General features: G+C 51.2%; 4 protein-coding genes, 1 long non-coding RNA gene, 14 other non-coding genes and 3 pseudogenes across 25 annotated transcripts; 18 read left to right on the forward strand and 4 right to left on the reverse strand.

Annotated features, from left to right (window-relative positions):
- Nucleotides 1-8,203: 8,203 nt before the first annotated feature.
- On the reverse strand, nucleotides 8,204-75,324 carry BRCA1 (BRCA1 DNA repair associated). 2 transcript variants are annotated; one of them, XM_075561874.1, is made up of 23 exons: nucleotides 74,989-75,324; nucleotides 73,501-73,596; nucleotides 66,883-66,936; nucleotides 63,210-63,287; nucleotides 62,517-62,605; nucleotides 61,974-62,113; nucleotides 59,878-59,974; nucleotides 58,868-58,913; nucleotides 57,434-57,516; nucleotides 53,581-56,889; nucleotides 51,041-51,129; nucleotides 45,866-46,028; nucleotides 35,944-36,070; nucleotides 31,406-31,584; nucleotides 29,727-30,004; nucleotides 27,371-27,458; nucleotides 21,258-21,335; nucleotides 20,838-20,878; nucleotides 18,076-18,159; nucleotides 15,442-15,496; nucleotides 13,633-13,706; nucleotides 10,228-10,288; nucleotides 8,204-9,604 (listed from the first exon to the last, which is right to left on the reverse strand). In XM_075561874.1, exons 2-23 carry the CDS (start codon nucleotides 73,566-73,568, stop codon nucleotides 9,480-9,482), a joined length of 5,406 nt encoding a protein of 1,801 aa, XP_075417989.1. In that variant the 5' UTR covers nucleotides 73,569-73,596; nucleotides 74,989-75,324; the 3' UTR covers nucleotides 8,204-9,479. The 2 variants fall into 2 exon arrangements, with proteins under 2 accessions (XP_075417989.1, XP_075417988.1); XM_075561873.1 differs by having other exon boundaries at nucleotides 59,878-59,977; nucleotides 74,989-75,323.
- A 117-nt stretch (nucleotides 75,325-75,441) lies between these two features.
- Nucleotides 75,442-100,583, forward strand: NBR1 (NBR1 autophagy cargo receptor). 3 transcript variants are annotated; one of them, XM_075561880.1, is made up of 21 exons: nucleotides 75,442-75,782; nucleotides 79,402-79,512; nucleotides 82,348-82,410; nucleotides 83,437-83,455; nucleotides 84,184-84,206; nucleotides 85,814-86,008; nucleotides 86,247-86,324; nucleotides 87,384-87,598; nucleotides 88,258-88,425; nucleotides 88,614-88,823; nucleotides 91,585-91,744; nucleotides 91,847-92,134; nucleotides 92,813-92,959; nucleotides 93,323-93,398; nucleotides 93,740-93,850; nucleotides 94,077-94,241; nucleotides 95,145-95,523; nucleotides 96,259-96,353; nucleotides 96,915-96,972; nucleotides 97,960-98,065; nucleotides 100,119-100,583. In XM_075561880.1, exons 2-21 carry the CDS (start codon nucleotides 79,411-79,413, stop codon nucleotides 100,290-100,292), a joined length of 2,832 nt encoding a protein of 943 aa, XP_075417995.1. In that variant the 5' UTR covers nucleotides 75,442-75,782; nucleotides 79,402-79,410; the 3' UTR covers nucleotides 100,293-100,583. The 3 variants fall into 3 exon arrangements, with proteins under 3 accessions (XP_075417995.1, XP_075417994.1, XP_075417996.1); XM_075561879.1 differs by lacking the exon at nucleotides 75,442-75,782 and adding an exon at nucleotides 75,961-76,117; XM_075561881.1 differs by lacking the exon at nucleotides 75,442-75,782 and adding an exon at nucleotides 76,635-76,653.
- Nucleotides 100,584-101,565: 982 nt separating this feature from the next.
- Nucleotides 101,566-107,920, forward strand: TMEM106A (transmembrane protein 106A). 3 transcript variants are annotated; one of them, XM_075561904.1, is made up of 9 exons: nucleotides 101,566-101,618; nucleotides 102,015-102,277; nucleotides 102,427-102,647; nucleotides 103,055-103,118; nucleotides 104,994-105,147; nucleotides 105,509-105,649; nucleotides 105,753-105,796; nucleotides 106,266-106,319; nucleotides 106,557-107,920. In XM_075561904.1, exons 3-9 carry the CDS (start codon nucleotides 102,440-102,442, stop codon nucleotides 106,675-106,677), a joined length of 786 nt encoding a protein of 261 aa, XP_075418019.1. In that variant the 5' UTR covers nucleotides 101,566-101,618; nucleotides 102,015-102,277; nucleotides 102,427-102,439; the 3' UTR covers nucleotides 106,678-107,920. The 3 variants fall into 3 exon arrangements, with proteins under 3 accessions (XP_075418019.1, XP_075418018.1, XP_075418021.1); XM_075561903.1 differs by having other exon boundaries at nucleotides 101,604-101,821; XM_075561906.1 differs by lacking the exon at nucleotides 106,266-106,319 and having other exon boundaries at nucleotides 101,604-101,821.
- A 5,861-nt stretch (nucleotides 107,921-113,781) lies between these two features.
- Nucleotides 113,782-124,815, reverse strand: LOC142459915 (uncharacterized). The gene is made up of 7 exons (XR_012786490.1): nucleotides 124,615-124,815; nucleotides 123,525-123,603; nucleotides 118,836-119,778; nucleotides 117,398-117,466; nucleotides 116,872-117,000; nucleotides 114,547-114,835; nucleotides 113,782-114,075 (listed from the first exon to the last, which is right to left on the reverse strand). It is a non-coding gene; the product is annotated as an uncharacterized LOC142459915 (long non-coding RNA).
- Nucleotides 124,816-125,529: 714 nt separating this feature from the next.
- Nucleotides 125,530-125,720, forward strand: LOC142460306 (U2 spliceosomal RNA). Its single transcript, XR_012786538.1, has one exon. It is a non-coding gene; the product is annotated as a U2 spliceosomal RNA (small nuclear RNA).
- A 5,050-nt stretch (nucleotides 125,721-130,770) lies between these two features.
- On the forward strand, nucleotides 130,771-130,961 carry LOC142460300 (U2 spliceosomal RNA). Its single transcript, XR_012786533.1, has one exon. It is a non-coding gene; the product is annotated as a U2 spliceosomal RNA (small nuclear RNA).
- A 5,050-nt stretch (nucleotides 130,962-136,011) lies between these two features.
- Nucleotides 136,012-136,202, forward strand: LOC142460301 (U2 spliceosomal RNA). Its single transcript, XR_012786534.1, has one exon. It is a non-coding gene; the product is annotated as a U2 spliceosomal RNA (small nuclear RNA).
- A 5,050-nt stretch (nucleotides 136,203-141,252) lies between these two features.
- On the forward strand, nucleotides 141,253-141,443 carry LOC142460302 (U2 spliceosomal RNA). The gene has a single exon (XR_012786535.1). It is a non-coding gene; the product is annotated as a U2 spliceosomal RNA (small nuclear RNA).
- Nucleotides 141,444-146,493: 5,050 nt separating this feature from the next.
- Nucleotides 146,494-146,684, forward strand: LOC142460303 (U2 spliceosomal RNA). Its single transcript, XR_012786536.1, has one exon. It is a non-coding gene; the product is annotated as a U2 spliceosomal RNA (small nuclear RNA).
- Nucleotides 146,685-151,734: 5,050 nt separating this feature from the next.
- Nucleotides 151,735-151,925, forward strand: LOC142460305 (U2 spliceosomal RNA). The gene has a single exon (XR_012786537.1). It is a non-coding gene; the product is annotated as a U2 spliceosomal RNA (small nuclear RNA).
- Nucleotides 151,926-156,975: 5,050 nt separating this feature from the next.
- On the forward strand, nucleotides 156,976-157,166 carry LOC142460307 (U2 spliceosomal RNA). Its single transcript, XR_012786539.1, has one exon. It is a non-coding gene; the product is annotated as a U2 spliceosomal RNA (small nuclear RNA).
- A 4,015-nt stretch (nucleotides 157,167-161,181) lies between these two features.
- On the forward strand, nucleotides 161,182-161,372 carry LOC142460318 (U2 spliceosomal RNA). The gene has a single exon (XR_012786550.1). It is a non-coding gene; the product is annotated as a U2 spliceosomal RNA (small nuclear RNA).
- Nucleotides 161,373-166,231: 4,859 nt separating this feature from the next.
- On the forward strand, nucleotides 166,232-173,454 carry LOC142459894 (DCC-interacting protein 13-beta pseudogene; annotated as a pseudogene).
- On the forward strand, nucleotides 166,432-166,622 carry LOC142460308 (U2 spliceosomal RNA). Its single transcript, XR_012786540.1, has one exon. It is a non-coding gene; the product is annotated as a U2 spliceosomal RNA (small nuclear RNA).
- Nucleotides 173,455-176,776: 3,322 nt separating the features above from the next.
- Nucleotides 176,777-176,967, forward strand: LOC142460313 (U2 spliceosomal RNA). Its single transcript, XR_012786545.1, has one exon. It is a non-coding gene; the product is annotated as a U2 spliceosomal RNA (small nuclear RNA).
- A 4,473-nt stretch (nucleotides 176,968-181,440) lies between these two features.
- On the forward strand, nucleotides 181,441-184,198 carry LOC142459895 (DCC-interacting protein 13-beta pseudogene; annotated as a pseudogene).
- A 2,941-nt stretch (nucleotides 184,199-187,139) lies between these two features.
- LOC142460310 (U2 spliceosomal RNA) lies at nucleotides 187,140-187,330 on the forward strand. Its single transcript, XR_012786542.1, has one exon. It is a non-coding gene; the product is annotated as a U2 spliceosomal RNA (small nuclear RNA).
- A 1,608-nt stretch (nucleotides 187,331-188,938) lies between these two features.
- On the forward strand, nucleotides 188,939-189,362 carry LOC142458755 (small nuclear ribonucleoprotein E-like; annotated as a pseudogene).
- Nucleotides 189,363-190,412: 1,050 nt separating this feature from the next.
- On the forward strand, nucleotides 190,413-190,603 carry LOC142460309 (U2 spliceosomal RNA). The gene has a single exon (XR_012786541.1). It is a non-coding gene; the product is annotated as a U2 spliceosomal RNA (small nuclear RNA).
- A 1,984-nt stretch (nucleotides 190,604-192,587) lies between these two features.
- On the reverse strand, nucleotides 192,588-192,778 carry LOC142460311 (U2 spliceosomal RNA). The gene has a single exon (XR_012786543.1). It is a non-coding gene; the product is annotated as a U2 spliceosomal RNA (small nuclear RNA).
- A 3,079-nt stretch (nucleotides 192,779-195,857) lies between these two features.
- On the reverse strand, nucleotides 195,858-196,048 carry LOC142460312 (U2 spliceosomal RNA). The gene has a single exon (XR_012786544.1). It is a non-coding gene; the product is annotated as a U2 spliceosomal RNA (small nuclear RNA).
- A 7,841-nt stretch (nucleotides 196,049-203,889) lies between these two features.
- On the forward strand, nucleotides 203,890-210,461 carry ARL4D (ARF like GTPase 4D). 2 transcript variants are annotated; one of them, XM_075561913.1, is made up of 3 exons: nucleotides 203,890-204,278; nucleotides 206,481-206,545; nucleotides 209,220-210,461. In XM_075561913.1, exon 3 carries the CDS (start codon nucleotides 209,301-209,303, stop codon nucleotides 209,901-209,903), a length of 603 nt encoding a protein of 200 aa, XP_075418028.1. In that variant the 5' UTR covers nucleotides 203,890-204,278; nucleotides 206,481-206,545; nucleotides 209,220-209,300; the 3' UTR covers nucleotides 209,904-210,461. The 2 variants fall into 2 exon arrangements, with proteins under 2 accessions (XP_075418028.1, XP_075418030.1); XM_075561915.1 differs by lacking the exons at nucleotides 203,890-204,278; nucleotides 206,481-206,545 and adding an exon at nucleotides 208,660-208,766.
- The last annotated feature ends 67,207 nt before the right edge of the window (nucleotides 210,462-277,668 follow it).

The raw sequence follows: 277,668 nt of genomic DNA on the forward strand, positions 1-277,668 counted from the left end.
AAGCACACCAGCCTGTGTGATCATACGGTGTTGATGGGATCAGGTATCAAACAACAAAAAATCATATCATTGGGAATGAGGGAGTGTAGAGTGGAGACTCAACGCCCATTTGTAGGCAACTGGAAATCCCATTACAGAAGGGTCACGAGGAGGAGATGAGCCAGTCAGGGTGCAGTATAGCAATGATGAAACAACTTTCCTCTAGTTCTTTGATGCTTCCACCCCCCAACTATCATGATCCCAATTCTACCTTACAAATCCAGCTAGACCAGAGGATGTACACTGGTACACATGGGAGCTGGAAACACAGGGAATCCAGGACAGATAAACCCCTCAGGACCAATAATGAAGGTAGCAATACCGGGCAGTTAAGGGTAAGGTGCTGGAGGAAGGGGGAACCAATCACAATGATCTACATATAACCCCCTCCCTGGGGAATGGACAACAGAAAAGTGGGTGAAGGGAGACATCAGACAGTGTAAAACATGAAAAAATAATAATTTATAAATTATCAAGGGTTAGTGAGAGGGAGGGTGGGATAGGGAGGGGAAAATGAGGAGCTGATACCAACAGCGCATAAAGTTGAAAGAATATGTTTTGAGAAAGATGATGGCAACAAATGTACAAATGTGTTTGACACAATGGATGGATGTATGGATTGTGATAAGAGTTTTAAAAACTCCCAATAAAATGATTTTTTTAAAAAAAGACTGTTCCTCATAAACTCTGCCATTTTGCATCTGTTTAACCATAGTGGAAAGGCCCCTTGTGAATTGACTGTAATACACTGCACCTGCCAGATGTCAGAGAAATGCTTCCTTTAGGGGAACGTGGTTAGGTCAACATCAAGGTCGGAGGAATTAGTTAGAAAAGGCAGCTTTAAATTTGAACATGGATTCTAGATTCATGTCAAGATGTAAAAATCCAGTTAAGACTCCTCTTTCAGTCTGCTCTATTTACCCACACCAAAATGCTTCTGATTTTAGACTCTCATACGAGTCCTGTTGACTCTAGGTTATATGCTACCTCCTGAGTGCTCGAACATAGACATTTTAAAAAGTCATTTTATTAGGGGCTCATACAACTCTTATCACAATCCATACTTACATCAATTGTGTAAAGCACATCTGCACATTCGTTGCCCTCATCATTCTCAAACATTTGCTCTCCATTTAAGCCCCTGGTGTCAGGTCCTCATATTTCCATAGACTAATTCTAGTACAGTGACTCAGTGACCCTGTCCTCTACTCTTGAGGCTATGTCGGTCAATATTTTGCCCATAGAATCCTTCAATATTGCAACTTGAGGTTTGAATTTTTCTTCAGATGGAGAAATGCTGAGGATGTTCTCCCCTTTCGTTTTGCTAACTGCATGTCTGCATGTTTTTATTAAAATACTGTAGGGAATTTGTCTTCTCAAGCTGCCCTTTGAAATCTGCTCAGCTCTTTCACGTCACCGTTTCTTCCGTTTGCTTTAGCTACTCGATGGGCGAGTCAGTTTTAGAATCTCTTATGACAGCTATTCTGGCCTTTTCTTTCTATCCTGCCTTTTAAATTACTTTGCTCTCTGCACGTACGCTGACCTTGATGTCATTCCACACGTCATCCCGTCTTCAGTCAGTAGTGTTCACTGCATCAACTCTGTTCCGGAGATGCTTTCTAAGTTCAGGCGGGAAATACTCATGCTCTCTTGGACTTGTTTTAATTTTCTTTAGCTTCAATGTGAACCAGCCACGGACAATCTATTCCATCGGCAGCCTCTGACCTGGTTCTGAGCGATGCTTAGTTTTCCATCATCTCTTTCCACAAGTGGATCCTGATAGAGTCCTGGGTGTACATGGACGGTCACCATTCATGTTGTTGGGGAAAAAGTATTTCAAACGAATAGGTCCCCAGTCTCGTAAAACTTTATCATGTGATCTCTGGTGACATTTCTGTCACAAAGGCCATGTTTTCCAACTACTGCTACTTCTGTGTTTCCAACTTCTTGACTTCTAATCACTGGTAATTATTAATGCATCTTGACTAATAATGCTTGCTTCATTTCACACAGCAAAGTTGGTAAAAACTTCAATTCTTCATCTGCACTCGTGGCTTTGCATACATCTGAAAGAGAGTCATAGTTATGAATCATGTAGGTGCACGGACGCCTAGCATCCTATCACTGACAGTGCTGTAGTTCCAGCGAGATCTTGTTCTATTCGTGACACACGCAATGCCATTTATCCGCAATTGGTCGCTCCTGGCCTAGGGAACTGCCAAATGATTACCTGATTGAAAATGGTCAAAATCTGTGCATTCCAGCGCACGGACCCCTAGGAAAGCTCCATCTTCAGCATTCCACTTCACTGCCGACAATTTCTAATTGTCCAAGATTCATACTTGTACATTCCAGTCCCGGTACTGACAACGCTTGAAGCCGTTGCTCCTCATTTGGAGTTGCACCGCATCAGCAGACTTACTCTGTCCACTTCATTCAGTCAACTGGACCTTGATGAGGCGGCTCTTCTCCCCCTAAAGTGCTCTCCCACCTAAAGGACTCATCTTTGGGCCCGGTATCAGATAATGTTCCACTTCTTATTCTAAGGTTTTCACCTAACAATTTTTTGGGGTTTTCTTTTTCTTTGTGTGTGTGTATGTATGTGTGTGCATATGTATGTGTGTGTGCATGTGTGCATATTTTTGGCACCTAAGCCACTCACCAATTTCTAAAAGAAATAGATCACCAGGTTTTTTCCCCATTCTGGAAGCTCCACAGTAATGTGTGCAATAAAAAAGAAAGAGAGAGATCTGGGCAGTATGGGTGACCCTGCTGGTATTTGAACTACTAGGAACATAGTTGTTTCCAGCATCATAGCAACCCACAAGCCTTAGCGTGGCAAGCTGTCAGGTGCGGGGTGGGTTTGAGCCCAAGTGGATGGCAGAGCACATCCTGCTCCGTAGAAGCAAGTGGAGCAGAGTCTGTGAGGCCTCTGTGTTTGGAAGCCAAGGCATTTGGCCTGCGCTGAGAAGTCCAGACAAAATCGATGATACCAGATCAGAAAAACATATTCTTAAGGGCTACTTCATCTCCCCTCCTCTTTCTGGGCCTTTTCCCCAAGTCTGGAAGCCGAAAGTTTACCTGGGCCTTTTGGAGACTCTTGGTTTCCTTGTCATCAAAGGCTGCCAAAGGGGGGAATGGGGAGCTGATAGCAATGGTGAATGTGTAACCCCACTCGATGGACTCAAACAACAGAATTGTATGTGAATGGACAGACTGGATTGTGTTGTGAGCTATGACAAATATACACATGCATGTGTATATGTATATATACATACATGTGTGTATATACATATATGTGTGTGTATGTATAAATGTATATATATATATATTTAAGGGTGCCTGGGAGGAAGGGAGGGGAGGAAGGGATACAGGGGAGCTGATATCAAGGAGTTCAAGGAGAAAGAAAATATTTTGAAACTGATTGTGGTAGCAATTGTACAACGCTGCCTGCCTGATGTGATTAACTATGGAATGTTATGATAGCTGTAAGAGCTCCCAATAAAACGATTGGAGAAAAAAAAGGGGGGGGAGGGGAGACTCCGGATAGGGCAAGATATGACAAAATAATGAGGTATAAATTACCAAGGGCACATGAGGGAGGGGGGAGAGGGGAGGGAGGGGAAAAAAAAAAGAGGACCTGATGCAAAGGGCTTAAGTGGAGAGCAAATGCTTTGAGAATGATTGGGGCAGGGAATGTATGGATGGGCTTTATACAATTGATGTATGTATATGTATGGATTGTGATAAGAGTTGTATGAGCCCCTAATAAATTGTTTAAAAAAAAAAAAAACCCTACCCAAGTCCCAAGCCTAGCAGCTTAATAAGCTCCTCCCGCCAGGAGGCTCCCCTTAAAAGTCAAGCCTGACTCCACCGTGCCGTCCCTTAAAGAACTTCTGCAGGGTCTTCTGGCCTCCACCACTGAACGGTCAGCAATGTCAAGGATAGAAGTGAAATCTTCTCTCCCTGTCTTATGTACCCAGAGGAGGTCCTGGGGAAGTAGTGGGTCACACTGGGCTGCTGACAGTTCGAAACCACCAGCTGCTCTGTGGGAGAAAGATGAGACTTTCTATTCCTGTAAAGAGTTAGTCTCAGAAACCCACGTGGGCAGTTCTAGCCTGCCCTGTGGAGTCCCCGAGTCAGCATTTGAGTTGGTTTTTGGTCTTACACACCCAGAGGAGCCCTGGAATTGCTTAAGCATTAGGTTGCTAACTGAAAGGTCAGCCATTTGAACCCACCAGCCTTTCTGCAGGAGAGCGCTGGGGTTTTCTGAAGCAATACTGTGACAGGGCTGCTCAATGACAGTGGATTTTTTGTTTTGTGGACACCCCCTTGCCCCCCTTATAGGTGAGTAGTGAACCCTCCTCCATCACTCACCTGATTGTTATTGACTGCCTCCAGGACTGGGAAGGGCCTGGACTTGACCCTCACACAGGTCTATGTGGGTTTCCTGTTGCTTCTGTTCTGCCACATCTGTCTGCTGTGTGACCTCGGGGAAGCTGCTTGACAACTGAAGGCTTCCTTTTCGTTTGTCCACGTGGGGCATATTGCGGGCAGAGGAGTGTGGCACGTGACCCTCAGTATTGGTTCTTATTGTTGCCCCCGATAGCTGGCCAGATCAGATGGTCCATCAAACCCAGGCCTGGGCTTTCATCCCTGTCCCCTCCCAACGGCCTGCTGCTTTGTCCGTCCTCGGGTCATTCCTGCCACCAGTCATCAGCCTGCCTGCCTTCTCCTTTCAGGCTGGCTTGCCCCTCGGTCCTCTGAGAGGTCGGAGGCTGGCTCACTGGGAATAGGCTGTCGGTTGGCCATCAGTCAATAAAGATAAATTACAAAATCATTTATTTGTTCTTGTTACCTTGAGGGCTCTTTGAAATTGCCTTTCTTTTGAAAGCCACATTTGCATATCTCTATGCTGGAGTCAAAGGCTGCAGCTGTGGTTTCACTGCAATTTAAATATTAATAAAACATCCTAAACCTCTAGCTGGTTGTTTTTTATTTTTAAAGCAGCCCGGCACTACTGCTCCTAGGTTGCTAATATGATTTAATCTTTGTCCTCGGCTTTGTATTTGCTTAAAGGGCCTTTTTGGAGTTCACAGAAACCAGCTGCTGCAAGCTTGTAGCTAAGAGCCACTTACCAGCCCAGAAGCCGGAGTTTCCCTGAACAGACCCAAGATTCCCCTTGAAGACAAAAGAATCGATGGTAGGTGACAATTTATACCAATTTGTCTCTTGTAGCAAGCTGGTGCTTCTCAAGCTTGAGCACAGGGCAGGGCCTCACCCCTGATTTATTTAGTAGGCCTGGGGTGAGACCCCGACTGCGAATGCGCTCCCAGGCCATGCTGTTGCCCGTGGCAGGGCTCCTGATTCAGCTGGGGATTGAGCTGCTTTAACATCGGGGTCGCTGAGACTCCAGAGTTCTCGCTCCCAGCTGCCACGATGTGGGAGAAGCAAGCCTCTCCAGCTCTCGATTCCTTCTAGACCCTGACAACCCACTCCCTCGCTTTTTCTGCGCTGGCACTCTTGCTCCCGGGGACCGGCTCCTCCTGCACCTCCCCACTCCTGGCTCTCCACAGGAGCTGGCTCTCGCCCGCCTGCCTTCATTTTCGATTTATTCAGATTCATTTCTTTAATTTTCTCCTTGATCGTGGGCAGATTTACAGGCTGGGGGGCCCTGAGCCTTGCCGAAGGGGGCCTCTGGCTCAGCCATTTCACAGCCTGGGAGCGTGAGCTTCAGCAGTCCCACTCCAGGACTCGGGCCCTCTGCAGTCCCGCTCTCCCAGCACTGCCTGCCCTATCTGCTCCTCGCAGCCTTCACAGGATACATTCTGGGCCGCCTGGCTCCTTCCGCTCTGGCCACCCTAACACCGATTCTTTTCTTTCCCTGGCAGGCTTTTGAGCCCGATACGTTGATGATCCTGGTTGCGTTTCGTCAGGCGAGCACGATAGCCTGGCTCCTGTGGGTCCCTCCTTGGGCCTGCAGGATGACAATCCTCCCTCTTCCTTCTTTGCAGAAGTCCATTTTGTGACAGGAGATAGAGTCAGTGGGAGGAACCGGCTCCCACGTCCAGGTCCAGAGGGGACTCGAGCACGTGGGCGGGGGACAGGCTCACATCAGAGGTCAGGGGAAGGCAGATGGACTCCAACATCAGATAAGACCGTGGGACCAGGCCAGGCTGGTGAGGACGGCGAGGGTCAGAAGTTGCCTCGGGAGAAAGGTGCAGAGCTCCAAATAGATGGGTGTGCAGTTTGACGGAAGACCTTGAAGGGCAGTGACATAACTTTTGAAAGATGTTTTAGTCACCTCAGCTTTCACCCCAGATTGCTGGAAAGGCAAGTTATGCGCGGTGGATGTTACTACTGAGCTATCAGTGGTGGGGACGGCAAGTCGAGGCCTGGTTTGAACCCAGGGCTCAGTAGCATTTTGGCCACTTCCTTTCTTCCTGTGCTGAGACCACCAGGGAGCTGGGATGGCCTTTAGAGAGGACATGTTGTAGGTGAGAAATATCAGGGGCAATAGAGATCTCAGATACCAAATACAGTTAATAGAGTTCATTCAATCTCAAAAAGACAAGATGCAACATTTGGAGGATGGAGACATGGTCCCATGGTGTCCAAGGGTTTAGAGAAAATCAGTAGTTTGCACAGAACACGGGAGGACAAAGGAACCTGTCCCAGCTTTATTGGCCACAGATCAATAGTTAACTACAGAAGCGAATGGGACCAGGATGGGGACATGCACATTACGCTAGACAGAAGAGCTCCAACATTGGTCCCTGACCTTCGAACCCAGGCAGTCAGGCATGACCCAGGACTCTGAGACCCCAGCACCCCAAGCCCGACCAAGCACACACCCAGGGAAGCCCCTACAAAGACCGCCTGCCTCTCCTTTGCCTGGCCCAGGGAATGGTAGTAATCCACTTTCAAGCACCCTCTGCCTGAGGGCCAAGCTGATTCACTTGGTAAGTAAACGCTTCCTCTATGTGGAGGCTCAAACAGCCTTCAGTTCAGAGAGCTCAGAATGTGAGTTCTGCTACAAAGGGCACACGGGAAGCTTGGACAGGTGGAGGACAGCATTCTATACTAGGAGGCGGGATGGAAGCAGAAATGCGGAGCCCGGACTCACTCTGTGTGCCTGGCTCTGGGCAGAGCTGCCACTTAAGAGGCTGGGACCCTTTGACGCCCCTGCTCTATCGTCTCCCACCTTGACCCACAAAAGCCAAGTGAAGGGACTGGGTCCCTTCACAACCAAGCCCTCCGCCTCGGTTCCCAAGAGGCTTGAATTGGTGCCTGGATTCTGGGGTCAGTTACAGTGCTGCTGGGAGGGTGGCTGAGGACGGAAAGTCCTGATCACCGTGTGGACAACCATGCAAACTTTGAGCAAAACCTTATGAATCAGGAATTTGATCCCCAGTTCCCGTTAGTCGACCAAGGGGGTCAGTACCCACTTCATGGGGCTGTGATGCAGATGACATGCAGTGCGATGTGACAGATGGTGGCAGTCAGCTCCATCTCCTCTCCTCTCCAATGCTCCTCCCCCCACCTAGAGCGGTACTGAATTGCGGGGCAACTAAATTTTCTTTCTGCTTCAAAGAGGATTCTAATCTCAGGACGGTGTGAGCACCAGGAAAGGGCACAGAACACTCCCTGTGGGTTGAGCGTGTTAAGGAGGAGGGGGAGGCGGGATGCTCCAGTTCTTCTCTCTGGAAAACTGTCCTCGGGTTATTCAAACAAACACTAATCCTGGTCCCGTTGGGAAGAGTCTCTGCAGCTGTGCTCATAGTTAGGATTACGGCCCTCGAGACCCAGATTCCCTGGGATTACTCAGTGGGCCCAATCGCAGCATGGGAACCCTGTGGGGTGAAGACATTTCTCCGGTGGGAATCAGATGCAGCAGGGAGTCAACACTGGAGAGACTAGTCGACGCACCTTGCTGGCTGTGAAAGTGGAGGTAGGGCAGCCTCTAGCAGCGGACTCATCCCTGACTGCCAGCTAGTGAGGCCACGGGGAGTCGGAGTCCGACACCTGCAAGAAAATGACTGGGGCCCGTGACCTGAGGGAACATGGAAGCAAGTTCATCTGCAGAACTTCTAGAAAGAAGTGTGGAACAAGGAGCCCGCTGACCCCCGACCTCCAGGACTGAGAGATAACAGACGAGTGTGTGTCAAGGCACTGAATGCGTGGCCATTTATTATGCAAACAATAGAAACTTAATGCCATAGGGTGGCAGGCGGCCGCAATAACCCTGGGCGGTTGGTGCTGTTATTCCCAGTCTACAGACGAGGAGACCGAAGCGCAGGGCAAAGGCTCCCGAGATCCGCAGGAGGAAGCCGCCGACACAGCGCTGCTCCGTGGCCGTGCTGGCGGCCAAGTTTATTTGGAGGCGAACCCAACATTTACAAAAACATCTCTTACAGTCAAGCCTGCGCTGCCCTCACACTGGGGGCCAGGGAAGACCTCATCCTCCCAACAGCTACAAACAGTTCCGGATAATGAGTTTATGAAAAACGCTTTCTCTTCCTTCAGCCAGCAAAATTATTTATGAAGCTCTGTGGTTCAGCAATAGGGAGTCAAGAGGGAAAAATTACCTCGAGGAAAGCAACCGCTCGTTTCCTGGTGGGACCCGTCAGTTCCAGGCATGAAATATTCATCGCAGAAAGCTTGTATTTTAGAAAGGAATGCGTGCATATCAGAGCTGTAACAACAGGTTATGTCATCACCAGCGGGGAGTCAGAAGACACGGGTTCTCCAAAGGGCTCCTGCTTGGGGGCACACAATGGCTACGGGGTTCTTTTAGACACCAGCAGCCACAGGCCCGATTTTTGGAGAGGGTGGAAGTCAGTAAGACCCCCTGGTACGATCATCCCCCGGCAGCTTCCCACCGACAGCCACTCGCGCGGCCTCTGCATCGCGTGCCCAGCGCTCTTCCCGCCGCTTCACGGGGCTCCTTTCCGAGGGCTCTTCTGACCGAAGTCCCGCCACAGACCCCCAGGGCCTTCCCTCCGCTGGAGCGCTGACTGTTGGCCTCAACACAGAGTGGGGCTTTAGAAAAACACACTAGAACACCAGCGACATGCTCCAGGCCCCAAGTCAACCCCGATTCCCAGCTGCCCAGCAGCAGGCGTAGGGCTGAGAAATAATGAATTCCCAGCGTGCGCGACTGGCGGGGTTTAAATGGTTTAAAGGTTTTTTTTCAGGTGAAAGATTACCACAATTTTGTGCTCAAGGCAAGTCTCAGAGGGAGACTTGAAGCAGAAAATCCTTTAGGGACCCTAACACAGTCAGAAGTTCTCTGAGGTACATAAAATAGCCAGCAACTGCCACTGTGGTAGCAGTAACAGACAGAGGAGCTCCCAGGGCCTGGAAAGGCCCTTCCTTCCTTCGGCTCGGTCTTGGGGTCCTGTGGGGACCGCCCTATATATACAGAGGGTAGCCTGGAATCAGTAGTGATCTTGGGGGACCTGGAGGATCAAGTAGGTGTCCAGCTCCTGGCGTTGGTAGAGGGCTATGCTGTCCAACACCCACTCTCGGGTCACTACAGATGCGTCACACAGCTGCCAAATTGCTGGGGACAGAGAACACAAGGAGGGATTAGTGGCAATTCCCATTCCCCCAGGTCTGACCCATCAAGCGGCTGCAGGGCCTCAACTGTCTGAGTTCTCAGGTCCTCAGCTCAGGGCAGAATCGTTGCTGACTGAGAAGCCTCCCAGCCTCCGACCCCTCTATTAACCTGAGCTTCAATCTGAGACGGAAAACCACCAGAGAGCACAGAGGCATCGCGAGTTCATGGTGCGGGAAAATGTTTGCAGTCTCGTCAGTGAAAAAGCACAGCGGTATGAGGAGCACAATCCCATGCGTGTAAAAATCCATGCATGTGTACTGCACGTATCTATGATGCACATGGCCTAGAGACTGGATGGTGACACATGGGGGGGTGTCCCTGGGACGGTTTCACGGGGATGCTTACGCCCCCTCATGACCGGTCACGCCCCCCCCTCCCTTGCCCCCATGGAAGAAGTTCATGCATTATTTTTATGAGGCCAAACAAAACGCTTCGGAAGGACATTTTAGGCCTTCCTTCCTTCCACAAACACTTATTGAACACTCAGAGTGAGCCAGAACTGTGGTACACTGTGGTGCAAGACATCAGCCAACAGGAGCCAGCACGAGACCCACGCAGGACCTTACCATGAAAGTCACTGTCCTCGGGCCAGGCGTCCGGCTGCACAACCACAACTGGGTGAGCGCCCTGCAGTCCCAGGGAAGAAACAGAATGGGAGGTGTCAGGGCAGCAGTTTTAAATTGGTCACTTGGGGGACGGGAGGGGGGGGACGATGGACATAGCAGTGCGACAGTTTCGAAAGTGACACTGGCTACATCCTTTCCATCATGCAACACCCCCCCCCCCTTTCTGAGTGGCTTCTCCTGAACACAAATGCACTGCCCATTCCAGGAGCTGCTGTCTGCTCCAGCCCACACACTAGGTAATTCTTAACAGAGCACAAGGCTCAGGCAGATATTTTTTAATGCTTAAAATAAACGGTGGCTTGGTTTTAAGATGACATCAGGGGATATTTTTGGTTTAAGGTTTATAGCTTATCTCAGGTTCATCTCCCATCCCGGGCTCTAGACACAGTCGGGTCCGTGAGTATTTGAAACGATCTCCGGCATTTCCCCTCTCGATGCGGCATCCTCCATGGAATCTCCATGGAAATGCTCAGCAACGGAAGCCGGTGCCCTCCAGGTCTGGTGCCATGGCAAAGGAGGCACTGACGCACATCTCACACCCCCTCCTCTTTCTGAGTCGCTGAGACCAGGTGGTGGGCTGCCAGCTGTAAGGAGCTGCTCTGCTGGACACACAAGATGCCGTCTGCTCCTGTAGTGGACCTACACCCGCGGAGAACCAAGGGCCAGTTGTCTTACCACCCCCGAGTGAACGGCAGTGGGCTTGATTTGGGGGTCCCGACTGTCCTTCCTCTGTTGCTCCAGGTGACGAGAGGCCAACTCTTGTGTCTGAATCGCCACCTTGTCATTGTTAGGTGACATCAAGCTGGTCCCAACTCACTGTGACCCATGGCCAACAGAATGGAGTGCTGCCGGGTCCCGTAGCACCCTGAGTCACGGGGAGCTCACCCCCCGGTGCAGCCACTGGGCCAACCCAGCAACTCACCTCATCAAGCACCTTCCCGGTTTCCCCAGGTGACCCCAGATGGCAGACAGCAAGAGGGAGGGCAGAGCACTAGACATGTTACTAGGTTACCTGGGACGCCCATGAAATCATGACCCTATACCCCCAAACCGAGTTTCACGAGGTGCTTGGTTGTACTCAAGTTGCCTGGAGATCTTTTAAGATCATTGTTGTAACTGTATCTATCACACACGTGACAGGCACACCATCAGCTGTGCAGCCCTTCCCTGGATCGATGCCGGTCCTTCACCACGGCCAACTCCCTCCCAGTAACTGCTAGTACATTTTGTTCTCTATACATTTGCCTTTCAATCTAAGCGAGGCCACACACTATTTGTCCTTGTGTGGCTGGCTTATTGTGCTCCACCCAATGTCCACACTGCAGCGCGCATGTATCGATCCTTCTGTCTCCGACTGAGTGTGAGGAGTTAGCTCCACATTGTTCACCGCTCATCTGCCGACGGCCTTCGCGTATTTCCCACTGCACTGAGACACCCGTCTCCTTCGGAGAGTCTGCTCTCAAGTCTTTGTTGGGCTACAGGGCAGTCCCGCTGTTTGCCCTGCTCTTCAAGAGACTCCTTTATCAAGTCTAGGAATGAAGACAAATCACATGGGTGGCGGAGAGGATCGGCACGGGCCCATCGTGGTGTGGAAAAGGCTCACAGCAACATGGTTAGGGACAGAGATGAAGGGGGGAAGATGAAGGGGGGAAGACTCATCACAAACCCCCATTAGAGATGGATCAGTTCGTAGCAGTGGTAGGCAAGGGGTCGGGCCTGGGATCCGTAGCTTACGGCAGATCAGAGAAGCTCACACGATTGGTTCTGGAGCCTGCTGACCACTTGGGTTGACGTGAGGCATGACCATGGAAGCCTGGGACCCCGCTTTCTATGGAGAGGGCACCCTCCCGTGGGGCGCCCAAGCAGTCGCAGTAATCCACCTTCAAACACGCTCTGCCGGAGGCCGACATTTTTCACATTGCCGGTCAACGGTCACAACTTAGGGGAGGCTGGAGAGCACCCAGATCTTCTGCGAGCACCTCACCAAGAGTACGGAGCAGGGCCACATCTAAGAAGCCAGTTCTGTTTTAGTTGATTGAAGACCAGCCTCACGTTTTCCACAAGGGCTGTACCATTTTGTACTTCCATCGTAATGGATCAAAACCAGTGCCACCGAGTCCATTCTGACCCACAGGGACCCAAGGTTTCTGAGGCTGTATTCGTTACAGGGACAGCCTCATCTTTCTCCCATGGAGTGGCTGGTGGGTTTGAACTGCCAACCCTGCAGTTAGCAGCCCAACACTTACCCAACAATGCCACCAGGGCTCCCCCAGAATCATAGGGGTTCAAATTTCCCAATATCCTTGCCAACAAGTTACTTAATGGGTTATAAAAAACCCTAGCCATCCTAGTGGGAGGGAAATGACATCTCATTATGATTTTGTTTGGTATCTCTGACAGTTAATGACACGGCATCTTGTTATGTGTTTGGTGGTCATCTGCATGCCTCTAGATGCCTACTCAAGTCCTTTGACTGCGTTATGATTGGCTTGTTTGCCTTTTTGTTGTCCATGTTTAAAAACCAGTTGACTAGAAATATGTGGATTTATTTCTAGACCCTTAATTCTTTTGCACTGAGCTACACGTCTGTTAAGACACCAGCTCCGGGTCCTGTGATTGCTGTAGCCGTACAGGGTCTTTCAACACCAGGACGATGAGTCTTCCCACTTTGTTCTTCTCCTTCCACATGGCTTTAGCTGTTTGAGGCCTCTTCCCATTCCACAGAAAGCTGAGGGTTCTGTAAAGGCGGCTTAGAATGTTGATCAGGAATGTGTTGAACGCACAGGTCCCCCTGGGTAGTGCTGGCATCTTCACAGTCCACGCACATGGGGCACCTTCCCTGTTGGTGTCCGTCGGCCGGGCGTGACAAGTGTCCCCGGCTAGTTGGAGGCCTTGGGATCGTCCTCTTAGCTGCAACTGTACACAGAACGCGTTTTCCAATTTCCCTCTGAGCGCTCTCACTGCTGGGATCTAGAAACCCAGTGGTTCCCGTCTTTTGAACTTGTGCCTGGCAACTCTGCTTACACTCTTCTGAGCTTGAGTTCTCTGTGGACTCTGGGACTTTGACATGTCTGGATGGTTGTTGAAGTAGGCTACTCGGAGGGCAGCCACACAAAGGAGGGAAAGATGAGGCAGAAAGAGCCCTCCCTCAGTAAAAGAAGTCTAGCCATCACTTACCGCCGTGAGTCTTCTGGCCCGGGTCTAAGGTCAGAGCTCAGAGTAAAGGAGGCCTCTGAGGCTACCTTGGTGGTGGTGTCCACGGGGACCGACAGGGGCCTGCTCTGTTCAAGCCCAGGGTAGAACCTTGAGCTCCACCCACCCCCTCCCCGACAGGGCCCCACTCACCGCACCACGGGTGAATGACGAGAGCTCCTTCACGACGGAGGCCCCGCACAGCTGCACCATCCACTCCAGGTGATCTGAAGAGGGCATGGGATGCAGTTACCACAGTACCACGTAGTTACCCGCTACCCCATCCTACCACGAGTAAAGGCTACAGCCAGACTTTGCCGTGGCAGAATCTCCACCTCTTCTGACCAAAGACAGAAGAGCATTAAACTAGAATCCACACGCGTGTGGATTCAAAGTCAATTTCCCACAGAAAGGTCATCTACTCTAGTTATCTGTCCCCTGTAAGGCCGGCTGGTGGTCGGATTTGATAACGTCTCAAATAAAATACTTTGAAAGGAAAAAACAAATCCAAGCTCTAGAACGTTCATTCATTTGCTAAATTGCACCCTCCAGCCCATCCCCTGCAACTGTGTTGGTGATTGATAATCAGGGCCCCTGAGAGAGCCACTCTGGTGGTGATGACTGTCAATGTCAGCAGACAAGGAGATAACTCATTGGGTCAAAAAAAGAAATAAATAAACATCATCCTGGAGACTCAGCACATCGATGGGCAAAGGCTACATGCTAAGCTTGAACCAAGTCGCCGGGGGCTGGGTGGGGAAATTAAGTCAGAAGAGTGGGATGGCATCAGAACCGGGCACCTGTGGGCACCCCTGCATGTTGGCCTTTTCCACTGGCCGAGGTGCTTCCGCTTGTCCCAGTGAGTGGTGACGTCAGCTGACTCCCACCAGAAAGGATCCTTACTTCAAAGAGCCTGGTTTTCATTGGACCAAAGCACTAGGACACAGACAAGCCCTTGAGGGGCACTTGGAAATTTCATAAAAGTCTAATCAATAACCAATAAAGAAGAGAGAAGCAAAGTTACTCTGCCCGACTCTCAGCTGCCCCCCAGCAGACGGTGGAGGCCTTTGGCGGCAGGGGGTGGAAATGAGGGCACAGGTGGGGAGCCTTTGTTTAGAAAAGAACGAAGCTCCCCGAAGGACACACCAGGGCCTCGGAGCGGCACAGCTCCAGAGCGGAGCCCCAGAGCAGCCCGAGACAGCGTTTAGTTCACTGTCAAATTTAATTTGAAAATGCCCAGCCAGCCTTGCCCTGTTCTGGGTCTGTGTGTGTGGGGGTGAGCCCCACAGGGCTTCCGTAGCAGCTCTGCTTTCTTCTGTTAGAAATAAAGATGGTTCAGGAAGGGCAGAACGCCGTCTTGACATCTAAAGACCACGGATCTTCCCCCTGATGGATCTTTCCTCCCTGTCTTCAGACTCAGTATCATCTGGTGCATGGAAGTACCAGGGCTGTCAGAAGAACAGACCGATCCGTGCTGGAGGAAGTGCAGCCAGGGTGCTCCTGAGGCACGGATGGAGCGACCTGGACTCCCGTACTTTGGACATACTCTCTGGACAGACCAGTCCCTGGAGGAGGACCCATGCTTGGTGAAGGGGCGGGGCTGACATGAGACCTGGAGAGGGGGGATGGACTCAGTGGCCACGACAATGGCTCAGATGGTGCAGGACCGGTCATGTTTCCTTCTGTCATCCGTGGGGGCCCTAGAAGCCAGACTCCATCTGACATCCAAACCAAGAACAGCCCGTGTCCTCGAGCCTAACTCTCTGTTGCTGGCCCAAGTCAGCTTGCACGGATCCTCTTTGCCACAGGGTAACAGTCAAGCTGTTTTGCCTTGAGGGTGGCAGAGGCACAGCACGACCTCCCTAGAGCAGCTCACCAACGTGAGCGTCTCACCAGGGGCCTCCTAAGGCCACAAGCAAGGCGATCTCCTCTGTAATCCTCCTCTGGTGCTGGGTCTCTTACCTGTAGGCATGTTGATAAAGGGTCCATAGCAACAGACTTCTAGGCCCTCGAAGATCTGGAAGAGAGGGCAGAGAGACAAAGGGAAGGGCAGAGAAGGAACTGTCGGGTACAAAAGTGAATGGGCTTTTCAACACTATACAGGAAGAGCTTTTCTCATCCACCTGACAGCTTTTGCTGCGACTTGCAAGACAACCAGAGCACACACGGCCTGGACACGTGTCTGAATCGTGCACGTAGCTGATCGACACTCATGGGAGGGCTGAGCGCCATCTCGTCACTAACCAGGCCCTAGCTCCTTCCTGGTGACCCAGGCAGGCGATTTCTCCTCTTGCTGGAGAGGAGACGGGGAGTGAGTTTCTTGTTTCTTCTTGTTAAATCGAAGGCCAGGGCAGCACTGGCTGCGGGTGATGTCGGCCCAGACCGCTGGAGCCTCGACATGAGCATGGCCGCCACCAGCAGAAGTGGCGAGGCCTACTTGATGTGAACATACGCCCTTTCTCCTGGCCGACACCTGCTCCTTCCTTCATGCTGCTCCAGGAGCGGACTTGCTCCACCAGAAGCCCTGACGGCGCTGGCCAGAATTTTCTGTGATGATGGGATACAGGGAGAGGCCTTCAGAAAGCTCGTGGGGAAACAGAAACGGAGTCAAAAGATAATGGACCCCCCCCTCTGTGGGACCCCCCCCACGTGCTCCAACAGAGCAGTCATTCGCCACGTGCGTGCAGTGTGGTGAGGGATGCACATCCTTGTTCTTTCATCTGAATTGGGGTCAGTTGGGTGGATTTATGTAATTTACCTTTCGCCAGGAGCCCTGGTGGAGCAGTGGTTACAGGTTGGGCCGCTAACCTCAAAGGCAGTAGTTCAAAACCACCAGTCACTCCAAGGGAGCGAGATGTGGCTGTCAACTCCCCGAAGAGTTAGTCCTGGAGACCCCAGGGCAGCTCGAGCCTGCATGGACTCGAGGGCACGGAGCCCGTCTGTTCTTTCGGTCAGCCTACCCTTTCCGGGACCATCTTCTAGACTCTCTTTCCTTCCTCCTCCTTCCACTCAAGACAACTGCCCGGCCTACCAGACACCAGCACAGGGAGAGCTCAGAAAGTCCACAGCACGTGGCTAGCAGGTTAGGAATGGAGCCCTCGCTACGACAGCCAGAGGCAGCAGGAGAGCAGCAGGGTGCGTCTGTTTTGAGAGACGCATTTTGCCTGTGTCTCACTCTGTGCCAACTAACCGTGCTTTCTAACTGCCGGCGGGGCAGCTGCTCGTGATGCTTGGGCTTCTGCAGCGGCAGCTCGTCAGAGCCCGGTGCTGCCGTGGCAAGTACAAGAGTAGGAATCTGATCAAGCAGGCTGACACCCACTGAGGAGGAAGTCTAGTTTTGAGATAAGGAATGTGTCTTTTACACATTTCTTGTCCATAGGAAAGCCTGGCGGTGACCAGAGTACTTTCAGAATGTTGTTACTTTGAGCAGGCGCTCCGCCATCAGTGCCATCCAGACGCAGGACAGACTCCACAGCACTGAGCCTTCCCAGGAGGAAGGGAGCGCTGCTCCCTCTGCCCCACGCGCGGCCGGCGGGTCAAAGACAGGCGGCTTGCTCACGCGCGGCTCCCTGGGGGAGGCAGAGGGAGAAGTAGGTCTGGCAGCTTTGCTTGGCACCTGGAGCAGTTATGTGAGAGGCTCAGAGGGTGAGGGGCCGACCTCGGGACCTAATTTGTGACCATTGCTCAAAGCAGCTTTCCATCTCAACTGGTTTCTCTCAGACGTGTGTTCAGGGAGCGGAAGGTGTGCCATCTGGGGACGTTCTGATGTGCCCAGTGGTGGACTGAAAAGGAGGTGCACAGACTGGGGCCATCCGGCCCCGGGTGACCTGAGAAGCAGTCTGCTTGGGCTTCACAGGCAGGTGTGTTTCTGCCCGACTTCTGTCTGAGAAGACACTGTCTTGCTTTGTCACCTGCTACAGGTGATCGGGGAAAGCCACAAGTGTTCCAGGGCCTCGAGCCCGTCACTGGCAAAGCTGCAAGAAGAATGTGCTACTGTTTTCTCTGTGGAGCTTCAGTAACTTTCCAAAGGGCTGTGGGATTGTTAAGGAAAAGCTTGATGGCGCTGACGACCCGGGCTTAACCTCTAGTCCCGTCCCTCCAAAACAATGTGACCTGCAGTGACTTAAGTAGCCTCTCTGAGCCTCAACTTCCCTTTCCGTAAAATTGCCATGATACCAGCACCCACCTCGCAGGACTGTGTAAAACTGTTAATTAGCTAGAAAATGGTTGAGGGCTGAGGGCAGCCCTCAGCTCTTGGCAATCACCTCTCTGGCATGCTTCCGCAGGCAGCACCACGAATCTACACACTGCTCGCTTGAGAGAAAGCCCGGTGGTGAACGGGAGAGAGCAAGGCTCTGGATTAAAACTGGATTCAGATTTCAGTCCTGTCACTTTCTGGCTGAGACTGGAAGTCCAGACTGAACTCCCCATCAGGCAGCCTCTGCATAACCGGCGGCTCTCTTACAGGAAAGCACCTTTCCAGTGCTCTAGCGAGGAAGGAGCCTTGCCAGATGAAGACGATCACCTCCTAAGGGGGCTGGAACACTGGGGTGGGGTGGCTGGATTTTTTGCCTTTAAAAACACGGGGCCTTTTACCTTTCTGTCGTGGAATTCTCTTGCTCGCTTTGGACCTTGGTGGTTTCTTCCATTAACAACATCTCCTCTGACTTCAAAATCAGACTGAAAGAAACCAAACCCCCAAACCGTAAGTCAGAGAAAAAGAAGGCCAGTCAGCAGAAGTGGAGCAGACATGTCCTATTTCAGGGGTTCAATTTCACTAGGCAGAGTTCTGACCAAAAACAAAAGACATCATTCTTAATGGGAGACTTGAATTGCCCAGCATCTTGGCTCCTGAAATCAATTCACTGAAGCAAATCTTTGTGGGCAGAAATTAACAATCGGCTTTTCACCTCGCAGGGACTTAAAGCACTTTAATCTTTTTCCTTTTTTAACTTTAATTTGCAACATCTTTCTCCTCTCAAAACATTCACTTAGCATTTAGACGAAACTGCTAATACAGTCTTAAATCGGTTGTGTATTAAATCTAAAGAAAGAAGCACCTCTCAGATTTCAGGTGAGAAGAGTTATACAGTAAAGAGACCACATGGCAGAAATAGGTAATTGACACACTGAAAGAAGGTACTTATAGGTTTTTCATGATCACTAATCACAGTCAGAGGTGAGGTAGTAAACAAAAATGAAGGGACTGGGGAGGTTTGAGTTTGGGGGAAGCCTGGAGAGGATGCTTAGGAACACTTCAGACGGGAACTCAATGGGAGGGGAGACCCCCCCCCTGCGGCCAAGGGCATCAAGAAGCCAGGTGTGAGCGGAGCTATGGCGGGTGAAAGCTTTGCCATCGACTTGAACAGGACTTCCAAATTCATCGTCTTGAGACCCTTGGGTTTTATCCTGTGTGTCCAATAGCTCACTTGACCTCTCCACCTGATGTCTAGCCTAAACCTCAAGTCTGAAACAGATCGCTTTTGGTTTTTTTGGGGGGGAGGTTGAAACAGACAACTTTATTCCATTCCTGTCTCCCCCTTTCCCAACATGCTTTGTTCCTCTCCCAGGTCTCCACTATTTAGTCTTAAATGACTCACACACACTGACGCTCACGCCCCTGAATGTTGCCCTTAATTCCATCTTTAACTTCATCCTATCTCCAAATACAACCCAAACCAACCTCTTCTACCACCTGCATGTCCCCAGTTGCTCAAAGACCCAAATCCAAGTCCCTTACAGTGGCTTACCAGCCTGTCAGACCTGGCCCTTGCCTATGACTTTCTACCCCTCGCCCAACGCCCACTGGCTACACAGACTTCACTGATTACTACTCTCCAGTTATACCAGGGAGCCAGAGCGGTGGGAATGCATTGGGCTGCTAACCACAAGGCCAGCGGTTCAAAACCACCAGCCATTCCACAGGAGGAAAGAGGAGGCAGGAAACTGTGAAGACTGACGGTCTCAGAAGCCCATGGGGCAGTTCTGCCCCGTCCTACAGGGAGGCCACCACGAAGCAGAAGCGACTTGATGGCAGTGAGTTTGGTTTGTGATTTACGCTGGCCCCCATTTCTCTCTTTTTAAAATAAACCAAGTTCATGTTTACCTCAAGAACTTAAGGCTCGGTGTTTCCTATAGTCTTCCCCATGGATTCTATCTCATCTTTCAGGTTTTAGCTCATTTCTTTCAGAAAGGTCTTCGCCGGCGAAAAAACAGCCAATTGCTCTGCCCTCTGGTGGCCTGTGGGTTAGGGCTGAGCTGCAGTTTGAAAGCCCTGCCAGGAGAAACACGGGGCGTCTGCCCCGGAAAGACTTCAGCCCCGGAAACCCAAAAGAGGCAGTTCTACTCTGACCTACAGAGGCTGACAGGGGTCAGAATGGACTTGATGGCAGAGTGTCGAGTTTACCCGCAGCCAGCTGCTAGCTAATGGTTTGGGTGCCGGTGAACATTTTACTGTGGTTTGGGTGAATATTGGTATCTTAATGTCAACTCTATTTACTGTATGTTTCCCTTCACGACACGTGAGTCTCCAGCAGAGCAGACACCTGGTCAGTCTTTTTACTCCTACAGCCGTAGTAAACACAACGGAAACCCAAACCCACTGAGACCGAGTTGATCTCAACTCAGTGACCTTACAGAACAGAGCAGAACCGCTCCCGGGCTTCCGAGACTGTAACGGGCGCTTACAGGAGTGGACAGCCTCCTCTTTCTCCTGTGGAGCAACTCGTGGGCTCAAACCCACAACCTGGTGGGCAGTACTTCAATACGCAACCACTACACCACAAGACACCTCCTGCACAGAGCAGGTTCCCAAGAAACAGCCACCGAAAAGTAAAACAGAGATGCCATTTCATTATAAACATGCTAAATAGTACACAATAGTTGAGAACTGCTTCGCTAATTTAATTTTGCCTGATGTGTTGTCACCAGCAGCTCCTAGATGGCTCTGCTCTAAAATGATTCCTCCTCCTACACTCTGTCTTATTTACCTCTCGCTGTTCTCAGCATCATCAAGTGCCACATCTCTCAGAAGAGATCTGATTTCTAAACAGAGACATTTGCATATTAATACAAAGGATTTTTCAACACCAGTGAGCGAATAACCAGTTTTCCAAAGATATTTGTGTGTAAGGTTCAGGTGGGTCAGCTTCTTGGTCTTAATGAATCGCTTTCCCCTCTGCTTTATAAATTCCCTGCGTAAAGGATGGCTTCTTTTGAAACCTAGGATCAAAGAGTGAGCACAAAATATTCTGGTGGGACTGTAGAACTCGATCCTCACTGTAGACAGGGGTCCACCGAGGGAAGGGAGCACCCCGCTTTCCCGACTGTCTGACCAGTTAGTGACACCAGGGACCCACCTCATGCAGCAGCTTTCTTTGCTTCATCGACTGGGCCGCCCCTAGGAGAGAGCACAGGAAAGGTGGGTCGCACGAGTGCGTCGCCTCCTCATTTAGGGCTGATGCGCAATGCAAACATTTTGAAACTGCTGCTGCACATGAATTTCTGCCCATTATTATATAAACCCTACTCCTATGCTGGCATTGCTAGGAGCAGATTAGGTCCTATTAGTTTTGAAAAGAAATCCGTTTTCTCCAACAACTCGAGCTTATCTGAACAAAGATATGCATTAAAGATAAAGGCAGCTTAGTGTTACCATTAAAGACCTTTTGGTAATTCAGACTCAGCAGCAGCAAAAACCTTAGGTGTTAAAATGTTAGGTGTAAAAATACAATTCTGAAGTGTCAGAGGGAGGAGGGAAGAAATTGCATTGTACTTACAGAAATAGCTGACTACCCATTTTCCGCCTGCAATTCCCAGAAAATATTTCAGTGTCCGTTCGCACACAAACTCAGCGTCTGTGAAGTGAAAAAATACACAAGATCAGTAAGTGTGCTATCAATGTGGATGGATGATTCCAACACTCTTGGTTCAGAGCACCGCAGGCTGATGAAAACAGGCCTAGTTCTAGACAGCAGGTGGAAGCTTAGGAAAGGCTGACATGAAGTGAGGATCAGAGATGCCCAGGCTGAAGAGCTCTGTCCTCTTGCGTTCTAAGCATGACCTATGTTAGTCAGGTTGATAGGAGAAGCAACGACAGAGAGCTTTCTTTTTTTATTTTGTATCCAAAATGGATTAGATGGCTTCCCACTCATCTCGATTCAGGGTCTTTGAGTGCTGCTTCCGTCTGAAGGCGCATCCTTCTGCGAGCCTTGCTTGTCCTCCTGACAGAGGACAGTAGAGCAGCCAACACACAAAACAACTGTGTGTGCGTGGCTGAAGACCGGGGCATTTGACACCATGAAGTAGGAGTTGGGGCTCGGCACCAGGCGCTTCTTCCTGTGTTTTCTCTTCTCCTCTTCAGGAGAGGGATGAAGGAGATCCTTTGCGAGAGGCATGATGGCCGGGCGATCGTCAGGGCCGGAAATGACAGAGATCTTTCTTAATGGGGGGTAAGATGTGAATACAAGGTCACTATGAGTCAGAATTGAGTGGCTGGCAGTGAGTCTAACATGTGAAAGTAAAGAAATAAAATAAAATACTGCTGATTGAACTACTGAATTGTATGATATGTGAATCATCTGCCAATAAAACTATAATACTATTCCAATAATAGTATTGGAAAACACTATTGAAAACCTAAAAGTTAATGTGACAATTTTTTAATAAATCATTTTATAGGGGCTCATACAACTCTTATTACAATCCATACATACATCAATTGAGCAAAGCACCCTTATACATTCGTTGCCCTCGTCATTCTCAAAATTCGCCTTCCACTTGGGTTCCTGGAATCAGCTCGTTTTCCTTTTTCCCCCCACCCTCCCTCTCCCTTCCTGTTCCCCCATAATGTGACACATTTTCACCAGAGTTTCTACCTGGGGAATCTTTACTCCCTAATATTCCTTTGAGAGGGGCAGGAAAATAGGGTACTTTTCACTCCACAGAAGCATTTCCAAGAAGCAGCAGCTAAGGATTCACTTCTGTTTGTTTCCTAGGGTTTCAAAGGTTCCTCTGAAGAACTGAGCAAACTGCGGAGAGAACAAGTAGCTTTGCACAGAGAAATGTATTCAACTAAATCTACACGCAGCAGGCCGTCTGCCCCACAGACGTCTGTCTGCACCTTCTAGTTCTTAGAGCTTTTTGCTTAATGGTGGCAAAAGCCGACTTAACAATATGCTTTAAACTAAAAAATTTCAGCTCATTTTTATTTCAAACAAGCAAATGTTACTCTGGTCTTTGAGTTTAAGGACTGGGTGGCTTCAGGTTCAATTTGCATTTTAAAGGTTTCTTTTGCCCTTTCATCTGCTTTGATCCAAACCCATAGCTCCAGAGATATTAAACTTTAATGACATTCATCTCTAAAGTAGTACTCAGTTTGTGGTACCTGGTTCTGCATCTGCTTCCAGCGGGCACGCTTTTCATACAGTAGAAACCCACATCTGAAAGGCTCTAGAGCATGTGTTGCTACCAGGAAGTCTGCACCCGCTGCTCAAGCACCTGCGGCCAAATGCACATGCTGCAGTGGACCCCGGCATTTCCAGAAAGGCTTTCAGAACTGAGCCTCAATCTGCGTACTCCTTCCCTGCCACCCCCATGCACTGGTCTTGGCTCAGCTTCCGGAGCCCCATAAGTGAGTCTAACTCCCCTTCCAGGTAACAACTGTTCAGCTATTTGAAGACGGTTACCTTGTTCCCTAAAGTCCTCTCAGTTCTCTGCATTTCAAATAATATCATTTTGACTTCCAATCTCTATTCCTCAACTTCTACCTCTGGATGAATACTTCCCAGTTGGTCAAAACCAAACGCACAGCCATTTTGACTGGCAGCAACCCGCTCTGTCCGGGACCTTGGTGAAAAGAAAGCACGGGACTCTGACCAGGCCCTTCTTGCAGGCAGTTAAGAGCTCACTTTCTTCCCCTCCCTCCCACACCCTCAAGAACAGAGCTGGGCAAGGTCTTGTCCTCACCTGCTGCAGAATTTGGCTTATAGTGATGTGGCCCAATTTTAATGAACACTCTTGGTTCTTGTCAGGTGCCATCAGGTTGGTTCCAACCCAGAGATGCCGTGTACAACACAACCAAACCCTGCCCGCCTCGCACACCCCCACAGCTCACTGTGGCATCACTGCACTGAAGGGCTTCTGTTTGCTGGCCCTCTACTTTATCCGACACCATGTCCCTCCTGATAACACGTGCACTGTACCATCCTTGCTTCGAAGGCGCATTCTGGCTACAAAACACACCGGTTTATCCTTCAGGCAGTCCATGGTAGAGTTAACACTCTTTGCCAACACCAAGATGCGAGGCATCAGTTCCTCTGGTCTTCCTTAGTCATCGCCCATATGAATATGCAGCAGATGATTGAAGGCACGCTAGCGTGGCTCAGCCACACCTCAGCCATCAACACCTTTGCTTTTGAAGACTTTTAAAGGAGTCTTCTGCAGCAGACTTCCCCCGTGCAGCGCACATCCTTTGAGTCCTTGGCTGTTTCTTCTACCAGTGTTGATTGTGGAGCAAAGTAAACTGATATCCTGGACAAATTCAATCTCTTCTGTGTTTATCGTGATGCTGCTTAATGGTCCCATTGTAGGAATTCCTGTTTTCCTGGCTCGCATGTTTTACCATCAAGGACCCAGAGGCCTCCTTTAAGCAAGTGAGGTTACGCCAACCTGCATATTTTTATTTTTAAGAAATCATTTTATTGGGGGCTTGTACAGCTCTTATCACAATCCATCCATCCATTGTGTCAAGCACATTTGCACATCTGTTGCCATCATCATTCTCAAAACATTTTCTTTCTACTTGAGCCCCTAGTATCAGCTCATTTTCTTCCCCTCCCTTCCCCACCCTCACGAACCCTTGATAATTTATAAATTATTATTTTTTATGTCCTACACTGTCCAATGTCTCCCTTCACCCACCCTTCTGCCGTCCGTCCCCCAGGGAGGGGGCCATAAGTAGATCATTGTTTCTCCTGCATATTTTGGATGGTGAATGAATCTTCCTCTCATCCCAATGCTAGTTCTCCTTCCTAGGATGCAGCCCACAGATAGTTGTTCAGCATAAAGAGGAAGGATGCAACCCTGACACTCTTCTAACTTTTGACCCATGCAGAAACCGTTTGCTGTTCCCACACTGCCTCTTGGTCTCTGTACAGGTTCTGAATGAGCAAAATGAGGGGTTCTGGGGTTCTCATCCTCCCCAATGCTATCAATCACTGGCTATGATCCGCACAGTTGAATATGTTTAGGCAGTAAAACGTCTTTCTGGTACTTTGAGGATGGCAAAGAGGCCACATCTTCTGACCTCCTCTGACGACACAGGGAGGAGGAGAATCCAGACAGCCACAAAGCAGCGCTCAGACATGCCCACACCCTCCATCTTTCTCTCTTCTTACCATTAGATAAACTTTACTGCATCACAGACGAGGCTGCAGGAATCACCTAGCCTGTAGGTGGACACCTCTTACATCTTACTCATCAGCCTGCGGAACGGTGCCTTTTTCAGAGACAGCTGACATCCCAAAATTCTCGGATATCCGTGTTTTCAACTGTCCTGGCTTGTTGAATTTCATACAAGCTCGATGTATTAACCCATCTTTCTGGGCTTGAGAAATGGAACAGGCAACACCTGTGCTCATGGGAACCCTCCAGATATACTCTTCACCCAAGAAGCTGTGGATTTCAACGCGACATGCGCGCTCCTGAATAAACTCCTGAGGGGGACGCGGGCACACACAGACTTCATCTCCTATTGGAAGCCCAGCGTCACCCCCTCGGTCATGTTCTGTCCGTGACCACAGATGGAGCAGACTGCAGCCCGGTCCTTCCTTTCCCACCATTTGTCAACACACAGCCTCTTCCTCCTCCCAAGCAGACGGAGTCCTCTGTTGCTGTGATTGAATGCACTCCACAGGGTTCCCCTGGGGCCCCTTCAGGGAAATGGCCTGGTTGCTTAGAATGGTTTTTATTCTCGCAGATGTGGCAAAGAGGTGCCCTCCATCTCTTTACCCTATTATGACACCAACTATTCGTCCCACCACACTCTACTTTTCTTCCTGGTTCTCCCATTCGTCCAGTGGTCACAAACTCACGGGCAACACTCACAATTATGGGGGTTGATTGGAGAAGCTAAGAGGCTGCCACAAACCAGATGTGAAAACACTAAGGATATACTCATTGGTCCACAACAATAGCACTCATCTGTCAGCAGCCAACAATCTTTCTCTCTCCCTCGGATCCACAGCCTGTTGGCCACATGGTCACTTGGCCTCCGCCTCCATGGGTCAGAAGCTCACCCATTGCTCTGCCTCAGCCTCACAGTCTCAGCACCGCTCCTCTGCTCTGTTCTTTGGTTTCCTCACTCCGGTCATTGTTGCCTCTTGAAGCAGAGATCTTGAATGTGAGCCGTTGCTGGATCTCCTTCCAGCTTGATCCACACACCCTTCTGACTCTGAATGGAATTTTGGGCCGTTTCCTGTCAATGCAGCCATTTTCCACCTGTGCTTTATTAGTGATCTGTTCAATCATTTACACATTCTGTTTTATCACCTTTCTTTGGAACGGGTACAAAGCATGGTAGTATAAGAAAACAGAAGTTAGGAAACCCAAAGGGGAGACGTTCAGCATTTATCAAGCTGAAAGGGTTGAAGAAAAAATTCAAGCCTCGAGTTGCAATATGAAAGAATTCTAAGAAGAAAATACTGAACGAGGCAGGAAGCATCGAAAGATGAAGAAAGGAAGACAGGATCACCGTATCACAGAGAGATGGTTGATAAGCAACAGTTTCAGGAGATAGCACATGATCAAGAAGTGAGGCATAAGCGGAACAAGGCTAAGCTTCAATGAGGAAATTGGAGAAAAGCCCCCATGAACTGACGGAATGTCAGTGAGGATGTTTCAAGGAATGATGAATACTGGACGCTCACCTATGCCAGGAAAGCTGAGACAGCTACCTGGTCACCCACCCAGAAAGATCCAGGTGGGTGCCCATCTCAAGAACAGAGGCCTTCCCGCCTTTAAAGGAGCCCTGCTGGCTTACTCAGACTTACCTGATCGTCAGCTGAAAAAGCCCAGAGTTCCCTTTACCACGCAACTCACACTGGAGACATCTTAGGCTATCTCAGAATCAACACCAGGCCTGCTCGCTGAAAAATTCTCAACCACCCTCAAACTAGGGGCTACACGGGCTACGTTTTGAGTGGAGGCCGTGTGCTTCCCCATCCCCCGCTTTGCTCCCCTGCTCTTGTTCCTCCGGGACCAAGGCTCTGTCTCACCACCCATCCCTTCGTCCAGGGGAGGGCAGCGCAGATAATGTGGAAGTAATGGCTTATCACCTTCCAAATAGTAACCCCAAACAAAAAGGGGTCAGGAAGTAGCAAAATTAGGATTCTTCCATAAACCAATCACTGACTGACTATTGGGAAACTGGCCTCCATGCTATGCTCAATGTACGGACTGACGGTGGCCCCTCAAACATACTGCGAATGCAGACCTCTGTGCCTGTGGGTATAATCCCATTTGGGAATCGGTTGTCTTTAAGTGCAGGGTGTGTCTTGAGTCAATCTCTTATTAGATAGAACAGGAACCGATTAAGCAAGCAGAAATGGGGGCAGAGGTCTGTGGGCCTCTTGAAGGCCACCTAGGACCAACAGCTCAGAGCTCAGGGCCGCCTCCAGATCTGAAAGAGGAAGCCGTCTTCTAGAGGTCGCACCCTGCATGCTTACTTCTCGCTTCCTAAAGGGTAGGAACGTCCATTTGTTTGCGAGAGCCACCCAGCTGTGGCTCTAAAATGATTTTTTTGTAGCAGCACTAGATTACCAAGACACTCATCAGATATTCTCACATCCTCATGCAGCCTTGGGCTACGTATTGTGTTACAGCTTTGTCATACCTGTTTTCATGATGACATGAGTAGTCTCTTCAGTAATCTCATTAGTTAAAGTGCAGTTGTATTTTCTGGCAAACTTGTGTACAAGCATCTGAAATCAAAGGAATACTGCATTAAAATAACATTATTTTAAGTACACAGTTTAGCGGATTCGTTATTCTAGCTTTTAACCTCCCGCCCCCATCATTCTAGCTTTAAGTGTCTATTTTTCTCAGGAAAGGTACATTTATTTTATTCTAACACTGCTGAAGACTCAAATTAATAATTCAATAAAAATCATATGCAAATCAGAAGAAACACCGAGAGCTCACACTAACAGACATGGAAGCAAAATAATATGAGTTTTGTCTTTAGGAGCAGACATCATTTGATTCCCAAAGGTAGCTTCTTTGCAGGGTGACAGTCCATTCTATTAACATTGAGATTTATCAGCCCGCACGTTCTAAGCTGAGGAGCAACGAGCTCATGTGGTATGCGGCTTCAACACAAGATCTAACCCTCTAAAAATTACAAAGCACTCCAGTCAAGAAGCTTCCAAAGGTCAATGCAAAAACTCTCCATCTCATCTTAAGATGAAGGACTGGAAGAGACTCATATTCTTCTCAAAAAAAAAAAAAATCTAGAGCTGTCTAGCCACAACCCATCAACCAAATGAAAATCAATAGGGCAGTAGGAGTAATTAGCCAGGCCCACTATGGGTGCAGTTGTTGGGTGAATCACTCTGTTTACCGAGGGCCATCGTTTACCAGCCGCCCACCCACAATCCTGCAACAGAGGTCAGGCCAGCTCTCGCTCATGCTCCTGCACTCCGCACGGCCACAGGGCTCGGAAAGAGGCAGGCTAGAGAAGCAATGACACCCTCCCCCTCTTACCACTGCCCTCTGCCGGGATCATTAGCAATTCCGAACTGATTAATTGCTGAAATCCCGGCCCTGAAACAGTGCTGGTTAGAAGAGGAGCCGCTGAAAAGATCATCTTGATGTGGGCTTTAGAATTAATCACGTGTGATGCAGTCAGCAGCTTGCATCACACGTTTACCACACTGCACCACGTCTGAGGGAGCTCAAAGTTCCCTCTTTGCTGTTTTAAAGACGAGCTGCAGCTCAGAATTGCCCAGGGCAAGCTAGATTAGACAATTTTAGCCCTCTCTGAAAAGTTGAGCTCTCAAAACAAAGAGAGAGGAGTGCTCACTCTCAGTGAATGAACAGCCACGCTAGACACACCGTGTAGGCAAGTACTCAAGAGCAATATAGGTCGGGATTTTCAGAGCACAGAGCCAGCCTGGCCTGTGGTTGGGAGACGGGGATTTAAGTAGCGATCATCTTGCACTTAGTCACTGTTAACAGCCAGCAAAGCCATCACCTTTGCCCTTTTAGCAGTGCGGTGCATCTGGCCACGTGCAGAGGGGTGTGCTGAGTCACTAACTATGGAGAAGTTAGGCTGAGAAATGGCCCTATCCTAGGAAGGACCCATTACGGAGGACAGCTAACGAGCGAGCCCTGCTGCTCAGTGTACTCCGGCGTGTTAGCTTGCCGGGCATTAGAGACACGCGCTGAGTAACTTCATTCTGAAGTGATCCCAGTGCTGACTAATCACAGAGGGAATGCTCCAGGATTGCTAACCGAGGTTCCAGTGGTCCTGATATTTCAATGCATCGTTTTCCACATTGTGAAGCAATTCCCATTTCTGGCATGAGGGGCTCGGCTCCAGGAGAGGGTGCAGGGAAGCCAATGATCAGGCAAGCCCTTCAATACCTGTGCCGCAAGCCGGGGACGGAGACAAATGAATGCTGGAAAACCCCAGTGCGCTGGAGCCATCCTGCATTTGTTCATCTGATGGGCGTCACGGTGGAAAGGGGGAAAGATGGTATACCTGCTTGCTTTCTTAGATCTACAGAAAATGTAACTTCAAAAGCTCCACAGCACACTCAGAATGATCTATTTTCTGTTAATATCTAATCATTATCTTCTTAAATAATTATGAGAGGGCATCAGAAAGTTCATGGAAAATTTCCTTTACTTTGAAATTCCATTTTTTCCCTACAAATGTTCTGAGGACCCCTTCTAGATAGGAAAGAATCCGTGTTGTAAGCTATACACAGGTTCAAATTCTCAGGCACTAATACTCAGTATTACCGTTTTTACTCGTGTATAAGCTGAGTTTTCCAGCACAGTTGTAATGCAGTTTTTGTGGTACAATTAGGTACTTTGGCTGATATTCGGGTCGGCTTCTACTCGAGTGTATACGGTAAATCACATGGAACGGTGCCTGCGTCCTAGACCTAGAATAGCCATCACTACTACCTACTTACAGTCTTCCATGGCTCAGCTAACAGGAACAGACAGACGGACACACTCACAAGTTCTTTCTGAGTCAAGCCCGAGGCCACCAAGGACACGCGTTTGTCGACCCTCTCTGGGGTTCCTGGCTTCTCCGTGCTCGTACTTTCTCCCGGCACATTGCTCCTCGCAGCACGAGCAGCCGTTGGAGAGTTGGTTGACTCTGCCACTTGAAACCGGGGTAACTTGGGTGCAGAGGACGAGGGTGGCCTGCTGCCCCCGGGAGCGGGGTCTGGAGCTCGAGCTTCAGGGGCATCAGAGAAAAGGCTGACTCCGGAGTCTAGGCCAGGGCTTCCCTCTGAGAGGCAGGGGAAGAGGGTGAATCAATGACAATGAATCTGGATTACCACTGTCCAACTCTGCCGAGAATTTAAAAGACAGGTCAAGTTAGTTTCAGAGGAAAATGGCTACCTGAATACACTTTCTACGGAAGTGTATTTCTATGGGAAAATAGCTTAACTTTTCTAAAGGGCAGCTTGGCACTATGTAGCAAAAGCTGTAACATGAATATACACTTTCGGTCAGTAATTTTAGTCTTAGAGATGGATCCGCAACAAAAAATGTCTGTTCCAATAGAATACTGTACTCAAGAGAATTTGAATGTAATTGCTGAATTGTAATAAAAAGGAAAAGTGCCCACAATATATTAAAGATAACTATGAAATAGGATTTATCTTGAGTCTCTATTTTAAAATATACTTTTAAGTAACATGAGTAAAAAAAAATCAATATTTTACCATTAAGTGAGAAAATATAGATAGCTAAATGGTCCCCCCTTTTATTACCTAAATTCTTCAAATTTTTGTCAATGAATATACAGTACTTTTGTGAAAATGAAAAACAATTAAAAAAAAAAAAACAACCCAAAGAAACCACACACCCAACCCACAAAACCAAAAGACAAAGGTGAAAAATGAGATACTGAACTTTTGTTTCTTCACCCACGATACCATCATTTCTTCACTTATCACAGGATCTTACGTCATTACCAACTAAAAGTACGAGAGCAGCCAGCTCTCAGAAAGCAGCATTCTGCCAGGGAGCAAGCACAGCCAAGTAGGATGATGGCCCAGGACACGGCCAAGGAGCACATTTCAGTGCCAGATAGCACCTCTGATGATCATGTGTTTTTGAGGATTAATTTAAAACTTTCTTTACTGATTACAATTTTGATTTACAAGCCATAAAACACACGATTCATTAAAAGTGATTTATAAGGTATAAAATATACAGTAATTTATTGTTCATTAATTCATAAAAGAACTTGCTTTGGGGATTTGACTCATTTTTCAATAATGGACAGGTCTAAAACTCAGCTCTCGGCCTCCATCACGCTTGTCTTAGGCACAGGGCTGCTAACTGAAAAGCCACAGTTTGAAGCCCGCGGCTGCTCCGTGGGAGAAGAGGAGCAGTCGGCGTTTGCAGAGCTTGAGTCTCAGAAAGCACCGTATGCAGCACTTCTGTTCGGTCCTGTGGGGTCGCGAGGAGTCAGGTCAACTTGCAGCAGTGGGCTCGGTGGGCGTTACTTGTGTTACAGTTGAAAATAATAGCACGTAAGTTATTTCTAAGAAACGGGCTTAAGTCTTGCAGCTGCATCCAGGATAGACCTGAACATCGAAGGCTGATTAAGCAGGATATCTTTACTTATGATTCACAGTAAAATGGTTTGGACGAACCATTGGAGTGGACGAACCATTACCTGGATCTTGCTTCGGCAAAGAAGACTGGTCCATTAAACCACGCGCCTCACACTTCCCCGGTGGTTGCATCTGCACATCCACAGCTTCACTGAGCTCCCCCTCGGCCAAGCAGCTTCCACTCTGAAGGGCCCTTGAGTAGACATCCCACCTACTGTCTAACACCTGCAGTTTAGAAGACCTAGAAAGACGGATGAAAAGAGAAACCCCGATAGCTGCTTGTGACAGGACTAACTGGGCAGCCAAAGATAAGGGAAACAGCTCACTGTCCAACAGAGATCAGGAATGACTAGCAAAACAGGGCCAGTCACCAAGTCTGGATTCTAGCTGCCCGCCAGCACGTCATGGCTAACACAGAACGGCTCCCCTGGGGCAGCAGTTCTCAACCTGTGAGCCGAGACCCCTTTGGGGGTTGAACGATCCTATTTCCGATGGTCTCAGGAACCTAGACACTGCTCCTCTATCCGTCTCCAGGCAGGGCTGCCCACATGCAGATAGGTCCACCTACAGGGTCACTACAACAGGAGGGGCTGTATTACAGGGTTGGGGCATTAGGAAGGTTGAGAACCACTGCCTTAGGGGTTGGTCTGAGGCAGTGTATCTTCTGCTTGTTTAAAAGCACGTCAGCGAATCTCACCAAATTATCCACGGTCATTCACTCAAATCCTATACACTACTTTGCTTGAGTCCACGTGGATGTGCTAAACTGAGATCTCACATAAAAACAGAAAGCAGGTTGATTCCAACCTCTTTACACTCATTCTTTGTTCCCGATTTTAGCAGTTTATAGAAGCATCCCGTCCCGTCTTTAAAATGTACGTAATCATTAAAAAAAACAAAGCCAATTATCAAACAGTCAGAAGAGCAGATGCAGCCAGTAATTCCTTTACTCGTTCAAGTGTTTAGGATTTTTCACACTAAAATACCAATCAGCAGATTTAAAGGACCTCCAAGAGGCATTTGTTAACTTAACAGCAATTGGGTACTGACTATGGCTCAAGCACTGACTGAGAAAGACCTAAACTGCCAGCTAGTCTGGTGGACCGCTCAATCCATGTACAGGCTCTCTGACTGACATCGCCTTGGGGGCTGGGCAGCGGGAACTTCAGTCTGAATCGTCAGCATGGTCACGAGGCCATTACCTTTAAACATGGGCTTAGAGCCTCTAGAGGCTAAGCCTTTGGGGGAACAGTTTTATTGATATAAAATTCACACACCACATCGTTCAATGGTTTGAATATATTTCAAAGAGGTGTGCATTCATCTCATCAATTTTAGAGTATTTGCTTCATTCTTGTACTCGATGTTCTTAGCCCCTCATTTCCCCTTAACCTCTCCTGCCATAACCTAAGAAACTATTATCAATCTAGTTATTGTCTCTATAGATTTACCTACAGAGGCCACATCTTTTCATTCTGTGACAGTCACAATGGTAGTACCAAAACCATGAGTTCAACCCACTCACTGCCTTTGAGTCGATTTCAATTCATAGCAAGTCTATAGGACAGAGTAGAACTGCCCCATAGGGTTTCTGAGCTGTCGGTACATTCGGGAGCAGACTATCCAATCCTTTTCCTGTAGACAGGCTAGTGGATTCAAACCACTGACTTATCAGTTAGCAACCTAGTGCTTAACCCCGTTCACCACCACGGAGGGCCTCCTCAATGCAAGCAAGCAGCCTGAAAAATATCCCTTAGTACAATCCAAGACGCTGGGAAAAGATAATATATGATTAGACTGCCAGCCTTTCATCATTTCCACAGAGATAAATTGAAGAATACATGCAGTTACTAGCGTCTCGGTAAGTGCAAATTCTGTTTGTCCCTTAGAATGCTGAGCTGTGTGACCCAAAAAGCTTTGCATGTCTCTGTCCCAAACTTGTCCTTTTACCTTCACAGCCTTGTAAAGATCCAATCAGGAAGCAGGTCAGTACTTTTGGAAATATATGGGGAATAGAAAGGTTATTCCTTAGTGAGGTAGTTAATTGTGCCAACCTGGCTGATAAATGTGGTAGGTTAACTGAAGGGCGGAGGCATAAATGGCTCGGTGAGCCTCACCTTTCTAGTTCTCGGGTCTCTTGCTTTGTGATGATCGGACCAGGGTGCAGTTGCCTTAGCCAGTTCCCTGCTTTAGCTGGCAAGGCTCACTTCCTGCAAGACATTCCCTAGAAAAAGCCACATGGATCTACCCCAATGCAGCCCTGGATGCTGGAGCAGCCGTGTGGAAACCCCTGTCAGCGCTGAGATGCTTACACGTTCACTGATTCGGCTTTCCTCCTGCAGTCGGCATCACAGTGTGTGTTTTGTGAGATGGAGGAGGAGTTTGTGGATTGGTATTGGACATATGGGTTAAAGGGTCAATGTTGGACTTGTGGGCTTGGGCAGTACTGGGTTGGGATGTTTTCTTGATATGTACTTAATCTTTATATAAAACTCTCTCTTATACACGAGTGTCTGTGGATTTGTTTCTCTGAAGTACCCAGACCCACACCCGCAGGTTGTTCCCCACATTATAAGCCAAACCTAAGACTCTGCTTGCAGGGAAGTCCATTATCAACATAGATTTCAACAACCATTCCTAGAACAGCCTCACTATGTCCTAGGGTAACAGTGAGGGGAAGGTTGGCTTGGAGACCTCTTCCAACAAGCTCCAGGCTTGTTCAGGCTTTAATTCTATAATATTCTGATCTTCAGAAGGGATAGAGCTAACTGTACATTTTTCTTTCCCTGTACATTTTTCATGTAGCAACTAATGGTTGTTTTTTTTAAAAAACCCAGAGTCCAATAAAACAAAGCAAGTGCACCACAACACTGAGAGGTTATGATGAGGGCAAGGAATGTACAAATACACTCCACACAATTGATGTACGGATGGATGGTGATAAGAGTTGTATGAGCTCCTAATACAATGATTAAAAAAAATGTCTGTGCACACAATGGGACTGACAGTTCTGGGGGAACAAGGGACAGGGGCAGGTGGTGGGAAAGGTAGTGGTGTTAACAAACCCAGGGACAAGGGAACAACAAGTGATCCAAATCGGTGGTGAGGAGGGTGTAGGAGGCCTGTTAGGGCATGAGACAGGGTAATGTAACCAAGAGGAATTACTGAAACCCAAATGAAGACTGAGCATGATAGTGGGACAAGAGGAAAGTCAAAGGAAATAGAGGAAAGAGCTAGGAGGCAAAGAGCATTTATAGAGGTCTAAATGAAGGCATGTGCATATGTAAATATATTTATATATGAGGATGGGGAAATAGATCTATGTGCATATATTTATAAGTTTAGCATTAAGGTAGCAGAAGGATATTGGGCTTCCACTCAAGTACTCCCTCAATGCAAGAATACTTTCTTCTATTAAATTGGCATTCCATGATGCTCACCCTCCCGACACAACCACTGAAGATAAAGTGGGTGAATAAGCAAATGTGGTGAAGAAAGCTGATGGCGCCCGGCCATCAAAAGATAATAGTGTATGGGGTCTTAAAGGCTTGAAGGTAAACAAGCGACCATCTAGCTCAGAAGCAACAAAACCCACATGGAAGAAGCACACCAGCCTGTGTGATCACAAGGTGTCGAAGGGATCAGGTATCATCAGAACAAAAAGTCATAGCACTGTGAATGAGGAGGGGGGGAGTGTGGAGTGGAGACCCAAAGCCCATTTGTAGGCTACTTACTGGACATCCCGGGGAGGAAACGAGCCAGTCAGGGTGCGATGTAGCAAAGATGAAAAATACAACTTTCCTCTAGTTCCTAAATGCTTCTTCCCCCACTATCATGATCCCAATTCTCCCTTACAAATCTGGCTAGACCAGAGGATGTACACTGGTACAGATAGGAACTGGAAACACAGGGAATCCAGGGCGGATGATCCCTTCAGGACGAGTGGTATGAGTGGCGATACAGGGAGGGTAGAGGGAGGGTGGGCTGGAAAGGGGGAACTGATTACAAGGATATACATGTGACCTCCTACCTGGGGGACGGACAACAGAAAAGTGAGTGAAGGGAGACGTCAGACAGTGTAAGATATGACAAAATAATAATTTATAAATTATCAAGGGCTCATGTGGAGGGGGGAGCGAGGAGGGAGGGGAAAAATGAGGAGCTGATGCCAGGGGCTTAGGTGGAGAGCAAATGTTTTGAGAATGATGAGGGCAATGAATGTACAGATGTGCTTTACACGATTGATGTATGTGTGGATTGTGATCAGAGTTGCATGAGCCCTTAATAAAATGATATTAATAATAACAATAATAATAAGGGACTAAAACTCAGGCTCTAACCACCAGTAAGAACTTTGACAGACAGGCCACTTCATCTCTCTGATCCCAGAGACAATTCAGAGACCTTAATCAATGTCATTCATAATTTGTTATGATCCACTCAGTTGCAGGCTTTGGTGTGATCAATGAAAGATCGGTAACCATAGTAATGGGTGTGCACACAAACGAGGGGAAAGGCGGTGAGGCAATGTGAACAGTGAGAGTTCACCCCAGTCAAGGTGCCCCGTGCTGTGTAGACACTCCAGCGTGACCTGTCTTACCTTTCCTTTCCAGGGTCTTTGTCTTTACTGAGCATATCTGGGGAGGCTTGTAGCTTGGCAGCAGAAAGGCTTTCTGTATTCTCACTCAGAGGATGTTCGTTGCTTTTCTCTGAAGTGGGTGTGGATCCTGTACGTGGAAGGAGGAAACAAAGAGACCTGCTTTACTGCTGTGTCTGAAGGGTGACAGCGATCTTTTAAAAAGCCACAAACTGATTGGTCTCAACACGCACATCAGGCAGAGTTTTATACACATGAGTGATGTAACAGGCAGGTGCTGGAGCCAAATCGAACTAAATGATTAAAACTAATACTGATAATACAGGAACACTTTAAGCCCAAGTAAATAAAGATACCCAGCTGAGCCAAGGCTGAACAAGTTGCGTATTTATATCTTTTTGGCCCTGAATGATAAGGAAATAAGAATAGGGAACAAACTTTTGTCTCTGCAGCAAATTAAACGATGCCCAAACCGCCCAGGAAAACGGACAGAAAAGCACTTGGAGAGCACAAAGCAAATGCCACTTTCTAGTCTCCTGCCTCCCTCAAGGACGTCAGCTGCACGTGCGCACACGCAGGGGGAGTCAGGCGAGAAAGACCAAGACGGTGACATTCTGCTCCACGTCTTCAATCACCGCACACGCACGCACACGCACACGCACACACACGCACGCACACACAAGGCACTGACTGATAAGGAACAGGGAACTAATGCAATAGCCCCAAAGTAAAAATGACGCAGAACAGCCCTCAGGCAATGCTACGGCGTGCCAAGTACGTCCTCTATTCAAACCTCCAAAGATAGCTTGCACCAGCACTTCTAGGAAGTGGCTTCAAGGCAGAAATGTTCAAAAAGCAAAAATTTAAAAATCCCCAATGCGATCGCTCCTGAATGAGCCATTGATAACGGTCTGACTTCCCCATCGCTGCTCCAGCTCACTGCCCGAGTGGCCTCCGATTCACAGCGACCAGAGACTCGGCGAGGAGGCAGCTGTTACAGACAGGACCTAACTTTCTCTGTTTTGGAGCCCGGGCAGTTCCGGGAAGGTCTCTCTCTACAGGAAAGCCTATGTCCCTCTGAGCTTTAGCTCCTCGGTGTCCTTGTGAGTTGGAATCTTCCTGCTCCCAGCTCTGCTCCTTAGCTTGTTTGCTGAATCTCTTTTCAATCTCAAAAGCGATGACTCGTGGCACCCAGACTAAAATGGGAGCGATAAAGAAGAGTACCACGGATGTCCCACCAACGACCCACGGATGACCCAATGACCTACCAACGACCCACCGATGACCCAATGACCCACCAATGCGGGAAGGCTCCATGTTTAAAACGTAAAAGACACACCCTACACTGACCATGTCTCATTAACAGAACAAAGAGATCCCGTTCCCAAATGGGATTCTAATCTCAGGCAGAGAAGTTTATGATTTCCAGAATAACCTTTTTGGGGGACATAGTTTCATCCATAACAATTCTAATTGGTTTTGAGCTCTTACTAGAAAAGGTAAAATCCATAAATTGGGAAAGTTTAAACAAAGGGCTATATTAATTAAATTATCTTTTAAAGGCACTAGGTAGCCTGGGAGGAAATAATCATTGATTCCCTGAGCTAATCCTCAAATGCATTATTTATAATTTCCTTAACACTTTTCTTTTCAGGACATGTGAATTTCAAGGGACACAGGGATTTCCCCTGGAGCTTGCAGTTGCTTAAAGCAAACCAGCTCTCATCGTGAGCCAGCAGGTTTTCCTTTCAGCTGGGTATGCCACCTTTTTATTCATTAATTGACTATGAATTTTTATTGTGAATTAGGTGGTGGTGGTGGGGTTATAGAGCTTTTAAACATAGGTATTGTTTCCCCTCAAAATATAAGGGTAATATATGCTCTCCAAAGTAATCACTCCAAAGTGAAGTGACCACTGAAAGGAGTCTATTGGGGGTGTGGGAGGGGAGGCTGGAGGGAAATACAAGGCAGAACATATTCTGGACCTGACTGAACTGATGATTTCACAACTTGCTTTGATAAAAAAAAGTGAAGGGGTTGGGGAAAACCTCAGACAAAAAGTCATTTATTAAAGTCGTTCATGGACCTGAACATTTAGCATACATCCTCTTTCATTACAGTGGATCTCAAGTTACACAGTAAACTTTTTCTACCTGGGTCAAGAGTCCATACACAACTCAGTAGCACCTACAACACACAGAACAAAACTTTTCTGTTCCTGGTCCTTAATCCTTATTTCAGTCTCTGACTGGCTAGCCCAAGTATGAGAACAGCCTCACGGTGCTCCTTAACACTTGTTCTCATTTTGGGGAGGTGTGTGTGTTACCATTTTATATTCATCCTGGATAGACAATCCACATCCAAGCATGTAATACATTTAACCGTTTTACTGTGCCCCAGAGACTCCCTGTGGAGCGGTGGTTCATGCTTGGCTGATGACTGAAAGTTAGTGGTTTCAACCCACCAGCCACTTCATGGGAGAATGACCGGCAGTCAGGGTCCATAAACATGTACAGCCGTGGAAACCTGAAGGTGCGGTTTCATTCTGCCCATATGGTCACTCTGACTGAAGAGCAGTGGGTTTGGTTCAGGAGACTATGTGCTAAGCACTGTGACATAGACTGGCAAAAATAAAGAAAAGAAAATTGCGAAGGGAAAGAGATATTAAGAAATTATAAACTACATTTTAGTTTAGAACTCATATACTTAGAACCCATTAGAAGATACAGGTTTAAGAAGTATATAACATGGAGACAGTGTGGGAACTGCGCCTGATCTGACCCCACCACAAGAAGCCAAACACTGAGGGTGTGCATGCAACAGAGCAGCAAGGGGAGCAGAGCTAGGAAGTCCCAAGGGAACACCAAAAATAGACTTTGGGGCCAGGGCATGACACCCCATCAGACTCCACTGGAAAACACTCCTATAGGTCAACAAACAGACCTTGAACTACAGGCTTTTCTTTGTTTTTGTTGCTTTGTTTTGCTCTGTCTTGTTTTTGTTCGGATTATTATCTCTGCAGGTCTATCTAGATGAGATAGGCGGGATAAACACTCTGGAGGAGAAAACAACGAACCTAAGGTTTGGGGGGACATGGGAGAGGGAGAGGTGGGGGAAAGGAAGTGGTGTTAACAAACCCAGAGACAAGGGAACAACAAGTGATTCAAAATCAGTGGTGAGGAGGGTGTAGGAGGCCTGGTAGGGCTTGATCAAGGCAATGTAACCGAGAGGAATTACTGAAACTCAAATGAAGGCTGAGCATGATAGTGGGACAGGAGGAAAGTAAAAGGAAATAGAGGAAAGGACTAGGAAGCAAAGGGCATTTATAGAGGTCTAAATAGAGGCATGTATATATGTAAATATTTACATATGATGATGTGGAAATAGATCTATGCACATATATTTATAGGTTTAGTATTAATGCAGCAGATGGACATTGGGCCTCCACTCAAGTACTCCCTCAGTTCAAAAACGCTTTGTTCTATTAAACTGGCATTCCATGATGCTCACCTTCCCCACACAATCGCTGAAGACATAAGCAAATGTGGCCCCGGCTATCAAATGACATAGCATCTGGGGTCTTAAAGGCTTGAAGATAAACAAGCGGCCATCTAGCTCAGAAGCAACAAAGCCCACATGGAAGAAGCACACCAGCCTGTGCGTTCATGAGGTGTCCAAAGAATGAGGTATCAGGCATTGAAGAACAAAAAATCCTATCATTGAGACTGGAGAACGAGGGGTGTGTGTGTGTGCAGAGTAGGAACCCAAAGCCCATCTGTAGGCAACTGGACATCCCCTTACAGATGGATCACGGGGAGAAGACGAGCCAGTCAGGGTGCAGTGTGATGAAACATACAACTTTCCTCTAGTTCTTAAATAAGCCCCCCCACCAACTATCTTGATCTCATTTCTACCTTACAAATCCGGCTAGACCAGAGGATGTACACTGGTACAGATAGGAACTAGAAACACAGGGAATCCAGGGCAGATGATCCCTTCAGGACCAGTGTTGAGAGTGGTGATACGAGGAGGGTGGGGTAGAAAGGGGGAACCGATTACAAGGATCTACATATAACCCCCCTCCCTGGGGGATGGAGAACAGAAAAGTGGGTGAAGGGAGACATAGGACCGTATAAGACATGAAAAAATAATAATTTATAAATTGTGAAGGTTTCACGGGGGAGGGGAAGGAGGGGGAAAATGAGCTGATACCAAGGGCTGAAGCAGAAAGCAAATATTCTGAGAATGATGATGGCAACAAATGTACAAATGTGCTTGACACAATGTATATATGTATGGATTGTGGTAAGAGTTGTATAAGCCCCCAATAAAATGATTAAAAAACAAAAAAAGTACAAACAGCAACAGACACAAACAGCTCCATTTTAAAGTGGACAAAGGTCTTCCATAGGTATTTCACCAGAGAGGACATTCGAATGGCCAAACACATGAGAAGGTGGCAGTGTCATCAGCCATCAGAGCTGCATGTCAAAATCGCAACGAGACACCATTTCACTCCCACTAGGATGGCTCCCAGAACTCTGAAAGCAGCACGTGTTGGTGAGGGTGTGGGGGCACTGGAGCCCTCAGCCGCTGCTGGCAGGAATGCCAAATGGAGCAGCCATTGTGGAAAACAGTGCGGCAGTTCCAAAAAAAAAGGGTAAGGAACTATCTTGTGACCCGAAAGACTTGAAAGCAGATTCAAGAAGAGACGTGCACACCAATGTGCAGGGCAATGCCACGCACACTCGCCACGAGGTAAAAGCCAGCTGGAGGCCCAACAGATGATGGAGACACTAAGGGTACATGCTCCGCCTCCATCCATGCTGCCGAGTGGGCGGAGCTTGGAGACAGGCTGTGTGCAGAGCATACTAAGCCAATCGCAGAAGGAAAATATTGTATGACATCATTCATGCAACAAGGCAAATGTAGACAGAGTAGTGGGGGAAAGGGTGCTGACAGTGATGGGGGAGTTGGCATATTAAGGGTAGGGTCGGTCAGCAATTACATGAATTGTTGGCAATAAGTCGCCCATCTATAAAATGGGCCACTGGCAAAAGTTGTATATGTTTACAATATTGACAAAAGGTATTTTAAAAAATTGAAAGCTACTGGCGTTGCTTATATGCAACCAAGTACCTCACAGAATTTATTCATGAGTTCGAAGGACATACCAGTTACTGTAAACAACTTCATGTGTTTAGTGCGTCCGTTATACCTCCTAGTTAGTTACCTAGAGCCCGGGGTTTTAAAAGCTCATAAATGGCCACCCAGGGCACAGAAATTAGTCTCGATTCACCTGGAGTATAAGTGGAGTGAGTAATCTGAGGAGGATCGGGAAGGTGGGTTCACTTCCTTCAGGAATAACTGCTTCCTTGGGCAGGAGACCCAAAGCATTAGATGGTGCTTAGCTGCCATTACTGAACATATTGATCAGATTCCTGATCAAAGGGGATGGAATGCAAATTCCAGAGATTCTAGACCAGGCATCCTCAACCTACGGCCCACGGGCCACATGCGGCCCGCCGAGGACATTTTACATTTTGACTGGCACCTCACCACTGTGTTCTTTCAGGAGCCATCCATACGGGATAAAACTGGCAAGAACAATTCAAACAGATCAGCTCTGAGCCTTGGGGGGGGGGGGGGGGGTCAGTGCTCTTATGCTAACAAGGGAGGAACAAGTCAGCGGGAGCGGGAGAGGGCCTCCACAGCCCAGCCAATGTGAGCAACGTCGCCACACGGCTTAGCTAACAAGTGTTCCAATATGTTCGTCAGTGTTTATTCTCTACAGCAAGAACATCAATAACATTTAGATGGAAAAACAGGTATACAGGGGGTGCCATAGCATTGCTTCAGATCAAGGAACTCACTTCACAGCAAATACAGTGCGGCAATGGGCCCATTCCCATGGAATCCACTGGTCGTATCATGTTCCTCATCATCCTGAAGCTGCCGGCTTGATAGAACGATGGAATGGGCTCCTAAAGACACAATTACGGTGCCAACTAGGTGGCAACAACTTGCGGGGCTGGGGCCATGTTCTCCAGGAAGCTGTATACGCTCTAAACCAGCGGGCAACATGTGGTGCTGTGTCTCCAATAGCCAGAATCCATGGGTCCAGGAACCAAGGGGTGGAAGCTGGAGTGGCACCACTCACTGTTACTCCTAGTGACCCCCTTGCAGCATTTTTGCTTCCTGTCCCAGCAACCCTGTGTTCCTCAGGCCTGGAGGTCCTGGTCCCGAAGAAAGGAACTCTCCCACCTGGAAACACAGCACGGATTCCACTGAACTGGCAGCTGAGAATGCCCCCTGGGCACTTTGGACTTCTCATGCCTTTGGATCAACAGGTCAGGACGAGTGTCACTGTACTAAGTGGGGTGATTGATCCTGATTACCAAGGAGAAATTGGACTGGTGCTACATAATGGAGGTAAAGAAGAATATGCCTGGAATCCAGGAGATCCCATAGGCTGACTCAAAGTGTTACCATGCCCTGTGATTAAAGTAAATGGTAAGTTACAGCAACCCAATCCTGGCAGGACTTATAATGACCCAGCCCCCTCAGGAATGAAGGTCTGGGTCACCCTGCCAGGCCAAAAACCACAGCCAGCTGAGGTGCGTGCTGAGGGCAAAGGTAATACAGAATGGGTAGCAGTAGAAGGTAGTTCTACCTATCAATTACGACCACGTGATCAATTGCAAAAGCGAGACTTGTAATTGCCAATGTCTTTTCTTTGTATGTGACTATTGCGTAATTTCCTTTGTTCAAGTATGTTATATCAGATATAATTTGACTCAGTGTGTTTTCATTTATATGTATGATAGATGATTGATGATACGTATAAGTGTGATTTCATTAATATCTGGAAATTATATAAGTATGTATGGGTAAAGAATCGTGTACAGGTGCCAGGCTGGCAAAGGGTGGATTGTGATAGTTTATTGTGCCAGCCTGGCCGATAAACACAAGTAGGATTAACTGAAGGGCAGAGGGATACATGGCTCGGTGAGCCTCACCTTGGTTGTCTGTGCCTCAGTTTAAAGGGGTACACTACCTGTGGGGTGCCTAGCCTGTGGACTGTGTCGCTGTAAGGTGAGGTCCCTTCAAGCCCACACGATTGGAATGTTCATCTCTGGAGCTGGGGACCGACAGTTGATGACAGTTGGGGACCTGCCTTGCTGTTTGCTGCCTGGGTATATATAGCCCAGCTCTCTCTACAGAAGGGGACTGGCATCTGGCAGCTCTCAAGCCTAGAAGGACTGCTAGTGTCTCACTGCTTCATAATTTAACTGTTAATTTCTTGTATTAGCTATCTGTATATTATTTAACGGTTTATTTCTCAAATTATATATCTATCTTTATAAATATATTTATATATAATTATTAGCAATCTGGTTTGCCTTTCTAGAGAACCCTGTCCAAAAACAGGGGGTTTCCAAAAGTCTAAGGAAAAATGGAAGTGAAAGACAAATGGAAGTTTTCCAAGCCCCTTCATGTACCCCATCCCACCCTTTCTGATTCAGAATTCCCAGGGGAGATGCCCAGGAATTTCTAATAAGCATTTCTAGGAAACATCTTGGGCATTAAGCTCAGCTGTGTCTGAAAATTACTTCTACGATAACAAGCTATGAGCTTCACAAATGCTAATATTTTCTTTATAAATGACAAGAAATCTGAGAGGAAAAACCAAACCTATGTATCTTCACAGGGAAGCATAGAACTCACAGCGTGTAAGTACTTATGTGGGACTTCAAAATGTTAATGCAAACACTCCATGATCAGGAAGCCACTTCCCACGAACCTTTGAAGCTCCCTCAGTCATTTGCACGAGAAGAGTGTGCATGCTTGGGAATGACCTTTGGGTCAACAGTAGGACCCATCTATGCGGAGGGAGGAACATTTGATATAAAGACATGAGAAAAGGGGATTTTGTTGTTGTAAAAATATTGAACCCTAAAAAATGAGGAGCTGATACCAAGGGCTCAAGCAGAAAGCAAATGTTTTGAGGATGATGGCAACAAATGTACAAATATGCTTGACACAATGGATGGATGGATTGTGATAAGAGTTGTATGAGCCCCCAATAAAATGATTAAATATATATATATGTTGAACCCCTAAAAATAAAAACTGGTTAATTGAAAATAAATCTCGAATTCTGAGGACAGCAATGTACCAATGTTGATTTTGGGTTTGGAACACAGGATGGTAAGAGGGAAATGAAGCAAGTTAAGGGATACACGAGAACTGCTTATCTAACAACACTGCAACTGTTCTGTAAATTGAACCTCATCCCTCGCAGATACAAAAGGTTTACTGAAAAAACGAACACAGCTGAGGCAATGACAGCCTTTCCTAAGAATAACAAACGTAGTTTCAGTTGAGACCCACACCCACTTAGGTGGAAAAGGCTCAAAAACTGGGCTGGTATTAGATTGATGTGAAAACATTTTAGAAATGACTCCGTAAAGAAACATCATCCACGGATCTTCTGAGAACAAAATGGAACACACGTACACACACATAGCAGATTCCCACAGGTATTCAGGGCTGCACAATCACGCTTCATAGGTTGTGCATTAGAATGGAAACTCTAGCTTGCTTTCAGGTGGAAGATGGTGAGAGTCCCGTAAAGAAGGCTCTTGGGCTTCATTGCCTGGGAGATGAACGAGACGAAGATTCAGCTACAGAGAGAGCATTTAAGGAACTACATGAACCACTGCCATAGCAACCGAGTTCTAGCTTCTTACGCATGAACTCCTGTTTCTCCACGAGCATAAAAACACAGCAGCACCTGCAGGGACCGAGGCCACGACTCCGAATAATTAACAGACTCTGGTTCCTAGAAAGAGACCAAGCATGGCCCAGGGAGCCCCAGGAAGGCCGAGGAAGGAAGGCAGCGAGAGGGAAGGACTTTAATTCCCTAAGTTGCTGGGCAGGTGTCGCTGAAACAGCAGCAAGGAGCCCTCTGGGAGAGCTCACCAGCCCCACCTGCTTCTAAAGCACAACGCTCCTGGGGACCCCAGGCCTGTGTCTAGCTTCTCTTTTACTCCTTTGCACCTCTGAAAAAAACCTACCTGGTGTGCTTTTTATTAGACTCTTTCCAATTAAAACTAAAATTTGTATCTCAATTTCCTTCATTTCTGCCCCCCCCAAACTCAACCTCACCGACATGGAGTCAATGGCGACTTAAAGGGAGCCTATAGGACAGGGTAGAACTGCCCTGAGTTTCCAAGACTGTCACTCTTCAGGGCAGTGGAAAGTCCTGCCGTGCCACTACTGATACAGGAGCACAGCATCCCTCAGCCCAGCGCTCACGTCCTACAGGGAGTCCTACGGGATCACCCCCACCTGCCTGGTGACTCCAACTGCCTGACCTAACGGATAACTGAACCATGGTTGGTTACCAAGCATCAGGGCTGACAGGCAGTTGGGCTTTCTGTAGATCAAACTGCAGCTCCTGACGCAGCGAAGTCTCTCTGCCTAAGAATCAGAAAGCACACTGAACCAAGTAGCTGTGATCTGACACCGTGTGATAAGGCATCCAGACAAGTGCTTTTCCATAAATTTTCTGAAGCGACAGGGTATCCATTCCCAGCTTTCCCCACTACACTCAACTGCCTAACAGCACAGACCACTGTGTGAGTCTCAGAGCTCCTCATTCCAGGTGCAGGGCCAGACAGTGACACTGAGTGATTGCCTGCCTGGGGTCCTCTCCGAATGGGAAACTAGTTGTGGGCAGGGACCAGACCAACGTTTTAAAATTACCCATGAAGGGATTCAGTAAATATGTGCTGAGCAAAGATCATAAAATGTTGGAGCCAGGACTTTATTTTTCAGAGGGCAGTAAAAAGCTTAGGGTGGGAAAAAAAAGGAAAAAAAATGCTTGAGGAGGAGAAGAATTTTGCTTAAGATAACAGACCTTGGCCAGTATTACGCACTTCCTTTTCCGGGTTGAGCAGGCCCTTGCCCACGGGGGAAGGGCAGTTGCTGGAAGACTGGCTCCCGTGCTGCTCCAAGACGGCCTCCAGCTCCGCCATTTCCTGCTGCAGCTTGAGCAGGTCACCCTGCATGGCGTCCCTCTGCTGCAGAGACAAGAAGTTGGTCCAGAAGGTTATTTTGTGGGTGAAATTTGCCAGAAAGCAAAAGCATGTCACAGCAATTAATTTTAGGATGTGAATGAAAATCACCCAGTATGGAATTAGGAGTTCTAGCTGAACACCTTTCAATCCAACCATAATTCATGTAATCAATGCCCATGAAATTATTTCAGAATATTAACGAGGGAGGAAAATCCCCAAACTCTTTCAAATAGACTCATGATGGCCTTTTGGAGCTGAGTATTTTCTTAGGGTTTTTTTTTTAATTAAAAGATCATTTTATTAGGGGCTCTTAGAATTCTTATAACAATCCATACAAGCACATTTATACATACGTTGCCATCATTCTTCTCTAGGCATTTACCTTCTATTGAGCCCTTGGTATCAGCTGCACCCCGCCCCCCCATGATTACTCTCTGTTAAAGTTCGGGAGTGGAAGGTACTTAAACACTTGATATTTAGCCAGGATTCTATCACATAAGGAGTCAGATGGCACAAAGGTTGAGCAATCATATGCTCACTAACCAAAAGACTGCATTTTTCATCTACCAGTCACTCCACAGAAGAAAGAGCTGTGACGTGTGTTTCTGTAGAGATTTATAGCCTTAGAAACCCTATGGGGGCAGTTCTAACATGTGAGTCCTGACCAAATGGGAGCGAATGCAGGACAGCATTTCAATTTCTCAATGACTGCAGACATACTAGAGAAGGTTGGATAAACCCCTGCCTTGAGATAATCCTTAAAACAACTAATATCCCTTCATCAAACCAAATAATAGTTTAGCTTAATTAGTTCTGAATACTATGCCCTTTTAAGACGTGCATATATGGTATCAAAATGACAATGGGAACTTGAAAACTCAGACTGCAACCATGGGGACAAGAAAGCAATCAACATCACTGAATTGTACTGGAAGCTGTTGAACAACTTGCGCGCGTGTTGCTGTGTATATTCTCAACACCACCACCAAACAAATCATATCAAAACATGATTGTTAACATTTTACATGGTTCCAAAACTTCCTATTATGAGCCTCATAGGACGTTAGGTTATCCCATATAAAATGTCTGCCTTTCATGCTGATGAAATATTGGGCAAAGGCTCCTTCCTACGGTACATTTGGGGTACGTGATCAATAACCTTGCCTACAGGCTGTGAGAACACTTCCTTTTCTGAATTTTTTCTTTTTTAAATTTGGGGGCTCGTACAGCTCTTATCACAATCCATCCATCCATCTATTGTGTCAAGCACATTTGTTGCCATCATCATTCTCAAAACATTTGCTTTCTACTTGAGCCCTTGGTATGAGCTCATTTTTCCCCCTCCCTCCCTACTACCCCATGAACCTTGATAATTCATAAGTTATTATTTTATCGCCTTTTCTGAATTTCTATGACCATTTAGTCTCTTACAGAAATCGCACAGAGATAACTCATTAATTTTTCTGCTTCGTTCGCTCAACGACTATTTATTGGCTATGGGTCATGGGTCAGGCACGGTTGTCCGAGTACTGGAGGCTCTCTAGTCATTGTAGCCTGGGGCAGGGTGCCTACAGCGGGTTGGAGGGAAGGGCAGTTACTCTTCAGTCAAGAGGGGCTCTTGTTTAACGGGGCTTCTGAAGGTTAGCGATTAAGCTATTTCCTGAAGGAATCTGTTCAGTCTAGGGTTTTTGATAAGAAAATAACTTGGTAAGTCCAGGCTTTAGATGGACATTTTCCCTTGCTTTTTAGAAGGAACAACTATTGGTTGCAGGAAAACTGGGGCAGACGGATCGTCTCACCCTCCCCTGGTCCTTGGAAAAGGCTTTCCCGGCTACTAAAAACGAGTCATCTTCTTTCTCTTGACACCAAATGCACGTTCAGATTTTTATGACTAGAAAACGTTATTTCCAGAGTCACAAAGATGTCTACTGCTTCCCAGAGACTGCTTGGCTGTCAATCTCCGCAGCAACGCCATTGCCACCACGTGGAGCTTGTGAGCAGTTACATCGCTGATCGAGGTCTTGCCTCAGTGAACTGGGAAAGATACCACAGAGGGAGGCCTCTGCTCAGTGCTTTAGAAGCTGTCTCAGTGACTACTGTCACCACCATCTGACTTTCATGTGGCCAGAAAGACAGATAGAGCCGTAGCTATGTCACCTTCTTTAGGGTTCTTTCAAAGGACCTAGGTAAATTTCCCTGAAGGCAATTGACCAACTACATTTGGAGACCCAAACCAAATTGGACACCATGTCCTCTTGATTGTAATTATTGTTTCTTGAATTAGCTCTACTTCTCTATTCTATTCCCACTCCGCTCTGCTAGACTTTTAATCCAGCTACATCACTGCAGACGTTCTCAGAATGCCTACGTAGGCCCCTTCTTCTATAAGGCCTGTAGCGGTACACCAGTGCTTGGATAATTGAACACCATGTAACTGCTAGTCACCTCTACCCTCAGGATAAAGTAACAATCCCCTGGCAGAGTATTGCAGGGCCTCGCCACACCCTGGCCTTCTTTCTCATTTCTAGAGACAGGCCAACCAGGTACTTCCTGGACACCCCCTGCCCTTGTGTCCCTGCATCTCCCCTTTCCATTTGGAGACATGCTCAGGCTCTAAGGCCCAGCCCGATGGTCTCTTTAGAAGTTCCACCAATAATATTCCAACTTTTAAGAGCAAATGAGCTCTCATTATTTTATTTCACTTTTTGGTACGGTGAGTAACAGGCAGGCCACTGGGTGTAAACAGCCAACTTATATATGACTTGTAGTTACTAACCATTTCAAAATCTATAAAAAGTTGTAATTTTATAAGTTGAGAAATTTAAGGTACACACAATGGATTGTAGAACAAATGGGTACTATTTTTAATGTGCATCAGAAGATTATTATTACTGTATTATGCTGTTAACGAGGTCTTAGTGTCTCCTGGAGTGTTTCTTTAATGTTTCGTATGCACAGAAGGGTACACTAAATACTAAGACTGATGTTAGATACAGACCATACCTAAAGCAGATGACATCAGGAATTGGAATCTAAAACTTTAACCTACAGGGGCAAAAGGTGAAAGGCATCTAGACTGACAGAGTCCTCAAATCCACATCCAGAAGGGATCACAAGAGTTGCACCCGTAACATGGTCTCCTGGTCTTTCCGTCACTTTAGGGACCACGGCAAACCTTCCTACAGAAGCAGGGAACACCGGTGACAACTCAGGTACAGAATGGGCAGTCCTCCCAAAGGTTTCCTTCCACCTCCAACGGGCTGAGGTCTAGAGAGTTATTCTGCACCCACAACGGGCTGTAAGAGACAGCCCCTCTCCATCTATGGTTCTCGGTGACAAAAGCACCGGGTACTGCGAACCATTAAATATCACTGGGACTTGGGGAACACAAGGGTTCAGGCTTTCTGAAAAGCAACTTAATAATGAATCTCAAAGGTCAAAAACTGTAGGCCTAGGAATTTATACTAAAGAAGCTATTAAGGATATGGACAGACACTTAGCTACCAAGATGCCGACCACAGTGCTGCACATAACAGAACATGTTGTCACCTATGTTACAACACTCGATATTCAGCACCAGGTCCAATACAGCATGACAGGCTCATACACAGAATGCCAGAAGGTAGCTCAAAATAAAGTCCCTGAAGAAAATTTAATGACCCATGGCCCTGCGGGGGACAACACCGGAGACACAGTGTGGGAATTGTGTCCGACCTGATCCCACCACACCGAGGCAAAACACTAAGGGGGTGCAACAGAACAGCAAGGGCATGGAGCGGCAAGGTCCCCAGGGAATGCTGAAGGTGGACTTTGGGGCCAGGGGGTGATACCCCAACAGACTGGACTGGAAAGCACTCCTAAAGACCAGCAAACAGCCCTTGAACTAACTACAAGCTTTTCTGTCTTGTGTTTTGCTTTTTTGTCATTGGTTTGTTGTATATTGTAGCTTGGTTTTGCACTGTCTTGTTTTTGTGCAAGCTATTGTTTCTGCAGGTCTGTCTAAATAAGATAGGCTGGATGAACAATCTGGAGGAAAAACAACAGGACTGACAGTCAGGGGGGGGATGGGAGAGGGGGAGGGGGGGGGAACGGTAGTGGGTCCAGAGCTCTTCATCTGAATCATGTGGAATTTACGGTCAGAGAAGGTGAGCACATTTGCCTATGATGGCACAGCCAGATTTTCATCGACATTATCTTCAACAGTAGTCACTAAGGACGACCCTGAGCCAGGAGTATAAAGAATAACGATGTGGCGCCTCAGAACGTGTTCATCAATGTGAGACATGTACATTGAAGTATCAGTCGCGGTGACTCTGAATTTGTCAATATTAGAACTTGGGAAAATTTGGTACCATTCTTATAAACTAGAAAACTGGGAGATAGGGCTGGGCTGTGAGCAAACGCTCATCATAGTCTTTCAGAGTCGTGATGCAGAATGCCTTTTCTAGGAGACGGCTCTGCTTTGCATACGGAAACATCTTGTTCACTAATGTTGATAAAGCTGTTCCTGTACTCAATCATGTTGGCTTTGACCAAGACGTTACATTGCATACTTTTTTAAAAGAAAAAAACATGACTTATAAGCACTAAAGAACAATTAGCAAATGAAACAAACAACACAATAAAAAAGAAAAATGTGTGAAACAAGGAAATGCTAGAGAGTCTCTAAGAGGAAGTGATCCAGGTAGGCTCCATTTGCAACTAACTGTGAAGCTGCCACCCCATCTCATACAGTTGTGCTTTCCCATATGACTTTCTATAGGGAAAATGGGTTTTGAAAGTTTATTAGATTCCGTATTTGTTGGCTAACAGGTGGTGTGTGTGTGTGCAGGAACTACAAGGTCGAGGGAGTTCCATTGAAGTGCTATTCATCTAATTTGAAGAGACAGGGAAGGCTCTACACATCACCATCAGGCCCGTAGTTTTAAAGTGCAAGTTAAGCAACATTAAGAATGCAGGATTCGTATTACTGACTGCAACACACATCGCACACATCAACCCAGCACCCTTTGTACCTGTGTGGTCAGTAGGTCACTCTGAGAGGACAGCCCCGATCCCACTCCAGAGAGGTTTGACTCACTCTCGTACCCAGATGCTGCTTCACCTGAAAGGGCAATGGAAAGCAGAGTTTCAGATGTAATCACAAACCATAAACACTGCCACTTGCTGAGCCTCTCTTCCTATTGGCAGGAGGGCGTATCTAGTTCTCGAATTGGGACCACTAGATTTTCTTAGACATCTTAGCAGTGAACACCAGAAGCAAGTCCACCAACAATTGGGGCACTACATTTCATCCAGGGAGGACCCTGGAGTTAGGGGCAAGACTTCTGACTTTTAAGGGAAACCACCTTAGGAGAAACCTGTTTTAAAGATCCACAAGCAGTTACTTTAACTATACTTGAAAACGCATAAAAATTGTGCTCCCTCCATCTGCCCCTCCCCCCAGAAGAATTCATTTCAGAGGACAGCACTGAAGCGGCAGCTCAGGAAGAGGGACAGGTCTGATCAGAGCACACAGGAGCAAGTGAAGGGGGAGGAAGAGAGAGTGGAGCACATCCTGGCCCACCAAGCCTTGAGGACAATATTTCCGCTCAGAGCAGCCAATCCAAAGAGAAGACCACATGGCTGGCCCCTCTATGAGATACGACATCTCTTACTAACCCATAGCCCTACAGGGGACAACAGTGGAGACACAGTGTGGGAATTGCGCCCGATCTGATCCCACCACACCGAGGCAAAACACTAAGGGCATGCAACAGAATAGCAAGGGGAACAGAGCAACGAAGTCCCCAAGGAATACCAAAAATAGACTTTGGGGCCAGGGCTTGGCACCCCAACAGACTCAATTGGAAAACATTCCTAAAGGCCAAAAAACAGTCCTTGAACAACAAGCATTTCTTTCTTGTTGTTTTGCTGTCATTGGCTTGTTGGTGTTGTTATTTTTTATTTTGTTGCTTGGTTTTGCTCTGTCTTGGTTTTGTGCATGTTATTATCTCCGCAAATCTAATAAGATAGGCTGGAAGAACAATCTGGAAGAGAAAACAATGGGATCGACAGTTCCGGGGGGACATGGGAGAGGGGGAAGTGGTGTTAACAAACCCAGGGACAAGGGAACAAGTAATCCAAATCGGTGGTGAGGAGGGTGTAGGAGGTCTGGTAGGACGTGATCAAGGGTAATGAAACCGAGAGGAATTACTGAAACTCTAATGAAGGCTGAGCATGATAGTGGGACAAGAGGAAAGTCAAAGGAAATAGAGGAAAGAGCTAGGATGCAAAGGACATTTATAGAGGTCTAAATAAAGGCATGTACATAGTATTAAGGTAGAAGGACATTGGGTCTCCACTCAAGTACTCCCTCAATGCAAGAACACTTTCTTCTATTAAACTGGCATTCCATGATGCTCACCTTCCCGACACAATTGCTGAAGACACAGCAGGTGCATAAACAAATGTGAAGAAAGCTGATGGTGCCAGGTTATCCAAAGATACAGCGTCTGTGGTCTTAAAAGCTTGAAGGTAAACAAGCAGCCATCTAGTTCAGAAGCAACAAAGCCCACATGGAAGAACACACCAGCCTGTATGATCATGAGGTGTCGATGGGATCACAAAAAAATCATGTGCTCACCTCCCTGATACAATCGCTGAAGACAATGGGTGCATAAGCAAATATGGTGAAGCTGATGGTGCCCGGCTATCAAAAGACAGAGCGTCTGGGTCTTAAAGGCTTGAAGGTATACAAGCAGCCATCTAGCTCAGAAGCAACAACGCCCATATGGAAGAAGCACCCTAGCCTGTGTGACCTCGAGGTGTCAAGGGGATCAGGTATCATCAGAACAAAAAATCCTCTCATTGTGAATGAGGGGGGAGTGCAGAGTGGAGACCCAAAGCCCATCTGTAGGATAATTGGACATCCCTTTACAGAAGGGGCCTGGGGAGACCAGCCAGTCAGGATGCAGGGTAGCAACGATGAAACATACTTCTAGTTCCTAAATGCTTCGTCCCCCAACTATCATGATTCCAATTCTACCTTATAAATCTGGCTAGACCAGAGGATGTACACTGGTAGATAGGGAAACAGAACTGGAAACACAGGGAATCCAGGGTAGATGATCCCTTCAGGACCAGTGGTGAGAGTGTGGGGATACCAGAATGGTGGAGGGAGGGTGGAAAGGGGGAACAGATTGCAAGGATCTATATATAACCCCCTCCCTGGGGGACAGACAACAGAAAAGTGGGTGAAGGGAGACGTCGGACAGGGCAAGATATGATAAAATAATCATTTATAAATTATCAAGGGTTCAGGAGGGAGCGGAGAGCGGGGAGGAAGGGGAAAAAATGAGGAGCTAATGCCAGGGGCTTAGGTGGAGAGCAAATGTTTTGAGAATGATGAGGGCAACGAATGTACAAATGTGCTTTACACAATGGATGTATGTATGGATTGTGATAAGAGTTGTATGAGCCCCTAATAAAGTGATTTTTTTTAAAGTGCTCCCTGAAATGCAGGCCCATTTAGATTGAAGAGAGTGGGGTGAACATAAAAACCTGGTTCCAGTACCTAAGTCTGAATTCAAACTCTGGTCGTCTTGGTGATCAACCTCTTCAAGGCCCATTTCCCTTTCGTCATCATCCGAAACCAATTCGTTGTCACTCAGAACAGCTTCCTGGTCTTCAAACTGATGCCTCACTTGTTTGGAAGAAGAACCAAACAAGGACGGGCCGTGGGTGTTTGCAGTCAAGCCTGCCGATGTGCTGTACGGGGAAAATAAGCTTCCAGAACATCGGGGCTTCTCACGGTGATGTTCGTGGGAAGCCTTCGCCAATGCTGGCTGGTTTTTGTCGTCCTTTGCGGTTGCAGAGCTCTCCCAGGTGTTCTTGGAGAGGTAATCTATGGCGTCAGCACTCCGCCTGGTCGACTGAAACGAAGCGTTGGTTACTTTACCAAACAGTAAGTGCTGAAAGCTGGGAAGCTCTTCTTCCTCACTGGCTTCGCTTTCTTCTAAGGACTCTAATTCTTCCGCACCCCTTGGGTGACCCCAAGTCAAACCTAAATGGGATGTAGGCCCAGGGCTCCTTCTGAAATCTCTTCTCTGGTTATCTTTGCCAAAAACTGCAGACCTTTCCTTAACGTCACTTTGAACAAAGTAGCTGTTATTTTTTATTTCACTGTCATCTAACAGGTCTTCAGGTGTCTCCGAGCAAATCTGAGAACCGTTGCTCTCCATCGGTTGCTCCGGGTTACGTGACATTAGATAGCGGGAGAGATCCGGATTGACAGCTGGAACTAGTCCTCCATTGCCTTTTTGCCTTCTTACTTCAGGATGCTTGCATTTCCTTAGGGGAAGACTTTCCTCCTTACAGCCTTCAGGCTGCACAAGTCCTAGTCTGAGCACAGCATCCAATTTAGGTTCTCTGTTCCTAGCTAGTTCTGCCTGAATGTTTTCGCTGCTAGAACCTACTTCATTTAGACTGCTTGAGCTGGTTCCTTTAAAAGCATTTTCTCTAAGCGTATTTTGGCTAATTGTGCTCACTGTACTTTGAATGATGCTCTCATTCCCCGAGGCTCTTTCAAGGGATTCTGCCTGATCCTCCAATCTTTCTTCTGACAGCTTTTCCTTACATTTACTTTTAAGGGAGGATCTGATGGGAGAGAGTGGTGGGGTATGCTCTGTGGTTTGCAAAACTCCGTGTTCGACTGAGGTACCGGGGTCAGATTCACTGGCTCTGAATTGAGATGCCTGACCACGCCTAGAAACTCCTTGAAAGCTACTGTTGGTGTAATCACTTGGCTGCTTCTCCGTGCCCACGGTGGTATGAACTGCCCGCACAGGCTTAATTGTAGACTCTTTGTTCTCCCGAGTCCCTTCTTCTCCACCCTCAAGAGCATCGTTTGGATTCTGTTTCCTGAAGGCACTAGGATGGGCACAGAGTGTGGCACACTCCTTTTCTGGATTTGAAGAGAGAGCAAATGACTGACGCTTGGAGACTTTGAACGTATTCTGTAGAGACTGAATATCAAGTTCACTCTCTTCCATTTCTGTGCATGTCTCTTGGATGTGGGGAACGCCATGTGTCAATAGATCCGCAAAGCCCTCCGTGCTGTTTCTAGTATCTCTGGAAAGACCGTGGGCACTTTCGCTGGGGTTGTCCGTTGCTGTGCACTGCCGTGCACATGGATCTGGTGCTGTTTGTGCCTGTCCGCGGCTGCCTGCTTCCATTATTGAGACGCCACCCGGGGTGCCGTCAGCAGCAGGTATCAGTGAAAAACTGGTGCTCTCAACAGATCTTGCAGTTTGCAGGCCCCTTGCTCTACCCAACACCTCATCTTTGGGGTCTCTGGCGCTATTAGACACCTGCACTGCTCCCCGTTTCTCTGTTGCTTTTGCCCCTGGAAGGCCAGGACAGACAGCTCCATGAAGACTGCCAGAAACGGAACAGTTAGCAATTAAGTCCGTTGTGCTTGTTGACTTTCGGTCTGGGAATGTGTCAGGGGCGTGTTTTTTGCCCCTTTCTCCGTTTGGCTTGTCATTCTTCTTGGCTCTTTTCCGCTTTAAGTGCCGGCTCCGTCTGATTGGCTTTGGCTCGGATTCTTCTTTCTTTAGCTCCTCACTGCTAGGCCAACTGCTGATTTGCAGCTCCGTGTGCGTAGTCGGGCTTGGTTGTCTGTTGACTAGTTCCAGCGGATGGATGTGCCTGGCAGAGGGCTTCCTCCTCAGCCTGTTCTTCTGCGCTCTTGAACTGAACACAGGCAACTCCAGTTCCATACTGCTTTTCCGGCTGCTCAAAGGTTCAGCTACAGTTCGAAAGGCAGATTCTTTGGCCGATGTTTCTGCCAGGTTAGCACTCTTCTCCTTCGGAACACGATCCCCGCCTTTTGTCCCTCGCCCGGGACCACCATCGGGAATCTTCTGCACTGGCCCCTTCGGCTGCATTGGGTCAGGTCCCTGATGGATCGTTTCAGGAGTCTTTTGAACGACAGCCAAATCTGCTTTCTTGATGAAGTCCTCAGGGTGCAGGACGAAGGATCTCCTCTTGCGCTTTAATTTACTGGTAAGAAGCTGCTCTTGTGCTACCGGAGGCGCTACGGCAGCCGCAGCTCCTAGCACCAGATCTTCAGTTACATGGCTCGAGTTAAGGAGGCTTGACTTCCTCCGATACGTTTTCCCAAATATTTTGTCTTCGATGTTACTTTCTACTGGTTTGGAAAAGACTCTTGCGCTTTTATGCAGTAAGGGAATAGGAGGGTCCCTGGCCATCAGGTCTGTTTTCTCTGGAGAACTATAAGATTCACATGCTTCGTCTGGAACTTCGAAGGCTACAGCTACGTCTGCGCCTGACTCAGGCCGCCCATCGCGAGAGTCACCCAGGCCGTGGCTTTTGGAAAACCACTCGTTAACCTTCGAAATGCTGCTCTTCCGTGTTTTCCAAGGCACATCATGGCTCTTTCTGGGCCTTTTCTGGCGCGGAGGTTTCTGCTTAGACACTCCTTTCCTCCCATGCGCGGAGTCAGCGCTCACAACTACCTCTTCCTCTGTGTTACGAGTCGGCTTGTCATTACCCGTTCCCCTACTTTCAGCCCATCTGCTATGCTGGCTCCTTGCTAAGCCAGGCTGTTTGCTTTCCTTGCAGAATCCAGCCTTTTCTCCATCCAGTCTGTCTTCGGTGAGTAATAAGCTGCAGTCCTCGCGCTGTGCCGAGCTGGCAAGCGTACGTGTGCCACATGGCTCCACAGGTGGGTTTGAAACAGGCTCATCCTGACACTTTTCTGGATGCTTCTCAGTTGCTTGTTTCTTATGGGTTTTCAAGTCTTTGCTCCTGGACGGGCGGTAGTCAATGATCGGTAAGTCTTCAGAAAACTCACAAGCAGCTGAAAATGTACAAAAATAACAAGGTACTTAAAAACTGGACTACTTGGGAAAATAAATACTTAACACAACTTGGGGGTGGCTGGTGACTTTCAGAGACACTAAGCTCATAAACTACCGAATACACTGAAGCTGCAGCCTACGAGCTTTCATTTAATTCCCACTTAGCCAGATTCTCTCCATTTCCATTTAGGATCAGTAAGATTTTAGTTTCAGAATACTCCCTACTCATAGACCGCACCTCAGGAACGCTCAGAATGATTTAAAAGCAGACTGCCTGTGCACCAGGCACTGATGGCTTGAGCTTGACTCCCGTTCCCATACATTTTCCCAGGAAAGGGCTACCATCAGCTACATAGGGTACTACGATAGTTTAGTACCAATGAAATCTATCAGGCTATGCCTTAACTATTGAAGAGCGATATTTGAACTCTGTGAAGTGCTGTGAATTCTAAACCTCCCCAAATGATCTTCAGAATAATCTAATTTCAAGATTGTACCTACCTGTTCTCTCTTCAGTTCCTGTTAGGAGTTGGGAAAACTTACCATTACCCTTTTTTGAAGGATCCAAACCGGCTTCCGGTCTGGCTCCTTGAGGAATGATTTGTATCAAGTCTGGGTCTAGCACACTGCAGAGAAAAGACCAGACATCAAGTTGCAGAATTACCAACGAGGCGAGCTGAAATATTTTTACCCTTCCAAGCAGGGCTGAAGTAAAGTGGTCAATCTGATTCATTTCTTTTTTTGTTTTGTTTTATTGGGGGCTCATACAGCTCTTATCACAATCCATACATACATCCATTGTGTCAAGCACATCTGTACATTCATTGCCCTCATCATTCTCAAGGCATTTGCTCTCCACTTAAGCCCTTGGCATCAGGACCTCATTTTTCCCCTCCCTCCCCGCACCCTGCCCGCATGAGCCCTTGATAATTTATAAATCATTATTTTGTGATTCATTCCTTAAAATCTGTTCCCTCCTTTAATAACTTCTAATGGAAAGGAAACGGTCAAAGACTGGGGCCACACAGTCAAATACCAGAGCAGCAAAGCACAACAGGGCCCATGAAGACCAAAACTTCAATGATTGCCAAGACACTTGAAAAAAATTAGCTTCAAAGTGTATGTTAAAACGTTAAAATAATAAAAAAGTACAGCTTACTGAGAAGGCAGTACCCACGATACATAAAGGGGATGCCTGAGAGCAGCTGGACATGAGCCTCGTGAGAATGGGATTAAACCATGCAGACATCCCAATAAAATTCTAAGACCACCTTGTTGAATATCCCCCCCCTGACACACACACCCCCACCCTGCTTGTTGAATTTCTAGCTTTTTAAACTAAACACACACACACACACACACACACACACACACTATTTAGTAATTGTGACATTAGGGAAAAAGTCATTGGTAAATAAAAACTGATTTCCAGTGACACTATCATAGTTTTGACAAGTTATCAGAGGACCAAGAACAAGGTCAACCACTGATTTCTACAAAAATCAATTTGGCAGATCACCCAGTTGGGGGTGGCTGATAGATTATGTATGATCTGTGTAGAAGGTTTGTACAGAGTCTGAAGGGCAGGTAGAATTAGGGATGTAAAAGTGATGATCTGCTCATTCCCAAGAAAAGGTTTAAAGAGGAAGAAAAGAGCTGAAATTGGAGCCATCCAAACCTTTCATCGGCCACAATGACAATGGTGTCAAGACAAGTGTCTGCAAATGAAGCCTGAGCGCAGCCTCTGCTGGCAGCAAGCCCCGCAGAGCTCTCCGGGTCTCACCAATCGCTTTGGACATTATTGACAAAGCAAACCAAACGGGCGTCATTTCCTCAGCTCTCAACAGACAGGGCTGAACTAGTTGATTTCTAACGTCTCTTACAATGCCGCGATTCTAATCTAGAGAAGCCAGTCCCTGATATACAGCTTAATACAAAACTACTGGCCTCACAGATGGAAAGCTCTCTTTGACTCACCTGTAATAACTTGCTTTATTAGATGAATCTTCAGAAGAATCAGATCCTAAAAGAATTTCCCCAAAGAACCCCCAAATCAAATTAGTAAGAAGTCTTTCGATGGGAGCATTAAACTCCAAATAAAAAAAAAAGTGCTACAAAATAGAAATATACACTAAGCGCCCACGACATGGAAGGCACACAGCAGATTGGTCAAACAACAGAGAAGCAGTTAAAAACAGTGCCTCTGAAGTCAGACTTCCAAGGTTTGCATCTTGGCTTTGCTACTGACTCGCTTAACTACGTGGGCAGAATGTCCTGACCCGTCTGTGCATCGATCTCCTCATCAGCCTAGTGAATGTAAGAACACAGTCAACACACCGCAAAGGCCCGTCGTGTGCCTGCGTGGGTTATAGGACTGAAACACAAGCGTGCTTGCAGTCTATGAAGAGCTCTTCCATGTAGCTACGAAAACCATTTTCATGACACAATACCTGTTGTCCAGGAACGTACCGTCTTCAGTGAGGAGGGAGACAGACAGTAAGTTCCATGAAATCTGGTAAGTGCTGTGGTAAACACAGGTAGGGAGCGTGGCAGCTCAGGAGTCCACTGTTGCCAATTCTAAATATACGAGGATGCTTTAAAAAGTTCGTGGAAAAATCCCACAGCACTTTGGACACGCCTTCATATTGTAAGACGCAGCAAGTAGAGGCCTGTCTGAATTCTGAATTCAGCACTTCCAAAAAGGCTTCCTGCTCTAGCATAATAATCCCTCCAAGTGCCACAATGCCCCCGTCCTAAGTGCATTTACGTGGACTTTAACCAGACTTCCTGCCTTTGGTTCTTTTATCAAGTAAGGTTCTCCAGGTGGGAATTTTAACTTTTACATTATTTATAGGACTTGTAAAATTATTTTATTTTCGTTTCTCAAATCTTGGCACGTGCATAAATTAAGACCAAAACTTTGGCAGGACTGGATTCCAAGAAATCCAGCAACTCTCATTCTAGAATTCAGGCTTGGAGACCCTTACCCAGTTCAATGTAGACAGGCTTTTTCTTCTTCTGCTGCTTTGTTCTCAGAGACGGCACAGGTCCAGGGCTAGAGGGCTGGGCGTCACGATTGTTTTCCTGCTAAGAAGCACAGGAAAGAACTTTTAGCTAATGTTTGTCTAGTTCTGTGTTTTTCTTGAAACTTGAGCCCATGAACAAAACAAATCAGCCATGATCAATTAACCAAATTTTATCTGATACCTGGAAAAGAATCCTGGTAAATAACATACCAAAATGCCTCAACCAGGTGTGATTTGAAGTTTCCCTTTTCTCTGCTCTAAATTTTTTTTAAATGAAGTATGTATTATTTGTATTTAAGCTGTTGGTGGGATTTTTTCTTTTACATTGAAAATTATGGTTTAGGGAGGGGAAGAGGGGAGGGAGGGGAAAAATGAGCTGATACCAAGGGCTCAAGTAGAAAGCAAATGTTTTGAGAATGGTGAGGACAACAAATGCACAAATGTGCTTGACACGCAATGATGGATGGATTGTGATAAGGGTTGTAAGAGCTCCCAATAAGATGGTTTAAAACAAGGAAAAGTGTGGTTTATTACCCTTGTGGAGGAGGTGAGTGTGTTCTGGGCATGGGAGGAATAGTGAAATAAGTAGCTGGTTAACAGAAGAACAGACTGTATCAGAGACTGCTCACCACTCTCACCCCCACTCTAACCCCCAGCAGTTTTATTGGCACTAATTTATACATCACACAATTCAATCGTTCAATCAAGGAGAATTGTACAATCATTGCCTTATCAATTTTAGCGCCCCTCCCCCCCCCCCCCCCCCCCCCCCCCCCCCGCCGTGGTTAAATCACCATTCAAAGGAGCTGTGCACAAACTGACTACATCTGTGGGAAGAGACACTACGTTGAGAGGCTGATGATGTGGCCTCAACAATAGGCAGAGAGATATATAAACTTTAAATATGAAGGGATTTTGAGCTCTCCTAATCTAAGAACAATTTGTTCCTGGGATGTGGCCCTGCTCCACACTCACCCTCACGCAGAGAGCACTGGAGATACGGGTGCAAAGCACACTGTGGGCAAGAAATTAGAGGGGGCCCATGCGCTCAAGTTTTTAAAGTGTAACAAACATATCCTTTGAAGCGTACACTTTATGTCGTAGTGTAGGAAAGTAAAGAGATTGATTAAACACACCTTTCTGATTATATCTGTTCAAAAGTGTAAATAAAGACAATAAAAACTCGACATTCCTAAGAACACTAGTAAAAGAAAGATTTTAGAGCCCAACAGTACTTTGATGAAACTTCCCTTCTTTTTTGTCTCAAAACTATTCCCTGCCATTGGGTGGATGCCGACTCGTAGCGACCCCGAAAAGCACAGGCAGACCTGCCCCTGTGAGTTTCCAGCACTGCAACTCCACAGGAGTACAAAACCCAGTCCTCCTCCCTCGGACCGGCTCGTGGTTTCAAACGGCTGACTTTGCCAATCGCAGCTCAGTGCAGTGCAGATCCACTCCCTCGGCCCTTTTACAAAGCTGGTACTATAAAAACCGTTACGTTTGCGATCCCAACAAGATGGACTGGCACAGGGGCGAGGTCAATGGCTCACACGTGAGTGGCATTCGGAGGACGAGGCAGGGTTCTGTTCCACTGAGCTGATGGCTCCTCACAACCATCTACAAGTACAACAGAGGGATCACTGCTGTTTCGGTGACAACCAGACACTTCTGGCTGACCTAACTTTCAAATTCTGAAAGCCGATTCCCCCTTGTCTAGGCAACTTCCCGGAAGAAATAAGATATTGCCTCATGGTAGAAGAACTGCCACAGACGGCTGGTTGAGACATGGCAGTCATCTCATGGCTGTTTTAGACAAGCAACCGAGCACATGGGCATCCCACAGCAGGAAAAGAGCCAAGGCCTCTCTGGACCACCTCAGGCACACCGCCCTTCCTGGAACTCTGCTACCGCTCCTCCATGTGAGCACGCTCCCACCTTTGCTTTCTCCTCCGACTTCTTCACTGACTCCTCATGGGAGCCAGCGAGCATCTAGCACAGTCGCTAACTCCCAATGCCCAACGAAAAGGTGCTGCCAGCAGCAATGAAAGCGGCTTTACCAAGGCAGGATTTTCAGGATTGTTCTGTCCAGGTTTCTTGGCCCGGTTCCGGTAGCCCATACTTTGGATGATAGATACTTCCTCCTTTACATGCTCAGGAGAGTTATTTTGCTTTTTTGAAAAGTTGTGACTCTTTTCAACTGTTGAATTATAAGAAAAAACACGTTATGTTCGGAGTGAGAAAACGAATGAACTATCATCAAGGAGCCCACAAGAAACTGGTGCGTCAGGACAACACGTCACAACAAACTGTCCCTGTAACGTCTTTGCTGTTATTCTAAGGCAACTTTGAAAATTCTACTCATGAGACATAGATGAACAGGCCGTCAATGTTATTTTTGCTCTTTCCCCCCACTTCAATACTGACACATTTACTTCTCAAGACTACACTCCTGAGTCTAACACCAGTGAGGTTTAGAAACACCACTACTTTCTGTAACATTAAAGCCTTATCATCTACCTAAAGAAAATCATTGTGCAAATTGCTTGGGTTAGAATGGGCAGCCACTTGAACGTCGGCCTCTAGGGCTATGCAACACTTACACTGCAATCCTGTGTCAAGTTCAAAGGCATGAATGGTTTTCAACAGCTCTTCAACAAGTTGACTAAACCTTGTACTTTCTTGCAGGCTTCTGAAATAACATAGTTTGAGAGATACCGTTAAGAGCAAGAGAGTACCACATTTTTAAGGGCCCTGCACAAAATACACACGAACTATTCCTACTATCTGAACCCCACCCAAGCCCCCATTGCTAGCTCCTTTTCTCAGGCTTTTCTGTCACACAATCATCACATTATTTTGAAAATCTAGTTAGATAATGATGGCCAAAGAAAGATCACGACTTGGGAAAATCGAATGCACTCAGTCCTTTAGAGTCCTAAGCACTTCCTACGTAGCAAGCATTGTAAACGCAGGGCTGAGACGCCACTGCCCTAAGAACACCTCACACCCGGCAAAGGAGACAAAGAAAACAGGGCCAGCAGAGGTGCTGACACGAGTCTTACTTTTGCTAAGACTCCAAGTTCCTGCACTATTCAGAAACAAAAAATGACTCGCGAATACCTCTATTTGGCCTAACACTTTCAGAAAAATGGCTTCAGAAATAATTTCCGGTGTCTGCTACCCGCTTTCATGTATCGGTCTACTCACGGGCAGTTTGATAAGGACATTGCGATGCTAAACCATGTCTTCTACCTTTTACTGTTGTGGTTCCCATCGCTGCCCACGGTATATACCTTTTGGTTATATGATTCTTACACAAAGGACACTGAGACGCCCCTTTCTTCTGGTTGAGAAGTTTCAGCATACAAAATCTATAATGTATAAAGAAAAAACGATTCATGTTACTCTCTTGTGGAAGGAATATTCAAAGGACCATGAACAGGTAAACTCACAACTGCCCTTAGGCAGTCATTTCTCAGATGTAACACAACAAATGGCTTTCTCTATGGTTTTTAGATGCTGCATAAGCAGAAAGCAGCAACACATAAGCAACGATCTATGAAAACTGAGCTTACACGCCTATGTTTTACCGTTATGATCAAATCGAACCTATTACGCAGTTAGTGTGGCACACTTAATGACATACTCACAATAATTTTAAGCTGCGTGATCTGACATAAAGAGAAAGTAGCTCATATTAAATGATGATAATTAGTTTAAAAATCCAGTTCCTGGCCAGACCGGAGTACACACATTGGTCCATAGGAGCTCTGGATACATGGAATTCAAGACAAACCCTCAGGAACAGTAGTGGGAGGAGCCATATCATGAGGGGCGGTGGGGCCCATCACAAGGTTGGGTATATAGCCCCCCCCTCCCCTCAAGGGGGATGAATAACAAATGTGGGTGAAGAGAGACAATGGACAGTGTAAGACACGAAATAATAATAATATATTATTGATCAAGGATTCACCAAGGTGGAAGGGGAGGGGAGGGAGGGAGAAAAAAGAGGAGCTGATACTGAGGACTCAAGTAGAAAGAAAATGTTTTGAAATGTTGATGGCAACACATGTACAAGTGTGCTCAATACAACTGAATGATGGATTGTTGTAAGATTTGTGAGAGCGCCCCAATAAATGATTGATAAAAACAAACAAATAAAAAACCTCAGTTCCTTCCTACAAAGCTAAAGTAATTAAGACCACATGAAACTAACGTAAGAATCAACATATTGATCAATGGAACAGAATTCAGAGTCCAGAAATAAAGTCATACATCTGGTTAATTGTCAATTAATCAGTAATTCACTGATTTACCACATGGATGCCAAGGCATTAAATGGAAAAAAAACAAAAACAAAAAAACCAGGAATCTTTTCAACAAATGACACAGAGACAACTGGAAATTCATATGCAAAAAAAATGAAGTTAGACTCTTCATGTAAAAATTACCTCAATTCACAAAAAATATCTCAAAAAGGAGCACAGGCCTAAGCTGTGTGCATGCGAAACACCTTCTACTAACTTACAGTGTAACTGGGTGAGTTTTGTCATTGTTGTTAGTGCCTTCGAGTCAGCTCCAACCCACTGCCACCCTCAGACACTGCCCGCCCGGTGCCGACCTCCCCACCGCGCTAAGGCAGTGGTTCTCAACCTGGGGGTCGCGACCCCCATGGGTGTGTGTGTGAAACAATCCTTTCACAAGGGTCGTCCGATTCATAACAGTAGCAAGATGACAGTGATGAAGTAGCAACGACAATGTTATGGTTTGGGGGGGTCACCACCGCATGAGGAACTGTGAAAGGGTCGCGGCGCGAGGAAGGCTGAGAACCTGTTCTGATGCCTGACGCTGTCACTGTGTCGTCCCGTCTCACGCAGGGCCTTCCTCTCTTTGGCTGCCTTTCCACTCGATCAAACATGATGTCCTTGTCCAGGGACTGGCCTCTCCCGACAACACGTCCAGAGTATGTAGACGAGGCCGTGCCATCCTTGCCTGTAAGGAGCACTCTGGCCTTACTTCTTCCAACACAGAGCAGTCTGTCCTGTTAGCAGCCCATGGTATTTTCCGTCTTCTTCTCCAGCACCACAATTCAACTGAACCGATTCTTTTACGGTCTTCCTCATTCACCATCCAACTTCACATGCACGTAATGCAATGGGGAACACCCTGGCTTGGGCCAGGCGCTTAGTCCTCAGTGTAGCATCCCAGCTCTTCATTACCCGACAGGGGTCTCGTGCAGCAGACTGACCTCATGCAATCAGTCTTTCGATCTCTTGACTGCTGCTCCCATGAACACTGACCATGGATCCAACAAGACAAACATCCTTGACAACTTCACAAGGATCTGGCCAACCTGTCAAGGATGTTGTCCCGTAATATGTGAATTAAATCTCAAAAAAAAAAAAAAAGTTTAAAAAGCAAAATCAACTCAGGGCAGGAACTAAAACTACCCCATGTTTGCATTTTGCCTAGTAGAGCAAAGCTGCTTACAAGAAGTCTAATGAAGAAGGCTAACGCTGGAGGGACACTGAGGCTTTTCGAAAGGTGCCCTGCTGGTGAACTGAGCAAGTACTTGTCTGCTAAATGCAAGAATGACTGTTCGAATCTCCCAGACACTCTGCGGGAGAAAGACGGCACAGTTTGCTTCCAGAAAGATTGACAGCCTTTGGACACCCTCCGGGCAGTTCTACTCGGTCCCGAAAGTTCCCAGGAGTCAGAAGAGACTCCACAGCATTGGGTTTGGCTTGAGATTTTGAAATGACTTGGGACCTGCAACTTTGTGGCTGTCTCAGATCACCAGCAAGAAGTCAATATAGCCAAGGAGCCTTGAAGAGCACAGAGCACAAAGGAAAACACTGCTCCAATTGGCTGGTCTTGGCTCTAAAGATCAACTTCTCACAGGAAAAAGAAACAATAACAATTTAGTGTTCGGTGTCCTTACAGGAATTCCTAAATTCAGGAATCCTTAGCTTATCTTCATGAATATTCTAAAATCACATTCAATTTTAAATACAAGTGCATTCAAAACTATAGTCATGAGGTAGGAGGGAATACATATAATTTGTGTTATTTATATATCCTCTGTATTAGTAAGCTCATTATCACATACAGGGTTTGTTTTTCTTTCCTTTCTTAAAATACTTGTATTGGGGGCTCTTACATCTCATCGCAATACATACATTCCTCCAGTGTCTCAAACACATTTGCACAAATGCTGCAATCGTCATTTTCAAAGCATTTACAGTGTTTGTTTTTGATTGAAATTTATTTATTTTTTTAGAAATTAGGCTGCCCTTCAAGGTAATACAGATCCTAGTTTAACTGTAGAAAAGAAAGCCCCTTGTCCCACTAAATTACCCATCCCACCTTTTTTTAACATCTCCTCTCCATCCTACTTTCTTTTTTTTTTTTTTTTCATCCTACTTTCTATGAAATTTTTTCACTCGGAAACAGACTTCCATTTCAAAAGGCAAATCCTTACATTTGTCAAAGTAACAGGACTCACTGAGAAACGAATATCAACTTTTTTTTTTTAATTTTTTTTTTTGCCGCCCCCAACCCCGCAGCTCATGAATATCAACTTAATAACTTCAAAAGGTTAATAAGTAATGCAAACAAACGAAAGCACAGGAAAAGCAGAAAGGAACAGAGACCCTGGGAAGGCGAAACCTTGATCTGCTTCTTTCACAATAGCTGTCAGTTTGCGTCCACCCAGGGACACAAAAAGCAAACAGCTATTCAAAGTGACTTCCCATGCCCCCAAACAAGGTATGCCAACAGTTTACCAGAGATGAAGGACACTGTCATTGTGGCCACTTCTCTCTGAGGCTGAGGGACATAGATTCAGGTGAGACACTGCTTCTTAACGGAAGAAATTAAGGCTTCGATGAACAGATCGATGCTTCCCTCCCCATGAGGACAAATACAAAAGCTAGCAATGGAGTCAGGCGAAACACTCAAACTTACTTGCAAAATATATGGTCACAATTTGTGGAAACCGGCTCTCGGATTAACTCCAGACTGAAAGAGGAGGGAGGCAAAAACAAGGATAACAAATGAGGCTTAATCATTTACATAAGAATAAATAAATACAGTAAAGAGTTTCATCTTTACGCTGCTACCACTGAGTCAAAGTAAGGCTTTGAGTCCGGCGAATAAGCTTGTACTAAATGCGTACTGCGCTAAGTGACAAGAATGCAGCAGGAGCTACGGTCCTCGTGGTCAGTGAACTTGAACACATCAAAGCAGAACTACACTGACCACGTCAGTACACTCCACTGAGCATTTAAAAACACTCGCTACTACTTCTTACTAATGAGAGTTCACTGACACTACCTGTTTCTTGGTGTAACTCTTGTTCCTTAACTCAGCTCTAAGCTCTGTAAAATCGAAACCCACTATTGCTTGTGGGTTTCCGCAGAGCACTATCAGGTAACATAACATTGCCCATTCTCAACAACTTGCACACGTGCAGTTTAGTTAGATTCAGTGCACTCTTTCAGAAACAAATGATTGCCTTTTTACTATTAATATGGAAACGTTCAAGCACGAACACAAATAGAATAAAATGAACTCCTGTACTATCACCTAGCATTAATTTTCGATTTAAAGCCAATGTTATTTTATCTATACCTACTTTCCCACCCCAGATTATTCCTAAACAGACCCCAGTCATTGTATCATTGCATCGATAAATATTTCAGAATATACCTTTCAAAGACATATATAACCTTGAAACTATATTTCTTTTTTAATTTCTGTAATATCGTCCATTACATAATTAATGTCCTCATTTCTCTCGTTGTCTCGTATTTGAACAGTTACATTTGTGTAAACCAGGTCCCCAAAAAGCCATCACATTACATTTTGCTGATACGTCTCGTCTCTTTTTAATCTATAGTTTTCCTTATTTATTTCAAAAACTAGGTCGTTTGTTTTGTGAAATTTTCCACATTCTGGAGGTTGCCCTTTGTAACTGCAAGGCAGGCGTTCCTGGGTGATGTACTCCTGCTGGGAAGGTGGGAGACTAACTCACCCAAAGGTGCCTTGGAAGACCGCTCTGGTCACGTGCTACCAATTGCTCATAGAGGAGTTCTGCTCTGACTCACTCCCAGCTCCCACAGCTTGGGCTCCCCCGTGTTCTTCCAGCTCTTTTCATCCGTGGACACTAGACCAGGCTGCAGGGGCCTAAGGGAGTAGGGGCTTGTAAGCCACCATGCATGGTGCTCTCATCTTAAATGAGTTTCACAAACTGAGTTTGGGCGAAGACCAGGCAGAACATCAGAGGACAGACAATGTGGTAGCTGACAGGAATCTTGTTCTTTCCATTAAATGCCTAGTTTTTTTTTAAGGATCACAAGAAAACATGGGAGACAATGACTTCATTGTGAAAGGGTTTGGTAACACGACTCTTAAAATCACAGGTTTCTGACACAGCTCAGCGCAATCAAGCAAAACACACACACCACAAAGTCAGCCAGTGTTTGTTCACATCCCTCTCTCTTACACACACACCAGTAGAGTGACCTTGGGTCAAGGACTCTACCTGAACCTGTTTCCCTTCCGGTCACTTGCTCTGCCAGGTACCTCAGACTACTCTGAGAACCAAATTATATGTAACTTGGGGAACTGCTTCACCAGCTGAGGTGCTGCCTATAAATGTTAGCATTGTTATTTGGCCCAAAGGTGATTTCGCAAAGAAAAATGCAGACGTGGAGAACTTTAATGTGTTACTAAGTCCCTATTCCTGAGATAAGCTATCATAGAAATTCTCAGTGAAAGAGAAGTTGGATTTAACTACGACGCCAGATGGCTTTCATTCTCACACTGACTCAGTTCTGAAATAATTATATTTCAGTATGGTAATTATAATCCAAGCTACATAAACATACTGTAAACACAAACTCTGAACAGATGAAAACTCCACTATGGAAAAAGGTAATGAATGACTGTCGAAGGAGAAGCTTGAGGAGGGCACAGGAGTACAAAGGAATCATTAAAATGTTCCTCTTCTGGGATCAGCCGAGAGCAAATGTTTACTAGGAAAGTGATTCACACATCCCAGAGATGGTTCGAACCCGACAGTATTTTAGGCCAACTACACGTTAGCCTTTCGAACATCCTAAGTGCCCAAGTGAGTGAGAAAAGAAGGTGGGCTAGGTTCAGAAAAACCACCCCCCACCAAGCTATACTTTTAGGCAAAGTCCTCTGAGAGTCTAGATTGTTATGTAACCGTGCATAAAAATACGGAAAGAGCTATCAGTTGTCAGAAACAATGGCCACGAAGGAATTTGAGAGGCAGGACTTTTATCCCAAGAGACCCTAAAAGCTAACAACTTATTTTCCAGATACTGTAAGGGATGTTTCCAGTGGCGACCAAGCATCAAGTAGGAAGATATAAGGGCCCTAAGAAAGGCAAACCCCTTTCCTGGGCCTGGAACTCCCAATTGCACTGTTCTGGGCTGTTCCACGGGCGAAAGCTGACGCCACCTGCTCCCGTACGGATTAGCAGGCCCGGAAATCCTACACAGGGATGCTGTGAGTCAGACTCCATGGCAATGGGTTTGTCTTTTCCAGGCACCGTCTTTTGTTTTGTTTTTAACATACCATCCCAGAACTTCCCACTAAAGCCAGCTGAAGGTTTAAAAGGGTCCATGGGTAATCTGGGTACTGCCAACAGTTAAGTACTCAACGGCAAGCCAGAAGGTTGGTGGTTCAAACCCACTTGGAGGCACCTCAGAAAACAGGCCTGAGGAGCTGCTTCCACAAGGTCACAGCCTTGAAAGTGCAGACGTCCTCCTCTGAGCACAGGTCCCCAGGAGGCGGACACAACTCAACGGCAATGAACGACGGGAAGGTTCAAAAATGACTGGGATGAATGGCTTGGGTTTAAAAGCCTAAATCTATTTCTAATAGGAAAGGAGCAAATTCAACAAGCTGGCAAAAGCACAATAGTTGATTGAAAATGAAAATTTGGCATTAACTTTTATCCCTGCGTCTTTAATCTTTATGTATCTGAGTTTTTTAATTGATGGCTTAATTTGCCAGGAGGAGAAAGCACATTACATTTTTATGACTTCATCCACGGACATGTAAAATAAATGGACCCAAATGTCACACTAGGGCTTTTTGATCACTCTCCGTAATTATCATGAGGATTCTGCAGTAAGTTGTGCTTTTCAAAAGCAATGCCCCCCCTTCCCCCCCTGTAAATTGTCATTCCCTGCTTCCCTGGTTCTAATGTTGCATAGATTAGGCTGTTCATCTCATGTAGCTCTTGCGTTTTTGCTCAGTTTGAAATGCCGAGGGGCAAAGGAGAGCAAAGTTACTTATAAATCTTGCCTCTCTGAAAAGAGAAAACATACTTGGATTTTCCTTAGTCTTATTTGACCCCATATACGAAAAACAATTTTCATAAAGCACAGAATATACCTAAATTCATCTTCCTTCTTTGGGAGTAAGTACAGCTTTCAAAGTATTTATTTTCCCTAAATTCTAAGGTTGCTGTTGAGGACAGTAAAAGATATACCAATTAAAAACAAACAAAACCTTTCTAAAGTGCACCTGTACGTGGTCGTGAACTGATCGTGAACGCATCCTTCCAGTTTTCATCCTCCTGAGCTGCCCCTCCCTCCCTCACACCCGCTCAACGCCCCCTCCGGTTACGGTTTAGTCTTCTGAGTTGATGTTTTCAACTTCACCCCATGTAGGTAATTAAAAGAGCATAAGCTAGGCAGACCTGTTTTACTTGTTAACCCAAACGGCTTCCGTTTTAACGTGACTTCAGGGGATATTTCTGGTCTACAGATTATTTTCGGACATGTTTCCAGAAGGGCTAAAGTTCACGAGCATTTAAAATTCTGTTCTGCAGTTCCCCCTTTTTGATCAGGATTTTTCTATGGAAACTGTGATCACACTGTGCGGTGATGGCAGGCAGGCACCATCCAGTTTTCCTGGTCTCACAAGGAAACAGTTCCTGGAGGCCATCACACATTCCATATCCTCTTCTTATTCCTAACTCGCCTTCCACCTAACTACAGGCCCACTGTGCCTTCCGTGGGCACTTACAAGCTTTCAAAACCCCAGACACTGTACAACCAAGTAGGCGGTGGAACAAAAGCATCAGACATGTAATTAGGCCAGTTAGCTGGGATATCCCCTGAAGCCAGGACCCCAAACCACCAATTCAAGGAACCAAATACCTGGAGGCACTGAATGCTACAAACACAACCCCAACAGTTACTTTGTTTCCCCTTTTCTGTCATTGTATCAATTTCTTGGATGTTAACACACCACTACCTATTACAATATTTTAAAAAAAGCTCAACTACACTATGAAAGAACTACTTAGTTCTTCATTTAATTCAGTCAATAAATGTTGCTTGAGTAGAACTACGAGGTCTCAAGTACAGTTCTACCTACAGAAGGCAGAAATAAATCTGAAAAACAAACAAACCCAGCCCTCACGGGGTTCGTATATTCTGTGGGAGTGAACTGCGATGGGTGGGAGAAGAGCAAAAGACAAATGACAGAATATTGAGCCGTAGTAAGTGCTCTGGAGAAGGGGATAAAGCGTGTGCTGGGTGATGAGGGGTGGCGATTTTAAATAGAGTATCTGAAAATGCCTCTCTGAAAGGTGTTTCCGCCAAGATCTGCAAGGCAGGCAATTATTAGAGAAAGGACATTCTGGGCAGAGGGATCAGCAAATATTAAAGGTCAATGGCAGGACAGTGTGTGGCATGTGTGACGGAAGAGCAGGTAACAGGCCAGAAAGACCAAAGAGAAGCGGCGAAGGGGGAAGGGAAGCGGAAAATAATTATTCCAGCTTTCCTTTCTGCTTTTCCTTGAGCTAATGCTCAAGAATGGCTTAACTCGCTTTGTGGGTTAGAGCAGTTGGAGATCATCTAGTGACTACTTGAATTTCTCAACCTCTTTTGTGTCATAGACCTCCAACAGTTATGTTTTTCAATGACTAAATTAAAAATATTTAAATTAAATATCTAATTATATTGAAGTACTGTTCATCCTAGGCTTCCCTTGGTCCTGGCAGGACTGCAAGTTAAGAACCCTGGAATACGTACAAGGAAACTTTCTGGAGTGACAGAGGCGTTTGATGCCTTAATGGGTACTAGAGCTACAAAGTACACACACTTCTGAGAGTGCATTGACTTGCATATTTAAGATCTGTGTATCTCACTATGCAAATTAGACCTTAAAAACAACGAGGACACGAGTCACTCAGGGTTCAGTGTAGCAGCAATGAAACTCAAAACCTTCCTCTAGTTCTTGAACGCTTCCTCCCCCTCAATTATCATGATCCCAATTCTGCCTTTCAGACCTGGTTAGACCAGAGGATGCACAGCCATGCAGTAGGGATCTGGAAATACAGGGAATCTAGGACGGATGATCCCCTCAGGACCAGCAGTGAGTGGCGGGAGGGAAGGGGGTGTAGAAAGGGAGAACCTATCTTGGGGATCTATGTGTAACCTCCTCTCTGGGGGATGGGCAATGGGAAGGTGGGTGAGGGGAAACACCAGGCAGTGTAAGATAAGATAAAATAATAATTTATAAACTATTAAGGGTTCAGGGGGGAGGGGGGAGGGGGGAAGCGGGGAGGGAAAAAAAGGAAACCGAGCTGATTCCAGGAACCCAAGTGGAAGGCGAATTTTGAGAATGATGAGGGCAACGAATGTATAAGGGTGCTTTACTCAATTGATGTATGTATGGATTGTGATAAGAGTTGTAGGAGCCCCAATAAAAAGATTTATTAAATTTAAAAAAAACAACGAAAACATTCTAAATCCTGTATCTTTTAAAGAGAAAAAGGAAAAAAAGGTTCATTGAGAGGCTTAAGGTTTGATAAGCTGTTGGAAGCAAAATGACAATGGACTGGGTAAACCCTCCCCTAATTCACAATAAAAAGTGTGAAGGGGGTGCGGGTGGTAAAAGGGAGTGGTCAAGGAGTTCAAGAAGGAAGAGAACATTTAGAAACGGGCTGTGGTAGCAATTGTATAATGCTGCTTGATGTGACTCAACTATGGAACATGCTATCCTGTATTAGCTCAGAGTAAAATAGTTTTGGAGAAAAAAAAGTTTAGAAAATCGAAAAAGGCTCATGCAAAGTCAGAAGGATCTGCTGACGTCTACAATGACTAGCTGCGCTCTGACTGATATGCCCAGGGTTGGTTGCAGTCAAAGGTTCTCCTAAAGACCTATCCTCTCTTAGACACCAGTCATTCATGATTTTACTTTACAGTTACGAACTATGTCCATTCCAAGTGATCAAGCTAATTTTAAGAAATAGAAGCCCAAATGTCACTAGCCCTAACAAGATACCTGCCCCAACGCAAACAAAGAATATCCATGACTTAGGAAAGATAGGGAGCTGTGTGCATTAACAGGGCAGAAAAGGAGGGAAAGTGTCATTTTCTATATATTTTTTACGCTCGTCGGTTAAAAAAAATAGCACTTTTAACAGCTTGTGAAATGATTTTTCTCCCTATAACAGGTTATGCCTACTCATTTGCACAGGAAATAATCATATACATTAGAAGAATCTTAAATCAGTACTTTTTGTTGACTTACCAGATTGGACACTCTAAGATTTTCTGCATCGCAATAAGGACATTATGCACTTCTTCAATTCGAGCCATAGGTAAAACTTTTTTCTGCTCTACTGAACTGTAACACATCAAGTACATACAACTAAGTAACTTGAAATTTTAACAGCTGAAGCTTTTAAGTGACATTTTTGAATGAGAGACTTAAGTTGCTCTAGAAACATATCAGCTACATAGTTAATGACAAAAGCCTTTATTTTTTTAATTTGTTATTTCTTAAAATTAGACAATTTTCATAATTAGTTTAAATTCTCTATTTTTCTGACTTATAACCTCCAACCTCAGCCTTTTGAACCTTTCTTTTCTCCCAGGAAGGTCACTGTAGGTTTCCCTGAGCCTGACTGGGTAGGTGGTTTGTCCCCAGCTTTCTCCAGTCATCCTGGTTGTTTCCTTTTCAGGTTTTGCAACAAAAGGAACACAACCCGAAGCAAACAACTCTCCTGACTCCTTCCCCCAGCACTGCCAATTCACCTGCACTCATCTCTGAATCCTGAACCTCCAGCACTGGCTTTTCTCTTCCTAAGGCCCATCCCTGTGAATAGCACTTGCTTCTGCTTTTAACCTTGGAAAGGCCTAGAACCTAGTTCTTTTTTGTTGTTGCTAACATTTTATTACGGTTTGGGCAAAGTTTAAGAGCAAATTAGCCTCACTCAATTTCCACAGATCTTATTTAGTGACATTAATTGCCAACCCTTCAACGTTACAACACTCTTCCCACTTCCTCCATTCTGTTTCATTTACTCCTCCTTCCTGCCTTCTGGGCTTTGTTATTAGGCAAATGCCGCCCCATGATCTCATATGGTTTTTTGTTTGAAGTACGTTTCCTTATTGATCATTTTATAGGACTGTCTGTTGTCTGGCTGATGGGTGATCTCCAGGGGTGGGGTCAATTCCAGTTTTGAAGGTGTCCACTAGTTTCTATCAGCCCAATAAATCTGTTTGTTAAGATTTTGCTCGACATTGTTCTCCCACTCCGACCAGAATCCTCTTTTGTGACCATGACAAAGTAGTGGAACCCAGGCACCATCTGGTTCGCTAGCTGCACGGAGGTCGTTTGAAGCCAATTCCTCGGATCTCTTTCCCATAACATCCGGCCTGCTCCTCTTCAAGGACCTTTCCCGGGCTCAGTCTGGTCCCACTACGTCCTCAGGGTCCCCCACCGCCACAGGCCAGGCCGTCTTCCTCCGCAGGCTCCCAGGAGGCACCGTGCAGTCCCTGCCGTGATTCCTCCAGTCCGACACTCCGGGCCCTCTTGCCGCTCCTCCCTCCGGCCACCTGGCCATCCCACCTCCCCAGAACTCCCCAGATGAAGAAACTTTACGTCTCCCTAGGTTCCGCTCCAGCTGCCGCAGAAGCTCCGGTCCGGCTCGCCTTCCCGCCTCCCACCTGTTTCCCGCTGGCTCCCCTAATTCTCTTAGGGCTCCCCGTCTCGTGCCGGGGCCCTCACCCTTACCCAGAGAAAAGCCTCCAGGCCCAGAGGCCCAGTTACCAGGACATCCCCCGGAGTCGCCCCCGGCTCAGAAAGGGTCCCCGAGATCCAGCCCGGCGGCAGCAGTTTCGATCCGATCTGTAACTCCCGCGCTTTCCTGTCGCCACGGAAACGAGCCACAGCTACAGGGATGCGAACCTCTCAAAATGCAGGGGTGAGACACGTCAGCGGAAGGGCGGGACAGAAAAAAGCAGGCCGAGCGCCGCGCGGCTCCGATTGGTCGCTTTATTCCTTTTCCCGCTTACGTCATCAGCAAGCGCCGGAAGAGAAGGAATCTCCAGGCGGCTCCGCCCCCTCGGCTCCACGCTCCCCCCCGAGTTTCTTATTACGTCACAGTCACCTGTGGCCCGAATACGAGCGGGACTTAGCCCGGAACGGCGGCAGGAAAGGGCCTACCCCCGCCCTACCCGTCCCGCCCCCTCAGCGCCATGGAAGGCGCCACTTCAAGTAAATAAAGGGCTCCGTGAAGAAACTACCACTTCCAGCATGCACTGCGAGACGACCGGCCTGCGCCACGGTGTTGTCGGAAACGGTAGTTCTATGGAGAGGTACTTTCGGTACCGGAGGCAGGCACGATCCTCACGGAACCCGAGTTGCTAGATTGGCGATTCCTGCGTGCCCGTGGGCCGCGACACCTATGGATCGGAGTGCGCGCCTTCGCCTCTTGAGCGCGGGGAGTCGGCGACGGAGCCCAGCGATCTTAGAAAGACTACATTTCCCATCCAGCCCCACGAGACTCGCACTGGAAGTCGCCCAAGGTCGGTAACTTGGGAGAAGACCGGGAAGTAGAACGGCGCCCTTGCCCACGTCCGCGCACTCTTAGGTCCGCCCCTCTCCTCCAGGGTTTGTTATTGTTGTGCGGGTTAGGCCGCCCTTGTCCCGCCCCCGCCGGGGCCGCCTCGGCCAATCAGCGGGCTGAAAGCTTTGAGGGACAAGGGCTGGGAACCAATCATCTTGTGGGAAACTCAGAACCAAGCCTCGGCCCGATCGCTCGCCGCCATGTTAGAGGCCCTCCAGTGGGGCCGCCGCGGAGCTGGCAGCGCACGGTCCGCGCACAGGCCTCGGGCAGGCGCCCCCCGCGGGCGGGAAGCTGGTAAGGTTGCGGCGGTGGTTAACTCGGGGTGGGGTCACGTCACCCTCGGGAGGTTTGGGGAAGTCCGGGGGGAGAAAGCTTGCAAAGGGGGAAGGGCGGCCGACCCCTTCCTTCCGAGAGCCGAGGAAGAGCGCTTCCCGTGCGGAGGCGCCGAGTAGGAGGGGGACGCCTCTCCCGGGATGAAGCGTCCCCCACGGAGCGCTCGGCTAGGCTAGGCGCCTAGGGGGGTGGTGCCATTTATCATGGGGGGGTGCCAAGAGACGGTAATGAGATGTGGGGGAAGTTGGCAGGAAAGAAGGTGGGGGGGGGGAATGACACGAATGCGCCTGTTTGTGAGACCCTCGCGCCCGTGTGGTTGGCAGGGCGCCGGTCACGTTTTCTTTGGAAGCCCGGGTAGCTTCCACAGGCCTCGCCTGGAACGAGCCACATTCCCAGCGGCTGGTCCGCTGTAGTAAAGGGATTTTTATTTATTTTTTTAGGATAGGAAAAAAAAAGACAACGAAATAGAGGGGAAGGTGGCTCTGTGCCAAGCAAAGGTGAGTCAGTGGCATGGATTTTCCATAATACGGGTTATGGAATCCGAAGGCCTAGCCGTGCTGGCTTTAGCTGACGGAGGAGAGGGGTCTGTCATTGTGCTGTTCGCAGGCTCACAAGAGTGTTCCCAACAGCAGGTTGTGGAGACCTGCCTCTCCTCCAGCCGAGGCTAGGTTCTCCCGCTTCCTGTTTTCTCTCTGTCAGCCGGCGGCTGGATGAGCTCCAAAGTATCCAAGCTGATTTCCAGTTGTGTAACTCAAGACCAGGGGAGGGGGCTTTTCTCTCAGGGCACTTCTGAAATGTAGCGCAGGGTTCCTTAGAAGTTGAAAAATAGGAATGCATTTCAAAATACCCACTTTGGGTAGACTGAGTCGCTTCCTCTAAGACTCATCTGTTTTTCTGCCAAGTACCAGGAGAGACATTCTCTCCAAATTTCAGGAACTCCCTGGAATTTCGGTCCGTGTGAACAGATTCTACGTGCTCGGGTCGGATAACTTGGAGGTGAACTTGGGGGCCCCTGGTGGGAAGAAAGAATGGAGAGGGAGGAAAATGGTTTAAAGTGTAAAAAATCTCTGATCCTCAAGAGTTCAAGGTCATTTTTAATGGCCAGCTTAGTGGTATTGCTTCATAGGTGAGTGAATTCCGGGATTGAACGGAGAACACAGGATTGTGTTCGGATCTGAAGAGTGGTGGTACTGTGAGACAGGAAGAGCTTTTAACTCAAAAGGTTAAGTGGTGTGCTCAAGGTTACCTTACGCCTTGTAACTTCCTAGACTAGAGCCAGGTCTGGAGCTGAAGTTGCCCTATCCCTTTGCCTCCACTAAGGAAACGTCACTGAGCCTCCACCCTATCTCCTGTCCCTGCAGCAGCATCTGGTTGGTGTGGTTTTTTTAGATACTCATTACAAGTTTGTTATTGAGTATGCTTACGAGCTGACCCTTCACAGCAATTTAACAGGGATTTTAAACAAGCAGTTTTTCGTGGGAGAAAGACAATAACTTTCTGCTTCTGTAAAGAGTGACCCTCTCGGGCACCCACAGAGGCAGTTCTGCCCTCTAGGTCCATGATTCCCACTCGACTTGATGGCAGTGGATTTAGAAGGCCATTTTTCATAAAGGCATCAACCCAAACCAGTTCATCAGTATACACGCTCCTTATTTGAAAATAAGCAACTGGCCAGAGTGGATGCTTGATATTTGTTAAGGAATTCCTGTTAACAGCTAAAGCACAGCTGTTGTGTCAGGGTTTATATGGATGACATGCTGCATAGCTGTTAAAATGCTTATGATGATTCGGTGGGCATAGGGTCTAGATCACTGACCCTGAATCAGTAAATGGTGAATGGCAGGTTATGGGTCCATAGCAGATCATATTACTTGTTCTACTTTTATGTAGGCTTGGAGTTTTTCATAATTAAGAGTTCTACTTTGTTTTTAATTAGAATAACTTTGTTTATAAAACATCCCTGACCACAATCAGTCCAGTACTAGTGCTTAAGGGAGAGGGCGGGGAGGGGAGTGTGAATGAATGAGGGTAACCCTGAATCAATGTTGTTAAAGCCAATTGTTCTTTGTTCTACGTCTTTAAAATGTCCCAGTGGAAAAAGGGGCAGACTACAGAAACACAAGCTCGGGCCAGCATGAAGGTGGTGAATGCTGCTGGCCGTCTAGTCTGTATTTTGGCTAATGCTTTGTTAAAAGTGGTCTGAAGGAGAACCTGGGTTTAATTAGCAAGAGCCTACGGCTTCAAGGAAAAGGCAGAACTTTACTTTCAAGTCACACAAGGTTGCAAGTTCCCTGAGGGGAGAGACCTGTTTTGTCCCTTCAGTATTTCCTCTTCCTATCTGATAGCCTCAAGGTGCCCAGGTGGTATAAGGGTTACAGTGTTGGCCTGCTGACCCACCCTAACTGCAAGGTCAGCAATCGAAACCACCAGCCATTCGCCGGCAGAAAGATGAAGAAGCTTTCTACTGGGCGTAGGGTTAGTCTCTGAAACCCAGAGGCATTTCTACCCTGTGCTGTACAGTAGTTGGAATCGACTCTGGCAGTGAGTTTGGGTTAGAGCAGGTATTTAGCACTGCTGCTGTTGGCTCAGTTACACAATTCTAAAATGCCTGTAAGCTCTAAAAGGATTTTTCACAGATTCTAGATGTTGTCTATGGGTGTCGCCAAAACAAATACCGTATATACTCAAGTATAAGCTGACCCAAATATCAGCCGAGGCATCTAATTTTAGTACAAAGACTATTAAAAGTGTGTTGGAACGGAGGGGGAGGGGAAAAAAAGGAAAATGAGCTGATTCCAGGAACCCAAGTGAAAGGCGAATTTTGAGAATGACGAGGGCAACGAATGTATAAGGGTGCTTTACTCAATTGATGTATGTATGGATTGTGATTTGTATGAGCCCCAATAAAATGATTTATTTTTAAAAATGTGCTGGAAACCCCGGTTTATACACGAGTATATGCGGTACTCTTAAAAGATAATTACTTCTTTTGAGACGAGCCCGAATACCCTTGTACATAGATCTAGCACGAGTGTCTTTATTTCAACAGTGAGATTTGTTTTAAACTCCCTATTAGACTGTCCGTGTTCTAAGAGCAGGGACATTGTCTGTCCTGTCCCCTGCTGTAGCCCTTAGGTGGATCTGTCTGTGGGGTGCTCAGCAATATTTGTGGAGTGACGGAATGTTGCTGCAACTTGTAAGACCCTTCCTAACCGACGTTCTCTCGCCTCCTCTCTCACATCCAGCCCTACAGCATGGAACCACAGGTCACCCTAAATGTGACTTTTAAACATGAGACGCAGAGCTTTCTGGTTTCCGACCCAGAAAACACCACTTGGGCAGATGTGGAAGCTATGGTGAGTGTGCCTTTGTTGTGTCTCCTGGTCTCCTAGGGCCGCAGGTGCCCTTTGCTCCTGGCGGCTCCCGCCTGAGTCATTTGGAAAATGGTTGGGCTCGTGGGCCCAGAAACCCTAGAGGACGTGAGCCCCATAAAGGGATCAACGAAATGAGGTCCTTTTTTGGTGAATTTCAGATGAGAAGGTAAAATGACTTTCCAAGTAAGATAATTTCCGAAACTTGTTCATTTTAGAAGCAGTCTGAGGAGTGAATTGGTGTGGGCCCCACCTAACTAGGCCCCGTGACTGTGCGCATCGCAGATGCAGCCGGGTTTTGCAGGAGCAGATGGATAGGTGGTTTGTATTGCTAGGTCAGAGGTTGAATGCTTCAAAAGTTGAGCAGAAAAACCAAAACAGCCGTCCCCTGGGTGGTTAGACAGCAGTGTGGTGTCAGGCAGCAGTCGGACTGCTCCTCTGTGGGAACGCTTTTCCTGCCTGGTTTGCCCTTTGCACTCTGCTGTTTCTGCTCAGGCTGCAGTGGAGATGTCTCCCTGCCTGGTTGACTCTGTTTACCTAACAGAGAGTTGGGAAAGGTGATGTTAATCCCCCAAAGCAGAATGTTGGGTATCGCCCCCGCCTGCCTTCTGGGTGGTGACACTGCTACGTTCTCGGAAAATCAAGCATTCGTTTCCCAGAGCCCTGCCAGAGAAGGACGCACCCCCACGGGCGCGTGATGGACAGGTGGTGAGACTGCGCCCTGTCCCAGAAAAACAGCCCGGCCTGGTTGAGGTCTAGCAGTCAGTCGCTGGTTTTGCTGCCGTTAATGAACTGACAGCTTGCTTTTTGTCTTTATTGTCAACTTAAAATTTTCCGTCTAAATTGATCTTTACACTGTTCTGACTCACAGTTTCTTAGAAACCCCATCATTGGGGATAGTGGGGAAACCTATATAAAGACAGTTCACCTTTCCTCCCACCTGTTGGGGCTCCCCAGGGTTAACAACAGTCCTGCTCTGTTCACCCGTGTCTTCCATGTCCAGGTGGACAACTTAACCTGGATCAGGTCGACTTTGCTGCTTGGTGTCCTCACCCAGCAGACAGACACAGTGTTAGATCGGGAATTGAAGGAAAGTGTGGGTGTTTAATGAATAGGTTGACGGCCTGCTCCGGTGCTCAGAATGGAATGAGGGGAGATTAGAAGTCACTGAAGAGAAGAGTCTAAAGGGAGAGCCAGAGAGAGGGGCGGAGAGAGAGCGCGACAGAGGAAGCTGAGTTAATAAACTTTGGGGACAGAAAGAAATTCTGTCTAAAAGGAGCCTGTGCTTCCTGCCCCGCCTCCCCCCAATTGGCTGTGGCACCAGCAGGACCTTGAAGGGGTGGGTGGGGGGTGTTTCCTGAGATGTCTTGAGAAGGCGAGGTGTCCTGTTAGGCCTGAGGATGGAGAAGGAAGGGGTGAGAGACGCAGGCTGTGACTGAGAGTCACAACGGTTCTAGAAGTACGTGAGGGTGAGAGCACATTCTGTTTTTCTTTCTTTTTCTTTAAAGGTTATGATACTTTGAGGGGACATAATTCAACCTAAAATATCCCGTTGCCCCTCCAAAAGCTCTCTGGGGAGCTGTAGACACAGTACTCTGTACTATGGTTCTTTGTTCGCCTTAACTTTTTATTATAAATTAGGTGAAACCAACCCGGATCATACCGTTCTAGATTAATTCATATATCAACTCATCCATTATAATCCCCGGAATACGTCTTCACCATATTTCTTCCCTGTGTTTCCGGTCTCCCTGGCTCCTCCTCTCCTAACCTCTGAACCTTGTCCTTGGGGAGAGGTGGCCCTTCTGACCGTCCGTGGTTCATTCTGATACAGACGTTAGCTCTGTACCAAACCGGAAGGGTAAGGCCCGTAATTTTGGGGCTCCATGAGTCTGTTGAGCCTGGTGTCTTTGGATTTTGAGTTCTATTCCCCATTTTCCTCCTGTTCTACCCCAGAACTTCTGGGGTGATTCTTTCAGAGCAGTTGGGAGTGGTAGCTGGGCGCCATCTAGATCTTCTGAGCTCGGGATTGTGGGCACTGGTGGCTGCGGGGTCCCTCAGTCCACTGCACTCAATGTCCTCTGCATGGGGACCCTGGCTGGCTGTTGATGAACTTTCAAGACCCCAGTGGCGCACCAAATTAAGATGTAGAACATTTTCTTTATGAACCATGTTACGCCAGTTGGCCTTGGTTTCTCCCTTGTGGGTATTTTAACAATACTGAAAAATAATTGGGCTGGGTTGTTTTTGCTTTTTTTTTTTCTTTTTTTTGCCACTGCAAGATAAACTCCGAGAGATCCCTCTGGGTATATAGCTCAAAGTGAGATTAATGGGTCACAGGATAATGTGATCTTAAATTTTAATGGCTAGTGTCAGGTTGTAGAAACTCACTGAAATATATGATCGTGCCCTTGTTTCTGACAGTACTAAAATATGACGGCTTTCAACAGTGTTGGCCATTCTGATAGGATGGCACCCAGTTGTTTTAACTTGCATGTGGGTACCAGTGGTGCTGAGCCTCTTCTTCTGTATTTGTTAACTGTGCTGGTCTCCTGGGTTTTCAGTACATTCCTGCCTGCGGTCACCCACGTTAACCTTGCCCTTAACAGCTGTGCATGTGTTCCTCCGATGCTAGGTAATATCCTGAGTCGTTTTTGGATCCTTAGATAGACTGTTATTTGTCTTGATTTGGCATATGGTGGTATCATGTACACTTTTTCAATTTCATGTAGTAAAATATGCCCAGGTGTCCTGCTGTGGCTTCTAGCCTTTTTCATCACAATTTGACTTTTTGGTGTCTCGTGTATTTTTCATTTGTAGGTAAAAGTTTCGTTTGATCTGAACACTATTCAAATAAAATACTTGGATGAGGAAAACGAAGAGGTAAGTATGTCATGGTACCTATTGCCAGCCGTCCAGATAATCAAGACGCCTCCCCCCACCCCCCAGTCACATCCACTGCGGCAAATTCATTCTGACTCAGCAACCCCATGTACCAGCCCCTCTCTTCCGCAGAGCATCAGTGGTGGGTTTGAACACTGGCCTGATGCCAGCAGCCCAGCACCTAGCCCACAGTGCCACCCAGGCTACAAAACTGGGCGATCTTTTTGAACTGTGGTGTGATGTGGGAATTGCATGTCAATAAAACTTTAAAAACTAGGCCTCTTTTTCTCTCTCCAGAGTGATTTATGTGGGGCTCCAAAAGTTCAGAGTAGTGTCTCATTTCTTCAGTGATTTAATGTACATACTCGAGTATAGGCCACCCCGAATATCAGCCGAGGCACCTAGTTTTACCACCACAGCTGCATTAAAGGTGTACTGGGAAAGCTCAGCTCACGCACGAGTGTATGTGGTGACGCTCTGAGCACAGTTGTAGCGTCAGTAATGGAGGTCACAAATAGGAAATCTCCATTAAAGAAATATGAGGAGTAGCTTTAAAAACGAGTGTTCTCAGGAAGTCCTGGTGGTGCAGTGGTTCGGAGTGGGCTGCACCCTCAGCATCAGCAGTTCAAAACCACCAGCCCCTCCTTGGTAGAAAGACCGGCTTCCTGCTCCCCAACAGTGACAGTCTTGCAAACCCACAGGGGCAGTTCGGTCCTGTCTTACACAATAGCTCTGGATCTATCAAACACATAACTTGGAAAGAGTAGAGTAAGGGTTTAACCCCTACCCTCTGGCTCCAGAGCTGAGACTCCTGACCACCGTATCAGGCATCTTACTTTGGCTAAATAAAGGAGGACACAGTAACTAAGCGATACAGTTCTTTTGTTGTTATTTTTGTGACCATGAAAGCTAACCCCCTGGCCTGAGTGCTTATGCTGTATTCTGTGAGGAAGGCTGATCATAGTAACAGAAATACTCAAATGATGAAATGCTTATAATTCACTGTTGCTTTTTTTCCCTTCTCAGGTATCCATTAACAGTCAAGGTGAGTTCCTGAAAGAACCTGTTCGGCTGCATTTAAGAATCTTTTTTTTTTTTTTCTTAACCCTAACCCTAACCCGCATTTAAGAATCTTACCAGTTCACAGGTTTATGAATTTCCATTTACACTCAGGCTTCATGACATTACAAAGGGCTTCAAAGAACTAGTTTAAAAGGGTGGGCAGGTGTTAAAAGATAACAGAATTCTCTCCTTTGCAGCCCGCTCATGTTTGTTCTGTAGTAGAATCTAGTATGCAGGCAGTCAGCATTGCGCACACCCATCCGTGGGCACTAGCTACCTGGGCACATTTAATGTGGCGTGTGTTGCAGTAGGCTGACAACTTTGAATAGACCCTGAGGGGAGTTTTACCCAGAGCTGCTGTTAAATGTGAGATGTGCTACCTGATTTCCATTTGACTTACGAGCTTCTACTGGCACCTGCCCCTCTTCCTGACTTGTATGTATTTTTGTGTCGACTTCTAAACCCAGGTTAACGCTGCCCACGTGCTGAGCTTCAGTACGCGTGGTGCAGGAGCAAGGCTGAGGCGGTCATGGACCTGGGGGTAAAGGCAGAGGGGTGTGCAGTAGCTGCTCTGGGCTGGGGAGAGATGCGTCAGCAGAAAGATAGCAGCCGTCCGTGTGTCAGAGATGTCACGGTAAAGGCTCTGAAAAATCAGGGCTGCCTGTACTTTGTCGGTCAGCTCTCACAATGTCTGTCTTTTTGTCCTTTTAGGAGAATATGAAGAAGCCCTTAAGGTAAAGGTTATTTCCCCTCTTTCTCCAAATCGTTTAAAAAGGCTTCTTGATGAAATGCAAACCTGAATTCCTTTAGCGAAACCTCCTTTAGGGGATTCTGGTGAGCAGGGCTTACCGTCCAGCTAAAGGGAGCTGATGCCCTTACACCGACCTGAGCTGCTGTCCACTTCCTGTGTCTCAGTCCCTGCCTCCTCAGGATCCCTGCGGAACATGGCGGTGAAACGGGATCTCAGGGCTGAGGCGGGCGAGTCGTGCCCCGTCTTCTGTGAACATGAGTGATGAATTAGTGGGAGCACCCATTGAGATCATGTCTTCGTTAGGAGCTGCTAGTCCAAAACAGAGCTCTTTGTCGAACAACCTTGATTCCAGGGAGAGCAGCTGGGGTTGTCCTTCTCAGGGGCTGGCCAGACTGGATCCTATGGGGCCATGTCCTTCAGCGCTGTGGTCACTTTTCCCGTAGCCGTCCACTTTCACCAGCAGTGGAGATTCCCCAGCCCCCCGTCCACAGACTCGTGTCTGCACCCCTGTGTGTCGGCTTCGTGGTGGTGCTGCTGTGCTCTCAGCTCTGGCTGCTCTGACGCACCCCTGTTCCACGGAAGAGTCTTGTACGCCTTCGTAGCTTTGCTGCGAGCTCACCTGATCCTGTCGGGAAGCTTAGACTTCAGTAGCCTAGAGTTAACCGTAAACCTGTCTTGTGTGCGAAAACATCGGCACTTTGGCATTTTCGTCTGCATAGTGGTGCTTGAAGCAAGGCCCAGCTCGCTGCACCCTGTGCCGCCAGGGCTGCAAAGGCGTCGTGCTTCCACGCTGACTCTGCCCTTGAGCAGTTTCCAGACTCTGACAAACACCTTACTAAAAGCTGGTCTAAAGCCATGGTGACAGACCACAGCTGGCCGCCTGCCGCCTGGCTTGCACAGGGCCAAGCACAGTCAGACCCCCAGATCTGTGCGTCCTCCCACTGCCCTGTGTCCCAGCCTGAGTTGGGCAGCTGGCGAAACCATCTGGTCAGATGTTCGCTCTTTGGTCCATGTAAGAAAACTTGTGGGCCATCCGATGCGACCTTTAGATGGAATCTTAAATCTGTTAAGTGAAAAACAAGCGAGAAGAAGCCGTTCTGGTTGGCAGGGCACTCTCGACTCTAGAACCCCGAGTGCTCCTTGAAATGTTCAAATTTAGGAAGGGGGCTCTTCAAGCCCTAACCTTAATGAAGATGGATACAGTTAGGGGACATGGCTCCAAGCTTCTCAAGTTCTGTTACCATGGTGCTGAGTCTCAGAGAGAGCTAAGATTGCAGTCCCTATAGGTGGGGTTTGACGGTAAAACAGAAAAAGTGCAATGTATTTATTTTGCACAGAAAAAGTGCAATGTATTTATTTTGGGTGATGTATCCTACCGAGTTGCACAGAAAAAGTGCAATGTATTTATTTTGGGTGATGTATCCTACTGAGTTTCAACCCTATGAGTCGACATGTGTGTTGGTTCCCAATTAAATTCCTGGCAAAGTAACGTGTGTGTGCTGCTTGATATAACAAACATAAATCCTGACGTCACACTCTTCCATGTGGGAAAGGAACCTTACCATTTTGCTTTGTGGTGTGTGTCCTCAGATGGCAGTGAAGCATGGGAACCTCCTGCAGATGCGGGTCCTGGAAGGCTGCTACCTCAGGGGCGAGGCCCGAATCCCAGTGGCATCAGAAAGGCCGCCAGCTACCCAGACAGGGAAGAAGCCGTTTGCACATTATCCCTCACTGCTGAGGGTCTTGGGGTCCGATATGAAGCCCCCAGAGGCGCCTACCCCACAGGTATGAAGGGAATGGACTTAATTATCGTATTGCTAACCCATTGTTACCTTGTCTGTGGTGTGCAATTTGAGATATTCATTAAACTGTGTTTGACACTATCAATTGTGATAATGAGTTGTATGAGCCCCCAATAAAAAGATTTATAAAAGAAACACAGTTCAAAATAATGCACTCCGGGTAAATTGTTTTCAGTAGAAGGAAAGTTCCCACCAAGATCTTGGACTGTGCTTTCTTACAGCCGTCTCCACTTGACCTATGTGCTGCCGACCAGCTTCCAGAGAAGCCCCCAGACTGGTTCACACGCTACCTGGAGACGGTGAGTGCCCGCTGGCGGGCGCTTTAGAGGCACTGTTGCCGCGGGTAGAATGCGGAAGAACGGGAGCCGAGCAGGGAATGGAGAGTGGCAGCTGATCCCCCCATTGGTCGGAACAAACCTTAACGTCTTGAAGTTTGGGGGAGTTGAAGGTGCTGGCGTTCGGCAAGCTTTTCTTTGCTGTGTTGGCTCTGGAGAGAGGTCCTTGTCCAAAGGTCCTTGTGAACTTATGCTCCTAGTTGATCTTGTGGTTTGGCTTGTCTCTGCCCCTTGTCTGCTTCTAATCCACTTACCCATATACACTCCAGTATAAACCGCCCCGAATGTCAACCGAGGCACCTAATTTTACCACAAGAAATCGGCATTAAAAATGTGCTGGAGGACCTGATGCAAGGGGCTTAGGTGAAGAGCAAATGCCTTGAGAGTGATTGGGACAGGGAGTGTATGGGTGTGCTTTGTACAATTGATGTATGTATATGTATGGATTGTGGTAAGAGTTGTTGGAGTCCCTAATAAAATGTAAAAGAAGAAAAAAAAAAAAGAAAATGATTAGGGCAAAATATGTACAGATGTGCTTTATACAATTGATGTATGTCTATGTATGGATTGTGATAAGTGTTGTATGAGCCCCTAATAAAATGTTTAAAAAAAAAATGTGCTGGAAAACTCAGCTTATGAACGAGTATTTAGGGTATGTCCTTTCTTCCTTTCAAACTTTTTGTTGTGAAGTAGGTGAAGCTTTACATAGCAGATCACTGTCTTTGCTTCAGCAACTTAAGCGCTTGTTAAACCTCCCAGTGACTTGCCTCTAGCAGCTGTTCAACTAGACTGGTTCTAACCAGGAAAGCATGTAACTCTACACTGGGTGCCCGGGAAAGGAGCAGACGAGGTCGGGGGTGTAGGGGAAAGTTTCTCACTGCAAAGGTTTCCTAATAGTGTCTTTGAACCAGTGTAACTGTGAAAGGACTAGGTCTGCTGCTTGGTTTTGTGTAGGGCTCAGTCAAAGCACCCCTTTTCCCAATATCCGAACTGAATGTTGCTCCACCTCTGCCTCCTCTCTAGTTCAGGGAGCAAGTGGTTAAAGAAACAGTTGAGAAGCTGGAGCAGAAATTACATGAGAAGCTTGTCCTCCAAAGCCCAACCTCGGGTTCCTGTCCATCAGAAGACTCACTGCCCATTTCAGATGAAACGCTGTTTTTGCCAGAAAACCAGTTCAATTGGCACATTGCTTGCAGCAGCTGCCAAAGAAAGATCATTGGCGTGCGCTACCAGTGCAGGTAAGCCGTAACCTGGGGGGTCGGGGGGGGTCTACTGGCAGCCCTTAGAGCAATGCCTTTATTGGACAGGTAAGGGAAACTGGTGTGTTTGTCTGTGGGCAATAGATGGAGTCATTCGGGGTTGCAGGTAAACTGCTCTTCAATCACGTGCTTTCTGGATTGAGAGTTAAGTCATTCCGATTGTAGTGTTCGGAGAGGTACTGGGATTAACAGCCAAAACAAACAGTGCTATCAAGTCAATTCTGACACGTAGGAACTCTATGGGACAGAGTAGAACTGACCCTTTTGGGTTTCCTAGGCTATAGCATTTTAGAATTCCAGTAGAAAGCCTCGTCTTTCTCCTGGTGGAGCAGCTGGGGCTTCAAACGGCTGGCTTCACAGGTCTCAGCCCAGCGTTTAAACACGGTGCCACCAAGCCCCCTAAAACTTCACAGGGAAAGGTGTACCCTGATACAGGATTGGATCCAAATGCTCTATCTGCGTTTCCCTTTGAAGGATAGGCCAGGCATTGTTCTCCCCATTTCATTAACCAGGAGCCTGAGACATGGCCTGCTCAGATGCATGCGCACATACCAGCTTGCCGGCAATAGAGTGGATACAGACTTCTAGTGCCCGATCTGCCTAGCTCGGGGTTCTCACTGTGCCGTTCTTCCCCCAAGCCTGTGCCCATCCTACAACATCTGCGCAGACTGCGAGGCAGGGCCATATACCCACGACTCTAACCACGTCCTGCTGAAGTTGCGGAGACCTGTTGCGGGATCTTCTGAGCCGTTGGCTCACTCGAGGGCCGCTGCTCCTCGCCTCCCTGCTGCTCTGGAGCAAGTCAGGTAACGGACGGTGCACCTGGTTCGCAGGAGAGGGCGCGGGTCCCGTGGCTGCAGAGACTCCACAGTCCTGCTCGCCTGCAGTACAGCCATTTACCCGTGGGAGTGGTCACTAGAGAACAAGCTCCAGGAACTAGACTGTAAGCTGGTGCTGATGGGGATATTTAAGACTTTGATTCATTATCTCACAGGCTCCAAAAACAAGTGGACAAGAACTTCCTTAAAGCAGAAAAGCAAAGGTTGCGAGCTGAGAAGAAACAGCGGAAAGCAGAGGTCAAGGAACTTAAAAAGCAGCTTAAACTCCACAGGAAGATTCATCTGTGGAATTCTATCCATGGGCTTCAGAGCCCCAAGTCTCCTTTGGGCCGACCCGAGAGCTTGCTGCAGTCTAATACCCTGATGTAAGCCTGGGGCCCTGATGGGGAGCCAAGAATCGAGGTTCAGCTCTCTGAACGGATGGGCAGTCAGTTTCCGTTTCATTCTTTCACAGCACCAAGCCCTTGAAATTTCCTGACCCTTGATCCTGGCTTTAGTCGAGAGTGGTTTAGTAATTTGTTTTTGTTATAATTGACTTTATTTTTCATGCTAAAATTTTAGTGTTCTCTGATTTCTGTTAGAGTGAGGTCTTTATCAGTTGTGCTTGGGCATTATTGATGGATCCTTGCATGGAGTCTCCCCTCCTTTTTAAAAAATTTTTTTTAAAAGATCATTTTATCGGGGCTCTTACAGCTCTTCTCACAATCCACACATCAGTTGTATCGATCACATGTGTACATGTGTTGCCATCGTTTTTTTCTAAACATTTACTTTCTATTGAGCCCTTAGTATCAGCTCCTTTCCCCCCGGTGACCTCTTGATAAATTCTAAGTTGTTATTTTCATATCTTACATGTCTCCCTTCCCTTACGGTTTCTGTTCATCCCCTGGTGGGGGAGGGGGGTTGGCTGTGGGGGCTTTGTGTCCATCATTGTGATCAGTTCCCCTTTCCTGTTCCCTCTCCCCAGTTTCCCCTGTCCTCCCAGCATTGCTTTTCCCATCCTGTCCTGGATTCCGTGTGTCGTGTCGTGAGCTCCTCCCTCTCACCTGAGCCTGTGCACGTGCTCAGGACTGATGTCATGGTAGTGGGGTGAGGAAGTCTCAAGGAACCAGAGCACTATTGTGCACTTTGTGCTATCCTGCACCCTCGTTGACGCTTCCCTTCCCAGTGACCCCTCTGTGGGGGATGTCCCATTGTCTGTGGATGGGCTGTGGCTCTGTCTCTGTTCCGACCTTCCTCTTTCTCAACAATACTGGTGTTTGTTTACCCGATCCTGTGATCCTGTCGACTCCTCATTGATCACATAAGCTGTTCCGCTTCGTCTCTGTGGGCTTGTTGCTTCTCTGCTAGATGGCTGCTTGTTGAACTTCAAGTTTTAATATCCCAGACGCTAAATCTCCTGATAGCCGGGCACCATCCACTTTCTTTGCCACATTTGCTTATTCACCCATTTTGTCTTCAGAGATTGTGCCGGGAGGGTGAGCATCACAGAGTGACAGGTTGTTAAAGTGCTTTTGTAGTGAGGGAGGGCTTGAGCAGAGACCCAAGTCTGCCCACTACCTCAGTGTATCGCCATATAAATCTGTACATAGGCCAATACCTCTGTTTTTATGGATCAGTACATTTACTTACGTACATGTCTGTGCTTATGCCTCTACCCATGGCTTTGCTTCCTAGATCTTGCCTGTTTACCTTCCTCCTGCCGCACCATCTCACTCACCCTCTGTCAGAGACTTGTTGACAGGCTCTGGTTTTAGAATAGTTTCCGGCTGACGGAAAACCATGTTGAGCGTGCAGAGTTCCCATCGCTCTCCGTGCCCAGGTGCACAGGCAGGCATTGCTGCTCCTGTTAGCACTGTCTTTGCTGCACACACTTGCTGATTATTCAGGTCCCCCCTTAGAGTAGGACCCTCCCCTTGCGTCGGACAGTCTTGTGAACTTTGACAAGCGCTGTCAGGTGTCCTGCGCCATTGGGGTGGTGCAGGATCTCACCCCTGCGTGCCTGTTACCCCCACCACCCCACCGCCAGACTCTGGCACAGAGCCAGTTAGCCCTTCACTGTTTCTCTCGTTTTGCCTTGATTATATTGCTGGAAATGAGCATGGCTTTTTCAGTTGGGTTTTGTTTACTTAGTAGCAGCTTGGCATCCTTTTTTTAATCAGTTTATTGGGGGCTCATACAGTTCTTACCACCATCCATCCCTCCATCCATTGCGTCAGGCGCCTTTGTGCATTCATTGTCCTCTTGAGTCCTGGGTGTCAGCTCCTCGTTTTTCCCCTCCCTCCCCACCCCCACAGCTTGGCACCTTAAGGTGCTTCTATGTGTTTTTGTTGTGACATGTAAGTCATTTTTCTGTGTCACTGAATTCTACTCTTTCGTGTGGATATCAGTCATTTATCCATTCGCTTTATTGTGGGACGTGTGTGTGTGTGTGTGTCACACGCTGGTTGCTTGGTGGTTTGATGTTAGGCGTAAAGCTGCTGCAAGCACTCGTGGGCATTCCCCTAAGCGTTCGTGTCTCAGGTCAAAGCCTAGGAGCACTCTCGCTAGACCAAGTTCCACTTGGCATTTGCTTAGCTGCCTCTTGAGGAAGAATTAAGCTTGATGGGTTCTGAAGGAAGGTCATTGTGACCCCTCTTTGCGGAGGCCGTCTAGGTGTGAAGCACATGAGCAGATGTCTGTAAGGGCTCAAGCCTTGCTCTGTTAAAGGCCCCTGTCACTGCCCTGCCTAAGGACTCCTGATGCAGAGTGAGTTGCCCGTTGGGCTGCTAGCCACAAGGTTGGAAGTTCAAACCCACAAGTTACTCTGAAGGGAAAGCTGAAGCTTTCTGCTCCCTCAAAGATGGACAGCCTGGGAAACCCACAGGGGCAGCTCTGCCCTGTCCTAGAGGGCCACTGTGAGTTGAAGGCAGCTCAGTGGAAGGACGGTTATTTTGCTTGTTCACGACTCTCGCCGTGGCTTTTTAGCTCAGGAGTCGCATCTGTCCTTTTGTAAAAGCCCTGTTTGTTCCATTGCTCAGGTGAGTGTGGTAGGGCCTCCCCGAGTCACAGCCATTTGGGCAACGGTGGTTTGTGGCCACCAGCCATCGCCCTAGTGACTGAGGGCGTGCACTTCTGTCTGTCCAGGCTCCCTCTGCAGCCCTGTGCCCCAGTCGTCCCAACCCTCAGCGCAGCATTTGTGGATGAGAATGTGCCTGATGGGACTCACCTTCAGCCAGGAACCAAGTTCATCAAGCACTGGAGAATGAAAAACACAGGGAATGTCAGGTGGAGTGCAGACACAAAGGTATCCATCCATTCATCCCACTAAACGTGGGGTGCTGCCCTCGGAGGTGACAGGCAGCAGGCTCAGCTGACAAACGTGCTTTCTCTCGACGCTCCTTTTCAGCTCAAGTTCATGTGGGGGAACCTGACTCTGGCTTCTACAGAAAAGAAAGATGTCTTGGTTCCCTGCCTGAAAGCCGGCCACGTAGGAATTGTGTCTGTGGAGTTCATTGCCCCAACCTTGGAAGGAACCTACACCTCCCACTGGCGTCTCTCTCATAAAGGCCAGCAGTTTGGGCCTCGGGTCTGGTGTAGTATCATAGTGGATTCTTTCCCCTCCACCGAGAGTCCTAGTGACGACGACAAGGGCGCGGTCGGCTCAAGCAAAGAGGATCCCACTTGCAGGCAGGAGGTAAGCAGGGCAGCCTTTGGCCAGGATTCCAGCCACACACACACAGACCCTGGGCACAGCCTCTGCGCGCGACTCTCCCTCCCCGTCACGTGTTTGTGCCCAGGTTTGGCCTAGTCCTCAAGGGCTCTGAGTGACCTTCGAGCTTGAGGCAGGCAGTCTGCGAGTGTTTCTCTCTCTGTGGAGTGAGACTTGTCCAATGTCTTTGCTGCTGGGACTGACCCGGCCAGTGGAACTGCTGGGCTGATCACTGTGCTTCTTGGCGGTCTTCTCCCTGAGAAGCCCTGGTGCACGGGCCCTCAGGGTGAACACAGCCTGGAGCTGCCCCCCCACTGGAGGGCTGTGGGAACGGTGGCAGACATTGAGGGGTAATTGAGCGAACAGTGCTAGGTTTTACGAGGTGCTGAGTCCACGGCACCGCCAGCGTCCTCCCTCGTCACAGGAATGCAGAGCTCAGTGGCATACGCCATCTGAAAGGGGAGAGCCCGCCGGGTCCCGTGTGCGTTGTCAGCTGACACGTGGCCCCTTGGCACGGTGTTTGTAGTTTGTCCATTAGTCTAAAATCAATCTGTAACCAAAACTTCCTTTCTTCCATGTTGAGAAATGCAGTTGTGTTTGTTTGTGGGGCGCCCATCAGCCTGTTGAGGGCCTAAAATCTGTCCTTGTGGTTTGTCTCTGTAGGAAGCTTTTCTTCTGGTCAAAGAAGACATTCGGCTTGGTGACGTGACGGAGCCCACAGAAGGGACGGGGACCCGCTTCCCACAGACCAAAAAGGTTGCCAGCGAGAGGGAGCTCTACATCCCGTCTGTGGACCTTCTGACTGCCCAGGTGGGCAACGTGGCGCCGAGGGCGAGGAATGGGAGGGAGCCTTGACGAGAGGGGGTGCCCAGAGCGGTTGAGCTTCTGCCCTCTTTGACCCCACCAGAAGCATGCGTTCAGGCCGCTCCCCGGGGAAGCCGCCACTTCTCCATGAAATGCTTGCTCTTGGCATTGTGACCACGGCTTCTTCACTTTAGTCCCCCTCCTTCCTGCCGCACATTCAATCTCCATTTAACTCTTTTCCCTGGGCTGAGGTGAGGTGTGGATTTGAACAGTTGGGCCCAGGGACTGTAGAACTGAGGGCCTGTCAAGACAGAACGTCGACCCAGTGTGCGCTGCAGGCAGCCTGACACGGCCTGTCTTTCTTTCCAGGACCTGCTGTCCTTTGAGCTGTTGGACATCAACATTGTGCAAGAATTGGAGAGGGTGCCACATAACACCCCTGTCGGTAAGGACACGGCTCGCTTCACCAGGTCTTGTCTCCTCCCACCCTGTGAGAGTCAGAAGCTGCAGCCACGGGCCAGGTCATCCTCGCTCCTCCACTGGCGCTCAGGGGCAATGGTGCACGTTTGTGGGAGGCTGCTCACGATGGAGGGCCTGTGGAGACTCCGCTTTGCCCCTTTGCTCCCTTACCTTCATGATTCTGTGTTTGGGCCCTGACGCTGCAGGCCAGCTGACGATGATCCCTCCTTAATTAATGGAGCCTGTGCCGGTCTGGAAGCGGACCTGGGTTTACTTTAGCCCTGGGTGCTCTCCCTGGTTGATGGTTCGCCTGTCTTCACTCTCCAGATGTGACTCCCTGCATGTCTCCTCTGCCACGTGACAGTCCTTTAATAGAGAAGCCAGGCTTGGGGCAGATACAAGAAGAGAGTGAAGGGGCAGGATTGACGGCACTTCCTGGTAAGTAAGGGGTTAAGCATTCCTAAAGCATTGTCCATATCGCGCCTGCTCCGTGCTTGGCACCTGGACTGACCTGCCTTGGTGTGTGAACGGCTTCCTCGTGAAGATGAGAGTGAGCGTCTGGTCCTCAAAGCCCCCCCTCAGGAGGCACAGATCTCAACTGCTCCTTGGCATGTCTGAGCCGTGTGACAGTGCTCTCCGCCCTCACCGCCCTCGCCTCTTCCAGACTCCACAGGGCCGGCGAGGAACATGGCTGAGAGCGCTGCCTCTGGGGAGGACACCGAGGACGACCTGAGCGGGACCCAGTTTGTCTGCGAGACTGTGATCCGGTCCCTGACCTTGGATGCGGCCCCTGATCACAACCCACCTTGCCGACCCAAGTCCCTGCAGAGTGAGTGTCCCCGTGAGTGCAGGCAGGGTGGCCTGGGCGCACGCACTCATTCCCGCCCAGGCCACACAAGCCGCCCGGCCACCTCCATGCCGCGGAGCCTCCTTTCTGTGCTTCCTCAGCGGACGACAGCCGCAGGCCCTGCCGCCTGGCTTCTCCTGTGGGGCGGGCAGCTTCCTGGGAACTGGCATCACCACCAGGCGTCCTTGTTGGCAGCTGAGCTGTCTGCTCTCACCTGAGCAGGAGCCCAGGAAGTGGTGGAGACAGGCGTGCAGACTGAGTCCCTACAGGGGACGTGCTGCCTGACACACACCTGTAGATCAGACACGTCCCGATGTCAGATCATAGAACCAAGGGCATGTTTCAAGAACTGTCTGAATATCCAGTAGTGCCTTGAAGTAATGTGGAAACTCGAGTCTAGTGAGAGACCCCTTCAACAGATGACGTGGGTACAAGTACGTAACAAAAAGCCCGAAAGGGTTGAGACCAAGTCGTTTTTAATAGGCGTATGGCGCCTTTGGCTTCCTCGTACAGTTTGCTGGTTCTCTGTGTGGATGTGCATCTCTTGTGAAAAAAGGGAGGGGACGACATTTTCGTTTATCTTACAGCAGTGTCAGCTCCTTACTGTCTCAGTCCACGAGCCACCCCCTGGAGAGTGACTAGGATGAGGCGCCCTTGTTTCAAAGGAATGGGGCTTCTCTGGAGCCGGGGTGTTTCTGTGAGCTGTGCGCCCGTCCAGCTCGCATGGGCTTCACAGTTAGGCCCTGGCCATGGCTCCTTCAACAGCCCTTCCGCCGTCTCGTCCCTCGGCTTCCTGGTTCTAGCCCACGAGGCCTGAGCACCTCAGAGTAGCATCAGAAGCTACTTTTAGCGGACACGTTAAAACTGGTTACTCTCCTTCTGCAGTGAGGTGCACCTCATCTGAAGGAGAGGGACCCCTCGGTGAGCAGAGAGGGGAGAGTGTCGATATCGCCGAGGAGGAGGAGGAGGCGCTCAAGGAGGAAGTTCAGAGTCAGTGCTCTGCTTCCTCAGAGGACTACATCATCATCCTGCCGGAGTGCTTTGACACCAGCCGCCCCTTGGGGGACTCCATGTGCAGCTCCGCCCTCTCTCAGCCTGGCCTGGAGCGAGGGGCCGCAAGCGAACCCACCGCCGGGGAGAGACTCTCTGGAGGAGAGAACCAACTGCAGGGGCAGGACATCAGTGAGATCCTCATGACCTCACAGACTCTGCAAACAGTGCCTCTCACTCCAGAGGTGGTGGGGCCCCCACCTTTGCTGCCCAGGTACCATCCACAGCCCCCTCCGCTGGCGCGTTCCTTACTCAACCCACTGCCACTGAGTCCATCCCAGCGCTCAGCGACCCTGGCAGACAGGCGGGGAAGTGTCTCAGCGCAGCTGGTGGTTTCAAACTGCTGATGTCGTGGTTGGCAGCCCAGCTCGGAACCACGGCCCCGCCAGGGCTCCTGCGGTGCTCTTCAGTGGTGGGCTAGAGTGTGCGCAGAAGCAACTTGACCTCAGCCTGGCGAGAGGCAGTTTCCTTGGTGAAAACCTGAGTTCAGATGAGCCAACTACTTCCCAGCCCATGTGGACTCGGGATTTAAAGGAACCCTCGCTGTACTCAGCTTTAATTATCTGAGCACACTCTTTCTGTGTTTTGATTTTTCTAGTGTCTTATTATGAGCAAAGACAATGAAGAAATGCTGTTATATTGGTTCCCCAAATCCCCAGGCATGATGAGGAATCGTGAAGTCATGGGGGGGGGGGTGCTGTGAACGCTCGCAGTTTATCTTAATTCCCTGTGGTTTAAACTTCTCCCGGTGAACTTGGCATTCAGCTGATCAGCACTGCTTAGAGAATAAGTGGCTGGACTGGAGCCGGTCTTTCTAGTTTGACTGTAACCAAAGAGGAAAAGGAATCGGAGGCACCCTCTGAGCTGACCTCCAAGTTCAGGCGTGCGGTGCCTTTGGCACTGTTGTGCCGTTTGCTGTTCTTCACCTGTGGTCTTGTCTTTCTGAAAGGAGCCCCCCTCGGGTACAGCAGCCTGGCTCCCCAGGCGTGGAGGTGCCGCTTACCATCCCCGAAGTTCCTCCAGCCCCTCGTCACGTCAGAGGAGGTAACGACCAACCTGCACGCTCACTCCTGCTCCTTTGTGGTGGGAACCAGATGGTACATACGTGCCCAGCGATGGTGGGAACCAGGGACTGCATACGTGTTCAGCGATGGTGGGAAACAGATAGTACATACGTGTTCAGTGATGGTGGGAACCAGATAGTACATACGTGCCCAGCGATGGTGGGAACCAGGGACTGCATACGTGTTCAGCGATGGTGGGAAACAGATAGTACATACGTGTTCAGTGATGGTGGGAACCAGATAGTACATACGTGCCCAGCGATGGTGGGAACCAGGGACTGCATACGCGCTCAGTGATTGCTTGTGCAGAAGACACTAACCCTCATGCGAGAAAAAAGTAAGATCCAAGACTTGACAAATGAATAAATGAGAGAAGATTATAGACTGTTCTTCTAGTTTCAGTACGCTGTTTCTTATCACTAATCACCATCGCCCTTCAACATTCCCAGCTGCTGTGGGATTGCCTCCTGCCTGCACGTGCTTTGCAGTGAGTCTGGGCGCTGAGGAGGCTGCATCTAACCGCCAGCCCTTTTGCTTTTAGAGTCCAGAGGCTCGTCAGGACATGCGCACAGCAGACAGAGGAGCTGTGACCACTCGAGGTAACGGGGCCTTGGGCAGTTTCTCCTTCAGAAGCAGGTGGACCCACTGCTATTGCTTCTGCTTTAAAAGAGCCCCTGAGAGCAGGGGGGGGGGGCACCACTCGTTCTCAATCTCCTCTCCTCACTGAGGAGGCCACACCTGAGGCTCGGGAGCGTTCCCAGGCAGAATAGACGGGAACGCCTCGAAAGGTCTGTGGTCGGCCTCACCCTTGGTGGCAGAGAAGGCAGGAAGGTCAAACCCAGTGGGCATCTTGGTAGCTTTTTCTTAGGCACACTTTCTAATCAACTTAGAGCAGTGTCAAGATGGGATCTTCCCTGCAAAATCCAGAAAACCCTGTTTGCTCTGACTTAGCTGGGTAGAGGTGACGGCTGTTAGCCCCGTGCACCCTTGACCGTGTTGTTTGAACGGGTGGGGCGCTGGCGTGCTACCCAGAGCGGTGTGTGTTCTGCAGTGCCCGTATCTCTCCCCCACCGCACCCCTGTGCAAGATAATGCTTACATTGAGGTTTTTGTTTTATTTTATTACTGATCACTTTATGGGGGACTCTTGCGAATCTTATGGCAATCCATCACTCACTTGTATGAAGCACGCTTGTACATGTTGCCACCAACATTTCCAAAACACGTTCTTTCTACTTGGGCCCTTGGTATCAGCTCTTTTTCTCTCCCTCCCACCCTCATGAATCCTTGATCGGTGATATGTTATTATTTCATGTCTTACACTGTTGTCTCCCTTCACCCACATTTCTATTATTCATCCCCCTGAGGGGTGGACTATATCGCCCGCCTTTTACGTCCTGTCCCCCCAGAGCTCCTATCCAGTACCCGGGGCGCTGGCCCTGCCTCATTGTTGCTTTGGGATGCATACGGCGACAAGTCCCAGTCTGGTTTACATCTGATGGCTTCTTTAAGGACGTCTCCTTTCCCTCGGCTTCCATTAGAGCCCTGGCGGTCGGTTCAGGGGGGTCATTTGGTTTGCCTCCACAGGCACCACCACGGGACCGGCATTGCTGGAGGACTAGTGAGAGGGGCTTTGTCCGTTGCAGCCTCTGCGTACAAGGTCCTGTTTGCTGGGCCGCCAGTCACCGCACAGGTGAGCGCATTCCTCTGGGGGTCAGAGAGCAGCATGGGACTGGGGGAAGAGCATGGCCTGGTTAGAGTGGGGCTCCACCAGGCTACTTCAGCGAGGACGGGAAGGAGGGCTAATACTGCTGGAGGAGTTGGGGGTGGGCGCGAGCTGCCCCACGCTCTGGAGCTGCCCCATGAATAAGACACCTGGTCCTCCTAAATGGCAGACATTGAGAGCACAGAGACCCAAGGAAGGCTACCTGGCAGATCTGACCTGGACTGAATCCTGAAGATCAAAAGTTAAGCATTGGCCAGGGAAGTCCTGGGAATGACATCGTAGGCAAAGAAGCCAGGAAAAAGTCTTAGGAATGTAAGAGAACAAATCTAATAGGAGGGACAGAACCTTTTTTATTATTATTCATTTTATTGGGGCTCTTAGAGCTCTTAAAACAATCCATACATCAACCGTATCAAGCACATTTGTACATAAATTGCCATCCTTTCTAAAACATTTTCTTTCCACTTGAACCCTGGTATCAGCTCCTCTCTCCCCTCTTTCCCACCCTCTTGAACACTTGAATAATTATAAATTATTTAATTTTCGTATTTTACAGCATCTGCTGTCTCCCTTCACCCATGTTTTTGTTGTTCGCCCCCCTGCGGGGTGGGGGTTGTACATTGTTGATTACGATTGGGTCCCCTCTCCCCCTTCTGACAGAACCATTTCGTCTTGAGAAAATAAGAGAAGGTCAAACCTGTAGGCAGCAGGCATGCTCACTGGATGCAGTGTATTAGGAGTTTGGATTTATTGTCGGGCTAGGGAGAAGACCCAGGGAAAGGTCTTAAGGAAGTTGGCAAGATCAGTTGTGGTCCACTGCTGCAGTGAGGACGGTGGCACGGGTCAGGGAAAGTCCGTCTGAGAAGCTGAAGGTGGGTCAGAAAGAAGGGTAAGAGTTGAGGTACAAGGAGAAATCGCAGACCTTAGTGCCTATAATTCCGTGACTAGGAGGAAGTCGAGGCTAGCCCCCAGGAGGGAGGAGACGCCTGGATGAGGAGAGAGAAATGTAGGTCAGTTTTAGATGGGAGTAAGGTGCCCGCCTACGTGGTGTATGCAAGTAAAAAGAGAGTGCAGTTGGACATAACATCTGGAAGGTGGGGGGAGCTGGTCTAGAGACGAGGATTCAAGTTGCTTGCATACAGGTTTTAGAAGGAGCCGTGTGGTTGGATGAGCTCATCTGGGTCACATAAGAAGCAACCTTTGAGGAATGAGGAAGGAGAGCTCTGTCCTGGAACTTAGGGTCGGGAGTTTGAACAAGACAGTGGTCAACAGTGTCAAATGCTACAGCGAAGGAGCAGGTAATGAGGAATTTCAAAGTGCAAAGATAACAGGGACACCACCCCCGTTTCAGAGAGCTGGGCTACAGCGTGGCAAGTGGGGAGGGACGCTCGCATGTATGGGGCGCGGGGGGTTCTTAGAGGAGTGAGAGGAGCGCTTTTTCTGAAAGGGAAAACTGGTAACAGAAAGTCCAAGGGGAGAGTAACTGATGGGAAGGATCTCTCAGGTGATGTGAGGTAATTGGATACAAAGCAAGAGTGTGTTAGGAGGACTAACCTGGAGAGGAGGATGGGTAATGGGTTCCGAAGTTCCGCGGAAGAAGGGAACTTGAGTGGGACAGGGATAGGTGGAAGTGCTCGAGACTGAGCTGAACACGCTTAGCGACTTTATCACAGGAGTTCTCTCACCAACCCCACCTCCGTTTTCATAAATCAGGAGGGCTTATTGAGTTTCCAGGGCTTCATTTCCTCTGATCAAAGAATGCTTCTTCCCCTTTTTTGGAACAAGAGTGTTTATTGAAGGGGAATGCTTTGGAAAAGAAGCCCAAAGGGCCCTTAGCAAGTCTAAAAGGCCAAGAATGCTTCCCGGTTTAAGGACAGTTCATCAGTCTTCTGATTTCCTTCCCCTTCCAACCCATTATGACTCCTTACCTCCCATTTTGAATGAATCTAGCAAGATGGAGGTACTTTGTGAGGTAAACTTTAATAATTTACAAATAAATTCCCCGCTCTTGTCTGCACAGCCAGTCGGTTCTGAAGACCAGACCGCCGCTCTGATGGCCCACCTCTTTGAAATGGGATTCTGTGACAGGCAGCTGAACCTCCAGCTGCTGAAGAAACACAATTACAACATCTTGCAGGTGGTGACAGATCTGCTCCAGGTCAACCACAACGAGTGGCACAGCCACCGCTACTGAAGAGCGTCCGTGTATTAAATAACTGCCTGCCTGCTGCTGCTCAGCGAGGACTGTGCTCTGCTCTTGGTGTCGGGGAGAAGCCCTCTGTTTGGTTTTTAATCTCATGAATAACCATTGAATTATCAAGACAATACCTGCAAGACAGTATTTTGGGGGGAGCCAATGAGAGACCAGGACGTGGGTTTCCACTGTAGACACTGGGTGAATGGTAGGGAGACGGTGGGAAGTTGGGGTGAACCCCTTTCTCCATTTCAGTGTGTGGAAGAGTATTTAAACCACCTGGACAACCAGTTTTCTTTCCTGCTTGTATTGAACCTAAGTGTGTGTGTTTGGTTGATGTGGGTGCTCTGTGGAGACACCGACAACCTGTTGGTTGTCATTCTTTAAATGAAATGAATGTTGGAAGAAGGCTCAGTTGTTTTCAAGACGTATTATAAATCCTCTAGCCTGACCCCACGCCTCACAGCTCTGTGGGTTGAAGTGACCCCATTACATGACAGGAACCCCGAGAAAGTTCCCCAGCAGGACAGAGTGATACCTCTGCTTACAAAGGGCCAACGGATGTGATTTAGAGCCCCCCCCCCACATTCCCATGAGAGGAGGGAGGCGTGTACTAGATCCTGAACTCCCAGCCCCCGACAGACAGACTGTTGTAGTCGCTGTGCATCTACCTTTAAGGGGAAAGAGGGCAAGTAAAGCACAGTTCATGACGACTTTCATGTCAGAGCAGCTTTTATTCTGGTAGAAGGGTGGAAGCTCAAGGCCGGCAGTGAGTGAGTGTGAGAGGCAGGGATGTTTAAAAGGTGTCAGCCCTGGGCCACCTGCAGGGAAGTTGGGGTTAAGCCCGGAGGAGGAGGGAAAGCTTGCTTCTGAGAGCTCGGACACTAAGATGTACTCGTGCAGATGACTTGAAGAAGCAGAATCCAATCCACCCGGGCTGGAGGGGTAGGCCAATTAACACCGCGCTGTTAATAAGCGGTGATGTCACCATCAGCCCCGGCGCTGGTTGACGGGGTAACTTGGATGCTGTTAGAGGAAACCAGGATCAGCCCGCCGGGTGGCTCACTAGTGGGGGGGGGCATGTAACGGGGTGCCGGGTGCCCCCCCCCCGGGCCAGGCCCATCTTGGCTCGGCCGCCTCACCGTGCTTGTGCACGGCCGCTCGAAGAATGGGGAAATAAAGGCTCTGAACCCCTCCCGGCGTGGTCCTTGCGGAAGCGGCGTGCGCGTGGGGGGGCGGGGTCGCGCTCGGGGGGGGGGCTGGGGGCGGGGCTCCGCCCCCCGGTTGCTCCCGCAGCGGTTTCCGCCCCGGACGCCGCCGGCCAAGGTAAGCGGTGCCCGGGCCCTCCTCCCCGTCCTCGGGCGCCCCGGCGTTTCCGCCTGCTGTCCTCGACGTCCACGCTCCTGAAGGCTGCGCTTGGCCCGCCGGCCGGACCCCAGGAGCGCTTCAGGCGCCCCTCCGTCCGCAGTGGCCGTTCCCGCCCAGCGCCCCTGCGGCGAGCGGAGCAGGAGGGCGCAGACCTGAGCCAGGTGGGCGCCGCCGTTATTTCAGTCCAGGTTTGGGGGTGGCCCGCCCCTCCTGCCCCTCGGGAGCCTTTGCCCAGGGAAAGGCCGCCCCCACCCGTCCCTGACAGCGACCGGCGGCACTGCCTGCGGAATGTCGCGAGTCCTTCCAGGTTGCTTGACCACCTGGGAGCCACCCGTCTTTCTCCTCCTCCCCTAGGGGCCCCTGGCCTTTGAAGCCCGCGGCTGCCCAGGCTCAGGGGCGGAGGCTGCCCTTCCGTAACCGGGCAGGGTTGCTTGGGCACGCTTGCTGACGGAGGGACCGCAGGAAGAGTCCAGGCGGCTGCCCCCCAGCCAGGGGTAACTTCCTTCCCGGGAAGTGAATGGCAGCAACTGTGAAAGTCCCTTCGTGCACAGTCACTTCTGCTTTTCAATCCATGAACACACACAGGAAAGGCTCTGATTTCTGACCGCAGAGCCCCGGTAAGTGCACCTGTGCCCCCTTCTCCCTCCCACGGGCTTGTGTTTGCTGGAGCCCCCTGGGAGGGCGTTTGCCAACCTGGAGAGCGGAAAGCTAGGGTTCGTGTCTGTGCCAAGGAGCTGAGCACCGGACTTTGTTCTTGCCTCATTAGATAAACCCCGAGGATGGGTGCGACCTCCTCCCAACTGGGCTCTTGGAAGGGCGAGAGCCGGTCACTCCTGTCTCCCAACCCAGCCATGAGCCACAAAGCCAGCACCTACTCCAGCACCTGCAGCCACGAGCCCTTCACCCACCGTGCGCCCTGTGAAGAGGCTGCAGGCGGCAGCTCTGTGACTTGTCCCACTTGCCAGGGCAGTGGGGAGATCCCCCGAGGTGAGTAGGCCAAAGATCTGGAAACAGCCTGGGATCCAGGAAGAGCTCTGAGCGTGGCCAGGGCCAGACCCACACGTGCTCCTTGGCTAAGGTTGGGACTGCTCACACCACACCACACCCCGACCCTGGCTGTATCCCCAGCTGGGAATTTCTAGCTGCTCTGCCAGGTGACAGGCTTCAGGAAATTAAAACCGCTCTCTCCAGAGCTGAGCATCTGAATGGACGGCGTCTTCTCAGCAATTCCTCACACCTGTTCATGAAAATCCCGCGTGTGTTAGAGCTGTCGGTGCCCAGGCAGCCTGCTTGTGACAGCCCTCTAGGAGGTGGCTGACTCGCCTGTGTGGGAGGCTAGCAGAGGAAGCATGGTCATGACTAGCTCGCGGCCCCTCCCCTTCTTCCCTGGACAGAGCTGGAGAAGCAGCTGGTAGCCCTCATCCCCTACGGAGACCAGAGGCTGAAGCCCAGGCACACGTAAGCCCGTCTCTGCCCTCTTGTCTGTCTGCCCCATTCTCTTGCCCCCAACGTCTCTTCACTGGCTCTTCCTCGGAGAGGCCGAGTCTCCCGTTGGCAAGGGTTCTCCTGGTGTCAGAAGCCCTGGGCACAGCAGACAGCCCTGGCTGCAGGTGCTTTGGGAAAGTTGTTCTTCCGAAGAGCACCCCATGCCGTGAGGCCTCTGTTCTCTCCCTAGCAGGGATGGGAACCAGCTGCTGCTTACTGAGACCCTTCAGGGGCAGCCGCGGGTTTCACTGGGGACCCCGCAACTTTGATTTTCATCCGGGACCATTTGACACGAATCCCTGCAACCTACTCAATAGGCCCTCCACTTCACCCCCACAGGGTGCCCCACATCCACCAGGCCCTCCCTGACCACTGCACTAGACCCCAACCATAACAACCAGGAACCCTGGAGGCATAGCGGTCACAGTTGGGCTGCTAACTACAAGGTCAGCGGTTCGAAACCGCCATCCACGCTGCAGGAGAAAGACTGAGCTTTTTACTCCCACTCATAGTCTTAGAAGCTCACAGGGACAGTTCTGCCCTGCCCCATAGAGTCGCCATGAGCTGTTAGGGACTCCGTGGCAGTGAGCGGTGGGTGTGGGGTGGTGGTGACCCTAACCACCTAACCTCCTCTCTCCCTGTACTTAGTCGCCAGTGAGTCCCTCGTGACTCGTGCCGGGCCGCCCAGGTGTGCAGGGTAGACCCGGGCCATAGGGTTTTCCAGGCTGGGAGATTCCAGAAGCAAATCAATTAGCCCGCCTTCTCAGGTAGGCACCCTGGTGGTGCTGGTTAGGCACTGGACTAACTGAAAGGTTGATGGTTCAAAGCCACCAACCACTGCGTGGAAGACAAGACGAGGCTAGTCTTGGAACTGGCATCATTGGATCTCTATGAATCAGAATCAGCTCAACAGCAGTAGGTAGGTCTTCCAGGGCACCTCAGGTTGGCTTCAAACTGCCATCCCGTCAGCTGGCAGGGGAGCACTTAACCATTTGTGCCACCCAGGAACTCCCGTCTCCGTGCACATTGCAATTCAGAGTTGGAGGGGCGGGTGGAGTCCTGTTATGAATACTAATGTTAAAGGTCAGAGCTCTCAAAATCCATGTGGCCTTGTTTTTACTAGAATCAAAGCTAACCCTTGCTGAGCCTTGGGACCAGCGTTGCTCTTTATTCATTAAAAGTGAGTGGTCATCGAGCCCCTTCTGGTGTCAGAGTGGACCTGGGCTCCGTCGGGTTTCCCAGGGCCCATTGGTTTGGAAGCTGACCATCAGCCAGCCCTTGCTTCTGAACTACCTCTAAATGGCGTCAAACCTCCAAACTTGGGGTTAGCAGTCAGGCAGGTTAGCCATTTGTACCCCGGAGAGTCTGTTCCTACGTTAGCTCATAGCCAAGTCTGTGACGTAGGGATGGTTTGGTTGCATTTTACAGATGGGGAAACGGAGGCTTTCGGGGCTCGGGTGGGAGGCTCAGAGGTATTTCCTGGAAGATATAAAGCAGTCAGAAGCCCCGGGTGGTGTAGTGGTTACCCGTTGGGCTACTAATCGCAAGACTGGCAGTTCAAGACCGCCAGCCTCTGCGGGAGGAAGATGAGACTCTCCCTCCCGTACAGAGTGACTGTCTCAGGAACCCACAGGGGCGGTTCTCGCGTGCCCTTTAGGGTGGCTGCAGGCCTGGGCTCAACGCAGGGAGCTTGGTTTGGGTTACAGAGCAGTGGGGAGAAGCCAGCCTCCCTGCCTCCTTACTGTGCGCCCCATCTGGGAGAGTAAGGAGTGGGGAGGGCCTTTGGCCGGAGAGGAGTGCCCAGACCCCACCTCCCCAGCTTCCTGAGTGTGCCCACCTCGCCTGCAGGAAGCTCTTCGTGTTCCTGACCGTGCTCACCTGCCTGGTGACCTCCACCTTCGTCGTCTTTTTCCTGTTTCCCCGCTCGGTTGCTGTGCAGCCCGTGGGCCTCAACTCCTCCACAGTGGCCTTTGACAAGGCAGACATCCACCTCAACATGACAGTGAGTGGCTGCCCCTGGGCTCCGACCCCACGTTCCCAGCGGCCCTTCGCTGCGAGCCTGGGCTCCCAGAGGGTGCTGGGGGTCCGCAGAGCAGTGGGCAGCCTTGCACTCTCGTCAAAGACCGGCCGAGGGTTGAGGCTTTCTCTACCGTCAGGGGTCAAAATCGAGACCGGGTCAATCGTGCCGCACAAGGAGATGAGGGGAACCATGTGAGGGGGGCTTCCTTACCATTCCTTGACCCTCAGAGGGGATCCCAGATGCCAGTCCGCCTGGGGAGTGGGGTTGAGTCAGGCTGGGGAGCTAGGTTTCTGCACCGTAAGGCTTTCCCCTCTCTAATGGCCTCCCTTGCCTTCGTCCCTAGAATGTCCTGAACATCTCCAATCGCAACTACTATCCCATTACTGTGACCCAGCTGGCCATCGAGGTGCTGCACCTCTCCCTCGTGGTGGGCCAGGCTTCCAAGCGCCTCCTCCTGCCCGTTGGCCCTTTGGCCAGTGAACAGGTGACTCCCTCTCGCTGGACAGCGGGTCCACTGGTGGGTGGATCCGTGTGGTGGGAGGGGAGCAGCCGGCTTGGCACCGACCCTGTGCCCATTTGGTTGGCAGGTGTTGTACACGGTGACCAGCAGGCTAGGGGATGAAAACACCTTGTGAGTATCCCTTCCTTCATGGCCGCTTCCCTCTCAGCCACCTTCCTGCTGAGCCGACCCTGCCCTCTGGTGTCTGCCTGCCCTCTAGTGGCCCGGCTGCAGGGTGCAAGGGTTCAGCACGTCCAGCCTCAGCCTCTTCCCAACAGAACACAGGCCAGCATTTGGGTCCCTCCTTGCCATCTGGGAGCCTTGCGCTCTTTAGCCTGAGTAGCTGAGGGGGTGGCTACCATGAGCCTGGGCCGGCGGGGGGCGGGGCGAAGTGGTCGACTTTAAAAACCTCAAGAATGCGCTGCCAGCAAGTCCATGTCCACGTCCACGTCCACGAAGAGGGAGAGGAGGAGGGTGGGAGCTGTTTGTTGCAGGCCCCTGACCAAGGGGGCAGGGAGAGGAGGGGAGGAGTCTGGCAGCCAGTCTTCTCTGAGTGGCCATTTCATGTGACACCTGGCCCCACGCCCAATCTTTCTTTCAGCAAAATCTGTACCTGGCTGAAAATCAAAGTTCATCACGTGCTTTTGCATATTCAGTGAGTAGGGCCGGGGCCCTGGTCTCCCCCGACGCTGAGCCGTTCCTGCTAATTCAGCGGCCCCTTGGGCACAGCAAGCCCAGCCCTGCTCTGGGCCCACTTTGTGTACAAGAGTTGGCTGGAAGGTGCCGGGGGCAGGGGAAGCGGTTGCCCCAGGTGCCCTGGGAGAGGAAGGGGAGATGCTGAGGGAGCAGACCTTCCACAGCACAGCGGCCACTGAGCGCCCTCTCTCTCCAGGGGCACCTTGACCTGTTCCTACCTGAGCCACTCAGAGGAGCTGGTCTTCCAGAATTATGAGTATGTGGACTGCCGGGGAAACTCGTCGGGTGCCCCCGTGTTGGCCCCCCTCCCACCGTGACCTCCAGTTTGGTTTCTATCTCCCACAACCCCGTTGTGCCCAAGGACGTCTGGTCTGTAATGATTGTCTTCTCTTCCCTGCACCCCCATCCACCCCCACACACACACACACATTCACGTCATCCGGTTGTCCACGGGAACACTAGCTCGCTTCCCCCCGGGACTAGAATCTGGTTCTGCCATCAAGCACCCGGAGGAACGCCTGCCCTTTCTGGGTTGAGCACTGACTATCCTGGCCCCCACCCCCTGGGCCTGGGGCCTGCTCTCCTGCTGGAATGTGCTGGAAGTTGCGTCTCCATCTGGCTTTTCCTGTCCTCCCCTCAGGTCTGGCAGACACTCAGTGATAGGAGAGCCATTCCATGCTGACTCAGAGCCTTGCAGGGCTGCTTCTGCCCCTCCCTGCTTTGATCATGTGATAGAGTGACAGCGGCTGACTGTCTCCTTTGACCTCTGTCCTTCCTGGTTAATAACTGTCTCCAGGTCACGAGGAGGACAACAGTGTGGGTCCAGGGAAAGCTGTCATCTCCGCAGAATGGGCCTCTTCTGTTCACACTGAGCAGGGCAGTGGTCCCTGGCCACCCTCGTCCGATGCAGGGAAAGCTGAGCCCAAGGCAGGGTCGTTTTCAGAGAGCTTATTCAAGTAGGGCTTCCGGCTGTTGGTGAGCAGACACAGACGAGCCAAACAGTGGTCTCTGCCCCGGAAGCCCCAGCTTTGCCCTCCCGGGATCTTAGGGATATGAAGCTCTTCGTGGCCAATCAAAACGACTTGGCTCCTTGCCACCGGCAGCCTTGCCCTGGGTCCACATTCTGTTTCCAGAGGCCCCTGCTCTCGAGGGACAGAGCTTGACCCTCCACTGCTCCACCAGCATTAAGCACCAGCCACGCCATCCAGCCTGGGCTGTCTCCGATGACAGTGGAAGAAATGACTTCCCAGCGCGGGTGCCTTCCTTCCTGAGAGTAACCTGCAGGTGTTCGCTTGCTAAAGGGAGCTGGTGGTTTTTATGGGTCGGACAAGTAGAGAGAGACATGGGTGATGGTGGAAACAGCGGAATGTGGAGTCGGATGGATGGAGAGGTGGTCGGACCTGGTACCTAGCTGGCGGGGTGGGGGGAGGTTGCAGGGGAAGAAGGAGCCCATGCCATCTCCACACTTCCATGCCTGGTGCCTGGGTGAAGGTGGGGCCAGCACAGCACCATGTAGCCAGAGAGGCCATGCTGGAGCGTCTGTTAGCTCAATAAACAACACCTAACACTAGCCACAAAACGTCTCCTGTGAGTGGGAGGGGCTGGGGAATATGGCCTTGTCTCTCAGCCACCTTATTATGTACAGCCTCCCGCCCCCCGCCCCCCACAGCCCCAGAGAGTGGCGCACACCAGCTTGCGGCCTCTGGCTCTCTAACTCGGACCTCGGAGGTCCTCGCTAACTCGAGTTGAAAGCCCATTCCCGTTCCTTCTGCCCGCACACAGGCCTGGGGGGTACGGAGTGGGCTGCCCACGGGATCGGGATGCCAGCAGCTCCGGTGACAAGAGCCTTTGGGGCCGTCTGGCCTGGGCTGTATGGGGTGAAGCAAGAAAGCGCTTCCCAGAATCTGTGCCTTCCTGAACAATCTGACGCTGCCCACCTGCTCCTCCACCCCAGCCAGGGACTCCCCGGCCCCACCCCCTCTGCTGCAGCCCCAGACTGGCCTGCAGGGCACCTGTGCACTCTGCTCTTTGGAGCCTCTTGACCAGCGGTTCATGACCTTCCTGACGCCGTGACCCTTTCCATCCAGGTCCTCATGTGGTGGTGACCCCCCAGCCATAACATCGTTTTCATTGCTACTTCATCACAGTCACTTTGTTATTGTGGTGAATTGGGCGACCCCAGTGGAAGGGTCGTTTGACCCCCAAAGGGGTCGTGACCCACAGGTTGAGAACCATTGCTCTTGATCTTTTCTGCCAAATTCTGTGCATTTTAGACGAGAAGTCTCCCTCCCTGCCCAGGCTAGCTAGCCTGAGGCACAGCCCTGACTTCCTCACCTTTCCACCCCTGAGTGCCTGCTGTTGGCTGGGCATTGTACTTTGCCCCAAGGTCCTCGCCTGCCACCTCCCTCTGCTGCTACCCAGCCCCCAGCCCCACGGTCTCAGGAAGCGTGGGTCAGCAGAATGGATGTTGGCTCTGACCCCAGCACACCTCCCATTGCTGAACTGAGGCCAACACTTAGGGACTTGGGGGGCGGGGATCCACGTCCAAGTCCTCTCATGGGCCTTGCCTGGACCAGTGCTCAACCTTCCTAATGCCGCGGCCCTTCAATACAGTTCCTCGTGTTGTCGTGACCCCAACCTTAACATTGTGGGGTGTTTCTTCCCTACTTCACTGTAATTTTGCTGCTGTTATGAGTCAGGGGACCCCCAAGGGGGTCGCAAGCCACAGGTTGAGAACCGCTGGCCTATGGAGACCCAGCCCTCCTGCCCCCCTGAGTCCTCGCGTCCCCTACGCACATCCCAGCCTCCCATTGCTGACCGGTCTCCGGCTTCCTTCCGGAAAGAAAATGCGCTTTATTTCTTCCTAGAGCGGCTCCGCAGGAAGTGACGCTGGCACCGCGACGGCGCCGCCTGGCGGCCAGTGTGGGAGGTGGGTCTGTCACCACTGCTGTTTATAATTGGTTGACTGAGAAGAGAAGAGAGAGCCGCAGGCAAAGCAGGTTAGTTTAGCAGTTTCTCGGAGGAACATCAGTAACACGTTAAGAATAGGCAGCCCCGAGCACCTGTTGGAACCCATGGGGAGCAGGCTGCTTCCAGGCCTGCAAAATCCAGGAGCTGAAAAGTGCAAGGAGCAGAAGCCAGCACACGAAAGGGCAACTTCAAGGCAGGCGGGAAGTGTGTGGCTTTAGGGAGCCAGCCCAGGGTTCGGTGGTCTAAAAGGAGCAGCCCATTCCCTGTGTGAGCCTGGGCTCCGGGAAGGCATACACATCTGCAAATGATTGTGTCCCCAACCTGCCCGGGGCCCCACACGGAAGACTGACGGACCCCCAAACTCACGGGCAGAAAAGCAGTGCGAGCTGTTGACAATAATACCCTTAAGGCCAAAGTGTGGTTGTGAAGCCAACAGACCGGCCAGGGCTGGGAGGAGGAAGCCAGGGAAGGATGTTCTTTGGGAAATTAGGACATGTGAAAGTGTCCCTGTAGAACTAGGCATGCAGCACGGCCGCACCAGCCGCGCTAGTGTTCTGGGACAAGCCAGTAAATCCTGTGCAGTAATAAACCACACCCGCCGTGTGAACTCTGGTTTGTGGGTTTCTCGAAACTGCGACTCTATGGAGCAGGAGGGCTCATCGTGGATAGAGCGGCGGCTGGTTTCACACTGCGGACACTGTCATTAGCAGCCAAATGCAAAATCACTACACCACCCGGGCTCCATGTGTACAGTGATGGAGAAAACTAACCAGGGGCACGTTCAGCGTGTATTAGAGACTGGAACCCAGCCACCTACCGGCAACTATCGAAAATGGTGCTGGCAGAACTGGACATCCGCTGGAGGAAAGGATGGAACCAGACCTCTCCCTCCCAGCATCTACAAAAAAGGAACCCAATACCTCTACCTGAAAACTCCCAGAAAACGGGAAATTAGGGGGCAAACATGCCCAAATAGAAGATGAAAGAGAGAATGTGGAAAATCTCAAACACTCATTAAAAGCTTAGTGTCAAAAGTGGAGCAATGTGTAGATTGAGGACAATATCCATCTAATCTCTAAAATTTATAGAAAAACTTCAACCAAAAACATAACAACCCACTGATCAGGACGTGAACACAACTTTCCCCAAAGAAGGCAACAAACAAGATGCTCTGGATGGCCGGCCGTCAGAGATGCCAGTCAAAGCTATACCACGATGCCGCCTCATTCCAACCAAATGGCACTGGCTACAAAGCACAGGCTGGTGGGGAGATGGGTGGGCTGTAAAATAGTCCCGCTCCTGTGGGAAAAGGGGTGTGCTTCCTAGAATCAAACCGGAACCTCTGCCCTACATCGGGCCACCTCCTGTACCCTACACACCTGGCCCTAGCAACCCTGAGAGGGGCATGCAGGGTCATCGCCCCTGATGCACAAGAGTGCAGCCAACCACAATGCCCGGCAGCCGATGAACGGCTCCCACCTCTGCCCATTCTGAATGGGCCACAGTGGACGATCCTGGTCAGAATGGGAGAAAGGTGCTGAAGCCAGAGGACTCCCCGAGAGGACCACTATTGCCCTGAGCAGCGCTTTCAGAACATAGTAAACAAGACAAAGCGCTCCTGCGCACCAGAAGATTCCGCTAGCAACACCGTGGTCAAGGCCACATGCATGAGAAGACCAGGGGACCCCAAGCTCTCCCGGAGCTGACCTCTAGCTCAGCACAGCGGCAGCCTGGAGGGCTGTGTTTTGTTCAGTTGGCTTTTGTTTCAAAACAGTAACTGAAAACGGAGCGATCAGAATGTAACCAAAGATGACTGACATTGTGAAAGTGTGACGACTGTCAGTCAGTGAGCACCTGGGGACCTGCTCGGCCGGGCAAACTTCCACTGAAAAGGTAACGAAATGTTTGAAAAAACAATGCATAAGCTAAGGAACAGACTGCAGGGGCCACAAGAGCCAAGAACTCCACTTGTGCCACACACACACACGCACACACACAGAGGAAAAGTCTAAGACAAATTACACAGTCTGTTGTCAACTTGAGGCTGAAGCGTGAAGGGGTACAGTCTAGCCTGTCAATCAGGTTGCAGCTTGATGACCTCATTTGAGAGCTATAAACACAAGTAGCTCGCTGGAGGGCAGGTCCACTCTCTGCTTCGTCTTCCTGTTGACAAGCCACATGGAGCCACACGGGTAGCCAGAGGCCTGGAGCTGGAGGAGCCACGTGGAGACCCACGCCAGCACCACGATGCTTCCACCGCCACTGGATCCACAAGACCACCACCCACTGGCCTGCGATCTTCCTGCAGTCGGTGTCATTGCATGGCTGCCTGAGTCTAAAGAGGAATTTATGGACTAGTAGCAACATATGGGATAATATCAGACTTAAGGACTTGATCTGGACTGGGCTGGGAGGTTTTCTTACTGTACAATGGCTCTTTGATATAAAGTTCTCTCTCACACACACACGAGTGTCTATGAACTTGTTTCGCTAGTCAACCCAGACTGACACAACAACCTAGTACTGTTAGCTTCAGCCAACGGGAAAGGGCCGGCCCTAGGAAGGAGAGAAGCTTGATTTCCAGTTACCACGTAATAATTTGGAAATGTCTGCCTTTCAACAGTGTGGCATTTCCTCGCCTAAACGTGCCTAGGAAACCTTTATGAAACAGCCAAAATATATCCCAGCTTCCTCCACCGGGGTCCATACACTTGAGGCCAGGGTTGCCCTCTTCCCTCCCAGCCCCCAGAGTGCCGCGTGCTCAGACCAGAGTGCACCACCACCATCACGGCAAAACACACCTTCCGCCATCTCAAGTCCTGTGCCTTCTGGATGTCCTTTGAGTTTGGGGAACAAAAAGGCATCTGAGGGGGCAGGAGCAGGACCAGGGCCGTTGGTAGATGGGGTAAGGCTGCCCGTGAAGTGCTCGCTCTCCTGCAAGCACGAGCAGGTCCATTACCGTGATGGGGAAAGTGTCCGTGGAGCGGTTTCCCAGCGGTTTGGGTTGGTTCTCACCAGTGTCCTTTCGATGCCTTGCAACTTCTCATACTATGCTCCCCGCTGACTGTCCTCTGCCCCTTTGAGAAAGTCTGCCAAGATTGCTCCACGGGCATGTTTTCTTTTCAGTGCCCTAACCTCCTGAGCTGACCTCTCTGCCTTGAATTTAACTGGCCCAGCAGATCCCCTCGGAAGCCGCTGGAAGGGTTTTGGTCAGCCCTTCTGTTTTTCACAGAAACAGGGAGAGTGCCAGGTGACCACACAGGCAGGCGGAAGTGGTGTGTCTGGCAGCGAAGGCACAGCAGATTGCCAACAGCCACCGACAGGTGGGACGGGGCAGTGGAGCAAGCCCTTCAGGTAGAAGCAGCCTTGTGGCCACCTTGAGTTTGAGCGGCTGGCCTCCAGAGAGACAGCGTTTGTTGGCTTAAGCACCCCATCGGTGGCTCTGTGATCCGGCAGCTCTAGGGAAAGAATACAAGAGCCCAACTAGCCCAGGGTGGTTGAAAAGGCTCACACACACAAAGGGGGGGGGTAGCCCAAGCCAAGTGTTCCCTAACTGATAAGGGCAGAATCGGAAATCCCATACATACATGCAATGGCCTATTATATAGTCATTAGAAACTAATGAAATTCTTTGGCAGCCTGCGTGGATGAATCTTCAAAACATGCCACAAGGGGAAGGAATCAGGTTCAAACGGCTAACTATCCTATGATCCCATTTACGCAGGCGAATATAAAACAGGACAACTCACATGGACGGAGAATACGGGTCACGAGGGGCGCAGGGGACAAGGACCGAGGGATTACTGACTGAGCGCATGGTTTGTGTTCGGGGAGATGGGAAGTGTTGGCAGTGGGGATGAGTCCCCCACATGCTGCTGAAACAACCATGAGACTGGTTAACGTTGCAGATGCATGCTCTCGATTTACAATGTAGCGCCGCAAACATTGTAAACAAACAGGATCGTTTGGGGAAAGCCCCTAGGCTTCTGGGGTTCCCGGGAATTGAAATAAAATGTAACCATCAGGTTCTCAGCCACCTGGGTCATTCCAACCACCTCTGCAAAGCCCGCTCGCTTGGCTCTCATCCTCGGGGAGGGTGATCACGGGGGTCTCCGGGTGGCACAGGCAGTTAAGCATTACACACTAGTAGCTGGAAGGTTGGTTGTTCAGATCCACCCAGATTAGACGGAAGCCCTGGAGATTGACTCAGAAAGCCAGCCAGTGAGGACAGTTTGGCTTAGACAGACTTGGGGTCTCCTGAGCGGGGGTCAGCGCCTAAGCCCCACCCAGCCTGAAGAGCAAGCATTCCCTTTATCTCGCTGCTTTGGCATTTCTGCTGCTTCCCAGCTTGAATTCCAGCCCACCCCACCCCCACCCCCTCTCTAGCTGCCTTTGGTGGCAGGTGCCTGTGGGGTTTTCCAGGCTGGTGGGCTCCAACTGACCACCTCTCCCTGAACAGCTGGGCACGTTACCCTCATGCACCAGTCTCGCCCCTTTGTATGCGCAACGCCGAGCCAAAGGCCCTTCCAGACGGTTCTAGAGGTCGAGGAGTGGACGTGGCTTGAGGATCCCAGCTCCTCCACCCCACTTCTTACACACACACACACACACACACACACACACACACACACACACACCCGACACTCAGCCAGTGTGCATTTGCCTTTCACAGCTTGTCTGTCTCACCGAGAATCGTGGGAACTTTTTGCTTAGGACTGGGCTAGCCGTGGGTGAGTCCTTGCCACCTGATAATGAAACAAAGTGCAAGTTACTCACCCAGCAGTTTCTGGGCATGGAACACAGCAAGGCTGGTGGCCTTGCCCAAAGGGGTGGGGCAGGGGGTGGGGGCGGAGGAGTGCAGGTGGGCAGGGGGCACTTGGGGACCACAGCAAGCGACCTTGGTGATTCTCAACTAGGTAGGCACCGTGCGGTCAGACCTGACTGGTCTGGCTGATCTGTTGATCGGCCTTCAACCCTCTGGCCCCCTCTGTCACCCCTGTCCTGGAATGGGTGCCAGCTGCCGTGTATGGAACCCGTCAGGCTGCTTTGCAGCCCTGGGTTGGCACAAACTCACTTCAGAGCAACAGAGATGGAAGAGGATGCTGTGGACAGTCAGAGAGGTGGGTGGTAGATGGGTCACCGTGGGACCGAGACAGGAGCAGGGGCTGCCTCTCATCTCTCTCTCTGCCCAGCCCCATCCCACGCAGCTCACTTACCAGGGCCTGAGAAATCTTTCAACCCCTGTTGGCTCCAGTTGGCTGACCCTGCAGCTGCTTGGCCCCCCTTTGAGCCTCCCTGGGGCCCCTGTGTGCTGGAATCCTGAAAGAAATCGCACTTGGTGGTGCACGGATTATTAGGACCTTGGATGTTTGGCAGGTTTACTTGTAATGGCTTCGACAGTAACTGAGGCTGGAGGTGTGGCTTCACGGATGGTCCTGGCTGGGCGACTGTCTCCTGAGCTGTTGGATCCAGTTCACTTTCTTCCATTTGGACTTTCTTCCACTCCTGGCAAAAAAGCCCCAGGCAAATGGCATCCTCTCCCCACCCACCCCACCCCCTTTACTGCCCCCTATTTACCAGAGAAAAACTGCAAGGGTGCCAGGCAGGCAAAGGGAGGGACAGACGGCAGAGTTGGAGGGTGAAGCAGGAGTCTGGCTCTGGGATCTCTCCCCCTGCCCGGCACGGCATCCATGAACGATCTCTCTGGTGACAGTGTCCCCTGGCACAGCCCGAGCCCAGGAGACACAACCATGCCTCTCGCCAACTACCTCCTCGCTGGGGAGCTGAGCTCCTGGGTCTGGTCAATGGGGTGGTCGTATTGGAGGGGGGCTGCTTTTTAACAAGGGGAAAGCGACCCCGTGGAGACGGGACTTTCATGGCGTCTTGCACCCACTAAATCCCCGACGTGTGATCTAAGGAGAACTTGGTGAGGTCGCTCACACCATTGGTCCTCTGTCTTCAAAACCCAGCAGGCATTTGGTCCTGAAAGCCCATCTTAATTGGGACCCTCAAGTTTCCTTCAAAAAGAGGTTTCTTTCCTTTTACGCCTCATCCACTTTGGAGTTAAGCAAAGCAGATGCGCGTACCCGCCTTGTCGCCTGCATGACTTTCGACAGTCCCTGAGACGTGCAGCAAGGGCCGGCGTCTCAACTTCCACTCGTGTGACGGTGTTGTGTGCCATTGAGGCTACTTTTGACTCAATACCAGCCCGGGTGACAGAGCAGCACTGTCTGTCCCTCGGTGTTGCTGGACTGCACAGGGACATGGAGGACCAGGTCTTTCTCCCGCGGAACAAACCACAAACCACCGATCTTTCGATTGGTCGACAAGGGCTTAACTGGTCTGCCCGCAGAGCTCCTGATCAATATCTCCATGAATTAAATGTACATCAGTTCAACAATTCAGTTCTCCGGTCTCGCCACGGTTCAAGGACTGAATGGCAGACTGACTAGTGGTTACTCTCCTGGCTGGGGGGAGATGCCACACTTTCACAGGCCTGGTCCTCGAGCCCAGGACTAGGCCTTAGCCTGGTGCAGTAGCAGAGCTGAGTGCCCAGCCCTCACCGACACACACACAGAGCCTGACCCAAGGGAGCCCGGGGGACCTGGCTGTGCCCACCGCAGCAAAATCACAGGCCCCAGGTAGGGAGCAGTGTGGGCGTTGGTCTCCCTCCCCACACCCCTCCTGCCCTAGGGGAAAATTCTGGCCAGCCTCATGTGCCTCCTCCTGCAGTCTTTTCTGCTCGGCCAGCATCCACTTCCTCCTGTCCAAGGCCATCTGCCTGCGCCGGGCCTCCCAGTGGTAGGCGCTGCTGCCCATGGCGGCGGTGGTGGTGGTGGTGAAGGGGAGGGTGGTGAAGGAGGGGGCAGGCTCTGCCACAGCCTGCAGTACTCCCTTGGAACACCACCCAGTGTCCTCCCACACCACTGAAGCCTGCCACCAGATCCAGCTCACAATGTAGCCACTGCCAGGGCGACAGGGCACAGAGCGCCCCACCCACCACCCCTTGCCCCCTACTAGGAGAGCAGGGAGGTGTTAGGGACCAAGCCTGCTAGGGACCATCACCAGGTAAGAAACACCTTCCGACGCAATTTTTGAGCCCCAGTTGTGGGAAACTGGGGACCGGGAAGGGAGTGCGTAGTCTAAATTCCTACGCTCACCATTCAGAGTCTAGGAGGCAGACTGCGGGAAAGGGGGGGTGATGGCGGTGGGGGGAGGCCTCCACGCTCTCTGTCGAGTTGGAGAGGCAGCCCAGTCACATTCGGAGCCTGGCGTCAACACGGACATCCGGGGTGCCCAGCTCCTTCACACGGACCTCGGAGTCTCCCCGAATGCCCGAGGGGCACGCTTCTTGGTGCCCTGGGTGTGGATGGCGTGCTCTGAGCACACTCTCACAGCCCGAAGCCCCTCGGCTCCTCACCCTTGTTTGTGGGGGCCGTGGCGCAGGACCAGGCTGGAGAGAAGGGACAGGAGGAAACGGGCAACGTCGATTCACGTCCCTCTCATCATCCTTCCTCTTCCCAGCCTTCCAGCATCCTCACCTGCGGGAAGCCCAGGACCTGGAAGAAGTGTCCGTGGCCTGTCCCCGCACTCGCGACACACGGCTCGGCATGCCTGCGGAGCTTCCTCCATCCACTTCCTCGGTCCCCTAGTCATTTTTTCTTCTGTCCCTAAGTGTTAAGAGTGATTTGCCCGTTGTCTCTTGCTCCCTTTGAGGCATTCCCCTGGAGGGCTTGGGATAGTCAAGACGGACGGACACACTGCCCATTGCAATGTGCCCGTATGACAGGAGGCTTGCAGGCCTATAAAACCCTACTGTTGACTAAAGTCTTGGCTCTTCCCCTTCCCGCCTCCCTCTGGAGATGGAGATCAGTCCCTGCGCTCCGCTGTCTGTCCTCTTGTTCTTCTGGATGCCCCCCCCCCAACCCTCTGCTGGCTCCTTCCTTCACCCAGATGCTCTAGATTTATTTTCCCCTCAGACCCTCCCCCTCACTCCCCCTGCGGAGGGGGGAGTCAATATCTGCTCTCCCAAAGCAACCTCCCTCCCAGGGAGTGCATGCTGCTCACCGGGACACTGAGAGGGTGGTGAAAGGCGGCTTTCCTCCCGCAGAGGCACCGGGGCTGGTTTCCAACTGTCTGACAGTGCGGGTCACACCGCAAGAATAATCGAGATGAAAGAAAGCACAAATTATACCCGTATTAGCTCCCAATAACATGGTTTTGGAAAATAAAAATAATAAAGCTGAACAAAAATAAGACAAAAGTTATAAAAATAAACCTATAAAATAACAAAAAAAAATTCCCACTAGGGCCCCTGGAAGCCTAGGTGAGCTTAGGAGACCGTGCCTCAGGTGTTCATGTGGGGGTGGGCTGGGAAATTCACCTGGGCTCAACGTAGGTGTGCGGTTCCCTGTCCTACAGGGACATGACCAAGTGAGGGATGGCATTTCCCGAGACTCACGAAGGCTTCAGGGGGACAGGGGCTGTGCACTTTAAGTCACTCCATGCAAGGTTATGACCCTGTGTCCTACACACACACGCACACACACACGCACACACACACACACACACACACACACATCCCTCCATGCACAGAAATACATCTGGAAGCAGCGGGGCTGGAGTTTGGCCACCAGCTGGGGCAGGGGGCACGGAGACTTCCAACCTCAGAGGCCCAGTGTCTCGCGTGGTGGTGGGTGGGGACGGGGCCTGGGCAGGAGTGGTGGGTAGTGGAAGGAGAAGTCTTGGAACCAGAGATGGGATCCTGGCTCTGGGAGAACCTGGGCACCCGGGCTGCCCATGTGCTGGTCAGCTTGCTCAGGTGGACTTGGGCTGGGCTGGGCGGTGGCACCCAGGACCTGCGACCTGCGAGGGGTGGACGGGGCAGTGCCTTGAGTGAGGGTTTGGCTCAGGCTGTGCTGTCGCCCCTGCTGCTGCGGAGCGGGAAGCTGCCTCTGCTGACCCACAGACCACCGTGCCCCTGGAAGAGCGGCCCTGGGGTTGGCCGGGGCCCCCACCTGGAGTAACCTACCACAGTTAACCCAATGTAACTGCATTGCATTCATTGGCCTGAGTACAGCCATTTGGTACTGCCCTGAGAAGGCCAGTTTGCACATCCTGTAACTCCGATGGTAACTGCTGTTTTCTGTAACGGCTGAGCCTTGCCGTTTATTTTAGAAACTGCTGATTAATGTGTCTAAACCCTTGCTCCAAGTAAGTTCCCCTTTTCCCCCCAAACATTGAGTGGCCACCTTTGTATCCAAGTTTCCCCTTTCTCCATACAATGTAATGCCCCCCCCCCTAAGTCTTGTTTTCCCTACTATAAAAACCTCCCTCTTTGGCCTTGGGAGAATTAGGTTCTAGCCGCCCCATGACCGCTGGCTAACTAACTGAAGTTGGCTACGGGTTGATCCATTTTGTTCTGACGCTACACAACCAGTTCCCATTGGGCCTTCCTCTGACAGTGTGACTTTCCAGGGTGCAAATAAACGTGCTCACTTCTTACCCCCCTCTTAGGTGGTTCTGGTCTGGGCCAGGTGTCTCCCTCTGGGCTGGCTGGGCCCCGATTCCATTCCAAAGCTTTCCATGGCGCGGGATCCCATTTTCACCCCTGGGTGGGCTTCCGGGTCTCTACCAGTGTGAGGTTTCTTGAGTGGGTAATACTTTGGTTCTTGGCTTCGCCCCAGAAAGAATTTACGCCTTAAAGCCCGTTTGTAACCCAAGTGGGTTTTTATGAAGGTCGGGAGGAGCTGCAAGCTTACGGTCTTAAAAGGGTACACACTGCTTCAGGGAAACGTGCCAAGCCGTCCAGAAGCCGCGAGGTACACACCTGGACACGAGCAACCTCATGGAACTGCACACCCCCACCTGTGGAACTGAGGCCAGAGCGCCCCGCGCAGCATGAGAGGGTGCCGGGACGGGGTAATAAGTGAGAACGGAGAGGGGTCCAGAGCTTGCTTCCTGCCTAATTCTGGCCCACCCCCTGGCTGGGGGCGTCATGGTTGAAGGTACTGCTGGTTAACCCCATTGGTTGTGTTGGCCCCCCACCCCAGTCTAGCTTGGGCCACTCAGGTGTACCTCCCACCTGGCTGGGGGCTTGACTTTGAGCATGCTCAGTTTGGGGGTCGTCATAGGTATCTAATGGGTGCCTGACTTCCTCCCAGCCTCTTTTAAGGGGGCCTTTTCAGGCATGAGCGAGACAATCCCTGGCCCTGAAACAAAATCACCCAGCATGTAAGTCCCTGTGCACGTGTCCCCACAACCACCACACCCCGGAAAGATGCCCCTTCCCTTGCACTGGCCTTTCATCTCTGTTTGGGTCCTCAGATCCAGGCCCGGGAAAGGCCCCTCTTCCCAACCCCACGCCGGCAAGGCCTCCTGCAGACGCTGTCCCTGAGAGGATGCCATGCACTTCTACGACCGCTGACCGCTTGGCGGAGTCCAGAGCCCTTGATAAGGAAAAAGGTGGGCTTTCATTTCTGGGCGGGGAGGGGGCGCGCGAGGTGATATGCTATTTAAGGGAAGGTCCTGTCCCTTGTCCAAGAGTACCTCTCCAGAAAGATCTCAGTGCCCTGACTGGCAGTGCCCAAACGTCCACACCCCTCTGTCCCCTGCCACGCCCACCCCACGCCCTCACCGTGGCCAGGGGTCAGTGGCCTCCTCCTGCCTTGACTTCACTGGAGGCAGGAGGCCCAGGGGGCCACCTCTCCCCAGGGCAGGACCGCCGCGGTTTCCAAAGTTAGACTTTTCGCGTTTTGTAACAGTTTCCTGGTGTGCATTAAATCCTTCTGTTCCTTTTAGTTGGTTTTTAGTAGGAGGGAATAGCCGACAGATGAGAGCCTGACATTGGGTGAGTTGAGCAGAAGCTGTTAAGTAGATCTCCAGAAAATGGAAATGTTAGAGCAATGCTGCCTTGTGAAGTCATTCTAAACCTTAAATTGCAATTTTTAAAAAAATATTGAATTGAGTGGATCATGGAAAGGATGCATAAGACTCACTGTACCCAGACTTAGCCAGTATTGCACCAAATTTGTGGAATGGGAACTGAAATATTTCATCCAATCATGAATCCCTGGAAGAACTCACTAGTTTGTCAGCCCTTGCCAGTGTTACAAATGCCTCTTCTAAGAAACCCTGGACTCTGGGAAACCCTTTCTGTCACAGGGATCCAAATCTCCTCCATGGTACCGACCAATCACAACCACAGGCAAGGTGAGGAAGGGACAGGACTGCCAGGCAGCCCTAAGGGGAGGCAATGTCACAAAGGGGATGATGTGATCCAAAAGGGTGACCCACAGGGAAAGGGCAAGTGCCCCTAATTTAGGGCATTTCATTCTCAATCAGCGAGTGAAAACTCAACTCTGCTGCTTCCATATTTGCATGGCGGCTGGATTAAGTATGCAGCTCTTCTGACATTAGTGTTATTAAAAACTGGAAAGGGATTGAAAGGGGAGGGAAGTCAACACCAGAGCTCAGGACCCAGAGCCTTTCCTGCCCACCCTCCACAATCAAGTACTGAGGAGATCAATAAGCCCCCATCTCTTTATCACCAGGCTGCCTTGCCACCTCCTCGCTCCCCTCCCCCCAAAACCAGCCACCTGGTTTCCCCAGCAGTACAGGGAGCTTCCCCCACAGCCCTAAGGGATCAGGACCTTAGGAAATGAGTGTGTTGGTGGGGAGGGGTGGTGGCAGATTGCAGCAGGGGGGACGGAGGAAGAAGTGTCAGAAACCACAGCCTTGCTGAGAACTGCTGCCTGCTGGACTCTGGTCCTCACTTCTAACATTTGCCGACTTTTCCATTTCTAATATTCAACTCACGCCCATGAAATACGCAGGACCGATAACAAAGGAAACTGAAGTACGGAGAGATTCGGTAATTTCTCCAAAGTTGCCCGGGTGAAATTGGCCAGACGTGGCTTTGAACAAATGCTGCAATGGTGTGAGATGAAAGTACACACAGCATGGATGGCTGTGTGCTTCGGCCTCAGTCTTTGAAGCTTTATCTTTTCTCCAATAATGTCCCCTGGAAATCACACCCAAGAAGGAAATTGTCATTGGGTTATCTGATAAAGGAGCTGAAACTGACAATCCCACCACCGCACCCTTGATCTTTCAAGTTTGCCAGGGGAGGTGTTGATGAACAGATGGGAGGGAGGAGATGGGGCAGGGGAGGGTAAAGGAAGGAGTCTCCTTTACGTGGGTCAAACCAGGCTATGGACCTGCGGCAATCCCTGTTCCCTAAAGTGGGAGTCCCAGCCCACCGACACTGGGAGTCTTCTTCCCTGAATGGACCACGGATCCGCTGACCCGTCTTTAACCTGGCAGCCCTCTCTCCGCAGGGTCTGCACCTAGTACACTGGGGGATGGACTGTTAGGCACCATTTTAGATGCTGGGCTTTCCACTCCGAGTGGACTGGACCTGCCCTCAAAGACTGTCCCTGACAATGGGGAGCAGAGAGGAGACAGCAAATCAAGAAGGTAGCCCCAGGTGTTATAAAGCCAGGAAAGAACAGAAAAGGGGAGCTATGCTGGAGAGTGATTGGGGGATAAGATGAATACAATTATAGACTGGGGGGTGGGGAAACACAGAAAGATGTGAACTTCTCCAAGAGGTGATATTTCCTCTGATGACAAGGAGGTCGGCCAGCATTCCAGGCTGAAGGACAGACTGAACTCCTCGCTGGGCACTACCTGTTTCCTCCTGCTGGCTCCCACCCTGGACCCGAGGCTGCCTGCGGTGTCATTGTTCTTAGACCTGCCTGTCCCATTGGACTAAGTCCAGAAGGTGGTGTCTAGTGCAGTGCCTGGCACACACACAGGGAATCCTGGAGGAATGAGTGAAGCTAAGGAGCGACTGAGCAAACGTCCACCCTTTCCACCCTTAGCCTGGGGCGTTGCCCTGTTGAGAGTCTTTAGACACACGCCCTCCCCGGGGCTGGGTTGATCTGAGGTTGGCCAAGAATACCTATACCAGAGGGACCAGACTTCAACCCAGTGTCGCAAGGTGTGAATGCAACATTCCGGCGTGGAGGAGGGAACCAGTGGGGAGGTCTGGGAGGCTGGCCCCTGTACCAAATATTAAGTGGATGCCTGCCCCTCCCCCCAGAAGAATTTGTTTCAAAGGACGACATTGACTCTGCAGCTCCCGGTGAGGGACATATCTAATCAGAGCACAAGGGAGCAGATGAAGGTGGAGGAGGAGAGAGTGGAGCACTTCCTGGCCCACCAGGCCTTGAGGACAATGACCCCAATTAGAGCAGCCAGTCCACAGAGAGGACCACAGGGCCAGCCCCAGTATGAGATATGACGCCCCTCACTGACCCATGACCCTTCAGGGGACAGCACCTGAGACAGTGTGGGAATTGCGCCCAACCTGATCCCACCACACCGAGGCAAAGCACTGGGGGAGTGCAGTGGAACAACAAGGGAATGGAGCGGCAAGGTCCCCAGGGAATGCTGAAGGTGGACTTTGGGGCCAGGGCGTGGTACCCCAACAGACTGGACTGGAAAACACTCCTAAAGGCCAACAAAGGATCCTTGAACTAACTATAAACTTTTCTTTCTTGTGTTTTGTTTTTTGTCAGTGGTTTGTTGTTGTTTTGTTGTATACTGTTGCTTGGTTTTGCTCTGTCTTGTTTTTGTGCATGTTATTATCTCCGTAGGTCTGTCTAAATAAGATAGGCTGGATGAACTATCTGGAGGAAAAACAACAGGACCATGATAATGGGACAGGAGGAAAATCAAGGGAAATAGAGGAAAGAGCTAGGAGGCAAATGGCATTTACAGAGGTCTAGACAAAGACATGTACATATGCAAATATATATGAGGATGGGTAAAGATATCTATGTGCTTATATTTATAGGTTTAGTATTAAGGTGATGGAAGGACCTTGGGCCTCTACTCAAGTACTCCCTCAATGCATGAATACTTTCTTCTATTGGCATTCTATGATGCTCACCCTCCCGACAACTTCTGAAGACAAAGCGGGTGACTAAGCAAATGTGGCAAAAAAAAGCTGATGGTGCATGGCTATCAAAAGAGATAGTGTCTGGGGTCTTAAAGGCTTGAAGGTGAACAAGCGGCCATCTAGCTCAGAAGCAACAAAGCCCATATGGAAGAAGCACACCAGCCTGTGCGATCACGAGGTGTTGAAGGGATCAGGTATAAGGCATCATCAGAAAAAAAAAAATCTTACCATAGTGAATGAGGGGGAAGTGCAGAGTGGAGACCCAAAGCCCATTTTTCGGCCACTGGAGATCCCCTCACAGAGGGGTCTAGGGGAGGAGATGAGTCAGTCAGGGTGCGATGTAGCACCGATGAAGAATACAGCTTTCCTCTAGTTCCTAAATGCTTCCTCCCCCCCACTCTCATGATCCGAATTCTACCTTGCAAGTCTGGATAGGAGCAGAGGATGTACACTGGTGTAGATAGGAGCTGGAGGCACAGGGAATCCAGGGTGGATGATACCTTCAGGACCAGGGGTGTGAGGGGCGATACTGGGAGGGTAGAGGGAGAGTGGGTTGGAAAGAGGGAACCAATTACAAGGATCTACATGTGACGTCCTCCCTGGTGGATGGACAACAGAAAAGGGGGTGAAGGGAGACGTCGGACAGGGCAAGATATGACAAAATAATAATGTATAAATTATCAAGGGCTCATGAGGGAGGGGGGAGGGAGGGAAAAAATAAAGAGGACCTGATACAAAGGGCTTAAGTAGAGGGCAAATGCTTTGAAAATGATGAGAGCAATGCATGTACAGATGTGCTTTACATAATTGATGTATGTATGGATTGTGCTAAGAGTTGTATGAGTCCCTAATAAAATGTTTTGTTTTGTTTTTTAAAAGAATACCTATACCAATTGTCCTCAAGTTGATCTGACTCACGGTGACCCCGCCTAGGGTCTCAGAGACGGTAAAGCTTACTGAGGAGCAGCTCGTGGGTTTGAACATCTGACTGTGTGGTTGGTAGTCCAACACTCAGCTAACCCACAGCACCTGGAACCAACCTCAAACCCATCCCCAAGGCAGAGACGGGACTCCAGCGGTCTGACGCTGCCCTCTGGCGGCCACCTTTATCCACTCCCAATTCCAGAGGAAAATAGTCACAAGGGCAAGGGATATACATTGTGTGTGGTCCCACCCTTCTACCCCCATCCCGACTCCGCCCCAAACTATGTAAACCTTAACCCGTAAACCTGCAGTTATAATTCTATTTGCAAATTATACCACATTTGTGTAGGGTGTGTCTTAAATCCATCTCTTTTAAGATTAAAAACTCTCTTACCTGTTGTCATTGAATGGACTCCAACTCACAGTGACTCAGGACTGGGTAGAGCTGCCCCCAGAGGGTGCGTGCTGTAATCTTGACAAAGGCAAACGACCAGAAAGAGGCTCCTGGGTCTGAACCTGGGACCTTTTGGTTAACAAGTGCCACCAGCGCTCCTACTTAAGGTATAAAAGAGCCGATTAAACAAGGAGACCAGCAATGCTGAGGGCTCTGTCCGGCGGGGGGGGGGGGGGGGGGGGGAGGAAAGCTCCGTCCAGTTGCCCATAGGCTCCGACGCACTTGAACCCCGAAATTGCACCCAACGGCAACACACCCCACATGGGAGCCACGAAGAGTCCCACGCCTCACCTGGGGGTTTATAACCTACCCCAAACCCTGACTGTCCTAAGAGCAGGGCACTCTCTCCTTGGCCCCCCTGGGCCGCACAACCCACCTCTACGGATGCCCAGGAGCAGCCCAGCAGGCACCCTTCCCTGTCGGGGGTGGCCCAGCTGCTCTCCTCAGGAGACAAAGTGCTCTCCATCCAGAGCCCCCTCCGCCTCCGCTCTGCCATCCCAACGCGCCCCACGCTGCCCTGCCTCCTGGCTGACCAGGGCCCGCCGCGCCGAGGGCGGGGACTGCGCGCAGAGGCGGCCGAGGGTGGAGCTCGCGCGGTGGCCACGCCTGGTGGGCGGGGCGGAGGCGCGACATGTAAATTTCAGGGTCGCCGGGATCGGAGGCGACGGAGCCCAAATGGACCCAGAAATGGTCGGCGGGAAGCGCTCAGGGCGATGTGCGCGGGGTCCGCGTGGCGGGCGCGCGCCGCGTGAGGAGCAGGGCGAGTGCGGCGCGGAGGACGCGCTGTGCGCGCAGCCGCCGTGAGTTGCAAGTGCGCGCGCGGAGCCGGGTGCGGGCGCGGCGGCTTTGCGTGGCATCGCTTCTCGGCCTTTTGGCTAAGATCAAGTGTAGTATCTGTTCTTATCAGTTTAATATCTGATACGTCCTCTATCCGAGGACAATATATTAAATGGATTTTTGGAGCAGGGAGTTGGAATAGGAGCTTGCTCCGTCCACTCCACGCATCGACCTGGTATTGCAGTACTTCCGGGAACGGTGCACCCCCTCGGGGGATTCCTTAAACGGTTTCCAAAATTAGACCATATGAATTAAGTGTGCTTGTTTGTAGCTTTTGCTTACTCTGCGCTTTTCACTTTCCTTTTTCGGTGTAATGTTCATTTGAGTTTCTTACCTTTATTTATGCTCACATAATCAGTAAAGTGTTAGGCTTATTAATTTGTTTTCCGCCGAGACCATGGTTTTGGTGCGTTTGGCACCCACGGGTTGAAAACCGTTGGTCTCCAGGCAGAGGTCTTCAGAGGTCCGTGGCCCAGCTGCATGCGGCCTGCCGAGGACGTTTCCCGGGCCCATTGCGTGTTTTGGCCCCTTCTGCTTCTTTATGTTAATAAAATAAGGCCTGTGCTGCGCTCTCGGACCTGGGTTTGGTCGTCATTTATGCTGAAGGAGCATTGTGGGCACCCTGTCGTTCCGCCGCAGACTCGGGTTCTGATTCACACCTGGAGGAAAAGGTGCTCTCTCTCTCTCTGGGACTGGCCCCTCAGGAGGGCTCGAGAGACCGCTGGTTTTCATTGGTTCTCGAGCTTGTCACACTGGCTCAGTCTGGTCTCTGATTGGCCGCTTCGCGACGCCAAACTCCTTCACCGATTGGGTCACGCTCAGTGGGTGGAGATCGCGCTGGCGGGTGAGGAGGAAATCAAAGAGCAGTTTGACACTATTTGTTTCTTACTTGCCAGACCCTTGCTTTGAAGTGTTTCTCTCAGGAAATTCAAGGTTAACACATTGTTATTTTATTCAAGGTTAACACATTGTTATTTTGTTCAAGGTTAACACATTGTTACTTTATTGCAAGTCCTCTTACCCTAAAACCTTATTGTTAAATACACTGCACAGACCTTTCCTATTACCTGTTCCTCAGCTCTGCTTTTTTAAGAAGTCATTTATTGGGGGCTCTTACAACTCTTACCCAATCCGTACATTTATTGTGTGAAACACATTTTTACTTGTTGCCATCGTCATCCTCAAAACATTTGCCTTCTACTTGAGCCCTTAATATGTGCTGGTCGTTTCCCCCTCCCTCCCCCCCAGTCCCCCCGCCCTCATGAACCCTTCATCATTCATAAATTATTATTTTGTCAACGTTGCCATCATTTTCAAAACATTTTCTTTCTACTTGAGCCCTTGGTATCAGCTCGTTGTGCTGCCCTCCCCTTGCAGCTCTTTGTTCCTCCCTCCCTCTTGATAATTCAGCTCCATTTTTCTGTTGTTCAACTGTGGGGCTGGACCCCACACTCCTCTGCTTTTAAGAAATGCTTCAAATAATCAACACTAACGGGTCAGTGTCAGTGACATCCCTCACAGACTGTTGTTTTCAGAAACAGCTTCAACACAGCCCAACTGGGAGGATCCGGGCCAATTAAGAACAGCAAGGTGGGGGTGGGAGTGCCAGACAAAGGTGGTGAATGCCGGGCAATGGGCTGAGCTTTTCAGGGGCTCACTCAGAGGGTGTATACACAGCTCTTCTGTCCGGGCCATCGCCACTCTCTGCGCATGGCTTTCTCCCCACATCGAAGGCTTTGCCCAGACAGTCCCTAGAACCACCCATTTCCTTCTGGACCCTTCTCCCCCATCCAACGCTTTGGAGATGGCTCTACACAGGCAGTATCGGGTCAACTAGGAGGCCCACTTGGAGCTTCCCACTGATGTTCTGATCCAGCGACCAGGTTGTAAAGACACCTATGGGAAGGTCTTGTCAGGAAGTCCCAATGGACTAAGAGATTTGGCTAATTCTCTTTAAAGGGAAAGAAACAGATGTATATTTGCTCAGTACAGACCATTAAAAAATCCAAAATGGTGTAAAAATTCTCTTTTATTTGGTTCCCTCATTTCATGTGACCTTTGTGCGCTGGGCCTTCAGCCCTTTTATTTTCTGGGCTTGTAAACTGCTCCGTTCAATCTTTCTTCCACATGTGAGTCTTCCCTCGGTTGGACCAAAAGTACTCGAGGGAGAATGTTTCCTTCTTCTTGGTTTGAGGGACGTCGGGATGTCAGAGATCCCTTATCCAGCTCCTCTGATGCCAGGCGCGTCCTCAGAACCAGAGCCACTGAGGCCTCTCTGCCCATTCAGCTCCAGGTCTTCTGCAAGACGAGCTCTGCAGACTCAGGTTCTAGTCCCCAAAATGCCTTTCACCCACTGAACTGCCCACTGGGTCCAGCCCAGCATCCTCTCAGTTAGCAGCCACATGCTTAACCACAGCTGTGCCACCAGGCGCCTAATTAATCATTAAATCGATCTCACTATATTACATGGACTAACTGGTAGATGGGCTCCTAGTGACTGAATTGGATTGTGAGGCTTCTAACACTCCTGGGCCTAACCACACACCCTTCCTAGACAGTAGCAAAGGTCGGTCCATGACGCATGTGCTGACAAGCTCTAACACACACACACACACACACACCCCACCATCACCACCACCACCCCTTATCAACCCTTGGTCTTAGCCAAAAGGCGAGAAGCGAGACACACACCTTATCAGAGAGGACCCCAAGTGACCTAGCTATGGTCCTACTCTAGTGAACCCATGTTCACCAACTCTCACGCAACTCTCATCACTGTCATTTTGCTACTGTTATGAATCTGGCAACCCCTGTGAAAGGGTCGTTTGACCCTCAAAGGGGTCGCAACCCACAGGTTCACAGCTGCTGCCTTAGTGCATCTGCAGCTGTAGGTGCTCAGCCATCAGCCAGCCTCGTGATCCACGCCCCCTCTGGGCCTGGGTCTCCCAGGGTGGGTGCTGCCGCCCATGATGGAGGGGGTTGAGTGCAAGGTTGCCAGCTGCCTGCTTTACCGCCCACAGCTACAGTCCCATGTCCTTTCACCACAATCCCAACGTCACTAACCAGACCCACCTCATAATGTGACCCCCACAAGCAAGGAGAGGTCCTATCCAAGCCCCTGGGGTGAGGGGAGGGAAGAGTTCTGTAAAGAGCCTTCACGGGCCCCTCCCCTCCCAGGCCTGTATAGGCCCCTAGAGGAGGCTGGAAGTAAATCAGGAAGCCTTTAGACTGGGCATGCTCCAATTCAGGCCCCAAGCCAGGTGGGCCGTCAACCTAGGCGGTCCAAACATCACCCACACCCTGGGGGTGGCTAGAATAAGAGCAGGAACCACATTCTGGGTCCTTCTTTTCTCAGTTAGCGCATGTTCATGCTGTGCGGCGCTCCCTCTGGTCTCAGCTCACCACGTATGGGTGTGTAGTTTCAAGAGGCTGCTTGTGTCCAGCTGTGAACTTCCAAGCGGCTTCAGCACAACCTGGTAAGCTTCGCTGAAATAGAGTGTACTCTTGAGACTGTAGAACCTGAAACGTGTTCGTCCTTCATAAAAACCCATCTGGAATACAAACCGGCTTTGGCGTGAATTCTTTCCCGCGCAAAGACATGAACTGAGGCATTACCCACTCCAGAAGGCTCACACTTTCACTGGAAGCAGGTAAGAGACACTCCCCACCTCACTGGAGTCGCGGTGTGCCTTGGCACAGTTCTGCAGCCAAGCCTACTCGTTTTCTCTTGGGTTTCTTTCGCTCACTCTTCCCAGCTTGTGGCAACCTTAGCTCACCCTCTGCTGAGTCCCCTCTGCCCCCAAATGCTGCGGGGTGATCCTGCACTATGTTCTCCCCTTTCTCCCTCTGATGGTCACTGTCGGTGTGGAGTCAAGAGGAAAGAAAATACGAAATCAAAGTCTCACCGGGGTCTCTGGAAGGCCGGATGGCTTGTTAGCCCCGTGTGTGTTTGAATGCACAGGTGGAGGGTGTGGGGGTGCAGGTGGAGGCAGAAGTAGAGGTGGTGGAGGTAGAGGTGTGGTGGAGGTGGAGGCGTTGGCGTGGGTTCATGCTGGGCCACGCAGTCTAGGGTCCACTTCCTGGGGACCCTCCCTAGCCTCTCTGGCCTCAGGACTGGCCTGTAGAACCAGAAGAGTATTGTTCGTTAGGTGCCTGCATAAGACTCAAGCGAGACCTTGGGATGCAAGCATTCAAGAGCAAGGAAAATGGTGAAGCCACCTGTTGGTTGCTATTATTCACATATGGTTAACATTACCCTCCCACGACCACGTGAGGGATGACATTTCGCCAGGTCACAAAGGCTTTGGGGGACAGGGACTGGGTCCTTTAGGTCCCCCCAAGTGAGCTATGACCCTGGCTCCCCCTGACACCCACATCCCTCTATGCAGATGCCAGAAATACATCTGGAAGCAGCAGGGGACCTGAGAGGAGAAGGGGCCAGCAGGGAACTGGCCTTCCAACCCCCAGGGGTGCCTAATTAATCCTTAACTTGATACCAACTGAAGAACTCAATTCTCCATGCGAGCCATACTATGAAGACTCTGGCAGAAGGGATCCTAGTGGCTGCGTTGCATTTTGAAGCTTTGAGCCCCCGTAGGTCCTACCCTCACACGTCCGTCCAAGACCTAGGGCTGGGGAAACGCGGGCTTCCATTTCTTGGGGAGGTGGGGAGCAGATGAGGTGGGTGGATGTGCAGTTGAAGGAAGGGTCTGTCACTTTCCCAAGAGCCTGCCTCTCCCAGAGCACCCCAGTGACCCCAGTCTCCAGCCTGTAGTGCCCCAGCGGCTTTCCTGAAGCAGAAGCTGTGTTCCATGAAGAGCTGGCTCCCTTCCAGGGACCCCTCCTTCCAGGCGTCCCCCACCTCCCCGTGACCAGAGGGCCCTGTCCTGGGCCTCATCTTTCCCTGACACCACTGGAGTGGCGGGACGTCCTGGGGCCCACCGCTCCCCAGAAGGTTAGTACTGGCGGAAGCGGAGCGGTCCGAGGGTGGAGCTCGCGCGGTGGCCACGCCTGGTGGGCGGGGCGGAGGCGCGACATGTAAATTTCAGGGTCGCCGGGATCGGAGGCGACGGAGCCCAAATGGACCCAGAAATGGTCGGCGGGAAGCGCTCAGGGCGATGTGCGCGGGCTCCGCGTGGCGGGCGCGCGCCGCGTGAGGAGCAGGGCGAGTGCGGCGCGGAGGACGCGCTGTGCGCGCAGCCGCCGTGAGTTGCAAGTGCGCGCGCGGAGCCGGGTGCGGGCGCGGCGGCGTTGTGTGGCATCGCTTCTCGGCCTTTTGGCTAAGATCAAGTGTAGTATCTGTTCTTATCAGTTTAATATCTGATACGTCCTCTATCCGAGGACAATATATTAAATGGATTTTTGGAGCAGGGAGTTGGAATAGGAGCTTGCTCCGTCCACTCCACGCATCGACCTGGTATTGCAGTACCTCCGGGAACGGTGCACCCCCTCGGGGAATCCCTTATACGGTTTCCAAAGTTAGACCATATTAATTAAGTGTGCTTGTTTGTAGCTTTCGCTTACTCTGCGCTTTTCACTTTCCTTTTTCGGTGTAATGTTCATTTGAGTTTCTTACCTTTATTTATGCTCACATAATCAGTAAAGTGTTAGGCTTATTAATTTGTTTTCCGCCGAGACCATGGTTTTGGTGCGTTTGGCACCCACGGGTTGAAAACCGTTGGTCTCCAGGCAGAGGTCTTCAGAGGTCCGTGGCCCAGCTGCATGCGGCCTGCCGAGGACGTTTCCCGGGCCCATTGCGTGTTTTGGCCCCTTCTGCTTCTTTATGTTAATAAAATAAGGCCTGTGCTGCGCTCTCGGACCTGGGTTTGGTCGTCATTTATGCTGAAGGAGCATTGTGGGCACCCTGTCGTTCCGCCGCAGACTCGGGTTCTGATTCACACCTGGAGGAAAAGGTGCTCTCTCTCTCTCTGGGACTGGCCCCTCAGGAGGGCTCGAGAGACCGCTGGTTTTCATTGGTTCTCGAGCTTGTCACACTGGCTCAGTCTGGTCTCTGATTGGCCGCTTCGCGACGCCAAACTCCTTCACCGATTGGGTCACGCTCAGTGGGTGGAGATCGCGCTGGCGGGTGAGGAGGAAATCAAAGAGCAGTTTGACACTATTTGTTTCTTACTTGCCAGACCCTTGCTTTGAAGTGTTTCTCTCAGGAAATTCAAGGTTAACACATTGTTATTTTATTCAAGGTTAACACATTGTTATTTTGTTCAAGGTTAACACATTGTTACTTTATTGCAAGTCCTCTTACCCTAAAACCTTATTGTTAAATACACTGCACAGACCTTTCCTATTACCTGTTCCTCAGCTCTGCTTTTTTAAGAAGTCATTTATTGGGGGCTCTTACAACTCTTACCCAATCCGTACATTTATTGTGTGAAACACATTTTTACTTGTTGCCATCGTCATCCTCAAAACATTTGCCTTCTACTTGAGCCCTTAATATGTGCTGGTCGTTTCCCCCTCCCTCCCCCCCAGTCCCCCCGCCCTCATGAACCCTTCATCATTCATAAATTATTATTTTGTCAACGTTGCCATCATTTTCAAAACATTTTCTTTCTACTTGAGCCCTTGGTATCAGCTCGTTGTGCTGCCCTCCCCTTGCAGCTCTTTGTTCCTCCCTCCCTCTTGATAATTCAGCTCCATTTTTCTGTTGTTCAACTGTGGGGCTGGACCCCACACTCCTCTGCTTTTAAGAAATGCTTCAAATAATCAACACTAACGGGTCAGTGTCAGTGACATCCCTCACAGACTGTTGTTTTCAGAAACAGCTTCAACACAGCCCAACTGGGAGGATCCGGGCCAATTAAGAACAGCAAGGTGGGGGTGGGAGTGCCAGACAAAGGTGGTGAATGCCGGGCAATGGGCTGAGCTTTTCAGGGGCTCACTCAGAGGGTGTATACACAGCTCTTCTGTCCGGGCCATCGCCACTCTCTGCGCATGGCTTTCTCCCCACATCGAAGGCTTTGCCCAGACAGTCCCTAGAACCACCCATTTCCTTCTGGACCCTTCTCCCCCATCCAACGCTTTGGAGATGGCTCTACACAGGCAGTATCGGGTCAACTAGGAGGCCCACTTGGAGCTTCCCACTGATGTTCTGATCCAGCGACCAGGTTGTAAAGACACCTATGGGAAGGTCTTGTCAGGAAGTCCCAATGGACTAAGAGATTTGGCTAATTCTCTTTAAAGGGAAAGAAACAGATGTATATTTGCTCAGTACAGACCATTAAAAAATCCAAAATGGTGTAAAAATTCTCTTTTATTTGGTTCCCTCATTTCATGTGACCTTTGTGCGCTGGGCCTTCAGCCCTTTTATTTTCTGGGCTTGTAAACTGCTCCGTTCAATCTTTCTTCCACATGTGAGTCTTCCCTCGGTTGGACCAAAAGTACTCGAGGGAGAATGTTTCCTTCTTCTTGGTTTGAGGGACGTCGGGATGTCAGAGATCCCTTATCCAGCTCCTCTGATGCCAGGCGCGTCCTCAGAACCAGAGCCACTGAGGCCTCTCTGCCCATTCAGCTCCAGGTCTTCTGCAAGACGAGCTCTGCAGACTCAGGTTCTAGTCCCCAAAATGCCTTTCACCCACTGAACTGCCCACTGGGTCCAGCCCAGCATCCTCTCAGTTAGCAGCCACATGCTTAACCACAGCTGTGCCACCAGGCGCCTAATTAATCATTAAATCGATCTCACTATATTACATGGACTAACTGGTAGATGGGCTCCTAGTGACTGAATTGGATTGTGAGGCTTCTAACACTCCTGGGCCTAACCACACACCCTTCCTAGACAGTAGCAAAGGTCGGTCCATGACGCATGTGCTGACAAGCTCTAACACACACACACACACACACACCCCACCATCACCACCACCACCCCTTATCAACCCTTGGTCTTAGCCAAAAGGCGAGAAGCGAGACACACACCTTATCAGAGAGGACCCCAAGTGACCTAGCTATGGTCCTACTCTAGTGAACCCATGTTCACCAACTCTCACGCAACTCTCATCACTGTCATTTTGCTACTGTTATGAATCTGGCAACCCCTGTGAAAGGGTCGTTTGACCCTCAAAGGGGTCGCAACCCACAGGTTCAGAGCTGCTGCCTTAGTGCATCTGCAGCTGTAGGTGCTCAGCCATCAGCCAGCCTCGTGATCCACGCCCCCTCTGGGCCTGGGTCTCCCAGGGTGGGTGCTGCCGCCCATGATGGAGGGGGTTGAGTGCAAGGTTGCCAGCTGCCTGCTTTACCGCCCACAGCTACAGTCCCATGTCCTTTCACCACAATCCCAACGTCACTAACCAGACCCACCTCATAATGTGACCCCCACAAGCAAGGAGAGGTCCTATCCAAGCCCCTGGGGTGAGGGGAGGGAAGAGTTCTGTAAAGAGCCTTCACGGGCCCCTCCCCTCCCAGGCCTGTATAGGCCCCTAGAGGAGGCTGGAAGTAAATCAGGAAGCCTTTAGACTGGGCATGCTCCAATTCAGGCCCCAAGCCAGGTGGGCCGTCAACCTAGGCGGTCCAAACATCACCCACACCCTGGGGGTGGCTAGAATAAGAGCAGGAACCACATTCTGGGTCCTTCTTTTCTCAGTTAGCGCATGTTCATGCTGTGCGGCGCTCCCTCTGGTCTCAGCTCACCACGTATGGGTGTGTAGTTTCAAGAGGCTGCTTGTGTCCAGCTGTGAACTTCCAAGCGGCTTCAGCACAACCTGGTAAGCTTCGCTGAAATAGAGTGTACTCTTGAGACTGTAGAACCTGAAACGTGTTCGTCCTTCATAAAAACCCATCTGGAATACAAACCGGCTTTGGCGTGAATTCTTTCCCGCGCAAAGACATGAACTGAGGCATTACCCACTCCAGAAGGCTCACACTTTCACTGGAAGCAGGTAAGAGACACTCCCCACCTCACTGGAGTCGCGGTGTGCCTTGGCACAGTTCTGCAGCCAAGCCTACTCGTTTTCTCTTGGGTTTCTTTCGCTCACTCTTCCCAGCTTGTGGCAACCTTAGCTCACCCTCTGCTGAGTCCCCTCTGCCCCCAAATGCTGCGGGGTGATCCTGCACTATGTTCTCCCCTTTCTCCCTCTGATGGTCACTGTCGGTGTGGAGTCAAGAGGAAAGAAAATACGAAATCAAAGTCTCACCGGGGTCTCTGGAAGGCCGGATGGCTTGTTAGCCCCGTGTGTGTTTGAATGCACAGGTGGAGGGTGTGGGGGTGCAGGTGGAGGCAGAAGTAGAGGTGGTGGAGGTAGAGGTGTGGTGGAGGTGGAGGCGTTGGCGTGGGTTCATGCTGGGCCACGCAGTCTAGGGTCCACTTCCTGGGGACCCTCCCTAGCCTCTCTGGCCTCAGGACTGGCCTGTAGAACCAGAAGAGTATTGTTCGTTAGGTGCCTGCATAAGACTCAAGCGAGACCTTGGGATGCAAGCATTCAAGAGCAAGGAAAATGGTGAAGCCACCTGTTGGTTGCTATTATTCACATATGGTTAACATTACCCTCCCACGACCACGTGAGGGATGACATTTCGCCAGGTCACAAAGGCTTTGGGGGACAGGGACTGGGTCCTTTAGGTCCCCCCAAGTGAGCTATGACCCTGGCTCCCCCTGACACCCACATCCCTCTATGCAGATGCCAGAAATACATCTGGAAGCAGCAGGGGACCTGAGAGGAGAAGGGGCCAGCAGGGAACTGGCCTTCCAACCCCCAGGGGTGCCTAATTAATCCTTAACTTGATACCAACTGAAGAACTCAATTCTCCATGCGAGCCATACTATGAAGACTCTGGCAGAAGGGATCCTAGTGGCTGCGTTGCATTTTGAAGCTTTGAGCCCCCGTAGGTCCTACCCTCACACGTCCGTCCAAGACCTAGGGCTGGGGAAACGCGGGCTTCCATTTCTTGGGGAGGTGGGGAGCAGATGAGGTGGGTGGATGTGCAGTTGAAGGAAGGGTCTGTCACTTTCCCAAGAGCCTGCCTCTCCCAGAGCACCCCAGTGACCCCAGTCTCCAGCCTGTAGTGCCCCAGCGGCTTTCCTGAAGCAGAAGCTGTGTTCCATGAAGAGCTGGCTCCCTTCCAGGGACCCCTCCTTCCAGGCGTCCCCCACCTCCCCGTGACCAGAGGGCCCTGTCCTGGGCCTCATCTTTCCCTGACACCACTGGAGTGGCGGGACGTCCTGGGGCCCACCGCTCCCCAGAAGGTTAGTACTGGCGGAAGCGGAGCGGTCCGAGGGTGGAGCTCGCGCGGTGGCCACGCCTGGTGGGCGGGGCGGAGGCGCGACATGTAAATTTCAGGGTCGCCGGGATCGGAGGCGACGGAGCCCAAATGGACCCAGAAATGGTCGGCGGGAAGCGCTCAGGGCGATGTGCGCGGGCTCCGCGTGGCGGGCGCGCGCCGCGTGAGGAGCAGGGCGAGTGCGGCGCGGAGGACGCGCTGTGCGCGCAGCCGCCGTGAGTTGCAAGTGCGCGCGCGGAGCCGGGTGCGGGCGCGGCGGCGTTGTGTGGCATCGCTTCTCGGCCTTTTGGCTAAGATCAAGTGTAGTATCTGTTCTTATCAGTTTAATATCTGATACGTCCTCTATCCGAGGACAATATATTAAATGGATTTTTGGAGCAGGGAGTTGGAATAGGAGCTTGCTCCGTCCACTCCACGCATCGACCTGGTATTGCAGTACCTCCGGGAACGGTGCACCCCCTCGGGGAATCCCTTATACGGTTTCCAAAGTTAGACCATATGAATTAAGTGTGCTTGTTTGTAGCTTTCGCTTACTCTGCGCTTTTCACTTTCCTTTTTCGGTGTAATGTTCATTTGAGTTTCTTACCTTTATTTATGCTCACATAATCAGTAAAGTGTTAGGCTTATTAATTTGTTTTCCGCCGAGACCATGGTTTTGGTGCGTTTGGCACCCACGGGTTGAAAACCGTTGGTCTCCAGGCAGAGGTCTTCAGAGGTCCGTGGCCCAGCTGCATGCGGCCTGCCGAGGACGTTTCCCGGGCCCATTGCGTGTTTTGGCCCCTTCTGCTTCTTTATGTTAATAAAATAAGGCCTGTGCTGCGCTCTCGGACCTGGGTTTGGTCGTCATTTATGCTGAAGGAGCATTGTGGGCACCCTGTCGTTCCGCCGCAGACTCGGGTTCTGATTCACACCTGGAGGAAAAGGTGCTCTCTCTCTCTCTGGGACTGGCCCCTCAGGAGGGCTCGAGAGACCGCTGGTTTTCATTGGTTCTCGAGCTTGTCACACTGGCTCAGTCTGGTCTCTGATTGGCCGCTTCGCGACGCCAAACTCCTTCACCGATTGGGTCACGCTCAGTGGGTGGAGATCGCGCTGGCGGGTGAGGAGGAAATCAAAGAGCAGTTTGACACTATTTGTTTCTTACTTGCCAGACCCTTGCTTTGAAGTGTTTCTCTCAGGAAATTCAAGGTTAACACATTGTTATTTTATTCAAGGTTAACACATTGTTATTTTGTTCAAGGTTAACACATTGTTACTTTATTGCAAGTCCTCTTACCCTAAAACCTTATTGTTAAATACACTGCACAGACCTTTCCTATTACCTGTTCCTCAGCTCTGCTTTTTTAAGAAGTCATTTATTGGGGGCTCTTACAACTCTTACCCAATCCGTACATTTATTGTGTGAAACACATTTTTACTTGTTGCCATCGTCATCCTCAAAACATTTGCCTTCTACTTGAGCCCTTAATATGTGCTGGTCGTTTCCCCCTCCCTCCCCCCCAGTCCCCCCGCCCTCATGAACCCTTCATCATTCATAAATTATTATTTTGTCAACGTTGCCATCATTTTCAAAACATTTTCTTTCTACTTGAGCCCTTGGTATCAGCTCGTTGTGCTGCCCTCCCCTTGCAGCTCTTTGTTCCTCCCTCCCTCTTGATAATTCAGCTCCATTTTTCTGTTGTTCAACTGTGGGGCTGGACCCCACACTCCTCTGCTTTTAAGAAATGCTTCAAATAATCAACACTAACGGGTCAGTGTCAGTGACATCCCTCACAGACTGTTGTTTTCAGAAACAGCTTCAACACAGCCCAACTGGGAGGATCCGGGCCAATTAAGAACAGCAAGGTGGGGGTGGGAGTGCCAGACAAAGGTGGTGAATGCCGGGCAATGGGCTGAGCTTTTCAGGGGCTCACTCAGAGGGTGTATACACAGCTCTTCTGTCCGGGCCATCGCCACTCTCTGCGCATGGCTTTCTCCCCACATCGAAGGCTTTGCCCAGACAGTCCCTAGAACCACCCATTTCCTTCTGGACCCTTCTCCCCCATCCAACGCTTTGGAGATGGCTCTACACAGGCAGTATCGGGTCAACTAGGAGGCCCACTTGGAGCTTCCCACTGATGTTCTGATCCAGCGACCAGGTTGTAAAGACACCTATGGGAAGGTCTTGTCAGGAAGTCCCAATGGACTAAGAGATTTGGCTAATTCTCTTTAAAGGGAAAGAAACAGATGTATATTTGCTCAGTACAGACCATTAAAAAATCCAAAATGGTGTAAAAATTCTCTTTTATTTGGTTCCCTCATTTCATGTGACCTTTGTGCGCTGGGCCTTCAGCCCTTTTATTTTCTGGGCTTGTAAACTGCTCCGTTCAATCTTTCTTCCACATGTGAGTCTTCCCTCGGTTGGACCAAAAGTACTCGAGGGAGAATGTTTCCTTCTTCTTGGTTTGAGGGACGTCGGGATGTCAGAGATCCCTTATCCAGCTCCTCTGATGCCAGGCGCGTCCTCAGAACCAGAGCCACTGAGGCCTCTCTGCCCATTCAGCTCCAGGTCTTCTGCAAGACGAGCTCTGCAGACTCAGGTTCTAGTCCCCAAAATGCCTTTCACCCACTGAACTGCCCACTGGGTCCAGCCCAGCATCCTCTCAGTTAGCAGCCACATGCTTAACCACAGCTGTGCCACCAGGCGCCTAATTAATCATTAAATCGATCTCACTATATTACATGGACTAACTGGTAGATGGGCTCCTAGTGACTGAATTGGATTGTGAGGCTTCTAACACTCCTGGGCCTAACCACACACCCTTCCTAGACAGTAGCAAAGGTCGGTCCATGACGCATGTGCTGACAAGCTCTAACACACACACACACACACACACCCCACCATCACCACCACCACCCCTTATCAACCCTTGGTCTTAGCCAAAAGGCGAGAAGCGAGACACACACCTTATCAGAGAGGACCCCAAGTGACCTAGCTATGGTCCTACTCTAGTGAACCCATGTTCACCAACTCTCACGCAACTCTCATCACTGTCATTTTGCTACTGTTATGAATCTGGCAACCCCTGTGAAAGGGTCGTTTGACCCTCAAAGGGGTCGCAACCCACAGGTTCACAGCTGCTGCCTTAGTGCATCTGCAGCTGTAGGTGCTCAGCCATCAGCCAGCCTCGTGATCCACGCCCCCTCTGGGCCTGGGTCTCCCAGGGTGGGTGCTGCCGCCCATGATGGAGGGGGTTGAGTGCAAGGTTGCCAGCTGCCTGCTTTACCGCCCACAGCTACAGTCCCATGTCCTTTCACCACAATCCCAACGTCACTAACCAGACCCACCTCATAATGTGACCCCCACAAGCAAGGAGAGGTCCTATCCAAGCCCCTGGGGTGAGGGGAGGGAAGAGTTCTGTAAAGAGCCTTCACGGGCCCCTCCCCTCCCAGGCCTGTATAGGCCCCTAGAGGAGGCTGGAAGTAAATCAGGAAGCCTTTAGACTGGGCATGCTCCAATTCAGGCCCCAAGCCAGGTGGGCCGTCAACCTAGGCGGTCCAAACATCACCCACACCCTGGGGGTGGCTAGAATAAGAGCAGGAACCACATTCTGGGTCCTTCTTTTCTCAGTTAGCGCATGTTCATGCTGTGCGGCGCTCCCTCTGGTCTCAGCTCACCACGTATGGGTGTGTAGTTTCAAGAGGCTGCTTGTGTCCAGCTGTGAACTTCCAAGCGGCTTCAGCACAACCTGGTAAGCTTCGCTGAAATAGAGTGTACTCTTGAGACTGTAGAACCTGAAACGTGTTCGTCCTTCATAAAAACCCATCTGGAATACAAACCGGCTTTGGCGTGAATTCTTTCCCGCGCAAAGACATGAACTGAGGCATTACCCACTCCAGAAGGCTCACACTTTCACTGGAAGCAGGTAAGAGACACTCCCCACCTCACTGGAGTCGCGGTGTGCCTTGGCACAGTTCTGCAGCCAAGCCTACTCGTTTTCTCTTGGGTTTCTTTCGCTCACTCTTCCCAGCTTGTGGCAACCTTAGCTCACCCTCTGCTGAGTCCCCTCTGCCCCCAAATGCTGCGGGGTGATCCTGCACTATGTTCTCCCCTTTCTCCCTCTGATGGTCACTGTCGGTGTGGAGTCAAGAGGAAAGAAAATACGAAATCAAAGTCTCACCGGGGTCTCTGGAAGGCCGGATGGCTTGTTAGCCCCGTGTGTGTTTGAATGCACAGGTGGAGGGTGTGGGGGTGCAGGTGGAGGCAGAAGTAGAGGTGGTGGAGGTAGAGGTGTGGTGGAGGTGGAGGCGTTGGCGTGGGTTCATGCTGGGCCACGCAGTCTAGGGTCCACTTCCTGGGGACCCTCCCTAGCCTCTCTGGCCTCGGGACTGGCCTGTAGAACCAGAAGAGTATTGTTCGTTAGGTGCCTGCATAAGACTCAAGCGAGACCTTGGGATGCAAGCATTCAAGAGCAAGGAAAATGGTGAAGCCACCTGTTGGTTGCTATTATTCACATATGGTTAACATTACCCTCCCACGACCACGTGAGGGATGACATTTCGCCAGGTCACAAAGGCTTTGGGGGACAGGGACTGGGTCCTTTAGGTCCCCCCAAGTGAGCTATGACCCTGGCTCCCCCTGACACCCACATCCCTCTATGCAGATGCCAGAAATACATCTGGAAGCAGCAGGGGACCTGAGAGGAGAAGGGGCCAGCAGGGAACTGGCCTTCCAACCCCCAGGGGTGCCTAATTAATCCTTAACTTGATACCAACTGAAGAACTCAATTCTCCATGCGAGCCATACTATGAAGACTCTGGCAGAAGGGATCCTAGTGGCTGCGTTGCATTTTGAAGCTTTGAGCCCCCGTAGGTCCTACCCTCACACGTCCGTCCAAGACCTAGGGCTGGGGAAACGCGGGCTTCCATTTCTTGGGGAGGTGGGGAGCAGATGAGGTGGGTGGATGTGCAGTTGAAGGAAGGGTCTGTCACTTTCCCAAGAGCCTGCCTCTCCCAGAGCACCCCAGTGACCCCAGTCTCCAGCCTGTAGTGCCCCAGCGGCTTTCCTGAAGCAGAAGCTGTGTTCCATGAAGAGCTGGCTCCCTTCCAGGGACCCCTCCTTCCAGGCGTCCCCCACCTCCCCGTGACCAGAGGGCCCTGTCCTGGGCCTCATCTTTCCCTGACACCACTGGAGTGGCGGGACGTCCTGGGGCCCACCGCTCCCCAGAAGGTTAGTACTGGCGGAAGCGGAGCGGTCCGAGGGTGGAGCTCGCGCGGTGGCCACGCCTGGTGGGCGGGGCGGAGGCGCGACATGTAAATTTCAGGGTCGCCGGGATCGGAGGCGACGGAGCCCAAATGGACCCAGAAATGGTCGGCGGGAAGCGCTCAGGGCGATGTGCGCGGGCTCCGCGTGGCGGGCGCGCGCCGCGTGAGGAGCAGGGCGAGTGCGGCGCGGAGGACGCGCTGTGCGCGCAGCCGCCGTGAGTTGCAAGTGCGCGCGCGGAGCCGGGTGCGGGCGCGGCGGCGTTGTGTGGCATCGCTTCTCGGCCTTTTGGCTAAGATCAAGTGTAGTATCTGTTCTTATCAGTTTAATATCTGATACGTCCTCTATCCGAGGACAATATATTAAATGGATTTTTGGAGCAGGGAGTTGGAATAGGAGCTTGCTCCGTCCACTCCACGCATCGACCTGGTATTGCAGTACCTCCGGGAACGGTGCACCCCCTCGGGGAATCCCTTATACGGTTTCCAAAGTTAGACCATATGAATTAAGTGTGCTTGTTTGTAGCTTTCGCTTACTCTGCGCTTTTCACTTTCCTTTTTCGGTGTAATGTTCATTTGAGTTTCTTACCTTTATTTATGCTCACATAATCAGTAAAGTGTTAGGCTTATTAATTTGTTTTCCGCCGAGACCATGGTTTTGGTGCGTTTGGCACCCACGGGTTGAAAACCGTTGGTCTCCAGGCAGAGGTCTTCAGAGGTCCGTGGCCCAGCTGCATGCGGCCTGCCGAGGACGTTTCCCGGGCCCATTGCGTGTTTTGGCCCCTTCTGCTTCTTTATGTTAATAAAATAAGGCCTGTGCTGCGCTCTCGGACCTGGGTTTGGTCGTCATTTATGCTGAAGGAGCATTGTGGGCACCCTGTCGTTCCGCCGCAGACTCGGGTTCTGATTCACACCTGGAGGAAAAGGTGCTCTCTCTCTCTCTGGGACTGGCCCCTCAGGAGGGCTCGAGAGACCGCTGGTTTTCATTGGTTCTCGAGCTTGTCACACTGGCTCAGTCTGGTCTCTGATTGGCCGCTTCGCGACGCCAAACTCCTTCACCGATTGGGTCACGCTCAGTGGGTGGAGATCGCGCTGGCGGGTGAGGAGGAAATCAAAGAGCAGTTTGACACTATTTGTTTCTTACTTGCCAGACCCTTGCTTTGAAGTGTTTCTCTCAGGAAATTCAAGGTTAACACATTGTTATTTTATTCAAGGTTAACACATTGTTATTTTGTTCAAGGTTAACACATTGTTACTTTATTGCAAGTCCTCTTACCCTAAAACCTTATTGTTAAATACACTGCACAGACCTTTCCTATTACCTGTTCCTCAGCTCTGCTTTTTTAAGAAGTCATTTATTGGGGGCTCTTACAACTCTTACCCAATCCGTACATTTATTGTGTGAAACACATTTTTACTTGTTGCCATCGTCATCCTCAAAACATTTGCCTTCTACTTGAGCCCTTAATATGTGCTGGTCGTTTCCCCCTCCCTCCCCCCCAGTCCCCCCGCCCTCATGAACCCTTCATCATTCATAAATTATTATTTTGTCAACGTTGCCATCATTTTCAAAACATTTTCTTTCTACTTGAGCCCTTGGTATCAGCTCGTTGTGCTGCCCTCCCCTTGCAGCTCTTTGTTCCTCCCTCCCTCTTGATAATTCAGCTCCATTTTTCTGTTGTTCAACTGTGGGGCTGGACCCCACACTCCTCTGCTTTTAAGAAATGCTTCAAATAATCAACACTAACGGGTCAGTGTCAGTGACATCCCTCACAGACTGTTGTTTTCAGAAACAGCTTCAACACAGCCCAACTGGGAGGATCCGGGCCAATTAAGAACAGCAAGGTGGGGGTGGGAGTGCCAGACAAAGGTGGTGAATGCCGGGCAATGGGCTGAGCTTTTCAGGGGCTCACTCAGAGGGTGTATACACAGCTCTTCTGTCCGGGCCATCGCCACTCTCTGCGCATGGCTTTCTCCCCACATCGAAGGCTTTGCCCAGACAGTCCCTAGAACCACCCATTTCCTTCTGGACCCTTCTCCCCCATCCAACGCTTTGGAGATGGCTCTACACAGGCAGTATCGGGTCAACTAGGAGGCCCACTTGGAGCTTCCCACTGATGTTCTGATCCAGCGACCAGGTTGTAAAGACACCTATGGGAAGGTCTTGTCAGGAAGTCCCAATGGACTAAGAGATTTGGCTAATTCTCTTTAAAGGGAAAGAAACAGATGTATATTTGCTCAGTACAGACCATTAAAAAATCCAAAATGGTGTAAAAATTCTCTTTTATTTGGTTCCCTCATTTCATGTGACCTTTGTGCGCTGGGCCTTCAGCCCTTTTATTTTCTGGGCTTGTAAACTGCTCCGTTCAATCTTTCTTCCACATGTGAGTCTTCCCTCGGTTGGACCAAAAGTACTCGAGGGAGAATGTTTCCTTCTTCTTGGTTTGAGGGACGTCGGGATGTCAGAGATCCCTTATCCAGCTCCTCTGATGCCAGGCGCGTCCTCAGAACCAGAGCCACTGAGGCCTCTCTGCCCATTCAGCTCCAGGTCTTCTGCAAGACGAGCTCTGCAGACTCAGGTTCTAGTCCCCAAAATGCCTTTCACCCACTGAACTGCCCACTGGGTCCAGCCCAGCATCCTCTCAGTTAGCAGCCACATGCTTAACCACAGCTGTGCCACCAGGCGCCTAATTAATCATTAAATCGATCTCACTATATTACATGGACTAACTGGTAGATGGGCTCCTAGTGACTGAATTGGATTGTGAGGCTTCTAACACTCCTGGGCCTAACCACACACCCTTCCTAGACAGTAGCAAAGGTCGGTCCATGACGCATGTGCTGACAAGCTCTAACACACACACACACACACACACCCCACCATCACCACCACCACCCCTTATCAACCCTTGGTCTTAGCCAAAAGGCGAGAAGCGAGACACACACCTTATCAGAGAGGACCCCAAGTGACCTAGCTATGGTCCTACTCTAGTGAACCCATGTTCACCAACTCTCACGCAACTCTCATCACTGTCATTTTGCTACTGTTATGAATCTGGCAACCCCTGTGAAAGGGTCGTTTGACCCTCAAAGGGGTCGCAACCCACAGGTTCAGAGCTGCTGCCTTAGTGCATCTGCAGCTGTAGGTGCTCAGCCATCAGCCAGCCTCGTGATCCACGCCCCCTCTGGGCCTGGGTCTCCCAGGGTGGGTGCTGCCGCCCATGATGGAGGGGGTTGAGTGCAAGGTTGCCAGCTGCCTGCTTTACCGCCCACAGCTACAGTCCCATGTCCTTTCACCACAATCCCAACGTCACTAACCAGACCCACCTCATAATGTGACCCCCACAAGCAAGGAGAGGTCCTATCCAAGCCCCTGGGGTGAGGGGAGGGAAGAGTTCTGTAAAGAGCCTTCACGGGCCCCTCCCCTCCCAGGCCTGTATAGGCCCCTAGAGGAGGCTGGAAGTAAATCAGGAAGCCTTTAGACTGGGCATGCTCCAATTCAGGCCCCAAGCCAGGTGGGCCGTCAACCTAGGCGGTCCAAACATCACCCACACCCTGGGGGTGGCTAGAATAAGAGCAGGAACCACATTCTGGGTCCTTCTTTTCTCAGTTAGCGCATGTTCATGCTGTGCGGCGCTCCCTCTGGTCTCAGCTCACCACGTATGGGTGTGTAGTTTCAAGAGGCTGCTTGTGTCCAGCTGTGAACTTCCAAGCGGCTTCAGCACAACCTGGTAAGCTTCGCTGAAATAGAGTGTACTCTTGAGACTGTAGAACCTGAAACGTGTTCGTCCTTCATAAAAACCCATCTGGAATACAAACCGGCTTTGGCGTGAATTCTTTCCCGCGCAAAGACATGAACTGAGGCATTACCCACTCCAGAAGGCTCACACTTTCACTGGAAGCAGGTAAGAGACACTCCCCACCTCACTGGAGTCGCGGTGTGCCTTGGCACAGTTCTGCAGCCAAGCCTACTCGTTTTCTCTTGGGTTTCTTTCGCTCACTCTTCCCAGCTTGTGGCAACCTTAGCTCACCCTCTGCTGAGTCCCCTCTGCCCCCAAATGCTGCGGGGTGATCCTGCACTATGTTCTCCCCTTTCTCCCTCTGATGGTCACTGTCGGTGTGGAGTCAAGAGGAAAGAAAATACGAAATCAAAGTCTCACCGGGGTCTCTGGAAGGCCGGATGGCTTGTTAGCCCCGTGTGTGTTTGAATGCACAGGTGGAGGGTGTGGGGGTGCAGGTGGAGGCAGAAGTAGAGGTGGTGGAGGTAGAGGTGTGGTGGAGGTGGAGGCGTTGGCGTGGGTTCATGCTGGGCCACGCAGTCTAGGGTCCACTTCCTGGGGACCCTCCCTAGCCTCTCTGGCCTCAGGACTGGCCTGTAGAACCAGAAGAGTATTGTTCGTTAGGTGCCTGCATAAGACTCAAGCGAGACCTTGGGATGCAAGCATTCAAGAGCAAGGAAAATGGTGAAGCCACCTGTTGGTTGCTATTATTCACATATGGTTAACATTACCCTCCCACGACCACGTGAGGGATGACATTTCGCCAGGTCACAAAGGCTTTGGGGGACAGGGACTGGGTCCTTTAGGTCCCCCCAAGTGAGCTATGACCCTGGCTCCCCCTGACACCCACATCCCTCTATGCAGATGCCAGAAATACATCTGGAAGCAGCAGGGGACCTGAGAGGAGAAGGGGCCAGCAGGGAACTGGCCTTCCAACCCCCAGGGGTGCCTAATTAATCCTTAACTTGATACCAACTGAAGAACTCAATTCTCCATGCGAGCCATACTATGAAGACTCTGGCAGAAGGGATCCTAGTGGCTGCGTTGCATTTTGAAGCTTTGAGCCCCCGTAGGTCCTACCCTCACACGTCCGTCCAAGACCTAGGGCTGGGGAAACGCGGGCTTCCATTTCTTGGGGAGGTGGGGAGCAGATGAGGTGGGTGGATGTGCAGTTGAAGGAAGGGTCTGTCACTTTCCCAAGAGCCTGCCTCTCCCAGAGCACCCCAGTGACCCCAGTCTCCAGCCTGTAGTGCCCCAGCGGCTTTCCTGAAGCAGAAGCTGTGTTCCATGAAGAGCTGGCTCCCTTCCAGGGACCCCTCCTTCCAGGCGTCCCCCACCTCCCCGTGACCAGAGGGCCCTGTCCTGGGCCTCATCTTTCCCTGACACCACTGGAGTGGCGGGACGTCCTGGGGCCCACCGCTCCCCAGAAGGTTAGTACTGGCGGAAGCGGAGCGGTCCGAGGGTGGAGCTCGCGCGGTGGCCACGCCTGGTGGGCGGGGCGGAGGCGCGACATGTAAATTTCAGGGTCGCCGGGATCGGAGGCGACGGAGCCCAAATGGACCCAGAAATGGTCGGCGGGAAGCGCTCAGGGCGATGTGCGCGGGCTCCGCGTGGCGGGCGCGCGCCGCGTGAGGAGCAGGGCGAGTGCGGCGCGGAGGACGCGCTGTGCGCGCAGCCGCCGTGAGTTGCAAGTGCGCGCGCGGAGCCGGGTGCGGGCGCGGCGGCGTTGTGTGGCATCGCTTCTCGGCCTTTTGGCTAAGATCAAGTGTAGTATCTGTTCTTATCAGTTTAATATCTGATACGTCCTCTATCCGAGGACAATATATTAAATGGATTTTTGGAGCAGGGAGTTGGAATAGGAGCTTGCTCCGTCCACTCCACGCATCGACCTGGTATTGCAGTACCTCCGGGAACGGTGCACCCCCTCGGGGAATCCCTTATACGGTTTCCAAAGTTAGACCATATGAATTAAGTGTGCTTGTTTGTAGCTTTCGCTTACTCTGCGCTTTTCACTTTCCTTTTTCGGTGTAATGTTCATTTGAGTTTCTTACCTTTATTTATGCTCACATAATCAGTAAAGTGTTAGGCTTATTAATTTGTTTTCCGCCGAGACCATGGTTTTGGTGCGTTTGGCACCCACGGGTTGAAAACCGTTGGTCTCCAGGCAGAGGTCTTCAGAGGTCCGTGGCCCAGCTGCATGCGGCCTGCCGAGGACGTTTCCCGGGCCCATTGCGTGTTTTGGCCCCTTCTGCTTCTTTATGTTAATAAAATAAGGCCTGTGCTGCGCTCTCGGACCTGGGTTTGGTCGTCATTTATGCTGAAGGAGCATTGTGGGCACCCTGTCGTTCCGCCGCAGACTCGGGTTCTGATTCACACCTGGAGGAAAAGGTGCTCTCTCTCTCTCTGGGACTGGCCCCTCAGGAGGGCTCGAGAGACCGCTGGTTTTCATTGGTTCTCGAGCTTGTCACACTGGCTCAGTCTGGTCTCTGATTGGCCGCTTCGCGACGCCAAACTCCTTCACCGATTGGGTCACGCTCAGTGGGTGGAGATCGCGCTGGCGGGTGAGGAGGAAATCAAAGAGCAGTTTGACACTATTTGTTTCTTACTTGCCAGACCCTTGCTTTGAAGTGTTTCTCTCAGGAAATTCAAGGTTAACACATTGTTATTTTATTCAAGGTTAACACATTGTTATTTTGTTCAAGGTTAACACATTGTTACTTTATTGCAAGTCCTCTTACCCTAAAACCTTATTGTTAAATACACTGCACAGACCTTTCCTATTACCTGTTCCTCAGCTCTGCTTTTTTAAGAAGTCATTTATTGGGGGCTCTTACAACTCTTACCCAATCCGTACATTTATTGTGTGAAACACATTTTTACTTGTTGCCATCGTCATCCTCAAAACATTTGCCTTCTACTTGAGCCCTTAATATGTGCTGGTCGTTTCCCCCTCCCTCCCCCCCAGTCCCCCCGCCCTCATGAACCCTTCATCATTCATAAATTATTATTTTGTCAACGTTGCCATCATTTTCAAAACATTTTCTTTCTACTTGAGCCCTTGGTATCAGCTCGTTGTGCTGCCCTCCCCTTGCAGCTCTTTGTTCCTCCCTCCCTCTTGATAATTCAGCTCCATTTTTCTGTTGTTCAACTGTGGGGCTGGACCCCACACTCCTCTGCTTTTAAGAAATGCTTCAAATAATCAACACTAACGGGTCAGTGTCAGTGACATCCCTCACAGACTGTTGTTTTCAGAAACAGCTTCAACACAGCCCAACTGGGAGGATCCGGGCCAATTAAGAACAGCAAGGTGGGGGTGGGAGTGCCAGACAAAGGTGGTGAATGCCGGGCAATGGGCTGAGCTTTTCAGGGGCTCACTCAGAGGGTGTATACACAGCTCTTCTGTCCGGGCCATCGCCACTCTCTGCGCATGGCTTTCTCCCCACATCGAAGGCTTTGCCCAGACAGTCCCTAGAACCACCCATTTCCTTCTGGACCCTTCTCCCCCATCCAACGCTTTGGAGATGGCTCTACACAGGCAGTATCGGGTCAACTAGGAGGCCCACTTGGAGCTTCCCACTGATGTTCTGATCCAGCGACCAGGTTGTAAAGACACCTATGGGAAGGTCTTGTCAGGAAGTCCCAATGGACTAAGAGATTTGGCTAATTCTCTTTAAAGGGAAAGAAACAGATGTATATTTGCTCAGTACAGACCATTAAAAAATCCAAAATGGTGTAAAAATTCTCTTTTATTTGGTTCCCTCATTTCATGTGACCTTTGTGCGCTGGGCCTTCAGCCCTTTTATTTTCTGGGCTTGTAAACTGCTCCGTTCAATCTTTCTTCCACATGTGAGTCTTCCCTCGGTTGGACCAAAAGTACTCGAGGGAGAATGTTTCCTTCTTCTTGGTTTGAGGGACGTCGGGATGTCAGAGATCCCTTATCCAGCTCCTCTGATGCCAGGCGCGTCCTCAGAACCAGAGCCACTGAGGCCTCTCTGCCCATTCAGCTCCAGGTCTTCTGCAAGACGAGCTCTGCAGACTCAGGTTCTAGTCCCCAAAATGCCTTTCACCCACTGAACTGCCCACTGGGTCCAGCCCAGCATCCTCTCAGTTAGCAGCCACATGCTTAACCACAGCTGTGCCACCAGGCGCCTAATTAATCATTAAATCGATCTCACTATATTACATGGACTAACTGGTAGATGGGCTCCTAGTGACTGAATTGGATTGTGAGGCTTCTAACACTCCTGGGCCTAACCACACACCCTTCCTAGACAGTAGCAAAGGTCGGTCCATGACGCATGTGCTGACAAGCTCTAACACACACACACACACACACACCCCACCATCACCACCACCACCCCTTATCAACCCTTGGTCTTAGCCAAAAGGCGAGAAGCGAGACACACACCTTATCAGAGAGGACCCCAAGTGACCTAGCTATGGTCCTACTCTAGTGAACCCATGTTCACCAACTCTCACGCAACTCTCATCACTGTCATTTTGCTACTGTTATGAATCTGGCAACCCCTGTGAAAGGGTCGTTTGACCCTCAAAGGGGTCGCAACCCACAGGTTCAGAGCTGCTGCCTTAGTGCATCTGCAGCTGTAGGTGCTCAGCCATCAGCCAGCCTCGTGATCCACGCCCCCTCTGGGCCTGGGTCTCCCAGGGTGGGTGCTGCCGCCCATGATGGAGGGGGTTGAGTGCAAGGTTGCCAGCTGCCTGCTTTACCGCCCACAGCTACAGTCCCATGTCCTTTCAGCACAATCCCAACGTCACTAACCAGACCCACCTCATAATGTGACCCCCACAAGCAAGGAGAGGTCCTATCCAAGCCCCTGGGGTGAGGGGAGGGAAGAGTTCTGTAAAGAGCCTTCACGGGCCCCTCCCCTCCCAGGCCTGTATAGGCCCCTAGAGGAGGCTGGAAGTAAATCAGGAAGCCTTTAGACTGGGCATGCTCCAATTCAGGCCCCAAGCCAGGTGGGCCGTCAACCTAGGCGGTCCAAACATCACCCACACCCTGGGGGTGGCTAGAATAAGAGCAGGAACCACATTCTGGGTCCTTCTTTTCTCAGTTAGCGCATGTTCATGCTGTGCGGCGCTCCCTCTGGTCTCAGCTCACCACGTATGGGTGTGTAGTTTCAAGAGGCTGCTTGTGTCCAGCTGTGAACTTCCAAGCGGCTTCAGCACAACCTGGTAAGCTTCGCTGAAATAGAGTGTACTCTTGAGACTGTAGAACCTGAAACGTGTTCGTCCTTCATAAAAACCCATCTGGAATACAAACCGGCTTTGGCGTGAATTCTTTCCCGCGCAAAGACATGAACTGAGGCATTACCCACTCCAGAAGGCTCACACTTTCACTGGAAGCAGGTAAGAGACACTCCCCACCTCACTGGAGTCGCGGTGTGCCTTGGCACAGTTCTGCAGCCAAGCCTACTCGTTTTCTCTTGGGTTTCTTTCGCTCACTCTTCCCAGCTTGTGGCAACCTTAGCTCACCCTCTGCTGAGTCCCCTCTGCCCCCAAATGCTGCGGGGTGATCCTGCACTATGTTCTCCCCTTTCTCCCTCTGATGGTCACTGTCGGTGTGGAGTCAAGAGGAAAGAAAATACGAAATCAAAGTCTCACCGGGGTCTCTGGAAGGCCGGATGGCTTGTTAGCCCCGTGTGTGTTTGAATGCACAGGTGGAGGGTGTGGGGGTGCAGGTGGAGGCAGAAGTAGAGGTGGTGGAGGTAGAGGTGTGGTGGAGGTGGAGGCGTTGGCGTGGGTTCATGCTGGGCCACGCAGTCTAGGGTCCACTTCCTGGGGACCCTCCCTAGCCTCTCTGGCCTCGGGACTGGCCTGTAGAACCAGAAGAGTATTGTTCGTTAGGTGCCTGCATAAGACTCAAGCGAGACCTTGGGATGCAAGCATTCAAGAGCAAGGAAAATGGTGAAGCCACCTGTTGGTTGCTATTATTCACATATGGTTAACATTACCCTCCCACGACCACGTGAGGGATGACATTTCGCCAGGTCACAAAGGCTTTGGGGGACAGGGACTGGGTCCTTTAGGTCCCCCCAAGTGAGCTATGACCCTGGCTCCCCCTGACACCCACATCCCTCTATGCAGATGCCAGAAATACATCTGGAAGCAGCAGGGGACCTGAGAGGAGAAGGGGCCAGCAGGGAACTGGCCTTCCAACCCCCAGGGGTGCCTAATTAATCCTTAACTTGATACCAACTGAAGAACTCAATTCTCCATGCGAGCCATACTATGAAGACTCTGGCAGAAGGGATCCTAGTGGCTGCGTTGCATTTTGAAGCTTTGAGCCCCCGTAGGTCCTACCCTCACACGTCCGTCCAAGACCTAGGGCTGGGGAAACGCGGGCTTCCATTTCTTGGGGAGGTGGGGAGCAGATGAGGTGGGTGGATGTGCAGTTGAAGGAAGGGTCTGTCACTTTCCCAAGAGCCTGCCTCTCCCAGAGCACCCCAGTGACCCCAGTCTCCAGCCTGTAGTGCCCCAGCGGCTTTCCTGAAGCAGAAGCTGTGTTCCATGAAGAGCTGGCTCCCTTCCAGGGACCCCTCCTTCCAGGCGTCCCCCACCTCCCCGTGACCAGAGGGCCCTGTCCTGGGCCTCATCTTTCCCTGACACCACTGGAGTGGCGGGACGTCCTGGGGCCCACCGCTCCCCAGAAGGTTAGTACTGGCGGAAGCGGAGCGGTCCGAGGGTGGAGCTCGCGCGGTGGCCACGCCTGGTGGGCGGGGCGGAGGCGCGACATGTAAATTTCAGGGTCGCCGGGATCGGAGGCGACGGAGCCCAAATGGACCCAGAAATGGTCGGCGGGAAGCGCTCAGGGCGATGTGCGCGGGCTCCGCGTGGCGGGCGCGCGCCGCGTGAGGAGCAGGGCGAGTGCGGCGCGGAGGACGCGCTGTGCGCGCAGCCGCCGTGAGTTGCAAGTGCGCGCGCGGAGCCGGGTGCGGGCGCGGCGGCGTTGTGTGGCATCGCTTCTCGGCCTTTTGGCTAAGATCAAGTGTAGTATCTGTTCTTATCAGTTTAATATCTGATACGTCCTCTATCCGAGGACAATATATTAAATGGATTTTTGGAGCAGGGAGTTGGAATAGGAGCTTGCTCCGTCCACTCCACGCATCGACCTGGTATTGCAGTACCTCCGGGAACGGTGCACCCCCTCGGGGAATCCCTTATACGGTTTCCAAAGTTAGACCATATGAATTAAGTGTGCTTGTTTGTAGCTTTCGCTTACTCTGCGCTTTTCACTTTCCTTTTTCGGTGTAATGTTCATTTGAGTTTCTTACCTTTATTTATGCTCACATAATCAGTAAAGTGTTAGGCTTATTAATTTGTTTTCCGCCGAGACCATGGTTTTGGTGCGTTTGGCACCCACGGGTTGAAAACCGTTGGTCTCCAGGCAGAGGTCTTCAGAGGTCCGTGGCCCAGCTGCATGCGGCCTGCCGAGGACGTTTCCCGGGCCCATTGCGTGTTTTGGCCCCTTCTGCTTCTTTATGTTAATAAAATAAGGCCTGTGCTGCGCTCTCGGACCTGGGTTTGGTCGTCATTTATGCTGAAGGAGCATTGTGGGCACCCTGTCGTTCCGCCGCAGACTCGGGTTCTGATTCACACCTGGAGGAAAAGGTGCTCTCTCTCTCTCTGGGACTGGCCCCTCAGGAGGGCTCGAGAGACCGCTGGTTTTCATTGGTTCTCGAGCTTGTCACACTGGCTCAGTCTGGTCTCTGATTGGCCGCTTCGCGACGCCAAACTCCTTCACCGATTGGGTCACGCTCAGTGGGTGGAGATCGCGCTGGCGGGTGAGGAGGAAATCAAAGAGCAGTTTGACACTATTTGTTTCTTACTTGCCAGACCCTTGCTTTGAAGTGTTTCTCTCAGGAAATTCAAGGTTAACACATTGTTATTTTATTCAAGGTTAACACATTGTTATTTTGTTCAAGGTTAACACATTGTTACTTTATTGCAAGTCCTCTTACCCTAAAACCTTATTGTTAAATACACTGCACAGACCTTTCCTATTACCTGTTCCTCAGCTCTGCTTTTTTAAGAAGTCATTTATTGGGGGCTCTTACAACTCTTACCCAATCCGTACATTTATTGTGTGAAACACATTTTTACTTGTTGCCATCGTCATCCTCAAAACATTTGCCTTCTACTTGAGCCCTTAATATGTGCTGGTCGTTTCCCCCTCCCTCCCCCCCAGTCCCCCCGCCCTCATGAACCCTTCATCATTCATAAATTATTATTTTGTCAACGTTGCCATCATTTTCAAAACATTTTCTTTCTACTTGAGCCCTTGGTATCAGCTCGTTGTGCTGCCCTCCCCTTGCAGCTCTTTGTTCCTCCCTCCCTCTTGATAATTCAGCTCCATTTTTCTGTTGTTCAACTGTGGGGCTGGACCCCACACTCCTCTGCTTTTAAGAAATGCTTCAAATAATCAACACTAACGGGTCAGTGACATCCCTCACAGACTGTTGTTTTCAGAAACAGCTTCAACACAGCCCAACTGGGAGGATCCGGGCCAATTAAGAACAGCAAGTTGGGGGTGGGGTGGGAGTGCCAGACAAAGGTGGTGAATGCCGGGCAATGGGCTGAGCTTTTCAGGGGCTCACTCAGAGGGTGTATACACAGCTCTTCTGTCCGGGCCATCGCCACTCTCTGCGCATGGCTTTCTCCCCACATCGAAGGCTTTGCCCAGACAGTCCCTAGAACCACCCATTTCCTTCTGGACCCTTCTCCCCCATCCACCGCTTTGGAGATGGCTCTACACAGGCAGTATCGGGTCAACTAGGAGGCCCACTTGGAGCTTCCCACTGATGTTCTGATCCAGCGACCAGGTTGTAAAGACACCTATGGGAAGGTCTTGTCAGGAAGTCCCAATGGACTAAGAGATTTGGCTAATTCTCTTTAAAGGGAAAGAAACAGATGTATATTTGCTCAGTACAGACCATTAAAAAATCCAAAATGGTGTAAAAATTCTCTTTTATTTGGTTCCCTCATTTCATGTGACCTTTGTGCGCTGGGCCTTCAGCCCTTTTATTTTCTGGGCTTGTAAACTGCTCCGTTCAATCTTTCTTCCACATGTGAGTCTTCCCTCGGTTGGACCAAAAGTACTCGAGGGAGAATGTTTCCTTCTTCTTGGTTTGAGGGACGTCGGGATGTCAGAGATCCCTTATCCAGCTCCTCTGATGCCAGGCGCGTCCTCAGAACCAGAGCCACTGAGGCCTCTCTGCCCATTCAGCTCCAGGTCTTCTGCAAGACGAGCTCTGCAGACTCAGGTTCTAGTCCCCAAAATGCCTTTCACCCACTGAACTGCCCACTGGGTCCAGCCCAGCATCCTCTCAGTTAGCAGCCACATGCTTAACCACAGCTGTGCCACCAGGCGCCTAATTAATCATTAAATCGATCTCACTATATTACATGGACTAACTGGTAGATGGGCTCCTAGTGACTGAATTGGATTGTGAGGCTTCTAACACTCCTGGGCCTAACCACACACCCTTCCTAGACAGTAGCAAAGGTCGGTCCATGACGCATGTGCTGACAAGCTCTAACACACACACACACACACACACCCCACCATCACCACCACCACCCCTTATCAACCCTTGGTCTTAGCCAAAAGGCGAGAAGCGAGACACACACCTTATCAGAGAGGACCCCAAGTGACCTAGCTATGGTCCTACTCTAGTGAACCCATGTTCACCAACTCTCACGCAACTCTCATCACTGTCATTTTGCTACTGTTATGAATCTGGCAACCCCTGTGAAAGGGTCGTTTGACCCTCAAAGGGGTCGCAACCCACAGGTTCACAGCTGCTGCCTTAGTGCATCTGCAGCTGTAGGTGCTCAGCCATCAGCCAGCCTCGTGATCCACGCCCCCTCTGGGCCTGGGTCTCCCAGGGTGGGTGCTGCCGCCCATGATGGAGGGGGTTGAGTGCAAGGTTGCCAGCTGCCTGCTTTACCGCCCACAGCTACAGTCCCATGTCCTTTCACCACAATCCCAACGTCACTAACCAGACCCACCTCATAATGTGACCCCCACAAGCAAGGAGAGGTCCTATCCAAGCCCCTGGGGTGAGGGGAGGGAAGAGTTCTGTAAAGAGCCTTCACGGGCCCCTCCCCTCCCAGGCCTGTATAGACCCCTAGAGGAGGCTGGAAGTAAATCAGGAAGCCTTTAGACTGGGCATGCTCCAATTCAGGCCCCAAGCCAGGTGGGCCGTCAACCTAGGCGGTCCAAACATCACCCACACCCTGGGGGTGGCTAGAATAAGAGCAGGAACCACATTCTGGGTCCTTCTTTTCTCAGTTAGCGCATGTTCATGCTGTGCGGCGCTCCCTCTGGTCTCAGCTCACCACGTATGGGTGTGTAGTTTCAAGAGGCTGCTTGTGTCCAGCTGTGAACTTCCAAGCGGCTTCAGCACAACCTGGTAAGCTTCACTGAAATAGAGTGTACTCTTGAGACTGTAGAACCTGAAACGTGTTCGTCCTTCATAAAAACCCATCTGGAATACAAACCGGCTTTGGCGTGAATTCTTTCCCGCGCAAAGACATGAACTGAGGCATTACCCACTCCAGAAGGCTCACACTTTCACTGGAAGCAGGTAAGAGACACTCCCCACCTCACTGGAGTCGCGGTGTGCCTTGGCACAGTTCTGCAGCCAAGCCTACTCGTTTTCTCTTGGGTTTCTTTCGCTCACTCTTCCCAGCTTGTGGCAACCTTAGCTCACCCTCTGCTGAGTCCCCTCTGCCCCCAAATGCTGCGGGGTGATCCTGCACTATGTTCTCCCCTTTCTCCCTCTGATGGTCACTGTCGGTGTGGAGTCAAGAGGAAAGAAAATACGAAATCAAAGTCTCACCGGGGTCTCTGGAAGGCCGGATGGCTTGTTAGCCCCGTGTGTGTTTGAATGCACAGGTGGAGGGTGTGGGGGTGCAGGTGGAGGCAGAAGTAGAGGTGGTGGAGGTAGAGGTGTGGTGGAGGTGGAGGCGTTGGCGTGGGTTCATGCTGGGTCACGCAGTCTAGGGTCCACTTCCTGGGGACCCTCCCTAGCCTCTCTGGCCTCGGGACTGGCCTGTAGAACCAGAAGAGTATTGTTCGTTAGGTGCCTGCATAAGACTCAAGCGAGACCTTGGGATGCAAGCATTCAAGAGCAAGGAAAATGGTGAAGCCACCTGTTGGTTGTTATTATTCACATATGGTTAACATTACCCTCCCACGACCACGTGAGGGATGACATTTCGCCAGGTCACAAAGGCTTTGGGGGACAGGGACTGGGTCCTTTAGGTCCCCCCAAGTGAGCTATGACCCTGGCTCCCCCTGACACCCACATCCCTCGATGCAGATGCACAGAAATACATCTGGAAGCAGCAGGGGACCTGAGAGGAGAAGGGGCCAGCAGGGAACTGGCCTTCCAACCCCCAGGGGTGCCTAATTAATCCTTAACTTGATACCAACTGAAGAACTCAATTCTCCATGCGAGCCATACTATGAAGACTCTGGCAGAAGGGATCCTAGTGGCTGCGTTGCATTTTGAAGCTTTGAGCCCCCGTAGGTCCTACCCACACACGTCCGTCCAAGACCTAAGGCTGGGGAAACGCGGGCTTCCATTTCTTGGGGAGGTGGGGAGCAGATGAGGTGGGTGGATGTGCAGTTGAAGGAAGGGTCTGTCACTTTCCCAAGAGCCTGCCTCTCCCAGAGCACCCCAGTGACCCCAGTCTCCAGCCTGTAGTGCCCCAGCGGCTTTCCTGAAGCAGAAGCTGTGTTCCACGAAGAGCTGGCTCCCTTCCAGGGACCCCTCCTTCCAGGCGTCCCCCACCTCCCCGTGACCAGAGGGCCCTGTCCTGGGCCTCATCTTTCCCTGACACCACTGGAGTGGCGGGACGTCCTGGGGCCCACCGCTCCCCAGAAGGTTAGTACTGGCGGAAGCGGAGCGGTCCGAGGGTGGAGCTCGCGCGGTGGCCACGCCTGGTGGGCGGGGCGGAGGCGCGACATGTAAATTTCAGGGTCGCCGGGATCGGAGGCGACGGAGCCCAAAGGGACCCAGAAATGGTCGGCGGGAAGCGCTCAGGGCGATGTGCGCGGGCTCCGCGTGGCGGGCGCGCGCCGCGTGAGGAGCAGGGCGAGTGCGGCGCGGAGGACGCGCTGTGCGCGCAGCCGCCGTGAGTTGCAAGTGCGCGCGCGGAGCCGGGTGCGGGCGCGGCGGCGTTGTGTGGCATCGCTTCTCGGCCTTTTGGCTAAGATCAAGTGTAGTATCTGTTCTTATCAGTTTAATATCTGATACGTCCTCTATCCGAGGACAATATATTAAATGGATTTTTGGAGCAGGGAGTTGGAATAGGAGCTTGCTCCGTCCACTCCACGCATCGACCTGGTATTGCAGTACTTCCGGGAACGGTGCACCCCCTCAGGGGATTCCTTAAACGGTTTCCAAAATTAGACCATATGAATTAAGTGTGCTTGTTTGTAGCTTTCGCTTACTCTGCGCTTTTCACTTTCCTTTTTCGGTGTAATGTTCGTTTGAGTTTCTTACCTTTATTTATGCTCACATAATCAGTAAAGTGTTAGGCTTATTAATTTGTTTTCCGCCGAGACCATGGTTTTGGTGCGTTTGGCACCCACGGGTTGAAAACCGTTGGTCTCCAGGCAGAGGTCTTCAGAGGTCCGTGGCCCAGCTGCATGCGGCCTGCCGAGGACATTTCCCGGGCCCATTGCGTGTTTTGGCCCCTTCTGCTTCTTTATGTTAATAAAATAAGGCCTGTGCTGCGCTCTCGGACCTGGGTTTGGTCGTCATTTATGCTGAAGGAGCATTGTGGGCACCCTGTCGTTCCGCCGCAGACTCGGGTTCTGATTCACACCTGGAGGAAAAGGTGCTCTCTCTCTCTCTCTCTGGGACTGGCCCCTCAGGAGGGCTCGAGAGACCGCTGGTTTTCATTGGTTCTCGAGCTTGTCACACTGGCTCAGTCTGGTCTCTGATTGGCCGCTTCGCGACGCCAAACTCCTTCACCGATTGGGTCACGCTCAGTGGGTGGAGATCGCGCTGGCGGGTGAGGAGGAAATCAAAGAGCAGTTTGACACTATTTGTTTCTTACTTGCCAGACCCTTGCTTTGAAGTGTTTCTCTCAGGAAATTCAAGGTTAACACATTGTTATTTTATTCAAGGTTAACACATTGTTATTTTGTTCAAGGTTAACACATTGTTACTTTATTGCAAGTCCTCTTACCCTAAAACCTTATTGTTAAATACACTGCACAGACCTTTCCTATTACCTGTTCCTCAGCTCTGCTTTTTTAAGAAGTCATTTATTGGGGGCTCTTACAACTCTTACCCAATCCGTACATTTATTGTGTGAAACACATTTTTACTTGTTGCCATCGTCATCCTCAAAACATTTGCCTTCTACTTGAGCCCTTAATATGTGCTGGTCGTTTCCCCCTCCCTCCCCCCCAGTCCCCCCGCCCTCATGAACCCTTCATCATTCATAAATTATTATTTTGTCAACGTTGCCATCATTTTCAAAACATTTTCTTTCTACTTGAGCCCTTGGTATCAGCTCGTTGTGCTGCCCTCCCCTTGCAGCTCTTTGTTCCTCCCTCCCTCTTGATAATTCAGCTCCATTTTTCTGTTGTTCAACTGTGGGGCTGGACCCCACACTCCTCTGCTTTTAAGAAATGCTTCAAATAATCAACACTAACGGGTCAGTGACATCCCTCACAGACTGTTGTTTTCAGAAACAGCTTCAACACAGCCCAACTGGGAGGATCCGGGCCAATTAAGAACAGCAAGTTGGGGGTGGGGTGGGAGTGCCAGACAAAGGTGGTGAATGCCGGGCAATGGGCTGAGCTTTTCAGGGGCTCACTCAGAGGGTGTATACACAGCTCTTCTGTCCGGGCCATCGCCACTCTCTGCGCATGGCTTTCTCCCCACATCGAAGGCTTTGCCCAGACAGTCCCTAGAACCACCCATTTCCTTCTGGACCCTTCTCCCCCATCCACCGCTTTGGAGATGGCTCTACACAGGCAGTATCGGGTCAACTAGGAGGCCCACTTGGAGCTTCCCACTGATGTTCTGATCCAGCGACCAGGTTGTAAAGACACCTATGGGAAGGTCTTGTCAGGAAGTCCCAATGGACTAAGAGATTTGGCTAATTCTCTTTAAAGGGAAAGAAACAGATGTATATTTGCTCAGTACAGACCATTAAAAAATCCAAAATGGTGTAAAAATTCTCTTTTATTTGGTTCCCTCATTTCATGTGACCTTTGTGCGCTGGGCCTTCAGCCCTTTTATTTTCTGGGCTTGTAAACTGCTCCGTTCAATCTTTCTTCCACATGTGAGTCTTCCCTCGGTTGGACCAAAAGTACTCGAGGGAGAATGTTTCCTTCTTCTTGGTTTGAGGGACGTCGGGATGTCAGAGATCCCTTATCCAGCTCCTCTGATGCCAGGCGCGTCCTCAGAACCAGAGCCACTGAGGCCTCTCTGCCCATTCAGCTCCAGGTCTTCTGCAAGACGAGCTCTGCAGACTCAGGTTCTAGTCCCCAAAATGCCTTTCACCCACTGAACTGCCCACTGGGTCCAGCCCAGCATCCTCTCAGTTAGCAGCCACATGCTTAACCACAGCTGTGCCACCAGGCGCCTAATTAATCATTAAATCGATCTCACTATATTACATGGACTAACTGGTAGATGGGCTCCTAGTGACTGAATTGGATTGTGAGGCTTCTAACACTCCTGGGCCTAACCACACACCCTTCCTAGACAGTAGCAAAGGTCGGTCCATGACGCATGTGCTGACAAGCTCTAACACACACACACACACACACACCCCACCATCACCACCACCACCCCTTATCAACCCTTGGTCTTAGCCAAAAGGCGAGAAGCGAGACACACACCTTATCAGAGAGGACCCCAAGTGACCTAGCTATGGTCCTACTCTAGTGAACCCATGTTCACCAACTCTCACGCAACTCTCATCACTGTCATTTTGCTACTGTTATGAATCTGGCAACCCCTGTGAAAGGGTCGTTTGACCCTCAAAGGGGTCGCAACCCACAGGTTCACAGCTGCTGCCTTAGTGCATCTGCAGCTGTAGGTGCTCAGCCATCAGCCAGCCTCGTGATCCACGCCCCCTCTGGGCCTGGGTCTCCCAGGGTGGGTGCTGCCGCCCATGATGGAGGGGGTTGAGTGCAAGGTTGCCAGCTGCCTGCTTTACCGCCCACAGCTACAGTCCCATGTCCTTTCACCACAATCCCAACGTCACTAACCAGACCCACCTCATAATGTGACCCCCACAAGCAAGGAGAGGTCCTATCCAAGCCCCTGGGGTGAGGGGAGGGAAGAGTTCTGTAAAGAGCCTTCACGGGCCCCTCCCCTCCCAGGCCTGTATAGACCCCTAGAGGAGGCTGGAAGTAAATCAGGAAGCCTTTAGACTGGGCATGCTCCAATTCAGGCCCCAAGCCAGGTGGGCCGTCAACCTAGGCGGTCCAAACATCACCCACACCCTGGGGGTGGCTAGAATAAGAGCAGGAACCACATTCTGGGTCCTTCTTTTCTCAGTTAGCGCATGTTCATGCTGTGCGGCGCTCCCTCTGGTCTCAGCTCACCACGTATGGGTGTGTAGTTTCAAGAGGCTGCTTGTGTCCAGCTGTGAACTTCCAAGCGGCTTCAGCACAACCTGGTAAGCTTCACTGAAATAGAGTGTACTCTTGAGACTGTAGAACCTGAAACGTGTTCGTCCTTCATAAAAACCCATCTGGAATACAAACCGGCTTTGGCGTGAATTCTTTCCCGCGCAAAGACATGAACTGAGGCATTACCCACTCCAGAAGGCTCACACTTTCACTGGAAGCAGGTAAGAGACACTCCCCACCTCACTGGAGTCGCGGTGTGCCTTGGCACAGTTCTGCAGCCAAGCCTACTCGTTTTCTCTTGGGTTTCTTTCGCTCACTCTTCCCAGCTTGTGGCAACCTTAGCTCACCCTCTGCTGAGTCCCCTCTGCCCCCAAATGCTGCGGGGTGATCCTGCACTATGTTCTCCCCTTTCTCCCTCTGATGGTCACTGTCGGTGTGGAGTCAAGAGGAAAGAAAATACGAAATCAAAGTCTCACCGGGGTCTCTGGAAGGCCGGATGGCTTGTTAGCCCCGTGTGTGTTTGAATGCACAGGTGGAGGGTGTGGGGGTGCAGGTGGAGGCAGAAGTAGAGGTGGTGGAGGTAGAGGTGTGGTGGAGGTGGAGGCGTTGGCGTGGGTTCATGCTGGGCCACGCAGTCTAGGGTCCACTTCCTGGGGACCCTCCCTAGCCTCTCTGGCCTCGGGACTGGCCTGTAGAACCAGAAGAGTATTGTTCGTTAGGTGCCTGCATAAGACTCAAGCGAGACCTTGGGATGCAAGCATTCAAGAGCAAGGAAAATGGTGAAGCCACCTGTTGGTTGCTTAGCCTTTTGGCTAAGATCAAGTGTAGTATCTGTTCTTATCAGTTTAATATCTGATACGTCCTCTATCCGAGGACAATATATTAAATGGATTTTTGGAGCAGGGAGTTGGAATAGGAGCTTGCTCCGTCCACTCCACGCATCGACCTGGTATTGCAGTACTTCCGGGAACGGTGCACCCCCTCGGGGGATTCCTTAAACGGTTTCCAAAATTAGACCATATGAATTAAGTGTGCTTGTTTGTAGCTTTCGCTTACTCTGCCCTTTTGACTTTCCTTTTTCGGTGTAATGTTCATTTGAGTTTCTTACCTTTATTTATGCTCACATAATCAGTAAAGTGTTAGGCTTATTAATTTGTTTTCCGCCGAGACCATGGTTTTGGTGCGTTTGGCACCCACGGGTTGAAAACCGTTGGTCTCCAGGCAGAGGTCTTCAGAGGTCCGTGGCCCAGCTGCATGCGGCCTGCCGAGGACGTTTCCCGGGCCCATTGCGTGTTTTGGCCCCTTCTGCTTCTTTATGTTAATAAAATAAGGCCTGTGCTGCGCTCTCGGACCTGGGTTTGGTCGTCATTTATGCTGAAGGAGCATTGTGGGCACCCTGTCGTTCCGCCGCAGACTCGGGTTCTGATTCACACCTGGAGGAAAAGGTGCTCTCTCTCTCTCTGGGACTGGCCCCTCAGGAGGGCTCGAGAGACCGCTGGTTTTCATTGGTTCTCGAGCTTGTCACACTGGCTCAGTCTGGTCTCTGATTGGCCGCTTCGCGACGCCAAACTCCTTCACCGATTGGGTCACGCTCAGTGGGTGGAGATCGCGCTGGCGGGTGAGGAGGAAATCAAAGAGCAGTTTGACACTATTTGTTTCTTACTTGCCAGACCCTTGCTTTGAAGTGTTTCTCTCAGGAAATTCAAGGTTAACACATTGTTATTTTATTCAAGGTTAACACATTGTTATTTTGTTCAAGGTTAACACATTGTTACTTTATTGCAAGTCCTCTTACCCTAAAACCTTATTGTTAAATACACTGCACAGACCTTTCCTATTACCTGTTCCTCAGCTCTGCTTTTTTAAGAAGTCATTTATTGGGGGCTCTTACAACTCTTACCCAATCCGTACATTTATTGTGTGAAACACATTTTTACTTGTTGCCATCGTCATCCTCAAAACATTTGCCTTCTACTTGAGCCCTTAATATGTGCTGGTCGTTTCCCCCTCCCTCCCCCCCAGTCCCCCCGCCCTCATGAACCCTTCATCATTCATAAATTATTATTTTGTCAACGTTGCCATCATTTTCAAAACATTTTCTTTCTACTTGAGCCCTTGGTATCAGCTCGTTGTGCTGCCCTCCCCTTGCAGCTCTTTGTTCCTCCCTCCCTCTTGATAATTCAGCTCCATTTTTCTGTTGTTCAACTGTGGGGCTGGACCCCACACTCCTCTGCTTTTAAGAAATGCTTCAAATAATCAACACTAACGGGTCAGTGACATCCCTCACAGACTGTTGTTTTCAGAAACAGCTTCAACACAGCCCAACTGGGAGGATCCGGGCCAATTAAGAACAGCAAGTTGGGGGTGGGGTGGGAGTGCCAGACAAAGGTGGTGAATGCCGGGCAATGGGCTGAGCTTTTCAGGGGCTCACTCAGAGGGTGTATACACAGCTCTTCTGTCCGGGCCATCGCCACTCTCTGCGCATGGCTTTCTCCCCACATCGAAGGCTTTGCCCAGACAGTCCCTAGAACCACCCATTTCCTTCTGGACCCTTCTCCCCCATCCACCGCTTTGGAGATGGCTCTACACAGGCAGTATCGGGTCAACTAGGAGGCCCACTTGGAGCTTCCCACTGATGTTCTGATCCAGCGACCAGGTTGTAAAGACACCTATGGGAAGGTCTTGTCAGGAAGTCCCAATGGACTAAGAGATTTGGCTAATTCTCTTTAAAGGGAAAGAAACAGATGTATATTTGCTCAGTACAGACCATTAAAAAATCCAAAATGGTGTAAAAATTCTCTTTTATTTGGTTCCCTCATTTCATGTGACCTTTGTGCGCTGGGCCTTCAGCCCTTTTATTTTCTGGGCTTGTAAACTGCTCCGTTCAATCTTTCTTCCACATGTGAGTCTTCCCTCGGTTGGACCAAAAGTACTCGAGGGAGAATGTTTCCTTCTTCTTGGTTTGAGGGACGTCGGGATGTCAGAGATCCCTTATCCAGCTCCTCTGATGCCAGGCGCGTCCTCAGAACCAGAGCCACTGAGGCCTCTCTGCCCATTCAGCTCCAGGTCTTCTGCAAGACGAGCTCTGCAGACTCAGGTTCTAGTCCCCAAAATGCCTTTCACCCACTGAACTGCCCACTGGGTCCAGCCCAGCATCCTCTCAGTTAGCAGCCACATGCTTAACCACAGCTGTGCCACCAGGCGCCTAATTAATCATTAAATCGATCTCACTATATTACATGGACTAACTGGTAGATGGGCTCCTAGTGACTGAATTGGATTGTGAGGCTTCTAACACTCCTGGGCCTAACCACACACCCTTCCTAGACAGTAGCAAAGGTCGGTCCATGACGCATGTGCTGACAAGCTCTAACACACACACACACACACACACCCCACCATCACCACCACCACCCCTTATCAACCCTTGGTCTTAGCCAAAAGGCGAGAAGCGAGACACACACCTTATCAGAGAGGACCCCAAGTGACCTAGCTATGGTCCTACTCTAGTGAACCCATGTTCACCAACTCTCACGCAACTCTCATCACTGTCATTTTGCTACTGTTATGAATCTGGCAACCCCTGTGAAAGGGTCGTTTGACCCTCAAAGGGGTCGCAACCCACAGGTTCACAGCTGCTGCCTTAGTGCATCTGCAGCTGTAGGTGCTCAGCCATCAGCCAGCCTCGTGATCCACGCCCCCTCTGGGCCTGGGTCTCCCAGGGTGGGTGCTGCCGCCCATGATGGAGGGGGTTGAGTGCAAGGTTGCCAGCTGCCTGCTTTACCGCCCACAGCTACAGTCCCATGTCCTTTCACCACAATCCCAACGTCACTAACCAGACCCACCTCATAATGTGACCCCCACAAGCAAGGAGAGGTCCTATCCAAGCCCCTGGGGTGAGGGGAGGGAAGAGTTCTGTAAAGAGCCTTCACGGGCCCCTCCCCTCCCAGGCCTGTATAGGCCCCTAGAGGAGGCTGGAAGTAAATCAGGAAGCCTTTAGACTGGGCATGCTCCAATTCAGGCCCCAAGCCAGGTGGGCCGTCAACCTAGGCGGTCCAAACATCACCCACACCCTGGGGGTGGCTAGAATAAGAGCAGGAACCACATTCTGGGTCCTTCTTTTCTCAGTTAGCGCATGTTCATGCTGTGCGGCGCTCCCTCTGGTCTCAGCTCACCACGTATGGGTGTGTAGTTTCAAGAGGCTGCTTGTGTCCAGCTGTGAACTTCCAAGCGGCTTCAGCACAACCTGGTAAGCTTCACTGAAATAGAGTGTACTCTTGAGACTGTAGAACCTGAAACGTGTTCGTCCTTCATAAAAACCCATCTGGAATACAAACCGGCTTTGGCGTGAATTCTTTCCCGCGCAAAGACATGAACTGAGGCATTACCCACTCCAGAAGGCTCACACTTTCACTGGAAGCAGGTAAGAGACACTCCCCACCTCACTGGAGTCGCGGTGTGCCTTGGCACAGTTCTGCAGCCAAGCCTACTCGTTTTCTCTTGGGTTTCTTTCGCTCACTCTTCCCAGCTTGTGGCAACCTTAGCTCACCCTCTGCTGAGTCCCCTCTGCCCCCAAATGCTGCGGGGTGATCCTGCACTATGTTCTCCCCTTTCTCCCTCTGATGGTCACTGTCGGTGTGGAGTCAAGAGGAAAGAAAATACGAAATCAAAGTCTCACCGGGGTCTCTGGAAGGCCGGATGGCTTGTTAGAAATTGCCCTAGCCCCGTGTGTGTTTGAATGCACAGGTGGAGGGTGTGGGGGTGCAGGTGGAGGCAGAAGTAGAGGTGGTGGAGGTAGAGGTGTGGTGGAGGTGGAGGCGTTGGCGTGGGTTCATGCTGGGTCACGCAGTCTAGGGTCCACTTCCTGGGGACCCTCCCTAGCCTCTCTGGCCTCGGGACTGGCCTGTAGAACCAGAAGAGTATTGTTCGTTAGGTGCCTGCATAAGACTCAAGCGAGACCTTGGGATGCAAGCATTCAAGAGCAAGGAAAATGGTGAAGCCACCTGTTGGTTGTTATTATTCACATATGGTTAACATTACCCTCCCACGACCACGTGAGGGATGACATTTCGCCAGGTCACAAAGGCTTTGGGGGACAGGGACTGGGTCCTTTAGGTCCCCCCAAGTGAGCTATGACCCTGGCTCCCCCTGACACCCACATCCCTCTATGCAGATGCCAGAAATACATCTGGAAGCAGCAGGGGACCTGAGAGGAGAAGGGGCCAGCAGGGAACTGGCCTTCCAACCCCCAGGGGTGCCTAATTAATCCTTAACTTGATACCAACTGAAGAACTCAATTCTCCATGCGAGCCATACTATGAAGACTGGCAGAAGGGATCCTAGTGGCTGCGTTGCATTTTGAAGCTTTGAGCCCCCGTAGGTCCTACCCACACACGTCCGTCCAAGACCTAAGGCTGGGGAAACGCGGGCTTCCATTTCTTGGGGAGGTGGGGAGCAGATGAGGTGGGTGGATGTGCAGTTGAAGGAAGGGTCTGTCACTTTCCCAAGAGCCTGCCTCTCCCAGAGCACCCCAGTGACCCCAGTCTCCAGCCTGTAGTGCCCCAGTGGCTTTCCTGAAGCAGAAGCTGTGTTCCATGAAGAGCTGGCTCCCTTCCAGGGACCCCTCCTTCCAGGCGTCCCCCACCTCCCCGTGACCAGAGGGCCCTGTCCTGGGCCTCATCTTTCCCTGACACCACTGGAGTGGCGGGACGTCCTGGGGCCCACCGCTCCCCAGAAGGTTAGTACTGGCGGAAGCGGAGCGGTCCGAGGGTGGAGCTCGCGCGGTGGCCACGCCTGGTGGGCGGGGCGGAGGCGCGACATGTAAATTTCAGGGTCGCCGGGATCGGAGGCGACGGAGCCCAAATGGACCCAGAAATGGTCGGCGGGAAGCGCTCAGGGCGATGTGCGCGGGCTCCGCGTGGCGGGCGCGCGCCGCGTGAGGAGCAGGGCGAGTGCGGCGCGGAGGACGCGCTGTGCGCGCAGCCGCCGTGAGTTGCAAGTGCGCGCGCGGAGCCGGGTGCGGGCGCGGCGGCGTTGTGTGGCATCGCTTCTCGGCCTTTTGGCTAAGATCAAGTGTAGTATCTGTTCTTATCAGTTTAATATCTGATACGTCCTCTATCCGAGGACAATATATTAAATGGATTTTTGGAGCAGGGAGTTGGAATAGGAGCTTGCTCCGTCCACTCCACGCATCGACCTGGTATTGCAGTACTTCCGGGAACGGTGCACCCCCTCAGGGGATTCCTTAAGCGGTTTCCAAAATTAGACCATATGAATTAAGTGTGCTTGTTTGTAGCTTTCGCTTACTCTGCGCTTTTCACTTTCCTTTTTCGGTGTAATGTTCGTTTGAGTTTCTTACCTTTATTTATGCTCACATAATCAGTAAAGTGTTAGGCTTATTAATTTGTTTTCCGCCGAGACCATGGTTTTGGTGCGTTTGGCACCCACGGGTTGAAAACCGTTGGTCTCCAGGCAGAGGTCTTCAGAGGTCCGTGGCCCAGCTGCATGCGGCCTGCCGAGGACGTTTCCCGGGCCCATTGCGTGTTTTGGCCCCTTCTGCTTCTTTATGTTAATAAAATAAGGCCTGTGCTGCGCTCTCGGACCTGGGTTTGGTCGTCATTTATGCTGAAGGAGCATTGTGGGCACCCTGTCGTTCCGCCGCAGACTCGGGTTCTGATTCACACCTGGAGGAAAAGGTGCTCTCTCTCTCTCTGGGACTGGCCCCTCAGGAGGGCTCGAGAGACCGCTGGTTTTCATTGGTTCTCGAGCTTGTCACACTGGCTCAGTCTGGTCTCTGATTGGCCGCTTCGCGACGCCAAACTCCTTCACCGATTGGGTCACGCTCAGTGGGTGGAGATCGCGCTGGCGGGTGAGGAGGAAATCAAAGAGCAGTTTGACACTATTTGTTTCTTACTTGCCAGACCCTTGCTTTGAAGTGTTTCTCTCAGGAAATTCAAGGTTAACACATTGTTATTTTATTCAAGGTTAACACATTGTTACTTTGTTCAAGGTTAACACATTGTTACTTTATTGCAAGTCCTCTTACCCTAAAACCTTATTGTTAAATACACTGCACAGACCTTTCCTATTACCTGTTCCTCAGCTCTGCTTTTTTAAGAAGTCATTTATTGGGGGCTCTTACAACTCTTACCCAATCCGTACATTTATTGTGTGAAACACATTTTTACTTGTTGCCATCGTCATCCTCAAAACATTTGCCTTCTACTTGAGCCCTTAATATGTGCTGGTCGTTTCCCCCTCCCTCCCCCCCAGTCCCCCCGCCCTCATGAACCCTTCATCATTCATAAATTATTATTTTGTCAACGTTGCCATCATTTTCAAAACATTTTCTTTCTACTTGAGCCCTTGGTATCAGCTCGTTGTGCTGCCCTCCCCTTGCAGCTCTTTGTTCCTCCCTCCCTCTTGATAATTCAGCTCCATTTTTCTGTTGTTCAACTGTGGGGCTGGACCCCACACTCCTCTGCTTTTAAGAAATGCTTCAAATAATCAACACTAACGGGTCAGTGACATCCCTCACAGACTGTTGTTTTCAGAAACAACTTCAACACAGCCCAACTGGGAGGATCCGGGCCAATTAAGAACAGCAAGTTGGGGGTGGGGTGGGAGTGCCAGACAAAGGTGGTGAATGCCGGGCAATGGGCTGAGCTTTTCAGGGGCTCACTCAGAGGGTGTATACACAGCTCTTCTGTCCGGGCCATCGCCACTCTCTGCGCATGGCTTTCTCCCCACATCGAAGGCTTTGCCCAGACAGTCCCTAGAACCACCCATTTCCTTCTGGACCCTTCTCCCCCATCCAACGCTTTGGAGATGGCTCTACACAGGCAGTATCAGGTCAACTAGGAGGCCCACTTGGAGCTTCCCACTGATGTTCTGATCCAGCGACCAGGTTGTAAAGACACCTATGGGAAGGTCTTGTCAGGAAGTCCCAATGGACTAAGAGATTTGGCTAATTCTCTTTAAAGGGGAAGAAAGAAGCATATTTGCTCAGTACAAACCATTAAAAAATAATTTTTTAAATTCTATTTTATTTGATTCCTTCGTTTCATGTGACTTTTCTACCATGCGCTTAATTCGGCCCTTTGATTTTTCTGGGCTTGCAAATTGCTCGGTTCCGTTTTGCTTTCACTTGTGAGCCCTTCCTTTGGTTGGACCAAAAGCACTCAGGGTGAGAATTTTCCCTTGTGTGCACCAACCCCCACCCCCATAAACACAGACACACACTTTTTTCCTGCCAGTCTCGTGTCTGCTTTAGCTTTGTGCCAGTGTGTTGTCTAGGTTCTCCTCCTGGCTGCTTTTTCTTATGCCAAGCCCTGGCTAAAGGCATTTGGAAGCCAGGCCACTGAGTAACTGCTAACTCTGCTCTTATGAAAGCCTTTTCAGCACCACTACCTTGGGCCTCTGGGCCATGCACCTTCCCGTTATAGATCTGCTATGACAGTATGTGTCCAGCCGAGGACCCCAATTTCCTTGGAGTGTACCCTGAACTAATTAACAGGTCTCTTGTGTGTCCCCTGCACAGGTTGCAGAAAAGGCCGCTCGTGGCAGTGGTCGCTTGTGAGGATTATTAGAAGCCCACTCCAAGCAGTGGTTTCAGCTTCGAGGTCCGGAGAATTACTCACACTAGTAATTCCTTCTCTCAACCCAGTAAGGTCACCCAAGCTGGTGACTCCAAAGCCTTCCTTACTGTCTAGAAAAACAGTCTAGGCCTAGTTTGCAAGCAGAGGTTGGGTCCCCCACCCCTCCCTGGGAGAGGGGCACCTGCAGTAGGCCCCAGTTTCAGGGTGCCTAGTGGTGCATGCTGGGACTACAGTTATCCCAAGGCCTTGGGCTTGTTAGGTAGCGTGAGCAGGGGCCAGGTGTGTCTACTGAGCATGCTCCAAATTCAGGCCCTTGAGCTACGAAGCCAGTACACCTGGGTGGGCCCCAATCTAGGCCAGGTGGGCTTAATTCAGCCAATGGGGTCAACCAGTACCATCAACCACACCTCCCAGCGGAAGGCCCCTAAAAGGCTGGAACTTCGAGACTATGGCCCTTGTTTCCAGCTGCTGCTTTGCAGTTCCCCGAGACCCGGCCTCGGTCTCCCCCCTTCTCTGGCTTGTGTTCAGTTGACTGGAGCACCTGACACTGCTATAATTTATAAAAACCCACTTGGATCAGAAACCAGGCTTCAGTGTGAATTCTTTCTCGTGCTAATCCAAGGAGAGAGGTATTTTTCACCCAAGAAATCTAACAGGCTCCCTTTTAACTTCTCCTTTAATTGTGTTTTCTAGATGGGTAATGGAAGATCTATCCCCAGGGGAGCGCCACTACATTGTGTCCTGTCTAATTGGCATCGATTTGACCTGGAGACGCTGGAGGAGCAGAAGTCAATCTCGTTCTGCAACACCATCCGGCCTCAGTACGTTCTAGGTGATGGGGAAACCTGGCCAAAGAACAGCACACTTTGCCTCCCAACCCTGATTCAGCTAGAATGTTTCTGTGGAAGGATGGGGAGGTGGGCAGAGTTCCCTTAAATTAGAGCCCTTTTCCTCTTGAGAAGCAGCCTCTATTCCCAGGGTACCGAGGACCCCCTAAGGGGACCAGAAGCTGAGGGCTACTCTACATCCAGCCCTGCCTCTCCACCCTCGCCGGACCCTGAACCTGCAGAAGCTGGGGAGTTTGGTCCGGGGCAGTTCACAAGCCTTTCACCCTAATTGAACTCAGGCAGATTAAGAATGACTTAGGCAGTTACGCAGACAGTCCCACAGTCCTTAGGGACCGTTCAGCATCTCACCCTAGTCTAGACTTGACTTGGAAGGATGTAATGGTCGTACTGGGACAGACTTTGAGGAAGAACGGGTGCTGAAAGGAGAGAGGAAGTTTGCAGAAGGTTTACGTGGGATGAATCATACGTATCCAATAGGAGAAACAGCTGTGCCTAGCACTGCCCCTGCTTGGGATTATCATGAACCCGAAGAGGAGTGGGCAGGGAAACGTTTTCTGGTGTGTATCACAGAAGGACTGAAGTCAGGATGGCAAAGGGCCACAGGCGACACCAAAGTGGCAGCTGTTAACCAAGGACCTGGCGAAAGCCCCGCAAGTTTCTTCGAGCAGCCGAGAAACCCCGAGGAAACCCCACTGTAGACACAGACTCCCGTGAGCGGCAAGTGTGGCTCGGGGACAAATTTCTCACCCAGGCCGCACCAGACATTCGGAAAAAACTCCAGAAGGTCGTGCAGAAGCCTGCAGGAGTTACCCTAGAGGAGAGGGCCACTAGTGCTGACTAATGCCGCCTTTTACACCAGGGACCAGGAGTCGAACTCCAGGCTCAGGAGGCGGAGAGAAGGAAGGACATCAGGCATGCCCAGTTACTAGCCGCCATTGCTAACCAACGTCCATCGACTGCCCCCCAGGTTTCCAAGACCCCTGAACAAGGCACCAGGTGTTATGTGTGCCGGCACCTAGGTCAATGGGAAAGGAATTGCCCTAATTGGGATAGGCACCCCCCGACCCCCAGGGCCATGCTACTGCTGCAAGCAAACTGGCCACTGCACGGCACTCTGTCCTATGGGAAACAACCAGGAGGGGAGCTGCCTTCAGGTTAGTGTGCAGCTGCTGAGGATGGAAATGCCCGGCATAGCAAGAGATAGCGATTACTAGTCTGGAGCCTATGGTGAGGATCTATGTGGCTGGTAGATCAGTAAATTTCCTCTTAGATACTGGGGCAGCCTAGTCTGTCCTTATCTCCTTACCCAGGCCCCTGAGTCACACACTTCATGGAACCCTTGAGGTGCGAATGGGGCTTTTATTTCTCTCAGAGCTTCCTAGTAGTCCCTGAATGTCCAGCCACTCTTTTAGGCTGAGATGTATCGTCTACACACCCCCAGCCCCAGGATAGCTTTCCAAATGTGCCTTACCACAGGAGCTGCAAAGTCCCCCACAGGAGTGGTGGGAAAGTGCCATTAACCCTGAAGTCTGGGACATGGGGGTCCCCAGCAGAGCTAAGTACGCAAACCCTGTGAAGAGTTTCCCAAACCCCACAACACGAGCATGACCTCTCGATGGCCGAGGTGGCGGTGGCGCAGCGGAAGCAGCACCTCTCCTCCCTGCAGTACTACTGCGCCCTCAATGCGCTGCAGTAAGTACCGAAAGCGGTGCTCATGATGGAGCCCATGATGGGCTTTGCCCACGGACAGATCCATTTCGTTAAGAAGGGAGCAGAGATGTTTTCCAGAAATATGGACAGCTTATTATCCTCCACTGCAGACATGGTGCACGGCGTCCAGCGCTGAAAAGATGCGGGTGTCCCAGCAAGAGCTGCTCTCTGTCAACGAGGCTGCCTACACCCCGGATTCTGACGTTGCCGCACCACAGATCAACCGGAACCTCATCCAGAAGGCTGGCTACCTGAACCTCAGAAATAAAACAGGGCTGGTCACCACCACCTGGGAGCAGCTGCACTTCTTCACCCAAGGCGGGAACCTCATGTGTCAGCTCAGGGGCGCCGTGGCAGGGGGCTTGATCCAGGACCTGGACAACTGCTCGGTGATGGCAGTGGACTGAGAGGACCAGCGGTACTGCTTCCAGATCACCACCCCTAATGGAAAATCGGGAATAACGCTCCAGGCAGAGAGCAGAAAGGAGAAGGAGGAGTGGATCTGCGCCATAAGCAACATCTCCAGACAGATCTACCTGACGGACAACCCAGAGGCCGTGGCCCTCAGGTTGAATCAGACGGCGCTGGAGGCCGTGACGCCCATCACAAGCTTCGGGGGGAAAACAGAAAAGCAGGTCCCCCAGTCAGAGCGTGAAAAACTCGGAAACAGAAAACGACAACCTCTCGCCCAAAGCCGCAGCTGGTGCTCCTGAAGCAGAACAGCTGATTGCCCCAGGGACCCCAATCCAGTTTGACATTGTGCTTCCCGCCACGGATTCCTGGATCAGAACTGAGGCCGCAGGCGGATCAACCCATTCGGTGAAACTGAGGATGAAGCATTTCCAGAAGCTGAAGGAAGATTCTCTCCTGCAGCAGATGTCCATTGTTCGGTTTCTGGGGTCCATGGCCGTGAGGACGGGCAGCACCACGGAAGTGATCTACGAGGCCACGAGACAAGTCCTGGAAGCCCGGCCATCCACAACATCTTCCCCACGACCGAGTCCCACCTGACGGTCACCAGCCAGACGCTGAGGCTGATTGATCCTCAGACTCAAGTAACAAGGGCCAACTTTGAACTGACCAGTGTCACCCAGTTTGCTGCTCACCAAGAAAACAAGAGGCTGGTTGGCTTCGTCAGCCGCACGCCGGAGTCCACGGGAGAAGAGTCCCTGAGCGCATACATCTTTGAGAGCAACTCGGAAGGCGAAAAGATATGTTACGCTATTAATTTGGGGAAGGAAATTATTGAGGTTCAGAAGGATCCAGAAGCACTGGCTCAACTAATGCTGTCCATCCCACTAACCAATGATGGGAAGTTTATCCTATCAAGTGTCCAAGCAGATGACAGGAACGGAAGTCGTCGTGACAAGTCTGAAGCATAAACCCGCTCGCACCTTTGGGGGAAGAGCCCACGGGAAGGACGGAAGGGGTGCCCCTTCCCTACGGGTTGCCCACTTCTCTGACTCGCAGGCCCACTAACCCGCCAGTCGCCCAGGGAGCCGACTCTCCTGGCCTTGACCCTGAGACAGGAGGGGAAGCGGGAGGCATGCTGGAGGGCACATCTCCGCCCATCTGCAAATGTTGTCTTGGGTGCTCCTGGGTAAGTGCTCTTCTACGTCGTCTTCTCCGGCACTCGGGACGTTTTTAAAGCAAAATACCACGGTAACGCCAAAAACAAAAAACCCGCATTGTTCACTTTATTCGGATGTCATCTTTTCAGTCTCTGGTCTACTTTTTTAAAAAAATGACAAAAGCCTAGATTTGCGATTTGATAAACACGAAATGTTTCCTATTAATATAATCTATTTTTGTATTCGATCTAATGAGCTCTATGCCTGCCGTTCTGAAAGTCGTGTATTTATAAGCTAGCTCGGCTCGTAATTGGACCCAGTAGCCTTGGGGTGGGGGGGGGGCGCCTCGCTCTGAGGCTCAAATGTGGGCAGAGCTCCAGGGGTGGGCTTGGTCACCGGTCCAACATCATGCACTAAACAGGCTGCCGATGAGCCCGCTGCAGGAGCCTTCCCGTGACGCCGTAGACCAGCACTCGGAAGGTGAGGGTCCTGCCAGCTCCGAATGTCCTGCTGTTGGTGGGGCGCAGCCCTCCCAGTTCCCGCCTCCTCTGAGCCAGAGCCACCTTCCCAAAGGGGACCCATCTCAGCCCTCACTGAAGCCCACCTAGTGCCACCTGGGCCCACCTGGTTCTTTGCCGCCAGCCCAGCGGAGTTAGGCCCTGCCACCCCTCCCACCTGTGAACCACGCAAAGACCTATAAAGATTTTGGATTGGTCCGTGTGTTTAATTGTAACCGCGTTCAGCAGAATCTTCTTTGTAATTGATTAACTAGCAGTGCGTGCTAGCAAATAAAAACCATGAGTCTTTAAAAAAAACAACAAAACCCCACAACTGTCTTTTTTTTTTTAATCTTTTTATTGGGGCTCATAAGGCTCTTATCACAATCTGTACATACATCAATTGAGCAAAGCACCCTTATACATTCGTTGCACTCGTCACTCTCATAATTCACCTTTCACTTGGGTTCCTGGAATCAGCTCGGTTTCCCTTTTTTCCCCCCCATCCCCCTCCCTCCCCGATCCCACCCCTGGTCCCTTGATAGTTTATAAATAATTATTATAAACCCCACAACAGTCTTTAGACAAGCAAAGGCTTCCACACAGTTCTTGTGTTGTTAGTTTAAACACCAGGCCTGGTCGTTGTAAGATTTCCTTTCTAAACCTCCAGTGACACTCACCCACACTCCAAGGGCCCTGAAATAGCAGTTTGCCCCTGCCTTACTGAAACTGTCTGTTTTGTTTCTTCCGGAAGTTGTCAGGTTACCAATGACTCTGAGCCAACCCCAGGATCACCAGCTCCTGGATCACCCCAAGCTCATCCACCATGGGCCCCTAAGTGGACAAACCCTTCCAACAGAGTAGGAAGGAAGGGTGTGGACCCAACGCTCCAAGTCATGCCCCTTTTGCCAGCAGGAAGCAGCTAGAGACATCGTTGCCCAGTAACCCAGAGACCTGGCTCCATACTCCTTCAGTGGGGCAATGTTAAGTAGCTGGAGCCAGGGACTGGGGGTTGCCCTCCCACGTCTGCAAAGACTCCCTAGAGGAGGTTGCCAGCACGGAAGACCTAGTGAGGACCCCGTAACTGAGCTTGCTTCAATTCAAGCCTCCTAGCCAGGTGGGAGGTATACCTGGGCAGCCCAAACTAGGCCCAGGCTTATGACCCCAACCTGGTGGGGGTCAACCAATACCATCAACCAGGCCTCCCTAGTCAAGGTTGAAATGCCTTGGCGCCCTTGTACCCCCCACTCCTGCCCTCCCTCTGTGCCGTAGCCTCTCTGGCCTCAGTCCTACAGGTGTGGGTGCACTGTTCCACAGGCTGCTCGGGTCCAGTTGTGAACCCCAGCTGAGCCTGGCACGGGCATCCCTGAAATAGTGTGTACCCTTTTGAAACTGTAAAGCCTGAAACTCCTCCCCTCCTTCATGAAAACCCACTTGGATTACAAACGGGCTTCAGCGTGACTTCTTCCTCCTGGGAAGCCAAGAACCGAGGTATTGTGGGGTGCCAGTCCCCACAACTGAATAGGCTCAAGGAGCGGTTGTGTAATTGAGCGGTAAAATTAAAGAGCCATCAGACAAGATCTATAAAGTGTGCAGTTGCTGACCTCTGGGATGGCCATGATCTCAGCAGCCAGGCCCACGCAGAGAGCATGAGAATTTTCCCAATCTCAGCATATATACACTCTCCGGGAGGTGCAAGCCCCCCTGATTACATCATAGTGGACAAGCGAAGGGTGTACAGGCGATCAGAAGGGGCAGCACTGGGCCCACGTGTGACAAGGTAGGTGACAGCCTAACCTTGGTCTTCTCTGAGTTGACTTGACCCTGTCTCTGGGCTCTCCTGTAGGGAAGCAATGCACTATCCTATCAGCACGGAGTGGGCCCTGCTTAGGGTGGGAGAGAGGAGAGTGTGCTTGCTCTAGATGCCTGAGAACCTCAGGGATAACCTCCAAGTGTGTAGTCATTCACCATGCGTTGCAAGCAGTGTCAGGTTTGGCACATATTTGGGGGACAGCCTGGGGAAACCCTTCTGGATTCTAGGAGGTTTTAGCCACTCAAACCTCACAACCACATGTAAGCCTGCGACCCTGTGTTCTCTGCACACACAGAAAAACCCACATCCCTCCACGCACAGACATGCATCTCAAGTTCGGCCACAGGCTGCGGTCTAGGAAGGGGGCAAGGACACTGCCAACCCCAGACGCCTCCCCCAACCCAGTGTCCAGCATGGGGGTGGCTGGGGACAGGGACAGGGATGGGACCTGGGTGGGAGGTGGTGGGTCGCGGAGGTGGGAGAACCTTGGAACCTGAAGACAGGATCCTGGTTCTGGGAGAACCTGCGCGCCCAGGCAGCCCGGGGTGAAGTCAGCTTGCGCTTTCGGGTCAGATGGACTCGGGCTGGACGCTGGCGGTGGCACTCACGACCTGCGCGGGGGCGGACTGGGCAGTGCTTGAGTGAGGGTGTGGGCTCCTGGCTGCTCTCTGCCACAGTGGATGGAGAGGGAAGCGGGCCTCAGTCCCCAACCAACCAGTCCCGTCCCGTTGGGTCTTCAGTGCTTGACGGCGGGGGCTCCCCTCTTCCGCAGAGTCCGATTTTCCACGGTGCAAATAAACGAGCTCTCTTCCTTCCCCCCTCTCAGGCGGGTCACCCTCGAACTGTAAATATGTCCCTTCCCCTGTATTCCTTTCAAAGGACAGTATCTCACCTTTGTTTGGGTCCCCGCCCACCCCCACCCCCAGATCCAGACCTGGGGAACGCCGCCCCGCCCCCGCGCACCCTTCCGCGCGGCCAGCGGTCAGGGGGCCACACCTTCTCTGACGCCACCGGAGTGGCGGGAAGTGCGGGGGCCCCCCGCGCCGAGGGCGGGGACTGCGCGCAGAGGCGGCCGAGGGTGGAGCCGGCGCGGTGGCCACGCCTGGTGGGCGGGGCGGAGGCGCGACATGTAAATTTCAGGGTCGCCGGGATCGGAGGCGACGGAGCCCAAATGGACCCAGAAATGGTCGGCGGGAAGCGCTCAGGGCGATGTGCGCGGGGTGCGCGTGGCGGGCGCGCGCCGCGTGAGGAGCAGGGCGAGTGCGGCGCGGAGGACGCGCTGGGCGCGCAGCCGCCGTGAGTTGCAAGTGCGCGCGCGGAGCCGGGTGCGGGCGCGGCGGCGTTGTGTGGCATCGCTTCTCGGCCTCTTGGCTAAGATCAAGTGTAGTATCTGTTCTTATCAGTTTAATATCTGATACGTCCTCTATCCGAGGACAATATATTAAATGGATTTTTGGAGCAGGGAGTTGGAATAGGAGTTTGCTCCGTCCACTCCACGCATCGACCTGGTATTGCAGTACTTCCGGGAACGGTGCACCCCCTCGGGGGATTCCTTATATGGTTTCCAAAATTAGACCATATTAATCAAGTGTGCTTATTTCTAGATTTCGCTTAGTCTGCGCTTTTCACTTTCCTTTTTCGGTGTAATGTTCATTGGAGTTTCTTACCTTTATTTATGCTCACATAATCAGTCAAGTGTTAGGTTTATTCATTTGTTTTCCGCCGAGACCATGGTTTTGGTGCATTTGGCACCCACGGGTTGAAAACCGTTGGTCTCCAGGCAGAGGTCTTCAGAGGTCCGTGGCCCAGCTGCATGCGGCCTGCCGAGGACATTTCCCGGGCCCATTGCGTGTTTTGGCCCCTTCTGCTTCTTTATGTTAATAAAATAAGGCCTGTGCTGCGCTCTCGGACCTGGGTTTGGTCGTCATTTATGCTGAAGGAGCATTGTGGGCACCCTGTCGTTCCGCCGCAGACTCGGGTTCTGATTCACACCTGGAGGAAAAGGTGCTCTCTCTCTCTGGGACTGGCCCCGCAGGAGGACTCGAGAGACCGCTGGTTTTCATTGGTTCTCGAGCTTGTCACACTGGCTCAGTCTGGTCTCTGATTGGCCGCTTCGCGACGCCAAACTCCTTCACCGATTGGGTCACGCTCAGTGGGTGGAGATCGCGCTGGCGGGTGAGGAGGAAATCAAAGACCAGTTTGACACTATTTGTTTCTTAGTTGCCAGACCCTTGCTTTGAAGTGTTTCTCTCAGGAAATTCAAGGTTAACACATTGTTATTTTATTCAAGGTTAACACATTGTTACTTTATTGCAAGTCCTCTTACCCTAAAACCTTATTGTTAAATACACTGCACAGACCTTTCCTATTACCTGTTCCTCAGCTCTGCTTTTTTAAGAAGTCATTTATTGGGGGCTCTTACAACTCTTACCCAATCCGTACATTTATTGTGTGAAACACATTTTTACTTGTTGCCATCGTCATCCTCAAAACATTTGCCTTCTACTTGAGCCCTTAATATGTGCTGGTCGTTTCCCCCTCCCTCCCCCCCAGTCCCCCCTCCCTCATGAACCCTTCATCATTCATAAATTATTATTTTGTCAACGTTGCCATCATTTTCAAAACATTTCCTTTCTACTTGAGCCCTTGGTATCAGCTCGTTGTGCTGCCCTCCCCTTGCAGCTCTTTGTTCCTCCCTCCCTCTTGATAATTCACCTCCATTTTTCTGTTGTTCAACTGTGGGGCTGGACCCCACACTCCTCTGCTTTTAAGAAATGCTTCAAATAATCAACACTAACGGGTCAGTGACATCCCTCACAGACTGTTGTTTTCAGAAACAGCTTCAACACAGCCCAACTGGGAGGATCCGGGCCAATTAAGAACAGCAAGTTGGGGGTGGGAGTGCCAGACAAAGGTGGTGAATGCCGGGCAATGGGCTGAGCTTTTCAGGGGCTCACTCAGAGGGTGTATACACAGCTCTTCTGTCCGGGCCATCGCCACTCTCTGCGCATGGCTTTCTCCCCACATCGAAGGCTTTGCCCAGACAGTCCCTAGAACCACCCATTTCCTTCTGGACCCTTCTCCCCCATCCAACGCTTTGGAGATGGCTCTACACAGGCAGTATCAGGTCAACTAGGAGGCCCACTTGGAGCTTCCCACTGATGTTCTGATCCAGCGACCAGGTTGTAAAGACACCTATGGGAAGGTCTTGTCAGGAAGTCCCAATGGACTCAGAGATTTGGCTAATTCTCTTTAAAGGGGAAGAAAGAAGCATATTTGCTCAGTACAGATCATTAAAAAATAATTTTTTAAATTCTCTTTTATTTGATTCCTTCGTTTCATGTGACTTTTCTACCATGTGCTTACTTCGGCCCTTTGATTTTTCTGGGCTTGTAAATAGCTCGGTTCCGTTTTGCTTTCACTTGTGAGCCCTTCCTTTGGTTGGACCAAAAGCACTCAGGGTGAGAATTTTCCCTTGTGTGTACCAACCCCCACCCCCATAAACACACACACTTTTTTCCTGCCAGTCTCGTGTCTGCTTTAGCTTTGTCCCTTTGTGTTGTCTAGGTTCTCCTCCTGGCTGCTTTTTCTTATGCCAAGCCCTGGCTAAAGGCATTTGGAAGCCAGGTCACTGAGTAACTGCTAACTCTGCTCTTATGAAAGCCTTTTCAGCACCACTACCTTGGGCCTCTGGGCCATGCACCTTCCCGTTATAGATCTGCTATGACAGTATGTGTCCTGCCGAGGACCCCAATTTCCTTGGAGTGTACCCTGAACTAATTAACAGGTCTCTTGTGTGTCCCCTGCACAGGTTGCAGAAAAGGCCGCTCGTGGCGGTGGTCGCTTGTGAGGATTATTTGAAGCCCACTCCAAGCAGTGGTTTCAGTTTCCAGGTCCGGTGAATTACTCACACTAGTAATTCCTTCTCTCAACCCAGTAAGGTCACCCAAGCTGGTGACTCCAAAGCCTTCCTTACTGTCTAGAAAAACAGTCTAGGCCTAGTTTGCAAGCAGAGGTTGGGTCCCCCACCCCTCCCTGGGAGAGGGGCACCTGCAGTAGGCCCCAGTTTCAGGGTGCCTAGCGGTGCATGCTGGGACTACAGTTATCCCAAGGCCTTGGGCTTGTTAGGTAGCGTGAGCAGGGGCCAGGTGTGTCTACTGAGCATGCTCCAAATTCAGGCCCTTGAGCTACGAAGCCAGTACACCTGGGTGGGCCCCAATCTAGGCCAGGTGGGCTTAATTCAGCCAATGGGGTCAACCAGTACCATCAACCACACCTCCCAGCGGAAGGCCCCTAAAAGGCTGGAACTTCTAGACTATGGTCCTTGTTTCCAGCTGCTGCTTTGCAGTTCCCCGAGACCCGGCCTCGGTCTCCCCCCTTCTCTGGTTTGTGTTCAGTTGACTGGAGCACCTGACACTGCTATAATTTATAAAAACCCACTTGGATCAGAAACCAGGCTTCAGTGTGAATTCTTTCTCGTGCTAATCCAAGGAGAGAGGTATTTTTCACCCAAGAAATATAACAGGCTCCCTCTTAACTTCTCCTTTAATTGTGTTTTCGAGATGGGTAATGGAAGATCTATCCCCAGGGGAGCGCCACTACATTGTGTCCTGTCTAATTGGCATCGATTTGACCTGGAGACGCTGGAGGAGCAGAAGTCAATCTCGTTCTGCAACACCATCTGGCCTCAGTACGTTCTAGGTGATGGGGAAACCTGGCCAAAGAAGGGCACACGTTGCCTCCCAATCCTGATTCAGCTAGAATGTTTCTGTGGAAGGATGGGGAGGTGGGCAGAGTTCCCTTAAGTTAGAGCCTTTTTCCTCTTGAGAAGCAGCCTCTATTCCCAGGGTAACGAGGACCCCCTAAGGGGACCAGAAGCTGAGGGCTACTCTACATCCAGCCCTGCCTCTCCACCCTCGCCGGACCCTGAACCTGCAGAAGCTGGGGAGTTTGGTCCGGGGCAGTTCACAAGCCTTTCACCCTAATTGAACTCAGGCAGATTAAGAATGACTTAGGCAGTTACGCAGACAATCCCAAACAGTCCTTAGGGACCGTTCAGCATCTCACCCTAGTCTAGACTTGACTTGGAAGGATGTAATGGTCGTACTGGGACAGACTTTGAGGAAGAACGGGTGCTGAAAGGAGCGAGGAAGTTTGCAGAAGGTTTACATGGGATGAATCATACGTATCCAATAGGAGAAACAGCTGTGCCTAGCACTGCCCCTGCTTGGGATTATCATGAACCCGAAGAGGAGTGGGCAGGGAAACGTTTTCTGGTGTGTATCACAGAAGGACTGAAGTCAGGATGGCAAAGGGCCACAGGCGACACCAAAGTGGCAGCTGTTAACCGAGGACCTGGCGAAAGCCCCGCAAGTTTCTTCGAGCAGCCGAGAAACCCCGAGGAAACCCCACTGTAGACACAGACTCCCGTGAGCGGCAAGTGTGGCTCGGGGACAAATTTCTCACCCAGGCCGCACCAGACATTCGGAAAAAACTCCAGAAGGTCGTGCAGAAGCCTGCAGGAGTTACCCTAGAAGAGAGGGCCACTAGTGCTAACTAATGCCGCCTTTTACACTAGGGACCAGGAGTCGAACTCCAGGCTCAGGAGGCGGAGAGAAGGAAGGACATCAGGCATGCCCAGTTACTAGCCGCCATTGCTAACCAACGTCCATCGACTGCCCCCCAGGTTTCCAAGACCCCTGAACAAGGCACCAGGTGAATGGGAAAGGAATTGCCCTAATTGGGATAGGCACCCCCCGACCCCCAGGGCCATGCTACTGCTGCAAGCAAACTGGCCACTGGACGGCACTCTGTCCTATGGGAAACAACCAGGAGGGGAGCTGCCTTCAGGTTAGTGTGCAGCTGCTGAGGATGGAAATGGCCGGCATAGCAAGAGATAGCGATTACTAGTCTGGAGCCTATGGTGAGGATCTATGTGGCTGGTAGATCAGTAAATTTCCTCTTAGATACTGGGGCGGCCTAGTCTGTCCTTATCTCCTTCCCCAGGCCCCTGAGTCACACACTTCATGGAACCCTTGAGGTGCGAATGGGGCTTTTATTTCTCTCAGAGCTTCCTAGTAGTCCCTGAATGTCCAGCCACTCTTTTAGGCTGAGATGTATCGTCTACACACCCCCAGCCCCAGGATAGCTTTCCAAATGTGCCTTACCACAGGAGCTGCAAAGTCCCCCACAGGAGTGGTGGGAAAGTGCCATTAACCCTGAAGTCTGGGACATGGGGGTCCCCAGCAGAGCTAAGTACGCAAACCCTGTGAAGAGTTTCCCAAACCCCACAACACAAGCATGACCTCTCGATGGCCGAGGTGGCGGTGGCGCAGCGGAAGCAGCACCTCTCCTCCCTGCAGTACTACTGCGCCCTCAATGCGCTGCAGTAAGTACCGAAAGCGGGTGCTCATGATGGAGCCCATGATGGGCTTTGCCCACGGACAGATTCATTTCGTTAAGAAGGGAGCAGAGATGTTTTCCAGAAATATGGACAGCTTATTATCCTCCACTGCAGACATGGTGCATGGCGTCCAGCGCTGAAAAGATGCGGGTGTCCCAGCAAGAGCTGCTCTCTGTCAACGAGGCTGCCTACACCCCGGATTCTGACGTTGCCACACCACAGATCAACCGGAACCTCATCCAGAAGGCTGGCTACCTGAACCTCAGAAATAAAACAGGGCTGGTCACCACCACCTGGGAGCAGCTGCACTTCTTCACCCAAGGCGGGAACCTCATGTGTCAGCCCAGGGGCGCCGTGGCAGGGGGCTTGATCCAGGACCTGGACAACTGCTCGGTGATGGCAGTGGACTGAGAGGACCAGCGGTACTGCTTCCAGATCACCACCCCTAATGGAAAATCGGGAATAACGCTCCAGGCAGAGAGCAGAAAGGAGGAGGAGGAGTGGATCTGCGCCATAAGCAACATCTCCAGACAGATCTACCTGACGGACAACCCAGAGGCCGTGGCCCTCAGGTTGAATCAGACGGCGCTGGAGGCCGTGACGCCCATCACAAGCTTCGGGGGGAAAACAGAAAAGCGGGTCCCCCAGTCAGAGCGTGAAAAACTCGGAAACAGAAAACGACAACATCTCGCCCAAAGCCACAGCTGGTGCTCCTGAAGCAGAACAGCTGATTGCCCCAGGGACCCCAATCCAGTTTGACATTGTGCTTCCCGCCACGGAGTTCCTGGATCAGAACAGAGGCCGCAGGCGGATCAACCCATTTGGTGAAACTGAGGATGAAGCATTTCCAGAAGCTGAAGGAAGATTCTCTCCTGCAGCAGATGTCCATTGTTCGGTTTCTGGGGTCCATGGCCGTGAGGACGGGCAGCACCACGGAAGTGATCTACGAGGCCACGAGACAAGTCCTGGCAGCCCGGCCGTCCACAACATCTTCCCCACGACCGAGTCCCACCTGATGGTCACCAGCCAGACCCTGAGGCTGATCGATCCTCAGACTCAAGTAACAAGGGCCAACTTTGAACTGACCAGTGTCACCCAGTTTGCTGCTCACCAAGAAAACAAGAGGCTGGTTGGCTTCGTCAGCCGCACGCCGGAGTCCACGGGAGAAGAGTCCCTGAGCGCATACATCTTTGAGAGCAACTCGGAAGGCGAAAAGATATGTTACGCTATTAATTTGGGGAAGGAAATTATTGAGGTTCAGAAGGATCCAGAAGCACTGGCTCAACTAATGCTGTCCATCCCACTAACCAATGATGGGAAGTTTATCCTATCAAGTGTCCAAGCAGATGACAGGAACGGAAGTCGTCGTGACAAGTCTGAAGCATAAACCCGCTCGCACCTTTGGGGGAAGAGCCCACGGGAAGGACGGAAGGGGTGCCCCTTCCCTACGGGTTGCCCACTTCTCTGACTCGCAGGCCCACTAACCCGCCAGTCGCCCAGGGAGCCGACTCTCCTGGCCTTGACCCTGAGACAGGAGGGGAAGCGGGAGGCATGCTGGAGGGCACATCTCCGCCCATCCGCAAATGTTGTCTTGGGTGCTCCTGGGTAAGTGCTCTTCTACGTCGTCTTCTCCGGCACTCGGGACGTTTTTAAAGCAAAATACCACGGTAACGCCAAAAACAAAAAACCCGCATTGTTCACTTTATTCGAATGTCATCTTTTCAGTCTCTGGTCTACTTTTTAAAAAAAATGACAAAAGCCTAGATTTGCGATTTGATAAACACGAAATGTTTCCTATTAATATAATCTATTTTTGTATTCGATCTAATGAGCTCTATGCCTGCCGTTCTGAAAGTCGTGTATTTATAAGCTAGCTCGGCTCGTAATTGGACCCAGTAGCCTCGGGGTGGGGGGGGCGCCTCGCTCTGAGGCTCAAATGTGGGCAGAGCTCCAGGGGTGGGCTTGGTCACCGGTCCAACATCATGCACTAAACAGGCTGCCGATGAGCCCGCTGCAGGAGCCTTCCCGTGACGCCGTAGACCAGCACTCGGAAGGTGAGGGTCCTGCCAGCTCCGAATGTCCTGCTGTTGGTGGGGCGCAGCCCTCCCAGTTCCCGCCTCCTCTGAGCCAGAGCCACCTTCCCAAAGGGGACCCATCTCAGCCCTCACTGAAGCCCACCTAGTGCCACCTGGGCCCACCTGGTTCTTTGCCGCCAGCCCAGCGGAGTTAGGCCCTGCCACCCCTCCCACCTGTGAACCACGCAAAGACCTATAAAGATTTTGGATTGGTCCGTGTGTTTAATTGTAACCGCGTTCAGCAGAATCTTCTTTGTAATTGATTAACTAGCAGTGCGTGCTAGCAAATAAAAACCATGAGTCTTTAAAAAAAAACAAAACCCCACAACAGTCTTTTTTTTTAATCTTTTTATTGGGGCTCATAAGGCTCTTATCACAATCTGTACATACATCAATTGAGCAAAGCACCCTTATACATTCGTTGCACTCGTCACTCTCATAATTCACCTTTCACTTGGGTTCCTGGAATCAGCTCGGTTTCCCTTTTTTTCCCCCCATCCCCCTCCCTCCCCGATCCCACCCCTGGTCCCTTGATAGTTTATAAATAATTATTATAAACCCCACAACAGTCTTTAGACAAGCAAAGGCTTCCACACAGTTCTTGTGTTGTTAGTTTAAACACCAGGCCTGGTCGTTGTAAGATTTCCTTTCTAAACCTCCAGTGACACTCACCCACACTCCAAGGGCCCTGAAATAGCAGTTTGCCCCTGCCTTACCGAAACTGTCTACCTGTTTTGTTTCTTCCGGAAGTTGTCAGGTTACCAATGACTCTGAGCCAACCCCAGGATCACCAGCTCCTGGATCACCCCAAGCTCATCCACCATGGGCCCCTAAGTGGACAAACCCTTCCAACAGAGTAGGAAGGAAGGGTGTGGACCCAACGCTCCAAGTCATGCCCCTTTTGCCAGCAGGAAGCAGCTAGAGACATCGTTGCCCAGTAACCCAGAGACCTGGCTCCATACTCCTTCAGTGGGGCAATGTTAAGTAGCTGGAGCCAGGGACTGGGGGTTGCCCTCCCACGTCTGCAAAGACTCCCTAGAGGAGGTTGCCAGCACGGAACACTTAGTGAGGACCCCGTAACTGAGCATGCTTCAATTCAAGCCTCCTAGCCAGGTGGGAGGTATACCTGGGCAGCCCAAACTAGGCCCAGGCTTATGACCCCAACCTGGTGGGGGTCAACCAATACCATCAACCAGGCCTCCCTAGTCAAGGTTGAAATGCCTTGGCGCCCTTGTACCCCCCACTCCTGCCCTCCCTCTGTGCCGTAGCCTCTCTGGCCTCAGTCCTACAGGTGTGGGTGCACTGTTCCACAGGCTGCTCGGGTCCAGTTGTGAACCCCAGCTGAGCCTGGCACGGGCATCCCTGAAAAAGTGTGTACCCTTTTGAAACTGTAAAGCCTGAAACTCCTCCCCTCCTTCATGAAAACCCACTTGGATTACAAACGGGCTTCAGCGTGACTTCTTCCTCCTGGGAAGCCAAGAACCCAGGTATTGTGGGGTACCAGTCCCCACAACTGAATAGGCTCAAGGAGCGGTTGTGTAATTGAGCGGTAAAATTAAAGAGCCATCAGACAAGATCTATAAAGTGTGCAGTTGCTGACCTCTGGGATGGCCATGATCTCAGCAGCCAGGCCCACGCAGAGAGCATGAGAATTTTCCCAATCTCAGCATATATACACTCTCCGGGAGGTGCAAGCCCCCCTGATTACATCATAGTGGACAAGCGAAGGGTGTACAGGCGATCAGAAGGCGCAGCACTGGGCCCACGTGTGACAAGGTAGGTGACAGCCTAACCTTGGTCTTCTCTGAGTTGACTTGACCCTGTCTCTGGGCTCTCCTGTAGGGAAGCAATGCACTATCCTATCAGCACGGAGTGGGCCCTGCTTAGGGTGGGAGAGAGGAGAGTGTGCTTGCTCTAGATGCCTGAGAACCTCAGGGATAACCTCCAAGTGTGTAGTCATTCACCATGCGTTGCAAGCAGTGTCAGGTTTGGCACATATTTGGGGGACAGCCTGGGGAAACCCTTCTGGATTCTAGGAGGTTTTAGCCACTCAAACCTCACAACCACATGGAAGCCTGCGACCCTGTGTTCTCTGCACACACAGAAAAATCCACATCCCTCCACGCACAGACATGCATCTGGAAGCAGGGAGGCCGACTCGAGGCTGCGACTCTGCATCTTCTGCACACATCCCTCCATGCACAGACATGCATCTCAAGTTCGGCCACAGGCTGCGGTCTAGGAAGGGGGCAAGGAGACTGCCAACCCCAGACGCCTCCCCCAACCCAGTGTCCAGCATGGGGGTGGCTGGGGACAGGGACAGGGATGGGACCTGGGTGGGAGGTGGTGGGTCGCGGAGGTGGGAGAACCTTGGAACCTGAAGACAGCATCCTGGTTCTGGGAGAACCTGCGCGCCCAGGCAGCCCGGGGTGAAGTCAGCTTGCGCTTTCGGGTCAGATGGACTCGGGCTGGACGCTGGCGGTGGCACTCACGACCTGCGCGGGGGCGGACTGGGCAGTGCTTGAGTGAGGGTGTGGGCTCCTGGCTGCTCTCTGCCACAGTGGATGGAGAGGGAAGCGGGCCTCAGTCCCCAACCAACCAGTCCGGTCCCATTGGGTCTTCAGTGCTTGACGGCGGGGGCTCCCCTCTTCCGCAGAGTCCGATTTTCCACGGTGCAAATAAACGAGCTCTCTTCCTTCCCCCCTCTCAGGCGGGTCACCCTCGAACTGTAAATATGTCCCTTCCCCTGTATTCCTTTCAAAGGACAGTATCTCACCTTTGTTTGGGTCCCCGCCCACCCCCACCCCCAGATCCAGACCTGGGGAACGCCGCCCCGCCCCCGCGAGACCCTTCCGCGCGGCCAGCGGTCAGGGGGCCACACCTTCTCTGACGCCACCGGAGTGGCGGGAAGTGCGGGGGCCCCCCGCGCCGAGGGCGGGGACTGCGCGCAGAGGCGGCCGAGGGTGGAGCTCGCGCGGTGGCCACGCCTGGTGGGCGGGGCGGAGGCGCGACATGTAAATTTCAGGGTCGCCGGGATCGGAGGCGACGGAGCCCAAATGGACCCAGAAATGGTCGGCGGGAAGCGCTCAGGGCGATGTGCGCGGGCTCCGCGTGGCGGGCGCGCGCCGCGTGAGGAGCAGGGCGAGTGCGGCGCGGAGGACGCGCCGGGCGCGCAGCCGCCGTGAGTTGCAAGTGCGCGCGCGGAGCCGGGTGCGGGCGCGGCGGCATTGTGTGGCATCGCTTCTCGGCCTTTTGGCTAAGATCAAGTGTAGTATCTGTTCTTATCAGCTTAATATCTGATACGTCCTCTATCCGAGGACAATATATTAAATGGATTTTTGGAGCAGGGAGTTGGAATAGGAGCTTGCTCCGTCCACTCCACGCATCGACCTGGTATTGCAGTACCTCCGGGAACGGTGCACCCCTTTGGGGGATATATTTCACTTGTACAAAAGTCAGACTGCTCTCCTTGAATTTACTGCTGCTTGTTATTCGCTTCGTATTTATTTTTACTTGCTTTAGGTTTGTTGCTCTGTTTTGCTTTTAATATTACTTGCTACTACTTTTTTTCTGTTGCTGCAGTTTCTTGCTGCCTGATCCTTTACAGGCTTTGCAGTAAGTTTTTCTATTGTAAGGTATTTGCTAGTTTACACGCTTGCTTTGGTCTATGTTTCTTCTGGAGAACAATGATGGTCAGGGGCACAGCAATGACTGCTCCGTAAGGTGCAAAGTTTCTGTTCCCATTTGTTTGGCACTTTATGTTGTATGTTTATTGAAGTTATACACACAAGGGAATAAAGATCTACCAGCACATCAAAAGCACAGGTGAATGACAAGTGGAAAGATTTTTTTAAGTGGAAACCATAAACTTGTTTTTTTCTAACTGGCCCGATGGCACCATCAAGGATCCACAGATATCGCCGTTTTTTTCTAGATAGGATGGAAACCCAAAGGTGGGTGCATGAGCGGAGAGGGATGCTCAGAACACACGTGTTTCTAGAGTATGTCTGAAGAGAGCCATAGAAAAAGGATAAAAGCCAAACTGGTGTACATTATTTATATGTTAGATATCAAGGTAGGAGAGGGATAATTGGACCTGGACCTCTGGTTCTAATAACCTGCCATTCTGTGATGCTCACCTTCAACATGAGTGTTGAATAAGCAAATGTGGTGAAGCAAGCTGATGGTGCCCAGCTATTAGAAGATAGACCATCGATTCTTCAACAAGCAGCTGTCTAGCAGGGAAGCCAGGAAGTCCACATGGAAGAAGCACACCAGCCTGTGTAATCAAGATGTGTCAGCAGGATCAGGTATCAGAAGACTAAAAACAATCATGAGGGGGGTCAGAGTGGAGACCAAAAGCCCATCACAGATGTACAATTGGCTCTAGGCCAGTGGCTCTCAACCTGTGGGTCGTTACCCCTTTGGGGGTCGAATGACCCTTTCACAGGGGTTGCTCAATTCATAACAGTAGCAAAATTACAGTTATGAAGTAGCAACAAAAATAATTTTATGGTTGGGGGGGGTCACCACAACATGAGGGATTGTATTAATGGGTCACAGCATTAGGAAGGTTAAGAACCCCTGCTCTAGTTCTTTAAGACTCCCCCCCCCCCCACTCTCCACTATCATGACCCCGGTTCTACCTTACAAATCTGGCTAGACTGGAGCATGTCCACTGGTACAGATAAGAGCTCTCTACACACGGAATCCAGGACAGATATACCCCTCAGGAACTATAATGGGAGTAGTTAGACTATGAGGTAGGAAGAAGGTAGGGGGAGAATGGGGAGAAAGTCGGAACCTATTGCAATGATTGACCTATAACCCCACCCCTTGGAATTTGGGCAAAAGGAGACAGCGGACAGTGTAAGATCTGAAAATAATTTCTAATTTATCAATGGTTCATGAAGGTGGGAGGTTGGGGAAGGGAGGGGAAATGATGAGCTGATACCAAAGGCTTAAGTAGAAAGAAAATGTTTTGAAAATGATGGCAACATATGTACAATGTGCTTGATACACTTTTTAAGCTAGCATGTGGCTAAGTGTGTTTTCTCTGAGCTTCCACAATGGCCAGGGTCAGAACGCACAGAAGGTGATGGTGCAGTCCATCAACCTCTTCTTCAGAGACTTGCAAAATAGATTCAGGTGTGGCTATAGGAGCAAGTGAATATGCAGATGGAGGGCTGTATTTATTATAGGCTTTGATGAGTATATGAATCTTGTTTCAGATGACGCAGAAGAGATTCTGAAACAAAGTCAAGAAAACAACTGGGACGGATCATTCTGAAAGGAGATGACACGACTCTGCTACAAAGTGTGTCCAACTAGAAATGACCATTGAAGCCAGAAGCTGAGCACAAGCTCTCCCACTCTCTCTTTTAAGCGTTCTTTGTTGTGAATATAGTTCTAAATTTTAAAACCATGTGCTCAAGTTATTTTCATTACCCTGATGTTCTCCCTGCATTACATCCCTAGAAAAAGAAGCCCAGGATTTTCCCTCCTTGTGTTTTCGCCTGGCTTCCTTGTGTACCCTGATGTGTTCTTACTGAGACATAATAAATGGCCTCCGTGAGATTTTTTGCAGTGCTTGACACAATGGATGTATGGATTGTTATAAGAGCTGTAAGAGCCCCTAATACACCGCTCTCATCCACTTGTATCAAGAGAGAAGAAAAGATGGTGAGAAGCTACAAAATCATATGAACAAAGACCCTCATTTAACCAAAGCCACTGCCCAGGTGTCAAACTGTAAATATGGCCCTTCCGCAGCTTGCACTCCCCTTCCATAGGAAGGTATAGTACCTTTGTTTGGGTCCCCAGATCCAGGTCTGGGGAAACAACCCCCGCCGCCCCTCCCCCTTACTCCGTGCAGTGACCAGAGCCAAACCATGGCCACCACCTTCCCTTATGGACCTCCAGGCTTTTCTCCAACCTCTAGGCAAAGCGAAGTCGTCAGCCCTTTGATAATGAAAAGGGGTGTCCTTTCACTTCTGGTGGAGTGTTTAGGCGGGGGGGTAAGAAATGTGCAGTTTAAGAGAAGGATCTTGCCTAGGAGCCTGCATTTCCAGGGGCACCCCAGTGCCCTGAATGGCAGTGACTCCCAGCGACCCTTTCCGCCCCCTTCCGCGCGGCCAGCGGTCAGGGGGCCACACCTTCTCTGACGCCACCGGAGTGGCGGGAAGTGCGGGGGCCCACCGCGCCGAGGGGGGGACTGCGCGCAGAGGCGGCCGAGGGTGGAGCTCGCGCGGTGGCCACGCCTGGTGGGCGGGGCGGAGGCGCGACATGTAAATTTCAGGGTCGCCGGGATCGGAGGCGACGGAGCCCAAATGGACCCAGAAATGGCCGGCGGGAAGCGCTCAGGGCGATGTGCGCGGGCTCCGCGTGGCGGGCGCGCGCCGCGTGAGGAGCAGGGCGAGTGCGGCGCGGAGGACGCGCTGGGCGCGCAGCCGCCGTGAGTTGCAAGTGCGCGCGCGGAGCCGGGTGCGGGCGCGGCGGCGTTGTGTGGCATCGCTTCTCGGCCTTTTGGCTAAGATCAAGTGTAGTATCTGTTCTTATCAGTTTAATATCTGATACGTCCTCTATCCGAGGACAATATATTAAATGGATTTTTGGAGCAGGGAGTTGGAATAGGAGCTTGCTCCGTCCACTCCACGCATCGACCTGGTATTGCAGTACTTCCGGGAACGGTGCACCCCCTCGGGGGACTTTTAAAATTGTCATTAAAGATAGTTTTGTTAGAAGCAGTTTATTTCTAGTTGGTGTTTAATGTTTCTGGTCCTTTATTACATTTTCAACTCGGATGTGATTCTTTGCGTTATGGTGATCGCCCACTACGGATATCTCTGATGCATTTAATTTTGTGGGGTTTCTGCAGTGTTTAATGTTCCACCACTGATCACCAGCAGCTGGCAAAGTGTAGTTGAAGGTGTTGGTTAACCATTGCCCGAATTAAGCCTTAATTTGGACCCTCAATACCTACTGCCCACCTGGCTGGAGCCCACCTTGAATTGGAGCATGGCCAGTTAATGGGGGGGGTGTCTTCATGGGTCACCTGATTACTTCTTACCCCCTTATATATGGGGCCTGCGCAGGTATGGAAAGAAGAACCCCTGTCCCTGTCAGGCTGATTTGTAAAATGAGGTTCAGAGCGGCTTTATATAAGAGCAGGGAAAAGAGCTCCCAGGAGGGCAGAGCAGCAGAGAACAGGACAGGAGCATCTTGAGGTCCTGGGAAGTCTCCCGGGAAGTTCTGAGACCCAACGAGTTACATCTTGCAGCTGCAGGACCTTGAATCAGGGTGCGATCCTTGGGAAGTGCCTTTGTTGTTTGCCAACCTGCTCCCTGGAGTGCCAGGACAGGGGCTGCACAACCTTGGTCTGCAGAGAAGCTCCTTGGAATGTTGGTGCAGAAGATGTATATATACTTCAGTAGGTCGTTTATCTTTCCAGGAGGCTGGAAATGGGGGCTCCCTTGAAGTTCTATCTTCCTGAGGAGCCCGAGAGTAGATGGGGCTGCCTAGTCGGAACCCCAACCAGATCCAGGTGGCTTTGTGGGGAAGCTAGTGGATTTAACTAGTGCATTGATGCTTTGTGAAATGCATCTGCCTGCAACTTGGGATCCTGAGGACACTTTCTTTGTCTCCATGGGTGTCACTTGCTACCCTGAAAAGTGGAAGCCAGGTCCCTCCCTGGTCACCAGCCTACTGCTGTCCAGGGGGGCAGGAACTGACAAGCTTTTGACATTCTTTAAATTGGGGGACTGACTGATCAACAACACCATGTCAACTTTAGTTTGGCATAACTCCATATGATTTTAATAATTTAATACAAAATAACATTAAACTAGGTATATACTACATTCCTCACGTATTTTAGTGAGGAAGTCAAAACATTGACTCAGGCTTCCCCTGGGCTAAAGAGCTGCAACTCTCTCCGGCCTAAATTCCAACCTCAGTCCTTGGCTGCACGAGAGAAAGATTTCACGCCGAAGCCGGGCTCGTGATCCAAGTGAATTTAATGAGAGTTCAAAGAAGCTTCAGGTTTTACGCGGCACCCATAGGGTTCCTCTGACCATGCTCAGGGTCACCAAGGATCTCTCTCCTCCCACGAAGACCACCAGACAGCATAAGCAAGCCAAGAAGACCAAGAGACCCTCCCTCTTCCTTCCCGTCCCTGCCTTTTCTAGGGTTCCCGGGGGAGGTGTGGTGAACGACCTCAGGTCGCTCTCATTGACTGAATTGCTATCACCTGGCCCAGGTGGGCTGCTCCAGGTGTAACGCCCTTCCGAGCCCAATGGTGGGAAAATCCAGCTTTTGTCCTTTGCTGGCTCTCCTGGGCATGCGTAGACTTCGCAATTCCCTAAAATAAGCTATACAACCCTTCCCTACATAGGACACTTGGATGACTTCACAAGACAGCAAAATTACTATTAAAGATAAAAGTCCTACAGTGCCAGTAAACAGGAAGGTTCTTTACTTTCCAATTAACAATCCTGTGGCAACAAGATCACTGCGACTCCATGTTTTATGCATATTTAAAGACCCTTACACACAAATTGCACTAAAACCACACGAACTGCTTTTGCAAAAAAAAAGTTTTTAAAAGGCACAGATACATTCTTAACAAACAACAATTGTTAAACAAAACTGAATCTAACTTTGGAAGCCGTATAAGAAATCCCCCGAGGGGGTGCACCGTTCCCGGAAGCACTGCAATACCAGGTCGATGCGTGGAGTGGACGGAGCAAGCTCCTATTCCAACTCCCTGCTCCAAAAATCCATTTAATATATTGTCCTCGGATAGAGGACGTATCAGATATTAAACTGATAAGAACAGATACTACACTTGATCTTAGCCAAAAGGCCGAGAAGCGATGCCACACAACGCCGCCGCGCCCGCACCCGGCTCCGCGCGCGCACTTGCAACTCACGGCGGCTGCGCGCACAGCGCGTCCTCCGCGCCGCACTCGCCCTGCTCCTCACGCGGCGCGCGCCCGCCACGCGGAGCCCGCGCACATCGCCCTGAGCGCTTCCCGCCGACCATTTCTGGGTCCATTTGGGCTCCGTCGCCTCCCATCCCGGCGACCCTGAAATTTACATGTCGCGCCTCCGCCCCGCCCACCAGGCGTGGCCACCGCGCCGGCTCCACCCTCGGCCGCCTCTGCGCGCAGTCCCCGCCCTCGGCGCGGGGGCCCCCGCACTTCCCGCCACTCCGGTGGCGTCAGAGAAGGTGTGGCCCCCTGACCGCTGGCCGCGCGGAAGGGTCTCGCGGGGGCGGGGCGGCGTTCCCCAGGTCTGGATCTGGGGGTGGGGGTGGGCGGGGACCCAAACAAAGGTGAGATACTGTCCTTTGAAAGGAATACAGGGGAAGGGACATATTTACAGTTCGAGGGTGACCCGCCTGAGAGGGGGGAAGGAAGAGAGCTCGTTTATTTGCACCGTGGAAAGTCGGACTCTGCGGAAGAGGGGAGCCCCCGCCGTCAAGCACTGAAGACCCAACGGGACCGGACTGGTTGGTTGGGGACTGAGGCCCGCTTCCCTCTCCATCCACTGTGGCAGAGAGCAGCCAGGAGCCCACACCCTCACTCAAGCACTGCCCAGTCCGCCCCCGCGCAGGTCGTGAGTGCCACCGCCAGCGTCCAGCCCGAGTCCATCTGACCCGAAAGCCCAAGCTGACTTCACCCCGGGCTGCCTGGGCGCGCAGGTTCTCCCAGAACCAGGATGCTGTCTTCAGGTTCCAAGGTTCTCCCACCTCCGCGACCCACCACCTCCCACCCAGGTCCCATCCCCGTCCCTGTCCCCAGCCACCCCCATGCTGGACACTGGGTTGGGGGAGGCGTCTGGGGTTGGCAGTGTCCTTGCCCCCTTCCTAGACCGCAGCCTGTGGCCGGACTCGGGCCCGCTGCTTCCAGATGTATTTCTGTGCAGAGTGCAGAGGACACAGGGTCACAGCCTCAAGTGCGGTGACTTAAGGGCACAATCCTTGTCTCTTCCAAACCTTTGTGAACCTCAGGGAAATGCCATCCCTCACGTGGTATTGGGAGGGTTAATGTTAATCATATGTAAATAATACCAGCCAACAGGTGGCTTCTCATCACCCCTTTCTTTTCTTAGTCTTGTTTGCATCTTCTTTGTTAGATTTCACAGTGTTTTCTGGCATCTATTCATCTTTCAAAGCACCGTTTTTTGTCTTGTGTATTGCTCTCCACTGTTGTTTGTTTTCCTTCTCCTTGAACTGTACTCTTTCCTGTCTGCACAGGTGGTGATGCCCCATCATCTTACTGTCGGAGATGATGCGTTAAAGTGGTGATCTGGGTTCATCGCCACGCCCCAAAGGTGTTGGTAAGTCGCTTTTTATTCTCCTTTGATTTAGGGGATTTCCAAATAAAATTTCATTTATATTTCCAGTTAGTGATACTCAGTTTTAAAGCGGGATGCTTTTCCATTTCTTTGTACTTGATTTCCACCCCCTTTCCCTTTATTTTCTTATTGTTGATTTCTGATTTTATAGCTTTGTGGTCTCACCTCGACACTTCAAAATTTTGAGGCTTGCTCGGTGGTCTATTCAGCAGAATGTTCTATTGTGCTTGGGAAAAGGTACATCCTGTGTGGTTGGGTGAATTGTTCAGTATCTGTGTATGATTGTGATTGTGTTGCTTTGTCCTTCTGTGTCTCAGATTGTTCTTTATCCAGAGTAATGTCACAACTATTTAGTAAGAAGCAGATCATATGGATGACCAGACACTGTGGGATTATAGACTTTTCCTCAGCTTTGTCCCCCCCAAAGACATGCCAAACATTAGAGGCTACTTGTCAGCACATGGTGGGAGGTCCGATGCTTAGAGACATCCTCCCTGCCAGCATTCAGTTGCCAGACTATTGTCTGGTCCCAGGCAAGCAGGACCCACTCCCTGCTGTTAAGGACAATGGGCTACTTCAGCCTTCAGTCTGGTCCCTGTAGATGAGGTTTACACCCTACTGATTGATAATGGTCTCTATAGGGAGCCAGAGAACAGGTCAAACCTGCTCCGTGACATCCAAAGTTAGGCTGCCATCCTGAATCTAGGGTCCGCCCATCTTGTCATATGTGTACCCTTATTCTCTCCTCTTCCAATAGCTTATGAGCCCCTAGATCACCCCTCCCCTCCCATTACTGTATTACCCATAGCACAACCCTTTCCTGTGACGGATGTCCTCACCTGTAATTAGGGGGCCTGCACTTCCCCAGAGAAGATAAAAGCTTTGGTTAGCAATAAATCTTTGTCTCTCTCTCCACGTGGTGGACCACCAAGTGACGCTGAGGTGAGCATGCTACCATGAAATGTGTCTGACTCCATTATTTCTTTCTCTCATGCTCTATGACTTTACTATCATCTTTATTATTATTACTGTACAATTGAGACTAATGGACCTGTGATGATGTGTCAGGGGCTGGTTTTCTCACAAGCATCTAGGTATGAGCTGTTACAAAAGCTCCTCTAAGAAATGTTGAGAATAATGAACATCTGGAAATACAAAGGCCTCATCGCGCCTCCATTTATTTGTATCTTGGGACTCCCCCCACGCCACCAAACAGTATGGTACCCTGAACTTGTTTCAATCCAGAGGGAAGTGGGTGGGGCAAAAACAGTCTCAGAATACTCACGCGGTTTCTACCCAAAGGAAAACACACAGGAAAATGAGGATAAACCCGAATCTAACAAGCCCAGCAGTTCAAGGTTACTAAAACACACAGGACAGGATAGAATGGCAATAAACAATGATAAAAAAAGAAATAATAGATTCTGTTTCAAAATGGTTACTTTAAGACTGCTCTTATTAAGGCAGCTTTATTAAGAACTTTTAAATACCTAAAAAACAGCAAGTCAATACAGTAGACCTAAGTAGTTGCAATGTATAACTAGGATTGAAAGAAAATCAAGTCTGACATTAGATACCATGTAAGGAATCCCCCGAGGGGGTGCACCGTTCCCGGAGGTACTGCAATACCAGGTCGATGCGTGGAGTGGACGGAGCAAGCTCCTATTCCAACTCCCTGCTCCAAAAGTCCATTTAACATATTGTCCTCGGATAGAGGACGTATCAGATATTAAACTGATAAGAACAGATACTACACTTGATCTTAGCCAAAAGGCCGAGAAGCGATGCCACACAACGCCGCCGCGCCCGCACCCAGCTCCGCGCGCGCACTTGCAACTCACGGCGGCTGCGCGCACAGCGCGTCCTCCGCGCCGCACTCGCCCTGCTCCTCACGCGGCGCGCGCCCGCCACGCGGAGCCCGCGCACATCGCCCTGAGCGCTTCCCGCCGACCATTTCTGGGTCCATTTGGGCTCCGTCGCCTCCGATCCCGGCGACCCTGAAATTTACATGTCGCGCCTCCGCCCCGCCCACCAGGCGTGGCCACCGCGCGAGCTCCACCCTCGGCCGCCTCTGCGCGCAGTCCCCGCCCTCGGCGCGGCGGGCCCTGGTCAGCCAGGAGGCAGGGCAGCGTGGGGCGCGTTGGGATGGCAGAGCGGAGGCGGAGGGGGCTCTGGATGGAGAGCACTTTGTCTCCTGAGGAGAGCAGCTGGGCCACCCCCGACAGGGAAGGGTGCCTGCTGGGCTGCTCCTGGGCATCCGTAGAGGTGGGTTGTGCGGCCCAGGGGGGCCAAGGAGAGAGTGCCCTGCTCTTAGGACAGTCAGGGTTTGGGGTAGGTTATAAACCCCCAGGTGAGGCGTGGGACTCTTCGTGGCTCCCATGTGGGGTGTGTTGCCGTTGGGTGCAATTTAGGGGTTCAAGTGCGTCGGAGCCTATGGGCAACTGGACGGAGCTTTCCTCCCCCCGACAGAGCCCTCACCAACGCTCCGGTGCTGGAGACCATGGCTACTACCGCCTTGCAAAACCGTCTCCTTCAGGGGACTCTTCTCTTTCAATGTTTCTACTTTGCCAAGAACGATGTGTTTCTCCAGGCTCTGGCCTTTTCTGAGGACATGTCCAAAGTAGGGGAGCCCTAGTCTGACCGCCCTCTTACAAGATCGACCGTTTGTTCATTCTTCTGGTGGTCAGCAGTCGGCACCAACTCTGTCATTCAGTGGCAAATTCCAACCGCCAAATGCCCAGCCCTCCAGGTACCACTGACTCAGCGACCCTGCGGTGAGTTTCCCACAGGCTGGCTGTTAACTGGGAACATGGGAAGCCCAGACTCTCCCGTGAAAGGAACTGCTGGTGGTTTCAGAACTGGTGGCCAGGAGATGTCACCAGCTGTGTTTTAGGCTCCTTCATTCATTTTGTGGCCTTCCTGGGCATACTCGGCTACTGAAAAGACTTGTGTCGGGCCCACCTCTGAGGCACCTTTTCTAGCCGACCTGTCTAAAGCAATGACAGCGTTTGGTTTGTCGACTGCTGCTTCCATGGTGTTGATTGGGGGCCCAAAGAACATGAACTCTGAAAATGTCCTGCCTTGTCATGATGCTGCCTGTCAGCTCAGTTGTGGGGAGTTTTGTGAATCCATTTTGAAGGCGGTGCTTTGGGGTCTTTGTCAGTCCGGGCTTTCAGTCTGCCGCACTTTCACCAAGCAAGGTGTGTTGTCTGCACACTACAGGGGCTTGATGAGTTTTTCTCACACCTGGGACCCTGCTCGTCTTCGTACAGTTCCACCCCCCAAATCCAGGGCCATCCAGTGGATTCCAACCCATAGTGATGTGGGAAGCTGACTAGGGCCACATTCCCTCACTTTCACCGAGGGAATCTGGAAAGCTGGTATCACCCGGTAGGAAAGCCTCCACTTTGGTAAGTTAGAGGTGAAGTCCACGATCCTGCTTTAAATGTCGTTCCCACAGATTCTCCCCTCACAGCTTTGCTGAGCACATGGGTGATTTCATCTGCCTGTAGCAGACAACCTTTTGCTATCTCCTCCTGCTGAGTCACCCAGACCTTCCCCCAATGCCGGTTTTAGGTGTCCTCACTGTGACCTCAGGAACCTTACTGTAGTTACCACCCGCCTTGTGAGGTATGTAACCACTGAACATGCATGTCTATGGCTATCTATAAATGCCCCAAGAGAGTAAAGACTCTCCCCTACCTTTTCTCCCGCCTCCACGTGAACCACCAAGAGGGGCTGAGGCGAGCGTGCTACCGTGAAATGTGTCTATTTTATTCTCTCTCCTCTTTCCCAGCTTCCGTGACTGTACTCTGATCTTTATACATTATCGCCTTACAGTTGCACCTGTGGACCCTTTGATTGCTAGAGGCTGGTTTCCTCGGACGCGGTGGTTCTGGAGGCTAGCCTAGAACTGCCCTTGTAAGGTTTCTGAGATGGTCAGTCTTCTGAGACGACTGTTACATCTTTCTCCCTTGAAGTTGCCAATGGTTTTGAATCAACCACCTTTTGGGTCGCTGCTGGTGGCTTCAGCCATGCTGCCCCCCGGGCGACTTCACAGAGTTCAGCTTCTCGGATTATGTGCTCAGCTACAGATTTGAATGCCTGTGGCAAGCGAACGCCGGACTCGGCACACATTGTGAACGTTGAGCTTGGGTGTCCATTTTGCTGAGTCAGAAATCTCAGTTCCTGTGGCAACTGATACATTCCCCGTGGTGCCTAATGTAATAAACATGATAAGCATAATGTACTATAATGTAATCGTGTCCATGATGGGATCTCCTATGGGCAGCCAATCACATGAAGGAGTGTTTCTTCAGACTGTGGTCTGCTTCTGTGCATGGGGAGGGGCACTGACAGAACGTGCCTGTTTGCGTGTTGCTGGATGTGAGCCAACATGTCTGGTGTTTGGTCATTAGTGTTCAGTGAGTCAAACCTCTTCTTGAAATGGCCTCTGAATGTAGACAGGATATCCTCAAAGTTGTAGTCTGGTTCTCATGGGCTTATCTGAAGACATTTCAGCTTCAACTTGGAACGTGCATGTGAGCAACTGATGGTCCATTCTGCAGTCATCCCCTGGCCTTGTTCTGACCGACGATCTTGACTTTCTCCACTGTAGCTATGGACAGATTATCCCTGATGTGATAGGTAGGTTTATTGTGCCAACCTGGCCAATAGGAACATGTGGGATTAATAAGGTCATGGTTTGATTGGAAGGCAAAGAAAGAAATGGCTTCAGCAACCCCCGCCTCTCTCTCTCTTGCTCTCTGATGATGGGACCAGCATGTAGCTGCTACTTCTCTGCCTCAATTTGTGAGTAACACTACCTGTGGGACTGCCAACCCACGGACCACGTGGCTTGAGGTTGGGACTGTCAGATCCTGTCATCCTGTCGTCTTGTTGACTGTTGGTGACCCACCCCACTGTTTGCTGCCTGTGGTCAGGCTGCCTGCATTGCCCTGCAGAAGACTCAGCTGTCTGCTTCCTTGACCTTGGACCCAATGGCCCTCATGAGTCCATGAGTTGAAGGACTCCCAGTAGATTAACTGTTTCACAGAAGTGAGTTCAACTGGGCCCTCTGTACTGCGGTGTGGACTAATAGCTATTACGGCCCTTTGAGCTGCACATGTCTATCCTCAAAGATACATATTCATAAGTGTCCTGGTTCTTTTCTCCAGAGAACCCTGTCTAACATACTGATACGCTTCTGTGATGAAAAAAGGTATTTTCAACGAGTAATTCATTGGCCCTGGCAGTATTTCATCTTGTGATTGCTGCTGTTTCTATCACCAAGGCCATATTTTCCACCGATTGACGCTTTTTTGTTTCCAAGTTTCACAATCCAGTGACCAGTACTTTTTATTTTTATTTTTTTTCTTAAATCATTTTATTGGAGGCTCGTACAATTCTTATCACTATCCATCCATCCATTGGGTCAAGCGCATATGTACATTTGTTGCCATCATCATTCTCAAAACATGTGCCTTCCACTTGAACCCTTAATATCAGCTGCTCATTTCCCCCTCCCTCCCCACTCCCTTCTGGTGACCACTTTTTAAATATATAATTTTATTTATACAGCTCTTATGACTATCCAAACATCCATCCACTGTGTCCAGCACGTTTGTACATATGTTGCCATCATCATTTTTAAAACGTTTTCTTTCTACTTGAGTCATGACCAGTCCTTATGAATGCATCTTTTTCTTTAAAGATCACTTTATTGGGGGCTCTTACAGCTCTTATAACAATCCACATACCAATTGTATCAAGCATATCTGTACATTATTAGTTATTTGTACATTAGTGCATCTTGATTGCACATTTGTCCATTTCATACTGCAGAAGTTGTTAACAAGCTTCAGTTTCTTTTCTTTGGCATTAGTGATTGGTGGGTAAATGTTAATAATACTCATATACCTGGTGTTCGTACGGTGTGGCTGTTACCCTATCATGAAAACAGTTGTGCTTTTTTTATTATTATATTTTTAATTTTAACAAATCACTTTATTGGGGGTGGTCCTAAAGCTCTTATAACAATCCATACATGGATTGTATCGGGTAACAGTTGTACTTTAAGACAGATCTTGCTGAAGTGACAGTGGGGCTGCGTCTGACCTCCGCTACTTACACAGGGAGCAGGCGAGCCTCGGCCGAGCCCTACAGGGCAGAGGTCAGCTCTGCCTCCACACGTCATCTTTGCCCCTTTCCGACATCAAATTGCCCTCCCAGGGCGCTCCCTTCCTCCGTGGGTTCAATCATCCAGTGCAACAGCCACACGGAGCTCACAGGAAGTGCTCAAGACCGTGGGGTTTCATTAGGATTTTAACGAGTCCGGATTCGAAACATTAAGAGTACAGCTCTCTTGTTTGCAGCGCCTCTTCTGAGCCACGCCGGCTGACGTGTCTTTCTATGGTTCTCAGTCTCTCCACCACTCGGCCCCCTGACCTCGCCCTGCTCAGCAAGGGTGACAGACTCCCTTAGCGTTGGAAAGTGGGCCCGAAGGCTCCCACCCTGCCTTGGGTGGGTGTCCACAGAGCAGAGGAGCAGCTTCAGGTTCAACGACTCATACGCCTTTAGTTTGAATCCAGCCACGGCAATCCCATCACTTCCTCCTCACGCTTCCTGTGGCCATGAGTCCCTGGGCCCATGCTGCCCAATGCTCCGTCATTCTAACAAGGAAGGTGAGCTCAGTTCTGCAGCTGAAGGGTCACTTGGGGCCATGGCCTTAGCGGTTCCACCAGGCGCTCGCCAATATGCAGGTGTTTCAAAGAAATCAGCGGAGACATAGCCAAGAAGATTCCCTGGTACTTCGAGGAAAACACTTCACCGCCCTAGGCTTGCTTCAGGACTTCGGTTTGATTTACTTTCCACCACACTCTACTTGAGAGAAAACTGGCCCTGCCCAGGTTTGTCCTGGACGTGCCGAAGCAGTCATGTTGCAGGTTTAGTGGTCAGAAAGAATTCAGACGGCACATAAACTCATGCCAAAACTCAAAATGGAGTCAAGGACACCCCTTCCCTCATAAATCGATTGCTTTAGCTTTTCAGTTGTAACACATTCCCTTCTCTGATCAGGGATTCTGTTTGGAACGCTCGCTCGGATCACATCTAGGTTCCGCATGGACTGGTCGATTTGGGACAAGCTTTCAAGACACCAGGCATTACTCCTTACAATAGCTTGGCGCCATCTAACCCCCTCACTCTCTTTCACTATCGCGCCGAGCCTTTCGTGAACTTTTTACGAGGGAGGGTATGGAGATGGGCCACACTGGGAGAACTAGGTGCCACCTGTGGTTGGGCTACAAACCTTACAGTGGGTGCTCCAGTCCATTCAGGGAGATTTTTTTAATAATGTTTTATTAGGGGCTCATGCAACTCTTATCACAATCCATATACATACATCAATTGTGTAAAGCACATTTGTACATTCATTGCCCTCATCATTCTCAAAGCATTTGCTCTCCACTTAAGCCGCTGGCATCAGCCCTTCATTTTTCCTCTCCCTCCCCACTTCCCCCTCCCTCATGAACCCTTGATAATTCATCAATTATTTTGTCATATCTTACACTGTCTGAGGTCTCCCTTCACCCACTTTTCTGTTGTCCATCCCCCAGGGAGGGGGTTATATGTAGATCCTTGTAATCGGTTCCTCCTTTCCAACCCACCCTCCCAGTATCGCCGCTCACACCACTGGTCCTGAAGGGATCATCTGCCCTGGATCCCCTGTGTTTCCGGTTCCTATCTGTACCAGTGTACATCCTCTGGTTGATCCAGATTTGTAAGGTAGAATTGGGATCATGATAGTGGAGGGGGGGCAGGTAAGCATTTAGGAACTAGAGGAAAGTTATAATTTTCATCGTTGCTACATCACACCCTGACTGGCTCGTCTCCTCCCCGAGACCCTTCTGTAAGGGGATGTCTAGTGGCTGACAAATGGGCTTTGGGTCTCCACTCTGCACCCCACCCCATTCACAATGAGTTTTTGTTCTGATGATGTCTAATACCTGATCCCTTCGACACCTCGTGATCGCACAGGCTGGTGTGCTTCTTCCAGGTGGGCTTTGTTGCTTCTGAGCTAGATGGCCGCTTGTTCACCTTCAAGCCTTTAAGACCCCAGACAGTGTATCTTTTGATGGCCGGGCGCCATCAGCTTTCTTCACCATGGAGTAGATCTTATAGCATGTATATCCTTCCCCACCCCAACCCCCCTCTAGGCTTATATGTATATAAATATTTATTTATAGCCAGTGAGAAGATACATATCTATAGTTACATATACAATTTCTTCATCGGCAGCATATTAGCTGTGTGAGAAATTTCATTAGCAGTAAGTTTCATGAAGTTTGAGAATTCTAATGGCAATTACGATGAGTGTTATTCATTTAGTCAATCCCACCCAGACACCACTGCCACCAATTTGATTCTGACTCACAGGGTCCTAGATGGGGTTCCTGAGGCTGGACCATATAGCCTTACCTTTCTCGGTGTGTGTGTGTGTGTGTGTGTGTGTGTGTGTGTGATCTTGTGCTAACCTCACTGGATAGCACCACCCAGGATCCTTACTCCAGTCAATAGCACAGAGCAAAATCTATTTACTTGATGTCGTCTTTGTTCAAAAACCAGTCTTGGAGTCTCTCCTGGCCAAACGAGACAATGTGCACCAGACGTAATTGTGACCACTCCAAGCCTCCTATGCCACGATCTCCGCTCAGCTCTGTGCTTATCAGACCCCATTCTGCACACTGATTTGGTGGCTCTGAGAGGGAAGTGCTCTGGATGGCAGACATAAGGATCCAGATCGTGAGAAAAGGATATTTCTTACTGCAATGGAACGACTGCTTTCTGGCTCCCGTATGATGAAGAGTTGGGTTAACAAGAGCCCCCTGAGCCAGCTCATATGTGAGTGCACTGACCACGCGGCTGCAGAAGCAAGAGCTGGCTCTCTGGTGAGGCTTCCTCTGGGTGCCTTCCTTTTGGGAGCCCCTGTCTCCCGGCAGCCCTTATCCCATTATCCTCTGGGAAGGATTCCTTTCTCAAGTCTTTTCTGTCCTTGGCTCGGGAACTCTCAGGTCTTGTAGCTTCCCGCCTGCCTCCCAGACGCTGCTGCTCCGGCTCCCCCATTCCCCCCTTGAGTGTGAAGATGCTTAGGGGATATTGTGGTCCTGCCTTCCTGCTCCCTCCTTTTTTACCCTTGGGGGCAATCTTACTCCTCCCAGGGCTCTTGTTTCTTGCTGCTCACTCCTCCAAGTCCTTTCCTGCAGCCCAAGCAAACGGGCCCTGGACAGCTGGCCCCTGCAGATGTCCTCATGGCCCCGCATGGCTACTAGTGAGCCCCCGCCTCCTCCCCTGGCCTGCAGCCTTGACGCGCTCGAGTAGTTCCTGGACCTAGTATTAGACCTCCATAAATGGATAGGACATGCGGTTAAAATGAGAGCATCTGTTTAAACAATGTGCACTTAAGGCTGAGCCCATGTGCCCCAGAAAGCTTGAAGGAGACTTTTTATCCCAATTCCACAACATCGAAACGGCTGTCGGAAGGAAGACCAGCAAAGGAAACAGCGTGCCCTCACCTTCTCCCTGCCCTAGCGGTCTAGTGCTCCCTCCGAGACAGAGGCCCTGGTGGGTGGTTAAACAGATGCTGTTTATTTCCCCCTCAGGAGGCTAGAAGTCGGAGGTCGGGGTTCCGGCTCCAGTGGAAGGCCTTTTTACTCTGGGGGGAGAGCTTGTCTCTTTTCAACCTCGATTCCTTGGCAGTCATGGTGCTCCTCAGGTGGCATGACCTCTATGTCTCCTGTCTCTGCTGGTCTCCTTGTTTAATCGGCTCTTTTATACCTTAGGTAGGAGCGCTGGTGGCACCTGTTAACCAAAAGGTCCCAGGTTCAGACCCAGGAGCCTCTCTCTCCCCAGGAGAGATGTGGTCATTTGCCTTTGTCAAGATTACAGCACGCACCCTCTGGGGGCAGCTCTACCCCGTCCTGAGTCACTGTGAGTTGGAGTCCATTCAATGACAACAGGTAAGGGAGTTTTTAATCTTAAAAGAGATGGATTTAAGACACACCCTACACAAATGTGGTATAATTTGCAAATAGAATTATAACTGCAGGTTTACGGGTTAAGGTTTACATAGTTTGGGGCGGAGTCGGGATGGGGGTAGAAGGGTGGGACCACACACAATGTATATCCCTTGCCCTTGTGACTATTTTCCTCTGGAATTGGGAGTGGATAAAGGTGGCCGCCAGAGGGCAGCGTCAGACCGCTGGAGTCCCGTCTCTGCCTTGGGGATGGTTTTGAGGTTGGTTCCAGGTGCTGTGGGTTAGCTGAGTGTTGGACTACCAACCACACAGTCAGATGTTCAAACCCACGAGCTGCTCCTCAGTAAGCTTTACAATCTCTGAGACCCTAGGCGGGGTCACCGTGAGTCAGATCAACTTGCAGGCAGTGGGTTTGGTCTACTCTCCGAAATGGCCCTGTGTTGGGGAGAGGCAGTCCACACTTTTATTTTATTAGAGGTAGGCTACACTTTCCCCGATTTTACTCAGGAAGAAAGAGTTGGGATTTAAAAGGGGGGTCTTGGTGATGCCAAGGTGGGCATCTGTGCCTCTGCGTCCCCACTCCACTCACCCCGACACCTCTCCTCCTTCATTTGTTCCTCAGAGCCGGGACTTAGGTGGTGATTACTAGGGCTCACTCCTCCAGGTGAGCTCCACCGGCCCCTTGTCCTCCCCACTCGACTCTAGAACCTGGGAGGGTCCAGGGGAAGCAACTGGCCCTCATCTGAGCCCCTTGTTACAAGTTCAAGCAGCCAAGGGTTCCAAGGGAGAAGTGATTTTTTCCTAAGCCAGTCAGTAGTGAAGGGGTGGGATCTGTGGTGTCAGCCCACTGCCCCGTCTTGAGAGGGGTGGGCGTGTGTCTCTCTCCAGTGTCACCCCATCCTCAAAGTGTCTGCTCCCCAGTAAAGGCTTCCATCTGTCCTACACCGATAGGATTCCATACTGCCCCAGAGCCTGCCCAGAAATACACAGACCTTGGGGTCCCTGGGCAGTGCACACGGTTAAGAGTCTCAGCTGCTCAGCCCAAACTTGGCCTTTTCAGTGCACCCAGAGGCACTTTGGAGGACAGACCTGGAGCTTGACTTGTTCAAAACCAGCCTTTGAAAACAAACCCCGTGGGCACAGTTCCACGCTGATGCCCAGAGGGTCGCCACCAGGAGTCAGACCAACTTGATGACAATTGGTATAGGTATTCTTGGCCAACCTCGGATCAACCCAGCCCCGGGGAGGGCGGGCGTCCAAAGACTCTCAACAGGGCAACGCCCCAGGCTAAGGGTGGAAAGGGTGGGCGTTTGCTTTGGTTCCCACTCTCAGGGGGCCCTTAGGAGCATGCTCAGTCGCTCCTTAGCTTCACTCATTCCTCCAGGATTCCGTGTGTGTGCCAGGCACTGCACTAGACACCACCGTCTGGGCTCAGTCCAATGGGACAGGCAGGTCTAAGAACAATGACACCGCAGCCAGCCTCGGGTCCAGGGTGGGAGCCAGCAGGAGGAAACAGGTAGTGCCCAGCGAGGAGTTCAGTCTGTCCTTCAGCCTGGAATGCTGGCCGACCTCCTTGTCATCAGAGGAAATATCACCTCTTGGAGACATTCACATCTTTCTCTGTTCCCCCACCCCCCAATCTACAACTGTAGTCCTTTCATCCCCCAATCACTCTCCAGCATAGCTCCCCTTTTCTGTTCTTTCCTGGCTTTATAACACCTGGGGCTACCTTCTTGATTTGCTGTCTCCTCTCTGCTCCCCATTGTCAGGGACAGTCTTTGAGGGCAGGTCCAGTCCACTCGGAGTGGAAAGCCCAGCATCTAAAATGGTGCCTAACAGTCCATCCCCCAGTGTACTAGGTGCAGACCCTGCGGAGAGAGGGCTGCCAGGTTAAAGACGCGTCAGCGGATCCGTGGTCCATTCAGGGAAGAAGACTCTCAGTGTCGGTGGGCTGGGACTCCCACTTTAGGGAACAGGGATTGCCGCAGCTCCATAGCCTGGTTTGACCCATGTAAAGGAGACTCCTTCCTTTACCCTCCCCTGCCCCATCTCCTCCCTCCCATCTGTTCATCAACACCTCCCCTGGCAAACTTGAAAGATCAAGGGTGCGGTGGTGGGATTGTCAGTTTCAGCTCCTTTATCAGATAACCCAATGACAATTTCCTTCTTGGGTGTGATTTCCAGGGGACATTATTGGAGAAAAGATAAAGCTTCAAAGACTGAGGCCGAAGCACACAGCCATCCATGCGGTGTGTACTTTCATCTCACGCCATTGCAGCATTTGTTCAAAGCCACGTCTGGCCAATTTCACCCGGGCAACTTTGGAGAAATTACCGAATCTCTCCGTACTTCAGTTTCCTTTGTTATCGGTCCTGCGTATTTCATGGGCGTGAGTTGAATATTAGAAATGGAAAAGTCAGCAAATGTTAGAAGTGAGGACCAGAGTCCAGCAGGCAGCAGTTCTCAGCAAGGCTGTGGTTTCTGACACTTCTTCCTCCGTCCCCCCTGCTGCAATCTGCCACCACCCCTCCCCACCAACACACTCATTTCCTAAGGTCCTGATCCCTTAGGGCTGTGGGGGAAGCTCCCTGTACTGCTGGGGAAACCAGGTGGCTGGTTTTGGGGGGAGGGGAGCGAGGAGGTGGCAAGGCAGCCTGGTGATAAAGAGATGGGGGCTTATTGATCTCCTCAGTACTTGATTGTGGAGGGTGGGCAGGAAAGGCTCTGGGTCCTGAGCTCTGGTGTTGACTTCCCTCCCCTTTCAATCCCTTTCCAGTTTTTAATAACACTAATGTCAGAAGAGCTGCATACTTAATCCAGCCGCCATGCAAATATGGAAGCAGCAGAGTTGAGTTTTACATTCACTGATTGAGAATGAAATGCCCTAAATTAGGGGCATTTGCCCTTTCCCTGCGGGTCACCCTTTTGGATCACATCATCCCCTTTGTGACATTGCCTCTCCTTAGGGCTGCCAGGCAGTCCTGTCCCTCCCTCACCTCGCCTGTGGTTGTGATTGGTTGGTGCCGTGGAGGAGATTTGGATCGCTGTGACAGAGCACTGTCCCACAGGGTTTCCCAGAGCCCAGGGCTCCCTAAACTGTCCCCACTTAGTGACCCCTTTTCGCACGAGACATCTGTAACACAGGCAAGTGCTGACAAACACACTTCGGATTTTTAATTAACTTTGGGGTCACTGGGCGTTCAGAAACCTTTTAATGCTGCCCATTTTTTCACTACCCCCCCCCAATTCGGTCTGCAACCTCAGCCAGGGCTGAGGCCCACTGTTTAAGGGGCGTTGTAAGGAGGCTGCCCTTGAAGGGGACATAGCTGAAGCCATCCTCCATTGTGGTTCACAGCGGCCCTCCATTGTAGGGCAGAGAACTGTGCATGGGGGTCTCTGAGGTTGTGTGAGCGGAAAGCTTCATCTTTCTCCCATGGTGGTTTCGATCTGCTGACCTCGTGGTTAGCTAGCGCAACTCAAAGCACACTACACCACCTGAGCTTACCTGCGAGGAAGGTGTGTAGAGGGTAACAGCCCGCGGCAAGACGGAGGTCGGCTACGGCAATGGCACTGTGCTGCCTGCCGGCTCACTTTGACTTCCAAAGGGGCCTCCTCGGTGGGCGGGGGGCAGGCGTACCCCGCCAGGTGGGCGAGCGTAGCATCACGGGAAGAGCTCCCCACTTGCCACTGCCTGACCTTAGAGGCGTCCTTTAACCCTTGGGCGGTTTCCCCGGCGGCCAGAGGCAAAGGTGCCAGTTCCTACCTGTCAGGCAGCTTCAAGGCGCTGTGGCAGGAAGGGTCGAGCGCCGGGTTACAGGCCGAACGGTCGGCAGTTCGAATCCTCCCAGAGCCGCCTTGGAAGCGAAGGGTCTGAGAACCGGCCCCACAGAAACCTCACACTCACAGAAACCCCCTTCTCTGCACAGGGCGAGTCTGACACAGGCGGGTCCCCGGGACTGCGAGTAGCTGCGCTGAGGGCTCGGGAAGACGGGGTGCGAGCAGCGTCTCCGGAACAGGCCGACCTGAGGGGCGGCGGGCGGTATCGGGGTCCCTTCTCCCGGGCCCAAGGCCGCCCCGCGCGCTCCTCGCACCCCTCCCGCCGGCTTCCTCCCTTCCCAGGGTCGGAAGGTGACGGGAAAGAGGGCGTCAAACGGCCACTGAGGAGAGAACTAGCGAGCGGCGGCCGAGCGGCGGGCGGGGCCGCGTGTCGATGGGCGGGACCGCGGGCGGTGGGCGGGGCCGCGTGGCGGTGGGCGGGGCGGTGGGGCTCTCCGCGCCCCGCCCCGCCCGGCCTGCAGCTGCTGATTGGCCCGCCCCGGGTGTCGTCACTCTGCGGGTTTTAAGCCCGAGTCCCCCGCCAGCTCCGCAGAAGCGGCGGCGACCGTGCGCAGGGACTCGGCGGGAGCTTCCAGCGGCGGCGGCGGCGGCGGCGGGCTGCAGGGGCGCGGGGAGAGCCGCGGCCCACGGAAGGTAAAGGGGCCGTTCTGGCCCAGCCTCCAGTGCTGGGGGCTTTTGTGGCGCTCGGAGGAAAGTGAACGGGAGGGTGTCGCGGGGCAGGGGTCGCGGTGAGAGGAGGGCCGTGCCAACGGCCGGGGAGGTGCAGGGTGGGTGAGAGCCCGGTGCAGCCCCGGGGTCTCAGCTCCCTCACCCTGACTTAATTTGTGGGTGTGTGTAGGACGCTGCCCGAGTTCCCCCTTCTGGCTAAGATTCTGGCCTCGGGAATTGGGGTTCGCGGCCCGAGCTCTTAGAAGAGGCTCGACCAGCGGACAGTCCACACCGTCCAGACCTCAACCCGCGCCTGGGTGTCCTGGTGACTCGGTCCGCTAGGTTTGTCAGACGCTCCAGGAGGGGATCGACTTGCCACCTCTTCTGTTCGCTTCGATTCGTGCTTACTAAACATCACCTCCGTTTGCACCCACGTAGGTCACCCGCCTGTGGTCCCCTGCAATTTCAACGCCTGCTCCCTGCCCCTCCTGGCGCCCTGCGACCTAGCTGTGGAGCACCATGGGGAACCACTTGACCGAGATGGCGCCCACCGCCTCCTTCTTGCCCCACTTTCAAGCCCTGCACGTCGTGGTCATCGGGCTGGACTCGTCCGGGAAGACCTCCCTTCTTTACCGCCTGAAGTTCAAGGAGTTCGTGCAGAGTGTCCCTACCAAAGGCTTCAACACAGAAAAGATCCGGGTGCCCCTGGGGGGGTCCCGAGGCATCACCTTCCAAGTGTGGGACGTGGGTGGACAGGAGAAGCTGCGGCCGCTGTGGCGCTCCTACACGCGCAGGACTGACGGGCTGGTGTTTGTGGTGGACGCTGCTGAGGCCGAGCGCCTCGAGGAGGCCAAGGTGGAGCTCCACCGGATCAGCCGGGCCTCGGACAACCAGGGCGTGCCTGTGCTGGTGCTGGCCAACAAGCAGGACCAGCCGGGGGCGCTGAGCGCGGCCGAGGTGGAGAAGAGACTAGGGGTCCGAGAGCTGGCGGCCTCCACCCTCACTCACGTGCAGGGCTGCAGCGCCGTGGACGGCCAGGGCCTGCAGCCGGCCCTGGAACGCCTGTACGAGATGATCCTCAAGAGGAAGAAGGCTGCGCGAGGCAGCAAGAAGAGACGGTGACCCGAAGACGCCCCTCCCCACCGCGTCGGGGTCTGCACACTGGGACAGCGAGGCAGGCGGAGCCCCTTGGACTCGTCCTGGGGTGCAGGGCCCCGCCACTCGCTGAAGGACGGAGGCGCACTGGGACTCCTGTTGGGGTGCCATTTCATGGGGGTGGAAGGATGATGGCATCTTTGCGCCTCTCTCCCGCAGCCCTCGGAAAGGAGGGACCTGCAGGAGTGTGGAGGCGACGTAAACTGTGACTACCTCGACCCTCAGTCTCTGTTTTCTTCTCTGGCCTTTGAATCAGCTGGGTCCAGGCAGTCCTTGGGCGGCTGCGTCTGGGAGGAGTGAGAATTTCCCTGGAGGGGGGTGGGGTGGGGGTGCCTGGTGCCTCCCAGCTGCTTCTCTGCAGGGGGGAGGAGCCAGTCACAAGAGTCTTTATTTTTGCGTCTGAGAAAATGCCAAAAACCCCTTACCGAGTTTGTAGACCCACAGCCCTTTTTCTAGGTCACGTGTGCACACTGTATTACTATGAGCAATGGACTATTTTTTAGCATTTGCCTGTAAGTTATTAAAGACTGATGATACTGTAGCACTCTCACCTTGATCTGGAAATGTTCTCTCCTTACCTCAGGGATTCCTTTATGGGGTGGAGGGTGGGAGGGCTTTGCTTGGAAGCTGAATTGGCAAATCCAGCCCTCTTCTAAAACAATGGATTGTGTACCTCTAGACAGTTAGGGGACAAGATGGGGTTTGTCAAAAGCCCCTAGACTATTCCCTGATCTGTCACCCCCGCACCCTGCTCCCTGTTTTTCCCCTTCTCACCGCTCAGTTCCTTCCCCCTGCCACCAGCTCCTTGTTGTGTTTGATTTCGTGGATTGCTGGTCTGAGCTCTCTTGGGTTTCAGAGTTTTCCTGTCCCCCAGCACTCAGGATGGTCTAACTCCTCCCTCTCCTCCCTGTCAGTCACCCCCCACTTGGGGAGGTGGTGGGAATGGGAAGTAATTCTTCCCTGGCTTTAAGCCACCTCTGAGCAATCAGTTCTGCTGACTGCAACTCTCTGGCAGGGGTGGTAGTGACTGGCGCTTGGGAGGCCCCGGGCTGGATGGAGCTGGCCTGGCTCTGGTGACTCAGGCAGGAGCCTGCCAGCTCGGAGCTGCAGCCATTCCTCCCAACGGGGCAACTCAGAGCTGTATGCACCTGGCGAAGGCCACCTTCCTGGGGAGGAGGGGAGGACTCAGACCCCCTTGCTGTTTGTGACAGATGTAGCTGGGCAGGAGTTCCCCACCACCCTTAGCAGCAGCAGGACCAGCAAGTGGCTTGAGATAACAATTAGATTCTTCCAGATGGGAGGGGTGAGTGAAAACCAAGCTCAGACCCCATAGCCCCTGGCCCTATCCTTAGTGCAAACAGAATGGGCTGGGTTGGGTGTCCCAACTGTGGAATCAGAAGAGCCAAGGGAGGAATCCTAAGGAATGTACTGCTTCCTAATTGTCCCCAAGCTCTAGGCAGGCCCGACTCAGTTGCCCCTTGCCTCCAGGCTCACAGGATCAGGGACAGGTGCGCACAGACCCAGAACAGGGCCTGACTTTCGAGTCAGAGCTGCAGGGCTGGTTCTGCTGCCTGTGCACACCTGTGACTCATTTCCCCGGTCCTCCAGGTAGAGCCCCCTTTTGCAGCCCAGAAAAATGCCTAGGCCGGAGAGACTTTCTGCTCTGCTATGGAATCGTTCACCTCCTCCGCTCTGAGCTTTATAAATGCACACTCCCCAAGGACAGATTTTCTCCATTTTGGTCACCTGGGAGACAGGTGTCTAGATTTTGTAGGGGTGGGGGGTGGAGGGGGGTGTGTGGGTCTCCTCTGCCCCTCCCCTCTCCTAGCAGAGGGACCTCCCAGGTGCCAGGACCCTATCTGGCCGAACTGCCAGGTGGTGGCAGGTGAGCGTGAGCTGGGGGAAAGCTAGTTGCTCTGATGGGAGAAGGGAATGCTGGGGGAATTCTGATTAGAAAGTTAAGTCAGCCCCGAGGCTGATCTGGGAGCTTTGGAATAATCCTCCTGCTGTGATCCACCAAAGGGCCAAAGGCAAGTGGGGAGGGAGGGGTCACCTGAATGTCTGGGGCTTTGGGCCCTGCCCCCGGGCTGCAGGGACTCTGAGCTCTGGGCCACAGGTCAGGAAGAGGGGCTGTGAGGTCTGAGTGGGTTATACTTCTCTGGTCCCAGTTTCTTGGTTCAGTTGAGTTTCTATCGGACTCTGTTGCTGCAAAAAACGACTCCCTAGGGCACAGTCCCTTGGGGGCCAGGGGTGGGTGGGCAGGGGCTGGACACTTGTGAGGAGAGGTTGAAGAAAGCCCATGGACCCTGGGCCCGGGCTACCTGCTGAGGCACTCCTTCCCCCACCCCCTCCCACCCCTCCTTATGCAGCCCCACCCCCTTGGACCCTCTGCAAGGCTCACGAGCAACTTGAGTGAAAGTCAAGTCCATTTCCCGCCTTCTCATACCCTCTTCCGGGAAAAGGACAAGGCTTTCTGCCCCCATCCAGAGTGACCGACTCGCAAAGCTCCAGGGGCAGTTGTTTTTGTCCTATTGGGTCAGAAATGGCTCAGTGGCCGGGAGCATGCCCTCTCCAGCCCTGCCCCTGCTTGTGTGCTCAAGGAAGAGCAGACGGGAAGACGGAAGGAAGTCCTTCAGGAGCTGAGGGGCAGGGACCGGTCCAAGGACACACAGCTACTTGGGGAACTTCTAACTCCTTCCTCTTAGGCCAGCTCTTTGCCCTCGGGGCAGATGGGAGAGCTGCACACACCCGCTCGGAGCTCTGACTCCCCCCTGCCTCCTTCCCTCCCTCGATTAGATAAGGGCTCACTTTTGCTCCTCCGCTCCCTTGCTGGGTGGAGGCAACTTTATCACTAAAGCGCAGCACAGCTTTGGCTCCAATCTGGCCAGAAATCCCCACCTCCCTCCACTTTGACCACATGTCATTCCAAGTCTTTCTTTTTCATTATTTTTAAAAACAAGGTTCTGCGGTGCAATGCGTGGGGTGAAAGTTGATACAGCAAATGAGGTGCCCCATGTAATACTTTGTATACAAATTATTCCATGACGTTGGTTACATGGTGGACAATGTGCCTCTTATTCTCCTGATTTCCATCCTGTTTCCATGACTCCAACCTCGCCGCCCCTCCCCATTTCTCATCTTTGCTCTGGGGCACGTGCTGTCTATTTAAGGGAGCCCAAGTCTCATGGGGCCTTTGGGGTCTGTTACAAGGCAGTGGATTATTTGGGTGAAAGGTGACCTCGAGGTGTGGCGTCAGTTCCAAGTTCAAAGAGTATCTTAGGGCGATGGTTTCAGGGGTTCATCTGGCCTCAATTTTAATGAGTTCAGTAAGTCTAGCCTTTTTTTTTTTTTTTTAGAAATTTGAGATTTGTTCTACATCTTTGTCCCATTCCATCCAGAACCTTCTACCGGGGCCCAGGCCAGAATGGTCAGTAGTGGTAGCAGGCACACGAGTCTGAGATGGGCCACCTCCCTCCCCTGGGTCTGGAGACGGTTGGGTTCCCGGGAGTGCTTCGGGGTACACCTGGATGGCCGCTAGCATGGGAGCCAGAAGAGGGGGACAGTGAAGGCAACCAGGGAGGCCCTGGCCAACCCTCTGCGGGCACATGTCGTTTCCCAGGCTGCCCTGCTCGCTGGGGAGTTTGTGGCTCCCTGGCCCTGTCGGGGGAGGGGCTGATGGCATTTGTTCTCCCTTCTCTGAACATTAAACATTTTAAAGCTGATTTCTGCTGTACTTCTCTCGGAACCTCGTGGCGTAGTGAGGTGGTTTCACATTGGGCAGTTTGAGACCACCGGTCGGGCCGCTCTCCTCCGAGAAGACGAGGCTCTCTACTCCGTGCAGACTCAGTCTCAGGAACGCACAGGGGCCGCTCGCTCTGAGTCGGAACTGGCTCGATGGCGGCGAGCTTGACTGCTTTTGTCTTGCTCCTTGGGCGCTTCCCTTGAGGATGAAAGAAACGTAACTTGGCTGAAGGAAGCAGGTGTCATCTGAACTTCACAGCTAACGGCTTTTCTATAGTCTCCCAAGATATTTTCCCTGCATAGATGACAAAAGACAAGTGTGGGACGGACGCGGGATTCTCGGATGCCTTTGCGCCCTAGTGTTGCTGTCCTCGCTTATCGCTTGGCTGTGAGTCGCCGGCAGGACATATGGACATGTGGGTGGCGACGTGGGGTTCCATTGTGAGGAGGGGCAGCCGCTGCTCCAGTGTATCCTCGTGAATGAGCTCCTCTGCGGGCCACTGTGCCTTCCTGGGAGCGACAGGGCAGCAAGCAAGGCCCTCTGCACACTCCTGGGGAGGTTTCCTGGAAGAGAGATTCCTAGCGGTGTAGCCAGTGTGTGTCGGGGCATTGGCGCATTTTGTGTTCTCCTAGGCACTGACAAAGACCTCACAGGAGGAGCAGGTAAAGGTAACTAGCCTCCTCATTGCCCACGCCCTGATTGAGGTCAGGGTCTCTCCAAGCTGAGGGCTCTGTGTGTTTGTGCACACGCGTGTAGACACTGTGCTGTTTTTGAGGGGGAACGGGGGTGGGAGGCAAAAGGGAAGATCCCCAGCAGTGGATCTGTAGCGAGAGAGAGTGACGTGGGGCTCCTGGTAGGATTTCAGAGCCTGGGGAATGAGCCCCTCCCGGGGTTGCCAGGCTGGTGGCGGAGGTGGGTGGATGGTGAGGACTCCCTAGCACCCAGCTTCTCGCAGACGTCAGGCAGAGTGGGCGAAACATCCTGAAATAGGTCCCTGGGAACTGGCTCAGAGAGTGGGGCTGAGACCAGGACTAGCTCAGAAGGGGCAGGAAGAACAGACTCCCCCCCACTCTCTAAGGGTGGGCATCAGCGTAGGGCTTCCCCAGGGACCCTTCTAACCCTTCAGTGGGGGGTCCCCCTACCTCAACTGCTGTCACTCACTGGGTTCCTGGAGACCGGAAGCAGAAGCGTAAGCTGCTCCCGCTATGTCTGCTCTCGGGGTTGTTCGGGCCCTTAGCTCTCTCTGTTTGGCTTATTCAGGCCCCTTGGGTCCTCCCGGGTGTACCCCCTCCTGGCTGTTCAGTGGAGTGGGCAGGAAGGCTTTAAAGGCAGGCTGACCTCTTTGGCATTCCTTCCTATGAGAGCTGGTATAAAGTTTGACGGAGCAGAGTGGAGACGTTGGCCAGGCCCTTGAAAACATGGCGGAAAGTGAGGGTTTTTGCTTTTGATTGTGTTTGTTTCCACAAGATTATCCACTGCTTTGCGTTTGCGATACAGTCTCTTATCCTTCGGGAGAGAGAAAGCAGAAGTGCTTCCTCGCTCCCTGAATTCTCCCTGGCTGATGGGGAAGGACAGAGCCTCCAACAGGCCCAGAGGGTACCCTGGAAAGTCACCCACATAGCCATCTAAGGGTAAGACCGCCACCCACGGCTCAGTGACCTTGGCCAAGCCATTCCCAGTGTCTTCGCCTCAGTTTGCCCACCTGTGAAGTGAAGGGGCGGAGGGGATACTATCTGAGATCCTTTCCGGTTCACCTATTCTCAGCACGAAGGGTGGGAGTGGGAGGCTCCTTAATAATCTCCCTACCTTCAGCTTATCCCGCTTTGAAATTACCCGGCTTGTTTTGAAGTTTGTTTACAGCATGGCTTTCTCATCAAGCCCGGCGTTCCACGAGGATGGGCCCTCGTCCTGTCCTTTCTGCTGACCACTCTGTCCATTGGACACAGCCACGCACCACTCCAGCGTCCACGCCAGCGTGGGAAGGGAGGGCCATCACCTTCAGTGATGGACGCAACTAGTGCTCGGGACGGGAGCTGTCCAGTCAGGCTGGTCGGCTTAGCTGGGCAGGCTTCCTGGAGGAGGGGAAGAAAAGAGGACCTGGAATCAAGAGTCACATTGTGAACTTGGGAGCATTTTGTTGGCCCAACCTGCATGCTCAGGAGGAAAGGCCCACATCTGAGGTTGGATAGACAGTTTCAGTTCCTCCCTTCCGTGTAATTACCTGGCCTAGGACACTCCCTGGAGCCTGTCCACCACCCCTCCTCCCCCAGCTCCTTCCCAGGTCACCCCAGGACACTCAGCTTGTGTCTAGGTCCCCCTTCTGTGCCCCCGTGGGACAAGTGGGCAGAGAAGGGACTCCCAAGGTCTGAACCTCTGTTGAGTGACTGACTCATCAGGGGATGATGGGGCAGGTCCACATGGAGACGTGTGGTCAGCGTCGAATGCACACTGTATTTCCAAGACAAAAGGTAAAATGCCTCACTGATACTTTCTAAACCCATGATATGGTGAAGTGATACATTTTTATGTAATGGACTAAATAGCATCGCATGCAACTATTCAAACTAGTTTCACCTATTTCTTTGTACGTCAAAATTATATAACTGATCTATCTACAGGGATCTGCCAGGAAGTTTAACCTGGCACGGACGACTCACATTCTCCTCCTAGAGCAGCGGCTCGCAACCTGTGCGTCGCAACCCCTTTGGGGGTCTGACGACCCTTTCACAGGGGTTGCCCGATTCATAACAGTAGCAAAATGACAGTGATGAAGTAGCAACAAAAATAACTTTACGGTCAGGGGCGGGGTGGGGGGGTCACCACCACCTGAGGAACCACATGAAAGGGTGGCAGCATGAGGAAGGCTGAGAACCGCTGTTCTATTGGATGGCCTTCGGCCCAGATGCCAGGGGAGGAAGGCACCTTCTGGGTAAAAGCAGAACACTCCATTATTGTCCTTGTCTGAAAACAAGCAAAACAGGGCAACCCTGCAGCCAGCAAGGAGAGCAGGTGGCAGGAAGGTCTTCCTTACAAGGAGGGCTGAAAAACCTGAAAGGTCTTCTTTGCATATCTTGACTGAATAGATATTATCTTTAGAAGACTGTGGTTCTTAATGAGCCGAACCTGACCAGCTAGCCGACAAGCACCAGAGCCTCCCTCAGGTGTGTTCTCTCTGCACCCAGCTACTCAGGATCTACAGAACGTTCCAAGGCGGTTGTGATTTTACCCAATCCGGTCTCCCCTTCCAAGGCAAGACGGGCTTTGGCTCTCTGGCCCTCCCCGCGGCGTTCCTCTGACCAGCGTCCACTCCTCAGGAAAGCGCTCCGGGAGACCATACCGGCAGCGAGGCAGCATAATCCACACAGTGGCTTATTTATTCCTGAGCTGGCTTTGCGCATCCTTAAGTAGGTGGCTTATATGTAGGCAGGATGTACTGGATCAGTGGTTCTCAACCTTACCAATGCCTCATGTGGTGGTGACCCCCCCCATCACAAATGATTTTCCTTGCTGCATCGTCACTGTACTTTTGCTACTGTTATGAATCGGACAACCCCTGTGAGAAGGTCCTTTGATCCCCCAAAGGGGTCTCGACCCACAGGTTGAGAACTACTGGACTAGATTAAGGGGTCCTGTAATAGAGCCCGTCCCCACTGATCTCCCATCCATCACACTGAGTCCATCACTGCATCCGTCCCATACAACACCAATAGGTGCCCGCTGGCACGCTGATCCTACCACCTGGGCACGCTGCCTTTGGCTCTGGAGGGAGGCTGCAAGCAGCAAACAAAGACTCTTAGATCTGATTCCCTCCAGGCAGAACCTGAGTCAGGGATTTGGGGTTACTTGGGGTAACCTCTCAGGAGAAGGGGAGGAGCTACGCCAGGATGTGCTCTCCGCTGCGTCCAGTTTGGGGTCCATCCAGTTTGGAAGCTGTGGTTGGAAAATCAACCACTACAATCATTCCACCTTGAGGCGGGGAGGCTGGCGCTGGGTGCCCCATCAGTCAGCTCCTGGGCTGCAGGTTGAGCTCGAGGGAGAAGGGGCCGCAGGAACCCTTGAGAGCTCTCACTCATGGCGAGAGAGAGGGGGTGTGGGGGTGTCCTCTTGCGGCGTAGCTGAGAGAAGGGCTCGCTGGCCGAGGGGTACCTCCAGCCCATGTCTGACAGTTGTGTCCTCTGGGCCTCTTCCCTGACTTGTCCTTACCCCATGAATTTCTCCCTACCTCTGACACTTGGTCTTTCTTTCTTTCTTGTTAATCCTTTTATTGAGAGCTCTTACAGATACCATCTCATCCCATAGTTCACTCACATCCAGCAGGATTGTACAATTGCCACCACAATCAGTTTCAAAACATTGTCTTTCTTCTTGACCTCCTTGATATCAGCTCCCCTGTATCCCCTCCCCCCACCAGGAACCCGTATTTATTTATTTTGTCATGTCTTACACATCCGATATAGCTACTCACAATTCTGCTGTGTGATCCCCTTGAGTGGGGTTAGACAGTCACCACCCTATTCCCCTCCTTGTCTTTTTAAAACATTTTTAAAATTTTCATGCCTCATCCTTTGTTCTTGTTTTGGATCCTGCCCTGTCTTTCCTGAGTTCATCTGAGACCCAGGACGCAGCCCACGTGTCTTCCTGGGCCTCCACAAAGGTGGGGGCCACTCCGTTGACCCTTCCCTTGAGCTGCATTGCTTCCTAGGGTAGAAAGCTTTGGGGTCCCTGCAGCCATGTGGCCCTAATTCCTCTCGTGCGTCCCTTTCACTGTGTGTGCCCCCCCCCCCTCCCACCGTCTGGTGAAGAAAGGACTGTGCTGGAGAAATCCGTTCCCAAGGTTGGAATCCTCCTTAAGCATCACAGGATGCTTACACGCTGGAAGGGGAAGGGTGGGATCGGGCTGGCTTCCTTTAAAACTTTCAAAGGCCAAAGACACCACCTTTCTCTCTCCCCTCCCTGCTTCTAGAGGGCTGAACAGAGGAAGAGGCAATGGTCCCTGCTCAAGGCTGTGGGTGGGTGGGGTGGGGTGGATGGCCTGACCTCTGAGTGCCTCTCCTTCCTCTCTGGATCTTTCCTTCAGTCACACGCCTGTTTGTGAAGGTGCCAGCATCCTGCGGGGGGGATGTGGTGGGGTGGGGGCGGGCGGGGGACAAAGCAAGAGAGAGAAAAAGCACAGTCCCTCCCAGGGAGGGTCCCGTGTTTGTGTTAGGCCCGTCCCATCTCCTTGTCCTTCCCATGTGGGCTTCTCAGGACGTCACCCGCACCCCCTCCCCACTCCTCACCCCCAAGGTCGCTGAGACCAGCACTGCTGGCTCCAGGGAGGCCAGGCCGAGAGGAAGTGGCTGGGTGGCTGCATACCTCTTCGCCCATTACACCCCCACAGGTTTCGCCTGAACCTCACCCTGTCCTGGATGCTGTGTTGTCAGGGTGGGCAGGAGCGATGGAGGACTCCAGCTGGCCCTGTGCCAACCAAGAGAAGGTTCTTGACAGGACCTTGGGGTGAGTGCAGCAGATTGGTCTCCCCTCCGCCCCCCCCCTCCCCGCTCTCCTCTCCTGGGCCACATCTGGTAGAAACCCACCTTGAACACTGACAAAGGCGGGGCTGGACCAGCTTGCTGGGTGGACGTCAGGCCTGGCTGACAGGCGCTCACTCGCTCGCTGGAGACCCTTCACAGGGCAGGAGAGCACCCACCTCCACCCATAACCCCCCCCCCGCCCCCTCCAATTGTCTGAAGTCTGGATGCAGGGCCAGGATGACAAGTGGGGATGTGGGTGGGGGTGGGGGTGTCTGGCCTGGGGACCAAGCAGTTGCTATCTCTGAATCGGAGGAAGGGACTGCTGGACTGGAGGAGCCTCTGGCATTGGCAGGGGCTGTAATTGCCGTAATGGGTTGATGAGTGTGCCATGTGCAGCTGGCTCCTCTCCTGTGACAGGCCTCAATTAGAGCTGCCAGAGGGAGCTGGTCGGGAGGAGGGGCTGGGAGGTGGCTTCCAACTGCTTTTCCTGATCCTCTCTCAGCTCTCGGCTCCACCCCGAAACAAGAGGAGGTTCTTCAGGGCAATTATCTGCACCCCTTCACTTACCCCAAGGGTTATAGTGCCGAATCAGGGGTATTGGAGCGGGAGAGGGAGAAAGGCAGGGCAGGAAGGGTGTTCTTCTGCAGGTTGGTCCGGGAGACTCAGGATTTCTCACTTGTTTTAAAGCGTGTCAACGTTCGGAGAGGCACTCTGGAGGTGGGTGCGATGATTCCGCCTCAGCGGCCAACTGCAAGGCCGGGAGTTTGAACTCACCTGGGAGTTCCGCGGGCACTCGGTGTTCTCTCTGTGTCTGCAGACGTGTTCGTGGATGTGGACGTGCATTTCGATGTATGTGTGCAACTCACTGCCATCGAGCTGACTCAGACACGTTGTCACCCTACAGGACAAGGCAGAACTGCCCCATGGGTTCCGAGAGTGTAAATCTTTTTCTTGAAACATTTTGAGGACTCTTACAGCTCTTGTAACAATCCATACATCAATGATATCAAGCATATTTACACATATGTTGCCATCATTATTTTCTAGACATTTATTTTTCTTTCGAATTAATAAATCTTTTTATTGGGGCTCATACAACTCTTATCACAATCCATACACACATCAATTGAGCAAAGCACCCTTATACATTCGTTGTCCTCGTCATTCTCAAAATTCGCCTTCCACTTGGGTTCCTGGAATCAGCTCGGTTTCCTTTTTTTCCCCTCCCCCTCCCTCCCCGCTCCCCCTACATTCATTTTTCTATTGAGACCGTAACCCTTTAAGGCGGGAGAAAGCCTCATCTTTCTCCCCCAGGGCAGGCAGTGGCTTTGAACTGATTTGTGGGTGGCAACCCAACCTGTAACCAACTATCCACCAGGGCTCCTACTGTGTAAACATTAACCAAACCAAGCAAGCTCCTTGTCCTCGATGCCGACTCCCAGTGACCCTCTGGGACAGGGCAGAGTTGCTCCTGTGAGTTTCCGAGACTGTCATTCTTTAGGAGAGTAGAAAGCCCCGTCTCCCACAGAGCAGCTGCTGGCTTCGAACTGCTGACCTGATGGTCCACAACCCAGGGCCCCATTCTGCCACAGGGATGGGGGGGGGGTGTGAGTCACTGTGAGTGGAAAGCTCTCTAAGGCACCTAACAGCAGCAGTCACAAGAGCCCAGAGTCCCGGGTGGTACAACAGTTGGCATGCTAGACTGCTAGTCAAACGGGAGGCTGTTTAAGTTTGCCAGAGGGCCCTCAGAACCACATCAGCCCGCGAAAACCCATGGGCCACGGCTCTGTTCCGGACACACGGGGTTGCTGCGCGGCATTCGGTTCAGTGGGAGCTGCTGTAGTTTTGGGACTCTTACAAGAGGGACGCCTTTTGAACCAAGATACTTCCTTCTTCCTTGTAGCCCCCTCTCTCTTGCCAGAGAACAGGGAAAATATGAGTCGGAAGGATAGAAAGGAGAGAGAGAGAGAGAAATAAGCTTCCTATCGATGAGTAATTTTCATTTCAAAGACCATAGGCACACTTGCGATCATGAGTCAGCTGGTTTTCAAACTCTTTTAAGAACGAGAATGAGACGGCTTCTTCAAACATAATCTGATGTGTCGATAGAGGAAACAAGGCTGTCCCGGTTACGTTGCAAGTGGGGGTTCAGCATCCACTCGCTTGGCCTCCTCTGAGTCCTGGCTACCCTGTAGTGCCTGCCCTGGCAGTGGCCTCCCTACAATACCTGTAAGATTCGTGTCCACGGATCACCTTGTCCACGAATGTCTTTTAGAACTCAAAGCGCCTCCTCCGGGAAAGTCCCTCAGACCTGGGCGCACCGAGACTGTGGGTTGCCCGAGCTCATCGTGGGAAGTCCAGCGTAGCCCCTTTGTTCTCTGCATGACGTACTGAGGCACCAACCCCGCTCCTCCTCCCTGTACCCCTGAGACGTGGAACTGTTCACTTCCACATTTGTCTTGCTCCGTTCCAGGGCCTCTCGTAAGGAGAGTGGTCCCACAACACCATGAGTGTACTAACTCGTTCCCTTGAAAGTGATCCATGTTATGTTATATGAATCTCCCCTCCATCAGAAGAAATAGATATGTAAATAAATAGATACTGAAGATAAAAATGTCGTGCAGAGAATGGAGGGTATTCATAAGGCGAGAACTTTGGGAGACTTTTAAAATCGGGAAGCTGTCTGGACTAGGGAGCCCTGGTGGGCAGTGTTAGGCACTTGCCTATGAATGAAAGGTTGGCGGTTTGAACCCGGCTCTGAGGAACAAAGATATGTTGCAGCCAGCTCCCACTCTGTCCGACTCGTCGGGGAGGCTGTGCGTTGGAATGGTTGGTCATGCGTGTGGTGTTGGCTTTTATGGATGTTCTACGATCAGGTCACCTGTTGCTTAGTGCTCAGTCCTGAAAACATGAGGTCTAACATTTAACTGCACAAAGAAATAAAAATTAAATCTGAAAATTGTGTCCAAGGAATTCTCAGCCTGTGTATACCAGGACTCACATTCATCTAAAACTACTAAAATTGCAGTTAGGTAATTCTTGACTCAAATAAAATAAGCTAAACTGGGAGCCATTAATCCTATACCTTGGCGGTACGAGATAGTTTTCTTTAATAAATGAATTTTTTAAATTGTGAGTTAGGTGGTGGTGGTGGAGTTACATTTCGGGCCATCAACTCAGAAGATGGTTTTTAACTAATTTCAATTAAAATTATCTTTAATGCCACACAAAAAAATCCTCTAAGCCTCACCTGGTTCCTATAAGGTTTATTTGGACGCGAAAACAGAATTAAAGATCCAATTAATGAAGCAGGCTTTATTGAGAAGCTTGCGGGCGGGCTTAGAAAGGCGTCTTTCCTCTCCTGTAATTCTGATAGACACGTCTCATTACCGTCACCTTTTCTCTTGAATCTTCCTCCGCAGCTGGATTGGAAGGTTCTTGGCTCACAGCTTATTCCTTTGTGTCTCCCTCGGCACGCTATGTGGGTGGATGGGTCGTAGGCTGGTTGGGCGGGTGGGTAGATGGGCAGATGGGTGCTGGACTGAATGAGGAGAGAGAAGGATGGATAGACTGAACGCTGGGTGCTTTGTTGAAGGTGCTGGGATAGAGCCATTGGACAGTTTATTGGGCAGGTTTTAGGCAAGTTCCTCCAACCATCATTCTTCCTCCACATCCATTTTGCTTGAGTTTGGTTTCTGGACGAACTAACACACTGATAGCTAGGGACAAGAAGTAAAGCAGCTTCCTCAGCCACGGAGAGAGAAGCCGCTCACACGGATTTATCAAGCTTGAAGTGTTTGTGCCGTTGCCAACCTCTGCAGAACGTTATGGTTGGACTACCCAATACAATATTTTATGAAAATGCCTAAAACAGGCAGCTGATGGCAGTGACGACGCCTGTCTGAAAATAAAACGGTTTAAAAATACTGGAGAAGGCAGCCTGTGGGAGGCAGGGAGGGAGGGAGAGCAGCTGGTGCCTGCAGCGACCGAGGCAGTCAGGATGGGTTTCTAAGGGTTCCAGGCTGGCAAGGCAGGAGTCGGCACAGGAGGAAGTCAGGGGTCATGTTCGGAAGGAAAAGGTAGTTGTCGTGAAGTGATTCGGACTCACGGAGGAGCCCCGTGTGCAGAGCGTAACTGCTCCGCTCCGCAGGGTCTCCAGACAGTGCCCTTCAGAAGATGAGGACCGTGCAGCTCTGGGTGGCATTGGGACCATCAGCCTTTCGGTTAAAGGCCAAGCACTTAACCGGTTGCACCACCAGGAACTCCTCAAATCCTCACTGCTCTCGTGTCAACGCCGACTCACAGGGACCTAGAGGACAAGGCAGAATTGCCTGGGTGGGTTTCCGAGGCGGTCGCTCTTCAAGGGAGGTAGAAAGCCTCATCTTTCTCCCCTGTAGGGACTGGTGGACTTGAACTGATGACTTTGTGGTTAGCAGCCCAAAGGGTAACCACTACACCTCCCAGGCTCAAGAACAAGGACGCCTCAAAAGAAAACCCAGGACATGTTGCCTGGGCCATAGCGTTCCTACAGGACAGCGTGGGGCTGCCTCCTTGGCTCTCCAAAGCTGCCCCTGTTTTCACAGAAGCAGAAGGCCACATCTCTCCGGTGGGTCGAACCTTCAGCTTTTTGGTTAGCAGGCAAGTGCTTTCTCACGGCACCACCAGGCCTCCATTCACAAAGGGAGACCGCCCACTTCCAGGGTCAAGAGACAACAGCGTAGTAAGTCCTGAAGGAAAGAGGGCAATGGTGATGACCACGTTTGGAAGCAAAACATTGGACTAAAAATTATTCACAATTCTTTTTTAAAATCAGTTTATTGGGAGCTCTTAGAGATATCATAACACTCCATCATTCAGTCACATCAAGTCGTGTTGCACAATTGCTACCACAATCAGGTTAAAAAACGTGTTTGTTCTTTGAACTCCTGGATCATCAGTTCTCCTTTATCTCCTCCCTTCCCCAGTCATGATTCTTTTTTTTCTCTCCTGTCTTTTTACTTTATATTTTTAACATTTTATTAGGGACTCATACAACTCTTACCACAATCCATACATACATCAATTGTGTAAAGCACATTTGTACATTCTTTGCCCTCATCATTCTCAAAGCATTTGCTCTCCACTTAAGCCCTTTGCATCAGGTCCTCTTTTTTCCCCTCCCTCCTCACTTCCCCTCCCTCATGTGCCCTTGATAATTTATAAATTATTATTTTGTCATCTCTTGCCCTGTCCGGCGTCTCCCTTCACCCCCCTTTCTGTTGTCCGTCCCCCAGGAAGGAGGTCACATGTAGATCCTTGTAATCAGTTCCCCCTTTCCAACCCACTCACCCTCTGCCCTCCCAATATCGCCCCTCACACCCCTGGTCCTGAAGGTATCATCCGCCCTGGATTCCCTGTGCCTCCAGCTCCTATCTGTACCAGTGTTGACCGACTGTACTTCTTCATTCGAAGACAATTTGTTGAACAGCCATCTGCCCTGCTGCAGGAGGCCCAGCACTTTCACTTGCGCTATCTCACCCCATCGCGCCTGGGGCGGGAAGGTGCTGTCCACGCACTCTCGGTGTGCATTCTTCTTGGGCGATCTCACCCACACCCATGTTTTCAACCATCAGCTGTACTCCCGGGTGAGGTGTTTATCTGCAGGCCTGACCTGCCTGAGTCCCACGCCTTCCCCCACCCTGCGTGTGGCTGGATAGCTCCCTCTGGGGCTGTAGACACCTTACAGCCAAGACCCCACAGCGGACTCACCTGTCTCCCCTCTTCACTTGCTCTGGGCCCAGACTCCTCACCAGAACCACCCACATCAGAACTTAGGCACCATCCAACCCTCCCCAGCACCGTGTCCAGTGATTCTACTTCCTAAACATCTCCACGATCTATGTCTCCCTCTCCCTCTCCCCTGGTTGATCTTGTTAGCTGCCCTTGAGCCCATTGTGGCTCCCGAGACCTCTGGGAGTGCCCAGTAGGACTGTCCCGCCGTGTTGGCAAGGCTGTGACCTTTGCTAAGCAGATCACCAGCCCCGTGTTCCAAGGTGCCACTCCCAAACCAAGCCAACCTCCCTGCCATGGTGTCTACGCTGACTCATAGCGACCTCCCCCACCCCACCGTATTCGGAGGCTGAAACTTCCCGGGAGAAGGCCCAGTCATTCTCCCTCGGAGGGAGCTGCCGGTGGGTTTGCGCTGCCGGCCAGGCGCCTCGGAGCCCAACTCATAACCCTTCCACCACCAGGGCTCCGTATGTGGGGCTTGAATTGCCAGTCTTTCGGCCAGTCGTTGAGTGCTTAATGGTTTGGGCCACCCAAAGGTCCGGTCCTCACGCACATTTCCTGTGCGGTCTCCCCTGCTCCCCTCTCGGGTCCTGCAAATCCATTTGGTTGTCAGACACGTTTCTCCAAAAGGCCCAGCTGATCGGTCATGGCCGGCAAACCTTTGGATGATAGCCGGCTCTCTGTACAAGCCCACCACGCTCCATAGCATCTCCCAGAGCCCTCCGCCCCTGACTGGTGCTCCTCTTCCGGATCTCCCTCCCGCTAAACCAAATCATGGCTTTGGCACGGCACTGGCTGGTCCCGGCACAGGCTGCCTCTGCTTCCTAGAAATGCCTTTGGGCCCCTTTCCACAGTCTGAATTCTTTTGTTCTTCACAACCCAGGGTGTAGAGTGGCGCCTCCTCCGGGCAGACTCTGCTCTTGAATCTGGGTGAGGTGGTCCTCTGTGGGCCTCTTATCCTATCCAATGCTGGTCACTTCCTTCCTGCTGCTCGGATTGTGTTACAGTTGCCGGGTTCGCTTGCCTATCTGTTCGATGACTTTCCTGGCCTGGTCTGGTCTCTGTCCCATCTGCATTCTTTGGGCCTGTTGTTCAGCCAGTCCTGTGCCCAGGGAATGTGTGTTGAATGAGTGTAGTGTGTGACCTCCAGGGATTTCTCCACCCTCTGTGGGCCTTTGATCGCCTGTTGCCGCTCCGCTCGGGGAGGCCAGTTCAGTCCGGTTTCAGATAGGGTTCCGGATGCCCTGTGGAAATCATGTGCGTTTCACTCTCTTCTCCAGGCCCCTCCACCTCCCGGCTCGCCCTGAGCTTGCTGGCAGCCACACCCTTGGCCCAGACGCAGGCAGCTCGGTCTGCGGAACGTCAGCAGGCAGCACACAGCCCTTCCCTTCCTCCCTGGCTCTGCGTTCGCTTCGCACAAATCGTTTTTCCTTTTTGGGTGTTCAGAGCTCTGGGAGCTGGAGAGGGCTGGGTGGGAGGTGGCGGCAGTGGGCTGTCTGTCGGGGGGCAGGGAAGGGAGGTGTGGGAGTGCAGAGGGGGTGGAAGCATTGCTCTGTGGGCCCTTGGGGGAGCTGCCTGGGCAGGGTGGCTAGGATGCGCCTGCTCCCCCTCTCTCTGGGAGTTAGGCTCCCCTTGAGGCAAGTCCGCTTCCTCCTCAGCACTGGAGCGCCTTCTCGAAGGTTGACACCTCTGAGAGGGTCCAGCAGGGGAGGACAAAAGAAAGGTCTGGGGCAAGAAGCCGGGAAGAAAACAAGAGGAGAGGGGAGGGGAGGAGAGAGATGATATAACTGATATCAAGCCTTTGGGCAGAGTCTTGGGGGGTCAGCCCACTTACCGCAGTTTCACTTTTTTGGAGGACCTGCTATATACACCATTCCTTCAATCCCCCATCTTCCGTCCATTCAGTGCCCAAGCAACATGCAGGCAGATGCTACACTGCGTGTTAGCGCCGCAGAGAAGAACGCGGCACCAGGCCCCGGAGTGCCCGGGCTAAGTGGTAAGGGGGCACGAGGCCTGGAGGCAAGCAGTGTTACAACATGGTGGCCCTGTGTGGACCAGGAAGGCTGTGGGAGCAAGGGCTTGCCATGCTGAGAGGAGGGCAGCTCACTGCCCAGGGGCAGGCCACACCCAAGAAAGAGGTCTCAGGCCCCTTGGAGAGCTTTCTGCAGCCTCTGGTTTTCACACCTGCTTTCAATTTCATGACCTCAGAGAAGACGAACTCTTCATGAGGAGAGAGGCACCACCTATGGAGCCATGAGTACTGAATTTGGAGAAGACAGGGTGGTTCCAAATTCCATCCATCTATTCATCCATCCATCCATCCATCCATCCATCCATCCACCATCTATTCATCCATCCATCTATTCATCCATCTATTCATCCATCCATCCATCCATCTATTCAGCCATTGAGCTATCCATCCATCCATCCATCCATCCATCCATCCATCCAGCCAGCCAGCCAGCCAGCCAGCCAGCCATCCAGAGACCAGAGCAGTTTACATTGCTCCTCTGTACCTCGCTGTTCTCCTCTACACAAGTGGAAGAATGTGACACGTAGCGTACACGAGCTAACATAGGTGACAACGCTTTGCAAGCTGTTAGCTCACTGCCACTGAGGTGACTCCAACTCATAGCAACCCCAGAGGGCAGGTGGGCTTCTGACACGGTCATCTTTGCAGGAGCAGACCCCCTCGCCTCTCTGCCACAGAGCAGCCGCTGACCTCCTGCAGCGCGGCTCGGTACCCATGAAGACCCAGGGCGCCTGTAAACTGGAAGGTGCTCTGAAACTGTGAGCTGCTATTTACTCTTCCGTGTACCCTCCGATTCAGTCAACCAACGACGAGGTGCTCTCTCCGCGGGACGAGAAGGCCCCCTGCTTGTAGGCAGGAACCTGTTCTGTGCATGTGCATGTGGGTGGGGATTAGGTGGGGGAGGTCCGTATGTGGTTGGGTCTTGGCTTCACTAAGCTGCAGCCATCTGCTCCGTGTAAAGGGAAGTCCTGGCTTCCCCAGCCCCCGGCCCTGTGCCTGCAGGCACAGGCGGGCAGGGACACCTTCCCCCAGGTCTCCCAGATGGATGCTGGTGCATGCATGGAGGGGGCTGGCAGGACACCGTGACTCACCCGCCTAGTCACCCTCCCCACAGATCTTCTCTCCCTGACAAGATGAAGACCCAAAATAAAAACACAGTTGGCAAGCGAGTTAGTACTGCACCCTCTCTGAGGGGTCTCTGGGAAGGGAGCTGAATCAGGAGTGTCCTGCGGAGCCCCAAGGCTGAACGGTAGCCCCCCAAAAGAGGCCCTGGCCTTGGGGTGAGGGTAGAAGGATGGCGGTGACTTTGCATTGTCCCGGGAGCTCCTGGGCAGCCACAGCACCAGCTCCGACTTGTGGACAGTGTGTTGCCGCTGCTGTCCGGTCCACTGGGACGCCTGCACTCAATCCCCCGGGTGTCCGCGTAGACCGTGCTCCACAGGGTCCTCCATGGCTGAGTTTTGGAAAGTACTGGCCCGGCCAGTCTCGTGAGCATCTAGGTCAGTGGTCTCAACCTTCCTAATGCTGCGACCTTGAAGACAGTTCTTCATGTATGATAAACAGCCCCAACCATAAAATGATTTTGTTGCTACTTTAGAACTGTCATTTTGCTACTGTTGCGAAGGGTCGTTCCACCCCCAAAGGAGTCGTGACTCTAGACTGAGAACCGCTGCTCTTAACCTTATGCCTCTAACCGTTAGGCATTCAGCGTGCTGACCATTGACACCACCCAGGGACTCAGCCTAGGGCGTCTTAGGCTGGCCCAGAGCCCCGCGACGTGGGGCGGCTCAGGACGAGGCCTCAGGATCAGTGTTTTACTTGGCTCCCCGTGACGTTGCGTTCTGGTGTGAGAAACACTGGCCCGGCCAACGCTGTCTTCTGATCGCCTCCCAATGCACACCCCAGTGTTGATGGGAAAGTCCCAGCAGTTTCTAGACGCAGAGCAGGCCGTTTCCACGGCCACCACATGGCGTTACAGCACTTGAATCTGGAGACGGTCTTTTCTTTTTAAAATCATTTTACTGGGGGCTCGTACAACTCTTATCACCATCCATCCATCCATCCATTTATCCATCCATCCACCCATCCACCCATCCATCCATCCATCCACCCACCCATCCATCCACCCATCCATCCATCCACCCATCCATCCATCCACCCATCCATCCATCCATCCATCCACCCACCCATCCACCCACCCATCCACCCACCCATCCACCCATCCATCCACCCATCCATCCATCCACCCATCCATCCATCCATCCACCCACCCATCCACCCACCCATCCACCCACCCATCCATCCATCCACCCATCCATCCACCCATCCACCCACCCATCCACCCACCCATCCACCTACCCATCCATCCACCCATCCATCCACCCATCCATCCACCCATCCACCCATCCATCCATCCATCCATCCACCCACCCACCCATCCACCCACCCATCCATCCACCCACCCATCCATCCATCCATCCATCCATCCATGTGTCAAGCACATTTGTACATTTGTTAAAATCATCATTCTCAAAACATTTGCCTTCCTGCTTGAGCCCTTGGTATCAGCTCTCACCTGAGACGGTCATTGTCAACATAGAACGCACATGGGAGGTCTTTCACGTCACGTTTCGTCAGGAATGCTTACCCACATTGAGATGGAAAATGCACACACACCTGTGAGCCACAGGGGCACGGCTTGTATGTGGTGCGGTGACACGGGTAAGCTTTTAAAACAAATGAACAAACTTCCTGTCATCGAGTCGATGAGACGCGTAGCGATTCTGCAACAACAAAATGTGTGGCCACTTGATCCCGGATGACCGACGAGTTCAGAGATGCCAGGAATGACGTTGAAGTTGCTCTACAGGCCCGGGGTGACGCCAAGCAGAATGGTAAACTTTATATCTACACCTGTATCTATTTCAAGGTCAAAACTGAACCTTAGGGCCTCCCTTGCAGGTTTTCCCAACTAGCATCTCCAGCAGAGGGAAGGCATGACTGGATTTGTTCTGGGATTCTTCTTCCTTTCTAGTCTCCATGGTGATTGGGAGCAGGTCATGTGACACTGCAAACGAAGGTGCTTTGCCATCTGAACGTGACAAGGAGAATGGGCCCCAGCAGTTCATTTCCCCCAGGGGATGCAATTTCAGAGACACAGCATCTGCTTAAGGGCATGTCTTGGTTCTTGAAGAAATGCCCCTCAAGGGTGAGCAGAATACAGTTACTAGTTCTCTGAACCCCACTTTCTGTCTTTTCCCAGGTGTTTGCTTGTTCACGGGTCAACGGTCCTTTAGAACAGTATCCTGACGGCCCCTATTCTGGCCACTGGGCAAGAGCGGTGAACAAGACAGACCTGGTCCTTGCCTTTAAGAGACAAGCAGTCTGTGGGGCGGAGAGATAAGTTTGTGGAAGATTCCAGTACTGGGTGACTCATGCTGGGATCAAGGGGCTCATGGGAGCCCGTGGGATCCCAGAGTCTGCCTATAAGCCCTCTCTAAGCCAGGGGCAGCAGGGGTGATTGTCCAGCATGGATTTCCGGAGCCCAAGCTGAGATCGGTGCACAGAGGATAAGAGGCAGATGGGGGAGTTCCAGGAAGGCCCCAGGAAAGGCTCTGGTCTGGGGACCTTCCTGCTGTAACCCTGCTGTCCAGACCCCTGCTTCGTCTCCCTGTCAGCTGTCTGCAGACCCAGTCTCCACATTAAGCCTCTTCAATAACATCCTGTAGGCAGAGGGGCTTGGAGTGCCCTTCTGGCCCAGGAGTTCTTCACCATCCCTGAATCACAATACATGCCTGAATGTTTCTCTTGATTTGCCTAATTCAAGAGATGCAGGCCCAGATGTGATGGGGGCAGGGCTGCCCCCAAGTGTCACAAACCCCTCATTTTGGTACCAGCTGATGGGAGACCATAATTGCAAGATGGTGAGAGATCAGGAGTAGCTTTCTTTTCAGGCGGAGCCCCAAGGGAGAGGAGAATTAACCAGAGGGCCCGGGTGGGAGGGGCTTTGTCTCAAGCTGGCAGGTGAGCTGGTCAGTGCTCCTGCTGGGCTTCAGACGGGGCCCAGTGGTAGCTCTGGATTCTGGCAGGCCCTGTCCTCAGCCCGGCTTCCCCTCCAAGTTCTCTCCTGACAGCATACCTCCTTTCCTCTCTTTTTCCCGGCACACTCCACTTTTCTACCGCTCCATTTCTACCTTTCAGGATGGTCTTGTCAACACCGCCAGGGTCCAGAGTGACCGCCTCCTTACCTTGGGGGGGTGGGGGGCAAGCCCTCCAGGATTGTTGTCATCCCTCTGACTGCCCAATAATGTCTGAGAGGATGCTCGAGGGGCCGCATTGGATCGGTGAACTTGAAGGGAATGTTGGTGGTTCGAACTTGCACTGTTGCTCAGAAAGACAAGACCTGGTGCTCCCTGGAAGGGGCAGCCTAGGAAACCCCGTGGGCATTTTGCTCCGTCCTACAGGGTGCTGTGAGCCGGGATCTTGAAGGTCACAAGAACGACACAATGCTGTTTAAAGCTGTTGGTACTTCTTCTTTTCGTATATTCTCAGACTCCTTGCTCCCGATTTTCTGACTTTTTCCTCTCTCCCCACCTCCCTCCTTCCAACCTAAAATGCCGACAGGTTTCCACTTCTGTGTCCTGTCCCCTCACTTAGGATGTGTTCCACCTCATCATTATTTTCTTCTGGTGGCTCAGGAATGACCCCCTCCCGCTGTGTGAGGGGACGAGTCAGGATCAGCCCAAGCAACTACAGGAAACCAGTTCTGTTGGCCTTTGCAGGAGCCCTGCGGGGGGAGTGGTTGCGCGTCGGGCTGCGATCTGCGTGGTCAACAGTTCGAAACCACCAGCAGCTCCGTCCCTTTAAACAGTCTGGGAAGCACTCAGTGGGGTTGCTACGAGTCAGCATTGGCTCGATGGCAGTGAGTGGTTGGTTTAAGCGTGAACACGTGGCATAGTCTTGGCCAACGTTGTGCTCCTGGGGAGAAGACCGAACGGATACACCAGGAGGATGCTGACCTAGAACGCGGATGTAGCTAAACCAGCACCGGCATCAATCCTGGTCACGCCCTGCCATTCTTCTATTGACCTACTGTTAAGGTTAAGCTAATACTAATAGGTTTAAAGTAAAAAAAAAAAAAACAAACGCTACCTGCAAATGAAGGCATTCTTGACTGAAATGCTAAGCTATTAATTAACCTTTTCAATGACTTCAAATATTCTCTTTCTGCTGATGCCACTCAAGTTCACAAGTTTAAATCCCCTGTCACACAGCACCACAGATGACCTTGCCTGGTTATCCCGCAAACCTAATGTCTGAAACAAAGCCCCCGCCGTGTCTCCTTTTAGTCTCAGGCTTGCCACCCTGCCTCACTTGGAGCCTATCTTGGCTCAGCCCTTGTCCCATGGGTGGGTTTGTTGAAGTATCTTTCCCTCCAGGATCTAAAATAAAGCCCTAGAAGGCTGGGACCTGCTCTTAGCCATCCTTAAATCCCTGTTTCCAACATGATCTCATTCAGTTCTTGTTGGACACATGAGTGAAAGCATGTTCAGGTGTCATGGTCACTTGTAGTGCATGGACATTCAGCTGGCTCCCAAACAAAAAGCCTGCAGGTGGTGCTTCCGGGATGAGCTCAGCAGCTCGGCCAGGTTAGGGCACCGAGTCAGCGTCTCTGCGATGCTTTTGGCCTTTTCCTCATGGTGACAAGGTGGCTGCCACAGCTCCGGCATCGCTTTCTTACTAACTAGCCTTCCAAACAAGACGCAATGATGAAGGCACGTGCGGGAAGGGTTTTACCCGTCTCCGCTTTCCATGTGACTCCTTTCTGGGACAAGCAAGTTCTTCCACAAACACTACTGTGCTGTGTGTCCTCTTGGACCCCTCTCTGGCACACAGGACAGTCACTACAAAGATCGGGCGACACCGGTCCTAAGTCCCCGCTGGTGTTGGGCGCATTGCTGTCTGACAAGTGCAGTGTTCTGAGTCAAGGCAGGACAGAGAGTGTCTATTACACAGATGATCAACTCTGCTTGCTACAGATGTGCTCTAAGGAGCCTGGGTGGCGCCGTGGGTTCACGATTGGGCTACTAGCCACGAACTCAGTAGTTCAAATGCAACAGCTCCTCTGTGGGAGAAAGCTGAGGGTCCCCCCCACCCAAGACTTACAGTCTTAGAAACCCACAGGCGCAGTTCCACGGCATCCGGTAGGGTTTTGATGTGCTCTGTCTTGAGCCTGAGTTTTTTGCAGAATCTTTTCTGCTTTCCTGGACACTTCCAAGATGCTCAGAGCTTCATGGTAGCTTGGACGCAAGCTCAGGGCTCACGGGGAAGCGGTCTCTGTGTGGGAACAATCCCTTGCTGTACCATGTGTAGTGATCCACAGCTTCCGTGGAGTATGCTCCCTCCCAAGGCTTAGCTCCCTGGTCCTGCAGCAGGGCAGCTGAGCACACGCGAAAGCTGCCACAGGAACCGGTTACGGTTCAAGGGGAGGAACATGGGGCTGACTTCCAACTCTCCCTCTGCTTGCTGAGCCGTGCACAGCGGCGTGAGGTTATGTCCACCTGCAGAGAGAAACATATTGTTCTAATAACGCCCAGGAAGGCACCCTCAGGGTGGGAGCTGTTTGAAGCTGGATGACCTGCTCTGTAGCCCCTGTTGCTGCCACGCTCACCTTAGAAAACCTTCCTAATCTTGGTGCCACTGGCGCCAGCCCTTGTCTGCTTGTCATCTCCTCCCAGATCTGAAGTCAGTCAACTCCTTGGTTTCACTTAGCCCCCTGACATGGCATCCTGGGAGCCTCAAGACTGGCCACACCCGATCCCTCCAGCCTGCGTCTCCCTGTGAACCTCGGTCCTAGACCAAAGGCTCTCGTGTGCTGTCCTCCGGCCCCTCTCCTGCTCCTTGCTGACAACACGCTTCAGCTCCCCTCTCCTGCAGCGACATGCCTGGGCCTCACCAGGCCATGCTCAGGGGCCCTGCGAATTCCTTCAGTTCAGTGGTTCCCAACCTTGGCCGCGCACTGGGATCACCCAGGAAGCTTTAGAAAATACCGGTGTGGGGTCCACCCACGGCCATTCTGATGTCACCGGTCGGGGCGCCACTCAAACGGCAAGTTTCAAAGTCTTTCCAGGTGATTCTCGTGTGCAGCCAAATTCAAGAATCACTGATTTTACTCATTTGGACTTAGTGCCTGGCCTTGTTCTATTAGCTCCTTTGGTGAGCGAAGATGCTCTTTAGCAAGATCCTGCTTTTAATGAGAATCATTGGGGGAGCTTTAAAAATGGAGATTAAAAAAAAAAAGCAGATTTCAAAAAAAATTTAAAATTTTTAAATGCAGATTTCTGGGCAGCACCCCAGGAGATTCTGACACTTCTGTGTACGTGTGTATAAATGTATATAAAGTGTATATATATATAAAGTATATGCAAGTACACATATAAAGTAGATATATTTATATATTAAAATAAATTTAATATATAAGTATATATATATGAAGTGTCCCAGGTGAGTCTGATGTACCACTTGATGAGTGTCACCTGTTCCACCGTATTTCTTTTCATGCTCTGTGTTGTGCTAGTTCTCCAGGGCTACTACAGCAGGAACACCACAGGTGAAAGGCTTTCACAAACAGAGGTCGAGTCTCTCACGGGTCAGGCGGCCGGGCACTGGCTCTAGAGGGGCTTTCTCTCTGTTGGCTCTGTGGGAAGGTCCTGGTGCCTTGGCTTTTGGATGATCTTCATGAGATATGGTGTCCACCTGCTCCCATCTCTGCTCCTTTGCTTGGTGGTTTAATCTTTTAGCTAGCAACCGAGATAGACTCGTGCGATACCCTATAGGAGTCCTGCCTCGTTAATATAACAATTGATTCCCAAGTGGGCTTATAACCACAGGCATGGAGGTTAGGACTGACCATACATGCTGTGGGGAGACATAATCCAGCGCACACACCTTGGTGCTATTGACAGTGCAGATCCTTCATTACATCGAGTGGTTTTCTGACGCCAAAAACCCCAAACCAAGCTCGCTGCCTTCAGGCCAATGCTGACTCACAGCCACTTCCCCTCCCTGTGGGTTTCCGGGACCGTGGCTGATTATGGGAGTAGAAAGCAGCCGGTGGTTTCTAAGTGCCGGTCATGGTCATGAGGATCGCAGTCCAGCACACAACCACTCTCCTCCAGGAATCCTTTCAGGAGGGCTCGAATGGCAGAAACGTGTGAGAGCTCCGATAGCCGGCGTGAGCTACGCTCATATGCGTGTGTGCTCTGTCATGTTGCTTTTCACCTTCTAGAAAGCCTAATGGACAGAGTAGAGCTACTCCATTGGGCTTTCCAGGCTGCAGTCTTTCTTGCAGGAGCCTGGTGGCTCTGTTGGGTGAGTGTTGGTCTGCTAGCCGCCAGGTTGGCGGTTCAAACCCCCTGGCCTATCCAGGGGCAAAGGAAGAGCCCATCTGCCTCTGTAAAGATTCACACTCTCCAAACCCCGATCAGGGTGACTGTGAGCCAACATGGACTCGATGGCAGCGGGTTCGGTTGGGGTTTGGGAAGCAGGTTGCCACGTCGTTCTCCCGCAGAGCCACTGGCTGGGCTCACTCAGCCGGTTAGCAGCCAAGTGTGGTGCTCCATCACCACGCTCCTTCTGCACGAGCCTAGAGAGGATGGGTGACCCTCGACGCACGGTGCATTCGACTCACCACAACCCACAGGCGCCCCGTCGTCATCTTTGGTTTTACGTCTCGTCGTGAGCAATGCCGACGACACAAAGAGCTGCAGATTGGTTAATTTGCTTCTGTCAGCCTCCCTTTACGTTTATAGGTCATGTCTTCAACCCTCAAAGCTCTTAGGTATAAAGATAATGGTCATAAGAGGCACTACTCATGAAAACTGAAAAATAAAAAAGGTATCTGAGTTACATCAGAACCTATTGACAATAAATAGAACCCCTGGAACACCCTGTCCTAAGACTACATATTATTAACACCTTTGAAATTCCAAGCTTGTTTTTGCAATTTCTCAGGTCCTGGGAAGCAGGAAGTAGGTCTTAGGCATTTAGCTACACCCCAGTAAGGCTGTTTATACCTTGGGGTACTTGGGGATGGTTTATTAAATGAGTGCATGGGGAGGGCCCCCTTACCAATACTATAATGCTGTACAGTACTCAGGTTTTCAACCTTGGCACGGGGGATAACTATGTTCCAGACTGGGACAAGGCTTGGGAATTCTTGGCTTAGAGAACAAGTTAGAGCTTGTTATTGAGGCTTGCCTTTTAATTCAAACTAACTGTGTTAGTCCAGGTTGACTTGAGAAACAGATTCAGGGAGACATGTGTCTATAAGAGAGAGGTTTATATCAAAGAGGAATTGTACATTAAGAAAACATCCCAGCCCAGTCCAGATCAAGTCCATCGGTCCCGTATTAGTCCATATGTCTGATACCAGTTTATAAATTCCTCTTCAGACTCACGCAACACTTCAATGGCGCTGAATGTAGGAAGATCACAGGCCAGTGGGTAGAAAGTCTGGTGGATCCAGCAGTGGTGGAAGCATCTCCGTGCTGGTGTGGGTCTCCACGTGGCTGCTCCCGCTCCAGAGCTCTGGCTGCACCAGTGTAACTCCATCAGGCTTGTCATCAGGAGTTCCCAGAATCCTCTGGAGAAGGCCATGGCCACACAGAGGCCTCATTGGCTGTGACCTGATTGACAGGTTAGACTTCTCCCCTTCACAAGTTGACAGGAGATTATGTAACTGTCACACTAACCAAACCAAAATCACTCCCACTGAGTGGATGCTGGGAAGAGTAGAACAGCCCCCCCCTCCGCCCCCTGTGGATTTCCGAATCTGTAAATCTTGACAGGGACAGAAGGCTTCATCTTCCTCTCCTAGAGGGGCTGATGGGTTTGAACTGCTGACCTTGTTTGTGCCGACGCACTCCGGCTTCAGATCTCCATGTTCAGACTCAGAGGTCTCTTAAAAACTCATGGCCACTGAAGGACTCTCTATGCAAAGCTGCTAAGAATGCGCACCCCACCCCTTGATCAGCTGCAAACGGGATGCGTCCGCCTAGAGAGGAATCCCCCAGTTAGAGCAGGGCTTTGGCTTGCAACGCAATGGCCACATGAGTAGGGTGGGGCCAGGGAGGTGCTCCAGAGGAAACCCGGTAGGTGGAGGCCAGGCGTGAAGATAAGGATGGAGAGGAGGCTGCAGGAAGGGAAGGGTGGAGAACAGCAGGGGCCCTTCACTGACCAGCTCAGATATAACACCCCGCCCCCAGGTATTTCCCTCCCTCCCTCCCCCTCACTTCCTTAGCCAATTATGGAAGCAACACACTTTGAGTGCAGGCCACAAAGGTGAAAAATTAGAGTCTGTTAGAAAAGCACACATGTAACGGATCACCCATACTCCCCCCACCCAGGGAGAATCACTGCTGGTTGAATTTCTTGCCATCTTATTTCCATTCACTTAGCAAGGCATTACAAACTTTTTCCTCTGTCAGTAAATGTTCTTCTGCAGCAAGGGTCAGTAACTTCTCCTATGAAGGCCTGTGTGAGACATATGTTCCACTGTAACTCCTGAACTCTGTAGCACGAGCCGGGCATAGCCAACCCAAACCCCATTCATTCCCATGGAGCTGATGAGGATTCGCTTCACTGCCGCTGAGCCAAGGCTGACTCCTCGTGACCTTCCAGCGACCCAGAGAGAGGGATCCGTCAGGCCTGTACGTATGCAGTTACCCGAGCATGACTCTGTCCCAATAGAGTTATTTGTTAACAAAAAGCGGTGCTGAATCCATTGAGCCCATGAGTGTAGATTGCCAGCCCTGTTCTGTGTAATTATTTTTAAAAGCTTATAATCCAACAGAATGTGGACATTATCGAACAATGTCAGTAATATCACACGCAGGCAAAATGTTGCTGGAGATCAGTACATCCATCCACAGGGCACATCGACAAACGCAAATTGGATTTAGAAGGTGTGAAACGAGGGATATCAGTGCTGGTGACCATGGATCTTGGCGGAAAGCAGAGGCTACCAGAAAGTTATTCACTTGTGCTTTGACGGCACAAAGGCATTTGACCGTCCATCAACGTCTGTGGAAGCAGCGATCAAGAATCCAGCAACACCCTGGTGCGTGGCTGGGACCCCCGCTCGGGTCTGTTGAGGCTAGATGCCGTCAGGTTGGCTCAGACTCGTGTACCGCTCAGTCATGCGTCATCCTCATGATTGGCGCCGTGTGGAGCCACGGTTCTAGCCCCTTCGTTGAGAGTCTTCCTCTTCTTCTTAGCTGACCCTTCACTTATCCAAGCATGATGCTTTCCTCCAGAGACTGGTCTCGCTCGGTAACACGCTCGAAGGACCCGAGACGCAGTCTCGGCGTCCTAGCTCCTAAGGGGCGTTGGGCTGCCTTTCTTCCAAGGCAGGCACTTTTCTGTTCTGGCAGGTCCAGTTCGGGGTCTAGTCGATGCTCGGCACCAGCTCTAAAGTACAAAGGCATTCCACCCTCTTGTCCCGCTGTTCAGCTTCCACATGCCTGTGAGGTGTTTGAGAAGTCCACGGTTTGGCTCGGGTGCCCCCGAGAGCTCGAGGTGACATCTTGATTTCTTAACATTTCGGGGAGGTCTTTGGCAGCAGGTTTGCCGCCGCAACGCATGCTTGATTTCTTGACTGCTGCTGGCGTGGGCGTTGACCGTGGGTGCGCGTCAAGTGGAATCTTTGACGGCATCGGCATTTTCTCTGAGGATTGCGGTGTTGCTCAGTGGTCCAGTTATGAAGATACATCACGTTCCTCGGGTTAAAGTGTAATCCCTCCCAAAGTCTTCTTTTTATTTAATCTTAAAGAACAGGCGTATTGTTTTTGACAGGCGTTGTTTCACTCATAGTTTAAAACTCTCTTAGGATGGACTCTGGCTTGGTGCATCATTCCGAAGTCTTTCATCTTCCTCGGGTTGATGCTTCCAGTCTCCTCTTCCCTTTGAGCGACGTTGTGTCATTTTCAAATCGAGGGCTGTTAGCTCATCTGCATATCCACTCTGCATTATGTAACAAGCATCGGGGACTGTGAACTACGAGGTTGGCCTTTCAAACTCCCCAGCTGCTCCAAGAGAGAAAGGTTTATATCTTTATAGTCTTGGAAATGTGATGTTGGGTCAATATGAGTTGGAATCTGTGTGATGGCTGTGGGTTTTATCCTTGAACTTTTAGGCAGTTTCCATTTAAAACCATATAATAAAACATCTCTACGAGTAATATTGTTGATTCCCTACCTCCCTCCCCCTTGGGCTAAATTCTTTTTTTTTTTAACATTTTATTAGGGGCTCATGCAACTCTTATCACAATCCATACATATTCATACATCAATTGTAAAAGCACATCTGTACATTCTTTGCCCTAATCATTTTCAAAGCATTTGCTCTCTACTTAAACCCTTTGCATCAGGTCCTCTTTTCCCCCCCCACTCCCTCCTCTTTCTCCCCTCCCTCATGAGCCCTTGATAATTTATAAATTATTATTTTGTCATATCTTGCCCTGTCCGACGTCTCCCTTCTCCCCCTTTTCTCTTGTCTGTCTCCCAGGGAGGAGGTCACATGTAGATGCTTGTAATCGGTTCCCTCTTTCCAACTCCCTCTCCCTCCACCCTCCCAGTCTCGCCACTCACACCCCTGGCCCTGAAGGGATCGTCCATCCGCCTTGGATTCTGGGCTAAATTCTTAGAGGTGAAATTGCTGGGTCAAGGGATTTAGGTAATTTGAATCACAAATTACTCAACTGCCCTCCAGGAAGCGCAGTCAAAGAGAAACTTACCTTGGGTCTTGCATCATTGTCAACACTAGGTTTTCTACTTTTTCCTTTCTTTTTTTAATATTAAATACTTCTTGCGGGGGCTCTTACAATGCTTATCACAATCCATACATCCATCCATGTGTCAAGCACGTTTGTACATATGTTGCCATCATTCTCTAAACATTTTCTTTCTATGTGTGTCCTTCCTATCAGCTCTTCATTGTTTCCCCTCCCTCACGAACCCTTGATAAATTATAAATTACCATTTTTATGTCTTACATTGTCCACTGTCTTCCTTCACCCACATTTCTGTTGTTCGCCTCCCCCCTAATTTATTCTTAACCTCTGTCAACTTGATCATGATCCTCTTACTGCCATTGAGTCAAGGCCGACTCATAGACTCTCCAAGGACAGAGTCGGACTGCTCCTGTGAGTTTCTGAGACCATAACTTTCTGGGAGTAGAAAGTCCTGTCTCTGTGGAGCGGTTGGTGGCTTCGAACTGCTGACCTTGAGGTTAGCAGCCCCATGAGTAACCACTATGCCACCGAGTTTCCCAAGCTGTCAATGTGATAGATGTGGTTTGAATCCCATGGTGTTGAGACTGCTGAGTGGTGTTGTCAATTGCACAGCTTGCCCCAGGACCCCGCCCTTAGGATAGGAGACGTTGCCCCAGGATGCTGAGATAGAGACGGCATATATGGCCCATAGTTAATCTGTACTGTCCTTCCAAATATCCTGCCTCTGTTGAGCCCTTTGTTCCTCGTGTCCCATCACAGCAACCGAGTATCCGCTGCGAGCAATCCTCCCCGGCAGTCATGGCCTTCACATCCCCACGGAACAAAAGCACTTTGGTCAAGGGACCAAAAATTGCCAGAAAGACGTCACTCGGAAGACATTTGAAAGCAAGAGGTCTGAAGAGCCTGTAAAAAAATTATAGCCCCGCCCTCATGCATATTCATGAGCATTCATCGGAAGTCTATTACATATTCATCACCCTCTCCATGTACTTCCTGGTGTACATGTAAAACTGCAAATTCTCTTTTTTGGAGACCTGGCCTCGGCAACTCTGGTCCTGGTTTCCTCTTTACTTGCTCAGCCGAAGGGAAACAAGCTTCCCCTTTCCCTGTGGGGAAGCGGTGTCTCCCGATTTTCAGCCCCACAGAGGGGGGGAGACCTGGGCTGGTAACAGTGTCTTTATTGAACTGTTTTTGCCACTTTGAAACCAGTGTTTGCAGTCATGGCATCCTGCTTTGATGAGTTCTTCGCCCTGGGGGTGTGCGCTTGGTGTGCTGTAATAACAATCGTTAGATAAACAAATGACTTGATTAAGAGCAAACTGTTCCTAAAGTTACTGGAGCCGGGCTGACAGCCTGTTCCCACTGACAGGGACGCACGAGGTGAGGAGTAAGGTCGGAAGAGGATGATCTTAGATCTGATGTCAAACACGCTCTCCCGGCCGCCATGCGTCTCCTCGCATCTTGGAACTGACATGAACGCGTCTTTGGGACAACTCTGCCTTGCAAACATCCTTGGCTCTGTTTTAAGTCCAGTGAGGTGACTGGTGTCCACCCCCTGGTATGTGTCCCGTTCAGTCCATCCCATCAGGGCCCCTACTCTGCCTTGAGGGAGCGCCAGGCTCTGCAGGCTCCTGACAAGTTTGATTTGGGAAGTGGGCGGGGAGGGTGCAGGGGAGATGGGGGGGGGCTACTTATGTTGCTGTCATCAGTTCTCTGAATGGCTAAGTGAAGATGCTGATGAATCATTTGCATCTAAGAGGCGGTCTGGGGGTTTTGTGAATAGCCCATGATTGCAGATAAACACCACCTGCCAAGGCGTCCGCTGCAGCCCCCACCCCCTCCAACAGCTACCCCTTCTACTTGGGCGGAGCATTCTCCTCTCTCCCTCTGCTGCATTTATGCTGATGTTGGGGAGTTCGGCAGGAAAACTGGATTTGCAGGGAGTCCAGCTGGTCCCTCCGGGGAGAAGGAAGAGCCATTTCCCATGGAGACTGACTAAAGGGAAAAGTGGTGGCCCCGAGGCCCCTGGTGGTGACTGCATCCTCGTTCCCGAAGCCCCCTTTTGTCAGGCCCATGAATGCGTTAGGATGCGGATTTCTCGGCCACGCACCAGGTCAAGCATCTGAATTTTCCATCAGCCCCTCCAGGTGATTTCATAAGCCAGAGCAGTGAGTCATCAATCTGAGCCTTACAGTTACCTGGAGAACATTTCAAACTATAGACCCCAAGCTTCATCCCGGGACTTTCTGATCCCATGGGACAGCTCTCTGTGAGGAAAGGATTCTTCCAAGAGACTTCGGGAAGCAGTCTGGAATGTTCTGTGTGTGTGTGTGCATGTTATGTCTTCTACTCGGAGACCCTCTGTTCCTTCTACAGCACCTGAAACGGACGGGGCAGGGAAGGGGTGAGAGGTACTGACATCTCGCTGGGGTACCTTGTGTGCTCCTCTGTGGACCTGGCCGAGGATGTGGGTGGAGCCAGGCCGACTTGGCTTTAACCTTGGAGCCCAGACCACTTTGACCCGGCCCCGCATGTACTCCTGGGGTATAACTGTATTCTGGAAGCTGGCCTTAGCCCTGAGTGTGTCTGCTCTGGGGAAGCCGCGGGTGGGGTGCAGAAAGTACCAGAAACAGGCTGAGAATTGTAGTTCTAAATTAGCCACTCTGTGAACTTGAGGAGCTACCTTTTGAGCTTCAGGGTTTTCTCCTGTCAAAGGAAGATGACAGTTCCTATTCTGAAGGCCGGGTCCCATTCACTAACACAAGTAGGCGCGCAAATAGTCAGCAGCCCCAGGAAAACTGCACGAACCCTCCAGAGCCAAGCCCCGCTGGAACGCCTTGCCATGTATGCGGAAGGGTCCCTTGCCCAAGTGGGAGCGCTCCAGGATGGCAAGTGAAGTTGTGGTGGAACTGGTGTGCACACAGACTGCCGGGACACCTTACAAATGGGTATAGACCTCTTGGAATGTGAGATACGGCTGTGGGCCAAGAGCCTGAAGATGTCACACCCACTGACTCATTCATCCCGTTTCTGGGAATTACCTACGAGCTGTAGAGCTTGATTTAAAAAAATAGGCACAAGTATTCTTTGTTTCTCTGTGTTTTGAATGTATTGCGTTTTGCAGACAACTGCATCTGTTGTCGTTTTACAAACTGTGTTGAGCAAGTCTATGGGCACCAGTTTCCAACATCAGGTGCTCCCTTCCTGTCTCTGTGTTACATTCTGGTCACACGCATGACATGTCAAACGCTTGCCACAAGCGGTTCTCTACCTGTGGGCCCATGGCCCCTTTGGGGGTCGAACAACCCTTTCACAGGGTTCGCCTGATTTATAACAGGAGCAAAATGACAGTGATGAAGCAGCAACAAAAATAATGTTATGGTTGGGGGGTCACCACCACATGAGGAACTGTATGAAAGGGTCGCGGCAGTAGGGAGGCTGAGAACCACTGACACAGACTACAGTATAGTGTTACCAGAACTTTGTCTCTGCTGGGAAACCAGACAGATCAATGCAAAGAATGGGATTCACTTGGTTTCGATCTTCACTTCACTCTAGAACCGAACCCACAATATCTGTAAGGGGTGCCTGCGTGGCAGCATTCCTTACCGTGCAAACCCCCCCGCACAAACACAAATAGCAACAACCTGGAAATACACTCACTGTGTCATCGATCAATGACGCCCATGCAGGTGCTGCAGACGGCACAAAGGCCTTTCAGCATGAAACCGTGTCGCAACGGGCAGAACACTTCTGTCAGCTCAGTGAGAGCAGCAGAAGCTCAGGTGCCCCCACAGAGGAATCGATCGCACGGCTGAGGAATGTGCGCCTCGGAGGTTACATAATCTGGCGCCCAATTGAGGATTCAGAGTGAAGGGGTGGTCTAGGCTGCCAATCAGGTCATAGCCCACGAGGCCTCTGTGGGGGCATGGCCTTCTCCTGGAGATTCTCAGAACTCCTGTAATACCTCCTTGGAGGCTGGAGACTCTCAACTCACTCCCTGTGAGACACCGCTGTGGAGAAAACACATGGAGGGAGGCTGATGGAGCCAGACCTCTGGAGCCGAGGAGCCACGTGGAGACCCCTTGCCAGCACTGAGATGCTCACACTGCCACTGGATCCCCAAGACTTCCCGCCCACTGGCCTGTGACCTTCCTGCACTCAGTCATTGCATTTCGTGAGTCCGAAGAGGACTTTATAGATTGTTATTGGACATATGGGCTTAGTCTCAGACTGATGGACTTGATCTGGGCTGGGATGTTTTCTCAATATTCAATTGCTCTTGTATATAAAGCTCTTTCTTTAAAAAAATCATTTTATTGGGGGCTCGTACACCGCTTATCACAGTCCATCCATCCGTTGTGTCAAGCACATGTGTACATTTGTTGCCCTCGTCAAAGCTCTTCCTTACACACATACGAGTGCCCGTGAATTTGCTTCTCGGGTCCACCCGGGCTGGCACAGCATTCAACCACATGCCACCCAGGGCAGCGTTTTCCCAGAAGAAGCAGGGAAGGTTCGTGGCTGGAACGTGCCAGCCGCTCTACTGGGGACGGACGTGGCAGCCTGCTATCACACAGATGGCAGCCCGAAAGCCCCGTGGGCAGCTCCACACTGTCCCATTGTGTCAGGAGGGGTTGGAGTCGACCTCGTGCAACGGCATCCTTCTCTTACCCTCAGAAGGACTGGTTCCTGCCCTTCCTACCACCCTGGCCTTGAGGAGGACCCCATGGGCCACTGGGAAGCACTGCAGGGTGGGGAAAGGCTGCTGGAGGTGAGTCTGTATGTGCCCAGCACGTCCTGGGGAAGGAGGCACCCCAGTGAGCTCTCCAGGCATCTTCGGGCTCAGGGACGATGCACACCCAGCGTGGATGAGGGCTCTGGGGAGAAGGTCTGGTGGAGCATGCCCCGACCGTGCCAAGGGCCTCCAGGAATCTCATAAAATATAGATTACAGCCTCCCATTTAGCCCCAGTAGTCTCTAGGTCAGTGGTTCTCAACCTTCCTAATGCCGGGACCCTTTAATACAGTTCCTCATGTTGGGGTGACCCCCCAACCACAGAATCATTTTCCTTGATGCTTCATCCCTGTCATTTGCTACTGTTATGGATCGGGCGACCCCTGTGCCGCGACCCACAGGTTGAGAACCGCTGCTCTAGGTGGAACACGTGGTGAGGCCCTCGGCTACTAGCTGTAAGATTTGGGGCTCAAACCCATGCAGAGATGCCCCTGAAGAAAGGCCTGGTGATCTGTTGCTACAAGACCTGTCGTTGACCATATTACAGACTACAGTGCGAGTGTGAAACCCAGGTGGGCTTTGCCAATTAGAACCCATTCCGCAGCACTGGGCCTGGGTTTGGATGATTTATCCTGGCGGTGACTCTCTCCCAGGAGACATTTGCTTGTCACGGCGACCAGGGGGTTACGGCTGGCACTTAGAGGGACGCCGGGATAGGAGGCTGCACAACAAGCCACCAGCCCCCAATCTCCGTCCTGCTGAGAAACACGGATCTCGTCTGGGCAGGCGTAGTCCGGCTGCCAGGCACTCCTCAGGGGCACCAGCCTCACGGCAGGTAAGCTGAAACCGGACTGTGTGAGTCAGGTGCCCGTAGCAAGATGTCGCCAGTCTCCTGGGTCACTGTTTCTTCGTTTGTAGAATGCGAGCAGAAGCAGTCCTTTCCTCTCTAGTGATATAAGAATATGCACGGGTTCAATTAACAGTAAAATGAGCACTCACTGCCGTGGAGCTGCTTTTAATTTGCAGTGTCTCTACAGAGGATTTCTGACTCCATTTGGTCTTGTTGTTCGGGGCCATCGAGCCGGTTCCAACTCACCAGAGAGCAGAGCCCTGCCTGGTCCTGCACCACGCGCGCGATCATGGCTGCGCTTGAGCCCACTGTTGAAGTCACCGTGTCCGTGTTATCACGGACTCTGTTCTACCCAGCAGGGCTCTCTTTCCTAAGGCCTCGTCCTTCCTGATAATCTGTTCAAAGGACATGAGATACCATCCTGTCATCTTCACTCCTAAGGAACATTCTGTTCTTCAGACTTGTTTGTCCTTCGGATTTTTGACGTTCTTCTCCGGCACGTCCCCTCAAGTGTCCCAGTTCTCAGCCCGTCTGCCGTCACATGCCTTTCCTGGTTGGGAAGGGCTCAAGTAGAAAGCAAATGTTTTGAGAATGACGAGGGCAACAAATGTACAATGTGCTTGACACAATGGATGGATGGATGGATGGATTGTGATAAGAGTTGTACAAGCCCCCAATAAAATGATTTTTTTTAAAAAGACCAAAAAACACCATGGGTTAGGTCAGGTGCACCTCAATGACATCTCAAAGTGACATCTTTATTCTTCAATATTTTAAGCAGGTATTATACAGCAGGTATGCCCAATCATACATGCTTCTGATATTTTATTTTCTTCTTTTAATCATTTTATTGGGAGCTCTTTTTTATTGTTAAATACTTTCATTGGGGCCTCTTACATCTCATCACAATCCATACATTCCTCCAGTGTGTCGAGCACCTTTGCACATGTGCCGCCATCATCATTTTCAAAGCATTCTCTTCCCACTGGAGTCCCTGAAGTCAGCTCCCCATTTCTCCCCCCCCCCAGCTCCTGTAGATATTATCACAATGCACAGCTGTGTTAGATTAAGCATAGTTGTACAGTTGTTGCCATCGTCATTTACAATACTTTTTTTTTCTTTTTTTACATTTTATTAGGGACCCATACAACTCTTATCACCATCCATACATATACATACATCAATTGTATAAAGCACATCCATACATTCCCTGCCCCAATCATTCTCAAAGCATTTGCTCTCCACTTAAGCCCCTTGCATCAGGTCCTCTTTTTTTTTTTCCCCTCCCTCCCCTTTCCCCCCTCCCTCATGTGCCCTTGGTAATTTATACCTCGTTATTTTGTCATATCTTGCCCTATCCGGAGTCTCCCTTCCACCCTTCTCTGCTGTCCCTCTCCCAGGGAGGAGGTCACATGTGGATCCTTGTAATCAGTTCCCCCTTTCCAACCCACTCACCCTCCACTCTCCCAGCCTCGCCCCTCACACCCCTGGTCCTGAAGGTATCATCCACCCTGGATTCCCTGTACCTCCAACCCTCATATGTACCAGTGTACAGCCTCTGTCCTATCCAGGCCTGCAAGGTAGAATTCGGATCATGGTAGTTGGGGGGAGGAAGCATCCAGGATCTGGGGGAAAGCTGTGTTCCCCATCGGTACTACCTTGCACCCTAATTAACCCATCTCCTCTCCTAAACACCTCTATGAGGGGCTCTCCATTGGCCGACACTTGGGCCTTGGGTCTCCACTCTGCACTTCCCCCTTCATTTAATATGGTATATATATATATATATATATATATATATATATATATATATATATACATATACACATATATACACACACTTATATCATTGTTTTTTTTGCATGATGCCTTATACCTGGTCCCTTGGGCACCTCGTGATCGCACTGGCCGGTGTGCTTCTTCCATGTGGGCTTTTTTGCTTCTGAGCTAGGTGGCCGCTTGTTCACCTTCAAGCCTTTAAGACCCCAGTCACTATCTCTTTTGATAGCCGGGCACCATCAGCTTTCTTCACCACATTTACTTGTTCACCCACTTTGGCTCCAGCCGTTGTGTCGGGAGAGTGAGCATCACAGAGTTCCAATTCAATAAAAGAAGGTATTCATGCATTGAGGGAGTGTTTGAGTAGAGGCCCAAGGTCCTTCCACCACCTTAATACTTGACCTATAAATATAGACACATAGATCTATTTCCCCATCCTCCTATATATATTTGCATGTACGTGTCTTTGTCTAGACCTCCATGAATGCCCTTTGACTCCTAGCTCTTTCCTCCATCTCCCTTGACCTTCCTCCTGCCCTACTACCATGCTTCGTCGCCACCTGGGCTAGAGTATACCTCTTCTCTAAGCAACCTTACCCTTGATCATTTCCCACCTACAATACATTTTCTTCCTTCTTGGCTCCTTCATATCAGTTTCCCTTTATTCCCTCCCACCCCCCACCAACCACCCCCAATATCACATTGTTATTATTATTGTTACTCTTTTACTTCTTGACCGCCGCTTCCATGAGCATTGACCTTGGATCCAAACAATCCTTCTCTCCATTTATCATAATGTCGTCTATTGGCCCAGTTTTCAGTATTCAGGACAGAGATAGTTATGCGTTCAATTTCATTTTCACCATTCCCAATTTTCCTAGATTCCTGTTTTGTACATCTATGTTCAGACGGTGTTCAATGTGCATTCTCTGAGATCCGGCTGAGCCTTCACATTCTCCTCATCATTCTGACATGTGTCCACATTCCTGCTTTGTCTGTGGCTTACGTTCTCCCGCCCCTACCTGTAATCTTACTATAAACCACAAAAATCAAATGTACGGCTGTTGAGCCGATTCTGATGCCGGTCGACCCACGTGTGACGGGGTCGAACTATTCAGCGGCTTTCCTCCGAGGTTATCTTCACAGAGATAGGTCGCCAGCCCTGCCCTCTGTGGTGTCGTTGGATGGCTTTGAACCACGAGCCGTTAGGTGAGTGGTTGAGCGCCCACTGCTTGTGCCACCCAGGGACCTTAATCACGAGCATCTTCTGCTTCCTGTTAACTCTTGATTGTGGGTTAGCTGAAGGCTTACAGAGCAGATGCTAGTTTTACGTTAAAAAACTCATACACATTCCGATGGAACGGCCCATTTTCGTTTCCTCCATGTAGCATCACGTATTCAACTTCCGCCCTGCAGTTTCTCGTTTCTACTCCTCATTCTTTCACAACCCTCTGAATTTTGCCCTTGGGAAACGCTACCCTCTTGGTCTCAAATCCCTTATTATTCTAACTGGAGGTGAATTTAGACTTTCAGGGTAAGAGCCATAGTCTATCTGAGCAGGAAGCCTGCTTTCTTTCTACTAATGATTCTGAGTTCTGTCTCACTTTTCTCCCACTCTCTCAAGCACCTGCTAAGAAGAGTCTTTCCACAGTGAGGAGTGGTAGCCGGGCACCATCTACGTCTTCTGGTCTCAGAGTTGTGGAGAGCGACTGATTGCATGGTTCATTAGTTCTTCAAACGGTTTCCACATGTTTTGATGTGCTTCACTCTTCTTTCTTCTGGATGGGGAGAGACCGATATTTGAACCTTAAATAGTTGCCTGTGGGCTCTCGCTACCCACCTAGTACGATGTAAGACCCTGTCTTTGTGAACTATGTTATGTCAGTTGACCTTGGTGGTAATCACATAGAACAATATCACACTCAAGTAAAATTGTGCTGAAGACAGTTCAAAAGTGGTAGCAGCATCTTAGCATCAGGGAGTCACCAGAAATTCAAGCTGCACTGAGAAGATGACGTGGAATGAGGAATGTCACGTCTGAAGTCCCGTGAGGTCTTGGCTAAAACCAGGTAAGACCAGAGAGATGGTTAGTTGTGTTTTATTGACCAGATGAGGGCTTTCAACTGTGTGGGTCATAACACACGAGGGATAACATTGTGAAGAATGGGAATTCTAGAATATTAGTTGGTGCTTGTACAGAATTTGTACATTGTGGGAAACAGAATGGGAGAGAGGGCATACGGATGGCGTCTTTATTCTCATGTATTAAGAAGCCTGGCAGGCTGTGTTTCAGGGGTGTTAGGAGGCCTTCACCCTTGTGAGTTGGAGGTGCGTCCCAATCACATTCTCCAAATTAATATTGCTTCCCACGATAGCCTCTCCTAACAGTGCTACCTTAAGGTGACCACACATGGCTGGTCGCTGTCGAGCCAGCAGCTTTCACACGAGAGGAGCAGACGTGGGCTCTTGCTTTCCAGGCTCTGGTCCTCCAATGCACTCAGGGGTCTTTAGGTTAGGGCACAGCCCTCTTTGTTACCTGTGTGGTTCCCTGTAATCAGGAGGGCTTGCACACACCCTGAGGGTAGGTAGCCTTGGGTGGAAATATATTCAGATCAGGCTCCTGAAGTCATGGCGGTCCCGGAGGTGAGCCCTTGCATGCCTTCTCTTGTCTGATGTCTCTCTAGTTTTACCCCTCAATTACACAACTGCCTCTTGGAGCCATTCGGTTGTGGGAGCTGGTACCCCACAGTACACAGACTAGACCAAGAGCCAGGAGCATAGTGCATGGATTGAATCAGGAAAGGTGTGCATCAGAGCTGTGTTCGTTCATGATACTTATTCAGTTTGCACGCCGAGGAGCTAATCCACGAAGCTGGCGTGTATGAAGATGAATAAAGCACCAGAATCGGAGGAAGGCTCACTGACACCCTTCCACACGCAGATGACACACTCTCTCTCGCTTGCTGAAAGTGACGAGGGCTTGAAGCGCCGCTGATGCAGGTCCAAGACTGCAGCCTTCGGTAAGAATGTAACTCAATTGAAAGGAAACAAAGAAAATGATCAGACTAGACCAACAGGCGGCATCATGGTACACGGAGAAGACAGGGAACTGTCAAGCATCATGGTACACGGAGAAGACAGGGAACTGTCAAGCATCATGGTACACGGAGAAGACATGGGAACGTCAAGCATCATGGTACACGGAGAAGACAGGGAACTGTCAAGCATCATGGTACACGGAGAAGACAGGGAACTGTCAAGCATCATGGTACACGGAGAAGACATGGGAACGTCAAGCATCATGGTACACGGAGAAGACAGGGAACTGTCAAGCATCATGGTACACGGAGAAGACAGGGAACTGTCAAGCATCATGGTACACGGAGAAGACATGGGAACGTCAAGCATCATGGTACACGGAGAAGCCAGGGAACTGTCAAGCATCATGGTACATGGAGAAGACAGGGAACTGTCAAGCATCATGGTACACGGAGAAGACATGGGAACGTCAAGCATCATGGTACACGGAGAAGCCAGGGAACTGTCAAGCATCATGGTACATGGAAAAGACAGGGAGCTGTCAAGCATCATGGTACATGGAGAAGACAGGGAACTGTCAAGCATCATGGTACACGGAGAAGACAGGGAACTGTCAAGCATCATGGTACACGGAGAAGACAGGGAACTGTCAAGCATCATGGTACACGGAGAAGCCAGGGAACTGTCAAGCATCATGGTACACGGAGAAGACAGGGAACTGTCAAGCATCATGGTACACGGAGAAGACATGGGAACGTCAAGCATCATGGTACACGGAGAAGACAGGGAACTGTCAAGCATCATGGTACATGGAGAAGACAGGGAACTGTCAAGCATCATGGTACACGGAGAAGACATGGGAACGTCAAGCATCATGGTACACGGAGAAGCCAGGGAACTGTCAAGCATCATGGTACATGGAAAAGACAGGGAGCTGTCAAGCATCATGGTACATGGAGAAGACAGGGAACTGTCAAGCATCATGGTACACGGAGAAGACAGGGAACTGTCAAGCATCATGGTACACGGAGAAGACAGGGAACTGTCAAGCATCATGGTACACGGAGAAGACATGGGAACTGTCAAGCATCATGGTACACGGAGAAGACAGGGAACTGTCAAGCATCATGGTACACGGAGAAGACATGGGAACTGTCAAGCATCATGGTACACGGAGAAGACAGGGAACTGTCAAGCATCATGGTACACGGAGAAGACAGGGAACTGTCAAGCATCATGGTACACGGAGAAGACAGGGAACTGTCAAGCATCATGGTACACGGAGAAGCCAGGGAACTGTCAAGCATCATGGTACACGGAGAAGACAGGGAACTGTCAAGCATCATGGTACACGGAGAAGACATGGGAACGTCAAGCATCATGGTACACGGAGAAGCCAGGGAACTGTCAAGCATCATGGTACATGGAGAAGACAGGGAACTGTCAAGCATCATGGTACACGGAGAAGACATGGGAACGTCAAGCATCATGGTACACGGAGAAGCCAGGGAACTGTCAAGCATCATGGTACATGGAAAAGACAGGGAGCTGTCAAGCATCATGGTACATGGAGAAGACAGGGAACTGTCAAGCATCATGGTACACGGAGAAGACAGGGAACTGTCAAGCATCATGGTACACGGAGAAGACAGGGAACTGTCAAGCATCATGGTACACTGTCAAGGCCTTACGTTTCCGTCGGACCCACAATCAATACCCAAGGAAGCAAACACCCAAGGGAGTCACAGCCAATAAGTCAAGAGCAATGCTGCACCAAGACCTGTTTAAAGAGCTAAAGGACATAGCTGTCACTTTGAGGACCAAGGTGCCAGGGTATTTTCAATGGTCTCCTTTGAAGGATGGTGTTGGAGAAGCCGGTCCAAAGTCCGCGGACCACCAGAAGAACAAGGGAATGAATCTGCCTTCGAAGTGCGACCAGACGCGTGGATGGCAACACGTACTTTGGACATGTTATCGGGAAGTTATCTCATGTACTTTGGATGGGTTATCGGGAAGGACAGGGTCCTCGGACAGGAGGTCCTGCTGGGTGAGTAGTGAAAAGAGAAAGACTCTCAGTAAGGTGCGTTGAGCCAGTGGCGTCCACAGTGATTGTGAGGCTGCGGCGGTGTTGTGTCGCTCTCTGTTGTGCACAGGGTCGCTAGGAATTGGAACGGACTCAGTAGCACCGGACCACAAGTCCAGGTCTTAGTGAAAACTGACAGACAAGACTGGAGTGATTCCTACCGGAACAAAGAAGAGGCAAGGAAACAAAACAGGCGCAGAAGCAATCGGGCCAAAGGACTGTGGGACCACACGAACCCCAGCCTCCAGGACCCCGAGACCAGGCTAGAGGGTGCCTGGTTAGCACAGCTGAGCTTGCTGCTGAAAGGGACCATCACTGCAGGGCCCTGCACAGGGTGGGAGAAAAATAGGAAACAAAGAAGCTATTTTTTTGAACGGTCCGACTTACTGGTCTGATCAATGAGACTTTCAGCCTGTAACACACTCCCCTGCTTCAGCGTAAGTCAAACAGCAGACAGGCCTGTGAAATGAACACAAGCACTAGAACCACCCACGTGAGGGGTCGCAGGGCAGCATTTGGGCAGGACTCCAGTTCAGGAGGCTGGAAGGACAAACGGAAGTGGTAAGCCCAGGGAGGGGCGGGGCGAGTGCTGGAGCGTGGTGGGGTCGCCGTCAGCGTCAGAAACCAAAGTGTGTATGAGCTGCTGCTTGCTCTGACAGCCTGCACCCAAGCCACAAGAAAACGTCACGAGAGAGCGCAAGGGTGAATTCCCATGGTTGGCTTCCAAACAAAGAAAAAGCAAGAAAGACTCATCTGCGCGAAACGACAGGGGCTCATACGAAGGGCCGCCAGTGAAGCGTGAGATTGCTGGGCACAGGAAGACCGTACGTGCCTCAGGCAACACTCGATCAGAACGGAGTGAAATTTCCATTTATTCAACAAGCTATTAAGTGGATGGAATGTGCTGCTAGCTAGGGTCTCAGTCGGTTCTGAAAACACCCCGGCTGAACAATGACGACCAGTCCAGGCTCGAACCTGAGATGTCCAGGGAAGAGGACCCTCCCTGCTGGCCCTTGGAGTTCCAGCAGCAGTGACCTCAGCCCGTGTTCAGCAGCGGGTCTTTCTGAGAATATAAGCATCCCAGGAAAGGCTGCTGGGAGTGTCTTCATTAAATGGCTTCTTCCTCTTCTTCCCGTTCCTTCAGCCCAGGTGCAAAGGAGGGCGGCCCAGGGAGGGCTGGAGGAGGCAGGACACTGGCGATGGCGCTTCCTTCCATATTGCTGGCGGCCTCATCAGCCCCGCGTCGCCCGCCCGTGGGTGAGCAGTGGCCCTTAGAAACTAGAGGGCATATTCTAATTGGCTTCTTTCCCAAGGGCGGCAAACAGCAGGGACAGCTTGCCAAGGACAAATCGAATCTGATCGTCCTGGGGTGACAGTGAGGAGGCGGCTTTTGGCGTCCAGGAAGAGTTGTTCACCAATGATTTGCGAAGCCCAGCCAGTGGGCCCCAGGTTCTTCGGGTGCACCCTGGGATAAAAAAACAAAGACAAGGAAACCTTGGTAACAAGGTCGCTCCCCGGATCAGTTAAACCAGAATGTCTTGGGGAGATTGCCAGACATGAATAATAATTAATAATAATAGACCTTCCGGTGGGTTCCATGTGCAGCCAAGTCTAGGAATCCCCATTTTCACCATCGATGTGCCAGGTTCTTCCTGCAGCTCACAACGGACCTGACCCTGCCTTCTGACATCATACTTAACATCTTATTCTTCACGCGATCACACTGAAGAATCGATTCTCTTCTTTTGGAATAAAGCTTGACATCGTTTTTTCTTTACTGACACAATCGTTGCATATTATAAAATTCACCCTTTTGGAGCATACCATTTAGTGGTTTTTAAAAATATATTTTTAAAGTTGTCCAATCAACTAGTGGGGTCTGCAAGTCCTCTGAGCAGTCATTCAGTACAGCTGCCGTCTCACTCATCCCGAGGAAAAGTGGAAGAAGAAACCACAGTTTCAGAAATACACCGGTTGACAGGGCCAGCGACCTACAGGAAGCAGAGCCTGCTCTACTCTGAGGCCAGAAGAACTGGATGGTGCCCAGCTTACACTCCCCACTGACTTGTTCTGACCAGGACCTCGACAGACTCAGATAGAACTCAAGTTCGTCAAAAGCCCAGAATTACTAAACTCCTGGGAGACTAAGGGCTCCCTGAGCCTATCGCCCCAAGATAGTCTTTAAACCTAGAACCGAAACTGTCTCCCAAGGTCACCTTCTAGTGAAACAGAACAAGTTGGCACACAAAATAAAGGATGTTATCCGTGCGTATGGTGTAACATTAAAAAATTATCAATGTACATGAGGTGGCTTCAATAAAAGCATGGATTTTCCACCAACTTTGAAACCCGTCATACACGAGATCAAAAGGCCTAAAATTATTCTAAAACAAAGACCAAAAGATAAGGGGACCTGGAACCAGACAGAATACTGGAAATTTAACAACCGGAATGGAACGAAAGAGGATGCTGACGCGTGGGAAAATGTATGTGGCTCACGTCCCTGAAGAGCAGGTGTGCACATGACCAAATGGGAAGCTGATTTGTGGGGTCACCTCTCATGGAAAATACATTAACATATTATTAGAAATAGTAAAGAAATATTGACATAATGCACCAGACACTAAAAAGCTATACAACCGTCACCATGGTAGCTTATTGAGGCTTTCTCCCCCAAAGTCTTCGTGCCTATTTTGGTAGACTTGCTTTTGACAGGCCCTGTTGAGACACTGTGACTTGGATTGGCTTCTTCCAGACCAGAGAAGCCCAACCTCCACTTAGGAGTCCATTTGTCATCTTTGGGTCTCTGGGATGGTGTATTTGTTCATGTCCTGCCTCTCTGAGTTCTCTGTTCATGACTGTTGTTATAATTCATAACTATGTTCTGAGCACTCGTTACGTATTCTGGGCACGCAAGCGGTAAAGCTTTCTCTTAGCCTGTGGCTTCTTGTCCACGCGGGCATGTGAGCTGCCGCGTAAGAAGGAGGAACCGGAATCATGCGTGTCGAGCCGTGGGACGGGATCGCTGGGGGGGCAGGGACACGAGGAAGGCAGAGCCCCCGTCCTTGGGGAGCTTGCCTGGTGGGAGGGATGGAGGGGTGAGGCTTTGACACCACCGCCCGGACCACAAGCAGACATGCCGAAGCCGCTCAAGGCAAAGGGTGTGGCAGGAGAGAGGAACGCAGAGCGGAGTGTTGGACCGAGACGGCTGCCGTTGGCCTCTGGAGTCAGACCGTCCGGTTGGGCTGCATCAGTTGCTACCTGGGTGACCTTGGGTAGGTTACTAAACCTCTCTGCACTTCAGTCTCGTTTGCAAAATTGACACAGTGCTCATGGCCACCTCAAAGGGTTCCAGGTGGCACACCTTGGACGTCCTCACCGCCATGTGTAGGAGAGCCATGGACGTGGGCTCCCGCTATGGCTTTCGGCAGCCGCGGGGTTCCGTGGCCACCCGAGGGAGCTGCGGGGAAGGGGGTGGCCTCTGAACTGAGCCCGGAGGGTGGGCAGGGCTTCCCGAAGCTGAGATGAGGGCAGGGATGAGATGGGGAGGAGATTTGGGGGGACTGTGGTTAGTGGCTGCAGTCAGGTTGGCCCTGGACTCATGGCGACCCCCTGTGGACTAGGATGGAAAGCTGTCCTGTGCTGTGCTGGACCACAGTGCGGGGACCTGTAGGACTTTCATTTGTCTGCGTCTTCAGGGTCCGTGCAAGTCCACGTTCTTCTGAAAGCCCCCCTGCGGCCTGTTCAACCTCACGGACACACACACACGTCTCCCCAGACAGAGGGTGGTGGCTATACCTGACTGAGAATTGAACTCAGGTCTCGCTTATGGAAGTCGAGAATTCTGCCACTGAATCACCAGCCCCCCCACCCTTCCCCTTACGCCCGCATTTCTGCTCTCTTCCTGGTCCGCTCCCCTTTGTTCCTCCTCCTGTGCTCTCCTCCTGCCCCCCATTCTTTTCTCTGCCTCTCCCCCTTTTCCTGCTCACCCCCAGAGGTCTCCCCAGCCTCCTCTGGTATCCTTGACCTTGTGTCACCGACCCCTGGGTTATGGGACATTTCTCTGTGGCTTCAGGGCCCTCTTGGCCTCTCGCTGGGAACTCTGTACCTTTGTCCCCTAAACGCAGAGAGATTGCACAGAGATTGCACAGAGATTGATTTAGCACAGGGTCATATCGAATCCAAATTACCCAGCAGCTTTCTGTGCAGTCACCAAGCCTGTGCCGGGACAGCAGCTCCACCAGCCATGCTTGTCTGGTTAATAATTTACTGAGGGGATGGAAGTTCAATGACCCACGAGATGCATTTTGCCTGAACTTCGGGGTACCTCTGACAGCAACGTGTGCCGTTTGTCCAGGCAGCTATTCGAGCTGTCTGAATTCTAATGTCCCGCCTGCCATCCTGACCCTCTGGATTCCTGGGCTGAATGAGGTTGCCTTTGATTCGTATTCATTTTACTGCTTTGATTTTTCTCCCTGAGCCGGTGACCAGAACAGCAGTGAGCCTGGAAATTGTCTCCGTGAGAAATTAGATTCCCAGGTGTCTTTGTGGGGAGGAAGCCTCCCGGCTGCGGTGGTTTTTCTCTGCTTTGTAGGACGGAATGTCTTATGGTGAAATCACAGACTGCTCTCTGTTCCCCAGTGGTTCTGCAGCACCTGTGTCGTCCAACTACAAGTTTAATGTTCTGCCATCACCATGTTGAAATCTGGAATAATTTATGAACGAGGGACGGTACGTTTTGAACTGAGTTCCGCAAATTAGGAAATTGTGTAGCTCTTCTCACTCAAGTGCGTGCCTGCGAGTCGACCAGATGAGGGCCACACCCCGAGTTCTTGACGTTGAACTTAGGGGACTGCTTAATCCATCTATGTGCCCCCATCCTGCTATGACGCTCTCAGGGAGGGAGAGGCGCCGCAACCCGACTGACCCAGGTTCCTCAAGGTACTTCCACGATTTGTTTTGAAGCACGTGTGGATGGCCGTGGATGGCCGCTTGCAGAAGCGGACGGACAGTGGAAAAGAGCAAGGCCCTCAAGGAGATGGACGGACACAGCGGCTGCAACGACGGCTCGGACACAGGGACCATGTGTGAAGATGGAGCGGGACCCGGCAGTGTTTCGTCCTGTTGTGCACTGGGTCACGATGGGTCAGAACCGACCTCATGGCTCCTCCCACCAACGCGGATGGACATGTCCTCCCAAATTCAGAAGGTCCAGAGAGTGTTTGCTGGTTGTGCCTGTTCTCTTGTCCACCTGCTGCAGAGGTGAGCATGGGTCCCCATCTCTGGGCAGCTCCCCGAGAGACGCTGTGTTTCAGTCAGCGCTTAGGTACATAGCTCCACATGTGTGTTTCTTGGCAAGAGATGCACACGTTTCTCTTGTCCCTTCACTCACCTCCGTGACTCAGCGTTCTCTCTCTAGGAGGACCCACGAAGACAGGTGCTTCGTCCTGCTCCCTGCTTTGTCCTCAGTGGTCCAAGCTGAGTCTGGCACACACCCATTGCCATCAAGTCAACCTTGACTCATAGCCGGGACCCCGCAGGACAGAGTTGAGCTGCCCCATGGAGTGTTCGTGGAGATGTTTACAGGAGCACTCTGCCACATCTTCCAGGAAGCAGTTTGGGGGTTCCAACCACTGACTTTTCGGTTAATAGCTGAACGGCCAACCACGTGTGACCAGGGCTTCTCAGTGTGCCATGAGATCAAGCCAAATCCACAGCCACGGAGTTGATCCCAGGTCGCGGTGTGCTAGTCTGGGTAAACTAGGGAAACCAATCCACAGAAAGTCATACATGTGTAAGAGAGAGTTTCACATATAGGGTAAGAGGACATTCAGAAAGCATCCCAACCCAGTCCAGTCCAAGCCCACATGTCCAACGCGATCCACAAAGTCCTCAAACTCACAGAGCACACACAATGACGCCACGTGCAGGAGGATCACCGGCCAGTGGGTAGAAAATCTTTGCATCCAGTGGCGGTGTAAGCATCTCGGGGTCTCCACGCGGCTGCTCCTGCACCCAGGGCTGCATCAGGGAAGGTCCATGTGGCTTCTGCGCAGGGATGTCTCGCAGGAAGAGAGCCTTGCCAGCTAAGGCAACCGTACACTGGTCCAGCCCTCAGAGAACAAGAGACCAGAGACGTAGAAAGGTGAGGCTCACGGAGCCATTTCTCTCTCGGCCCTTCAATTCATCCCACACGTGTTTATCGGCCAAGGTGGCAGAATAAACCTTAACTATCTCACAAAACAACCTGAACTAGGGCTTCCAAGACTGGAAATGCTTACGGGAGCAGGAGGCCTCATTAAACAACAACAACAACAACAACAACAATTTATTGGGATGTACTTCATAAATTACACAAGTCAATGATCCAGTCATATCCAGAAGACCTGTACAAGCCTCCTCACGGTCTTAGCATATTTTCTTCATTCTGATACTGGTTACTAGCTTCCCATCTCCCCTCAACCTGCCTGCCCCACACCCCACAATCAAAAAACCCAAACTCACTGCCATCGAGTCAATGGTGACTCACAGTGACCCTGCAGGACAGAGTGGACCTGCTCTGTGCTTTTCTGTGACCGTAACTGCTTGTGGGAGTAGAGAGCTCTTTCTCCTGTGGAGCGGCTCATGGTTTCGAACTGCTGAGTTTTTAGATCACAGCCCAATTCATAACCCTTACACAACCAAGCCGCCTGCCAAAGCCCCAAGGAACCTTCAATCCAGTTACTGTTTCTATTGCTTTACCATCCTGGATTTCATAGACAGAAAACCACTGGGGGGAAAAACCCACAAAAACTAACAATAATCACAAAGAGAGAAAAAAAACCCAATAGAAAAGAAAACAGAAAAATTTGAAAACTAGAGCAAATTTAAAGGTCAAATGGTAGTTACATAATCTGTTGTCAACTTGAGACTATTAAGAGTGAAGGGGTGGAGTTTAGCCTGTCGATCAGGTGGCAGCTTGATGACCTCATTTGGAGGCGCTAAGGAGATAAATAGCTCACTGGAGGCAGGACACACACACACACACACACGCTCCCCACACATGGAGTTATGCTAGAGTCCTGGAGTGGGAGGAGCCATGTGGATGCCCTTGTGTTAAGATGCTTCCACCACCACTGGATCCACAAGACTTTCCACCCACCGGCCTGCGATCTTCCTGCACTCGGTGTCACTGCATGTGTTGCCTGAGTCTGCAGAGAACTTTTTAGATTGGTATCGGACATGTGGGCAAATATGGGACTGAGGGACTTGATCTGGACTGGGCTGGGATGTTTTCTTAATGTACAACTGCTCTTGTCTATGCAGCTCTTTCTCAATCACATATGAGTGTCTCTGAACTTGTTTCTCTAGTCACCCTGGACTAAGATGGGGGTTAAATTTTAGCCTAACTGCCTCAGTTTCCAGCGCACGCTGCAAGCTAGCAGGGCTGTTCACACCCCTTGTCTCTGGAAGAGGGAATTCACCAGAGGCTTAATCCACTTATAGTTCCCCTTCACTTTCATTTTTTAAAAAATTGAAACAACTTTACGATGGGCCAAGAGAGAGATCAAATGATAAGCTATATTGCATTTTAGTCTAGCCATGTCTGCAAAGCCTGGCTTTACAATGTCCCCTGTCTGATGACAAGGTCACGCACACCCTTCTCTGGTCAGAGGGCAGCATCCACGTGGGGACGCTGCGAACCAGGTGTTCATGTTTTCCTTTGAGCGGCTGGTGGGTTTGGACCAACCTTGCAGTTTGGGCAGTCTAATGCTTCCCTGATAGGGCCACTGGGGGTAAGTGCTTAATAGATTTTTGCTCAATAAATGGACAAATGCCACAATAATGTCTTTGTGAATGCTTCATTGGGCCCACGAGAGAATGTATTTGTAGGATAAATTCATCCATTTAAAAGTCTGATGGAGTCTGCCAATCCCCACCCGGTCCCCCACCCACCCCAGGCCACCAACACCTCTGGGCTGTTGTGGAACAGCATCCCTGCTGGTCACCTGGAGTCATTTAACCTTTGGGCACTCCCCAGGGGCTGCTCTACACGGGTCAGAAAGGAACTGGAAGTTGGCCACCACCACCCCCTGTAGGCAGCCCCTTTATGCCATGTCCATCAATCCAGGGCAGTCAATGAGGACTTTTAGATGCAAATGGTGGTAGATAGCATCTGGTTCACCAGGGCCCCTGACTGTCCTGTCCCTGGAGGCCACCAGCAGGGAAGCCCTCTGGCCCCAGCGCCTCTCTGTGATGGATGGTTCACTTTGCTGGAGCCCGCCCAGAGGCATGCTCTCGGGTTCCTGTCCACCTGCCTCCCCATCTTCCAATCTGTCACCAGCACAGGGGCAATTTAATCATCATAATGAGCCTGTCACAGAGAGCTCCCTCCACCGCCCCACCGCCCCGGCAGCAGCCGGGAAGCCAGTTCCACGTCCTCCCCTGGCCAACCGACACATGTGACTCAGCCCCGGAGATCTGGGCGGAGCGGAGGCACGTGAAGCGGAAGGGACATGATGTTGAGCCTTTGGGGCCAAGAATCAGGACACCTGGATCTGATCCCCTTGTACTTCTTCACTTCCTGTACTGGCTGGGTGACCTTGCGCACGCTATGTCAGTGAGCAAGCGCTGCAGCGAAATGGGGCCAAGGAGAATGCCCAGCTGAAAGTGAGGCTTTCCACTCCGTAAAGGGCGACAGCTGCGGAGACTCAAGGGGCTTTCTGTAGGGCGTCAGGAGTCACGATGAACTCCATGGCCGAGAATTTGGTTTTTATTCCCAAGCGTGCTTCAAAATTTTAAGAGCCAATCAATTTATGGGAAAATGTGGACATTGGGAAGCCTTCTCTAAAGGGGGTCCTGAGAGGGACTCTTTGAGTTGTTTACTGACTTCGTGTGCTTTTAACGGCATGGCTTCATCATATCAAGAGTTTAAGGAAGACGGCAGGGTGGTGGAAGTGGGGTCGAGAGGTAGGACCCAATGCGTAGGGGACAGCAAACAGGGTGATGGATTGTTCATCTGAGCATGGTGGAAATGTCAACTACTTTGTTTATATTTTAGCACAAAAAAGTAAAAAGGTGTGGGGAAACCGTTCGTGTTCATCCGTGGTCTCCGGAGGCAGGCAGCTGAGGCTAGGGTGGACTAAACTTCTTTAAACTACCTCAAGGTGTCTCTGTCTCTTCCCAGGATTGAGAAGTGGGGCTCCCTGCTCCCTGGGGCGCCCCCCCCCAATCTCCATCCGGACAATGTTGACTCTGCTTCTCTTTTGCACTTCCCAGCTCCAGGGAGGCATGGTCCAACCTAATTTCAGACAATCCAAGCTCTCGCCTTGGCACCTCTGGACCTCTGGGGCATGGGAGCTCTGCTGGGTGAGAAATGAAGCCAGTTTTCTCAGCCTTCCCAGAAGTGGCAGGGCAGGGGAGGAAGCGCCGAGCCCTGGGGCGAGGGAGGGTGGCTCTCTCCCGCTTACACCATGGTGAGTGTCAAAGGGAAGGGCCGCCCAGTCCCCAGCTCCTGGGGTGTGGCTCAGCCATCTCTTTTTTTCTTCTCCCTCCTCCCCCTGAAAGAAGGAAAGGTGGCATACTGCAGACAGCAGCAGCACGCACGTGTGCCTGTGCGTGTGCGTGTGCGTGTGTGCATGCATGCGTGTGCGTGTGCGCGCGCGTGTGCCTGTGTGTGCGTGTGTGCGTGTGCGTGTGCGTGCGTGTGCGTGCGTGTGCGTGTGTGTGTGTGCGCGCGTGTGTGCGCGTGCGCGTGTGCATGTGTGTGCGCGCGCGTGTGCGCACGTGTGTGTGCCTGTGTGTGCGTGTGTGTGCGCGTTTGTGTGCGTGTGTGTGTGTGCGTGCGTGTGTGCGTGTGTGTGCGTGTGCGTGTGCGTGTGCACGTGTGTGTAACCAAGAGAGCAAGACGAGAAGCATCACCTACCAGGCCGGTCCCCATGGTTCGCTGCCTTGTCTTGGGTCCGTTCTGACCCACGGTGACCCCTGTGTGCAAAGGCGAACTTCTCCAGCCTGTGACCCTCCAGAAGCGGATCGCCAGGCCTCTGGGTGGGTTCCAACCGCTTAGCTTTTAGAAAACGGTTGAGAGCCTAACTGAGGCCAGTGAGCCCAGGCACTGCGGGAAAGGCCAGTGAGGGACCCATTGAGAACGACTTCCCGTGTCTACTTCCACGGCTAGCGACCCCCGAGAAGCGCTGGCTGCGTCACACATCTGAGAGGCCCACTTCACACCCAAGGTGGGAGACAACACAAGAATGAAAGTGCGTTTGTCTGGCCGGTTTGGAGGAGCAAGGCCGATGAACGCTGCCTTTGGCCCCGCCCGGGGCTTTGAGTCCTGCAGCTCAACGCTGATTCCCCAGCACCTGGTTGCAGGTATGGTGGGCTCAGGTGCGGCCTCCATCTGGTTGGAGTGGCTGTTGAATGCAGGAGACACCGTTTCCTAGTTCCCAGAGTCCTTGTTGCTTTCAAACAAACCAGCGTCCTGAACCCCGAGAAAGGGAAGTGATTGGGGGCTGGGTCGCGGACACCGGAAACATCCGTGTGCCCTGTGCGTCTCCACTGCCACAGTGAGGGAAGGCGAGCGAGCGAGGTCTTGGCACCAGACACCTCTGCGGTTTGGAGAGGGGTGACTGGCTCCCGGCTGGCTGGCGGGTGGCGCACTGTGGTTTCCCCACGTGCACCCTCCCTCCCCTGGGCTTCGGGGTTAGAAGGCTGGACGTGTCACTGTCAGCTCTCTGTCCCAGGTGCACGGAGTGGTGGGTGGAAAGAGCACCCCCCTGCCAACAGCTTGGAGGTTTGGGAATCTGTGGATTTTTTTGTTCCCATAAAGCGAGTGGTTCCCCGAGCTCAGGACCCTCCCACTTGGCTTCAGCTCCACTGGCCTGGGGCCTTTGCCTCTGTTGGTCTCCCTGCCAAGCTCCTGGTGAGACGTCTCCCTCCACCTTGCTTCTAAAATGACAGTCCCTCTTGTCCCTCTACCTCCTCTAGAGCCGGCCCACAGGTCCAGTGAGCTGGGGCTTCTGCAGCATCTGGCTCCTTATGGTTCCCCAGCACCTGGCCCCGGTGTCCATGAATGAGCATCAATCGGGTGACAAATCTCTTTTATATGGTCTGTGCAGGAGCCCTGGTGGCCCACAGGGAGAGGGGCTCTGTGGGAGAGAGATGAAGCTTTCTACTCCCCTAAGAGCTTCAGATTCAGAAACCCGCAGGCTCGCTCTACCCTGTGCTAGAGAGGGGCTACGAATCGGAATTTCCCCGATGGCGGTGAGTTTGGTTTGGGGTTGGTTTATGGTCCCCGCGGGTTGAGGGCCATGTAACAGGCTCCAGCAACCCCGTGAGGCAGGCACAACTTTTATCCCCACCACACGAAGGACGAGACTGCATTGAGAGGATAATTGGGAGAAGCTTCCGAGCACCAACCAGCCTCGGGCGGGGGTTCCTTGAGGAAGTTTCAGGAAAGGTGATGTCAGTTGACCTAGACCTGCTCTTGGCTCCAAAGCTTGTTCGAAACGTTTTCTCCTTGGAATTTTGTTTCAGGAGCACCGGAGACAGAATCACTTTTTCCAGACCTGAGGTCCACCCCAATTCAAGCTGGAGACCAGGGACAAGACTGAGTGCCCGCCGGTCCCCGCGACTCAGCCCACAGATCACTTTCCTACAAAATCAGCTAACTTCCGGGCAGACTCGCCCCGCTGGCCTGGTTTCTCTGCTTTGCCGAGAGCGTGCATCTCCTGGGATCTGGGTGTTAGTGAGTGGCGGATGAGGAAGCAGGTACCGTTGCCCCAGTTGGATGTCTCTGAGCTGCAGACGTGCCTGCTGCAGTCCTTCCCGACGGACTGCAACTCCACGTCCTTGATTTTGTTTTTGACTTGGGATGCATGGGGTCTCCACCTAGCGACTGCAGGGGACAGAGCAGAGCTGCACTATCAGGTGCGCTTGGCTGTCGTCTTTGTCGTTGTCCCTGGTAGCAGGGAGGTCTCAAAACAGCTAGAGCTACACCGAAAGGGCCTCACTGTATGGAGTTCATTCTGACCCCCAGTGACCCTAGAGGACCGAGTGGAACTTCCCCCTTTGGCCTTCTGAGACGTTGTCTTGTTGAGGGAGTAGAAAGCCTCATCTTTCTCCCCCCCGGAGTGGCTGGTGGTTTCAAACTGCTGACCTTGCGGTTAGCAGCCCAACATGTCACTCACTACATTGGGCTGCTAACCACAAGGTCTGCAGTTCAAACCCACCAGGCGTTCTGTGGGGGGGGGTGAGGGGGGAACGAGGCTTTCTACTCCAGTGAAGATGGGCAGCTTAGGAACCCTGCAGGCATGGCCCTCTTCTGTCCACGGGGCTGCTTTGAGTCAGAATGGACGCAGTGGCAGTGAGCTTTCTTTGTTCGTTCTTCCTTCTGCTTTCAGGAGAATCCATTCATAAAGAAGGGCCAAAAACCAAACCAAAACAGCCCGCACACCACCTCACTGTCACCGAGTCGACGCCGACGCATGGTGCCCTTCTCAGACCGTGGGACTGTCCCTGTGGGTGTCCGAGACTAACTCTTGGCGGGAGCAGAAAGTCTCGTCTGTCTCCCTCAGAGCAGCTAGTGGTTTTGAACTGGTGACCTTGCAGATGGCAGTGTAAAACGTGACCCCCTAGACCCCTGGGGCCCTATAAAGAAGGACGGGTACACGAGAGTTCACAGCAGCATTGTCCACCACAGCTCACAGGTAGAGACAATCCACCTGCATCAGCGGATAAACAAATGGTGGCAAGTCCATGCTGTGGAATATTACTTAGCCATGAAAAAGGCACGAGGGACTGATATCCACTATATAGGGACAAACCTGACGACGTTGTGCTGAGTGCAAGAGGGCAGATCCAAAAGGTGACGCTTTCTGATTCTATTCATATGAATTGTCCAGAACAGATCGTCCACAGAGATCGAAAGCTGGTCAGTGGTCCCTGGGCACTGGGGGTCGGTGGGGGTGGGTGGTTGGGAAAGGGGAACAGATATGTAATAGGGACGTTGGGGGAGCGAAAATTTAGTTCTGGAACTAAATCAAGGTGATGGTTGTACAACATTGTCTACGGACTCAATGCGCTTGCGGGGTTTATTTGGAAACGTTAACTTCGCTGAAACCAAAGAGAGGTAGGGTTTTGTTTCATTTTGCTGTCCGGTGCTCTGTGTATCTGTGACAGTGTGTTCCAGGCTTGTTAGAAGGAGCCTTAGAAATACCGATTTGTCTCTCTTATGTGATTCTTGCTCGTCCCTGTTTGTATTTCCATGATTATGGGGATTTATTAGGGAGGTTAACCTTGGTGACCACAAGCCGGGGCAGAAAACAGGAAAGATCCAGTCTTAGTTCCTCCACAGCCTCGTCTCAGCCCACAGCCACCGCCTCTCAGGCCTCCAGCCTCTCAGTCCTCACTGGTGTTAGACAGAAATTACTATCCATGGGTCATCCTTCCATTAGGGCCAGATGACTGACCCTCTCCCCTTTACGGCTGTTAGCAGGGAGGCGGTCTTGGGGATATCGTTCTCTTAAGCCAATCAAGTTCAAAAGAGTCAAAAGGGATAGATGCTGGACTGACCTCATTGGGAAGGACTGGAGGGTAGAATTTTTTTTAAGTTGTAAAGGTATTTAAAGGTAAGAGGCATTTTGTTATTTAAAAACAAAACCTAAAATGTTACCCCAAAAAGTTCCAAGAGAAAATAAAAGTTCCTCCTTTGTTGCGATTCCTTATGGATTAAATACGAGTGAAGACATATGTTTCCAAGTCTGTTTACACCTCTCAGTATTTCTCTCTCCTTCAAAAACAACAATAATGGAATCTTACCATCTGGTCTGGATTGAATTTTGCCCTCCAAAAACTGTGCGGTAAATGCTAACCCTTACGCCTCCGTGGCTATAATTCCATTTGGGGATGGGCATTCTTCGTTACGGTAATTAGATGGCATGAAAGCAGGGAGCGCTATAAGTCAATCTCTCCTGAGAAATAAAGGGCAGACGAGCTAATAGAGCGAGAGACGAGAGTGGGGGAAATAGATGCCAAGCCACACGAGAATTGCTGAGGACAGAGATCTGCAGAGAGCCAGGGCCCGGTCAGCAAACTGCGGCTCTCGAGCGAGCCATCTGGGGCTCGTTCAGTGCGTACACGTGGCCCTGAAAAAAAAAACGGAAAATGGAGATGAAACCATCGTCTGATAGCGATGATTCCATTTGTGTGTAGAAATAGACGGATGCTCTCAAATAATCCTCAGTTTCAGAAAAGAAGCCCGGGGCCCCGGCCACACCCACACGGCTTGGCTGAAGCCCATTATGGCGGACACCTTGTCCGTCCATTTCTCTGAGGGCTTCCCCCCTTTCATGGACACTGACACTTGACGTTGCAATCCCTGAAGTGGTCTCTCCTGACAACACGTCCAAAGCACGTGAAGCAAAGTCTCACAGGCTTGCTTCTCAGGAGCTTTCTGGGAGCACGTCATCAACACAGATTCGTCTGTTCCTCCAAGCAGCCGCTCTCAACCTGTGGGTCGTGACCCCTTTGGGGGGTCGAACGGCCCTTTCACTGGGGTCGCCCAGTTCATCACAGTGATGAAGTAGCAATGGAAACAATTTTCGTGTTGGGGGTCACCACAACATGAGGAACTGGTATTAAAGGGTCACAGCATTAGGAAGGTTGAGAACCACTGCTGTGTGAGTCTGGGTACTTTAGAGAAATAAACCCACAGAAACTCCTATGTATAAGAGAGAGTTTTATATAAAGGTTAAGTGTGCATCAAGAAAACATCCCAACCCAGTGCTGCCCAAGCCCACAAGTCCCACATTAACCCAAATATCCAACACCAATCCACAAAGTCCTCCTCCATCTCACAAAACACACACAGTAATGCCAACTGCAAGGGAAACCGAGTCAGTGAACGTGTAAGCATCTCAGCACTGGCAGGGGTCTCCACACGGCTGCTCCAGCACCCAGGGCTGCATTGGGATAGGTCCATGTGACTTCTCCTCAGGGATGTCTTGCAGGAAGTGAACCTTGCCAGCTGAAGCAGGGAACTGGCTAAGGCAGCTGCACCCTGGTCTGACCATCAGAAAGCAAGAGACCCGAGAACTAGAAAGGTGAGGCTCACCGAGCCATTTATCCCTCCACACTTCAATTAACCTCACATGTGTTTATCAGCCAGGCTGGCACAATAAACTTTAACTGCCTCAACGGCTCTAGAGCTAGCCCCTGAACTTGGACTTCTAGCAGTCCAAGTTAGACTTAGAGCATCCACCACCCGCCCACCTGTGATAGGTCTGGTGTAACAGTCCTGGTAACCAAGGCACCATCCCAAGCGCACTGTCCTTAACGGCACCATTAGGGACCCCTGGTGGTGTAGCGAGTTATGAGTTGGGTGGCTAACCTCAACGTCAGCTGTTCGAACACACCAGGGGCTCCAAGTCCTGCAAAGACTCCAGCTTCAGAAACAAACACCGTCCGACTCAGTCCTGCACGGTCACTGTGCATCGGTACTGACTCGATGGTAGTGAGTTTAGCTTTAGGGCTTATTTTTCCTGTGTGGAAGTACACTTAATATTCAATTAACGTGATACATTTAATTATTTTCCTAGTGATGGATATTTGGCTTGTTTCTAGGAGTTTTTCCCCCTGTTGTATTCTTATGTATTTGTGCATGTAGTTTTACAAGCACACACACACACACACACACACACACACACACACACACACACCAAGCTAACAGGAGCTCTGGTGGCGTGGTGGGTATGTGTTGGGCTGCGATCCACAGGGTCGGCAGTTTGAAACCACCAGCAGCTCTGTGGGCTTTCTACTCCCATCAATAGTGACAGTCTCAGAAACCCACAGGAGGGCCGTGATGAGTCTGCATTGACTCAATGGCCATGAGTTTGTTTTATGTGCAAAACACCCCAAACCCAAACCCTCGCTGTCATTTAATCGATTCGAACTCACAGCCACCCTGTCGGACGGACAGGGTCGGACTGCCGCAGCGGGTGCTGAGACTGTTACTCTTTACTGGAGTAGAAGCCCCATCTTTCTCCCAAGAAGTGCCTGGCAGTTTCGAACTGCTGACCTGGCAGTTAGCAGCCCAAAGCATAGCCACTCTGCCTCTCCTAGAGACACATGGGGTTCCCAAGACTGTGGACTCGTCCAAACAGCCCCTCATCTTTCTTCTGGGAGCAGCTGTGAACGGCCTACCTTGCAGTAAGTAGCCAAGGCCTGACCCCCCAGCCCCACCAGGGCTCCTTCCAACTTGCACGGTTATTTCCAAACACCGAAGGACGACTGCAGAGCTCACCTTGAAGCTGGCTCCTACCCTCCCGAGTGACCCTATCTGTACGCTGAAGGGACCCCCACCCAGTAGGTCCGTTAGGACCAGGCTCCTGCAGACAGTTCTAGTGCTTAGTGCCTGTGACACCTTTCTGATTTCCGCAAGGGTCTCATGGTACACCAGTTTGGAGTGAGGGATGCCTTGACCATCCGGTCTCTTCGCTAGAGGTTGCAGTGATGCGCCACGGTTGAGTTGGTTCTGCCCAGCCCTGCGTGGAAGAACGTCTCAGCACGTCCCTCTCGTCCCAGAAGCTGCTTTAGGAAAGTCTGATAAGTGAATGGAGCACTGCCGCGTGGCTCCTCTCCCATGGGCGCATCCATTGCCCAAGGGCAGGGGCTCAAATCTCCATGACAGTCTGTGTTGGGTGCTCTGCTGTGTTGTTGCCTGGAAGGACCCAGTGCCCGGAGCCTCCGTGACACCTCGGCTAAGCCGGTCCTCTCTTCCCCTAAAGTTCGAGGCTTCTCAGGTTGCTCTCAGCTGAGCGGGAGGAGTCTGCCGAAGGACCAACCGGCTCCCCGCGGGTCTGCTTAGGCCTCTGGTCAGAAACTCAGGCGTCTCACACAGGGTTGTGTTAGAGAGGCCGCCTGCCCGGGGTGAAGGTGCCCGGGGTGAAGGTGCCCGCCAGATGCCAATGCGAAGGGGACAGGAGGAACAGAAAGAGAATCTGCAACTGCATCTGAGGGACATTCCCGAGTGACATTCACATTTCAGTCTCATTTCTGCTCGTGATTTCTGAACGATGCTCTTCTGGTGACAAGGGAGTAGAGCCACAGAGGGCCTGGCTCTGCTTCGTGGGCTCAGCAGAAGTGGCGTTTCTTTCCCTGGGGATTGCCGGCTAAGAGAAGCGCAGGTTTTCACCTCCCTGGGTGCCAAGCGATGGCCCTCAATTGGCTTCAGGTGGCGTTGAGAGCGCAAGGGCAGCCCGGGCCGCATGTCCTAGTCCTTCTTGTTTCCTGAGTGCTCTGACCTTGAGTCCAGGTTTCTGAAACGAGCTTCCCTGGGAAACAGGCCTTTCAATGCGAGCGGATCTGATGATTCTTTACGGCCGGCAAGCATTTGTTTGGAGAGCTTGTGGGGTGCAAAGCGGGCAGGTAGAGCACAGCCACAGCGCCTCCCTCCCATGCAGTGGGGGCCTGGGGTCTTCGGATGTGGCCTCAGAATGCATGAATTCATGGAGGAGTTGAAGGTGGCTGTTGGGGGTGTGTGTGCTTACAATGACCTAGCCTAAGGGTATCCAACCGAGGGCCCCCGAGGTGATTCTTTGTGGCCCACGAAGCTCTGAAATAAAATGAAAATAGAAAAAGTTGTTATGAAGAAAATAGCGCTTAGGGGATATCGAGGCAACACCGTGCACACAGATCCCTCCTTAACCCTTTAACTACTGAAGACAAGTCTACATGGGGCCCGGTGCCTTTCCTGGGGGCCTGTGGACAAGCATAAACCCACTGACTCAGTTCCGGCAACGTTTGGAAGTGATATGCCTGCCACTCTCAGTGTCCCGTAAACAGATCCCAACAGCGACAAGGTTAGAAAGAGCACTCTGGGCTGTGCTGTGAGGAATCATACCTAGCGGCAGCGCTAGCGGACATTTTTAGAGGGAAGCCATTACGATTATGTATCACGTTTGTCAGCTGCCCGACATTTTGTGTTTTTCATTAGTTACTTTGTTACATTTTCCGGTCACAACATAGGAGGTCAGTGAAAACCAGTAGGAGGAAAGCGCTGGCAAGTTTTGGGTAAAAAAATTTTTTTTTCATTTTATAACTACATTAAATAAATGTTTAAATAAAAGCAATTATATGCTGTTTTATGATCCGATCCATATTCCTGAATCCTCACTTCAAAATATAAATTTAACAAAAGTTACAGATGTGATGGGCCCGCCTGGGTCTTGCCCGTTGCACCCAATGGGCTGTGTTTTAATTGCGTTTGACACCCCTGACCTAGCCTGGCGAGGGGGCGCCACCGGGAGACCGGCCCAAGTTCAAGTCTCCTCCGCTTCTTAGTGCCCGCGCCACGTTGGAAGAGTCACTTCATGCCTCTGAGCCACCTGTCAGCCTGCACCCGACGGCCACTGAGTAGTCCTCGCGAAGCAAGTCCATGAGTCGGGGAGCCTGGCCGGGGGCAGGTGCCGGTTCAGTCCTCTTCCCTCGGGCATGTCGGTAACACCGCCCTGCTGGCTCGCTCTCTGCCAGGGAGAGCCCAGGCAAGAGCAAAGCCTGGAATCACGTACCAGGCCTGTTACTTTTACCCTTGACTCAGATTTTCCACATCCTCTGCCTTCCAAGTCTGTGCGGGTTTGCCTGGGTGTGGCTTCGTGGGACTGGTTATTCATCGGCCTGCGTGAGCCCAGCATAGACACATAGCGGGAGGGCAGCTTACTTTCCAAACCCATGCCCCTGGGCGCAGGTGCCGCCTCGAAGTGCCCCTTCAATCGGTGGGAACGCCAGCTTCCCACATGCGGCACGTGTGAGTCATGTGCAGCGATGGGCTCAGCGCCTTTGGGCGGTCAGGGAAGGCTTCTTCCTGGGTCAACTTTCTCCCCAGAGAGCCGCTGGCAGCTCCCATGGATCTTGGCTTTGCCATCAGGGAAGGCCCCGTCTCCGCCTCACCTTCCGCTTCAAACACCCCGGGGAAGAGTTCTGGGCGGCCTGACTTTACTTAGGTGTCCAGTGCTGGACCAATCGACTGGGGCAAGACAGAGATGGGGGCAGGAGGCCGAGACAGGTCCCCTGGGCACCGTTCTCAGACACCCGGAACATCACTGCGAACTAGCCGGCGCGTACAGTTGCCTCACCTCCCTTAGCCTCAGTTTCCTCCCATGTAGAATGGGACCACAAGTGGCCTGGCATTCACATGCCGACCCTGGGAGGTTTCTCGCGTGGGTAAGACCTCGGCTCTTGGCTTCCCATGCGGAAGGAATTCATTCACGTCGAGGCCTGTTCTGAAACACCAAGCAGGTTTGTACGAAGCATAGGGCAGGTTGCAGGTTTCCCGGTCTCAAAAGGGTTCGCAATGGGCAAGAGCAACCTCGTGGGAAAGTGCGCCCACACGTGCGGAACTGGAGGCGGGTGGAGCCCAAGGACCCAGGGGTTGAGGGAGCAAGGCGCAAGAGGGCAAGAGCTGTGGGCCCTGAAGAGGCTCGGAGAGGGCCCAAGTGTGTGGCCCTATCCTCTGACCGGTGCTGGGCATCGCTCTGCCTGGCTGGGGAAAGGCGTGGTTGAAGGCATTGGTTGGCCCTATTGGCTGGGTGAGCCCACCTGGAGGATGTCATGAGCCTGAGTCTAGTTTGGACCGCCCAGATGTACCTCCCACCTGGCTGGGGGCTTGATGTGAGCATGCTCAGTGTGGGGTCTTCATAGGTGCCTAAGGGTTGCCTGATGTCGTTCCAAACTCCTTTATGGGGCCTTTGCAGGCACGGGAGGGGCAACCCCTCTGTCCCTAAATCTAGCTGCCTCGCCACACCGCCGTCTTTAGATATAGCTAATACTGCAAGGTTGGTGGCTCAAATCCACTAGCTGGGAAAGATGAAGCTTCCTGTTCCCGTAAATATTTACAACCTCTGCAACCTATAGACGACGGTCACGATGAATGTGAATCACCTCGGTTACTATAGGTTTGAGTTACGGTTTTAGGGGACTGACCAATGAGACGCGGCAGAGAAGTTTGAATTGATTCAGAAGAGGACATCTACTTTCAAGTTCCAGGATTGGGGGTTATTTTTATTTCATGTTGACCTTGTTTGTATAGTGGATGCCGTGCAGGCTCGCCACGCAGCCATGTGCGTGTGACATCCAGCCATGTGTCACTCGGTGAGGTGTGAACGGCCGGTTTCTCCTTGCACACCTTGCCACAAAACCGGCTCTCCGCCCACTTCCTCCCTGTGTCACCTGTTTCCCTTCCTCCTTCAATCCGGACCTCTGACCTTTGTCCTTGGGTACATGCTGCTCTTTGGATGGTCGATGGAGGGTCAGTTCCGCTCTGACCCCCTGGAGTGGTTTCAAACTGCCCACCTCGGGGATCACGGCCCAACGAGTCCCCGGGAGCGCACACGCCTGCGGGCGGCTAACCTCAAGGTCGGCAATTTGACCCGCGGTTGTGCATTCCGAGAAAGAGGAGGTTTCGTACGCATGTGAGGATTGGCAACCCCAGAAACCCAACGGGGCGCTGGACTTGGTCCTGGAGAAGTAGGTCGCGCTGAGACGGGACAGGCTTGCTGGCCGGGCGCTTGGGTTGGTTGATGAATGACTTTGGCCGAGGAGACAACATGGCCTTAGAAACCGCTGGAGGGCCCGGGCGGAGGCTGAATCAACACCGCTCACATCTGCCAAGCAGCCACGGGGGCCCCGTGCCGTGTCCCGTCTGGCCAAATGGCCCTGCTGCCGCCTCCCCCCATCATCCGCTGGGTCCTGTCCACCGCCCAGGGGCGTGCTGACAATGGACGAAGGGCTCCTCACCTGCCTAAAAGAGCTCAGGAGCCCGTGACTGACTCTTGGTTCTTTTCCTGTGGCTCAGCACCCACCAACGGCAGCCGGGGCCCACGAACAAGACGAGCGCCAGGCACGCCAGCCCAGGAGCAGGCCGCGTGGCCCGGAAAGTGACTGGTCGGTACCCTTTGGTTGGTGGAAACCAGCTCCCAGGATCCCCACACTCACCTTACCTGCCATCCAGTCGATTCGACTCAGAGCAACGCAATAGCGCAGGTGGGATGGCCCTGGGGGTTTCCAAGACTGTAATTAAAAAAAAAAAAAAACAACCTTTTTTCCCCCATTGGGAGCTCTGACAGATATTGTAACAAGTCACAATTCCATTAGCTCAAGCATAATTGTGAAATAGCACCGCCATCATCTTGACATGTTCTTTCTTCTTGAATTCCTTGATATCACTTCTCATTTCACCCTTTCCCTCCCGCCCTCCCCTCCAGGACCCTTATTATCACACATGACTGTTGTGTTTGCTGCTGTTGCCGTATCTTGCATTGACCAATGGAGCCGTTTACCTGCAAATCTATTGTTCATTCTCCTCAGCCGTCCTACATTCATTCTACAGCCACCCTACTATCAGTGCCCCCTTCCTCAGCCCGCAGGGAATCATTACTCCCTGTACTATTTCTGAAGGGCTATCTATCTCGACTAATTCCTTGTGGGAGTAGAAAGCCTCATCTTTCTCCCGTGGGGTGGCTGGAGCTTTGAACTGCTGGCCTTTCGGTCAGCAGCCCAGTGCTTACCCCACTACCCAGCCAGGGATCTTAGGGATCCCAGAGTGATTCTCAGTATGGTGTGCAAGGCCATTGAAAGGTTTTCTCCGTTTCCTAAATACTTTCCCAGCCCCATCTTGTCCATGAAACTGCATAACATGCTTATATTGCATGCCCTCTATTATATAGACACCGATATAATCACAGGGTACGGCGTGCCCCAGGCTCAGAATAGCAGAACAGCCATCTAAATTGTAGCTTAGAATTTCTGAAATCACTGCCTTTCCCGACAAAGGCCGAGTCCCCATGACACCGTCAATCCAAGGGGAAATAGCAGGAAAGCGAGCTTATGCATATTCATTTCCAGAGGCCTGGGGGGCTGGGCCAAGCTGCAGACTAATTCTGAGGTACGGGGGAGCAGAGCACAGGGTCTTGAGGAGAGGTGAGAAGTCTCGGGTCACAAGAAGGTGAGACCCAGGTCCGGTCCGGAGGAGATTCATGAAAAGACTGCCAAGCCCAGTAGGGCCGAGTGAGCTGAGGTTGTGCCTTTGTGGTGGGTCACCCCAGCATACACTGCGACTCGCTCTGGCAAGACGGGAGACACGGGCCAGTAGGAGCCGCTGGGCCTGGCAGAGCAAGGCCAGTGGTAGGTCAATGGAAGGCTCCGTGACCCCAGGACCAAACGCACGGATTGGCACAAATTCTAAAATGGGAACATAGGAGGAAATAGGGGCGCAATTTTAAAAGTGCCCAAAAAAAGTTGGAAAAGAGGGGGATGAAGAATTTAGAGACACCATGGAAATGAGCAACAGCCTAATAAAACATCTATTTAAAACTATTTATACAGCTTGTACTCATATCGGTATTTGAGAGTGGCTTATGGGATTGGGGAAGATCAGTCTTTCTGGGTCACATAAAAGCCGCTATGTGACTAAGAAGGGAAATGGTCTCTGCCCTACACATTCCCATGTGATCTGGGTCTACCCTCCCTCCCTTCCCCACAGTCTGCAGTGGGAGGCAGGACCGGTGACTTGTGTGAGGGGCTGAATGACAGGCGGGTGCTTATGGGAGCATCAGGGGCTTGTGAGAATTACTGAACCAGGCCGGGGAGCCGGAGGGGCCCCTCGACTCTGTTCTGTTGTACTGTAAAGCAGGAGCCAGCTCCCTGATGGCCCCGAGCGCTGGTTTTATTTGGTGGCTCAGCTGGGTGGCGTGAACGCCGGGAAGAGAGGCATTCATTTTTCCTTAGCTCACCAGATTGAGAATTTTCACTCTGCAGCCATAACTCGCCATGACAACTGTCAGCCCAGGGCTGAGAGGCGGCTCTCCTGGCACAAGAGCAGCAGCTTCTTGGTTCCAAGGAAGCTGTCCGACCTGGGCCTCCGGGGCCGGGAGGGCTGAGGAAGGAGTCTAAGGGACTCCTCTGCCGGGGGCTCTTAGATGGGAACTCATTCTACTTTTCTTTGTTCAAAAATCACTTTATTGGGGGCTCGTAGAATTTTTATCACAGCCCACACATAAAACCACAGTTGTGCATCTGTTGCCATCATCATTCTCAAAACATTTGCTTCCTACTTGAGCCCTTACTACCAGCTCCTCACGCACCCCTCATAATTCATAAACTATTATTTTTTTGTCAGTCATTCTTTGCTTGGAAGGTCTGGAGGTCCTGTGGAGAAGCAGCCCCAGGCTCTCTGGACGGCTGTTGACGTCTTTGGTTTGCATTCAGAACATCGGCCCTGGCCTCTTTCCAGGATCACCCTCTTCGGCTGACTGGGCTTTCCTGTCTCTCCCAGGGTGACCATCTGACCCTTGGTGACAGGGTCAAACTGCCCCATAGGACTTCCTAGGCTGAATCCCTGCAGGAGCAAACCACAAGGTCTTGTCCCCAGAGTGGCTCTGAGGACCTCGCATATGAGAGCTTCATCCTGTGGACGCCCACCAGGGCTCCTTGAAGGAAACCTTCGAAGCTTCCCCCCAAAATCAGAAACCAGAGGTTCCCCAAATACTCCGTCATCCTCCAGGACAGAGGGCAGAAAGTAGAGGTGCAGGCCTGTCACTTAGATTATTGATTTGAAAACAACAACAAACACTTGATTTCTTCTTCTTAATTTTTAAAAGCCATTAAGTCTACACTAACGAGTCTAAGGAATACCAGCTAGACCCTGAAGCAGGGTCCCCGAGAGGATGAATGGCTCAGGAATAAACGCCTGAAGGCTCTTTACTGTTCGCACAGATGGCGGCGAGGAGGTGGAGATGGGGGCTGACAACTTGTGCGCTTCCTCAGTGTGTCTTAGGTGCCTGACACTTTTAGGACAGCCCTGAAGTGAGAGAGGAGGAGGAACTTTGTCGGTGGGAAAAAGAGAGGAAAAAAGAGGAACTTTTAATGAATTAATGTGGGGGGTGGGGAGGGAGGCTTCATTCGGTAGACTTGGCAAAGAAACCTCGGTGCACCTTCGTTACTGATGGCGGCCCCGCGGCCTAGGGAGAGGGGATTTTGGGTCGGGCACAGTGCGCTGGAAACAGGCTCTGCTGGGACACTGGAAGATAAGGCGGACAAACAACGGATTAGGGCAGGGCAAGCGGCCCAGCGAAATGGGTTCTGGCCAGAGCGGAGCCAGTCTCCTCCGACCCTCCCTGCTGCCCTCAGCTGACTGGGAGCAGACGGGGTTTCCTTCTTTGTCTTCAGGCCCCTGGCTCTTGTGTCTAGCTAGTCTGCTGGCCAGTTACAAGCGGAGCTCCGCCATGAGGGCAGAAGCCCAGAGGTGCAGTGGTTTCTGTGTCGGGCTACTTACCCAGAGGTCAGCAGTTTGAATCCACCAGCTGCTCTGAAGAAAGAGGAAGCCTTCTACTCCCATGAAGATGCACAGCGTCCTGAAGCCCACGGGGCAGTTCTCCCCTGCCCTGAAGGGTCTGTGAGTCTGTGCTGACTCGTTGGCGCTCAGGGTGCCTTGAATGGTTTTCACTCCCTTTAGAACCTTCCTCGCACCACGACCCTTTCATCCAGGGCCTCATGTGGTGGGGACCCCCCCCCCCAACCATAACATTATTGTCGTTGCTACCTCATCCCTGTCATTTTGCTTTGTCATGAATCAGGTGACCCCTGTGAAAGGGTTGTTCGACCCCCAAAGGGGTCACGACCCACAAGCTGAGAACTGTTTAAGATCATGAGCCTTTCTAGAACTTCCTACAGAAAACGTAGATGTTTCATATGTACTCGCTGAATGCATTCAAATCCTACAGAAAACGTAGATGTTTCATATGTACTCGCTGAATGCATTCAAATCTGGAGGAGATTTGGGGGGGCAAGTCCCAGGGTGGAAATGAGGGGTGTCTCCTGGCTTCCCTTTCTCTGGGGCCTAGTCCCTTGCAGGAAAGGTTTCAGGTGAAAGGGCTCCAGTCCTTGGGTCTCCTTCAGCAGAGACAGAGCAGAGGTGGGGTGCATAGGGGCCCTTCCCCTCCTTGTGTTTGTCCCAGCAGCAGCCCAGGGCTCACACACTCTCAGAAACAAAGCATTCCCATTTCGCCTTTGAGTGTGGAGGGGTCTCCCAAAGAGCCCAAGCTTGTTTGCAGCAACCTCATGCTGCTTTAGTGCCAGGAAGTCAGTTCCATGCTTCTTCTCACCCACCAGCTACTCACACTTAGATGGCATCCACCCTCCCCAACGAAGGAACTCACCTCGGGTCTCTAAGCCTCAGCACTTTCTTCTGGATTCCAGCCTGCCCTCCTCCCTCCGCTCCGGTCTCCCCTCAGAGCCCTTCGCTCACATAGCAGTCCAGGCCCGTGCCCTTGTGAGCTGAGGACGGCGCTGGGAAGTCCTTCCTTAGCTGTCACGGATGGCGTGCGAGCAGGGGTCAGCGCAGGGTATTCGCCTGAGTCTTTTCTTGTC

The sequence above is a fragment of the Tenrec ecaudatus genome, chromosome 10, assembly GCF_050624435.1.
Source record: "Tenrec ecaudatus isolate mTenEca1 chromosome 10, mTenEca1.hap1, whole genome shotgun sequence".
Taxonomy (NCBI): Eukaryota; Metazoa; Chordata; class Mammalia; order Afrosoricida; family Tenrecidae; genus Tenrec; species Tenrec ecaudatus.

What these genes read in the sequence shown, in the direction of transcription:
- BRCA1 (XM_075561873.1), bottom strand. Translation starts at nt 73,568, where the DNA reads ATGGCTCGAATTGAAGAAGTGCATAATGTCCTTATTGCGATGCAGAAA. An exon ending in ACTTGACACAGGATTGCAGT is followed by an intron (nt 62,114 to 62,516) that starts GTAAGTGTTGCA and finishes ATAATTCAACAG; the next exon opens with TTGAAAAGAGTCACAACTTT. An exon ending in CGAGGACAGTGACTTTCATG is followed by an intron (nt 9,605 to 10,227) that starts GTAAGGTCCTGC and finishes CTCTGTCCCCAG; the next exon opens with CAATTTGGCAGCTGTGTGAC.
- NBR1 (XM_075561880.1), top strand. Translation starts at nt 79,411, where the DNA reads ATGGAACCACAGGTCACCCTAAATGTGACTTTTAAACATGAGACGCAG. An exon ending in AATATGAAGAAGCCCTTAAG is followed by an intron (nt 84,207 to 85,813) that starts GTAAAGGTTATT and finishes GTGTGTCCTCAG; the next exon opens with ATGGCAGTGAAGCATGGGAA. An exon ending in GGTGGAGTGCAGACACAAAG is followed by an intron (nt 91,745 to 91,846) that starts GTATCCATCCAT and finishes GCTCCTTTTCAG; the next exon opens with CTCAAGTTCATGTGGGGGAA.
- TMEM106A (XM_075561904.1), top strand. Translation starts at nt 102,440, where the DNA reads ATGGGTGCGACCTCCTCCCAACTGGGCTCTTGGAAGGGCGAGAGCCGG. An exon ending in CAGTGGGGAGATCCCCCGAG is followed by an intron (nt 102,648 to 103,054) that starts GTGAGTAGGCCA and finishes TTCCCTGGACAG; the next exon opens with AGCTGGAGAAGCAGCTGGTA. An exon ending in GCCCTTTGGCCAGTGAACAG is followed by an intron (nt 105,650 to 105,752) that starts GTGACTCCCTCT and finishes TTTGGTTGGCAG; the next exon opens with GTGTTGTACACGGTGACCAG.
- ARL4D (XM_075561913.1), top strand. Translation starts at nt 209,301, where the DNA reads ATGGGGAACCACTTGACCGAGATGGCGCCCACCGCCTCCTTCTTGCCC.